Below are 251,494 nucleotides of genomic sequence, written 5' to 3'. Positions count from 1 at the left end.
CTCATAAAGACTTCATACCAATTAGCAAAGCCAGTCCCAGAGAGCACATAACGGGCTTTTTACACTGGGCCTTGCACATACTGGCAGGTTACTTTATTTTTTACAATACCAGTATTTACACCAGCTGTGGCTTTAGTGAGAGAAATGCAAGATTTTCTGTGAGAGCAAGGAAACGGTATCGTTTACAATGGAAGATAAACAAAATTGCTACTACCAGGAAAATGGGAAGTCAGAGCTGTGTGGGCTGAATTCTGTCCTTATTTGGCTTTGGGGAATTATGTGATTTTATTCCATGACTCAGAGTTGTTTTTACAGCATTTGCGTCACCCAGAAAAGTTGAATCTGCATAAGACCCAGCATGTTCCAGGAGAGAATATTTTATTCTGTAATGTGAACTGGCTAGCAGGCGCTGACAGGTCTCATGTTTAGCTTTATTATTAATATTATTATTATTATTGTTGTCATCCAGGCACAAACTGCAAGACGTCTCAGAACTATCACTTTGTGTTACTGCAGCAAGTATGTGCAGTACCAGGGAAAATCCTGATACTTGGAGAATCGTTTTACAAATCAGCAGCAGTGAATTCCATTTGCTTTCAGTTTGCCTCCTTTGACCTCAGTTCGCATGTGGAAAAACACAGCCTGTGTATGACGTGGATAATGTAACTTCCCTGCTCAGTTCCACCCAGATCTCAACATATTATTTCACTTGCAGAGCCTCACCCATTGTAGGTGCCACAAATCAGCCACTGCCCTGAAGTGTAAATGCTTGTGTTTTTCCATCCAGGAGGGTGGTTAGAGAATTTGGCACATAATGCTGCAATGAGTTGGCAGAACTGAAAGTAGGTGAGCTCAGACACTGGTCTGAAGAATGCAGCAAATCCAAATTTAGGGCTCTGGAGGCTGGATCACAAGTGCTGCAGCCCTGTGCTACAAAGTGCTGATCTGATACTGGCTCATTCCGCTTGTTCAGATGTGTTTGAGTGTTTCTGAGAAGTTATTTTTGTGCTGGCAGGCTTTGTGAGAGATCAGGTGGTGTCTGCCCATGCGGCTCTGTCTTTCTGCGAGGCTGGAGATCATTTCTGTTCCTGCAGCTGGCACGGAGCTGTCATTAAAAGCCTGGCACTGGCACTAGCACTGCTCTGGCTAATTAGGCAGCAGCGAGGTTGTGTGCCCGCACCCAGCCTGGAGGAGCCGCACGCCCCATCCATTGCTCAGGACAGAGGAACAGCTTGGGCAAGGCTGAAATCCAAAGCAAAATGAGTTTCTTTTCTTGTTCCCAAGGGCGGGACACTCACCTTTGACCCCTCCTCTTTGCTGGAGGCGCTGGCACTGGACTTTGACTCCAGCTCACTGTGTGGCTGCTTTGGCACCAAGTTCGGACCCGAGGGTGCATTGTGGTCCTAAGGGCCATTCCTATAAAGCAAACTTCCTTCTCTCTCACCTACTAATTTTTTTTCTGTTTTTTTTTTTTTTTTTTTTTTTTTTTTAACAGTGTTTTGCTAGTGGTGTGCTTTTGGCTTTTGCTTTCTGGTTGCTCAGGTTTTGTCAGGACTAAAGGGTGAGGCTCAGCAAGGCGCAAGTGTCTCTGCAGCCTGGGAGAGGGAGCACTGCAGTAATTTCCTGTTCTCTGTCTCTCCCTTTGTGTCCAGAGGAAAAGAAAATGAAGCCTGACATAATTATCAGATAGCTCATTAACTGAATCCCATCAGAAGTGGTCACTCCGCAAATTCCTGGTGATTTAATTCCCCCATTTAATTAATTCCTCCCCTAGAAATTATTGGCTCACATTAGAGACAAATTACCTGTTAATTTTCCATTGATAATTAGTGTTCTTCTAGGCCTTAGTTAAGCTTTCTTGCCTTATGTCAGATTTGATCAAAAGGAGACACCTGAGCCTTTTGATTTATGCTCCTGCTAATGTTAAAATTTCCCCTTTTATGGATGGAGCACAGACTAAGTCAGGGGTCTGACAGAGCCCACGGCACCTCCTGCAGAGATGGTTCCCTCCCCACCTCTGCTGGGCACTTTGCATGGGCCTGGGAGAGACAAAAGACAAAAAACCCACCCTGAAAATAATTACAGTGCACAACTGTGACCTTTGCAGCTTCTGCTCTGCTGGTGCCCGAAGTGTCTGAGCGTTGATTTTTTATCTGCCAGGGGCAGTGGCCTCCAGAGGGGTGCCAGTGCAAGGGCTGCATGTGAGAGCTGTGATGGTGGATGGGGGAACTTTCCTGGGCTCTGTCTCTGCCCCTGAGGCTGCTGCTGTATTTTATCTACAGATTTGTTCCGTGCAAAATGCAGAAGCTGCCCAGGAAACAGAAGGCGATGCTTCCCCCGCCATCCCCCCCGGAAATATTTGTAAATCCCATCTCCTCTTTCGCTGTGTGTTCCTGCCAGAGGTTGCTGGCATTATTATTCATTTTGCTGCACAGTGTCATGGTTTCAACAGGAGGGGGGGATAGTCCCTTTTTGATCGGTGCTGGCCCATGCCTTCTGATGATGGGGCACTCCTCTAGGGGAGGTGGTGGGGTGGGTTTGGCTCTCCTGAAGCTTGGGGCTGCTGCTCGTGGGGCTGCTGCTCACCAGGCAAGCACTGAGAAAGCTGCTGCTTGTCCAGCCTGGGGCTGGTGTCTGATGGGCAGGGTTTGCTGTGCCGCACAGTTTGTCCTTGCACGCTCCCAGGGCAGGGGAGGAAAGGCTCAGTTCAGGCTGCTGTGGGACACAGCTCAGAGCACCTGCTGGGGAGGCTGCAGGGCTGGGCTCCCTGCGGGAAATCAGGGCTGTGAGCAGTGTCCCAGCCACGCCTGGCAGGGCTGCTTGGACCGGGCTGCTTGGTCACGCACAGGCAGGAGGGACGGAAGGCAAACACCCCGCAGACTTTGTCATGGAAAAGTGATAGGCACGTTCCAGGCTTGAATAAATAAAATGTTTAGATCTCTTTCAGATGCTGCCTAGGACTCACAAAACAGTTCTGATCAAACATTCAGGCCCAGAACCTCGAGGGTGTTTCAGCATCCGTGCTGCTGACATTCCCTGGCATACTCTTAACCCTTTTCAGGTCTCTCAAGTGTGAGTAGAGCCACCCAAACACAGGTGCTGCTGCCTGGCACAGCCCCAGAGCTGCAGGTGTGGGTCTCAGGCAAGGTGTGTCCAGATCTGGGCTTTGCTAGCACAAGCCAACCTCTCTGTACTGTGTCAGTGCCCTGGCTGCTCATCCTGTTCCCAGGGGATGCTGCTGTCCATTGAGTTGTGTGTTCTCTTCTTGTCCCCACCCTGAGCTCAGGCCTGGTGCTGTAGTCCTTCAGCTGGACACTCTCAAGCACCCACAGCCAGCTTGAGGCACTGGTAGGGTCCCCCAGACTCGATGGGATGCTCTGTCAAGGCACCCACTGAGCATCTTCCCCAAATTATGGTCTGAGAGCATCCCAGCTTGGTGCTTTCATTCATTGCTTCCACAGCCTGCTCTTTATTTTGCAAAATTTGAACTGCACTGATTGCAGCACAAGCAGCAGGCTTTCCCTATCCAAGGGAAGCATTTCTGTGACACTGCTGAGTCCATTGCTCTGGTGAGAGAGAGACTGTAGAGACTGTCACCAAGGGCACCTCAGTGAATGCTCAGAGTGCCAAGGACAGAGAGAGGATGTTTTGGATGCCCCAGAAGTGCTGCCCTATGTGGCCCAGCAGCTCCTTCCCCCTCCCACACCCTCATGTACCAAATGTGTCTCCCCTGTACAGCCCAGTAAGGCTCAGGGAAGTGTGAAAGTGCTGCTAACATCAAAGGGAAATAAAAATCATAGTGAGAAATTCTGGGTGGAGCACAGGTTTTTCAAGGGCTGTTGTATCTTGCAGAGCCCTGGTGTGATTTATTTTTAATGCTGAATGTCTGGCCCTCCATCTCATTTCCCACACGTGTCGTTTGCCCCCTCATTTATTTGTTTCCCACCATACAAGGAGGGCAGACACTCTCTGCTCTCTGTTATAACTCAAATTGGGCACGGTAGCTCCAACAGCTTGTTGAAACACACTCGTGGCTAGAGCCCAGCTGTTGTGGCACAGCTTCTCTGACAGGAGCACAGAGGGTTTTCCCCACCTGCCTGCAGGCTCCTGTGAGCCCAACACAGCCTGCATCCCTGGATGCAACCCAGAAATGGCTAAGGGATGAGCAGGCTGTGGTGCTGCTGCTGTCAAGCTTGCAGGAGGGGAGCTTTCCCTTCCAGCTGCCAGTTGCTAGGTTTGGGGCTCAGCACTGATCCCATCCAGGAGTGTCCATCTTTGGCTTTCCCTGCTGCAGAGGAGCTGCATCCTCTGCCACCATCAATTTGATGTCTCAGGAAAAAGTGCTGAACTCCTTGTCCCTCAGGTAACGAGGCCTTCTGCAGGTGGCAGGAAGCAGAGGCTTTTGCATGAGCAGAAGTGCTGTACTTCTGTGGTCCATAAATACACCCCAGTGTGGGGGATCTGCTCTCTTTGCCGTGTCGTGGCTGTGGGGGCTTTTTTTGGCAACACCCAGGGTTGGTATGGAGGAGGAGGTGTCAGCAGCCCATAAAAGCACAAGCAGGGAAGGAGTGGGAAGCAGAATATGTGGGTGTAAATGTGAGCTTATCTCCTGCAGTGGCAGTGTTCCCCTGCCACCCCCAAGCTCTGCTAGCTTTAATCATCTTAGAGCTGTGCAAAAACTCTGCATAGGTCAGGGGCAGGATGTTTGAGCAGCTGCATTGCTGAGCTGGAGGATCTAAACCCCTTGCACTTGGGCTTTGTGGAGGTGGCAGACAGCTCCCAATGGCCACAGCTCCTGACCCCAGGGCAGCTCCTGACCCCAGTGACTGCTCCATCCCCCTCTGGTGTGTCCTGGAGCAATGATGTGTTTCACATCTGGGCTTGATATATTCAGAGAATGCACGGCCACTGCATATCCAGTAAGGCCTGATAAGTTCATTTAACAAATCTTCCAGATCATCTGTGAGTGTACACTGCTCTAACCTCCTGTTTAATGTGCTGGTGATTGTGGTATTGAAGTTTATTCCTGATCTGCTGCTTTCTCCTTTCCTGCCTGCTTTGACCGAAAACAGAATTCTATTTTAGATCTATACCAGGTAATTATGTTTGCTTGGCATGTTGCAGTGCTCCTTGTTACATTGCATTCAGAAGTGTTAGTCAGGCAGGGGAAAGTGCCATGACAGGTGGAGTAAAATCACATTGCAGCCCAGCTGTAGCCCACCAGGTCCCTTTGTCCAAGAGTTCCAGGGCTTGTGGTTCATTCTCCCAAGTATTTGACCTGGCTACAGAGCAGGATCCTGACATAAATGCCTGAGTTAAGCAGAGACAGGTAAAGCGATGAACCTCGCCCAAATATTGACTCTATACAGGTGGGAGAAGGTGGCACAGATCCTGTCCTGGAGGTGGGAGAGATGAATTACCAGGAGGTAAATAAAGTGTCTGCTGAGTCCTGGGAGGGCTCTTGGCTTGGATAACTTACGGCCTGTTGTGCCTTTACTGCAGAAAGGCTGTTTCAAAAGGTGTTTGCAGAGCTGTGTGCAAGTTCATTGTGCACATTTTATGTGGCTGGAGGAGCTTTATCAGGATGAATGGACCCATGAGGACTAAGGGGAAATTAAGCAGGACTCCCTGCCATGTCCTTGCCTTCCTGTGTGCACTGTGCAGGCTTCCCATGAGATCACAAGGAACTGCAGGAGCCCTGCCTTGGGCAGCAGCCTGTGGGAAGCATGGCACAGGGACTTCAGCAGGACATGAGCAGCTCCCTGTCACTGTCCTGGCTGTGGGAGAGGGAGCTCCAGACAAAATTTACTGGAGAAACCCTGTCACCGAGTCACGAGGTGCAGAGAGGACCCCCTTGCTTTTTAAACTTCTCAGAGAGGAGCCTGAAGGTGTCTGGATGCAATCTTAGCCTCAGACTGTCAACAATCCAAATAACTTTGACCTTCAGGATTTAAAGATGGCAAATCAGATATGTTTATGTAAAACAAATTATTTATTATGACAAATGATTAGACAAAAGATCCTAATCAGAATTACTAACTACACAGAATAAAAGCTGAAACAACTGATAGTTATGTAGTATAACATAGTGCACTAAATTAATGCAATTGTATTAAAGGTAGCAAAAAGAAACATTGATGTAATTCACCATACCAACACTGAGAGTGGACAGGTCTCTTTCTCTTAACATTGAGGAGCAACCTTGAGGGGCGTCCCCACTCAAGGGAGAATCTCCACACACTGTTCAAGAAGGGGTATCTCAGAAGAACCTCTTGTATGGAAAGTGGACTGGATTTTGAGAATGTAAAGGAGCTGTCAGTCATATGCTTGCAGGCCAGTTTAGCAGCTTATCTGCCAAAGATTTGCCTTGCTGTTGGGATGCTGATTTGGGCTTGGTGTGCTCAACTGAGTTTCAGCTGAATTCAACACCAAAACATCACCTAGGACCCTTCTCAATCCACCCTGACAGATTTGCAAATAGGACATTGTCCACCGAGTTCTTGACCACATTCCAGGTCAAAGCATGAGGGGGCTTGGGGGGAAAGCATCCTGCCACAATTCCACAGGATAGAAATGACCCCACAGGTGGGCTGGAGCAGAGCAGAGCTGCTCCCCAGCTGCTGGGAAATGCAGCATGAGCCCACACTCCCCAGGGCTCCCAGGCTGTGCATGCCCACATCACTGCCACCCTCAGGTGGCACCTTCAGCAGGGAGGGCAGGCTGAAGGTCCAGGTGCTGCCAGCCTTGGGTATCCCCATCTGCTGTGTGACATGGGAGCAGCAGCTGCTCCTGGGGTGCACTCTGGACACTGGTGATGCCCTGCTGCACAGAAGGGCTGCTGGAAGGCAGGAGGGAGGGTTCAGGCTTCAACAGCAGTGGTTTTTCCCGAACAGAGAATCCTGAGCACAGCTGGCTGGTTTTAGTCAAGGCCAAGAGTCACAGAGGGGATGTGGGAAACATGGATCCAAGTCCCTCTTCAGTTTTAATTAATACGGATCTGAGCCCAGCTTCCCTCCCCTTCTCCAAGACAGCTCTGGGTATTGTGGAGAGTTACCAGCAGCCCAAATGATGTTGTTTTTCAGCACTGCATCCATACACGTCCTGCAGTAGGAAGCAGGAACTTGTTTCCCTGGCAAACACCCAGCCCCTCACTGCTCCTTTCTTGCTGGAAATGTTACTGTTTGATTGGCATGAGAGAGACATGGAACCACATCTGCAGGATGGGCTGGGAGAGGCCTTGTGAGCTGATGTAAAATCCAGTGGCGTGGACAGACTTGGAGAGGATCTCTGTCCTGCTCTTACCAAGCAGCGGGAGAATGTGACCTTGATGGAGGCCATGCCCGGGGCTCCTTGTCCTCTTTGTGTGGGGTCTGTGTGATGTCTTACAGGGCTGCTGGCAGAGGTTTGGGCTGACAGATGAGTGCACTGGCCCGTGGTTTGCTGTGCACTGCATCTGCTTCAGGCTGCCTACCCTAGAGTGTGCTGTTCCCTTTCAGAAATGCTCCTGCTGCAGCTGCAGCTCCTGAGCCACTCCTGCAGCACGGCTTGGCCTTCAGGCACCACCTGGGCCGGGGGTGAGGTCTGGTGTCCAGCTTGACCCTCTCTTCTTCTTGCTGTTTTAGTGGCTTTAATTCATCACTTTCCACATGGGTAAGTGGCTTTTTGGTGGCTATTTCTTGCCAAGTGCTGCTGCTGGCTGCCTTGTCTCATTCACAGACCAGGTGGTGAAGATTCCTCCTGCAGGATTGCTCCTGCAGGCAGCTGCTGTGCCCTTGGGCTGGGTTTGGGCATCGTGAGGTGCTCTCAGTCCACAGTCAGATGTCCATCAGGAGCCTGTCCCCACTCAGACCACTCTGTGATGGCAGCCCATGTGTGTGCAGCAGGGTCATGGCCCAGGGGGGATGGTGCTGTGAGCTTGAGGCCCTCCTTGCTGAGCATACACAGGGAGAACCTCATGGGGGGAGCCACACGAGCAGCTCTTCTGGCCAAGGGGTGTCTTGAAATGGTGTTGCTGTTCTGCAGGGCTGGGAGCAGGAGAAGGCAGGCTGGCAAGGACATGGCACAGCACCCTGAGGGGGCTGAGCCTGCTGTGAGGAGAACTGGAGCTTAATGCCTGGGCAAAGTTTGGTGGCCTCAGTCTACACAAAAATGAAACCCCTGCCTGCAGATGGAAATCTGTCCTCTCTTCTGAGCAAGGGTAAGCTCTTCAGCTACTTGCTCTCGGAGTCCTGGTTTGCTCCTCAGCTGCTTCTGCATCTCCTGTGGGCAGCCACACCACGCGTGCACCAAGGGCTATTTCTGGTGGTGGTGCACGCTGTGCTGCAGCTGCAAACCCCAGCACAGCCACACTGCTCCATCCTGTCTGCTCACAGCTCTGTGATCCTACCACAGGGCACATCCTCCCTGCCCCAAACTCACCCCAGCCGGGGCTGTGTGTGACCATCCTGTGTGCAAGCTGCTCCCGCAGGCAGTGCTGACAACAGGAGCTCTGCAGGGAAACGCTGAGGCAGCTCCTCCAAAGGTCACCCTGGTGATTACGAGCACAGGAAAGGCTCAGATGTGTGACAAAGCTGTGGCTGTGAGATGAGGGGAAGTGTGCACTGTGACTGCTGTTACAGGAGCTCAGGAAACCAAAGCCTGTGGAAGGAGGAGGGGCTCGGGCGCTCTGTGGCACGAGGACCTCACCCCCAGCACTGGTCCCATGAATGCAAGCAGCTGGTAGAGATAAAAACCAGGGCAGTGAAGATGTTCAGCCACCAGAGTCAGGCAGCAGCTCTGCTCCTTCACTGCCCTGGGAAGGCAGCACTTGGCTGGAAGCGTTGGGATGTGCAATGCTTGTGTTCCAGCTGATCCAGCACTGGTGTCATCAAAGCTGCATGGCTGTCTTGCCATCCTGTCAGAGAACGTGAGCCCTGCTGAGGGCCATGGTGGTGCCCACAGGTAAGTGCCAAAAGTGGATGAGATGAGAGCTGTCACCTCCAGTTAGGTAAAATTACTCCCACCGGCTGTTCTTGGACAAATTTGGAAAATAACAGGAATATTTTAATATACAAGAAGCAGCCCCCAGTAATAATTTAAAATAATATCATTGTATATTAGAGATAGGAGCTACCTACAGGTCCTTAAGTCATTATCACATGAAATGCCCCTGGCCATGAAGACATGGACTTTTAGAAGCAATCTTTGCTCCGAGTCTACACAGGATTGTCCTGCAAGGCAGACTTGTCCTCACTGCCAGCTGGTGAAGCTGTGCCAAAATTTATGTCCCCACAGCACACACCTCTGGAGCAGAGCAGGCTTCTTCAATCAGGACTCAATTCTCCAAATTCTTTTGGTAGATCAGACTAAAAAAGCCATTGTTTTTTTTTCAGTGGCAGCATGTCTCTGCAGCTTTAGTCTTGCCTCCACTGCTCTCTTGACCTCTGGCTTCTCTGACTTCCCAGAGATTAAAAAGAGCAGGATAGATCATGAGAAGAAACTTTTGGCAAAAAAAATTTAACAGCAGAGAGCTGCAGTAGCACAGTCTGTAGCTTCTCACTGTACTTCCAGCCTGGCAGCCACAGCAGTTTCCCAACACTGAGCATCTCCAGTGTGCTCAACCCTCAGCATTAACCAGCCATAAGTCATGCTCTAAATAATACTGAGATGTGGTTTAGAGCCCAAGTTTGTTTCTTTAGAGAATACATGCTGGTCTCCTTTATGTACACTCTGGTGTTTAAGCTTTCCTACCTAAGATGACAACAAACTTCTCCTTTTCAGGCCTCTTTCTCCCATTGTCATGCCCTTTCGGGGCCAAGGGTTATCAGGAAATGAGTCAGGAGTCACCAGAAGTTCACGAGGTCACTAGGTGCCCTGCTTGGTGCACCTGCAGTGCCCTGCTGAAGCCACTCACAGGGCAATGCTCCCTGACTTTCCTAGAAACTGGGACCTCAACTGCCTCCCAGTCCCATCTCCCCAGCCTGCCCCCAGCACAGGCTGAGCTGTGCTCTGTGCCAGGGGCTGGAGCTGTGCAAGGCTGCTGCCCATGGATGGTGCTCACAGTGCTGTGAGCTGTGGAACTGCTGCTGCTGCTGGGCAGGCAGGAGCTCTGGGGTGCCAGCACAGTGTGGCTGCTGAGGCTGGGGCTGGGAGGGCTCATGATGGGGCAGGAATGGGCTCTTCCAGCTGTGTGGCCTCCAGCCACAGTAGGAAATGCAGAGTGGGGCTGGGCTGGCTGCAGTCACTGCCCTGTGTGTGTGGGGTGGATGCTGATGGCACAGCTGCTGTCAGAAGCTCCTGCAGGAGCAAATGCTGTCTGTGCAGGTCTCTGGTGGGGCTGCCTGCTGCAGCAGCTCTCTCAGAGGTGTTCCCTGCCTGCCTTCCTCCAGCTGCTGCTGCAGCTGGCTTTGGCAGTGTCACCTCATCCGCACGTGGCTGCTGATTGCTCAGTAGGCACCTACTGCCACTGCCCCCCGCTCCAAAGGGGCTGCTGAGGTGCTCACAGTTTATCAAACCCACCAGTCCCCAACCCATCAGCCCCCAGCCACCTGCTGTGCATAGCAGAGGGTCCCAGTGCCCTTTATTTGGAATTGTGTCGGTCCTGCAAGCTGCTCCTCTGAGGGAGGTGGTTCTGCTGACCACAGAAACACTTCCCAGGGCTCAGTGGTCCTTCATGTCCCATCCCTCCAGCCCTTATATGTGCACATGGAAAAAGACCAGTGAGGCACAGGGGAGCCCCAACATCTCACAGAAATGTGAGATTCTGTGGTGCAGACCAGCCCCTCCTCGTTCCCTGAGAGCAGGTTTAGTGTTGCTGTGTAAACCCAGCTGCAGGTCTAATCCCTGGGGAGCTGCCAGCTGCTCAGACACCAGTTTGTCCCCAAATCCCACACACTCTCCTTGCCCTCTGCCTTCCCCCTTGCCAACAGCATGTGTGCACCTGGGGAGAGACATTCCTGGCACCCCTGATAAGGCTGTTGTAAATACTGGGGAAGAAAGAAGTGGGAATAGCACTTCCTCCTCCTCTCCTCTCCTCTCAGTTTCTTCATGGCTGTAAGGTCAGTGATCTCCTTTCTGTGGTCAGGGAGGTTGTGGCTTCCTGGTATTCCCATGGGAATCAGGGCTTCCAGGGCAGACATCAGCTGCTCCAGCATTGGTGAGGACCCAGCTGGTGCTGGTTCTGTCACCACAAGGTCTCCAGCAGCTTCAGCTCTGTGCTGGAGGCTGCAATGTGCCCATCTATGGCTTTGCAAATCTCTTTCCTCCTCTGCAAAACAGCGCTGTGCAAAGCACTGAAGTGCAAAGCTGGAGGGTTTATTACAGCAGGTGGTGGGGAAAGGCTTAAAATCTAAAATTCAGCTAAAATCTGTGCTCTGTGGGTCACCCCCTGCCCTCCAGCCTGCCCCCAGCACAGCCTGCTTACAGACTGTTGGGACAGACAAATTTCCTGAGGTGCCAGCCAGATGCCTTAAGACTGAGGGAAAGCCAAACCAAACTAAACCTGATGTAGCTGGGTGCTTTAATTTGCAGGAAGAGCTGTGCAGCAGCAGGCTGAATCTTTCTTGCTGCATCAAGCATAAATTCATCAGGTATTCTATTTCCTGGGAAAAAAAAATAAAGCAGAATAATTCACTTGGAAATAAAGAGTGGAGCTATTTTTCCCTCTGACACAGTGAATGCAATTACCTAAGGCATGGGAGGCTGAGATAACTCACTGATTCAGCCCCCACTCTCCAAAGAAACCATCATCATTCTGTCAGAAAAGGCTTTAAACTCCAATTCACATCCTGAATGCTAAAACATCACCACATACAGAAGCTGTCCTTATGATTTCCATGCACCAGCTGCTGCATCACAAGGAAAACACACTCATAGACAGGCCTGAATTTATTATTGTCAAGGCCATATACACAGTGCAAGCTCCCTGTATTTGCTGACCCCTTTTCCCATGCTGTTGGTGTCTCCTTGTCCATCAGGAGCAATTCCTAGTGAAGCAAAGCCCACTGGCACCCTGTTAGTAGTGTGTGAGCCACGCTGGGGCTGGGAAAATGTGCATGGGGGTTGAGAATCTCAGGCTGTGTCTGTTTGGAGAGCTCACTGCAGGCAAGCCATAAGCCTGTGATTCCCCCCAAATTTAATTCCATTTAGGCAGCACTCTCCCACCTCTTCTGCCATTACATAATGGGGAGCAGAGTAATGACTTTCAGCAATACTGTTTGAATGGCAGCAGTCCAATTCTGGACTGTATTTTTTTTTTTAATGGTGGGGGGAGAGCAGGTTGGCAGAGGGGAGAAAGCATCCGTTTGGTTCGTCTGCAATCCCTGTTTCGCTCTGGGAGCTTTAGAGGACAGACACATTCTTCCATCTCCGCTAATCCTCCTCTGATACAGAGGATTTTCCTGCCATTAAATGATAGCTTGTGAGAAAAAAATGCCAACTTTTCAGAGACTGACTCGTATGGCTAAGGGCAGCCTCATGAGCAGGAGGGAGGACACAGCCACTGCCTGGCCAGGTAAGCGACGCATCCGGGTGATTTCTGTTGGGAATTTTGGTTCCCACTATTTGATGCTAAGCTGGTTACACTCCTCTGTACCAGCACCTATTTCCTGGGGATAGAGCCAGTCCCTTACTGTTGGTGATCCTTTCCCACCTCAGATGAAAGGAATCTGCCTTTGGCATGGCTTGTGGGAAGGACGCAGATGAGCTCCTGAAAAGCAGTGGCACAAAGCTGCAGGATTCCCTGAGAAGGTCAGTGGTGGAAGAAAGATACTCACCAGGAAGGTGCTGGGGACTTCTTCAGTTTGAAAGTGTGTGAGAGAAGAGCATTTTCCTTCATCTTCCTTTCTAAACATAGATCTTTTTGTGGAAAAATGATGCAGGGAAATGACAGAGGATGACACCCGTCTCTATTCTTCCTGTGTGCTTTTAGATCCCTTAAGTTTGCTTGCCAGACCTGAAATGCCACTAGAGACTAATCAAGGTAATGTTTGCCATCGTTCTAAATGGTGAGTATACTCTTATTCTGCATTATCCAGTAGTGGATTAGACAGATCATTTGGAAAGGTGGTGGCTAAATATTCAATTATTTACAATCATTGTCTCTTTACCCTTCTTAAGAATCTGCAACCTTTCTTTTTTGTTTCTTTTCCTTTGGTCTCTCACTCTTTTTTCCAAATACTGAGTTACTGTAGTATTTAAAAGAGTGAAAGATATCATCCATGGAAGGAATTTTTTTTATTCTTTAATGTCACAAATGTTTTTGACCTTACTGCTCTATTTCACCCTTTTGCTCAAACACACATCTCATTTGAGTGCTCAAATGTGTCACTGAGGGGCTGAAAGCTTCCAGTGCTGCCCTTTTTTAGGGAAAGGGAAGGAGTGAGGTGGGAAAGATGGGAATGTTTCAGGCTATGTTAATCAGAGGAGATCTCGCCAACGGGGAAGAGCTGATCTCTTTTTCCTTGAGCAACAGTTCTCCAAGGGTTTGGTAAGGTTCATTGGAAGATTTTTCCCAACTTTCTTGCCAGGGGAAAGAGGGGAAATTGCCCACAAAGGCTGCATTGCTGAGGAGTTTCTCTGAGCTCAGTTTTCTCGTTGGATGGTCCTCACACTCTTGCTGTCCATGTCTCACACATTGCAAAGATGCACTTGTAAAAAGAGATCTTAGAAGCCTGCTATGAAATGCCACTTGCAGAAGACCCAGATTTGGCACCTGTGTATAAGGAAAACAGGCTGGATATGGCTGGGGGGCAGACATTTCCTTTATTGAGTGATTAGAGGAGAAGGAGGGTGGGGAAGGAGGGGATCTGTTTATCAGGAGGCTCATTCCTACACTGCCCACCATGTGCACAGCAGTGGGTGGAGGTCTGCTCTGAAGGCCAGGGATGTGACTGAGCTTGGGCAGCTGGAGCTAAACATGGATCTTGCTCAGGACAGCCTCACCTATAGGACAGCCTCTGCACAAATGCCCCTCTGGATGTCACCCTGAACCCACACAAAGCTCCCTACCAGCAGAAGTCCTTGCATCCATGATTTTCCAGACAACCACCTGCAGTCAGACATTTGGGAACAGGCAAATCCTTAATCTGTCTGGCCCTCAGTTTATGTAACTGCCTAACAAAAACAACATATGCCCCTGCTGGCACGCAGAGGATGGACTGGTGCAGAGGGGAGCAAACGAGGCAGCCCCTGGGCAGGCTGCACAAAGAAAGAGCAATCTGAGACCAGCTTATTGTTCCTCTTCTTGTCCTTAAACTCCAGCTGTTGTCAGGAGGATTGAAGAGGACTTTCCTTTAGCTGTGGCTGTTAGATAAGGGCATGGGAAAAAGAGGAAGAGCAGACAAACAAAATGACAACCTGTCTGAAATACTTTCCACCTCCCAGAGTCCTTCACTATCATTTATCCTTGAAGTGGTGTTGTTTTGCTAATTCTCCAGTCACAATAGTGTGCCCAGGCATGATGAGACCTGAATTTTGATGAAGAGGCCACAGCTCATCCTTTTGTCATGCTCTCTGTGTATTTAAATGCCTTTCCTACATGCAATAACCAGAATGGTTTGAACAGACCCAGGCTCCAGGGCAGCTCCTGGGTTGATGCCCTTCAGCAGGGCCTTGCCCAGCAACTGGTTTTGCAAGTCTCTTTTACACAGGCAGTGTAAAGTCCTAACTACAGCCCCATGCATGTTGTCTTTAGAAAGGATGGAGGAAAGGCAGAGCAATCGTAGCCCAAACTGTCTTTTGTCCTGTACATTAAAGCCTTAAGGACTGCAAAAATAAAACTTGATGCTTGCTGAAGCTGACGCTTCTTGGCATATCACCTCACAAGTCTGTTTTATTAAAAATGCCCATGGGAATACAGCTGTAGAGGGCAATCCCTGTGCTGCAAACCACAGGGAGAGGCAGCCCAGCTGCTGGGAGTTTCCCCTCTGGACATTCAGCAGGAATATGGAGGAACCCCCCCTGATCCCAGCAGCCCAATAATAGAGGTGGCTGTTGGTAAATCTCTTGGGATCTCATGTTTTGCTGAAAAAAAAAGAAGAAAAGGGTTATGTTTGTATGGCAGCTGATAAACTGCAGCAGAAAACCATTTTGCAGCAGCAATAGCACCATTTCATATTTATGACTACATGGAGATCGCTGGTGTGGCTGCTCATTTTGTGGAGGAGAAGGTAGGGTGTGTCTGGGAGAGCAATTAGGAAAACTGCCTTCAGGTCTTCCTCTCTAATGAGTTTATATTCATGGAATCAGAGAAAGGAAGGGACCTAAAAGATCATGTCATTCCAAGCCCCCTGTCACGAGCAGGGACACCTTCACTAGACCAGGTTTCTCAGAGGTTCATCCAGCCTGGCCTTGAGCACTGCCAGGGTTGGGGCATCCACAGCTTCTCTGGGTGTCCTGTGCCAATGCCTCACCACCCTCACTGTAAAGAATTTCTTCCATATATCTAACCTAATTTTTTCTCTCTTTCAGAGGGGAAAAGCATTTAGCAGTAAAAAAAATCTGTTTTCAGATTTTTTTTTTTTGACTGGATGTTTTTTCCCTGCAAAAATCCTGTCTGTGGAGGCTGATGTCTCTGAGTCCTTTTGCTCGTTTTTGCTCTTCTCTCATTTCTCCCAAGAGTCTTCTTCTCTTCCTTGTTGTTCACCCACGTGTGTGGGACTAAGCTGGGGGGAAACAACCTCCCATGTCAGGCTGATAAAGGACAAAGTGGCTGCTCCCATCAAACATAAGGCACTATGGTGACTTTTGAGAATTGGCAAAGCAGCAAAAACTGTGCTGGAAATGCAGAGTTTCTCATCTATGATGAGATCATGAAGCCAGCAGTTGAACAATATCTTAGTTTGTTTTCACTCACGCTGTCATAGCAGTACACAGTGGGAATGTGTTTTCAAACACTGCATTTAATCTCCTTAAGAGCTGAGTTCCCCTTCCAGTGCTGCACCAGCTCATGGCTCTGGTGGAGAAAGAAAGAAAAGAAAGAAAAGAAAAGGAAGGAAGGAAGGAAGGAAGGACACATTTTGGGCAATTAATTGATCTCCCCTGCCCATTGTCAGACTCAGGATATACTGCCATCCCCTTTTCACACCCAGGAATGCTGCAACCCACCCACAGCTGCTGTCCTTCAATGCATTTCTGCCTGCTCCCTGGCCAGACCATGTCCCCATCAGGCAGCAGAGAGAGCCCAAAAGAGACACTTGAGAAACACTGAATTCCAGGTGAGCCCCCTCCTGGGGAGAGGAATTAATCAGAGGTTATGTTCTAGGTGACATACATCCTCAGCAGGTTTAGAAAGTCCAGAAGATCTTTAGGAATTTTACACAAGAGCTCCTCAGTCAGCACTGGTGTACAGGTGGCAATTAGCTGGGCTAAAGGGGAGGAAAAGAGAGTGCAGTTTCTTTTTGCTGCTCTGACTAATTAATTTGCTAACGATGCATTCTTTTCTCTCCTGCCCTGCCTCTGTGGGGATGGCAGTGATCCTTTGGGTCCCACAGGTGCATGGGGTGTGGGCCTGCGTGCGCTCCTGCCCTCCCAGCTGCGTGTGCACCCCAGAGAGGAGCTGCTCCGTACTCTGTGACCGCGCCGGGCTGGGGCAGATCCCCAGCGAGTTCCCCTGCGAAGCCTCCTCCATCAACCTGGATAAAAACAGCATCAAGTTCCTGTCTGAGAGGGCCTTCGGGACGCTGCCTTCCCTCAAATCCCTGTCACTCAACCACAACAACATCTCCTTCATCACGCCGGGCGCGTTCAAGGGGCTGCCCAGCCTGACGGAGCTGAAGATGGCCCACAACGAGTACATTCGCTATCTCCACACTCGGACCTTCACCGCGCTCCGGCGCCTCGTGAGGCTGGACCTGGCCGACTGCAACCTCTTCAACATCCCAGACAGGATCTTCATCGAGCTGCCTGCTCTGCAGGAGCTGTTCTGCTTCCAGAACAACTTCCGAAGGATCCCGGGTGCCATCAGGGGCATGGAGAACTTGACCCATGTGTACCTGGAGAGAAATAGGATCGAAGCGGTGGCCTATAACTCCCTGCAGGGCCTGACCAAGCTGAAATACCTGAATCTGCAGGACAACAAGATAAATGTCATCCACGAGCGAGCTTTTCAGGGCTGTCAGAGGATGGAGTACCTGTACCTGAATGACAACTTGATCAGTGAGCTTCCAGAAAACTCTTTTGATGGCCTGAGGCGCCTGAAGATGCTCAACCTGGGGGGGAATTTTCTCAGGAACATTTCCAACACCTGGTTCCGGGACTTGGGGGAGCTGGAGTTCCTCTACCTGGACCGCAACAGGATCAGCTACATCGAGGAAGGGGCTTTTGAGAACCTCACCAGCCTGGTGGCCCTGCACTTGAACAGCAACAACCTGACTACGCTGCCCTTCTCCGTGTTCGAGCCCGTGTACTTCCTGGGGCGGCTGTACCTCTTCCGCAACCCCTGGGAATGCGACTGCCGCATCGAGTGGCTCAAGGAGTGGATGGAGAACTACAGGCTGGTCAGGGATATTCCGTGTGCCTCCCCCTCCTCCGTGGCTGGGGTTGATCTGACGGACGTGCTCTTCGAGAGGTCTCCCGAAGGTTACTGTCTCGACCCGGAGGAGCTGAACGTCACGTCCGAGCGGCCGACCGCAAGCGAGGAGCCTTGGTCCACCACGGAGAGCAAGTTCAACAGCCTTATCTCCAAACTCCTGCTCCAGATGGGCCTTCCCGAAGAGGTGGCAAATGCCACTGAAGTGTACAGTAACAGCACGCAGCCGGACGGACAGACTGAAGGGGTTTCTTCCGGCGTGGGGGAGGACAGAACTGAGGCTGACTCCTCTTCCTTGTACCCCCCAGCACTTTTGACAGCGATTGTTCTGCTGTGCAAATAGTCCAAGGGCTGGATGGAGCAGGGGTTCTGCTCAAGTGTTTAGACCCTGCACCTACTTAGTCATCAGAGAAAAGTTTTATTGTGGGCCTCTGATATGTAAAGGGCTCCAAACTCTTCCAGGCTGGGTTTGTTGGATCTGGCTCCAGATTCCCCTGGGAGCTGGTGGGATCCGGGTCCCACTCTGGGTGACAAACCTGCCCTGTGGGTGTCCCAGAGGCTCCTGGCTACCCACAGGGAGATGAGCAGCACTATGATTGTGCCTGGAGATGTGTGATGTTCTGCTGGGAAAGGAGGGAAGAGGGCTCTATCTGTGGGGTGTTTGTCCCATCAGGCCAGCTTGAGAGAGCAAGATGTTCCATGGTGACTCAGCTTCGTGAGAGCAAGATGAGGCTGCAAAACTGGGCCCCTCTTCACGTCCTGACAGACACCCACACCCACAGCAGATGCTGCTGAACAACAGGAAATTATTCCTGATTTCCCCCAGTGGGTGCAGGAGGGAGCAGGGCAGTCCTGGACAACATCCAGGGATGCCGCAGGAAACATGTACAGGCCTCATGGAGACATCCAGGGAACATGTACAGGCCTCATGGAAACATCCAGGGAACATGTACAGGCCTCATGGAGACATCCAGGGAACACGTACAGGCCTCATGGAGACATCCAGGGAACACGTACAGGCCTCATGGAAACCTCCAGGGAACACGTACAGGCCTCATGGAAACATCCAGGGAACACGTACAGGCATCCAGGGATGCCGCAGGAAACATGTACAGGCCTCATGGAGACATCCAGGGAACACGTACAGGCCTCATGGAAACATCCAGGGAACATGTACAGGCCTCATGGAGACATCCAGGGAACACGTACAGGCCTCATGGAAACAAGGAAAGTGCCTGGGGGGACACCTGCCCCAGGCACACCTGGAATGGGCACAGTATTTTGGCTGTGACCACAGGCAGGATTTTGATCCTTTCTCCCCCCCTGTTATTCTGATACTGGCACAGGAGAGCCAGATGGACCCGTGTTTGTCCAAACATTCTTCTCTGAGGCAAAGCTACTTAACCTACTTATTCAAATAATTTCAATGTGTTTAATTTTTCAGTGAATATATTGTTTCAAGGAATACTTATTTTTAAATTTGTAGATTGTTTCATGGCATGGCAGCAGGAGCAGAGCATGGTGATGACGAATGCAACCAGGCCCTATGAAATATTTTGTATTTCCACCACTAATATGTATCTTGTAGTGTTTCATATTATGCCATATTGATAATTTTCTTTTATACAACATCTTAAGTGTTTTATCTTTGAACTTCTCAATACCAGCTGCTAATATGACCAGAAAAAAATGATGTTTTATGTATCAAAGCATATTAATAAAATAATTTGATATTTTACTCACAAAAATAAATTAACTGCTCAAACCTAGGTTTTGGGGTTTTTTTGAGATCCTTGAACAACTCTGGTGATTTTTTTTGTAGGCTACTCAAATGGGTGCACATGAGTGTCCTTTCATGGCCTAGAGAAAATGGCAAGCTATTTATTGCAACATAAGTACTTTCACTTAGAGCCTGACTGTGCTTATGTTTGTGTTAAGCAGCAACACTTGAAAATATAAGTGACTATATAGAGATCCATTTCTGTCCAAAAAGATCTACTGCTTTCTAATTAGTGCCAGAGATTTCCAGAGGAAAGCTGAGTCCAGGGAAAACCAAGCTTGCAATGGCTTCTCAGTTATCTGTAGCTCGACCACAGTTTCCCCAGGGAATCAAAATGCCAGATGGTTTGATAAATGCCTATTTGACCTGTTCCGTGAACTAAATTCAATGAGTTTGGATTTCCAGGCTATTTATGAATCCATTAATCTTCTTAAGTGCTAAATTCATCTGAGTATTATAAGAGGCTGTTTTTCAAACCTAGTCCAGCCTGGTGCTGTAGAGGCATATTAGGTTAAGGATGCCTTTACAGGAGCATTGTTTCATCCTGTCAGGGGAGGTTTATCAATAGGCCTGGCACAGATGTAGGACACAAATGACTGTATTTCACTTCCTATAAGTACAGATGCCTCATGAGTGAATTGTTTTTATAACCCACATGTTCATTTTCCATGGTGGGGCACAATAAAGCTGAAGATCACCTTCCTGTGCAATTGCTGAGTGGCTTTCAAGTTAACCAGTGCTTCAAAGATGCTCCTGCTTTATCTGCAAGATGCAGATCTGAATGTGAAGTGTCTTAAAATGTTGGTTTTAGCAGAGATTGTGCTGTCAGGTGATGGGCAAGAGGGCTGTACATTGTACTCAGCTGTGTGACAGCAGAGACACTGATCTTGGGGCTGATGGTTTAAGTGTCTCTTGTGTTCAGACACCTGCCTGGCCCAGAGAGCTTTCCCTGTGCTGCTCTGACACAGCCTGGAGAGTGCTGGCTGACCTTGTGCTGTGTGTAATGTCTTCATCTTCCCTGCAGGAACCGGGACAGACTCTGTGCTCTCCTGCTCTGAAATCCTGCTCTGAGCTGAGAGATCAGCAATGTGTGTTTCCAGGGGCACAGAGCAGCTGGCACATGGCACTCCAAATAGATTGGGAAAGGTCTGTGAGCCTGTGGTTGCTTTTCTTCTCTACTCTGTGCTGCTCATTCCTTGAGGAGACACTAGAACTGCCTACTTCATTCTTTCATGATTCTTGTTCATAAACTCTTAGCAAATGGCTTGTTTGATTACTCGGACAGGTGACAACTCATAATTACATTTTGTTGGATAAATATTTTTATTTTTTTTTTTTTTTTATATTTTCTTAGACCAGGCTCTCTCCGCAAAATTGTGCTTCAGCTGGTAAACCTGAACCAGCTGTTGGTTACAAGTCTGTGGCTCAGAGTCCCTTCACAAATCAATGCTGTTTTCAAAATCTGTCCCTGGACTGGGACACCTCCAAAGATGCCAAACCTTTGTCTGTTTGGAATAACTGCAAATCTTTTTCAGCAAAGTGGTGCTCCCAGTCCTGCCCTCAGCATGAGGTGCTGAGATACAGTTTGAAGCAGTGGGAAGGGATGTGAGCTGCCTGGAGTAAGGATACACCTTCTGACTGGAGTTTATTCAGAGAGCTGGTGCTCCCAGGCACCTGAGGTCTGGGAGAAGGCAATTTGTTTTAATGTGTGGTACCTGGTGACACTGCACTGCTCTGCACTGGTGCAACTGGTTTTCATGCTTTACAAGAGTTACTGTTGGAGCAGAGGGGAAAAGCTGTCAATGTAAACAGAGGAAACAAACAATTTGATTTTTGGATATACAAGCTGTGAAATGAAGATATTGGCTGTTTTGCTTCTCTTGTGATTATCATATTTTTCTGCTTTGGAAAGAAACATGATGTGCAGGACATGAGGAATCGCTGTCCTTTCCTAGAGAGGCAGCAGCTGCTGGCCAGCCAAGGCTCAGGAACTTCATGGCCAGTTTTCAAGGGTGTTGTATTTTGGCTAATTCTTGTCTTTAATTTACTAGGTTAAAAAAAATTAATTTACTAGGTTTTCCTTTGATAATTTCTGTGGTCACAAATACAAGAGGAACCAAATCAACTGAGTTAAATTCCAGAAAATTGGTGTGCCTGCTCTGGAGGACATCAAGCTTTGCAAGAAAATAGCCTGTCTTGGTCACTCCTGCTCCAGTGTGAGCTTCAGAAGTCAGAGTTAGTTTGGGTGAGAAAACAGTGATTGTAAATGCCTGCTTTTGCAGAATCAAGGTATGGGATTGCTGCAGAAACACTAAAAATACTGATCCTTCCTCTTCCCCCACCCAAATCTGATAGAGATCGGTGGAGTTTGAAGGTTCTGCTGCAATAACCTTCAAAGCAGTTTTAAAAGAACTTTAAAGAAAATACTAACTATGGAATAAAGACCAGAAATTATAATTAAAAAAAAAAGGTATCACAAGTATTACTGCAAAGAAAAACATATAGCTAATATTTAAAACATAAACCTAAATGTGTGCAAGATCAGCACCAAAGTTCCATTTCTCATGGGGCAAGGCTGGTATTTTAAACTCCAATATAAAGATGAATACAGAAAATAGATATCTCTGGACTCCAACACTGGACAGAGAATTATCTATGCCTCTCACCCAAAGCCTGATTTTGTTGATGCTGTGGTTACTTGAACCAGTCTGATCTTGTACTCTGTGGTTAGTTTTAGCCTTGAATGGGAGAAGTCAATTTCTTCTGCAGTTCTTCTCAACTTTGACCTTCACCACATCCTTTGATTATTTTTGTACTTCCTTCTTAATCTTTTAAAGGACTGTTTTAGAGTTAATTCTTAACTTGCACATCACAAATCTTGTATTCTCAATGAAAAATACTGAGGCATTTCAAAAAGACCTGAAACTACCATTTGTTTTTCTGTGCACACCTGATGGTTTACTCTTCATGCATATTCTGTGTATTTGCCATTTGGATTAACAGCTGATTTCACTTTGTGCTTGTTCAGTAGGTTTTGTCCTGTGTCAGGAGCTTCTTGATGTAGCTGGAGCTTTGCAATGAGGCTTGTTCTGCCTCCTCTTGTATTCCACACTCTCCTTTCCATTCCTCCTCTCCTCACCTGCTTGTTTTCCAAGCCAGGACTTGCCTGAGCCCTCACTGTGCTGCTCCAGCAGGGCCAGCTGTGGTTGGAACTGGGTCACTGCAATGGCCAACACCAACACTGCAAAACCAACACTCAACCCTTCCCTCTTTTTTTTTTTTTTTTTTGTTTTTTCCCCCTATTATTTCCCCTAATATTTTGTAAGTCAGGTTGGGCCATAAGTGGGTCATAAACTGGGGATAACTGGAATAAAATGCTATTGTTATATCTGAAAGGGGGGCAAGCTAAATGGGAAGGCTGGTGCTCAATTGCTGCTCAGTTTGCTTAGACTGAGGGCAGACCCACAGGCACAAGGATCTTGAGAAGAGGCTTAGGGAGTTCTTGGGCTTTGTGGGGGCAGATCAGGGGACAAACAAGTGAGCACTGAGCCCCTGGTGAGATGAGGATGTGCTGAACTCACAACAAACTGTGGCATGCAGCCAGGTGTAAAAATATGTGTAAAAATATAAGTGGTTTTACTTCTGGGCTTTTGATGATGAGAACAAGGCTGAGTGCACAGTGCCAGGCTGGGCAAATGTGATAAATCAGTAACAAAGGACAACCAGCTGTGCCCACCTAAACTGGGGTGGAATTGGCAGCAGCAATTCCTCACAGTGCTGAATGATTATGTGTCAGTGTGCTGTGACAATAAGAAATACATCAGACTCTAAGTGGACAGACACTTTCCTGATGCATGAGACCGGTAAAGAGCCAGAGGGCAAAACACAGAAATAAATTATAAACTTGCAATCAGACAAAGCTGGTCCTACAAAGATCCTTTTGTCTGTGTCTAAAGCACCAGTGAGCAAGCCAGATATCCAGTGCTGCATGGACCATGGGCAATGTGGGACACAAATGACCACAAATTCTAGGGATGGGTGAGACATCTCTGCTCTGTGCCACAGAGCACAATGACCTTCACCAGAGGAACCCCTGATGATGTGAAGTTGATTTTGATTCACAGAGCTTTTCTCTTTTCCTAAGAGTGGGGCTGGGTTTCTCTGTTCTTGGCTCAGACCTTGTCTGTCTGTGGTGGCTTCTCCGGTGATGCTGCCAACCTTTATGACCAAATCTCACCTGTGGATCTGTGACACCTAAGGGCCAGCCCAGGGCACCCCCTGGCCTAAGGTTAACAGAGCACAGGAGGCATTTATGCCAACACAAAGGAACAAAAATCACCATGGAGCTCTCAAGGATACAGAGCCTATCTTTTTGAGAGGAAAATTTTTTCATTAAATCACTAAAACAGGACAAATCACTGACTGATAGAATGGCTTGGATTGGAAGGGATCTTAGAAATCACCTAGGTCAGGTTGCTCAAAGTCTCAACCAATCTGGCCCTGAACATTTCCAGGGACTGGGCATTCACAACTTCCTTAGGCAACCTGTGCCAGTGCCTCACCACTCTCACAGTAAAGAATTCCTTCCTCATACCTCATCTAACCCTCCCCTCTTGCAGTTTAAAGCCATTCCCCCTTGTCCTATCACCATATTCTCCTGCAACAAGTCCCTCTCTATCTTTCTTGTAGGTCCCCTTTATGTACTGGAAGGCTACAGTGAGGTCTCCCCTGAAAAAAAGTGTTTGTCAGAAAGAGTTTGGAAAACAAGTGACAAACCAGACAGGAGGGAGATGCAGGTCAGCAGGGGAAGGAGAGTTGCAAGTGGTGTCACACTGGAGAACAGGGTTTAGAAAAACAATGTCCCAAAGCTGTGAACTGGAAATAAACAAAACAAAAGGGACCTACATCCATCCCACAGACTGCAAGGTCCTGGATTTTAAGGTCTGTGGGCAGCTTCCTTGGCTCAGTGAAGTGCTCCTGGTGAGCATCTATGTTCCCATCTTCCAGCCCTGGGAATTTCTAATCTCTCAGTCTTTGGCCACTGGAGCCACAGAACCACGGAATATTCTGAGTTGGAAGGGACCCCAGTGGAAGATCTTCCACAGGATGCCGCCTGTGCAGCTCAGTATTGAAAGTGTTATCCAGTGTTATCCACTGAAATCCAGATTTGAATCCCAAAGTTGGGATGGGGTAAAATCTCTGATGAAACCCCAAGTCACCTCACATGGACCCTGCCTGCAGTTTCTGCTGGGGGCTGGGGACTGCTCAGCCTCACCACTGGCATTGTTGGCACCTTGCAGCCTTACCTTGACTTGAGTCTAAAACACGTGGTGTCATGTCCCCAGTACATCCTGATCACAGGCGACACTGCAGGAGGGAAGTGCAGGAAGAGGTGAAGGGACTTACCCTGTTCTGCACAGCAGATGACTCCTGCACAGCTCTCCGGTTCTGCTGCTCTGTTTCTGAGCCTTTGCCTTTTTATTTTCTGAGTAGACACTTTTCTACCAGTTCATTCAATCCTACTGTTTCATTTTTATTGGCCGGTACCTTAAAAATCCGAATTGGGCTGGGTATGAACTCCTGAAGTGAGCATGTGGAGTGAAGTTCAGGAATTTTCAAGTGACAAGAGATAAAAAACCTGACAACTGAACTATCAGCAGTGTCACCCTTCCCTCAAGGCTCATTACTGCACACAGCCAGGACTGAGTGTGTGAGACACAGGCAGGGAGGATTTCATCACTCTGTGGATCCTAAAAGGTCATTTCTAGTGTGAGACGGGGCATGTGAACCCCAGGCAGCCCCAGAGCCCACAGGACCCAGCTGCAGCACAGCTGGGACAGGCAGGAATGGGGAAGTAGATAGTGACACCCCCAGTGATCTCTCACTCTTTAGCTGTTTTAATGATCAAACCAGATAAACATGTTAAAAACATATTAATAAAAGTACATGTCAAGACAGAAAGTCAAAGATTCTTAAATTATTTTGAATTTTTCCATTGCCCTCAGAGGCTTAATATCACAAACTACAGCCAAAGGGATAACATTGAGCCCAGCAGCCCACAGGACAGTTGAAACATTTTATTTTCTACCTGAAATCTTGCTAATTTAATATCACAAATTGTAACAAGATGATGTTGGCAGAGTGGAACCCTCAAATGGCTGGCACTGACATTCCTTGGAGGCTGCTCTGGGCAGGGGCAGCTGCTCAAATCAACAAGGTATTTTCCTGGAAGAAGGATCTTTCTCCTCTTCCTTTCCTAACTTGGGAAATACCCTAAAGCCTTTAGTGCAATGCTTATTTTGATGAGTGGAGAACCAGAATATTTTACTTTAGGAGGGTTGTCATGATCAGTAACTTGTACATTTCAGAGACAAATCTTTTTTATCCATTACAAAGTTTACTTGTCTGCAATTTCCCCCCTAACAATAAATAAAAAAAAAAAGTTTTGAAAGTTTTCATAATAAACAGAAAACAACCTTGTGGGATTTATCTTCTTTCACTTTTGGTGTAACTTCATAAATCCTTACTGATTTATAATCCAATAATCTTCACTGGGTTGTGGTTTTGACACAGATTTGTTGCTTTTGTTACATCCCAGTAACAAAATGGCTGTAAGGCAGAGTAAGGACATGTTTAGACATTGAAATTGCTGAATTTAGTGAAAAATGACTGAATTAAAAAAAATTAATTTCTGCATAAGCCTGGGGTGTATTCTTCAGCGTTCTGTAGTATGTGCTGTAACATTGCTGTAACCTGTAATATTTACTGCTCATTAATGAAATACTCTACACAACAATTCATCCATCTCTCATGCACAGTTACATTAGTTAAGAGATGAGTGCTTCTGTAATTTCATCCCCTTGCTCTGAACTCATCTCAGGAAACTGCTGTTGTGCAGAGGCAAAGCAGACAATTGTGTTGAAGCCATCTGAAAATTCATGTAGTGGATTAGCCCACTCCCACAAATGACTTTCATCCTTGACAAAAAGGAGCAGTTTTTACTCACTTTTAAATAAATTTGAATTCCAATTAAAATACTTCCAGTTGATAATTCCAGTTTTGATTACAGAGACATTTAGGTTGGAAATCAGCTCTTAATATCATCTAGTAAAACTCCCTTGGTTCAAGCCATGGTAGCTGCAGCAGAGTTTTCACAACTTTGGGCACTTGAATTAAATGTCTTCAGAACTTTTCTCTAAAGTGCTTTTTTTTTTTTTTTTTAAGGAATTTAGGAAAGCCTTCTAAGGGTTTTATGCACATGCTCCAGACCCTTGATCTTTCCAGATAAGAATTTCCCTAAACATGCCCATCATGGGTTGCCTGTCTCCCAGTGGAAACTGGGGCATGTTTAGGTTGGTAGCCCTGAATTGCTCTGATGTGCAAATGCAACTTACCAAGGGAACACCTGGAGCTGTTGTCATGTCAGGTTCTAAAATCTGACCTACCTGCAAGCAGGGTTAGTTAAAATTGCTTGGTACCTGTTCAGAATGCTCAGTTTTTTCACAGTAAGATTAGGAATCTCTTGAAAACTACACAAATATTGGAAGTCTACTGAAAAAATGAGCATATGTAACATATACTTTACCATTCCCTTGCTGCCTTTTAACCACAGTTAATATACCTATTAATGCCAGGAACAAATTATTTTTCTTTATAGGAAAAGTAACTGGCTAATGCTGGGCATTCTACCTCCAAACACTTTTATATAATTCAGTATCCTAGGTTTTTTTAAAAGAGGTTTTTCACAGCAAATAAAACAAAGACATTGACTTTGGGATATTAAAAACAAAAAAGAGCAGGCCATAACATACACAACTTTTGAAAAAACCAGCAACATACCTGGCTTGGCCAGACCAAAAGAGAGCAGCCAGCAGCAAAGCTGCTGTTAATACTATTGTTAAAAGGAGCTCAAGCTGCACCAAGGTTCAGGCAATACCAGGAGCAATTTCTTCACTGAAGGGATGGTGAAACATTGGGACTGGCTGCCCAGGGAAGTGGCAGAGTCACCATCCCTGGAGGTGTTCAAGGAATGACTGGATGTGGCACTTAGAGCAAAGGTTTATTTGAAAGAATGATTCCAAGTTTGGACTCAATGTTCTTAGGGGTCTCTTGTAACTTTAATGATTCTGATTCTGTGTAATTTACAAAGTGCCTGATTCTCCAATTATTTACTCGCATCAAAGATGCTTTGTTATACTTTGAGAACTTCCCAGTTCCTTTTTCTACCTGCAGCTATTAAAAAAAAAAAGTGAATTTATGTTTTATTAGGTTGATTTCATTATTATGTTCACTGAAAATAGATCTTTATTTTCTCTCCCATTTGCCCGATTTTAATTTCTATTCCAAATTTAATATGAAGGCTTTAAATTTTTTAAAATTTTTTTTGCAAAGGCAAACTTCTTGCCTTTCCCCCCCTCCTTGCAGACCTTTCTTGCTGAGCTTCACTGTGTTTGTGGATTTGTTTTGGATTTCTTATTTTTTACTGTAGTTAGTCAGTTTTGGTATAAGACGTGCAGTGCTGTGCATTTTTTTAAATTTTGGGGTGAAATTTTAATACCTGCTGAACAAGTCTCTATTTGACTTGTGGCAGCATAATGACATAATCTAAATATGAATAAATAAAGTTGCCTGTACATATGAAATAGAAACAAATATGGAGACAAATTCCATTACCTGGAATATTCCATTCCACTAACTGGATCTTCTCTGCTACAGTTGTTAGTAGAATAATACTGAAATGCTTTTTTGACCACAACTAAATATCTTTTTTTTGTATCTATGTGGTTTTGTTGGCACAAAGATCCACATGAACTGAAGATGGTTGAGCTGAGTAATAGTTTTGATTTTTTCGGATTTTTTTCGATAGGGTAATGCAGTTGGAAGAGTTCTTTGGAGGTCTCAGGTTTAAAGTAGGGTCAGCTCTGACATTAGGCTGGATTGCTCAGGACTTTATCCACGTGAGTCTTTTGAAACCTCCAGGGACAGAGCTTGCACAAATTCTCGGGGAAATTGACTCTGTTACATCTGAACTCCTGCCTTCTGCTATGGGTCTCAAAATACTCTTTTATTGTTCAGAATTACCTAATGCATGAATTAAAAACTAAGTATGGTAGACCAAATATCTGAAGAAAATCTGAAAAACGAAAAATAAAACAAGATCAGCTAGTTGATAACAGGCTTGGTTATCTGCAGTAAAATAATTAAAAATAATTAATCTAAATAAAAATAACTAAATAAACTTTTTTCCTTAAAAAGCCTCAAAACAGGCTTTATAATGAAACCAAAAGAGACAATTTAATATTCAATTAGTTCAACTTTCTGCATAATTTATTTCCATGTGTATGCTTTTCTTTAATCTAAGTTTTTTTCTTTTCCTTAAGGCAATTTCCTGCTTCTGTTAAAGGCTAGTGGAGATTTGCATGAATTAAAAACTAAGTATGGTAGACCAAATATCTGAAGAAAATCTGAAAAACGAAAAATAAAACAAGATCAGCTAGTTGATAACAGGCTTGGTTATCTGCAGTAAAATAATTAAAAATAATTAATCTAAATAAAAATAACTAAATAAACTTTTTTCCTTAAAAAGCCTCAAAACAGGCTTTATAATGAAACCAAAAGAGACAATTTAATATTCAATTAGTTCAACTTTCTGCATAATTTATTTCCATGTGTATGCTTTTCTTTAATCTAAGTTTTTTTCTTTTCCTTAAGGCAATTTCCTGCTTCTGTTAAAGGCTAGTGGAGATTAAGTTCCCGACGTGAATAGAAACCTGATAGACCCATCCATTTTTAATTTTGTTTACATATAAAGTTATTTAAATCCATTGCAGTAACTTCAAAATTTGTTATATGAAACGGATTTAAAATAAATTGCAACCCTGGTTTCTCTAATATATTAGTGGTTAGAGTAAGACCTTTGAAACAAACTGTGTGACTGGGAAGAATTCTATGAAGAGCAGCTAACACAATAAAACTTCTACTGTAAGAAAACTGTACAATTGACATGGAATTGAAACAATGAATGACACTAATTATTGAGCAAGCAGCTTAGGTTTCCATTAGTTGGCTCGTGGCTTTTTGAAAGAGGGCAGTAATACTTGTTATACTTTGCTTCTCAAAAAAAAAAAAAAACCCAAAAAACCCCAACAACCCAAAAAACCAAACAAAAAAACTCTATCCAAAATAACCACAAAATCAAACCAACTTTTTGAATGGTTTTAATTCACGTTGCTCTTCAATACCAAGTGATCATTGCGTGAAGGCGCCCCTGAATGTGACCCTGGAGTCTGGGATCAGATTTTAAGGATTCCCACAGGCTCACATCACTGAAGGAACAGCTACAGACCACGAGACCTTTCTGCCTCTTCACGTCCTGTTGAAGAGGGAACACAAACTGCCCTTTTCTCCTGGTGCCCCACATGTCCTCTGTTGAAAAGGAGGAAAAACACCATTTCTTTTTCCTTGTGTCTGCAGCCTGCAACATCCATTCAAACCAAGCACTTTCTGAAAACCATGCTGGATGACTCTTGTTTTCAGGAGGAGGTTTATCACACACAGAGGAAATTGTTTTTGGGTAGTAAATAAAAGTTTCAGAATTCTTGATTTCTGTCCCCTTCCGTCTCAGTAAATTCCACTTTGGTTTTCAGAGTGGCACCTTCTCAGCTTAGTGCTCTTTGTGTTCTCCTTTCTCTTCTGCCTTTCTTTGCCTGCTCTGTTTCTTCCACAGTGTCTGTCTTTACCCATGGCAGCTCCAACCAAAAACCCTTCCCTGATTTTTTTTCCCCATCCATGTGCTAAAACAGCCCTGGATTAAGGCATAAAGGCTGGCAGTGAAATGTCACTGTAAGATCTTGCTCCTCTTGGGTTTCAGCCCTTTCAGAGCTTTGCCTTAGAGGGCAGGAACATCTTTTCCTTGCTGGAAACTGGAATTCCAGACCATTGCAGTGTGTGCCATGGATCACAGAGGGCTTCCTCTGCCTGAGATGAACATGAACCTTCAGAGACCTTTTAAGTGAGTATTTTAAGTAATACTGAGGGATAAACCACATTTTCTGACTGGTAGGAAAATGCACCTTAAAATCAAGTTTGTAGGAGTATGTAACAGCGTGGGGAAGCAGGTGGCAACAAAGACAGACCAAGTATGAGGCAATTCTGCTATTTTGCATCTATTTACATTCTGGGAAGAATGCTGAGGGTTCCACCTGGATGGCCAATGGAGAAACACAGACTCACATTCCAGCTTTGAGATGGGCTACACAAAAAAAATAAGCCAATTCCACCCTTCCTCATGGGTGTTTCCATTATGCAGACACTAAAACAAGCTATGGCTGCTGCTAAGGGAGAATTTGCAAGTATTACTTTGCTAATATTCAAGACAAATTCTTTCAAGCACACAGCTACTAGTTCAGTTATCTTCCACAACACCAATGTAGGCTCAGGCTACATTTTAATAAGAACACAGAGATGTGGCCAGATTTAATGTTTTTGATTGTCCCATTGCAGTTGCTAAGAGATTCAGCAAGATGCATGAAAATGCATAAACACTCCCCCTCCCACTGTTTTTGCTTAGAAAGCTTAAGATTACATGAGAAACCATTAACTTTCTGCCCAAAATCTTAACTGAGAAATGTATTTCTGAGGTAAGAATTAATTATTTGTTCATGTACAGGTCTGAGAGAGGCTTAACTCTGAGGCTAAATTGTAAGGAGTCAAGAAGCTTTTTGTACTTGCTTCAGTCCAGCTTTCACAGGATTAGAGCAGGAGAGTGTTAAAAATCACTCAAGGGGAGAAAAGTAGAAATTACTATAGGTGCACTTACTGTATCAGCAAGCAAAAAACCCCAAAACACTGCAAACATTTAAATGTGGGAAGTGGCTTTGTATTTTTTTTAATGCAGCATTAGTAAAAATAGTCTCCTCTATCCTAAGCTTGTGCACTCGTCCCCATGGTGTAGACACGAGGCACAATTATTCAGAATTTACTTCTGTTCTGTTGGTCAATGACGTGCTTCCTGTTGTGCAGATATTTTGATTTATATGTGACTATTTGACATAATGTGCAGCAGTTTCCTTGGTAAGAGCTATGACTATCTCTGAGCTCATTAAAGGTAGAGAAGAAATTAGTCTGAGAGACAGGTCTATTAAGGAAATGAATATGCTTCACGTAAAGAAGCAGACTTTTTATGGTGCCTGCTTTAGCTCATTCTCTGTCAATTGAGCTTACAAAACAGATAACTCTTTACTATAATAGTCAGGAAATAGGTATATTTTTCTGTAGTTTTCAAAAATCCTTTTCCATGAAGTATTTTAAAGCCTGAAACTGAGCTCTAACAGCCTTCATTAAAGTTGTTGAATACCATCTGCAGTGGCAGAGAAGGGGGCCAGACCTGTTTGCATCTAGGATTGCAATGCAGATTTGCAAAGCACCCCTGGAAGCTCTGGCAGCATTTCCAAGTATTTCTTTAAGTAACAGTACTCTGAAAATAATTTCCTTATAGAAAAGAATAAAAATGGAACAATTACGGGTTAGTCTGTGCTTTAAATTTTCTTGTGGCTCTAGTACCCAGTTTTTGGAGAATACACACCACCCCAATGTTGCTCAGGTTGCAACACCTCTTTTTCTTTGTTGTGTTTTCCAAGTCAACTGAGTAACCTTCTTCATAGTTTCTGAGGTAGGTAGTGATGTTTTCTTTTAGGGGTGAGTGGCACAGCATTGTTCTTGATCAAACCATATAAAAAGAAAACCACTGCTAAAACACATGGAAGAATTTGGGTTTAGTGATGAGATTAAGAATGTCCATCTGGCAGTGGCCAGGAGCCTAAACTAGGCTACCATTTCCATGCAATAATCTTACCACTCTGAGACACTGAGTAACCTAGTGTACTTTTATTAGGTAAATGGAAGCAAAGGTTGATGAACATTTATTGGACCAACTTAACACCTTGAAATCATAGGCATCAGTCAGACTGAGAGGCAGCATACTGATAAGATCAAGTTTTCTTTACAAATCTATGAGCCCCTGTACAAAAATAAAGTATAAAAGGGGCAAACAGAAACATTTGTTTCTTCCCAATCCCAGGGCTGCTTCTGAGGTCACATTCAGCATAAATTTAGAGAAGTCCATGTGGTGCTCCAAATTATGCAGTGATATTTACAGTACCAGGAGGACCCTTCTCCACTTGGAGACTGAAAAAACAACAAACTGTAACATCAGCTTTGCATCTGCATGAGCCTTCCCTATGCAGGTGAAGCTTCCAGCTCAATTTCTGCAGAATTTTGCTCTCTGTGTACCACGCAAACAACAGAAATGTTCAGAAGGGTTTGAACAGGGTGGGAGGACTGGACAGACTGAGGAGTCCTGGGCTTGCTCTGTCTGGGACTGTGCTGAAATCTGCTCATGGAGCTCACTGTGTGCTGTGGATCTGCTGAACCTAAAGCCTAGGCAGGGTTTCCAATTTAATCTTTTGCTACTGAAGGTTCCTACAAGGAAAACAGACTGTGGTAAAGAGGAGGCGAGACAGGATGCTAAGTGTGTGCTTTACAGTTTTTGTCTCTCGATAAAAGGTTATACAGTGAGAATAAAAGAAACAAAGCTCTCCAGGTCAATCTTTCTACTGTGTAGCATTAACTGAATGGCAGTTCCACTTAAGAGAAGAAAAGTTATTAGATACACCAAATCACTACTTATTGTCATCTACATAAGGCAGAAGCTCCCTCATGGGCCTTGTGAGATTTCTTTCCCTTACAAGCTGGATACACAGAACTCCAAGAAATTCACATTAACAGAGTCAAAAGTGTAGTTAAAACACTTATGATGGACTATACTCGAATTATCAAAATTACTTTACCTGTTTAATGCCATAAACATTTGAGATGAAAAACGTGTCACTGAAGTCTGACACCAATGCTCACCAGAGAAGTTTGTATTTCTAACATCAGAAACACTCCACTGCTTGATTTTCAGTAGGTCTTCCCATCTTTGTGCTTTGCTGGGAAAAGAGGTAGTTCTGAGAGAGAATGAACCTGTCACTTCCATGAGCTCAGCCAGTGTGGACTCACCACTGCAAGAGCTGCCTACAGGACACCAGCTACGCTTCACCAGGACTAAACAACACAAGCACTTGGAAAATTACCTCTTACTCACTAAACAGTTCACAGTTTGCAGCATCCCCTTCTTGGGGGGCTAAACCCAGAACAGATGAGCACCTACAGCTCCTCTGGCAGCTCCCTCGTTTCCCTCCACGTGAGGCCCACGCTGACTCTCTCATCCATTCCTTCCCACAAAACCACAAACTCAAGGGACTCAGGTACAGCTCTTGTTTTGGGATGCAGCCACAGAACTGTGATTCCAGCTGTGGCACTAAGGGCACTCAGCAGGCAGGCTAAAGTGATGGATGAATTTCCCTTCTGTGGGCTTCAAGCTGGAGGCACAGCCAGACTGAGATTTCAGCTGTGGAATTTAGAAGAATTGTAAACAGATTTGACCACCCAACCTGCAGAAGGAGTAGGCAGGAGAAAATTAGCAACAGGATTACCCTTATGAGAAACATGCAACCTTGAGAACCCTTTTCTGATTGCACGTGCAATGGTCCCAAACAACTGCAACAGCCCAGAGACCAACTCCAGCTGCAAGTTCCACTGTGAGGAAAAATCCTGGATCGCTGTATCATTTTAATATAAACACTAAAATTCATACTATACAACAGCACAGCCAACAGAGGCTCTTTTTTCCTTTGAGGAGAAGTCATTTTAAGGAACAATGTGCTTCTGACACCTAAAAAGAGGTGGCAATGCCTGCTGCCTTCAACCATTTTCAGAGAAAATGCAAATCACGTGGGCCAGCAAGAGCACGAAGAAGGAAAATGAAGCGCCAGGTCCATCCATGGTTACACCTTCTTAGTTGGCTCTGCCCAAATTCCAGCTTTGTGGAAGGAAGCCTGTGCTGATCCAGGAGGAGCAGAGCCCCTGGGAGCAGGCTGCAGGCTGTGTCCCTACAAAGGCTTCCCTTAAAGACTTTAAGACACTTTCCCTCACTGCACGAGTCACTGATTTGCTCTTGAAACTCCCTGTGATGAAATGAAGGACCCAAAAGCATTTAATTGTTGAACACATAAAAGGAAGTATATTTAAAATAAAAAAAAAATTGGTCAGACTGTAGAGTCAATTACCATTTTAAAGGAATTTACAGGGCTGTTGTAGATGAGTCTTTTGGAATAGTCAGTTTATCGCAATGTCTAAACTGGTTTCTTCATTGCACAGTATTTTCTTTTAAAATGTGTGCATCTTTAAACAATTACATACATATTAAAAATCAGCATTTCTTTGCTTCAACTTAATTAAAACGTTAATACTCTCAGACAACACAGATCTGAAATGGTGAAACCAGTAATTGCCCCCTCCCACCTTACAACAAATTAAATTGAGACAAAATTACAAACACATTTCACTACATGATTATTATTAATAAAAATCAGTTTTTCTTTTTTTTTTTTCTTTTTTTTTAGAAAGTTGCCCAAAATGCAAGGGATGTGCATAGGTTTACAACTTAGTCAGAATAATATTTTGCTTTATTCCCTTGGGTACGTGTTCCCATGAACGGAATGTACTTTGCTGTAGATTACAGGTTTTATCAACACAGATACACCAACGGCATGAACGCTTGCGACTGTCCACATGCATTAAGAGTCAAGACCCAATTTCAAATTTCTAAAACTTTTACAGAGTTCTTCAAAGAGACAGTATCACATTATCTGGATGTTACACAAAAGTACTTAAAAATACTATCCTAGGAGAGAAAAAAAAAGCATGAAAAAAAAAAGGCCTTTAAAATTTATGAATTTGTTTTGTAACCACTAGACTAATTACTTCAAATAAATAAAGGAAAGCAAAGTATTCCAATCCATAAAATCAGACTCTAAAAAGAATGTAGTGTTCCACCCCCAAGTTAAGGTAACAGAATCATATTATTATTACTATTAAAATAGATTATAGAAAGCAGCATCTATTTTGTGCAGTTTTTAGGGGCCCTTGAAATAAAAAGCTATGATTTCCAAAAATATAACATTCCAAAAGACTGAATAGTACATATATTTAAAGATACATTTTATTAAAAGTTTAGGAGAAATGATTAAAAAAAAAGATACTGTCTCTTTAAATTAGTGTTTCATCTTTTTTTCCCCTCCTCCTATCTATTCGGACATGACAATAATTATATTTTAGGTCACACTACATCTAGGTAGTCTCTAGGGGCCAAGACCTGTTGACACAAGGTCAATAACGAAGAGGTTTTCCATGTATGAGGTGGTTCCCAGTAATGACAGATTATTTTTTTCTTTCTCCTCAATTCTCTCATTCCCGGTCTAGTAGACCCAGGAGACCGGGACCCACTGGGAGGCTGTACACACGAGCTCGATGGCTTCCTCCAGGTGCCTGATGGTTTCATCAATCTCATTGTTGATAATTGTTAGGTCAAAGTAGTGTGCATATGTTCTCTGTAAGATTTCAGACTCCTTCTGCAGGCGCTGAAGGGATTCATCCTGTGCGGCGGCCGGGAGAGAAAAGGGGAGAAAAGAAAAGTTGGATTCTTTCGAGCTCTCCCACAACAGCTTCTCAGCTGAGAAGGAAATGGGCAAAAAGGCCTCAGGGAGTCGAGGTGCTTTAGCTCTCCCACCTACAGCTATGGGAATCACATGGGAGAAAGGGCACAGCTTCCCTCTGGAAGCTGACACTCAAATAGCACTCGGTTATTGACGTTCTTGGAGACAAAACACAGCTCTAGAGTTAAAAAAGCAAGGTAGAGGATGGAAGCTTGGAAAAGCAGCAATGGAGACCACATGTGAATAGATCAGACCTGGTGCACAACTAAGAGCTATTGGGCCTATGTCCCAGTGAGAGCGTGAGAAAAGGGAGGAGGGGGAGAGGCTGTCAGGCATCCGCTGTTCCCACTTTTGGTAATGTTTTCTGTTCCACACCAATCCTCTGGGTCTGCTTCCTTTAAAGACAATTTACTAAGAAGGAAGTTCTCACTAAACATCACTGCTCTGTGGTTTCTGTCTCAGAGCAGGGATTTCCAGCCCCTCTCAGTGGGAGATCCTGGAGATGAACCAGGCAGCCTGGACATCAGACCTGTGTTAGTGAGGTCTGCCTGCCTGAGGCAGCTGGATGCAAAAGGCTTCTTCCCAGGGCTCTGCAGCAATTATAAATTTGAATTATCTTCCTGAAAATTTCCTTATGAATTAAAAAAACCCAACAAACTAATTTGCTGTTTTCAGGAACCTTGAAATAGCCACAGGAAAGCAAACAAGTCTTTCCTGTCCCACAGGTTTGGGGTGGATTTGGTGCAAAGTGACTGCTGCTGCTCTGCAGCATCCATAGGCTGACTCTGCTTGATCAATCAGCTGGGATACACTTTGCTAAACAGAGTTTTAGGCTGCAGAAGTACAGACACAGTGCCCACAGTCACTAGAAATTATCATGGAAATATTTTTATCTAGCTGTTAAGATGACCTCCACCTTTATTTGTTTCTGTTTCAGCTTCCCAAGTATTTGTAACTACAGTGACAAGTAGCTGTGGAACAACAGCTTTCAGGTCCCCTCAAGGAAACAACCTGCTCTGAGAGAGTTCTCCTTCCCTGCAGCAACGAAACCAGCCACTTCTGGAGGAGAAGTTGTCTGCCAGAGTTACAGTTCTGCTTCTCTCCTGAAGCTGCAGCCACAGATGGGGAGGGGGCTGTGTGGTGTGGTTGTCTTCACTTGAAAATCATTACAAATTTCCTTCCAAGTCAGGCAGATACCCCTCACATGCATTTCTGTACAAGGGATGTTCCCTGTATGGGTCATTTTGCACCACCAGCAACTCCTGGAACTTCTGTAGAAAATTCCAGTGTTTCCAAATTTCATTTATGCTATTAATAAAGAGAACAATGTGGATCAACACTAGTATGAAATATTTTTGTGGAATATTTCATATGGCCCTGTGTCTTTAAGCCAAAACCCTAGTTAGATGAACTTCCAACTTCTCAGAGATTCCAAAAGAGACATCAATTTGTATCAGCTAAGCATCAAACCTTTCCTGCTTAAATTAACCTACAAAGGAAGGTCAGTAACTTGTCATGCAGACTATTTTCAATGCTTTACATGTTTCCAGCTAAGATTAATTTTGTATTTATAGTCTGTCTTGTCCAAATCATAGCGCACCTTGAAAAGAGTTTTGATCTCATGACAGAGGGCTAACAGTACCTGAGAAGCCCCTGGAAGCCCTACAACTGTTAAGTCCTTATGCAGGTTTTGAATTATTATTCAGATTTCCCATCAATGTTACTTTTACCTACAGATATGGACTCTTCTCACTCAAGCATCTATCCTACTGTGACTGACAATGAAAATCTGAAAATCTTACTCATTTTGAGCTATCTCTAAAATGAGCTACCTCATTTTAAAAAAAGTGAACTGGTAAAGTTTACCTTGCACACACAAAGGTTCTACAAAACTAAGTGTTTCAAAAATTCATTCAATTTCAGTATTATTCTGACTCAGCTTCTCCTAGATCCAGCTTACTGGGATCAAAGTGGTCTTTATTTTGGAATATCTAAATTTCCAAGCCTGCTGGAAATGTAAACCATTACTTCTTTCATATACTTTAATGGGCAGCAGGAAGTTTGGGATAGGCCATTGCAATAAGTTTCAAATAGGTTCAAACTTTCCTAAGCTCAGCAAAAGGAAAAGAGATCAAAGCTCTTGATTTTTGTTTCATTCTTGGACTAACTTTTGCCTGTGTTTGTGATAGAGTATCTATTTGTACATGTCAGACTTGGCTGTTTTCTCTGAGTCTGCAAGACTTAAATATCAAAATTCATCTTTGAAGCTAGCTGTAATCAAAGTATTTGCTGCAGTAAGTTCCTCTCAATTTCTCTAAAATGTCTTAATTAAATTTTGCATATTCAATATCCCAGCTTATGTTCCAAGAAGGAAATTTTTCAGCAGTTGTGCTCTCAACAGTGTCAAGAAAGAAGATATTTATCAAAATGTTCAGTAAACTGCAGACAAATGAATGGCCACAACTTCAGAAATTAACATTTGGGAGCACAACATCTGCATTTCCTTCTTCCCTCAGCTCTTGTGCAATAGGAATCTAATGTGGGTCTAGTTGCAGTGTGTCCATTACTGGATCAGACTTCTTCTTCCTAATTCAATTCACTTTCCTAATCTCCTTTTCCACCACAGCTGGAAGGAGTGAAACATGGCTTTGCCCATTAAATACCCCAGGTACACAAAGGCCACCAGTGGCATCTTCAGTCTCTGAGGGCTGGGTTTTTTTAGCCTGAAAGTACATAGAACAACAGCTGCCACTTGTGGCAATTAAAGCCCAGCCCAAAAAATTACTAATATTCCCTTCTGAGGCTGTGGACAATGTGTAAACACCATCAGGCCTTTGCCAGTTTTGCTTCAACAGAAAGAAATTCACAATTTAAACAGCTGGTGGGCTCCACACTTCCTAAAAAAAAATAAAAATTCCTTTGGCTGTAGGAAGGGAGGAAGCACAGCTAAAAATCTGAAGAATTTGGCTCAATAAGGTGTACATCAAACAAATGGAGGCTGTGATCTCTTTGCTGCTGTCTGGCGAAGGAGGTAGGAACAGCTGGAGGAAAGAGGAGCTACCCCAAGGTTTCCCTGATGCACTCTCTCCTCTGTTTTAGCACAACCAGCATCAGATTTAAGCCTCCTCTGGGATTAGACAGGTGGGGGCACTCTGGGAGATTGCCTGTATGATTTACATTTGGTCTTGTGCTTTGCAGGACTGCTCAGGGTGCATGGCTATATCCACTGGAAAGGATAATATTTTGTCTCCTGACTCTTGCTGTGTGGACCTCAGTTACTGAGACATTTTGTTTGGTCTTTGACAGGATAAATTACTCCAAGAGAGACATTGTCAGGATCAGGCCTCTGCACTGGTTTTAAGCTCAGATATACATCTGTAAGAGTAGAATTTTTACTCCATAGCTTCTCTTTTCACTAGCAGATAATTTTAGTGCAGATATCAAAAATCATTATTATATTAAATTTTGACTTCAACAGCAAAATGTGAAGTTGAATGGGAACAAGCATGTCTACATTCTAGAACTACTGCAATAACCAGGACTACCTTGTGAGCCCCTAGCTGGTACTTACAGGCAGTTTTCTGCACCATTTTGGCAGCTATGTACAATTAGTACGAATGCAGGAAAATGAAAAGAAAAGCAAAGATGAATTTTAAGAAAACATGGGAAGGGGAAAAAAGGACAGTCATTACAGAAGTGTTCTCAAAAAGTGCAAGTAAAATAAAACAAGGCAGGGCAAGAGGACCAACAGAAAGGGACAATCATTATGCAAATGAACCTTTCAAAAAGGAAGCATGAATGGGAAATAGGAAACACACACTCCTCACCCTTGTTTGCTGCCCTGCAGGCTGCTACACACAGACACACTTTTCTTATCTGCTCAGAAAACCTTGGCAAACAGAATCCTGTGTTTGGGTAGGGCTGCAGCTATTACCATTGCCTGCCCCTCCCTTTCCTTAGCTTTAATTGATTAATAAATTAGCATGTTTTGTAAGTGTGGCCTTGGCTCAGCAATTCATGTGCCTGGGTGAAACCCTGTGGGCACAGAAACTTTTGTCACAGGAACTTAAAACAGGTTTTACAGCACCAACACAATATTTTACTTCTACTAATTCTTTGGCATGAAGTACTTCCCCACCACTACTGTAAAAGGCACATTTCTGTTTTCCTCCCAGTGTATGAGGGAAAATGTTTTCCCCCTCACATGAACAGTCCCAGGTATCTCTGTATTACATCCTAACTGGAAGATTAAAATTTAAGTACCACTGGCAGATGAGTGAGGCCAAGGAAAGACTGTCTGGGAGCTGAGGCAGGTATGGAGGCAACAAGCCAGAGCAATTATGTAATTTTACAGGGTACCTGATGCAATGCTATTTGTTTACACAAAGGAAAATTCAGTGTAGATGACAAAATTCTAGTATTTCATCCAGACTGTACTGATTCACAGCATCACACCAGCAGTTACATGAAGTGTCACTTCACTAACACGGCAAGTTCTGCTGTGCTGAGAGATCTTTGTTTTTACACTCTTGGGTTGTACCATTAGGGGGTAGGTCACACAGTGAAATGACAGAACTTAATGCTGTAAAAGTGAACAGAGCCTTCTTCCCCCTCCTGTCCCTCTTTCACTGCTTGTTCTAGTACTGGTGCTTAAAAATGGACAAAACTCCAATTTAGAGCTAAAGTAGCTCACTAAAGCATCATAGTGAACTAGCAAAATGCCTCAGCTGTCAGTAAAATTCCAGCTTGAGGCCAAAATTCTTCACTTTCCACTTTTGATTTGAATAATCATTCAGGTTATTTGCATTTAAATGTGCTTTTCTGGCTCCTTCCTTTCCTGCAAGCCTCTGCAGTGATGTCACAGCTTCATGCTTATGATATTGAAATTACATTTCTATAGAAACCTGCTGTAGTGACATGGCTTCTGACTTGGTGTTTTGATGATCAAGGAGACATCTAGGATATTTGGAACAGATTCATTATCAAATCAAACAGATTAAATATTTAATATCATGGTTTAAGGAAGACTGAGCAAATTAAGTGTTTGTGAAAATGGAATTTGTGTGAGTGTCAGCTAAATCCAGAATTGCTGGGCATCCTTGACATCAGCAGCAATCTGCAGAGCAGATACCCTACAGAAACGAAGTAGGAAATGGATGATGTGCACCTCCAGGAATACTCAGCATCATTCCACAAACAATTACCTCTGGGGTCAAAGATTCCAGTTCTTAGAGGACAGTTATCAAAATGAACAAGGTTATTTCTGATACATATTTGCTGTGCAGGGAAAATGCTAAAGCTAAAGGTGGGATCAGTGCTGGCATTGCAACTCACAACTGAGTAATTTGTGCCAATGATTTGGAAATGGATCTTTGAGCTGGAGCAGAGAATGAAATATAAGAATATGTACTTTTAGCATACAGCACATGGATCCTTCCTCTTGAAGCCCACATTTTGAGCTAATGTTTCATAAAGAATAAATGTATGTCAATCAACTTAATAAAGCTGGTATTCAATTATTTTTCTGCCTCTTCATTTACAGACAGGGAAACAATTGAAGAGTCTGATTTGCACATTTGAATCTAGTAATTAATTCTGTCTCTGCCAGGACATCAGATTGCAACGTGCCATACCTCATTAATGCCTGGGGTAATCGTAGGTGCAGCAATAAAAACAACAAAAGGAGCAAACTCTGCAGTTCTCAGGACCTTCAATGCCTAGGGGAAAAAGAAAATCAGATACTTTAGAGGAAATCTCCAACAATCAATGTGAAGTAAGTTTAGTCACACAAGAAAAAGACACAAATTCATGATCTACCAATGCTGGATTTGTTTTAACTGAATTGGAGTCAAGACCTTAGTAATACAGACACTTATTTATATTTTTGGTGGTCCAAACATGTATTTATCCTTAATCAAAGTGAGTTTTTGAGACAGCTTTTTCAGAGCTTTCAGTAAAAGCATTTTCAGAGTGCCTCTCCCCATACAGTCTCAAAGAGTGTGGATTTCTGTTTACATTTAAACTGACTGATGAAATGCCATGTAAAAAAATTCAGTTATGCCATAGATAGGGAAAAGAGCCAACTGTGTTTTAGAATATTGATTAGCGTATAAATTTTATTATTATAAAATTATTATTTAAAAAAAATGAAAATGTGATGTGAGAAATTTGAAGTGTTCAAAAATTGAGCATAGCACTAAATGTAATAAATACAGCTCCAATCTCCTGAGTCAAATCTGTGCAAAAGAGAAGAGTTCTCATTAAAGAGTTGCCTTAATGAACTGAGTGACACAGAGCTGCCATATGTGACACTCTGTCACAGACCTGGGCTGCACTGAAGGGCAGGACAGTGGGTTAAACACCTCAGCTGACCTCAAAGGGACAGACAAGATAAAGTCAGACTGCTAAAGGTCACTCTGGGTTTGCTCTTTCCATTTCCTGTCTTCTCCACAGCTTTTTCTTTTTAAAGAAACCAACAAAACAAACCCCATAATCCACCCTTTACTTGAGCTGAAAGGTTTTCTCTCTGCTGCCACCAGCAGGAATCACCTCTGCCAACCTGCTCCAAACAAGAGGCAAACCCCATAACTGAAATGCAAGAAAATCCATAAGAGTGCCCAAGGGAGAACAGGCAAGGGGTGTAAGACAACCAGGAATAGATCCACAAACAGGTTGGCCTCAGTGAGCTGAGATGGGTGAATGAGGAAGCTGGTTAGCAAAGTGGCTTGCTGGACATGAGCTGCAGGAAATGTGGCAAAGGCAGCTGTTACCAAATGTAAATATAGTCTAACAAAGATTAAAATCTCTTCTGAGAATTGTACAGCTCTTGAATAATTCATGTTGAAAAAGTTTATCAAGAGAGTTTGCTGTTAACAGCTGTTCCATTTGAACTAATTATAAATGCTGCTCTCCCTGAACACTGTTAAATGTGGGATTTTATTTTTAAGAACACCATCACACTCTGAACTCTCTTAAATAATTTAGTCAGGTATCTCATTTCTGTTGTGAAATTCTTAGAAAAATTTGAACTTCCTCAATCCATTCACAAAGAAGAAATAAGTCAGCAAATTTAAGTAGATAACACTGGTCACAATTTTGTCCTTCCTCCCATTTCCTTCCATCTGCTAGAATAATATGAACATCACAATTGTCTATATTCATCTTGTTTCACGTAACAAAATATATAAACAGATTCCTGTGAATTGAAAGTAATGACTACAGATGTTTCAGAGGAAATGTATCAGAATTTTCCACAGATTTCCTACAATGAATAAATAAACTATTAGTGTTTCTTGTGGGCCTGATTTTTCTTTCTCCTCTGTATTCTTTGAATGATATGATTACCAGAATTCCACAGATTGATATCCTGGAGGTTCAAGGACTTCTGTTTCACATCACCTTATGCACCACTTACCTAGTGTGCAATCAATAAAAACATTTCAACGAAACAAGGTTGAAGGATTTGTGATGAGTCCCATTTTTATACACTTTTAATTAGTTACCTGAGGTTCTACATCAAGTATTGCAATTAGTCCCTGCTCATGGATCTTTCGTATTGTTTCCAGTTTTGTCCCATACATTGCATCCTCATGGCTGCCATATTCCAAATATTCATTGTTTGATATATCCTGCATCATTTGGTCATGTGATACAAAGTAGTAATTTTTGCCATTTTCTTCATCTTTCTTTGGAGGTCTGGTTGTGTCTGAAAATACAAAATACTTTAGTACAGAAGCAATATTAAGGTTATATGTGGCTTCTTTTTTCTGTTTGTTCATCAATACCTATTCACTGAACAATGACCTGTCAGATCACACACAGAGGAATGAAGATGAGGCAGTCAGATTGACAGACACTGGGAAAAGCAGGAGTTTGAGGGATATGTGTTGGGAAAAGCAGCAGTAGAGTCCCTAGGGTCTACTGAACCTAAGATACTCATATTTCTCCTAAATCCCCTTCTGTCCTAAAAACATTTCTGCATTTTCTTTTTTTTTAATATAAGTTTTTATGAGTGAAAAAGACAAGTCTAAAAAGCAGTTTTAAAATCTGATTACTTGTGGTCAAGAGAGGTAAAAGCTACTCAGAAATAACACACTTCTTGAATACTGCTTCTACAGACTTATGTGATCAGAGAAGTACAGCCTACTAATCTTTAGAATTAACTCCATTGTGTGTGACCTGATATTTTTCATCAGGTTTTCAGTATGCAGGTAATTTCTTCATAAAGCATTCTTCCAAACTCCTCACCCAATTTAAGGCCCATCTCAAAAGCTACCTACTACACTATGTTTTGTAAGGGAGTGCAGAAAATGCATCTTTTTAGTTTTATAAAATCAGTGAAACAATTTCAGTGCTTCCACAGAGCAGGAACCTAATGCAGGCAACCTAAGGCATGCTCACCATGGTATAGGTGAGTCCATTTTAAAAGCATCTGCAGATAAAATCACTAGTTTCTGTGAAGAAAATTAAATTAGTGTCACTTGTGAGCCATGTATGGCATTTCTGAGGTCAGTCTGAAATGGAGTGGACAGGTAGGGGCTGGATGCTCTTGTTTTGGTGTGCTCAGCTTGAGGAAAAAGGATGCATCTCCAAGGGACCATGTAATGGATCTGCAGTTCCTGCAGGGTATTCATAGGTTGGTCATAAAGGAAAACCACCTCTGTGCTCTTCAAACCAACCCACTGGCAAGCAGTGAAATTAATTGTGTTTTCTTTAACTTAGTGTCACCTCTGGAAACTTGAAACTATTTTAGTGCAATACCAGTCATTAAGACTTGCCTGTGTGAAGTAATTAAAACACTACAGGCTCCCTCTAAATCCAACTCTATACACAGTTAAAAATGAGGAAACTTTTATCCTTCATTCTACATTAACAAACATTTGGGGTAGAGAGAAGTATGTCTAACAAGAAGTTTTGTGAATAATAAGGAACATTTGATACAAAAGCAAAAGAAAATGAAAAAGAAAAAATGAAAAAGCAAAAGAAACACACTCAGTCCTACACAGCTCCCACCTTCAAGGCAGGATTTGTCTCAGCTGAGCTGAACACAGGCAGTAGAACAAGGGAGGTGCTGTCAAGGAGGACACAAACAATTCTGGAGCACATTGAGCCCTGCTACTTACGAGGAATGGGGTAAGCAAATCTGTCCGGATGTTTTGTGATGAGTGTGTTTTTTATGTGTCTTCTGCCGACACCGTGGGCACCTGAGTCAAAACAAAAAAATCATTTAGATATATTCCACCAGAAGGGCTTTAAAGCTGTGATGCTATGTTCAGAAAAATAACTGAAAATTACCTAGTAGGACTAGTGTTTTCCTTTTGAATGCTGGCAGCTTTACTACTTCTTCATATGTGACGAGATCTAATTGATCAAACACTAAAACACAAAAGAAAGCCCCAAAGCGTAAGAAAAAAAGGCATATGAATGGTGACAACTAATTCTGCTACAAATTGTAGTTTTATCAAGATTTAGATTTTTAATACAAAGTAACATGTTATGGAAAATAAAACCATTCATTCCTTATGCAATTTTAACAAGAGTGTTCATTTAAGAAACTGTTAAGAGCAGTAACAAAGCTACCGAGATGCTCAGCAAAGTTCGCATGTCCTTTCATGCAGTGTTCAGCAGACACAAAAATCAGCTAGAACAGCATGCCATTCACATTTGCATTCCTAAGAAATAGCAATACTAAAGAAAAATTTGTGGACAGTGACCGACATGAATACAATATGAGAACATCTATTTACACTGAAGATAGGGATACTTCCATAATAATGTTTTAACAAGATCTATGAGAAACACAGAGTGTTAATACTTTGTGGTATTTATTCTTTCAAACCACACCACTTACTTGTAATTAGAGTTCTCTTTAAACACACGTGCTAATTAAACCGACATGCTTTTAAAACTTGTGACAGAATGAAGAATTCTAATGAAAAGTGATGGCATTACAGAAAAGAACCTCCAGCATATTTAGGGAAAAATTGTAAAAGTATTATTTCAGATATCATTTCAACTGCAGTTGAAATTGGATGAATTCCATCATGCCTATCAATCTGTTGTCAATTGCCAGGGAATATCGTGATTGACACATGAATTTTTGATCATTAGTAACAGCTTATTCCTCCTGTGCCCAGTAACACAACACCTCTGGTAACTCCTGCTGAATTCTAATGACAGAAGCAGGCAGGAGGCAGTTATTTGTATTTGTAAAGACTGCAGCAACCAGCAATTGTGGAGCAGAATAACAAACAAGAGTTTTCAGTTCTGTATTTTTGATGCTATGAAAAGGAGGCAGGAAAGACTCCATCCAAACTATGGAATATCTCTCTGAGTGTTTCCAAGTCTTAAGTGGTGTGTCCACCTCAGCTATATCCAATCCATCTTTTAGGATGAGTGTGGCTATCAGTTTTTCAGTTTGATGGCAGACTTTTTACCTGAGGAAGTCCAATGGCTTCAATTTGGTGAAACTACAAATCAGCCAATTAACACATTCAACTCTTTAAGGTCTTGAAAAGATACAGATATGAAAACTTCCTAGCCCATTTGAAGCATTTTGAATTTCATCCTAAAGAAGAATCTCTTTCAACCTTTCCCCAAATACTACAAGAAAAATTTAGTCATATTTTTTTTCCGTTCCACAATGGAATTCTTACTCTTGTCCTTTCTGTAACTTCACATTATTTAAACAAATCAATAATTCATTTCATAATAATGATCTACAACACACTAAACAGCTTTACCATGCTAACCACCTAAGCCTGCAGGTGTCTTTTTCCATTGAAAAATAATAATTAAAAAAAGAAATCAATCCTTTATTTTCTTCTTGAACAAAACCACGTCATGTTAGATACAAACAACAGGAACAAACACCAGAAATGACACATATTAATGCCTTCATCACAAAGTAGTGGCATGGAGAAGATGTGTCTCAGTCTACATGGATTTAACTAATGATTGTGGGGTTCTCGAATGCAAAAGAAAAATGATTAATTCCTTAATATACAAAGATAGGAGGAATACAGGGCACACTTAAAGACTGAACTTCAATGCTTCTGTGTTACTAGCTGATAAAAGAAAAGGAGTTCTTGAAAGGAAACAGTAAGAAGCAAATAAAGAGGCATTGTCACTTGACAGGTTACTTACATGCACAGAGGCCATTGGGAGTAAGACAGCATGAAAAATGTACAGGGGTCATTGAGATATGGCTTGTAATATATTAGTAAAATAAAAAGTATATGCACAAAATAAACTTTACCATGCAGTAGTCTAAACACAAGGCAAATAAATCACATTAAGAAATGATAAACATATTTTATAAAAGCTTGGCAATTTTCTACATTATGCATAATATGGAGCATAGTTCTGGTATGTTCTGCTCTTTTCTGAAGCCCTGCAGTAACTTTTCAGCAAAATAAATAAAAAATGTATCTAGATATCACTGCAGCACATCTCTAGAGCATTTATAAAAATGTCAGTGAATCTAATAATGGAAAAGATATTTCATTTTTTCTGTGGGCTTTGGTTTAAAACTGACTTTATACTGATAAAACATATGATCATGAAATTGTCTAATACTCTAACATGAAGCATGGAGGAAAGAACAACAGGATTACATTTTTCTTGCAAAGGAGAATGTATTTGCTTCTGATTCTAAAAAGTAACTGAAATAATCTCTTGTTTACTTCATAAACTACATCTGGTTTTCAGAATAATCTCATTTCTACTTCCAGTAATATCCCAATATGCCACACCAGACCTCACATCATCAGCTGGCCACACAAATCTGAGTTGACTGTGAATTATTTTACTGGGTCATTTCTCAGCACCCCAGTTCAGCCTCACCCCTAAGAGAAAAATAACACACAAGTCCAAATAGATTACATTTGATGTAATCAATCAGTTTTATACTGATCAATTGATTTAGTTTTATACTCAGATAAAAGAGAAATAAATTCCACTTTCCTCTAAGAGCAACATTTTGACAATGATTATACTTGTTTGGATCCAGCAGAAGAAAAGATCTGGTTTTTATTCTGAAACAGAAGGAACCTTGCAAGGTTGCAAGGGCCAGTGCTGCCATGTTTCTGACCAACAATCCTGGATGTGACAGAGCACTTCAGAGAATTCAGTACCACCTCAGTTAAACCTGAATCCACATGACCACCAAAGCAATTAATAATATTCATATACTGAATATTTGGTGTCATTCCCTGGAATATTACCGACATCACCTTCAGTACCACAGGGACACTAATATCAGTAACATTTCTACAAGAAATCTTGATTTCAATCTCTACTTACATTAACTTTTTGACTTAGGGGAATGGGGAAGCTCTGTTCTAAAGGGAACAGTTTCTTTTATGGTCATTATCATAATTTTTAATGTTGGTATTTCTAATTCTTGGCAAACACCTGCTCTGATATAAAGCAAATAAAGCTATAACACTGCTGGTGAAGGCAGGTGAACTGTGTGAATCAAAGTGCCATCAACCTACTCTGAAATGTGCCCCTATGCCAAGACTGCAAAGTCTACATTCCTTTCAGGAATTTACCTGATAGAAAATCTCTGAACCAGTTCTGCTCCTACAGTTCTGCCTGCTCCTCCTCCTTCCCTGGCTGTCCTTCCTTTAGCTCACTCCCTTGTAGCAGGCCTTGCTTACTCACAAGACATTTTTAGTTCTGTATTTGCACTGAGAGATACATTAAGAAATGTATCTACCCTAAAGAAAAAAAATCCATGGTTTTTTTTGGGTTGTTCTTGATCCAGTTCACAGCATGGCCACAAGTGAAGGGAGGAGCAAGGCTGTGGGAATGTGTGCTGGGAGCAATTGATACCAGTATTGTGAAAGGCTTTGGCTCATAAAATCCAGTTTACTCTCAACAGTTTTTGTTGTAATTATTAAAATGTGGTTGAGTGCTACTGCAATGAGGGGGAAACATTAGAACAAGCACGGTGTTACAGCAGCAAAGGGAAGGAACCTGCTTAAAGTTTCAATCTCTGCTTGTGAGAGCTTTCAGGGTAACAAATAATTTTATATTCACCTGTGAACATCTTAAATGCAACAGTGAATTTAAAGAGTATAAACAACAATTACTGTCTTAGAATTTAGGCTTTCTTAGAATTTACTTTCAAATTACTTTTAAGGAAACACATATTCTGTAATAGTGACACATTATGAGCTCTGATCCTGCACACATTGTGCATGTAAAGAGAAATACCTGAAAGTATGGATTTGTATTGTTTAATTACTGTGTTCAATGCAACTGAAAAAAAACCCCAGAAATTAATGTAATATAGAATACTTTCATTACACTGCTTGGACAGGTATCTGCTCTGATTCTAATAAAAATCTCTGCAAGTCTCTCAGGAGGCCAGAAAAACATAAGCAACACAGAATGTGCTACCAAAGCAGGAGCAACAGAAAGGTGTTGAAAAGCAGTTTCAGCACATTAAGTATTTTATATTAAAAGAAGAAAAGAAGCAAATTCAGCTCAAAAATGACAGGGTCTGTCTTCTTTACTACTAAAACGAATGACTTTTGCTTGACAAGCATCTCTTACTCTACACTTCTGAAATTTTCTAAAACAAGTCATTTTTTCAGCACTCTAAACAGAAACCCCAAACTCAGGATTCAGGCAGAAATCACTGGAAGGAGGATAAACCTCCACAGCTGGTTCTATTTGGTAACTGTAAATAACACACTGACTATGCAATGGCTCTCATTCCATTTCCAGCTGTACCACTCCAACAAAAATGCTCTTTCATGATGTTTCCACACAAGTAATCTGTAACTATAAATACATATTAACAAGGATGCTACAGAACAGTTTTTGTAGAGCACAGTGCAGTTATATAGGTTGCAAAAATCATATCCTGTTTGTTTCTAATGCTGCTTTAAACATAAACCCCCAAACAATCTAAGCCTCTATCAGGATATACTATGATGCACTGCTTTTGTGGCAGCTTGCCTCTCACTGACTAAGCTCCATGCTTAAATAGCAATGAACAAGCAGAGTAATGTTGGCATAATTAGAATTTTACTTTATATTTTCCTAAGTAACTCATTAGGTTTATATAATACTGCCAGCCGAACAATTAATGGCGAGGCTTAAACTGCAAAAAACGTAACCTGTTACAGATACCTGCATTTTCTGTTCATACCTGCATTGTGCTTTGCCAAATATTTGTCTTTGTACTGCTTTTTTTTCTTTCCAAACCAAGTACAGCTGGCCTGTTGCTCCTGTTTGGTCTTCTCCATGGCAATACAAGCAACTCGCCTGACATAAGGAGGAGAAAAAACATTTTCTGTTGTAATCAAGGATGTTTAAAAAGCTGCACAGAATGAATTAGAAAAGCAAGACTTTTATATAGAACATGAGTACAGTAAAACTTTTAAAAACATTTTTTAATGACTTTAAAGAACTTATATACAGGGGTATCATGATGTAAGAATATTTTCTTAGAGGTAGGTGATGGAAGCTGACAGATGAAGTGAGCATGGGAGGAAGGGCAGCTGCTGGAATGAATCCAGACCACTCTGTAGCAGATCAGAAGAGAAGAGCACAAGCTCTGGAACACCCACCATGGTCTAAATTACTGCAGAGCAAGTGGTGCTGTGCTGGGGCAGTGTCTGGAAGCTGATCTCTAGGGTGAAGCACTGCAAGGAACCCTGCTGCAATGTGGACTGTGCCTCCCTCACATCAGGGCTGGCACAGAGTTCAGGAGATGGAACTAAAGGTCATGTCTGCCTCTGTCTCTTCTGCCAAAATCTCCCTGAGCCAGCACAGGAGCAGCGCACAACTCCAGCTCTTTTACGTAACGACTCCTGAATGAAGTATTATCTAAATTTAGATAATTTTGTGCTAAATTGTCTAAACTTTACTGAGCTATGGCCACACTTTCCAAGGCCCAGGACTCACTTGCCACAATTTGTGCTGATATATTTAAAATTTTTTCTAAACAGCTCCTGCAAGAGGCTGTTTAAAGGCTCTGCATTGTTCAGTGCCACTACTGTTCACTGAACCTGCCACTGGCACTGTGATTTTGTTCTGCTTTTTGACATTAATATGAAAAATGAAAAGAAAAGAAAATCCTAAAACTCCCTCAATGACCTTTTTGCTTGACAACTTGCTAAAACCCTATTCCTGCAGCACTTGCATGTAAACAGTACTAATGAAACCCCTGATTAGAAGCTGAAAGAGAAATTAATTTGACCCTCTTATATAAACAATTTGCATGTAGCCATCTTCAATCCTAGTTTCCTACAGTATACGAGAAAGCATAATGTTTATTAACACAGGAATTAATTTTTTTAAATGTAATCACACATATGAAATTGCAGGTAAGTCTTACTGCTATGCATACATGAGAAAAAAATTAATACCACACAAATTGAGTCAATATATAGACTTAGAGAAAAAAAAAAAAAAGGAAGAAAAAGAGAAAATAATTCAAAGGCTAGCTATACAACAATGAAAAGTATGACAGAAATAAAATCAAAACCAAATTTTATTTTTATAGAAAAAACTTTCATTTTTATAGAAAACTTAAGTCATACCATTCCTGAAGTTCAGGAGAAGGAATAAGACCTGCAGTACCATTTTTGGAGTTCTCAAGTTTACCCTGCCACCAGTTATGATCATCTTTGCTAATGATTTGGATAATATCACCAACTCGGAATCTGATGCCAGCTTCTTTGCAAGGAATGAGGTCATCCTTTGCTGGATCATATTCAAATTGTGCTCTTACATAGATCTAGAAAGAAAAAGAGTTTATAAGAGACACTGCAGTATCATCACTGCCATTCAGAGTAACAGGTGAAAATCTGATCTGTGAATGCAGCTACACATATTGGTTGCAACAAGCAAAGAAAGAAACAAAAGAGGAAGGTGCCAAAGCATAAGTGATAGTTGAAAATGAAAATGCCCCCTCCAGCAAATGATGGAGACACATGATGCTATTTCAAAAGCTCATATTTTCTACATTCTATAGAACCTGAACAACAAAAATGTAATAAACTCATGGAGTACCTCAAACAATTATTAACTATCACAAATCATTCACAAGCCAGCACCTTACAACTCAATCTGTAATGCATTTTCCAACTGAAGTCCCATGGTATGTTTTAAAAATTTCTGTGACAGGAAATTTTACTGGACACTATAAAGGACTTTGGCTTCATTAGTGATCTTTAAAATGAGAAGTTTTAAGACACTAAAAAAAGCTTTTTTAGGAAGTCCTGGATTGTACCTATCACAGAGTTACTCAGGAGGAATGTGGAAATTCCCCGTATGGGTTTTTCAGTAAAAAAACTCTGCTCCAGTGTAAATAAAACTAATGATTTGAGCAAGTTATTCTCTAAAGAACATGAATGGAAAGAATCCAGACACTGACTTGACAATTTAAAAGATTATACCAATCCTTTCCTTGTGTGTTACTGAGATCTCAACCCTCAAAAATAAAAATAAAAGTGACACCCAGTTTTGGTTGCTAACTGGAGCCCTTATGCACCCAATGATTTTAAAATCAAAACTGAGTGTCATGCCTTAGATGGGTAATTTCTACAGTTCATGAACTTCCAACATCACCCTGCAGCATCTCAGCCAGCCTTGTATACACATACTGCTGATTTTCTTACTAAAAATTGACTAGAGTTAAAAATCCCCAACAATTACATTGCAAAGTAATATTCTTAGAAACTGTAACAATCACATTTCAACTCTGCTCAAATTCTGCTCCAGTAATAGCTGTAACTGTGTAATGTTAGCACTATTCATGGCACTTAAAAAGTAACCCAATCTGAACCTCAACACATGAATAAATTAACTTAAAATGGCTAATCACTTCTATCTTGTATCTGATGTATTTTTATTGGTTTGCAATAAAGTGAGAGCATCAGATGAGAAGACCAATAGAGAACTCAACTTTCAATACATTAAATGTGACCCTTGCTCTGCTGTGCATTGAGTTTAAAAAAGCAACCCAATTTATTTTAATTACTTGAGGAATATGATATTTTGAAACCAATTATGTTTATTTAGTAATTTGTTTTCCATGACATAATCAATATTGAGCCAATCCCTTATTTTGCCTGAAGCTTATTCATACAGGTCTAAAAACATCAGCAGTATTTTTATTATCTAGAAACTTCCCTGCTTTTCAAGTCCCTGCTCCAGTCTGAGCCATTATTCACCATATACTAGCAGCTCATGGAACACTACAAACTTCCTTACACATAAAAATTTATCTATTAGCCAAGCTCTCACTGTTTTCAAGGATGACAAGAAAAATAAGCTGGTTCAATGGGAAAAATCAGGTAAAAATTGAAAAAATAATGTAATTATAAATGGTGTGAGAGAAACCCAATTTTTTTGATATTGCCTTAAACAAAGTTTCTTCTTCTGGGGGAAAAAACCCTATGAGGAGCAAATGAAAACCTAATATAAATATCTGGAAGGTGTTTCATGGAGCCTGTCCAGGTTTGCATTCAGGCAGCTTCAGAAGAAAATGGAAAGTTGAAAGAACCATAGAGAGCTTTAAAAATGGGAAGTGAAGTAAGAGCAAACCATTCTTGTAATAGAAGTGCCAGCCAACTCAACCAGACAGCAGTGTAAAAAGATTCTCAGAGACAAGAGTTAATGCAGCTGATTGACTTCTTGAATGGAAGTGCAAGAGCTATTCTAAAAACTCCTGGCAGAGAAGGAGGCTGAGTACACAGTTAAAAATTCAGAGGTAGATTCTGGAAAGACTATAAATAACTGGAGCAGTTACTAGAGATGAATCACAAATCACTTGATGGTATGTGCTCATTTGGAGGCTGCAGAAAAAACAAAAAAAATCTTAAAATTGCAAAAAGAAAGACAGGGAATCCTCTGAGGAGCCCCATGTGCTTTCTTGGAATTTTCTGTAGAGGGAAGATCTTTCTTTGGTCTGTGCTGACTCACACAACCACCAGGTCAAGATACCAAAGTAAAGGGAGGTCATTGAAAATGGGACTAAGGACTGGAATTTTAAGAGACCATTTTCAGATTTATCAAGCCTTAACAGAAACTATCCTTAATGTTTTTCTTTGAAAAACTTTGTTAATGTTAATAATTAGTTTCAGATAAACTCAAGCTTTATGACTTTTGTCAGCACAATATTTTAGAGTTTTAGACACTTGCCCTGCTTGTCTCCATTCCAGCTAAAATAGAAATTTGAGCTTTCCTCTAAGATTAAAACCTGAACAGGTCATTGCACAACAGGAAGTCTATTAATGCATTCTGAACTAAATCAACATCTCCAGTTAAATTCTTAGTGAAGTTGTAACTCTCACACATGTGGACACATGAAAAAAAAAAGCTATTTTGAATTAGCTACAAACAAATGAGTTAAAAGAAAAATGAAAACAAATGGAACACATTTTCCAAGCTTAAATGTTTTAGTCCAGCACATACAGAATATGAGTGGGGAAAAGGTAAGCAGGGATGTTTGCTAGCAGCTAAGTTTACAAAAATTCCCATGGAGGATATCTATTCACCTGTCGTCCTTTTGGTTGTGTTGTCGATGGCAAGTCCTGCAGAATAAAGTCAACCCAGGAGAAGAAATTTTCATTTTACTTTTTAAGGGTACATAACACTCTTTGTTAGTGATTCATACTACATTACAGTAAAATGGTAAGTTAGACAAAAGTATAAAGCATTGACCCATGTTTAGAAATAACTTTTTTCTTAAAGAAAAATCAAACCCAGGCTGTTTAGCAGCAAGCTGAAGAAAGCAGGTAAAAAGTTTAAGCAGATAGAGAATGTGCTTTTTAATAAATAATTCAGCATCTTCAACACAAAAGCACCACCAAGTGAAAGAGGCTCTTTATGTGAATGCCTTTTCCATTTAAGTATCAAGTTTTGCTTTTAAAAGAGAGGCTATTATAAATGCTAAAAAACCTACTATTAAAAATGTATAATGTGATCAGTTGTGCTGAGAATTAAGATTATAACTACTTTCATGATATAAATTTAATTTAATTCACAAAAATGTCCTAATTTTTTCATTCATGCAATTGTTTTTCATTCTACTAATTAATAAGCACTTTACCTTGTGACAAATAACGTATAAGTTGCAATTTTTATCAATAGTTAAAGAAATAGTTACTTGGTTTTGGGTTTTTTTTGGTTTGTTTTTAGCTAGTCCCATGAACTCATGATATTGACAGCACTCACTGAAGAAACTTGTGTGTAGTTACTACATTGGTCCAAACAACAACAAATGAGAAACAACACGAATTTTAACATCAATGTACTTTAGGAAGAACAGGAGATTGACAGCACCTTTCTACCTGAATACATACAAAACAGAAGTACTTTGTGTTAAAGATGTGATGGGAATAGCTTGGTTTGTAGTGCAGTTTAAAGCCACTTCCTTTTGCTTTCCATACCCAGGCAAGGCTCATGTTTCACACAGTATGTGCACGTACCACGACAGCAGAGAGCACACCAATTCCTTAACTCAGATAGCGGAAACCAGTACACGCTCCAGAGGGCTCTCAAACACAAAACTTAAAAAAAAAAAAGGATCTAAAATGTCTTGGGATATCAACTGCACAGTTACACTCTTCCTTCAAACTCTGCTTCCAAAGTTCAGGATGGAAATAAAAGCTTCCACTTTAAACCTCTGCTCAGTTTTGAGGAAAGTGCTGACAATGATTTAAGGATGACTGAAGTGTCACAGTACAGTTATTAACATTTAATTCACTGCATGGCTTTTAATGAGAAGAACATGTTCGAAAAAGCCCTTTAAAAAAAAAAAAAAGAAAAGAAAATGGGGAGTTACATATGCAATAACCTGGGTTCTCTCAGCAGGACAAAATTTTCCACTGACCACACGATAAGTAGAACAGTAATGGCAGATGAGCACCAACAAAACTTTCACACTTTCTCTGTGTGGAACTGGAAATCTTACCGAAACAGAATTGTTAGTGCTGCTATGACCATTAGCGGGGGACTGTCTGGATGTAGAGGGGGAATCTCTCTGAAATAAGACACAAGGTTCATTAACAACACAACACTAGCACAGGAACACAGAAATATTTCAAAGAACAGTTACATCCACAGCCTTATAATCATTTGCTTAGCTGCTTCATTTGTGAAAGCTTCCACACTACAAACTGTAAAGCTGAAAAGCTTTTCCATAGCTTAGGATTCAGGTTTGACATTTTGATTTATCTGAAGTAATAACTATTTTTATGTTGCCTTCAGCTTTTTAATAACTGGGACTTCAGAGATCTCACATGGCTGACAACGCTACCAGCCCTCAGTCACACACCAGTCTTGGTTAAATACCTGGAAGTTATGCCCTGAATAGTACTTGGAATAGAATGAGGCCCATATACTGTTTTAAAGATGTTTCTGAATATTTTTTCAGCTTTGTGGTAGTTGTCAGTCTCTACTCATCAAGATGCATCTCCCTGCAGTGTCTCACAGACACTGGGACCTGAGGAGAAAGCTGGATGCTCTCTCCTCCCTTCTCATCCGTTTTACAGCACAATGAAGGTTTTCCTCCAACATTCTGTTGGGCTTGAAAGTAGCAAACCTTTCCAAAATACAGCACTTTAAATAAGCCAATTCCCTTGACCCAGACTACCAGCGTGGCCCCACACTTCAGAGCAGAGACAGCAGACACAGGGAGCACACTGGGAAATTCTACAGGAAGGATAACAGGGATTTCTGCTTGGGTTTTTCAGAGCCATCTTTTTCACATGCCATTTTGACTGCATTGTGCTTAATTCCATGAGGTCAGATAATTGAGCCATCTCTTCTAAAAATAAAATAATCTACTCATATATTGTTAAAAATAAAAGAAAAAGATCCTTTTTACCCTCACAGGAATTCTGGAATATAATATTCCATGTCAAAGGTCAGCTTAGGAATGTCTGGTCATTTTGTGTAACATCAAGGACAGCAGAGAGAAAGGGCTAAAACAGTTTTCTAAGCAAATAAAGTTAACCCTGTCATATTTTATTAATACCATTATTTTGTGAATAATTAAAAACCTGGAGCTAAACTGTTCATGCAACACTAATCAGGGATTAATGCCACATATATAAGAACAAAACTTGCCTCCTACAAGCACTTGCAATGTGTAATGGAGTGGGGGAAATCAGCCCTAATTCTAATTACAAAATCACTCCACCACAAGTTTAAAATATTCAAATGAGAGCAAATATACCATTCATTACTGAAAAAATATTTAAATGTACAAAAGAAAAAAAAAAAAAAGAAAAACCTAAAGGAATCAGTATTCCTTTTTTTTCTCTTTTGTGTATGGATTATCAGCATTACCTTTATCAAATTGTAACCATAAGAACTTTTTTCAAAAAGGTAGTAACTTCCTTGCTTTATAAAGTGATTTTCTGCTTGGTCTGCAATTCTGCCTCTGCTATTTTCTCACTTTCAAGAGGTGAAAAATAAATTAAATAAATTTTAAATTTTTTTTTTTTTTTAATATGGTTTGTTATGATCTGTTGTCAGTGATGGTTTAGCAAGGGAGAGCTTTGGAAACTGATGCAAGCACCCAAATCATTTGGAGAAAAACAAGTTTAGAGAATGCCACTATTTCTGGACTGTCTTGAAGGATTCTGCCTTTGAAGGAAATTTTCTTGGTTTGAGAATGTTTTGATTTGTATTCCTCCAACAATTCCCAACACAAGACAGCATATTATTCAAAGCAAATGTTCATCATCACATACTGAGGAAAATATACATTTTCAGTGCTATTGGTGATTTCAGTACTGTCAGAAATAATCTAACAAGTTAGTCAAGAGACATTTTTTTATGTATGACTTTTACATAATTAGGCTGCTCTGTCTAAGGGATTTTCAAAGGGATTCAAAGATTTGAATTTCAAAGGGATTTAGATTCTTAACTTTCTAGGGACAGGTCTTCCTTTCAAAAAAATAGCAGACTCAAAAGTTAGGCGAAAAACTGTATTATGGACAATCTAATGAGACAAATCAATGAGCACAGAGATCCTTGCAGAATAACAAGACTGCTTAGGACTGGCCTGGAAAAATTCAGTTTTGGTTGTGAGTTTGTTTCTCCAGTAAATCAGCAGAAGCCCTACTTTTCCTGGGAATAGGGGCAGAAAAACACTTGGAGGATCCAATGATTCTGAGTAATGTAGAAAGGTTATTATAATTATATTTTAGTAAACTTGACTGTCTGGACTTCCCAGCCTTCTCCAGCCCCAAGACAAAAAGCACAGAAACCTTTGGGGTCATCACTATTCAGCTGAAGAGCCAGAGAGCCAGAGCCTTAGAGGAAACAACCACAATTATTTCCAAATGATGGCAAACCCAGATTCCTGCTGATTCCCTATTTTTAGGTGTGGTTTATGAATGATAAACTAACGTATTTGAGATGCAAACCTATATAGAAGAACTAAATGATGTCTAATAAATATGACCTGATCAAATTAGATACTGACAAAAACGGGTGGATCAATGACATTGTTGCCAGATATAAAAAAAGAAACTCAGACAAAAAAACCAACAGCTCCAAGAAAAACAGACAGACTTTCCAAAATTCTGGAAATACTTTAACATTTCTGTCTTGCTCAAAGAACACATCTGTCAGAATCTTTAATACAAATTTAAAAAAGGTTTAAGACAATAAAAACTCCTGATGCTTGAGCACTAATGGAAACCATGGAAGATAAAGGAAAAAATCCATGGTGATTACCACCAGGCTTTTAAAATCTCCCATGTACAGAGGCTTTTCTTCTTAATGAAACAACTTAAGAGTTTCAAAAAGGCAACCTGAAACATAAAGAATGTTTATAAGGATTTTTTTGTTGTTTTTGTTTAAAGAAAAAAAAAAAAAAAAGAGAAAGAAAAAATACTTCTCTTACCATTCTTTCATATCTGACACTACAAAAAGTTACTTTGGGTCTTGTGTCAGCACAAAGTAAGAATGCAAATGTAGCCAGAGCATAATGCTTACTCACTGGGATAAAACTGAAACACATAGACAGTGTCCACAGCCATCAGCCATAAGAAGGATGTGTTGCAATAGTTACTTAAGTTCATGTTTATGTAAATCTGCTGTTTTTCTGCTATCTGATGAAGAAAACAACACCCTGGCCCCTTGCTATCTAAATATGTGTGTTAACTCAGATTATTTGCCATGCCAGTGACTAAATAGGTCACCTCACACCACATCAGCTGATCCAATTTTTACACAAGTGAATTCAAAATTATTATGTCTTCAACCAAGGGGAGCTCCATGAAATAGAATGTCTGGTGACTGAACTGAAGGCATGGGTGCAGGAAAAGCCATAAATGCCTAAAAAACCCTGAGATTTTGCAAACTGCCTAGCAACTCTCAATTACATAGTGTAGGAAAAAGACTTCCCTATAAATATGCAGAAATGGCTTAATACTTAGAAAATAACATTTATTTTAAATGACTATAAAATAAGACAAATATGGCAAGTGAAATTTGAATCCCAGTTATTAAAAAAGAAATATTCCATGCCCCTCTCACTTTTGTGAAGGCCTAAGATTGTAAATAAAATGCATATCATCTCTGATTCTACTAATATGTAGTGTTTTCTTTCTTATTCAAGATTAACAAGATGTTTTGCAATCCAATGACGTGATCCTGGTAGGAGCCTCAAAGCCCCAGTCCTCAATTCTGTTTTATATTCCTCTTCTCATAAAACTACACTACATGAGCACCAGTCCATGAAGGAAGGAGGGGGGAAACCAAACACAGACTGAATGTTGCCAAAAAAATACCTTAACTAGGAAGATTATATTAGTGAACCACCAATATCTCTCTATTTATCCTGCTGGAGGGCACGAGAAGCAAGATTTCTGTGTTAGTACTGTCAGTCAACATTGTTTTTTAGCCATTTTCAATGGTTAAAGATTTGATTCATTTTCTGAATCACCTTCCTGAAAAATTCTGTGAAAAAAATTCTCTTTGTACCAAAGGACTAGTGATGCTTTAACGGGATGATTTAAGAACACTGGGGCTTTTGTGTACACCTGTCACTGATGAGAATCAAGCCAAAGCCTCAGTGTGGCTGAGCAGGTGGAAAGGACTCATCCATCTCTGACTTAATGAATGCTAAATGCTACAAAGTGGGATAATTAGACATGATTTCTTTTTCTCTTTGATCACATGTTTCTAGTTTAGCCATTTTTTTCCAAAGGAAGGTAAATTTTCCATTCTTCTGTGAAATAAATAAATAGTCATGAAAAGCCTAAAAGAAAAAGCTAAAGAAAAGAGATTATCTGCTATTACTAAAATGACAACCAATAGTACTAATTTAAAGCTGTATGCTGAGTCTTTCCAAATAATCACATTCTCAGCAAATCTGCAGTTTCACCAGTTTCTGTATTTCATTATTGAGAAGTGAGGTATCTTTTATTATTACTCCTCTTTGCAGCACAGAAGTCAATACATGAATTTGTCAGCACACTGCAATTTTTTTAACAGCCTTTGCCTTTCATGAAAAACTTTCGGTTTCATATTTATTTCAAGAAAATTGGCCCCATAGGTGAAAATCTGTCAAACCTTCTACCTCTAAAACTCTACCTCTTTTAGTTTTTGTTGAATTCTACTAGAAGAACCGAAGGCAACCAAAAAGCAGTAATTTTTTTCCTTGCAAAACAGATTGTTCTGACAACCACAACAGCAGTTTCTGTGTATTCTAGCATTTGCTGAGCCATAAGAACAATTAGGGTGAAATCACAGCTCTAATTAAGATAAGGTGCTTGACTTCAGCAGGGGTTGTGATTTCACTCGGGGAGTTCTAATTCGGGAGCTGCTTGCGCAGTAAAGCGTGTGGCTCCGAGATTGGCACCAGCCACACGCTGCAAATGCCATCTGTGTGCTCCCACTGAACAGGGGCTCTCAAGTAGCCATTTTAGACAATTTAATTCCCTTCAGCTGCAATCTGGAATGGAACTTTGTGAGCAGAAGGGAATTAAACGTTGCTGTGCAAAAGCTCTAGTACAAAGTTTCTAGTTCAGCAACAACTCGAAATCTGTTTTACTTAGGTAGTGACAAAGACCATTTTTTCATGGAAACGTAATATTAAGCCACATGTAACTGTTACACACGACCACCACAAATTTACCTCAACAGGGTTATACAGAAACAGGTTTTTCAATTAACCCTTAACAGCCCAAAGCAGCAATATAATGTTTAAAGCCTAAAAAAGAGGAGGATCGCTCCTCAGCTTAGGAACTTTAATGGACTTACTGAAGTATGAGTTTAAATGGTCATATTTTAAAGGGGCTTCCTAAATGCATAAGTTGAGGATGCCCTTTCCTATTTTTTTTCTTTAATAGGCTGTAAAGAGTTAGTTAAGGTGCTGATGAGATGAATATGAAGGCAGGGCTGAGTAGGTAGGTGGGACCTACTCGTGTTCCGTTATCTTTGTTGTAAAATTGGTGTGCGATCTAACAGGACAGGCAGAAACAATTTCCCAGAAAGCAGGAACATTCAGCCATCAGCAGGCAGTTAGTTACAGGACTGAGGAAGAAAGGGGATGGCTCATTAAGTTCATTACCTCACAGGATGAAGATTGCGTGCGATAACTTGGCACAATCTTGAAGGTAATACTTCCACGCATTTCCCTCTGTGAAAAAAGAAGCATTTTGAGACTAACTGAAGAGAAAACCTCCAAATTGTTAATGCTACAAAGGAAAACATCATAGTCCAAGTATGAAAAGCTAAAATGCTATGGAGAAGTTGTCAGATCTCCCATAAACAAACATTCATATTGTCCTCATTAATCTAAAGGATGAACATGCATTACCAGTTTGTTCACCTGACCAGGTTTTGAATGCCTAGAATCCAGAATTCTATTTTTTTGTGAGGGATTCAGAGATGGGTAGGTTTCTTCCATGTTAACCTTTTCTTTGTAGCCATATTCTTGTAATCTAAAGTCTTTTCTACCAAACTGGCATTTTCTTCCCCTTCATAATACATGTTAAATAGCAGAGCCGTATTCATTTTCTGGAAAACTGCATTTTACTGTCCTGAACGTAGTAATTTCAAAAACAGTCTTTTATCAAAACAGAACATGGGGGTCTGCCACTTGGCTTTACTATTGTATAAGAATATTTATAACAAGTAGTAACTCCAGAGTAGCAGCAGATTGTGACAACATATTTTCTTAAATGGCAATCTGAATACTCGTGAATACCACGTGGCTGACAACTGCAGGACTCGATCTCGACAGAAATGTGAGCAGATCACTCCAAGAGATCTCAGTTTCTCCCCTTTCTCTCTTTGGCTGGCTTATGTGACGCCCAAAAAAATTCTATTTCCCTTGAAGCTTGTCTAGGATTAGAGATACCATCCAAGATGTCAAGGTTAGTGCTGCATGCAGAAAAATTAACAAGTGTTATGGAAGTATCAAACAGACTCTACTAGCAAGGTCAAAGGTGGAGTTTTCCTGGAAAAAGACAGACTGAGCTCAAAGTAATGCTTTTTAAATTTTTAACTTCAGCAATTGTGAGCCCAACTGTTACAAACTGAAAGAACTTTTTGTTGCATGGACATGCAGCTTATCAAGAACACAAGAAAACATGGACATGTAGCCTATCAAGAACACAAGAGAAAGGGGAAGTTGGTACACAATTACACAAAAGCTTTGTCTAAATAAGACAGGCACTTTTATAGAGGACATGAGGAAGATTCCAGGCACTTACAAGCATTTTTTGTAGTTGTTCTACAGTTTGATTTGCCACACTGATTCCATTTATTTCTCTGATTTCATCTCCTACATGTAGCGTACCTGCAGGGTTAACAAACACACAATCACCTCAGTTTCTACAAACTGAATAATTATAACACAGCGCTATTATTCATACAGAGGTATAAACAGAAAACAACATTAAAATAATTTTTTGCTGGATTCAGAAAAGGACTTCGTATTAGCTACAAATCTGTCTTTCAGAGTGCAGTGAACACACAGCAAGAGATGCCCAGGCATCTTCTCAGTAAACAGGAAAACCACGTTTTTGCTACTAAACAATAATATTGAATCAAAAACACCACATGGCTTGGAATAGTATAAAGATTCTCTCATATTATTCAAAACATGGATGGAATCACATATTAGACTGAGAATCAGATTCAGTAACATCGCTGTGTCAAATAAAATCCCCTTTTCTGCATCATTTCCCATTTCTGTCACTCTGACAGAAGTGAATGTTGTTATGTTCATGACTGTAAGGAGAAGTATACATAAAAACTGGGAATAAAGAATGGACATTTGGCAGACATGTCAACAACAAACAGACAATTTCTAATGACTGACACTGGTTTCATTTTTACTGAATTCTCTGGAAGGTGTGAGTAGGTGGAATCTTTAAAAGCCTTTCTTCCCATTTCAACTCTGCCACCTTTGGAATAAGAACAATTTCAATCACCAGGACTAGACAGAGCTGGCCTAGAGACAGGAGACAGCTTCACAGCAGCTACAATTTTGTGAACGAGAATTGCACAGTTTGTGTTTAATATTGCTGGACCTGAAATTATACAGTTCCTGTAACCCTCACAGCAGATTTATTATCCAGACACTGCTGATATTGCCTGGCAGTTTTCCACACAGCAAATAGAGACAGCAGAGAAAAATGACCTAACGCTCCCCAAAACCAATTCAAGGCACAGGCCCTATCAATAGGATTCAAAGATGGTGCTTGAGATCACTGTCAAATTACACTTGTGTTGTTCTATTCAGTAAGAATATTCTAAATACAGGTATGATGAATGAAGCAGTGAAGCTAAGAGGCATCTAGAGCACTAACAGAATTAGAAACATTAAAAAACAGATGATCATACTACAGAAACACAGAAGTAAAGCTCCTTTTCAAACTATACCTAGTACAGAAGCACTACCTTAGCTAGATGAAGCACATAGAGAACAGATTAAATTTCCCAAATCTTTAGACATAAAAGACACTGTATAATTAAAACAAAAAGCAAAAGAAAAAAAAAAAGCAAAAAAAAAAGCAGAGTTTTAATAGGCACAATTGGATGTTTTACCCAGTTGTAATAAGTTTTAAAAGTTTTATTAGCCCCAGTATGAACACAGTCATGTGAAGCAATACTGTGCAGGGTATCACCACTACCTAAGCACAGCTGGAAGAAAACCTTGCTCCTGTGAAGCTTAGAGCAATCTCCTTTAAAAACTCACTTTCAGAAGCCAAATAAATTTCAATTCAGAAGGTCCTCCAAAGACATACAGAATTCTCTCTGAACTGCCACCTTTGCTTGTATTAAAACTTTTGTCTTTCCTGATTCCTGGCAGATTTTACCATATCAGTGAGACAAAGTGAATATGTTTTGTCTTCCCAATTACCTGTTCCTAGCTTCCTTTGAAACAGAACAGTAGACTAGAGGGAACCCTGGTCTGAAAAATTAAGAAAATTTTTCATCACAAGAAAAAGACAGCAGTCTGAAAAAACTAAAGTAACTCTTTCACGGCTGCAATTCAAACTTGCAGCCAACAACCTAGTAGGGAAGTTCATCTGTTTAAAGCAGGACAAAACCCAGTTACTTCTGGACATCTGATCTGAACACACAAAATGACAAAAAGAAGATTGTGGATGAGAAAAAAAAAGCATGTTTGCAGGATTTCTTATGGTAGTGAAAACTGAAAATAAAGACTTAGCATCTAGGCACAAGTAATACTTTTATTTCAAACCCCATTTTTGTGATTCTCAACACCAAAAATATAAAGATCCTCAAGAACTGTGTGGACAAAGCTCTTTCATTTTTGCAAGGGAATGTACTGCTACTTGTGTAAGGATTTTTTTTTTAACAGAGGATTAAGTGAGTACAGCTCCAAAATTATTGGTGTTCCCATCTCTTGCTGAGCTATACTCAGTAGTAAGACAGTAATTATCCTAATTAAGACCTAAATGAAACACAATGGGTCTTCACCTCAAAACTGGCAGACATCTGCAACTGGAAGGTAACTAAAGCAGTTAGAAGGAATCCATGCAGGCACAGAGAGACACTGCTATGGAATAGTAGCAATCAAAATCAGGAGAATGTACACAGTTTGTACAAAAGGATCTAAAATAACTGTGTTTGAAGACAAAACTCTTCATGAGATGTGATTACCTTGCCGGTGAATCATTCCTCCGTGCATAATTCTTGCCACAATGCAGTGGTTCAGCTCATTCATTTTTAAAGTGATTCCCTAGAAAAAAGGAACGTTTATACTTTTAAAATAAAATATTAAGCACTGTGATTCTTGAGTGGTTAAGAACAGTCATGTTTCCTGAAAGCCTGAAGGCAGGGTATAAATTTTAGGATTTAAATAAAATCTTTGTCACTCATTTTAAGATGAGTAATAAGATATAAGTGAGGATGCAATACTTCAACATGTGAGTATACAAAGATCTGGTTTGTTAATTGATTTTATACTGAAGTGCAAAGGCTCCAGTTGGGTTTAAGGAATAATTTGGTGTAACTACTACAAGGTTGATTTTAAACAAACCCAGCCCTAGTGGCACACAAAGCATTTCAAGAAGGATAGACATCTACAGTGGCTGCTGAACCATTCCAGTTAATCGACAACCCCACCTCAAAGTGAGGAAATGACACTAAAACCATCACAACACTGGTCTTTACCAGCACAGAGGGAAACAGTGAGCTTCCCCCCATACCATGGGCTCATCTGTGTTCTTCTGGAACTGCACCAGGCGGACCCGTGTGACGTTCTCCATGTCCATGTCGCCGTTGGCGCTCTCCGGGGAATCTCCGTTCAGGTAGGGAGAGGTGGGAGGAGGGGTGACCCTCAGCGCTTCGTCACTGTAAACTTCATGTGCCACTACATCATGAGTTTGAAGTAAGGCCTGCAGGACAGCACAAGATGTCATGTTGGCGATGGAGAGAGACTGGGGGACTGACTCAGTGATCAGAATCTGGTTTTATTGTGGGTTACAAACGCTTATATATTATTTCAGGGAGACTAGAAATGTCTACTGCAATGATTAGGTTAAAATCACATACACAAACTTATGCATATAACAACATCTCTTGCTTTCAGAGTTTAATAGGATTTTCTTTTTCTCATAAACTTTTCTGATTAAGTCTTCTTGCTATCTAGATTTAATTTTTAAAGTTCCATTTGCTTTTGCCAAGGCATTTTGTCTATCAAATCTCTTATGTTAACCAGGTCTAAAGTCCATTATCTGTCTTCTGTCTCCTAACATTCCAACATTTCCCACTTTCTTTTTGACTAAATGGCTTTATTAATTAATCTTTGCACACACTGAAAGGTATCATGATTAATACAGTTATTATCAAAATTACCACAGTCACATTTCCATCATCTCCCATGTCCCCTGCTTGCTCCTTGTAAAGGTTTTTTGGAAGTTTTCAAGGAAACCCAAGATATTTGTGCCCCATTTCCTAGTGAAGAACTTTTCCCTTAAAGGAGTCTGCGAAAAACTTTCAGACTGAAAATGCCTACACACACTGAGCCTCTAAAACCTGCATGACTTAATGTGATGTTGACTGTAGGTACTTCAATGAGAATGATGCTGCCTCCCTTCCCCTCATCCTCTTGACACCTCCAGGGTGAGAGTGAATCCATCTTCACATGCAGACAGAGAATCAGGAATCTTTCTGTGCAAACCATTCTATAATAATTACTCTAGTGAAATGGAAAGCTACTCAGATCCCATGGTATCTCCCTCTAATAAAGGCAGACTGTAGATCAATGCTGACTGAAAGAAGAAAATACTGTTTTTTTTTTGTTTTTTACTATCATAATTGCTTCCATACTGGGCCCTTCCCCTAGAACTTGGACCAAGCACCACCACCCTGAGTTCAAAATGCTTAAAAAAAATTAAGAGTACAAACCAGCAAACTGCTAAAATACTGCTTCATTAGCCCTTCTAAAGTATACCATGTTATAAAAGGTAATTTCTTAAAACACCTTCTCATTTCTCTAAACAATTCGAAACAATAGTTGGGAAGTCAACACTATAATGATGGAACAAAATTCCCTAAACTTACAAGCATGTTATAAAATGTAATTTCTTAAAACACTTTATGTTCTCATTTCTCTAAACAATTTGAAACTATAGTTGGGAAGTCAACACTATAATGATGGAACAAAATTCCCTAAACTTACAATGCTTTGCCCATATTCTCTCCCATTTTCCCAGTGTTTCAAGCCCACTTACATATATACTATTTTTAGTTAAATACTAACCTGTATCTGCATTTCCTATTTCTCATCTTATTTTGTCAGCCACTAAGGTCACACTCCCAATAATTCCTCTGCATTAGTGTGCTCTACTGAAGCAACATTTTGTATTAGAGATCTGTACCCTATAAGTAAGTCAAACCACTCACACAATATTTAAAATTTGATTTATTTGTGTGTCCATTTATGTGTGGGTACTCCAATGTAGGTTAATGGCTGGACACAATGACCTTGGAGGTGCTCCTGTGCCCCTGCCTGTATCTGTTACACTCTCCACACTTTAATATTACATTTCTTATGTAATCCATGTAATCCTTACATTTTTATCACATCAAATATTTGCCCTGATTTATATTATTTTTACCAATAATATTCACCCTGTAGGAGGTTAAAATAGGGCACTTCCAGCGTTTTTAAAGGTCCGTAATTATACTAAATGACTTCTAAATATGTTCACAAAAATGAACACTATTTCAGAAATACAATGAAGTACATCAAACTCAATTTAATATTGAAAATATTTAATAAAAATATTCCTGTTGGACCTTGCTGAAAGATGCCTGTTTTCAGGCATTTCTGCTAATTTTGATAATGTGTTTTTTCCCTGTCTGTTTTTCCTTTGCAGAACATGATAATCCTGATAAAAATTAGTTTAATGAGAAAACTGCTTTCTACTCTACTGCAGGATCACTGCAGAGAACAGCACAGGAAGGCATATGATGACGGATAAAACCTCAATATGTCATTAAGGAGAAGTCTCCTAGCAAATATTTGAATTGCTACAACATACTAAACATATATAATAGATTCTTTTACACATGAAACTGGCATATTTAAAACTACTGAAAGTCATGTAATGGAATAAAAGCTCTTTGAAATGTGCACATACATAACAAATAAGGTACCTGACAATGCTTTAAGACTTCTTAAATTAATTATCTACTGAAAGACCTTCATGCAAAATTTACATACATTTCTTTAAATTAAAATGTTAAAGATGCACAGAATAAATTGATAATTTATTTCTGCAGCCATAAGGCACACGAGGGCAAAAGAAAATTAGAACAGAACACCTTGAAGATCTTTACAAACACGCTTTATTGGCTTTGGTTCTGTGAAGGCCTGCACACAGTTTAACCCACTAACACTGTGGTTGAGTAAACAAGACAGGTCATACTCTTTTTTCTTCTGATTAGTAATACATATGAGATTTAAAAAATACTAAAATAGTCCATTCTCATATGGTGTTAATGCACACTCCTACTTACTATGCCTAATTGATTACTGAATTAATGTGCATTAATAACCAGAATATTGTTCTGCACAACACCTGGCAAACACACGGAGTGTGGGTTAACAATACTGGTTTATACCATTATTCCTTTTCCTAATAGTTTCCTTTAAAATATAAAGACTTTTGCTCTGAAGGGAAGTTTAGCAGAATGCACCATATGTAAGAACAATTTTATTAAAGTCTGCAACCCATAAAGGTGCATCTGGGAGCGGGAGTGGGAATGATGGAGAGGATGGAGCTGTTCCTTTGGCATCTGGAGACCGTGGTGTCTGCAGGTGTGGATCCACACCAACTTATGCTGGTTTGATTGCTGCTTTACATTCCTCCCTAACACAAACTGTTTCTGTTCCCCTGCTCATTCTGGCTCTGGCAGCATCCCTGTTATCCCAAATTCTTTTTGCTAAATGGTTAGTTGGGGATTTTTTTTTTTTTGAGCAATTTTCTACTAATTCAGCTGAGGGCAACATTAAAGTGCAGTTCTAGATGAATGCCAGAAGCACAAGGGAGAGGATGAAAGATGGGGAAAAAGGATAATGGGACTTCAGCAACTGGCAATTTAGCCTGGGATATCACAGATTCTCTTGTTGAAATTACTCCTCATCAAAAGTACTTGCTATGAAATTGCAACTTATTCCTTATGAAAAAATACTTTTCATAAATTTGTAGCAAAAGAATTCTGACAATTGGTTTTAGATTTATATCAGGGAATAGAGATACCTAAAAAAGAGGATTTTCAACTCAATTTTCCTGTCACTTGATTTGATATATGAAATTTCTACATACCAGAATCACTTTTGTTGATGCCTGCTCTGAAAATAATTTATACTTTAAAATGCTCTTTCTCAACAGTGCTTCACATTTTAGCAGTACTGTGGGGTAATTACACACACAAAAAAGTAAATAAAATGAACCTGTCAGATTCCAAATGAAGCTGAGTAGGGAAAAGTCAAATTCTTGATTTTAAGCTGATAATAGCATACAGCAGATTTAAGCAAACATGTTTATTTCTCAATTTATGAACTTCACCGACAGCATAAACAAAAAAATTCCTTCAAATTAGTAGACTTCAGCAACTTGAACCAAGTTATAAAGCAGTAACATCCCTGAATTTAGGACAATTATTGCTCTCAAATCAGATTTGGGAAACAGACACAGTAAGTGTTGATAGATAACACAAACTCAACAGACTGTACAAACTACTGATTTGTTGTAAAATAATATTAAATGAACCCTTATTTTGCAATGAATTCACACATCTTTATCCTAAGAAGACCTCTAGAAAAAGAAAAAGGAGGATCCCAGCTCTGTCTATGAACATCCATATGGAGTCATTCTTCTTTCCATGCGCAACACAGACTTCCAAAACCACAGTGCAACTGCTCCATAATTACACTACTCCAAACTGTTACAGTTTTCAACAGTAATGTTCATTCTTCTTTCCATGTGCAACACAGACTCCAAAACCACAGTGTAACTGCTCCATAATTACACTACTCCAAACTGTTACAGTTTTCAACAGTAATGAGGACCAATACTAATTCTTTTGCCAGAGCAGCAGGTTAGAAACACTTATCAATAGGTGTATTGTATAGAGTTCGACCCCTGCAGATCTTAAGAATTTACTGAAGTTTTCTAACATAAAGAATATATTAAAAAAAATAGAAAAAAAAAACCCCAAACAAGAGTAGGATCTGCTTACCATGAAATGAGGTTGTGTTAAAATACGCTTTAGCTCCTTTGCATCATTGTTCTCTGGGTAACATGAAATTTCTTCCAATACCTGCAAAATAAATAGGAGAAATGTCCCATAGTAACTTTCTTTTAAAGCTATTGAAGAAATGAAACCCCTCACTGCTCAGTCAGAATACCCCCAAATGATTATACACATCAACATTTGTGACACAGGGAAGGGTTGAAGAGAATGTGCCCCTACCCAGCTGCCCCAAGAGACTAAAATACCTTGTTCCAATGTTCTCTCTGAAAGAGATTACAGCAGAAATTTGAAGGAATTTTTTTCAACTGACAGCATCCCTTCAACAGTCGCTGTTTTCATACATGGTCTCAATTTATTAAAACAAATTATTTAAAATCATAATTAAAAGCACTCATAAAATCAATTGTTAAAGACACCAAGTCTAGGTGGGCCATCTACTACCCCACTTTCAAGCTCCAGATTTTATAAAATCTGAGCCTCTTTATCACTGGGGAAGGAGGAGTAAAGAAGCTTTAACTCATTTGCCTGAAACCTGATTATTACACCTTAATTTTCACATGCAGCTAGCTGGACAATAAAAGCAGAGTATTTTGCTTCTGGAAGCACCCCCCAGGATTAACTGACAGCAAATTTTGCAGAATAGGACTTGAGGGCATCTATCAGTGTGACTTTAGTTATTACTGAAGTCACACAGATAGATGCAATCTATTACTATTTAGTAGAGTGTTAAAGTCTTCCTCCTTTAATAGCACAATAAACAGTTTTCCTATTACGTAACCCTTAACAACTGCACACATTTTTACTGATAATACATAATACAATATGGGTTTGGGTTTTTTACTGCTTGCCATAAATAAGCAGATAACATACTATTTGCAAGGTATGAGAATTAAGAACATGTGTGTCCATCTTTGGTCTTAGAGGGCCACCTTCATTGCATTTCCAAGTCTGCTCTGCTTAGACCCATCTATGATAAACTTGGGTTTTTTCTTCAATTAAAAAAGCTGACACTTCAAAATATTTCTTTTTGTGACTAAATTTTATAAACATCAGATTTCTGGTGCAGATAAATAACTTGAACAGGGAAGATACTGCAATTACCCAGCAGGAGTGTTCCTTCTAACACCACTACTGTTGAAGAAAACGTTAAATGATTAAACTGAGTAATATTCATAACCCTTACACAGATAATGGAATTCTGCAAGTTTATGCAACTTTTAACACCACTACTGTTGAAGAAAAGGTTAAATGATTAAACAGTAATATTCATAATCCTTACACAGATAATGGAATTCTGCAAGTTTATGCAACTTGTTATATAACTTGGGTAAGCAATGGTAATATTCCAGAAATAATTCAGATAATGAGCCAGAATACACATCTTAATGAACAAAAGTAAATTACAGTTTAAATACAAGCAACCTTTCAAAGTAAAAAACCCCAAACTTTAAAGCCGTTACCTCTTTGGCTCTCTGTACAGCATCACTTGGAGGATTCCTGATTTGTGGTGAAGATTTTGTGTTTATTTTGTCATAAAGCTGAAATAACAAGAAAACAAACTACTGAAATCATATGCTACTTTATATAAACTAATGAGTGTTTACAATAGCCTGCTTATGTTATGAGGATTAGGATGATTGTTAAACTGCAAAACCCCCAGATGTTCTGTATACAAAATCTAGCAGCCTAGGGTTTTGGCTTTTCATTTTTAAACACTTCCTGATTTGAACAGTGCCATAGATTCAGAGTTCATAGGATGACATGGGAAAGTTCAAGAGGTTAAGGGCTTCTGCAAACCTCCCATGCTTTTACCACAGATTTACAGAAACTATATTCTTCTACTAGAAGTGACCCTAATCTTGAATAAATGCTATAAACCAAGCATTCTGCTATAAAATCAAGTTAATCTGCATATCCCACTTTTTTCAATAAATCAAACCATCAAACATTCTGAACAGTAATTTAAATAAACCTTGGAATATGGGAAAATGCTCTTGGAAGATAGAACGTACAAAAGCCAAATACTCTGAGAACAGAAAAACAAACTTTCCAAGAATGAGTACTCATAAGAAAGGGCAACCTTATTTTACTTGGATTTTCTGTTAGACAGAAGAATGTCATTGTATTTAAACAGGCTACTGCAAACCTTCCACATTAATTATTATTTTAAAAACCCTTTTAAAAACCATTCAACTATGCAAAGCACAACAGAGAAAAGATCTTTTTCCAAGTTGCAAATTAGAGATAAGACATTGCAGGCTCTTCCTCATACAAACCTAACAGACTGTGCATGTTTTAAAAGAAAAAAATATATACTTAATAATAAATAGGTACTGTAATAAGCAGTATTTTCAAATAAAACCTTTTGGCTGACATTTCAAGTGATATAAAGATGGTCATGCCTGTAATTATTTTCTAATTATGTTAGACTATTTCTCTGATATATAAGACAGAAAGAAAGTAAAAATAACATTTTTAGGGAACTAGAGACATTTTTATCACAACAAAGGTGAAACACTGCAACAAGCTGCCCAGGGAACCTGGGGAATCTTTCAACTTTGGAAACACTCAAAATTTAACTGAAATTCAAAATAGTGGATATAAAGCACTCAAAATACAAAAGTGACTCTAAAACCTTCAGCAAACCCTAACCCTGCCCAGGATGAGGTGACAAGAAAGCACCATTTAGGCTGTGAGCTTCCTCTGGAAGTTCACAGCTCCACTGTTTGGCTCAGAATGGCCTTGGATGTCTGAAAAAGGGAATCCTGCCAGGACACAGAACTGCCCTATTCTCTTTCTCACACAACATGAAATACCACTCAGCTTTAGATACATAAACTGCCAAAAATGCAATCCAACATCACCATCACTTCCCTGGGTTAACAATTTAACAAACATCTTGAACATTTCAAGCCCATACATAAATAAGCACAAAACCAGCAAACAGTGTCGCTTCCAAAAAACATTCCCTGCAGGACAGTTACACCACTCTCTTGGGGAAAGAAAAGGAGGAAAGTCAAGCTAAATCAGTTTCCTCCAATGCAACAACTTCAGCTTGTGCTGCCAGAACACCACTAAACTCCACTGTTTAAGCAGCCTTGAAAGCTTTGAGATAAAAGCTTTCTACTAGCTTGTAGCTCAGGAGATATTTGTTAACACAATTATTTGTTTTACCTTTTCTTAAATAAATTAACAAAAACTACCCAAACTCCAGCAACTGCAAATTACAAAGTACCTCCATTCTATGCTTGTCAAGAAACTGCATTGAGCACTGTGTCCTGACCAAAGCACAGCAGAAAATGCATGACATGCATCATGAATAACACTGAATATCTTTTTCCTTTTTAAGAGTAATGAAATTACAGAAAAGTTACCTTGAAAATATTTTTATTAGTTACTTCTAGCAATGGTTGAAAAGCTAAGTCTCTGAAGTTGCTGATTTCCCTCATTACTGTGACCCAAAACAACCAGCAGTTTACAGAAACAGTTTTTTCCCCACTAAAATAGGAGAGTTATCTTCTGAGATTAGGAAGGAGGCAAAAAGAAAATTAGGGAGCAGAGTTCCTCAAAGAATGTTTGGAAAAAAAATCAAGGCAAAGTTCAGATTAAACAAGAGTGCATTTATTTTTCCACAGTGCCTCCATGCTGAGGCATGACACTTAAATTTAATCTTCTAGGATTTCTGCTTACTGAGGTTTGCTTTGAAGGCACCAAACTATTAGGAGGAACTCTGACAGCACTTAAAAGAAAAACCTTCACATTTGCATTAAGGTTTAAGGATGATCTATTACCCAAGGCAAGGGTAATATATCACCCTTATATCATTCATTGTGGAGCTAGAACACTGCTTCACCCAGAGAAAGGATGTGGATTTGGTAGATTCACTAGCACAAGGAGATCTCTTCATTTTGAAATAGCATACTCTAATTTAAGTTAGCTCATGGAGTTTTTTTACAAGAGGCAAGAGGAGCAAAGCTTACAATGTGCATTAATGCACCCGAACTGGTGAAGCAGTCCTACCTCCTTTGCAATCTTTGAAAAAACACTGCTTTTGCAATACTTTTCAATATTTTTGCACTTAAATACTAGCTGTAGCAAAAGCAATTTAGAATTACAGAATTTACAGCTTGCATAACTGATTTGTGAAAGCATTTGAATGTAGAGGTTTCATTCAAACATTAAAAAGAACATTTGCTCCCTTGGATGTAAGAACCTAACACACATTTACATGAGTGTTTTACAAAAAGTACATAAGAAAATATTGAATAACACCTGTTTGCACACATCACAGATTAAAGTGAACATTAATTACATTTCAGCCAGGCTCTGTATGCTCCCTGTGGCAGAGAACACATTATTTTGTGCAGTTAGCTACAATATTTTCATGACAGAAACCCATCCTTTCACAGTGCTGCTCCGTTCAGCAGCCCTGCAAACCTAAGTCCTACAGGGACCATACCAAAGGTGGTTCTTGTAGAGCAGAATGAACTGGCTCATTCTTCACTGTCCTCTGCAGAAAGCTTTTCCATGCAATACCAACTGTCTTACAGCAGGCGAAATGTGTGCTCTAATAATGGCTGTTTTTATGCTGGGAGTCTCTATTTTCCAGCAAATAACTCTGCCCCCTCAGCCCAGGAACCCAACCTCCAGGAATTTCACTCAGCAATAAGCATAAACATATAAATTAAAAATTTATAATAATTTAAAAAAAGTAAAATGCCACAGCATATATAACATTCAGCATTTCCAGACTTTTGAATACTTTGTATGTCAGTCTCGTTCCACAGCATCAATTATCCTGCATTTCCTAGAAAGAAAATTGAAACTGAGACAAGATAAACAATCCCAACTGATGTATTAACAAAACTTGATATAACAAACATACACTGACATTATAGCTAATAAACAGATTATTACTACTTATCAAAAACACAAGTTTTGATTTAAATTTTGCATGCTACAAGACAAAAGCTATGAAGAGAATACCCACAAGCTGAGTTGCTATCAGTTCACCAGCTTTTGCAGAGTCAAGACTTTTTGTCTTCTGCCTGTACAAAGGGAGCTCATCTCTTCTGATATTTAAAGCAGACAGCCCAAAGCCTAATTGACAATCAGGCAGTCGAGACAAAACAACAAACTCTTCTCTTCTGACTAGTTTTTCAGATGTGCAGAAATTCTTTTTTAACCATTTCCTGTAAGAGGAGTGAGAATACTGTCCCAATGTAACCCCCATTCAATGTCACACTGAAAAATTTAGATATGTCACAAGTAGCAGAAAGTCAGCCTCACCTCTTGGTCTGATCTTGAATGTAATAAAGATGAAATCAGTAACTATTTTATCTATCCAAACCTTGAAGTTTCCGTGAGGCAAATGAGAAACTTGTTAAAACAAGAGCTACTGAACTGCTAGAGCACAAAACCCCCTGATCATTCAACACAAATACACATTTTGTGGGGATCCAGTTGCAATTCAGACCAGATACTCGGCTGCCAACCTCAAATATTAAACCTCCACACTGAAACATCTAAAAATAATCATTACAGTATGTACCTATATATTTGACACAGTGATATTAGAGGGTTGTTTTTTTTCACTTTTAGGTTTTTGGACCACCTAAAAAATTCTCATCTGGAGGTGCTGCCCCTTGCACAGCAGCATTTACTAACAAAGAGGGTTTTTGCTTTGTTACCTCCCACAGCTCTCTATCCTGGCTCTCCATCCACCCCAGAGATTTCATGTGCTCAGAGACTGAAAGAAATTCATTACCTACTGAGCAAGCAATACTCACAAGCAGCAGTATCAAAGAATGGCTAAAATTAAAGGGCCAATTAGATAAATGCTAGATTGCTTCATTCTTTCTTCTGCCAGTTCTGTTTCACATCTCCTTTTCCATGTAAAATATTATAACGCTCCCATGGGTGCCTCTTTTCCTGGGATTCTAAGCTCTCAAGGAAACACATCCCTGAAGCTAATAACTCCTACTGGAAAACACAGAGTAGCAAAGTCACAACAGAGGCCTTATCTTCAACTTTGTTTAAAGACAATTTATTCTTTCCAACCCTCTGTTCTCCACTGTTAAGGACTGTGCATGGAGTTCATTTTTACCATTTCAGCATCAGAGACTTAACATTTGCTTCCCAGCATAATTCTACAGAACATGTTACAGTTCCATCCTGTATCAAAGTCTAAAGCATCTTTCAGACTGTACTCTGTGCCTGGTAGAGCATTTCAGGCTACAGCCCTCCATAGCTTCAAATCTTTTTCCGTGATACACTCGCTGTAGAAGAGGAGCATAATCAACATCTGCATGCCAGTTCCTCACCCAGTGAAATGCTGAGCAATGCAAACAAAATTAATTCAACAAAAGGGTTCAGGAAGCAGTTTATCAGCTAAAATCAAGATTCCCTGACAGAGTGTTCATAGAAGACAGTCTGTGAACAGAAGAAGCAGAACATTAATTTTGTCTGAACAAGTGTTTGTTTCTGTCATGCCCCAAAACTGGCAGCTGCCAACACTGCAGTTTGTTACTGGAAGCACTCAGACTTTCAGTAACCCTGACAAGGGTTATGCAGATTTGAAATACTCAATTCCCCTGTGCATATTCCCATTCAAGCAACACATGAATAATCTTTCCAGTAAAAAATGTTGCAGTAGCAACTGGACCCTGAATTTCAATTTTAAGTTTGATCATTCACATGACAGAACAGAAATACATACTCTTCAAATTTTTAGAGGAACTTTTATCTGCAAAAAGCAAACCAACTGTACCTTGTTTTCAGAAGTCATCTATATTCCTACATATTCATAACGTGTCTTTTAGAACAGAGTGACACTTGGTGCTACCTGTATCAGAAATAAACATAAAACCAGGTTTTCTTACACCTTTACCTACTACATATAAGAGAAAATGATGCCAGCTAAACTCAGTCAGCCCTATCAATTTCAGCTTTTACTTGAAGCTGCTTTCTTTTTTTTTTTTGGATCATTCCTCATCTGGGCTTCTTCACTTGTTTTGTTATAAACCAAAATGTAACTGCAGGTTATATGTAATGTTTTTGGAGGTAAGAATAGAGGAGAGAAGCTCAACTGGGCAGAACCATTTTTCTCTGAGCATTAGTTCAGTTCCCACTGCATGTGACTGGCGAACAAAGTGTGTTGTAGGGAGTGAGAATGACAAACTTCACTGCATAAACCCTGAAATCCTGGCACAGCAGTGAAGCTAAATGCCAACTGGAGAATGTTTAATATATATTAACAGGTTGTTAATGACCACATTTCTGAGCCACATAAGGTAATACCTGTTTCTTAGGGGTCAGTGCCTTGCTACGGGAGAAGGAGATACATGAACTTATCTACTTCAAGAACTGATAGAATAAAATTCCTGACCCTTCAGTGTGTTGTACAGACAACAAACTGCCTGTCAGAAGGCAGAGTTGTCAGAACAGCAGCTCAGTAAAACACAAATGATGAAGCTTTATTTTACTGGGGAAGAACATAAATTACAGGTGAGAGATACGGTTCCCTTTAGTCAAGGTGGAACCCTGAAATGATTTTAGGCTCCTTTGAGAAGGAAAACCCATCCCCCAGCCACAGCCAAAGACTGTGCATGTATTGCCTTTGTACTGATCCAAAGGGTAAAAAGGATCCCAGAAAGAAATGCTCTTCACTGCCTTCACAGGGTCTGTCAGAGGCAATCTGGTGACACGAGAGCTGTAAGGAAAGCACACAGTCCTTCACCGCTGTCAGCAGCAGGGAGAGATGCCCTGGAGCATTAGACATTACCAGTCAATATTTTATCAAGGATATCTTCCACTGACATATTCTGTAGGCTTGGAAACATGAGGGGAACCAGAAGGTTCAGGTAAAGAACACTGAAAAGGTTTTTCATCCTGTTACATAGCTAAGTGTTGGCATTTCTGCTGTATATCTTTTGATCAAAACCTTAAAAAGTGAAAATGTATCCAAGTTTAAATTCTCTCAAAAGGTTATAATGCTGTAGCAGAACTGCAGGCAGCCATGAACTGTGGGAAAATCACGTAAGCTCAGTCTGAAACAAAGACAACACAAATCCCTGCAGCTCCACACACTGATACAGTGAAAAACAGATTCAAGGACACATTTCTGCTAACATTGGTTCAGACCCCACAGATATTCAGTAACATCTGACTTGCATATTCTATTTCTTTGCAAGGGTCGAAGTTTCTACCTTCAGTGTACATGAGCTACAAAAAAAAATCTTAGCTCTGCTGTAGAACATATTCCTTTTTAGCAGAGATTATCAAGTGCTATGCACTTACTCTGTAAAATCAAAGCCTTAACACTTCAGAGGCAAAAGAGCCAAAGAAAGGACTATATCTGTACAAAATAAACTCCAGGGTGTGTGCATTTCTTCCCCCACAACTGACTTTTTAAATTGTGCCTCTGGATTTGCTTCAGTTACCAAAAATATTTTTATTTATTTATTTAGTTCAAGTTGTCTCACAGAAGTACTGATAATGAATGGTTATGCTACTCCTCAAAATCACAGCAGACATTATTTTCTTCTATTTAATTTCAGGTGTCCCTAAATGACTCATTCATGTATGATGAACCCAGACTCTGGTGTCTGACAGCATTTTATTTCCTTACAAAGTAGGACTCTAACCTAGTAATTTGTCTCCTATTTTAAGGAAAACCCATATTAATAGTCATCATAAAAATGTTATTGACTGTAGAAGCTGCAGTTCTCCACAAGTGACAGCAGATATTGAAGACATGCCAGACAGTACACAGACGTAACCAGACTTTATTCTGTTCACACTGCAAATGTTTTAACATCTTTTGCAAAGATGAACTACGCCAAACTAGGATGAGATAAAGGTACTGCTTTGCACATGGCAGTACCAACAAAACCAGCACAGCAGCTGGAAAACCAATACAATAAAATTCAAAGGTCCCATTCAAAAAAAGCAAAACACGCTCACTCTGGAATGCAGCAGTAGTAGTGCTGGGAAAAACTTGGGCTTAGAACATTACTTCCCAAGGTACTATGACATATTACTGACTTCAAGGACACAAAAATCCCATTATTTCAATAACAGAGTCACTTTTCTTTTCTTTTTTACTGCACCAGATATAATTGAAGCTGATCTTAACAAAACCAAGGCAAGCACATTTTAGAGATGACACCATGCAGCTGATTAGATAAAAGTAAATGTAAAAGACATTGAGGTGCTGGAGAGAGTTTAGATAAAGGCACTGGTAAAGGGTCTGGAACAGAAGTCTAAACAGGGGGAGCAGAGAACTTGGTGTGTTTAGTGTGGAGAAAAGAAGGCTCAGAGGAGACCTTATCACTCTTTACAACTCACTCAGAGGAGGAGCAAGCTGGGGGTCGATCCCGTCTCCCAAGTAACAAGGGATAGGTCAAGAGCAAATAGCCTTAAGTTGTGCTAGGGAAGGTTTTAGATTAGATATTAGGGAAATTTTTCACAAAAAGGGTTATCAAGCACTGGAACAGGTTTCCTGGTGAAGGGGTGCACTTGGCAGTGCTAAGTTTAGAGCTGGACTTGATGACCTTAAAGATTTTTTCCATCCTCAATGATTCAATAAGCACCAGGAAAAACTACTCCCTCAGTACAGAAGGGCTTTTTGGAGAGGTTTGTTCCATGGAAAACACCTTGTTACACCCCACAGAATAAGCTTTGCTCCTGTCTTTCCTCCACCTTTCAATATGGACTAATAACCAAGAACGGGAACTAACAGAGTTGGGTTAGGCCTGAATGGGCTTCATTCCCAAACCTGTTGGCCAAAGTACCTTGTCAGGGTTGGATCATCACCCTGAAGAGAAAATGCTAATGACCACAAACCTCATTCCAGGGAGATACAGAACCCATAAAACCAGTTAAATCCACAATAACAAGGAAGAACACAGCTCCTACCCTGCTTTGTGATGTGGAGCACACCTTGCACCAGGAGGTGCTAATGCTGGGATTCACTACTATTTTTGTTTCTCCCTATTCACATGAATTTTCTGCAAGAATATTCTGAGAGTAAAAATACACTGCAATGAGATCACCAGCACCTAGAACAGCCAACATGCCCCAGCCAAGTACCTGAAGGACTGGAAGAAGGAGGCAGAGAGGAATGACTGAATTCAGAGACAGAAGCAGAGCTCATTGGGCTGTTTATACATTGCCTTTGGGTGTTTGAATGTAAACTAAGTGCAGACTGAAGTATCACTCCAAAGTTCAGCTCCCAGCACCAAGAAGGCTGAAGCATTTTTCAAGATTTGCAGCTCAGGTGCTGCAGAATTTATTAATTTTTGTCATTTCTCAGAGCAGATCCCAAGCTCTAAGAGAAATAATAAACCCCAAACACAACAGGTAAGTCTTATGGTTAAAAAGAAACTTGAACTACACACAACGCAAGAAGTGAAGAAAATGTAGAGAGTTAAATATGAAATTGATCCTCTTTATCCCAAGACAACATCAGTGAAATTAATTAAATATTCCACAAGTGTCAGGAATACAGTGCTACTGTTATTTGATGTATAAGGACCCAGTAACTTAAAAACAGACTGAAATAATGGGAATTTTTAGTTCCACATAAAAAAAAAATAAAAATTTGTGGATTTTGGAATAAGAGATGTTGGTGCACACAGACACAACGGAGATGACATCAGGCCAAGAAGAATGGACTAAGTACTAAAATTCCCATTTAAAGTGCATTATCAAGCTGAATTTCCCTTGAGGATTCACCAGATCAGTATCAAGCTTATAAATACTCAAAATGAGAGAATATTAGTTAAAAAGAAAACAGGTTAAGCATAACAAAGTAACTCTCACAGTGTCATGAAAACTGAGCCAGAATTTTGCACTGTTGGAAAGTGGTGGGCACATAAATTTCTCAAAAATTACTCTAAATCAATATAAAAGTAACTGTTGGCTCATATTTGTATTAGCCTTGGGTTTAGGAGACCCACTCAATTATCAGTATTACATATAATAAAAATGTGGAACAACGCTTTCTGCACTGAAGACTAAATATAAAATAAATCCCGCATTTAATTTCTAAGGCAGAGGAACAGGAATAACAAGAAAACAGTGAGAGGATGCTCAGTGGCAAAGTGATCCACCTATCGCAGCAGCAGAGAAAATGAAATGCAAAGGTACAATGCAAGATGAAAATGGAAAGTATTTTAGAGAATGATTATGAAATAATGCAGAAGGAATTCCAGGACAGCCTCTGCTTTTTGTGTTCTTTCAGACAGAGCTTCCAGAGAAGTTACCTGTTGGAGAACAGAAGCACTGCACTGGTGGTGATGATCCAGCCCACCTGCAGAAGGAATTCTCCACAATTCTCCCTAAGGCTTGGCCATTGTTCTGTCTCCACTGCTTGGGACAGGAGTTCCCACTGCAGTGTGGGACAGTCCCTCCCACTCCTGGGGCTGAGCACGCTGCCTCTGCTCTGGGATGAAAGCCAGATTTGATTCCCCAAATAGCAAGGTGCCTTCCTGCCAACATAGTTTCTTCTGGCTTTTTTGATTTTTTTTTTTAACAAATATTTTCCATAAGTTTTTGTCTTACAATGATATGAAACAAAGGACAATTAAAAATATAAAAACAATGTGTTTTAAAAATGATAAAGTATTATTTCACTTAAGCATAACATGTTCTGAGGGATTTTAAGCAAGACATCCATAACACACTTTGTGATCTGTTTTTGCAGAAGAGAAGCATTCATGTTTCACTACAACATGTTCCCCCTATAAGTGCTAACAAAATCAGTATTCAAGAGGGTAAGGACCAATGTGCATCCAAAAAAACTCTAACCACACTATGTGATTCACATATAAAGTCATTCTCATTCAAACCAAAACACAGTAAAACCGGATGACCCAGGAAAATATTTAAGTTTTTTATACACATTTGCTAGTTTTATTTTCTATATCATATGCTAGATATTCCACCAGTCTATTAATGCTTTAAAAGAAAAAAGGACATTAAAGCAACCTGAAGAGAAAGACCAAAATGTTTTCTGCTTTCCCCCCTCCTTTTTTTAAATTATAAAGTACACATTAAAATTGTTAAAATAATACACTTTGCTCAAAAAAGAGCAGATCAGGGATAAATGCATGGAGAGTTAAAACACTGTCAAGCAGAGAACTATAGTGTCAGCCATGCCTGGACACTGCAGAATAACTGCAGCTTTTACAAAGCACATTCAAATTTACTGTGCAGAAACTTGAACTACACACAACGCAAGAAGTGAAGAAAATGTAGAGAGTTAAATATGAAATTGATCCTCTTTATCCCAAGACAACATCAGTGAAATTAATTAAATATTCCACAAGTGTCAGGAATACAGTGCTACTGTTATTTGATGTATAAGGACCCAGTAACTTAAAAACAGACTGAAATAATGGGAATTTTTAGTTCCACATAAAAAAAAAGAATTTGTTATAAAGTACACATTAAAATTGTTAAAATAATACACTTTGCTCAAAAAAGAGCAGATCAGGGATAAATGCATGGAGAGTTAAAACACTGTCAAGCAGAGAACTATAGTGTCAGCCATGCCTGGACACTGCAGAATAACTGCAGCTTTTACAAAGCACATTCAAATTTACTGTGCCAACATCCAGACTGGGAGGGTAAACAGAACAAACCAAAATAAACCCAGCAGAAAGTTTTAGCCAACCATGTAAGTAGCTAAACTGAGGTTCCAACAACATTTCATTTTAGCAAAAGAGAAAATATGTTTCCTTAAAAGTCTGGACTTGAGGACCAATCTGTTTGGATGACAAGAGTTCAAAAGAAATCCCAAGGAAACTCTGAAGTGCGCGCAGATGCAGGTTCCTGTGAAACACTACCATGAGCAGCAAAGGATAACAGACACAGAAGTGAGACTCTCTTGAGAAATCATCATGCCTTAAATATATGCACTGTGAATATAAATTAAACTAGAAAAAGAAATAAGTGGCTGCATACACTGATATGACATAAATGGCCAGAGCAAAATTTATTTAACCTCATTTAGTTAAAACCATACGTGTGTAATGTGTTAAGCCAGTAAAAAGTAAAATAAACTTTCTTGAAAGCTTGTAACATTTCTATCACAGAAATAACAAAACTTACCTCAACAATTCCATCTATGAAAATAATGTAACAAACTTTTAAAATTAACAGCCAAAAGACATCAGCCTAGAGAACTATCTCTGCCTTGGGACAGACAGATGCAGACAAAGCCAGCAGAGAGGCCCCAGTCACACAAAAGCTGATATTGTTCTCCTGCTGGGTGAAAATCCCACTTGTAAATTGAGGGACATCTGCATTCAGAGTCAGCCCAGGCAGGGCCCTGCAGAGGTGACCAAAGCACTCCACCCCACTGCAGAATGATTGCTCTGATCTCCTTCAGGGCAGGCAGCTGCACCAAGCAGCAGCTCCTGCCTTTCCATCTGAGAAGAATTCCTTTGATGCACTGACAGAGATGAAACATCATGGGTAAAACTCTTCCCCACTAAGCACAGCCTTGAAGCCCACCAGACTTTGCAAAATAAATAATAATTGAAGTAGAAGACCTCCAAAATTATTAACCTCTTCACAATTCTTTCCAACTCCTTTATCAGTACTGCTGACACAGGACAGCAGTGTCTCCCAGGATGGCTTTCATGAAAGTCAATAAAAAAGGATTTAATTCAAGCATTTGATAAGGCCTCTAAAAATCTGTCCATGGTAATAAAAAACTGCGTTCACTACTTAAATTTAACTCTGTTTTCCCATAAAGTTATTTATATACTGTACTGCATTCTTTATCATCTAAATTGGATACTGGAACGAAACAGTCTATAAAGCTTTATATAGTCATAAACCCAGACATTTCTAAGTGACAGAGAGGAAATGCCCTACTGCATTCACCAAAATTTTGATCCTCACATATTTAACAGAGCAAGAAAAAGGAAAGAAATCCATCCAAACCAAAGTTACTCTTTTACTTTAAGAAAAATCAATTATTAAACAGTAATATTTTTTTAGGCAGTGAATATTTCTATATGGTTGTTTCTAGAAGGGCCTTTTCTTTACTCTCTGCAGTAAACACAATTAAGTTTTTAAGAATTAAATGTGAAACTTCTGTGCAGGAAAAAACCCACTCCAAATAATAGGATTCTATAAAATGATGAAAAAAGCACACAATGAAACTATTCAATAAACCCACATCAGGATATGCTTCTGTATTGCAGAATTTGGCTGAGAGTGATTAACTACTTCCTAAGTAGTTGGCAACTTTTCCCCCCTTGTTTTGAACACCTTTGGCCACCAAGTAAATTGAAAGAGAGCCTTAAGACAGTTACCTAAACAAATTAATAAATTAAAAACAATTAATAGGATGATGCCTTCTGTGGCCTTCAGAGGTGCAACACCCAAGCTAATGAGTTACTGAGAAAGAAGATTTCTATTCTGCAATCTGAAAAAAAACTCAGCACATGGGTAACTTGCATCCTTAACAAAATGATTGTTCTTTCCTTTTTGGCCTTCAGAAAAAGTTATTTCAGAGGCAAAATAAGATATTTCAGCAGCAGGCATGATCTACCATCATGTGCTTAATCTAAAAATAAGGATAACTCTTGAGAAAGAGTAGGAACATGAGAACAAATTTAACTGTGGAAAATGGCCACAGAAGAGGAAGAGTAGCTTAATGCAAAGTGACAGCCACAACTTCACAACAGAATAGAAAATTCCCACTTAGTGGGATATAATGGTTTATAGGTTACTTGGTCTGGAGGCTTCAGTAATCCCAAATACTCTGAGAGGAATAAACAGTTTCCCTGACAGAACTTCATCCAAGTACAACTGGTGATTTTTTCTGACAAAGAAATTGGAATAGTATTGATACAAAACCAGGAGTCAATCTCCCACATGCAAGTTACTGACATGAAAAAGCTACCCTTTCAAATAATACTGAAACTTGCTTCAGGCTTTAAAAGATCTATTTCAGGACACTGAATTCTTTCAGAATTTTATTTTGTATTTTTCTAACCAAAGTATCTTTGGGAGGATTCTACCATCTCCCTTCCACATAGCATAATAAAAGAAAATGCTTTTTGATGGCATTTTGTTCTCACAGATATCTTTAGAAGGTGCAATTAAATGCATCCTTTTCTGTTTATGAGAATGACTGTGATGAAGAATGTGAAAATGGTACAAACTCACTGCTGTTTTTTCTTATTTGAAAAGCTACAACAGACCATCACAGCAATAACAGGTCATGAATGAAGTACTGGGAACCTGACTGGTACTGTCAGGAGCAGAAAAAAGCAAAAGCATTGCAGAAGCATGAGTTCATGTCTGGCAGACCTGTCATCCCAAAAAACCACTGAAACTAAGGCCATGTGGTTTACCAAAGCCCAAGAAGTTATATGATAACACAATTATGGTTAATAAATATCTAAAACCTTTCTGCATGAGTCACAAAAGTATTTTGGTTCTTACTACACTTATATTATTCTACTCCTCTCCAGATTTTTTATTTCTTGTTCATATTAACTGAGCACCTTTCTGTACTGCAACATGCCGTATAAAAAGTAATTTAATCATCTGGGACACAAGCTAGGTGAACTTAAATTGGGAAAAAAGATTCATATTTTAATGCAAATTGCAAAGATGAATTGTTGGAGATGCAATTCAGGAAAGTCATGAGCTCCTAGTCCCTTCCTCCTGTGTGCTTAATATAATTTTATCTAATGACTGTTGATGTAAAATGCATAAAGAGTTATCAGAGAACAAAGATTAGAACTGCAGTGCTGTGCCAGGGCAATGCCATCCTCCCTTAGCAGCCAACTCCCCGTCTCTGGATGCTGCAGTCCCAGGGGCAGCTGTGCTGTGGGGATGCTCTGCCAGCAGCTTTGTGCTCCCACACAGGCCAGCTCAGAACCCAGCAGCCGGGGCCACTTCCAGACTGCAATCCCTCAAACTTCAAGAATGCACAGAATTCAAGTGACTGATCAAACTGTAACAAGTGTACAAATCATTCACTACATTTTTAAGAGTTTGGACACCAAAGGACCCGTGGCACTGTTGACATTCAGCTCATGCTCCTGCAAAGCTGCACAGAGGAACCAGAGCATTCAACAGTTTTGCAGAAACTCTCTCAAGTCCCTCCAAACATCATCATCTACTGGAATGACTCCTACTCCTGTGGCTCTTTAACTGGACACATCTCGTTAGATCCGTGATATTCACTGAGCTGGTCAGTTTAAGACACTGTACTAAAAAGGTCATCATCCATGTGATCACACAAGCATTTTGGTTTGATGCAGGAGTGCATATTTTAAATTAATCTCATTATGCCCACCTACCATTCTTTTTTTTTTTACTGTACAGTGTTACCAGAGCACACTCCCTCTCAAACAACATTCAAATAAAAGATGCTGTTCACCTACCAGTGGTTATTCAGCCCACAGGACTGCAGTACAACTGGCATAAAGTAAAAGCCCTCAGAACACACAGAACTGTCAGCCCTGGCTCCTCAGTGCCAGCTGCTTTGCTCTGCACATCTGCCACTGCTGCGTCACAGCACCTGCCAAGTGCCTCTGTGCATTTGGTTCCATCTGGGGTTTTTTTCTCAGTGCAAGGTGTAGATTGCTTTAAAAAAAGCTGGTCTTGCCTGAAAAGCAAGTCCTCTGTCTTCAACATGAAGTATCCACAAAGACCAAAAAAAAAATCAGGGAAAGTATTTTTTGACTTTTATTTGAGACCTCGTGCTGTGCAGATACAAAGTCACTGACAGCATGATGTGCTTTTAAATTTGTCATTCAGTGAGTGTTTTGGCACACCAGTAAGACACTGCTTGCTCCCTTATGGACTAGCATCTCTCCAGAAGCACAGAGAAATACAGATTTTAGATGACTGAGCCTACTACATACCACGTCCAAGTGTGAAAGAGAAATGAGCATACCTCACTGCATCACACTAAAAATTTCATACATGTAAGAATATCCCCAGAACTGGCCTAAGATTAGTAGATTTAATGTTAATAATAACAGAATATGTACAGTTATAAAGTTGCAATTCACGTTTAAAACAAAAACTAAAATGTGGCCTTTATTAAAAGAAAAAATCTATTCTGATGAATTATTTTAAAGCCAATTATTAACTAAAACTCTTAATCACTTACATATTCTAAAATACTCTATATTACAGGCCTAAACATGTATTTTTGCATAAAGTGCTAGATGATTCTTACATTGTACAACTAAAGAAATCAATTTTGGTATCAAACAAAAAAAGGTAATATGCTGAGCATAATACAAAATATTATCCAATGAACAACAGATACAGGAACACATTCGAATTTTTATCACAGAAAACTTACATCTAGTAACGTGTGAAGATGCTGATCCTGGAAAACACTGTGAAGAAAATCTAAGTCTTTTTCACTGCAGTCTGTAAGTGCATGAATTTCTTCCAGGCTGTCCAGCACCTGTGAAACTGCTCCTATGGGGCAACAGACAGGGGAAAAAAAGAGAAAAAAAAATCAATAAAGCAAAGACTCATGGTAAACTGAACTTTGGAAAAAGAAACTTTCAATTTATCTGGTACAATTGGAATGGGAGCTTAAAGAAGCTGGAGTTTTAACAGGAAAATTCACAGAATAAATTTTGCATATATCAAAAGTGCTCACAGATCATGTAATTATACATAAGAAATGGCTTAATGGGAGAGAGGTTAAAACCTGATTTTATTAAGCTCAGCTTTGTTCTCTTTTAGCCTTGCTTTCAATGATGTCTTACAGAGCAACTTGGATTACTGGCCTGTCCTCACTATTCCCACCCCAACCTTCACTTCTCTTTTTGAGCTGCTGGACAATTTCAAATACATACTGTAAAATTCTGAAACATCAGTAAGAATTATTTTGAAATCAAATCTTAAACATTGGTAAAATCAGGAAGAACCAATGCTTTCACAAATATTTTTTAAATCAGCATCGGGATAAAGGAGGGAAGAGGGAGAAACACCTGACTGCCAAATCCTCTGGGGGACAGAAAAGGCTGTAATATGTTTTTGTTCTCTTTGTTCTGCTTGCTTGGCTATCTCCTACCCAGCTGTTACCCTGCTTTTTCACCAGGGCATGGTTTTGGGTCATAGGATGGTGGGGATGGTTTTTAAATGGCATGAGGGTGAGAGAGAAGCGAGAGCTATGGAAACGAAAAGGAGAAATGGGAGGCTTTGTGGAAGGTGCAAGTCCATGAGGAAAAGCTGAACTCTCAGCAGGAGAGGACAAAGAAATACAACACAAATCCACAGTAAACCACCCCACAGTGGTTCTGTGTGAAACAACTTGTTTAAAAATCAGAGTATCAGTGGTGGTTGCCACCTGTGTGCTTTACTAGGAATGCCAGCCTTGGCTTATCTCAACACCCACGGATCATGTCTTCACTTTTTCCACTGTGGTAAAAGCATCTGGTAAGGGGCAGAATATCCAGTGAGAGTCTGCAGCAATGCTGGTGGTCTGGCAGTGAACAACTGAATGCTTTTTCATAAATAAATTCTTAATTCTGAATACAGAACTCTAGGCATTCTCTATTTCACTAATTTCTCATCAATATGCTTATTCTGTTTACTTATATATTTGCCTGTGTCTTTTTGACAAGACAGATAACATCTAGAAAACTGCTGCATTCCTTGAAATTCTATCTTCTATTGCATGAACAATTCTTAGCAGCCCTCCTTAACTCAAAGCCTTTTGCACTGCAATTTCAGAATGTCATAAAAACAATATACCAAACTGCCTCTTAATCACACAAGGAAAGAAGTAAACTTATTTCTCTGAAAATCTTGAAAAACTGGAATAAACATAACAAAATACACAAAAACTACTATACAAGACTTGCAACCTCATAGCTTAGAAGGAGAAATAAATTAAAAATCTAGAAACTCTTGCATCACATTCAGTACAAACCTCAGCCTAAGATTCTCCTCTCAGTTCTCTGGACAAGGTTTGAGAACCACAATATCCCCCTCACACACAACTCAAGTCTCAGGAGCAATAAAACTTCTTAATTCTCTCCCATCAAGTAGTGCCTGACTACTTACACCTATTTGATGTACTAATTTATGTTCTTTTAAAAATCTGTAGCTGTCAGCAAGTAAAACAAATGGTTTGACTTTTAGCAGTTGCTGTGCACGAGGTCGGGTGCACTGAAAAAGAGAAAAAAATGCTTCCTCTTTGATAATGAACAAGAATGCTCAGCTGAAAGGAACCATCCACATCCCACTGCCAGAGACACAGCAGGAAACCTGAGGAAATACAAGGACTGGGGATCTGCTGGTAAGAGCATGGAGAGATCACAGCTAAGCCTCAAAGGCAAGGAAAAAACCTACCCAGGGACCCCAAAAGGACTGCACTGTCTCCTTCACATGTTCAGAACATCAGTTAAAGGCTGATGCACTTGGAGATCTCAAAGGGAAGAAGGAAAGTGCTGGACTTTCCAGGATCCAGTTGGTAGAAGAAAATGTGTTAAAATTCTCTTTTATTTCTGCTCTTTTCATGCTCAGAGTTTGAATGATTTTATTTTCAAGCAAAGCTTCACTTCTGGGTTCAAAGCCCTTTCTGTGTATTTGGGGTATTTAAGGAAAACTCAAGAGAAGATTCACTTCAGAGGCCTGGGGTTCTTAAGAGTCTAATACTGCTCAGTGTTGCCCATAATCCCCAAAACCTGAGCCAAATCTGGAGCCAGGAAGAAGTGTGTTCCAAGTTGCCTGCAGTGCTGTGTGATTGTGAAACACCAAATGCTCTGGACCACCACATTCCTTATTTGACAGTATCACATCCTTTGCAAAGTTTATTTTGTGGAATACTTTGAGGGCTTTGAAATGGAAAAGAAAGTTATGATTTTTCAATATTTGCATCTCAACAACCTCTTGAATATTTGGGAATTAAAAAAATAGGGTTTGATCATTAGGTCTTTCTTCTTTTCCTGTCAATTGGTCACACTGAATAGAAGGCTGTCAATAAAGTTTTCAAGAATGTCCTTAAGAAATTTGACGAGACTTTCTGACAGTGACTTTGTTAATCTCCCAAATGACAGTTTTTACCTTATGGGGTTTTTTTTTTTTAACTATAATCTTATGCTTCACCTACTGCCACATCCCTCACTCATTTACAAATAATGTGCACCTGCATAAGCAAATGGCATAGCAGCAGTATACTGATAGCATGTTAGTGCTTAAAAAAAGTGACAGAACAATTTTACAGGCATGTTTGTGAACACCTAACTCACTTTGTTACAGACATCTGCTAAAATGTCTGAAAGTTCCTTTCAGAAGAGTTTTAAATCCAGAGAAGAGATACTACATAAAATAAAGTTAACCAACCTTTACAGCACACCTGTTTCTAAAAGGATTCATATTCAAGCTGAATTTCTAACCTTTGAAGAAAGTGTAAAGGTACTCAATACTTATAATTAAAGCTTATATCCTCTTGAAATAGGATTTAACCTCTTTTCAACATTGCAAGTGCACCCATTTTAACCTCAGCACAGATGATAAAGACTTAAGTGAATTATTACAATCATACAAGCTAAAATCTCAGACTTCTCATGGATTGTAGCAGTTACAGACAGAATCTAGAAACATGAAAATTAGAATGATGCATGAGTATTAGTAAGGCAGGAAAAATCAAGAAGCTGACTAACTTGACTGGCTGTGTTCATTTGTTTTTTAAGACTCCATAAAGTAAACTTTGTTAGAAAATGCTGCTCACTGCCCCAGAATTTTCAAGCAGTCCCAACTTTTGGGTGAGATGAATTTCACGCTGCACCTTAAGTTCCTGCAAAAACAGATCCAATTGCACAGGAAAGGCTGCAATTCCAGTGATATAAATAGAAGACTCTTCTCTGCAGAAACAGTAACAAAATCCACACCAAACATGGTTCTGTGAGAAGACTGTGGATCCTCCTGTAAATGCACAGTAAATGACCTCAGTGTCAAAAGGAGCAGTGACACTCTGGGCCATGCACACAACCTTGTCTTCCCTGTATTCCCATAATACCCCAGAAAGGATGGCTGCAGCTATTCAGAGTTTCCTGGGGACTGCCAACTGTGAAAAGTTGAAAACTACGAGCTGTCACATATAAAAAAGAGGAAAAACCACATTAGAATGCTTATGACAGTCTCCTGCAGTCAGCACTAGTACATAAAATGCTTTTATAGTTAGTGGAATCTTAAGGATGATACCCAATTACTTCTGAGAAGACAGAGATAAATTGAGCAGTTTTTTGCCTACTGAGGCAGATGTTATTTATCAGACATGTATTTGCCTTGTGAGGCAGAAACTTGGGAATTTCTCTTCGTGCAGTGCATAGTCAAAGTTACCAAAGGTATTTTGTGCAGGTTCTGCCACCTCATTTTTTGAGATGGCCAGTCAGAAATAGTTTTCTGTTACAGGTGAATTCTGTCTCTAGAGTCTGTAGCTGTCACACAGTGCACCTGAAGTTGCTATGGACACTGGTTCATCAGGCTGGAAGTAGGCAAAGCTTTGGTAAAATAGTGTTGTTACTACAACATTCAGCTATTCTAGTCTGGAACAGGTGGTTTGACGAAAGAAACTGAACTTTAAAGGTAGAGAGGAGTTCCTTCCTTCTCCCCAGAACATAGTAAAAGAGAATTTTAAATACTATTCCAAGAATTGCCTACATATTCTGCAGTAGTCATGTGTCCCCCCAGTACAAAGCACCCCAAAAGTTTGCTTTTCTGAGGCTTCTCAGCTCACCAGGCAGGTATAAGTGGCTCCCCCTGTTATATAACAGGCAGTAAATAGAATTAGGAACCTCTTTTCATGTGACATGTGATCTGCAACAGTGTATGACTAAATAAAGTGTTTAGGTAAATAGACTCAGATATTGCTACAAAGCACAGACTACATCCTGACTGCAAAGACATTCTGACAGAGGGAAAAAGTACTCCTTGATTAATTTTTTAATACTGAAGATTACAAATACTCATTTAAGTCTTGGGTCAGTCATAAACCTGCTTCAGAGTAATGAAAACCCAGAACTCAGGAAGCCTGGTGCTGTTTAAACACAAAACTATAAACCCTGACCTTTTTGCCAGTCTCCTGCATTTACTATGCCAGGAAATAGCTCTGCACAAGAACTGATAATAACTATTATAATAATAGCATGTTTTTATGAAAGAGACATCTGAATCTCTTAGATTTGTAGACCCACATAAAATGAAGCTCATGACACCAGCCACTCATTTGTATCCTGTTCACTCTTATTATTTGATTGGCTTTTCAACTATTCTTTATATTGTGTAAATATGTAACTGTGTCTTGAAGATTTTACAGTGGTATTTAAATGACTAAGCAAGGCTTTGCTGTCAGTTCTAATTTCTCTGTATATCACAGTTCAGTCCTTATGCCAGCCAATCTACAATAAACAGAAGCTGATTTCTCTCAGCCTCATCTCGTGGCTGCCTTCTCATGGGCAGCTGCTGGAAATGAAATTAAAAGACTAATCCTGGCTCTTACAGCACAGGCATTTCAGAAGGCAGGATTTACATCTTACTTGCTTGTGAAGAGGTCTGAGGGTAGTACATCCAACAAGGAAAGATGAAAAATCATCAGAAATTGTTAAATTTTAGAGAGATCAAATATTAGAATCACAAAATGAAGTCACAGGATATAATCTCACAAAAAAACAAGCATGGGCATTATTATAAAGTGCAGACCTTTCCACTACTTTAACTGATGTAACTTCTCAGATTTAGAGAAAGCCAGCTGAGCACCAGCTGCTCTTCATCACTTGCAACAACATCTGCAAACATCACTGGAGCTGAGATGCCTCTGATCTCACACAGAAATTTGTTGCTCTTTGCTGTTCACTGTATTCCAGAGCAAGTGACTCTGCAGGAACAGATGACAGCCAGAGCAGGTGTACACATGTATATGATATATGACTATAATAGTTCAAAATAAGGTGGGAGGTACATGTTTCACATATACACAGCAGTGTAATTAAAATGTAAGGCAAGTGAAGGCTCTGTCCTGCTCAAATTTGAGCTATAGAGCACTTCATGACTTCTTTCTTCTTAGACTGAAATCAAACAGTGAAGTTTAGACACCCTATAAACTTACAAATAAGGTCCTACATGCACACAACCCTGTAAATGCTACTGGGAAGCAAATAAAGCAGTGATAATAGAAATATATGTATATACATACACTGCATGTATATAAAACAATCAGGAGGAGTGTAGTAAGAGAGCTAGAAAGATGGAGGTTTATGGAGATGACAACAACAATTCAGAAAGAAGACTGCTGGTGCAATGGAAGGGTATTGCGATTTACAACTACATTAAAGAAGGTAAGAACATCTAAGGAGTACAAGAAAGGCGAGAAAGGCATGTAAAAGTCAGAAAAGAAACCAAAGGAAATAGGGGCAGGAGAGAAAAACAGAGAGAAAGAGACTAAACAAAGGAAAAAAGAAAAATAAAGAGAAAAAAATAGAAGAAAACAAGACATTAAGTGTTTCCAAACAGCAGAAGGAATATAGAGGAGAGTACTATGTATGGAAAACAACAAAGGATGGGGGGGAAGAGGAAGTGGTGGGGGAGAAGACAAAGAGGGCAGTGAGAAACTAATGCTTAATTTTGAAGAGAGACTTTTTTTCATCCTGCACACAGAGGGGCACTGAGTGTAGGCATGGCTCCACTTTCTCCTGTCTCTATACTTGGCACCATCACACAGTTTAACTCTTTGTCCCAGGTACCCCTCGCTGAAAATCCAGCCACAGGTATGACAGAAGCCAGCCTAGCATGGTGATAAAGAAACATGCAGGAGTGTTGTTTTACAGACCAGACCTGTAGCTTACATGTAAGTGCACTCACATGCAACTAAACAAATAAATATTTTAATAGATGAATGCCCTTCACTATCCCTTCCTTAGATCCTTTCTTCCTCCTTGCAAAAATGTCTAAGCATGAAGGCAGCACACTCTTATAGTCAGTTTGTGGAAGAAAAGTCTCTGTGCACAAACAAAAACCCAAAAATCATGGCACAGGCTCTGTATGAGGGGTTTTTTTCCCCCTACAGCTGTTTAAAAATAATACTATCACAAAACTTTTATATAAAAATCCACTGAACTTTCACGTTACTGGGCAGGCATTCTGAGATGGGGAAATAGGAGCACAAGGAACAACTTCCCCCACAACCTGTAAAATAAAAGAATGAACCAAACAACAACCACCACAAAATCCATGATTGATCAGAAATGGAGTCAGGGACACGTCCTGCTGACATGTCCTGAAGGACCTGTGACTAGTCCTAAGGTCCTAATGACCTAGGACAGAAGCAGAGCTGTTAATCTACAAGTCTTAAAATGCTGCAGGAAACCCCCACTTTCTATAGCTTGTTTTTGGAGAATTAGTTTTGCTGAATTAGTTGTTTTTGAAATGGTTGTGGTTTGTATCAAAGGGTCTAAAATTTCACAGCTTCTCTTCTGCCTAGCATAGTCTGCAGGTTTTAGACTTGCTTGTGCTCCCAGTTTCTCACGAAGTGTGCAGCTGCCTTGCAGCAGAACCTCTTCCCTACATGCCTACAGCATTCCTTCATGGAGGAGACACATTTTGGGTAGTTATTGAAATCAGGAGTATGCATATCCACAGTGCATATGCATACATCAGGTACCACATCAACACAGAAGGATCAACAAAGCTCATGCAAGCATAGAGCAAGAATATAACATTTGACTAATACTACAGTATATGTTTGGTGGTAGGAAGAAAAAAGAAAACATTAGTCCATGAAAACAATTTCGGAATGAAAATGCAAACCCAAAATATACTTTATTAATTCAACGAAAATTAGATTTTAGTTCAGCTGTGTTGCAAATATTAAATATTGGGAAAAAAAACCCCAAAACTCAGGTAATTTTAATACTGCCTCTAAATTAGAACCTTCAGAAATCCCTGGAAATCATCCTTCTGCTTAATTATACTTTTGATTACATATTACACTGATTTAGTTAATACCATATAATTTTATCTGAACAGGCAGTATTAAAACTGAAAAGAGCAAAGAGAAGCAAAAGAAAGTGGATTTTTAAACATGCAAAGACACACACCATAGCTGACTGATATGCCTTAAAGGAAAACAAAGGGATACCTACTTTCTGCTGCTAGAAGTCCTAGAAGGAAGGCAGCGTTTGGACAAACAACAAACAGTATGAAGATTTCAGAACAAGCCATTTATAAAGCTGCAACCTAGCAAACTAATTTAGCCACAAAATAGTCTCAACATAGTGCAAGGATCCCCCCAGTTTTTAATATGTTTTTTCTATGTGTGAAGCAAATGGCACTGGCAGACTGGGATGGGAGGAAAACAAACACTTGGCATTGGGAAGGCAGCACATGGATGCAGTGTTAGAGATCTATTAATACCAGACTTTTCCCAACATTGGTTAAACTATTTTTAAAAACTCATGGACAAAAAGGGATTTTTTAGTAAAAATATTGCAGGAGTTGAGATGATAAAATAGTTCAACATACTGCAAATGATGCAAAATATCATATTAATATACTTAGTAAGCAAAATTTAGCAATGTTATATTGAAATCAAAAGTTTCAGTGAGAAACGTTACCTGAACCATTTAGAAATACAACCACTTCATTATTGCTTTTAATTAACAGTGTCTTTATGCCCTTTTAAAAAAATTTAAACATATCAGAGCAAAGAATCAATAGCTGAAAGATCATAAAGTTAATAATGGAATGTTGGAAACACACAAACTCATGATCTCAAAACTGACAGCTGTGCTTGTAATACTAGTGAAGGAATTAGTAACAATTATAAGGTGAATGTATTTTTTTTTCCCCCAAGCATTCGTATTTTAAAATGTTACACAACACCCTTTGCAAATATTTACAAAATCAATGCTAATTTTTGCATAACAAAAGTGGGCTTTTTTTCTTCTGTTGATGAAACTGATGGGTTTTAAGATATGGGCTTGTATTGACAATATTTCATTAATTCTAAATCCCATAAAACAACTAACCATTCTAACTTGTGAGTCCAGCTACTTCCACGTATGTTGGAAACAGCGAGCTCACAACTTGTCTGTATCTGTGCTGTCTGACCTTGCTCTGAAAGACTAAGAGATTTAGCTTTATTCCCATTTTTATTATCAGATTTGAAAATCAAGATCTCATGCTGTTAAAAACTTCCCTCAACACAGAGTCTGACAAAATAGAAAAGGATGAAAATTTCAATTTGCACACATCAACCCTGAGACAAAATACCAAAAAGCATTTGCAAAGATGCTGTGCGTGGAGAAAACGAGGCAGAAGCACGGAAGGAGCCTCAGTGTGGCTGCTTTGTGTGCAGCGCAAAACTCGGCTTCTGTTTATCTGCTTCCAGAGTGACCACAGAGCCCAGCACTCACACAGTGCAGGAAATACTGCAGCAGTGCCACTGCTCAGCTCAGGTGCAGGAGCACATTTGGCCACTCAGGCTCTTTTCTTGCTCTGAGGTTACCCCAAAACACAGCTCGAGGATCCCTTACAGGAATCCAGAACTGTCTGTGGCAAGAAGTTGCTCTGAAACCTCTTAGTCACAGTTCAGAAATGTGTGCCACAGACCAAGGAATTCCAGCAGACATCAGAGAGTAACAGCCTTTAGCAAAAAGGTAAGGGATGCTTGAATTACAAGTCAGTTATGCAGTTTTCCAAAGCCATCCACTAGCTTAACTCTAGCACTGACTGGGTTCTGAAAATGTGTCTGCAAAAAGCTTTTGGAAACACAAAGTTTACAAAAAACCTCTTAAATTTATCAGTTTTTCTAACTGTTGGCCTGAAAATGTAACTATTCTGAATTACTTAACACCCCATATGAAACAGTCGTCCTCAACTCAGCTTCTCAAGTCAAACCCCAAGAAGCAAAAGAAGGAAAAATTAAAAGCTTTACACTGGTGCTCTTCATTCCCAGCCTGAGGCACTGTTATGAAAACACTTGAAAACTGTATGTCTGTACATTCTGCTGGGGGACAAGTGGGCAGCATATGACAGAAGGAGAGGAAATCCTCTCTAGAGCTAATGGGCAGTCAGGAGGTAGGAGGGCCAGGCAATGGGCAGGGAAAGGGAGGGAGGCAGATGGGGAAGGGCAGCAGAGAGCAAACACTGCATTTCCCTGGCACCTTATGGATTTCATGGTGCACTTCAAACACTTCCTACTGGACCAGTTTTTATCCTGTGACAGATTTAGCCTTCAGGGCTGCTGACTGCTAACTTCTGATTTATGTTTGTTTCAGCATATTAAAAATATCCAAAACATTTGTTGCCTTGGGGAATACACATTTTAGAATGTCTTGAAGACAGGCAACCTGAAAGTCAGATGTTTCACATTCTAGAGAAGACCATTTGCAGAAAGCTTGTCAGCTGAGCTGCTTGGTGGATTTACTGGAGAAGTTATTAAACACAGACTGTCAGCAATAAAGCAGCATTGTAGTTTAAAAGTATTTTAAAAGGTTTTATTGCACTCAAAATTCAGCAAGACTGGTTTCTGCCATTTTACCAACACGATGGTAGCAGGATTAATTCAAGTTTTTCAGAGGATGGTTGCTGACAAAAGAGGAAACAGACCACGCAGTGATCAGCAAGTGCTTGGAACCAAGAGTTGTTAACACTGTACAATGGAAAATAAGATGTGTACAGAAAAAAACCTAGTTGACTTTAAATGAAATTTATCTCTGTTCATTCCCATCTAATTTAGCTATGCAACTTTCTGACTTTCACTGGAAAACTCTCTAACAAGAATATCCTTTGTGCTTCTGCATCTACAAAAATCATTTGACTTGCTGCCGGCAGTGCCTTCCTATCCTGGGATAACCCTCTGGTAGCACAGGAAAATGCTCCAAGGTTCCAGGAACCCCAGGTTTCCATACTGGACTTTGAAGAAGAACACCTCTAGAATAACTGGGTAAAAAGAGAGCACTGAAATTTTCTGTTTCTGTGTTTGGAAAGCCCTGGAAGACAGGAAATGTGATTTGCATAACCCAATAAGCACCTATATTTCTGTATATTTATCTCTGTAGGAGTTCTGTGTTTGCCTGTTTCTGACAAATCATTTAATTACAGTGACAGGCTTCATGAAATTTTATGGGAGGAATAATTGGCAACCACATCTAAAATATTAAATGGTCTTCATTAAGAGTTTATGATCTGGAATAACATTACGAGTTATTAGGAAGGAAACTCAAATAACCTTAAGATAATCAAGTTTCTACTGCAATTCCTGAGTTTTAATTTCTCCAAACTAGTCCGGTAGTTTAGAATCACAAGACCCATCTTACAAGCTACAATTATTTGAAAATACTATTAGTGTAATTCTGAAGAGGAAACAAAATAGATTTCTGTATCTAGGAATTTCAGCTGAAATGTTATAATCTCTGAAAGAGAAAGCTGAAAGAGTTGCAGAGTCTTTTCTTGCAAGGCTTCGTGCTCAATATTTAATATTTTGTCAGTGAAAGTAGTGGGTCAGAGAATCATAATGAAAACTACCCACTTAGGATGGTTTCCTGATCACTGTGATCCCCCATCAGTTTGATCAACAATGTCAGGTTAGAGAATAACTTTGCTTTCCTGAGAATTCCAAGCTTTGGTTTCAGTTATTTCAGAGATGAACACAAGCTAACAATGGATCCAACACAGATATTCTGTACAATTTACATGTGCATTGGATTCAAGTATTCTGTGAGCAGAAAAAATAGAACTTGGAACGTTCCTGTATAGTGATATCTGCAATTACATCACTCTGAGGAAGACACATGTCCTGTTGATGTGAGACTGAAACTGGAAAGCAGAACTGCTGTTTCCAGATTAGGAAAGTTGCCACTGCCAGTCATGTTGGTGGCCATTCACCACTGAAATGGGGGAAGTAGATGGAAACAAAAATTAAGGCACTGCAAGTAGTTCTAGGTGAAGTAAAACTGACTTACTCTTTCTTTAAAAGAATAGGTGGATTCTTAACTGGAAGTACAAGTATCCAAAAGCTGCATGGTTGAACTTAAACTATGAGGCTTTGATTACCCATTTGCAATTAATGATCTGAGATTCTCATTCATTTCTATGGGAATAATGAATAGAGTTCATGCCTAAGGACAAAGCAATCTTTTAATTTTAGTACACAAAGTTGGATTCCAAGAAGTGAAATTGGACAATTTCAACCAAGAAAAGTTGCCCCCATTCTTACGTGGCATATAATTCTTATATTAATGACATTGAAACAATTTATAAAAATTACTTGCTTATACGAAATAGAAGAAATAATTAATATATGCAGTCAACACATAATTTTCTCACCTATAAAAATATTGGGACAGAGAATTATCACACAGCAGATCAACACACGTAATTAAGTTCCTGAAATGTCTTCTAGAGAAGTCAGTATATAGCTAAAATATTCTGCCAGTACTCTTAAATTGTTTAGAAAAATTAAAGACAGTCCTTTTGGTCTTAGGTTTTTCTTAAAGGTTCATTTAAATTAATCCTAAATCCTAATTTTAGATCAGACAAACCAACCCAGACTTTTGCACTTCAAATATTTTGAGCAATGTTATGTCAAAATTAAGACACATAACTAAAACAGGGCTGTGTTGGTTTAGGGACTGACAGGTGATTTAAATTTCTGAATATGGGCTATGGACAAAAGGATTGCTTGGTAAGGTCACTGTCCTGTCCAAGGCCTAGATCACAGCACAAGTATTATCTTCCCCTTTGAGTACATGTATTGTCTCTCTCAGAAGATTTGGGGGTCAGAAATACTGTCCAGTGTGCTTTGAACAGGACACATTTTAATCATATTGTTCCCTAAAACAGGAGTCAGGAAACTTTGGTACATAATGGCTTCTTTTTATAAATAATTATTAATAAGGTATTAGAGCTTTGCTCCTGCCTATGAATTCAAGACAAAATTTCAATAAGCTTCTATACTCAAGTAATATAAATAGAAATATGAGACTGTAACATTATTTGTAATTAAATGTACATATACTAACAAATAAAAAAATCACAGACTTTCTATAGCAGGTTAAAACTGTGCCAAGTTTTTTCTCTGGATTTTCTCTCCATTTCTGCCAGCTGTGAATGCCACTATGACTGAGAATTATTTATCCTTTCACATGTAAATGTTAACTTAATATTCAATTTTATGGAATCTCAAGAAATGAGTAAATACTTGGTACGACTGAGAATTACTTATCCTTTCACATGTAAATGTTAATATTCAATTTTATGGAATCTCAAGAAATGAGTAAATACTTGGTACTCTGGTCAGTATGGACTTAAGACATGCTGACCGCAGTAAATACACTTTCTGTTAAAATACCTGAGGAGGTGGGGTCTTCAGAGAAGTCTGGCAGCTCTTCAGGGGGGTCACCATAGAATGAGTTGAATTTGTGGCTTGACACAGCTGCTAGTACTGCCCCCTGAATAAAAATAAAATACCCACACAGTCTCAATTATACAATGCAGGATAACAAGACATTTCCAGACCCCTTGGATCACTCAGTCTCCTGAGGTCTCGTGTGTGTTGACCTTTTCAGTGAAGAGCAAATGTATTTTCTAGTCTTCAGCTCTGCCTCCCTTTTATCAGTGACCATATCTAACAGAAGAGCTGGTCATACACTAATAAACAGCAAAAATATTCTTTGCAAGGGGATTTGTCAGGACAGTTCTTTACGTGAATGCATTTTGAAATAATAACTGTGAGGCATAAATTCACATTGTAGTACAATGTAAACAAAATAACTAATCTCTATCTTTTCCTCTTACCTAGACTGAGTGGATTAGCAGGAATAAAAATTCACTCTTTAAAGCAAAACACTATGATTTTATTTTAGAAATTGTCATAATTTGACACTGACAGCACTAGAATCCTTTGACACCCATAATGCATCAATATAAAAATAATACAGTTATATACAGAATCACAGAGTCCCAGAATGAGCTTTACAGGGGAATTTACAAACCCAGAAAAATGGTTACCTCCTCTGACATATATTTACTTGTTCAAGTAAACTACACTTTAACCACTCAGGTTTTAATGCCTCACAGTTAGGAAAGTATGGATTAATTTCATGGAACATACTGCAGAACAGTGCTTTGGATAAAACAGCATAAAAAAATAATGAAGGTATAAAAGCTCAGGAACTAAATATAGTGGCCTCCCCAGGAAGAAATCCAGGAAATATCTGAAATTGCACCTAGAATAGGAACCAGGTCATATTCTAAAATATACCAGATAGCATTTTAATGTAAGTATTACATACTGGGCATACAAACCTCCTAAGAGAAAGAGCTGTTCATGAACTGTGGCAGCCGTGCATCCTCATCATCAGCCACATGAAACTTTTGCAAAGCAGCAGCTCAATGGGAATACCTCATTCTGAGTTTTATTACAAACTGTAAAACAGCCCATGAACTGTAATGCTCCATGTTTCTGTCATAATTTTCTGAACCTTTCAGTGAATTCAGAAATGCTTCTGTTCAACATTCCACGACAAGAACAGAAAGAAAACCATGTTGTTTTGGGCTAAAATGTTAATATTCTTTTCAATATGGCTAAGAAATAAACTAGTATGTAGTTAAACATAAACAGGATAAACTGAAGAATACATATTTGCTCTTCTTCAACACAGACATTAAAAATTACTATGTTCCTTTTATTCTAAAGGTAACACAATAATAACAGAAGTGATTGCACGATTCTTTCCAGTAATTCGTATGACACAGAATTACTGAATTTATTGAAGATGAAGGCCTCATATACACCTTGATTGATACCAGACAATTTGCAAATCATGCACTAATCATGAAATTTGAAAATGATGCACTAAGGAAGAAAGGAAGGACAAATAGCCTTTCTAAGACATCATTTCAATAAACATCTGTGAAGGCCTGCTGCAACTTTTCATTTTATTGCCAACTTCAAAGCATGGATTTCTTTTAGCACTTTTAAAATTAATCAAGTATCACAAAAAATTCGAGCTGCATATTATATTGTTTTAACACTACATTCAATTTACCTTTAGTTTTCGTCTTGCATTGAATTTTCTCAACTGTTCTACTGTTTCTGGAAGATGAATCTTGTATGCATAGCGATCTCTCTCCTTGAAAAGCCCCACAAAAAACAAACCAAAAGAGCATTAAGTACAAGCTTTTAATATCCTCTTGACACTAAGAAACTAGACAAGTACCAGCTCATAAATACCCTAAGGAGAATGAAGATTTGTTGCAGCTTAAGGAAAACTTCCAGAAATTAAGAAGGATTAAAGTACTTTGACAGAATTCTTAAATGGGGCCAAGGATATTTATATTTTCTTTTTGTAATTGTTTCCCACCTTGTAGTAAGACCCCAGTCTTTTGTTTTACTGTTGTGCTGTCAGTCTGTGCCCAGCACTGAACTTTGAAGCAGAAAGCAGTTCTGTTGTTTGGAATTCACAAATCTCAGTGAAGGAACACGTTCAAGCACTCTTTGACAGGGTGCTGGATACTTCAGGTGAGTTTGGGAGGTGGGACACATGTCCAACAGGGCAGGAAATGCCAACCCAATGCCAGCCAGGAAAAGGTACAGAAAGAATTCTCCATTGTAGCTGCAGATGAAAAATGTGCCAATGAACAATTGCAGTGACAGAAGGACAAAACTTTCAGCAGCCATCTACCTTTTCCCCCTGAAGCTATAGAAAAACATTAAATTAATGCGTTCATCACATTCTTCTGAATCAGAGTGAAACCACAGCAGTCCCTCTATGGCACTAAAGATGTCTCCACCTCATGCTGTATTTGCTCCTATCTATAAATGGTTTAGAAAGCTCTGAATCAGCACAGAAGGCAGTTTATTGTAGGCAAAAATGAGAGGATTGAGTGATAGAATGCCTGGCAAACAAAGCTGCCACAAACTAAACCACGTACCTTCCAACAAATAACAACATGGTCAAAAAGAGACCACAGACACCAAAAGTGCAAACCTGCACAGGCAGAGCTTACACATGCATATTACAGACTTGGCTTTTAACAAACCAAATTAGCTTAGTTGCTCAAACAACAAAAATTACAGGTTTTCTGCCAAAATGAACCAAGCTCTAGCTTTGGCATCTCAATGTGGGTATGCTCTCAAAGTGAAGAAAAACTCCAATTACAAGCAGGCCAAACCAGATCATCTGTGTTTGTGTAATATTCTGGGATTCCAAAACATGGTGTTCATTTCCATACTCTTTGATATTTGATAAACTGTGTACACCCCAGACCAGCAGACAGAACTCTGCCTCTTTTTGAGTAGAATGGTTTGAACAGTTTCCTAACACACAGAAGCGCTGCTTTAAGCACTGTCATTTCAGAGAGGTGAACACTCCCAACCTCCTCTGATAAGCCAGAGCATTCTGCAGCTTGGAATACAAGAGTCAGAGGCAGAAAGAGAGCAGAGAAATGGAAGAGTGACTCCATTAACAGGCGGTTACACCATTTACTTGGAGGGACAAGTGCATAGGATCCTGTTCTTCCCAGGTTCTTTCTTTGTGGGTTTCTCTTTGACTCATGTACAGCACAAAGAGAGGCCAGCAGCAGACACCAGATCAGTCCCCTTTCAAAATAAGTGCCCTGTTTAAGTTAATGATATTATGACTCTTTCTACCCTGGACACCCATAATAGAAAAGTAAAGGATAACTAAGAAAACAGTTAATTCATCAGCTTCAGCCAAAGAACCAGAAAAGTGCTCTGAACCACCACTTTTCACCTTTTAATTCTGCAGCACAACCCACCATTCTCCAACCCCAATGTTTAGCACAGACTAGTGATGGACTGCTGAGAAGCTACAGGTGTATTTTCTCCTGCTCCTGTTGTAAACCTTCAGTGTGCAGCAATTACTCTTCCACTGGCTTAAAGTGTGTTGTAAATTCTGCCATCACTGAAAAATACTTTGATTACCAGATGTCATACAATTTTATGCAGCCACAGTGGCCTTGGAGCAACACTCCACTACTTCCTTCCCTTTTGGTGGGATATTTTCAAGAATCTCATGTAAGGAAGCAGCACAGTTCAGTAGCATAACCTACAGCAGTAGAGTGCATGGCTACATGACTAACAGGAAAGAGGTTTAGATATGACTGAGTGAAAGAAGATCAGAAATTATTTCTCTGGAGTTTGAGAGCCACAGAAAGACACATTAACACTTTCTTTAAGCTTTATGCTATGCAGCTCTACTCCCTGCACTCTGGGGCTGCTGAAGATGACCAAATGAGTTTGCTCTTAAGCAAGAGTTTAAGCCTGGCAATTATCAAAATCTCAGGCTCTAATCCTAGAAAGCATTTAAAGCACATTATCCCACATTTTGTACAGATTGTGCCTACTTTGAAAAGCTCAGAAAAACAAAGAAATATATGTTTTTTTCTCCCTTAAACAGGAAAGTACCATGTAAACAGCTGCTTTTACTACCTTTAACCAGGGGTGATTCAGTGCTTCATACACTGTTATCCTCTCTGCTGGATCCAGCATAAGCATGCGGCGCACCAGATCTTTGGCACTTTCAGAAATATGGCTCCATTGCCTGGGATTCATCTGATTAGGAGCAAGGAAAAAAAAATTAAATTAGTAATAAGAATGTAGAAAAGAACCTAGTGTTTATCTACAATAATTGCAGAGATTTAACAGTGGTTGGTGCTTGCAAACATTTCCGTGTAATGAACGTAAAAGGAAATTTCTAAGGGTTTTAATAACTTGCAAAAATGGAACACTAGTTGTTACTGAAATGGCACAAAAATTGAAAACATAAATCCTGACATGTCCTTAGTATTATGTTAGAATCATAGTATAATTTCTACCTACTCTACATTCTGCTCAGATGAAAGTGTCCATTCACTAGACAAAGCAAAAAATAATAAGCTCTGTTTAACTGTTAATGATGCATATGACAAATGCAGAAATTAAATCTACTCCTGAAATCAATTTACGGCATGAGAATTTATCCGTTTCAACCCACAATTTCATGCTAGTGATTCTGGGTAAGAACGGAGTAAGAGAATGCCTGTTGTGAACTATTCTGCTCCTGTCCTGAAGGTGCTATGGACAATGGCTCTTCCCAATAAATTCCTTTCAACTTCACAAGAGGTAAAGTTTTTCCACTGGGAAAAGGAAAATGTCCTTTTCCTTCCTTTCCACAGGAAACCATACAAGGACAAGACAATACCAGCAACTGCAACACTTTCAGAGCAGAATTTTATCTTTAGGAGATTCAATAGGAATGATGCTTTAGAATATATTTTCATTTTGTGCATATATGCAAGTTTGTGCCCAACCAGTCAAAATGATGGACACCTGATAAAACCATACCAAAGTAAGAAAATTCTTTATGTGATATAAAGGATTATATCCGTAAGGTATTTCTAGTATTTCTTTAAATTATGAAGAAGCTAAGTTTTATTTAGATGATAGACAGCTAACTTTACAAAATTCTTAAAGCAAATTCAAAATTACACCCAGACTCTTTTCAATGTTACAATCTGGCCATTTAAAGAGGTCCATTTTATTTAAAATCAGTCTTTGCAAAAAATAGTCACTTTGAATTGGGGCACTCAGCAATGTTATCTGGCTATGAAATGCACATTTATACCTGTGATTTAATTTTTTTTCAGCTCTAATGAAATGAAGGTAATTGCAAATTTGACAGGATTTTCACAGAATAGACAAATTACTGTGGAAACAGGAACAGAAAAGGAACTAAGAGGACACAATGTACTGGTTGTAACTTTTTTTTTTTTTTTTAAAAAAGAGAAGTTAACTTGCATCCTTCCAGAAGGTTTTAGCTGCTTAAGAGATTCCATAAAGAAATCTTCCACAAAGTGAAATATCTGTCAAGTCTGTGCAATCCCAAAACTAGTGCCATGAAGAAATGCTGCTGTTTCCAGGATTATAAAATTGAAAAAATGAAATATGTGCTCCTGACCAAGTACAGTAACACTGCTGTCACTTACATTTCAGCAGGCTGTTAAGGTGATATAATAAATCAGACTATCAGACAGCTTTGGGAGCTTCCATTTGTAATTTGCTAATGCACAGCTCATGTATGACCTTGGTTGCAAAGCACAGCAAAGCTGATCTTAGGCAAACCCACAGAAACAGCGAAGTTGCAGCTTTAAATTTGTCTCCACAATGGTCTGTGGGCTGAGGCTGTGACAGCTTCTCTCGTGTGCACACTGACCTGCCCCTGGCTGCAAGTGGCTCCTGTTGAATCATCAGCTGCACTTTACTGCACTAAGAAGAAAAATGCCTGCCTGCATTTGTAAAATACCATGCATTTTGTTTTAAATCAAGGCAATATGATAATGAATGTTTATGACAGCTCTGTTAGCTGATCAAAAAATTTAAACGGTTTATAAATCTGAGGTTACAGTATGTTCTAATTCATAGCTAAACCTCTTGTCTTCCTGCTGGGCTCAATGTACAGTTAGGGGCTGGTTGTAAAACCCATTTATTATTTCATCTGAGCAAGTATTTCCATAATTCAATTCCTAGCAATGATACAAAACACATCAGGTACAAGACAGACCAGGGAAGGAAAATCATCTCTATTCCTGTGTGACAGATTTCCATAAACTTTAAATTTAAATCAGGCTAAATACAACCATCAACTTTCAGAAATGTTACCAACAGATCTCATCTCACTGGAAAAGGATACATGTATGTTGTCCTTTACCTTGTATTTGCCTTTAATAATGCCTTCAAATAATCTTTCCTTGGTTCCATAAAAAGGCAAACAACCACTTAGCAGGATAAACAGGATCACACCACAACCCCAAACATCTACAGGCTTCCCATATGGTTCTCTTTTTACCACTTCTGGAGCCATAAAGTGAGGTGTTCCTACACGTCCTAAATGGAAATAAAAAGAAAATTGAATCAAGGTGATGTGTGTCAAACATGGAAATGAAGAATATCACTGCATTAAACAAAAAAAACCAAAAAAACACAACTAGTTTTAATACATTTTGTTCATGGTTTAAAGCTTTTAGCACAATTCTTTTTAACCTTAAGTTTATATTTATATTTATATATATATGTAGTGAGATAAATCAGCATTTTCCCTTTTGCTTAATTTTTACTTTTATAAATTGAGGACCAGTCTACCCGAGCTGGCAGAATCTGAAACAAGACTTGTAAGAGCACTGGGACTCTTCAGTGAAAATTCCCATATAAAAATAAACCCATCAATTTGGAAAATCTTTGAAACAGGAATTGTTTAGAGAGCAAATACAAAGATGCTGTAGAGTTCTAGTCCATACTGATAACTTGAAAAGCTGCATCTAACTGGCAAGAGCAGAATTTGGTCTCTGCCCATACCTTGGCTGTTCTACTGAAACTGCCAGCAAAAATGCAAAATGCCAGCAAATGTGTTATTCATTTATTTGAAGAGGGCAGTACCTTACTGCAGATGAAAAGATAATGCTAATTTCACAGAGTGCTTTCATTCAGTGTAATTAATGTTTTCCTATGAAAACAGAATGTATTTAGTACCAACTGATCTTTTGAGCAGATAAAAGTGATTAGAATAATTTTATTCAATTTCTATGTAACACATTAGGCCAAATAAAAACAATGAACATTTTACCTCTCCTTATAAATGTTTCCCATCGTAAACAATTTTGTTTCCATTGGAAAAATAAAGCCTGGAATGCTCAGGTTATCACTGACACAAGCACTGCAGTCTTTGGACTACCCTGGTTCCACCAAGTACCAACAGAAGAAAGAGAACATCAGTGTAGCCAACTTTCACCACCAGTACCTCCTTCTTAAATGATTGTTGCTTACTACAGTGGATTTCAGGAGCTCCATTCCAGGTCTGCAGCACCTGCTGGTCAGGAAAGCCTAAAATGCAGCCCAGAGGTGTTTGCAGGCATGTATTTAACTCAGTCTTGTCTTTGTAAAGCGACTCTTGTTGATTAACCTGTCCTGCTCACCCTCTGCAGGGGGGTCAGCTAAGTCACAGCTCTGAGTACAAACACCGGGGGGACTATTTGGATGTGGCCTCCTCAGTAAAGACCATCCTTTGGTTATCCCACCTAATCCAGGAATATGATCTGACCATGCTCTTTTAATTAGTCCTTTTTGCATTTAAAGGATTAAAATATTGTCAGAAAGACAGCAGCTTTTCAATCATACTCTTAAGAAAAAACACGACCACTGTCAAACTTCTTCATGTGGCTTTATATCAAACATTTCAATCCCAGTTTAGCAATCCCAGGGATTTCCCCTGCCAAACAAATGTTAGGGATCTGTCTGTGACAAAGGGATGTCACCTCATCACCAGGCCAGGCTGGCATCTTAACAAGTCCCTGTAGTCCAGGCTGACCTGACAGCAAAGGGGCAGTTCCTTCCTGAGCTAAAAAAGAATAAACCACCAAGATGCTGCAAGTTCAGCTCATCCCTCAAATCACAGGGGGAGGAGGAAGGATATTTAGTCTGGACAGAGAAAGAGATGTACATGGGGAAAGATGAGTCATTCTTCTTGTGGGCTGCACACACTTTGTAGGTGTATGGCATAATTTCAGCCTGAGAAATCTTGAAGGTAAATCTTCAAAATCACATATATGAAGTACAGAATTATCTCCTTAGATGACTCTCTCAGATGCCTGGTGGCAGGGAAGACAAGGAAAATGGAAATCATATACACACACCCAGTATGCATAACCTGCTGTGATTTTTTTTTTTGGCCTTTTTTATGTGCCACAAAATTATAGATACAAAGTTCGTAATTTTTTCCCCCCTTTGGATGCCATCATTGGTGACAGGAAAAACATCAACATTTCCAGCTCTGTATCATGCTATGCCTGTGCATAAGCAGCAACACCTGCCTGTTCAAAGAGCATTTTTCATCCCTTAGACTGCTCACGTGGTGTTCGTGGTGTACCTACACAGACTGGAAACCTTTAACTCAGGAGATCACGAGAGACCACAGAGAAGGCCTGGCTTACCCAAGTCTTGTTTGTCTCAGTGGGAACTTCCTGAGACTTGGGTGCAAAGGAACCCATTTGCAATTTTTTTTGTGGTACTAAAGCGCACTTAAATATTTTTCATAAATACAAATGGAAAATTGTATATTCTCTGAAAATTCTGCCTTCCCACCATGCTTCGTAATTGCTGTTATAAAATCTGACAAGTGTGGAGAAGAGGGATTATTCTGAACACAAACAGGAGAAATCAGCAGAAGACAAAATATCATGCGGGGTAACAAGCTATTTAAAAGAGGCATTAAGGTACAGTTGTGTGGATAAAGCAGCTAATGAAACCATGAACCTTACATATCAAATGATATCAAAGTTGATTTAATGTGTATTTTCAACAATTATGTGCCAGCCCTCTCAGCTCAGGAACTTTCTGTGGTTTAAGTAAGAAATTGCAGAGATGAGCATGGTACAAAAATGTCTGTGTGCTGTGAGAACAACACTTAAGGGTTTGGGTTTTGGCTTTGGGTTTTTTTTGTCAATGCACTTAAGTCTGCTGGGCATTTTAGTGAAGAGTAACCTAAAGAATATCCTGTGTTCTTGCAAACAATTACATTTTCTGCTGGTGTAAATAGTGTATTTAGCAGCAACACATGCTATAAAAGTAATCCAATAGCATGATGGAGTGTTGGAATTTAGGTGTCAAGTGCTGCTGGCACTGGGGCTGCAGGGGTGGTCTCTGTGAGGAGGGGCTGGAGCTGCCCCATGCCAGACACTGACAGTTCCAATGGGATCACTGCAGGGCACAGCTCAGCCCAGCAGTCAGGACAGTGGTGTGAGAAAGCAGGGAAAGTGTGTGTAAGAAAGGGAAAAAAACCTGCCCAGCAAGTGAGGAATTTGGGAACTGCCACTTCCCATCCTCCCTGAACCACCTGGGGCTGGGGGGAGAGTCAGGACTGAGGGAGTGAAGCTGAACCTGGGAAGGTGAGGAGAGGAGGTAGTTTAATTTCTGTCTTTGATTCCTACTATCCAAATCTATTTGATACTTCAAAGCTCCTCTTTTGCTTCATCTGGTGACCTCACATCAGAATGTGAAGCTGCACCTTCATTTAGTGCTCAAGTGCTCTTCCAAACAGACAAATGGTCAAAAACCAGTCCCTCTCTGATCATCACACATCTTCTTTCTGGTCCCCAGAAGTTAGAAGGTGTTTCTTCCATCACAGGTAGAACTCACTCATTGTTGGCCTGGTCCAAACCCAGGACACAATAAAATCCACTTTGATGAACTGCTTGTCGTGGAGCAGAAGTTTAGTAAAAGGTTTAGTAAAAAGAAACACTATATGGCTGTTTAAGTTCCCACCAGGCTGCTGCCATAAACCAGATGAAAAATGGATGTTACTTAAAAGCACACTGAAAAATCAGTGCTACTAAACCTTAATACTCACATTTAAATTTAAAATGAGAACTCCATAAAATACAAAAGAAATGAAAAAGAAAACCAGGCTAGGTTAATGAAATTCTGTCATTTACCATTGCTACATTATAATTAGTGGAAACAGAGACAGATTTGGTTTTATTAATGCTGATTACAAGATCTCAGTACTGTAGATGAGAGGGATGAGGTGGATACTTAATGGTGGTGGAAATTACAATTTTATGTCCATGAAAAAGCAAACCCAGAAGAAGCAGAAATGCAACTGGTTGAGACTGGACTGTCCAACAGACAAACAGGGTCAAAAAATGCACATAGATGTGTTCATATGTATTGGAATCTTAAAAAGGCTACAGCAGTTTCTGGGCCAGCTGTTATCCTTGTGACCACTCCACTGGGTTCATCAAAGGAGCAAATGATGATTTTGAAGTTATTCTAAAAGCTGACCCAAGCAAGGACTATTCAAGCTGCACCTTTGAACTGAACTTAGCTCAGGAAAATGAACAAAGTACACACGTGAACTTACACAGATGGGGAATCTTCCTGTGTTGCAACTACAAGAACCGTATGGAATCTCAGTAACAGCATACATACAGTCAACAGACAACGAAGTTGTCTAAACACATGGATATTCACTGCCCTTTAGATCAAACATAATTTCCACTGAAAATTATTTAGTAGAAAATCTGCCTTCTAAACATGCCCAGTGTAAAACTTTAAAATTCTTCTAAACAGCTCAGTTTTAAAATATTTTAGAAACTTTCAAATTTTCTTTGGTATTTTGGGAGAAATTCTGCATCTTTTTGAAGGCAGTGTGAGAAAGAACAGTAAGCAAAGGCACTTTTCTCTGAAACAGATAACTTCTGCCTTTCACAGGCTTTTCATTCTTCGGAATATAAGCACATTCATGAATATATTCAAATGACTGCATGAAAAAACAACATTTTAATTTAATATAGATTGTATGCATGCACACACAGAGGATTTTTAGTTGTATCCATATATGAGAAGAAATCATAGGGAAGATTGGAATAAATTTTCTGCCTGTGTGCATTTAAGTTCTTTGTTCTAGATTGGCACTAACTGAAAAATCATCACTGTACAAAGACTCATCAGAGGCATGTGGTCAGTGTGATACCTGCCTCCATCCACCTCACTGTAAATGCCTACACCAAAGTGTTTGCCGAGCTAGGAGGCTCTCAGTGCCTGGACAGGGACATCCAGGTTACATTGGTAAGGATACCTTATTTCTAGAGGTAAACTTTCTTACCAGCCAGTTTTTAAGGCATGTTGGCTGCCTGTAAATTTATAAAGTTGCTAATTTTGCTGATTTTTCCTGTGGATAAACAGAGAGCTTCAGTCTTCAGGTGCTGTCAATCTGACAACATTTACAAGCACTAAAGATAAATTTTGACTTACCTTTGGTAATTTAGTTTCTATGACTCTTTCCATATTATTCCAGACAATAGGACTATGCTTTCCACAAGAAGAAGAGTATATACAGAGACCCAATCAGATTTTGTCATCCCTAAGGCAGGGGACTGATGACCAAGATATCAGAAGGAGAGTCTTTCAACAGCAGTAGTATCTGAACGATGTATAAGGAAACAACTGGAACAAATAATTTTTAGGAAAAAAAATGTGAGGTACTAGTAAACATCACCATCTGACCTCTCACAATAGTGTAATAAGAAATATGCTCACAAATTAAGGTGTTTCTAAAAGAGTGGGATGTCCAGAATAATGTGGAAGGAATCAAAGAATCACACACAACAGATCAGAGAGGGCAGTACTTTACTACTATTAATTCCTTTCCACATTACTCCAGACAATAGAGATGTTTAAAGCAGGTTTACAGAGAAGATGAGTAGATTAAAAAAAAAAAAAAAAAAAAAGGAAAAATGGGGGTAGAAAAAGGGGTAATTCAGCTTCAGCACAGAAGATTGTCTGAAGAAAAGGTGTTTAAAAGATGCATCAGCAGACAACTGGACCACTGGATATGAGTGTCCAGAAAACAAACAAAGCAAAGCTCACATGTTAATGAGACTAATTATAATTAATTCAGTGGCCTTTTCTGCCATAAAACTATGATGGTAGAAGTAAACCTAAATGATTTCTCAACACATTAGCCTCCTGTAAGCACTCTCAAATCAGCCCAGACGTGAAGCGGAATTTCTGTGAGACAGTAAACCACAGCTGTATCTTTTAAACAAAACAAAGTCTCTTTAAGGCAAAGCTGTGAAGAGACTCACATTATTTTATTTTTCAGGAAAAAAAAGAAGTGAAAACATTACCCTGTAAGAGAAAGAAGAATAGTAGTGTAGGATCTCAGCTTAAAAAATTTTACTTCTCTTTGGAAAACAAATGAAAGCTTTGAAATATCATTCAGACTCTGATGATGAAAAGGAAGAAGCGTCTGCACAGTATAAACCTCTACAACATTAAAAACAAAACAAACAAACAAAAAAAAAGTTTTCTAACATGGGGTTTATAAAACCACCAAGATTCAGTTTGGTGAAGCACTGAAGATGCTGTCCAGAGAGGTGACAGATGCTCCACCCGTGGAGACACTCAAGATCAGGCCACTCTGACCAGCCTCATCTAGTGGAAGGTGTTCTGCTCCTACCAGAGGGTTGGACTGGATGAGCTTTAAAGATCCCTTTTCAACCCAAACCATTCTATGATCATTTTTACACTGATGAGAACGAACCCCAAAATAAGCAAATCTAAAATATTCTGTTCCCTTTCCCCCCATTTCATAGTCTTAATTAGAAGGAAATTTATGGCAATGCCTTCCTGTGCTGTTCTGGTGGTAAGTCTAAAAACACAGCTCACAAGGAACCAAGAGCACTTGGTATTTATGTGCTGTACTGCTACTAAGAACACATAAGATGTTTTCCAATAAGATGATAATTTACATTAGGATACTACAGGATTTTGAGGCAGTCTAGGATATCTAACTAACGATACATGAAAATTAATACTAGACTGGATTAGCATTATGGTGTCTGTGACATTTTGCTGCTGAAGGTGAAATGTGAAAGGCAGTTAACAATACCCAGATAAAGAACCTCATCCTACTTAGACCTATACAGTTATCTTTGCGCTAGCTGAAACCAGGAGAAACTAAGTAGATTAAGTGAAGGAAATATCAGTTGTGAACTCAATGGTTTTTGTCCTTCAGACTTTTATACCATATACTAAAAATCCCAAGATTTAGCATCTAAGATATTAGATATCAGATAAATCTGATGTCACATATTAGAAAATACTGTGACAATTCATACTATGCTCTGCAAGAAAAACTCTTCAAGGAAGGAGACAGAGATCATAATGTGAGATTAGTTTGTTAAATCACTGACTTCCCAGAGGTTCCACTACTCCAGCTGCATCATAACAATGCCACACAGACTGTTTACTGTCTTATGGAACTGTGCTGCTCCTTAAAGGAATTCACTTATAAATTATGATGTTCTCTAACTCCTGTGTATACTGCCAGAGTTCCTTTATAAGGTACCTACTTCAAGGCTTCAAGTGAAGCCCATAGCACAATTTTCCAGTACTGATCGTAAGAACTGAAGCAAGAAGAGACTTTCAGAGATTGGTAGCTCATGAAACCTATTTCCTCTAGCTCAGATGACAACACATGATTCCTAGCCATTTATTGCAGCTTAGGGGCAAATGGAGTGGAAAAAAGAATATTTCCTTACATTTTTCCCTCTGGTCTTATAAAGAAATGAGTTATGGCTATGTCCTTTTTTTTGTACTTTATTTTACTTACATAAAGTAAATAATAACCAGTAATTGAACTTTTATTAAAAATAATGTCAACTGAGTTGTTAGCTGATAAAATACAGTCACTCCTAAAATCTCCTCCATACACATTTTCACCAATGACATCTAGAACGACGTCATGGCTTGTTCTCATGAGCTCTCTTACACTTCCGTAAAACAGTTGTCTACCTGCTTGAAAGAAAGAACCCTGTAGTTACAAACTTTCTAAACTTCACAAGTCTGTCTTTGGACTTACATCAGAAGATTTTAATACCTAGGGTTTAATTTAACTCCACTACAAAAAATCCTTCCCCAGCAATTTATGCACACTCTGATAAAGATGTCTTCGTCAAGTCAAAAAATGTTAGTCCCAAATAAAGCAAAAGCTGGATGCTTGAAGACTGGCTTCAAACACACCGAGGGAGAAAATTCCCTTTAGTTTGTTTTCCTGGGGCTACACAGAATCTGGGATTGCCAGGCACAGGTGTGTCAAGGTGTACAGAAGTAGGAAAAACAGCACAAACAAAGCACAGGGGATTTCAGGTCAGGAAAATTATCTTCATGCCATGATAGATTTTATTTAATAGAGAATTTCTTTTTTTTATGTACTAACCACCAAATGCAGCCATTCCCATGCTAAAAGGGAAATAAAAATAATGCCATGCTCAAAGGGAAATAATTGACTACGTCAAGATGAATCAATGTTTTCCACTAGAAATTAGAAAAGCAATGTGAAAGTGAACAGGTCGGTTATGATGCTGCTCTGAGTTCTCTATTTGGAGAGTTTCTACTTTTTTATGAGACAACTGAGAAATAAGAAGTGCCTGTAAATTATTGTTACTATTATGACAAAACTTATCCATACGAATAACACCCTTAAACAAATGTTTAGATAAACACTGATTTACAAGGAATTTATAGTCCAGTTCAAACAGCCAGTATTGACAGCTTTCATATAACACGTTATACTGTAAAACTGAATAAATAAGACCTTGCTAATTCTGTGTAATTTGTCTTCAGGTAGGGTTCTGGCAGGGAAAATAAATGCCAGGATAACAGAGGTAGTTTGTGCTTAAAAGACTGGAATGAAAGATGAGAAGAAAGAGAGGAGTCTGTTAAGGAGACTTTCCACAGTATATAAATGGACTGGAATTACTCTGGGTATCCCTGAAAATGAGTGGAATTTGAAGCTGAAAGCAACAAGTGCCAATGAAAATTGGCACTTGCAGATTGGAGATGCCAGTTGAGAAAAAGGGAAAAAAAATTGTGTGAAGGCAGACCAACATGGCAGAAATCGAGGTGGAAGAAGCAAAAGACACTGATAAATATCAAAGTGATGAGGTTTGGGATCTTCAGTGAGGGCTGCAAACAGAAACCCCAGCACTGATCACTGCTGGAGGTTGAGCACAGGAGCAGTGAGTGGGATCACAGCACTGGGAACAGTAACACAAAAGGAAGGCTATGGCAAACTTCGGGAAAATGCAGTAATTTTTTTTTTTCAAAATTGAACTTGAATTTTTTTTGCTATACAATTGGTAATGTGAAAGTACACTGCATGTGACTACCTCCAGAAGAGTGGCTGAAACAGAAGAAGTGGGTAAAGTTGCTCAGCAGAACATAAAGAAGAAAAATGAGGTTATTATAAACAAAAGTGTAGAAACTATCACTAAAAAAAGCAGTGACTGAGGTACAGATAATTTGAGTAACACAAGAAAAGTAAAGAAAGCAGTGACCTTTTTATTACAGCTTAACGGAATGGGTATTTTCTTGGAAAAGATGTCTGTAGTTAATAAGATACTTGGATATTTCCAGGGCATCAGCAATATCTGAAAGGGAATGGAAGCTGTTGATACGTTTATATTTGATTCGTTTTTTATTTAAAAAAATGTACAAAACTCAAATTGACACAGAACGTTAAGTGATTAAATTAGGAAATCTGAGATTCTGAAGATGCATGGTACTGAAGAAAGTTACTAATTCTGAAGAAAAAAATATTAAAACTAAGAAAATGTTTTGTTGTGGTCTCCTATTCTGGCAATGAAAACACCAGAAAATTGATTGGGTCTTCATCTGTGCAGACTGATTAAAGCACAACCCTATTGTCTGGAACAATATGGAAGGCAGCTAGAGGAAATAAAATCCACAGAAAACAAAACACAGTCAAAAAATATACACACGTATCAAGATATTGATGTCTTATGCAGTAATTACAATGAAATTTTAAAACACAGAAAAGAATCACATGTCAAAACCAGTAAGATTTTGCAATTAAACAGCACAGCATTCTGACAGGAATTGTTTATCAAACAGGGGAGCACTGATGATGCTGCACTAAGTCCTTACTCAAGTGCTTCAATGACTGCATTTTTATTTTCTTTGCCTTACCAAGCATGGCAGAATTAAGCCAAAGCTTGTATTAAAGTGGAAAATTCTTTGGGTTTTTTCAGTTTTACTTTGCTCAAACCAGCATGAGCTCCTTTTGAGTAACATACAGGGATTTAATAACGTTTGAATGCAGGTTACATTCCACTACCAATTCAGCTTGGCTGTGTGCATTTACCATGTTAACTGAGTCTGTAGTGAAATACTATTTTTGAAGTCTTGTTTTGCAGGCCAGGCTGTGTCAGAAGAACAGAACTCTGCAGTACAACATGCACAATGCTAAATAACTGAGAAGGAAAATTTCTTACCTCCAGCAACTAGCCCAGACTCTCCTAACTGAATTGCTACCCCAAAGCCACCAAGCTTTACTGGGGCTGAATTCTCTTTTGAGGCAAGCAGTACACAGTGTGGCTGAAAAGACAAAAATCCAGACAAATTATTACAATGTTTGAGAAAAATAATCTGTATTTTAGAATGTACTTCCATAAATCTGTGAGCAGAGGTTAGATTTTGTTTTTTTTTAAATAATTTCTTAATTTCAATTATCTTCTTTTCTGGCACGGACTCCTCTTTCTACATTGGCTTTCCTTCTATTGCCCCAGGCATAGCAAAATCCTTTCAGAACTTATCAGAACTAGCAAGGAACACAAAATGAAATCATGGTAAAACGGAGATAAAAACCTCATGTCCATAATTTCTTACCTGGTATTACTTTTCCTTTTTGTCTTTCATCCTATTAACCCTTACACTGTTTCAATTCCCCAGCTGAATTATCCTGCCTATTATACATTTTGTGGAGTCTTATCCTTCCCACACAGAGCATAAAACTCTGTTTTGAGCCTTAATCACAGAATTCACTCTGCACTTCTCAAGAAAAGGAACACTCCTGGAATATTCCAGTGAGGGATACACTTTAGGTGTCTAAACTGGATTCCAGCAATAGGCATCTATACCTTTGGTTTTCCACATATAAGAGTGAGGTGTAATGTATATAAATGAGGTAATATTTTACAACAATTCAGATGGGTACTGAGTGCTGTAGGAGGAAGCAACATATAGAAAAAATCTATTAGAACACAATTTGGTATTAAATACACATACCCAAACAATTGCATTTAATTTAGAACTAACTTCCTGCATTTACTCAAAGCCTCTATTTTCAATACCATATTATTTAAAATGAAGAACCTCAAATTTGTATACTACTTCCTGAGAATACATTACTGCTTAAATTGCAAAAGAACTCAAAAGAGCAAAAGAACTCAAAAAAGTGCACAGGACCTACCAGAAGTTCCTTCTGACTACCTGTGAAGTTATTATCTCTAACCACCTGTGTCTTTTTGTAAAAGCTTAAATTATATGAGAACAAAGACCTTCAAAACAACGTTCTTGAGATCTTAATTTAATTTAGGCCTTGTCATATTAGGTCTTCTAGAATTTACTCTTAAATTTTCAATTTAGAAATGTAATTTTCAATTCCTTATGCGTCACTTGAAAGAATATTAGCAGGTGGTATTATTGTTGCATATTGTATTTCACTTCTGCTTTAGTGAAATGGTTAAGATGCACACTTCGGGCACTTTCACATCCTCTCGTCACTGTCATTTGGAGTGACAAAGAATTCTAATTCCAGGCAAGGAGAAAGGTAGATGGGAGAACTATATAAACATTTACAAAATGCCCCATTACACTGTGGTGTTGACTTATCTTCACCCTCTACTGGAAAAAAGTGATGCTATTTCCACGAAACATTAAAGAGATGACAGATTGTACCAACATCATCATCACCCAGAAAACCACTGGCACTGCTCACCAGAAACAAAATCTCTGAGAAAAAACCTTCGGATCTCCAATTCAGAACAGAACTGAGAAAAATTTATTACAGAACCTCTCTCAGCAGAGCCCAAATAAACTGGGTATAGCCAGTTAAAAATGCCTTTAAAAAAACAAAGGAAACCAGTTGCAACACCAGTTAAAACTTCCCCCTGTTGCCAATAGTACGAGTCAGCTGGAGCTCACCACTTTCAGAGAGAAGCTGCTGCTGCAGCTTTCTAATAAAAGGACCCGCACGTTTCGCCTCCCTGTCTTTACCAGTGCTTTTGAGAACCAGCAGAACTTCTTAGCACATAAATGGTAAGTGACTTCTTTTATACTTAAGTTGTAGTTCTCTTAATAACAATTCTCTTAATATCTAGGTTTAAGCACATCTGCTTGCTTAGAGGTGACACAACTTACAAGAGTGAAAAGTTTTGTTCCCAATCCATTTGCAGCGTAACCCAAGTTTCTCTCTCATTGATCTAAACTTCCTTATACAAGTCCCCACATCAAACATTTCCACAGAAAAGCAATTTAAACATGAAGTCATTGCAGTAGATGGGTTTCAAGATGTATTTGAAAACACTGCAGTTTGAAATCAGTCTCTTGAAATTACGTGCCCTGACATTATCATGTGGCAAGAAGTATGAGAACAGCTGGTTTTGAAACTGCTAATGTACCCTACCACTTTAATGGAATTGTAGGGTCAGACAACACAGAATGTTAAAATGTTTTAGACTCTCAAGAATTCAGATTTTGTAAGTACATTAGGTCTTCTTAAGAATTTTGCCTAAAGTGTTGCCATTTTCACTGCTGTGGCTGCATCACAGAATTAAATGTAAATTTGCATTTTTTAAGACCTAGCGTGCAAATTGCATGGCCTAGACACAGACCTAGCATAAAAGTTATTTTAAGATTACATATACAGCAGTGTTTCTTTGTTTGTTTTTTTTTTTTTCCATAACAGTTGCCAGACAACTAAGTTCAGAGTGCTAAAACCACTTCTGAAATTTTTGTGAGATTACAGGAAAAAACCTCTTTCCACTGTAAAACAAAAACATTCTAAATAAATTTTTTTTATGGTACTTCTTGCTGCTATGACAAACAAGAAAAAGACTAAAGTTTTATCATTACTGATCAGTGATAACCATCTCCCTAAACGCCTTCATGCTCTCCAAACCACACACTTGGTTTTCCTTTGTTGGTCAAGGTGAATTTTATGTTTCACATTGTACCTTCCTGGTCAGCAATAAGCTTAGTGAAATTAAAAACTATTCAATGAAAGTAAAGAAAACCACGAAAACAAAAAAGGTTCGAAAACTGTTACCGCATTATTGTGATTTCCAGTTTATAGTAGTTTATTTGTGTAATACTGATTTGTGAATAGCCAAGGAAAAAAACCACATTTATGTGAAGGCACAGATTATTAAAGACAAGCTATTGCAATAATACTGTTTCACAGATTTACTTATAACACAGTACATAGCCAAATAAATATTATTAATTGATGAATGCTTTTTAATTGAGAAGCAGTGAGTTGCATGTGAGAGATTTGAATTATTTAAAATTAACACAGATGAGTTAAGACTTCCTTTAATATACTTCTATGTACTTTATGTCAACACTGAGAATACTTAGCTATGCTCACCCGTCCCTGCATCTTAGTTAAAATTTTTACTGTGCTAGAAATCCTGGTCCTAAGAAGTGAACTTAAAAAACGTATTTATTCTTATAGATGAAGAAAATTCTTAAGTTTTCAGGAAAATGTAATAGTTAATTTTTAAAACAACACAAAACAGTAAAAATGCTGTAATTACAGAAATATTTATCTGTGAGTACTCTACACTATCTGATCTTTCTTGCCTGCAGATTACCTAGACTTATATTATTTTACGATATCTGGCTGAAACTCCTTCTATTCAGCTACACCGACACTTGGTGCATTTATTCCTTTTAGCTCCTTCCTTTTATGTTTATACCACATTAAACTGTAGGCTATAAAGCAGACAGACACTTGAATGGAGATTTAATTCTTAAATTCTCTGTCTTTTTGCAGAACAGCTAAAACTCTTTCGCAAATGATGGCTGCAGCAACTTCAGCTGATTTACCAACCATTGGTCCACACAAGGAAGAATTTTGGAGTAACCAAACCAACCTGACCATAAATGCCTCAGAAAGCCACAATCATGCCAGCTGTTCCGTGGATGATAATAACTCACTGTCACTTGCTTTGATAATTTTTTACTCCATTATTTTTGTTGTTGGATTGGTTGGAAATATTGTAGCCCTGTTTGCTTTCCTGGGCATTCATCAGAAGAGGAATTCTATCCAAGTTTACTTGCTAAATGTAGCTGTTGCAGACCTCCTGCTCATCTTCTGTCTTCCCTTCCGGATCCTCTATCATGCCACCAACCACTGGATGTTTGGGCGGATTTTTTGCAAGGTTGTGGGAACTCTGTTTTACATGAATATGTACATTAGCATAGTACTGTTGGGACTAATTAGCCTGGATCGTTATATAAAAATAACTAAGTCTGTGAAGCGTCCAAAGATGCTAACCACTACCCGGAGCGTGCAGATCTGTTGCACTGTGTGGGCGATTGCGCTGACAGGATTTGTAGTGGTAGTTGCACCATCTTTCTTTAAGACTGAGGACAGCAACTCCACCAAGTGCTTTCATTACCGAAGCAAAAAGAATGCAGAGAAGACAGAAGCGATTTTGAATTATATCACTGTATTGATTTTTTGGATAGTTTTTTTCCTTTTGATACTTTCGTATGTTAAAATTGCCAAGAACCTTCTGAAAATTTCGAGGAGAAGGGCAAATTTTCCCAATGCAGGAAAATACACCAAGACAGCAAGAAATTCCTTCATTGTTCTCATAATTTTCACCATCTGTTTTGTGCCTTATCACATGTTCCGGGTTGTCTACATCACATCACAGTTACAAAACCCATCCTGTTACTGGATGGAGATCATTCACACCTGCAATGAGGTAATGCTCATATTTTCATCATTTAACAGCTGCCTAGACCCAGTTATGTATTTCCTAATGTCCAGAAGTGTCCGTAAGACTGTATTCCGATTGATTTGCACAAAGCTTCATGGAGAGTCAGGCCTAAACCTGGAGAGCACTTCAGACATAAAACTTGGCCAATACGCTCAAGAGCGATTATCCACCACCACTCCTCACTCCAGCTACTCAAGGAAGAAGTCTGTCATTTGAATGTTTAAATGGATCTCTCCAGGTCACCAATTTCAGATCACAAAATCCTTTACTCTACAGCTACTAATTCTGTCTCTTTCCTCCTGTTAAGAAAAAAGAGAAGTCGTACTTCTGGTTTGTGAAAATGAGAAGTTACTTTTCAGAAGAATTTTTTCGCTCTTGTTTATCCAAGAAAACAAATTAGGAAGTTCTCATTTTGTGTTGGACTAAACTAGAACACTAACTCTTTAGGGACATTTCCACAAAGGGGTTTGAACCTGTAAAAGTAAACTTGTATATGCACATTAATATTAGTAGCTTGTGTATGTAAATAATAGATGAATTTTGCAAAAAGGAAATTCTGTCCGATTTGAAAGATGTAGATACCATTACAGATTTTATGTATTTTATGGTTTTCTCTGTTTTAATAGGTTTCCAAGAGATCAGTATTTTTGCTACATTTATAAATGCATTTTTAAATAAAATATTTGAGAATTTAGCAACACGCGTCTCAAAAATGAGGTGAAGAATACAACATCCATCAATTCAGTTTTAAGTACAGAAGATACTCTTAGTTTCATTAAGCAGCAAAATTAAAATATTCAATCCTACTAAAGACCCTTGTATTTCCAACATTTTAATGAGTGTCAAGGTCAAACACCTGAGGAAAAGCAAGCAATGCTTTCAGAAAATTCTAAATAAGTGAAGGAGAGATGACATGGGTATTTCCTAAGATTTCCTTCAATGTGACAAATTTGATGACTACATGAAGTAGCTCAGCAAGGAACTCACAGCCAGGCTCAGCCCCTGGTCTACTCCTAGATTTCCAAAGCCACGCATTTCAGCTGCATGCTTCCTCCCTGGCAGGGGACCTTTCCTTCCGTGTGATTAAAATAATTTTGATAATTGCTGATGCCATGTGAACAGCAATGTAATAACAGTATTTCATAGCTACAGCTACATTCTCAGATACTAAACAGCCGTATGTATTTAGGCACAAACAAATTCCAAGCTGTAACATTTCTCAAAAACCAGAGAGCTGAAGGTGGGGAATGTCTGGCACCAAGATGAATAAAGCAGCACAACCATGAACAAATTAAATGTCTGGCATAAGAGACCAGAAAGGTGAAAGATACAGAGGCCAGACATCAAGCTCTGTAAAATAAGGATTTATTGTCTTTACACACACAAACAATACTGCTCAAATAAGTAGGTGTAAAGAAGTTGGTTTTAATATGACTACCAGCAACTTCTTTAATGGATCGTGTGACTTTTAATGCCAAATCTGTGCCAAAATGTGTGAGTTTTTACTAATTCCATACAATATTCTGATTTTACAGAAGATACTCATAATACTGTGATTGAACAAAGTAAACATAAGGCTTCACCTCAGCTAGATATAAAGCTTGGTTTAATTTTGATGTGAATTTACATCATTCAGATTTGATGGAACTGGATATAAACACGTCAAACAAATTACAATGACTAGCCAGTCTGTTTTTTGTTTTCCTTTTTTTTTTTTTTTTTAATAAAATTTAGGGGGTTTCCTTATCTTCAAAAGAAAGATTCCCACAAATGTGTAATTTCATAGAGATATGATGGTAACTGACTTTTACTTAAACATTTCAGCATACAACAGAGGTGTTTGTACAATAACTTCTAACTGATTCTCACAGAAATTGCATTTCAGGATCTTTTATCTATCATTTTGCCATCCTATTATTTTAATGCTTCTCTTGGTTTTGTATTTCTACAGTGCAATTTTATTTGCAATATTGTAGTTCTACATAATTACATCAATTCTGTTACATCCAGGAGAGCTTATAAACCATAATTTCACAAGATATATATGTTATCTCATCATTCTTTCTTTGCTTATTCTGTGAGCAGTTGGTTGATGATACTGAGCAGCAGGTTGGGGTGAGGGTGTGGGATGGGGAACTCAGGAGAGGACAGGCATGAACAACAGCAGCTTGAACAAAACGCGATTTCTAAAATTCTTTTGAATGAAGTGTTAGACCAGAATTTTCATTTGCAAGGTCTGTAATTCATGGACACGGCAGTACTGCCAAAATAACCTCCGATCTCTTCAGAAGATCACAGGGTTTCAATACTGAAAATCCAAAATGCATTAAATTAATCAACTCTCCAGCTCAGAAATGAAAATCTGAGAGGGAACATGTCTATAAGAAAATCTCTAAGATCAGGCATGGCACAGAAGAGGGGAACAGGAATGACCACATGATCTTGACAAAGTGCAGCTTTAAGGGAGCAGCACTCAGAACAAAGAGACAACCACAGAAAGCAATCAGAAAATACTTTTGGATTTCTACAACTGTATAAATCAATGCTTCAAGATGTTAAAGGCCAGATATATCAACTGGCTCAGAAATGGATCTGAAACCAGACAGCACCGTCATGTAGGAAGCAGTCACTACTGACCAAGAAACAAAAGCAGATATATTTACTCTTTTAAAAAAAAATTAATTCCTAATTTTTTTTTTCCCTGCAATCAGTTTTCCCAAATTTGAGGGTAAAATGCCAGGCCTTACAAGAAAATATTACTGAAGAACAAACAGTCTGGAAACATCTTGGGAAACCTGCTGAAAGTCACACTGTGACGTGCCAAACGACCACAGAATTAGTTACTCAAATAGTGTCTTAATTCTCTTCCCAGTGCTTCCTGATTACCCGAGTCTTCAGGTGAATTTTAACATAAAGGTAATTCTATTTATTTTGGTTTCTGTATTTAAAAGCTAACTCAACACACATCCCCATATAACTGCACGAACCTCATTTTCCTCTTCACTCAAATCTATAAACACATACTTGAATTTCAGCTGATGTACCAAAATGTACCAGTCTTGTGCTGGTTTTGGCTGGGATAGACTTCTTCACAAGATGAGCTGTGGTTTGGGCTTGTGATCCAAACAGTGTTGACACCGAGGGATGCTTCAGCCATTGCTAAGCAGCCCTTGCACAACAAGCAGGACTTCACTGTCTCTCAGAACACCCCAGCAGAGACAGGCTGGGGGGGCACAAGGACACGGGAGGGGACACAGCAGGGACAGCTGGCCCCAGGGGTATCCCAGAGCACATGCTGCCATGCTCAGCAGTAAAAGCCAGGAAGGAAGCTTGGCTGTGTTGCTGTTTTTAGGATCTCAATGGGCACTGGTCAGATGGGGTTGCTTTCTATCACTTGGGTTTTTTTGTTTTCTTTTTCTTTAAGCTTATTAAAGTCTTTCTCACAAACCATGCATTTCCACTTTTACCCTACCGGTTCTGCCTCCCAGCCCACTGGAGAGGAAGTAAGTGAACGTGTGGGATATAGGAGCTTTCTGGGATAAAACCACAAGCACCTCCTTTGGTAGATACTGGCAGATTTGATCAGTGTGTCAGACAAAGCAGGAGGGAGCACCAGAAGGGGAGGTGCTGATTCTTCTCCCCATCGCACTGAGGGGCAGTGAGTGAGCAGCTGTGAGGGCTCACCTGCCTACCAGGGTTAAAGCACAACATCAACTTTCATTTTTGCACTGACATTAAATGCAGTTATGGTATTAACTTGCACACTGGTGTTTCTGAGGGCAGACAAATAGCAATTACAAAAGAGGAGTGCAACTTACACCACTGGAAAACAAGTGAGAATCGCATTATTCCCAGAACTGGGAGGTTCACATATGGAAGCTTTAGTCTGATGCTCTGACAGCACACAAGGCTGGGAGAGACAGTGTCAAAGCCTTGCTGAAGTCGAGGAATTCCACCACTGGGAATTTCCTGGGGTTTGTGTTTTTAGGGCCAGAAAACAAGTTGTCTGCATATAATGATGAAATGCAACATATGCTGCCTATTGCCAGTATAAAATCTAGAACATGCATAAATTAAGAATGATCAGGGTTCAAGAATAGAAAAAATGTAAATCATAGAGGTGAATGACACACATGAAAATAATTATGATGAACTTAAAGAGTGAATGGCATAAAAATGCATGTGTTCCATTTGAGTATCTTCAAATACATTTTAGATAGAACACACCATTTGTAAGTTAGGTGAATGGAAATAGTCCACTAAAAGAATAAGGAAGGTGCTTGCTACAGCTGAGAACCAACTGCAACTGTATTCCTGGGACAGACAGCATTTTTAAAAAACTTGTAATACCTCATTACTTTGTTACTGCCCTCAGTAATCCATTCCAAAATAAAGTCTGACAGACTCTAGTTCACTACAACAATCTATTATCATACAATAATTCAGAAAAAAAATGTAACAGTTATCTCTTCTTATAGCATGAGTTATTATCACTAAATTATAAATACTACAGGCAACAGTCAATACCCAACCAAATAATACTAGCAATTTAAAAAACCTGCTAACTGGAATTGTTCACACCTCTCTCAGCAACTTTTCAGAATAGGCATTCTTGTATCTAAATATCAGTGGAATGCCACAGCAACAAGGACTTCTAACACTACTTAAACTATTAAACATGTCATAAATAGAAGACTCTCTGTCAGAACGGTTTTTAATATAATATACATTCAAAAGTGGAAAACAAGGTATAATTAAATTTAACAAGAATTAAAGTACATGCAAACTAATTAGAGTTTTACAACCTAATCACTAATACTTCACAGCAAATAAATGTAATTGTAAATTAGTTCTGCTATGAATTCAGAATACAAAGCCAGCTTATATATCCATTATTTTAGAAAAAAAATTAGTAATAATGAGACTGAACAACGATAACAGATCATGAGGTGAATTTATGCTTAAACATAAAGCCCAACTAGCAAAACAAGAACTGTACCAAACTTCTGTTCTCATAAAGGAACTCATTTATAGGTGTTGAAAAGCCTTATCTTACAACCACAGATGTATCGGAAAACAAGTCTCAAGTTCTGAAGAGGTGACCAGAATTTGCTCTGTGATCATATCTATGCTGTGAAGGAAGGAAACTGTCCTGTGTACACCTCTGGATGATTTGCGTGAAACACTGCATTTCTTGAACAGTGAGTCAGTTCATTTTCCCTGCCAGAACCCTCGGATGCATCAGGTGTAAATTGCTTCCCCACAATCCATCCCCTGAGCACACAGAAGAGATGTGTCCATTTGGTCACTGATGTGAGGACACACATGGACACAGCACTACTGCACGTGGCCTTTGGGAATAGTCAGCTTGGTGACAGCTTGTGGAGCTGAAAAACTGTTAATACCACAGAAAAGACAAGTTTTCATGCATAAAATAGCAGCGTGAAGGAAAGTGGGCAGTCCTAAAGAGAACCCCTCCACGCCCCAAAAGAGGAAAGCTCCATATGAAGGATTACAAGGTGTTTCTGTGCCGTACCTAGAGGACAGCTGCTCTTCCATGCTACCTCCATCTTTTTTTTTCCCTAATGGAGCGGATCCTGACTTAATTTTAAAGCCTTTTTTGTACAGACATCATATTTTCTGAACTTTAAATGCCTGCCTGCCTCCTGACATTGTAAAGGGGAAGTGTACACTCTGAAAACCTAGTTATGCCAGAGAGAAAATTTTAACTGTACTCTCCAGATTCCAGTGCCATCATTTTCACTGCAGCAGTGGAGATTAAACAGATATCAGACAGAAGTATTTCCTCTCAGCAAGGGAAGGTGCCTGCAGCTTGTACAGGTAAGCTTAAAATTACTACTTCTTTGTTTTACCTGATGAAATTTGGTCAGTTACACAAAAAATTTCATTAGACTTCTGAAAATCAGTAAATTCAACAAATACTTTGTGAATTCAACTCATTATAATAGAAGAATTTAATAGATTTTGGTTCAACAATACACATAGAACTTAGTGTACACTAAAATGCAATAGCTATAAAAGTTATTTTTATTTGCAAGTTTGTCAAACACTGCCTACAGTGTTTGACAGTTTTTATACTTGGTGTCTGGGCTTTTATCTTTGCTACACCGAATCCTCTTCAGCATCTGAGTTCATTTGTTTACAACTGTTAAAAAAAATTATTTTTAGTCTCCAAGTTTGAAATCTGTTTTTTTTTTTTTTCCATATGATTTGATATGAAAAAAAAAACTACCTAGGATACACTCCACTAAAACATGCATGTATATCTCTGCATACAAAAGTAAAAACTCTCCACTACAGGGCTGTTAGCTGAAATGTCACTTTTTACACACAGTCATTGCACAGAGCTTTCATTTCTTATTTTCAGTTTGAAAATGGAGAAAAGACTGAAAAATGAACTTGGAAAAAAAATTTATATACTGAAGTTTTCAACAATCACTGTATATACTAAAGAATATAGACTGAGTTGCTAAATGTACATCTGACATTAGAGCTGTGATAAAGTAACGTCACATACAGACATGAGCACAGAATAAATATATATAGTGAGATTTTTGCAGTACACAGACTAATTTATAGCTAAATGGAGGTACAGATACTCTTCTCCATTTCTGGAATTAAAGTAATTCTTTGCACTTAATTTGTTCATTTAATTTTAAATGGTCTGTAAGTGGTTTCCAAATTAGGTTACAGACATTCCAGAAGACTGAGAAATAAACCAAGATCATAGAAGTTATTGCCAGACCCTAGCCTGAACCTTCAGCTTCCTAGTTTATTTTATTAGATTCTATGCACATGAAAGCTTTGGGGTTTAACATTCCTTCATGAAATTTCAGTGGAAGAAAATGCCTAAACTGTAACCTCATGCAAACTTAAGCTAACAGCATCAAAGGAACACTGAAAAGTCAGGGAGACAAAGAAACAGATAAGAGCAAAGAAGAGATGTTAGATGCACATTACAGAAATATTACTTTTTAAATTGTGTTTCAGCTCTGACCACTCAAGAAATCCTGCCATAAATGAACAATTCATCATGTCTTCAGCCATCGCCAGCTACCACCGTATTTCTCCCCATCCTCTACTCCTGCCTGTTTCCCGCTGGAATCTTTGGCAATATTCTGATTCTGAGTGCCTGGATATTTTCACAGAAAACGCCCACCCGAAGGACACAGTACATTTACCTGGCCAACCTGGTGACTGCAAATCTGCTGGTTTGCAGCACCATGCCCTTCCTGGCCGCCTACTTTGCGGAGGGGCACCGCTGGCCCTACGAGTCGGCGGCGTGCAGGCTCGCCCATCACCTGGGGACGCTGGTGATGCACGTCAGCATGTACGTGACCATCACCATCCTGTGCTCCATTGCCCTCAGCCAGTATGCCACGCTGAAGAAGAACTGTGGCCCACAACACTCCCCAGCTCTGCCAGGAACCTTCCAAGGGCGCCTGCTGCATCAGTTCCGGCGGCCCAAGTTCGCTAAATGTTTTTGCGTGGTTATCTGGCTGATTGTGCTCTGCATTACAGTCACAGCCATCAGCTACAACGCCCCGGAGAGGGTTTCAGGAGAGTTCCCCACCTGCTACAACATCAGGGTAGAAGCTGGTGAACGTCCTGCAATGATTGCAGCTTATATTGCCACTGTGTGCTTTTTTCTGTCTTTTATGACTGTTTTGTGGTCGTACTATTCTCTGACTAGACATCTGAACAGAATACAAAGAAACACCTGTATTGGAGAAAAACACCTCATTTACAGAACAGTGAGAAGAAACATTCTTGTCATCCAGATGATATTAACTGTCTGTTTTCTTCCATACCATATTTTTAGGCCAATTTTCTATGTACTGCTTACAGATGATGACTGTCCAAGGTTAAACTATCTAGTGGAAATTAAAAATGTCCTTACTTGTCTTGCTGCTACTAAAAGCAGTTTGGATCCAGTTATAACCCTTCTGTTAGATAAAACATTTAAGAAAAGTTTTTATGGCCTGTTTACAAAATGCACATCAGAACATCAAGAACATAATGATGACATTTGTCACTGAAATGGGAAGAAATATGGAAAGATTTTCATAGACTGTAAATAATAATAAACTGATTTTAACTACCTTTAGGCAGGCTTTGATATAAAATGGCAAATATTTAAATAAAATGGTAACATATTGTATTTTCTTTTCAAATCATCTTGCTACATCAACATTAGTCATAATAAATCCAATGTGTATATCCAAATGAATCCAAGGAGTCTGCAGAGGGAACAGTATAATATCCATTCATCCATGTAATACTAAAGACATTTCATATTTGACCTGTGGACAGTTCCTTTTACCTAAAAAGTCAAGGAAGAAGGCAAAAACTAGGCTGAAGTTGAGGACCCAGCTCTCTCTTGTTGTCAGCAATAGTTTTGGACATAGGTTTCCCTTACAAGAAGGTTGAACAAAGCACACACACTTTCCTTGGGATGGGTGAGCCACAACTGTGCTACACATCCAATGGCCAAGTAACCACAGCAAGACAGAACTGAGCAGTCAAAGCTCTCCAGTTGGCCAAGTGCTGCTGACAGGACTGGTTTTAGACCATCAGCTGCAAGACTGGGTGAGCAGAGTTGTTCACTACCAAAGTGCTCTTCTGATTTGCACAGACACAAACTCAAACCCCACTTCTGTCCCTCCTGAAATACATAGGGAATGTAGCTGCAGTTACCTCAGAAAAATGCCAGCCTGGGCTTGTTTCTCTTAGAACAGTTTTTGAGGGCAGCATAGGCTGAAGACATTCCTCCTACATTTTTCTAGTCACAACCACTTGCTCCCCAGTGCTTATCAAAAAGGCAGAAAAATGAATGAAACTTCGGGAACTACTAATCAAATATAACTTTGTGACAGACTCTTAGCAAGATCCCACTCAAATACTTCTACACAGCACCCAGAAATGCCTATTTATTTTCCTATGTAATCTGCCCAAGGTGATGTCCTTTAAAGTTCTTAGCTGCACCAAAGTTTTCTTGTTTCAAATAGCGGAAAAGTTTTTCTGCAGTACAAGCAATTTGAGAAATTACAAATTGAGTCCTGCACTGGTCTGGCATTTGACAGAAGAGTTCATGGAGGAAAAATCCCCCCAAAACTTAAAGGCATGAGGGATGAAGAGAGTTAGAAAAACACTACAGCAAAACACAGCTCATGTGGCAAACTTCTTGCACTGCTTGGACATGCTGGTGCCAAAATCAGCAGGTGACATGTGAATTGTTTAAAAAAAAACCAATAAAACAATTCTTTTCTATTGCAGTAAACACAAAATCATAAGACAAACAAAGTTTGGTTTGCAAAGCAGTTTAGAGACCACAAGAGTCTGTCAAATTTTTGGTTAAGCCATTCAAATGAGCTGCATGGGAAACCAGCTCATCGATCAGAAGACATGAGTTTTCTGACTGTGTGAGCAAATGACTGAAACCTATAAATTCAGTGACCAGAAAGTTTGTATGTTCAGCTCCAGGTAGGCCAAGCAGAATAATTACACTTTTCTCAGCAAAATTGCTTCTGAACATACTAATAGATCAACAGGAAAAGGGCTGGACAAAACAAGCATGGGGACCTTGAGATATGAAGCAGGGGCACAGGAGTGAAAATAAACAGGGGGAAAAGAGCATTGCCTGAAGAAACACTGAGAAATAATACTGAAAGTTTTGGAGTCTTAACTTGTACATTGAATGAGGAAGTGTACCTCAAAAAAAAAATGTGGCCAGGTAGGACACTTCAATTGCACCTCTGATAGTGGTTTTGCAGCCTTAATAATTTTTAACAACTTAATATGTAACAAAATCCTCACCAAGAAATTGCTATTGGATCTCAAGGATCTAGTAAGCTCTAGAAAATACAGAAAAACACTAATTATTACTGCATGTCCCCAGAAAGCATAAAAGAAGTATCAAATTGAAAAGACTGGAAGGAAAATAGCATGCAACAGATTTCTTGTTTTGGGTATTAAAAGATGCAAAAAGATAAAGAACAGATTCTATCCTGGTTATTTTTTAAATAACCAAATATACAGTTACATAAACACAGACAAACACGTATCTAGTACGTTTACTAATTTTTTAGATATGCCTAAAAGCAGAAGTGTAGGAGTGTTGAACTCTACCAGCCAAATCTGAAGTGCTGAGCTAGAAGCAGTTCAGGCAATGAAAGGCAGAAGTGGTAACTGAGTGTGCTCTCAGAATTCGTATCACGGGTTAAGCTCTGTAAAGTGCCAAAATCACCATGCAAATCTATCCACAGGTCAAGTCTCAGGTAACCTGGACCAGCTCATGTGTATATGACATGCAGTGCAGAACATAATGCTTGGTCTTATTCCCTGGAAAAACTCCCTGGTTTTTATTCCCAGTCACAGAAATATTGAACTGAATCTTAATGACAGTGAAGGCAGAATATGTGTATTTTTGCTTTAGCAGGTTTATCTATTTAGATGATCACATATTGAAACAAGCATTCATACCTATCAAGATAAAGCCATAATGAACATTTTGGATGTCTGCATTTCGCTAACGGGCTCACCCTGACCCCAGCTGCACACTAATTTGCTAATCAGCACTCAGGTACTCAAACTACATGGAAATCATGGAACAAAGCTGGAGTACTTGGAATGAATTAAGGATAAAACCCCAGCAACTAAAGCTCTTGATGTGATTAAATTACTCTTACACCTTATATACTCTCACTCTTATATCCCTCAGTTATATTAAGAGATATTTTTACAACAAGATTTTTGCAACTATGGAAAATTCTACATAACAATAAAGGCTCCCCCACCCCCCCCTTTTCCTTTTGTTGTTCTCGTACATAAAGATTTCTCTGTACACAAGCTGCTCTGTAATAACATTTGGTAATGGAAAAGACTTCCTTTCAATGCTGCTATTTTCAACAGCCACCTTCTGGGTATTTCTGACACAGCAAGGTTATGACAGAAGAAAAGGAATTGCTGAGTCCTCTATCGGTAGATTGAAAGAACAGGAACAAATGTTGTGGCAAGGGAAAAAGTTCCTGACATTCACATTTCTGATGCACAGCTGTCTCTAGTTTTCTACCTTCCTGCATCTTCTGTTTTCCTTACCATATGATCCAGCTTCCAAGCACTGCAGGATCACGTTAACTGATGGTGAAGCAAATTTGTAATTGTCACTGATTATAAAGCCTTTAAGCAAAGCTGAAGGGGGTGAAATGATGTACACAGGCTCAAGACACATCTGGTCTCACAGAGCAGTGAGAGCAATTAGGACAACTGCAGACCATCCTGTGAAAGCTTTCACATTTTGATTCTGACACCAGAGGTGAATGTGGGGCACAGGGGGTTTATCCCAGGCTGGAGTCACTTGGAAAGGTCAGGTGAAGTTTCTGGTACCAGACAACAGTAATTTTGTCTACTCTAAACTGTCTAACTTCCTGATCATCCAGGAGCTAAGGGAGCACAAAACCAGCTGAAAGATATCTGAACCTTACAAGGACTACAAGGTCCTGATTTTCCTGTGCAGCAAAAAACAACCAAGCATTTTACATTTCAAAATAACATTCACAGAAAGTCTAAAAGGGAGAAAAATGTAGCCTGACTATATTAACCTTACAGATTTTATTAAAGCACTTTCACACATTCAGGTAATTTCTAAAGTGGTCATTTAGCCTATTTCCTTTCAAAACAACTTCTACAGTGACATCTAGAGCCTGGATACTGCAGTTTAATGTGTTCAATTCCCAAACCCCACAGCTCTGCACTGCTTTTGCCAAAACAAAGCACAGTTGGTTTACACAGCTTTAGACTGACACCTTAGACATTTTTTCCTAACGCATGTAATTTGAACAGGTTCATTTCTAAGGCTGATATTTAAAAAAAAACAAGCCTGTGATTCTGAGGTTCTAAAGAGATAGGATAAGCACTAAAATAAATCCTCACTTTACCCTCAGCAAAATGGCTTCCCTCAGAGGCCCTTGAAGCCTACATAACAATAAAGGCTCACAAAAGATTGCAAAACCTCTTGATGTTTTACTGATAAAAACCATTCTGTTAAAGTTATTGCAAAACTAAGCCAGTGACAAAGGGTACTCAAATTGCAGCAGGAATTTTACAGGAAAACACAAGAATCTCATTTCAGAGCCACATCCCCCCCCCCCTTTTGCCAAAACAAAGCACTGTTGGTTTACACAGCTTTAGACTGATACATTAGACATTTTTTCCTAACGTATGTAATTTGAACAGGTTCATTTCTAAGGCTGATATTTAAAAAAAAACAAGCCTGTGATTCTGAGGTTCTAAAGAGATAGGATAAGCACTAAAATAAATCCTCACTTTACCCTCAGCAAAATGGCTTCCCTCAGAGGCCCTTGAAGCTAAAACTTGGGGTTTTTTTCAATAATACGGTCCAACAAAAACAAGCGGAGCTTTCACGAAGACACAGCAACATAATGATGATTTCAGATTAATTCTGAAATTCATGTGGTACCAAAACCAAACAATTAAAAGTACCTAGAACCATCAACATAGAACAGTATGAGACATTCTACCAGCAACTAAGAGCTGGTATTAAAAAATTCTAATTTTTAGACTCTGTTTTATGAAATGACTATTAAAACAACAAACTTAAAAAGAAAGCCTGATACATAATAATCCTCTTGATTTCAAAAGGAAAGGAGTAAGAGGCGAATGGTCTGCAGTGTCTGGGTATAGAAGACCAAACGACTCCTCATAAAAACCACCAGTTCAGTGTCTGTACTCTCTCCCCTCACAGGTCACCTGCAGGAGTTTGAAGCGCAGTTTACCCTCCCTCCATCTTCTCTATTCACTAAAACCCAAGAGTCACTTCTCAAACTGCACCATCAGAGCTTGCTAGTATTTTTCTTAACTCCTACAATGTTTGACTCACTTTGGATGGAACCAAACTCTTGGAGAAGCGGGAATAACTACTTTAGGCAATGACATTAACAAAGAATTTGCATATTCAAATTGAAGAGAGTCAAGCCCACTTGGGTTAAAACTCCCAGCTACTTACATTACAGTACTTTAGGATAAACTACTTCCATAAATATCCATAGAAACAGTACAAAGTTTATCAGATTAAAATCCATATGTTCATACACTGGTCTTAAACACTGCATTTATCCTCTCAAACTTATTTATATTAAAGAAGTTTTCATAATAATAAATGTTTATTGGACTGTCTCCAAGAAGCAGATAATATTACTAATATTTAGCATTTAAGCCTGTGCATCGCTATGAAATCTTAGTGTGAATGAGGGCTGTCATTATGCTGTCAAATTGATGCCAATAAACTGCCAATTCCAGTTTAATTTATGCAATTAATTTATATACACATTTTCCTAACAAGAAGAAAATGCAAGCAGATTCTGTATAAATATTCAAAAAGTAGAAATTAAACTGACTTTCCAAGCACGTTGTAATTAAATGCATGTACAATTTGTGAATACAGACCTCCTAAGTGTTCTATATTGATGGAATTAGTGTGGGCTTCAATCTTACATGACACAATAAGAGTAAAGACACACTCAGCAAATAGAGACAGATTCCTTTTCTACAGTTCCTCTCCTCTCTAAATTATAGAAATTGAAATTCAGTACTTTGCATTATTGTGGTGAAGAAGAAAAAGTAATTAAGCCCCCTTACCTTCACATCTCTGTGAATTATATTATTATCATGGCAGTAACGTAGAGCTTCCAGTATCTGTCTCATGTAATGACTGAAAAAACAAACACATTATGCATGAGAAACCTGCAGGAAAAATTACTATACACATTTAACCATCTAAGTATTAAGAGTCTAACTGTATAAAACTAATCAACCAATTTCACCTCAAATATCTAGAGTTCTGTAGAATGGAGTTTAGGTTTATAGTAGCGAATAACACAATCTAAAGCTTGAGAATTATTCTGATTGAAGATGAGGGAAATTAGAAAATAAAAATCTGTGTTTTCCAGGTTTTTGTAAAGGTTTCAAATGTTCAATAATTCCGCACCCTGTGCTGCATCAGAGCATCACTGTGGCTCAGGGAGCCAATCCTTGTCCTCTGGGGGCCCCAGCTGGTTAGAGGCAATGTTTTTTTTCCACAGGAACATCACAATGCACTGAATCAAATGCTCAGGGAGGCTGTGGAATCTCCCTCCTTGGTGATATTCTACACCCCACTGGACAAAGCCTGGAGCAGCATGATAAAAATGCTGTGCTGAGCCTGCCCTGAGCAGGAGGTTCAAACACAGACATTGATGGCTCCTCTAACCTGGTTCCTACCATGCTAAAAAATCTACAGTGTTGAGGAAAGCAAACAAAGAATGCTGTGGGCTTTGAGCTCAACTATCAGGCCATTAGGACAGTGGATTTCATTATCCTTTTGCAATTTTATAGACTCTTTCATCTTAGTTAATCTCATAAGTGGAAAGGTGAGGTGATCATAAATACAGTGATACATTAGAAAGAAAAAACCAAACCAACTCCATCTAGCAAGACCAGTAAAATTCTCACCACGACAGGCAAGTCACTTAATGCTATCATATGAGAGATCCATAAAGGCAAACACAGTCAATTAGGCATCGGATGTGAAATTTTTTTATTCACAGTAAAACAGTTTTACTCAATAATCTCATCCAAATCTGTACCTAGTAAACGGCAAAATGCTCCAAAATTCTACTTTGATTGTGCTAATTATTGCAATAAACATCTAGAGTGTAGGAAAAGGATTATTTATAGTACAACTTTCAAGTTTTAGCTAACAGATTGTACAACACTATATTCCATTCTTTTCTATTTATCCTGAGGGATTAATTAAAATTATAATAAATACCTGGCTACAGCCTCACTGTAGACAAATCCAGCATCTGCTCTCTTCACAATTTCAAAACACAGGTCTGCTCCATCCATACTGCAGGTAAAAAGAGGCAAAATGCTTAAAACTGATAACTACCATCAACTACATAAAAATGCTTTAAAATCTATTTATTTCAATTACACAAATCTTACATAAAGTACTCTAGATACAAGTACAGTGCATTACTCATTAAAACAGCATTTAATGGGTAATCTAATAGAAAATGGCTTGCCACAGGTTAACCATTTTATGTCCCTCAAGTCATGTAACAGCTCTCCTAAAAGCATTACCAATACCAAACATTTACTTAATTGCTTAAACTGGTCATTGAACAAGGTGTGCAAGAAAAGCCAATGCCCTGCAAAGAGGACAGTGCAATTTAACAATTAGCTCCTGATATTAGGTTAAGTGTGTTCTTATAAGCATTACAAGTGCAACTCTAAACTAATGACTGTAGTAAAAAAAAAAATGTTACTCAATTTGAATTTTAAATGAAGACTTTGAAAAATACTCTAGAAATACAGTACAGTCTTGCCAGTTGGCATTCTCCTCTGGATAATTAAGCAGCCAAGAGGAGATTTTACAGCTCATAGAAACCTGAGAACACTGACAGCTCACATACTGTATCACCAGCTCTGAAACTTGATACCTTTCTCCTCCTCTCCCTCATTCTGATCACCGAACTTCCCACAATGAGCAGCATTACACTTTGGATGCAGATAAATTCACAGACCTTAGTCTGAAATTAGGCTGCCATTTCTCTAAAATAAAAGCAGCCTGGTGCTGCCCTTTTTTTCCTCTCCTGAAAGGGACCTAAGATTGTATCTAGAAATGTCCACAGCCTGATGGAGCAAGAAGAGTGTAACAAGAGTTAACAGGAACAATAAAAAGCACACAACTCATGTTTAATAAGGCACTTGCAAAAATATTGAATGTAACATGACATCTTCAGCCTTCACACCTTTTTTATTTATTCTCCACAAAGACTCAAGGGGGAAAAAACCCAAAAGGCAGAATTTCCAAGGCATCTGGACAGCCAACATTCCCAGGGTTGTTTCAGTGAGCTATTCAGAATATCAGCATCACTTCTGCTTTGTTACATACCTGCAATGCCAAACTTCTGCTTAGGGAGCCACAAGTCATGTGCAGAAGCTTTAATTCCCAAACAAATCCCGAAGGTCTCCCTCATGCAAAATACACTATCAAATGGATAGAGCACTGACAACTCTAAGAGGGACTGGTGACCAAAAGAAAAGCACACTGAAGAGTGCAAAGAGCCCCATATTGCCAAACCATGTCTGTTCTTCACTGCATCAATATTCCTCTGCAGGTTTTTTTCCCAGCAGTTTTTCTTGCACAACTCCTGACACCAGGTCTGCATACAGGGCTAAATATCACCCAGAGGATATCACAGAGTCCATACAGCAGCCATGGGGCAGGGTCACTGAGAGAGCACAAACCTGGAATTCACTGGCTCACTGGAAAAAATCCCTCATGTCAACCTCTCAACCCTCTCTCAAATGTAGAATATACAAAATGTATGATCAGCTACGAAAAATGAGCAGATGTCATTCTCATGAAGCAGCAGAACCCTTTAGAAGACTAATTACCTGTACTTTATAACAAGTCAGGGAAATTAAAGATCCAGAGGCACTCAAGCTTTTTAGCAGCATCAATAGTTCTTCAGACATGGAGGGAGGAGTATAATGTTTTTACATTAATTTTTCTATTACACAAGGTGTTTATAATCAGCATGGTCTTTAACATGTATTTCTACCTCTCACTTACAGACTGCAGCATTTTTAATTGAAATTTTCTACCAGTAAGTGCCAGTGATTTCTTCTTGGTACACATGTTTGAAAGTTTTACTCCATTAAGATGAACTCTGTTGGCCTCCCAAGCACAAATATGAGTCAGGTGTTCTTTAATCTCTGAAATAAACTGACCATTTTTTCATGGCAAAAAAAAAAAAAATCCTTTTTTTAAAAGAGAAGATTTTGATTCATGTGTAAAGAGGACTTGTATAAGTCCATGTGATACAATATATTCAATACATTATATTGACTTTTACCTAAAAATCATGAGACTTTTGTCTAGCTGAGGCTGAAAAAAAAGCCAGAGTCAACCTCAGTTATAAGAAATCCCAGAAACTTCAGTGAACCCACAGACTAAAAACTCAGCAATAGCTCAAATACTTACAAGATGACTTTGCAGAAACTGAAAGTCTTGTATTACATGAGAGCAATAAAGTTTTGGGATCGTGATGGAATGAAAGTTTAGGAAGTCTCAAGGGTTTGCAACTATCAGCATAAGCATGTGAAAACCACAAAAAAAGAAAAAAGTTAAAATCCACTGAAGTAAACATACAAATATATTCATTCTGAAGACTTTAGTGGATGGTGCAAAAAAATTTGGGAAAAATCAGAAGACAGTCATAACCTGAGAGAATTCCCTGACACCAGCAGAGGGAGCTCATGGAAGGGACATGAATTCACTGGGACCGATGTATTTTAAATAAATAAAATAAAATAAAATTTAAAAAAAAAAAAAAAAAAAAAAAATTGCTCTGACACCAGCAGTGACTGAAGAACAGACAGCATACTGCATAACAAATCTGTGTTTTCAGATTGGGGTATGATAGCTTTCAATTTGCAGGCCTAATAGGATGTGGCTTACAACTTAATTTATGAGAAAGCTTTAGAACCACTGCTTCATTCAGGGAACTGAATTATTAGTTAATAAAAATAAGATACAAAAATTCAGAGTTGACATACTGCTCATAACTGAGTTTTGTACCATGTATGGTTCAAGGCTTGTGCACAACGGCATTTTCCCCCTCACCTGAACAGTTTTCATGTACTTGCCATCTTCACTTACCTCATATAAGCCAACTGCTACCCTGTTAAGTACTGCTTTTATGAATTTGAGATCTTAAACCTGAAGCATTTTTACATGTCAGCTACATTAAATGGCAAAGCTATAGGTATACAATTATATATATATACACACCCTAACAGCTAAATCTTAACATATCTGTTCTTCTAATGTCCCAAGATATAAACCTCTCTTAGAATGCACCAAGAAAACCAAACTCACCTACGTATAGTGTTAAGACAATATTCTGCAAATTACCAAATACCAAGGTATTTTGGAATGCACTCACTGCTCCTGTAGCTGAGCTCTTCAGCATGGAAATACTCTCAGTCCATATATACTGAGGATAAACTGCAAATAATGTATTCGTAAGTCCAAAATCTAGTTTTCAGACCCTTCAAAATGAGTATTTGCTTTCTTTTAGAAATATTTCAAGTAGCTGTGACCCTTCTCAAAGTATTCTCACTATAAAAATCAATGATCATTAGGAAAAAAATATAATAAGCAACAGAACATTAAGTGACACTTGTATACCACAGAGAAAACAGTATCCTAAATTAAACCAGGAGGCTTATGTGGGACCTCATCAGTATCTGAAAATGCCTGAAAGAGGTTGTAGCCAGGTCAGGGTCGGTTTGTTCTTTCAGGTAACAAAAGCAATCAGAAAAGGCCAAATAGCTTCAGTTTGTGCTGAGGGAGGTTTATATTGGATAGCAGTAAAAATTTCTTTACTGAGAGCGTTGTCAAGCATGAGAACAGGATGCCCAGGTTAACAGTGAAGTCACCATCCCTGGGGTTCTTTAAAAGATGTGTAGATGGGGAGTTTAGGGACATGGTTTAGTGGTGGATTTGGCACTGCTGGGTTAATGGTTGGGCTTGATCATCTTATGAGGTCTTTTCCAACCTAAATGACCCCATGATTCTATACAGCTGCCAGCAAATAACACCAAAGATGGGAAAGAATATTGCAACTCTATTACAGAGAGTAGAATTGGCCTTTCCCAGATGTAAGGTGTCTCCAGAGCCTCCAAGGGATCATTTCCTTCAGAGTAAAGAGCCCCTCTGGCGGGGGGGGATGGGGGGCAGCTGGGATGTGTGTGAGGGAAATAATTTCGCACAGGTAGATCCTCTCTTATTTGTAATGCAATAACACCTACATACTTTTAAAATACTATTTTCAGCTTAGCAATAAGGCTTTCTGGGATAGGGTCTGCTTCTTACTCTACACATGCACTTCATCTATTATGGCCACCAGCTTCACTGCAATTTATTACAGCAGCACCATACAGCCTGCTGGTAATCTGAGATATGGGCCAGTCTAAAGAGTGCTTGAGCTTGTGTATGAATAAGGGGTTCAAAACAGAGCTCATTTTTTGGTGTCAAACCTCATTGCTACTGTGCATCTTCATCATTGCTTCTATGAATCGCGGTTTGATATTTAAAATGTTTCTTTTCACAAAAGCTTTCAAAATCGGGCACAAATTGTATATTTTCCTGAGTGGTTCAATCAGCTGTTCCCAGGTACATGCTACATTTGCTTATTTCACCTGCACTTTTCCTGTATCAGTAGGTTTGGCAAGATATTCAGGGTTCCTCTAGCAGTTGTCCCATGCAGCTCACAGCCTATGGAACAGCAGTAAACCAATGAATCATTTATGTGCAAGTGATGGCACCAACTTTTAGGTTTGGTTATTCCACACATTTTATGTGCTGGGCCTGCCTTAGTTTTCATGTAAAGCACCTGCCAGCCCACAAATCACTCATCACAGCTGGGTTTATGTCTCCTCTGCAGATCTGTGTTGTCTTCCCCTTTTCAGTCCCTTCAGAGTAACTAGACCCCAATGAAATATATTTTATTACTATAGACAGAAATTTGCTGCAAATCAGTTGAGCTGGTTACAGTAACAGCATAATGAACAGAAAGCAGTATGGAGGAAAGTGAATTACCTACATGTACAGAGATGCTTTTCTGCAACTCCAAGTTTGTTTTTCTGGTCACAGTTACAGACTGTGTCCCTAATGCTCAGACTCAGACAATGCAGTCTCTCTCACTCCACACAAACACCAGCCTGGTGCTGAATCCCTTGACCAAAGCACCCCCCCAGCACAACACCACATCCTGCCACAGCCCTTCCATTCCCTCCCACATCTCGAGCACAGGTGTTCCTGCAGCCTCATTTTCTGTCACTTCTACAAAAGACTGATGATTTTTGTGTACAAAAGAGACAAGGACATACATATGATAAACAATCATCATCCCTCAAATAATTTAGCTTTGTAATTCCTTCTTTCATGTGGCCTGAAGTCAGGTGCAGTATTTGTGTAGTAATTCTAATTGTTCAGACTTGCTTTTTATGTGTACAAACATAAATTATAATAGGGTTGTCATTAAAAAATAATTACTGCTTTTGTCTCATATTTCTGAACTATCAGCATGTTAAAAATAGAAGAAACCCCTTTTTTTTCCATTTCAAAATCTTGTTAATTATCTGAGTATGACTACCCAAGGTGTACATAATTATTTCATAATAAGGTAATTAAAGTCCCTCGGTCAATGCTTTGGGATTTTCAAAATAAAATGCAAAGTCAGTACTGAATCAAAATGTACACAGAGGAAAGCACAGAACAATTATTTCACAAAACTGTAAGTTTATAAACTCATTTAAAAACGCAGAAGACTTGCAAACAACAATTTTCTGCTTTACCTGATGCTTTTATTGTGGCTTTTCTACTACCTCAGTGGTAAAACATGAGAGAATTATTTTTTATGTGGACATCTCAAATCAAATTCTTGGCTCTAGTGGGTAAGCCAGTTTTACCTAACAAACGTGTATGATGTGGTCACCCCAACATCATGAGCTCAAATCCATCAGAAAACACAATGGAAGAAGATCAGAGAAATTTAGGAGGTAAAAATACATATGCCCAGACTGAATGAATATCCAGGGAGCATAAAAAGAAGAGCTGGTAGGCAGAGAGAAAGAAGATCAAATACAGAACATGCACAAATGACCATTTCACATGTCTGGTTGTATCCTTCCCATTTAGACAAAACCTAACTCAGGAAGAACGAATAATTTTCTCTCACAGAAAGAATGTGGTAATTTCAGGGCTGCCCCCCCTTCTTTGTTTCTTGATGTTGAATAAAAATACCTGTCCATTGCTGAAAAGTCATGTTTTGTTCTTTCTTACAACTAAACTTCTACACTGAAGCTTTCAAAACAAATCTTGCAGACAAAAGCATCTTTTCATATATTATGAACAGGTATATTGATTTACAATAGCACTTAAAACACCAGTAACTTTACTTTCTTATCTAATAATAGAAAAGCAGTGCTAAAGAAGCAACAGTGTGGAAAGAAATAAATAAAATTTCACAACTGGAACAAAATACCCTCAGTTACCCAAAGGTGATGTCAGCAGATTTTCAACTAGTTCTCTTACCCTGCAGCCATGAAAAAGGATCATGCTTGGGATCATGCTTGTCTTTACAAAGCCCTGATGTTCACCACTTAAGACAGTGGGACACTTGTTTTTTTTTTTTTTTGGGACAACCTTGACTTACCAGAAAGAAATATTTTCAAAGTACTCAAGCCCTCTGAGCTACAAAACCTACAGGTATGAGCAGACATACTTTTAGGATTTTATTTAGCAAATAACATGGAAAGGCAGAATCAAGGAGAGAAACTTACAACTCAAAGACCATATAAAGCATTCCATCTGAGCTGTATGTCTCCAACAGTTCAACAATGTGAGGATGCTTCAGCATGTGACAAATACTGGCTTCTCTCTTCAGATCTGTGGAAGGTAAGAAGGTAGTTGCAGATTAGCTATATATTCAAGCTGTTTAGAACACAATCTTTGGAAAGATGCACATATTTGAAATTTCTAGAAAATTCATTAATCTTTATAAAGAACTCTGACAAGATGATATTTAATTATGCTTAATTCAAATACTCACATATCTCTCAAAATTTAACAGATTCTTGAATTCATACATTAATAGAAGATATCCTTGGTCATAGGTTGAAGAACTCTACAGAAATTCCTTGAATGTACAGTTGCAGATTACACTGAGAATTTCATCCTAAATATTTAACAACACTGCAGAATTACCTCCAAATGCAGAAAACAAATCCACTACACTACAGGATTATTAATAAGTGGAGGTCTCTAAATCCTCTGCTCAGAGCAAGGTGAACCAGAGCAGATTGTGCAGGGTCTCACCCAGCTGAGCTCTGAACACATCCAGATGTGGAAACTCTACAACCTGCCCAGAAAACCTACACCAGTACCTGACCATCCTCAGAAGTAAAGAAGTGTTTTTCTTATGGTTACATTTCTTCCAGTTTACTTCTTCAACAGTATTTATTTTAAAATCACATTATATGAAATGACACTGGAAATTTTAATCAGCATGCGTTAGTTTGCATCTCTGCTCTAGAGAAGAGTGAATAAAGCAGCAAAAGTTGCAGCTAAAAGAAGAGCAGAAACCACTCTGAAATCTCTCAAAGCTTAAAAGATTTTGTTTTAAACAACACTCCTACTTTTTCTGACCACAAATCAATCCTTCTGCAAATAAAGAAATGTAAAAAACCAAACCACACAATTAATTTTCTTTCTTCTTTGTTGAAACAATTTGGTATTTTTGTTATTTAATCATCCTTAAACTTTATTTCTTTTAGCTTACCTACTTGTATTCTAGAAAGAATAACAAAATCTTGAATGAATAGCTTTGATGATAATTTGATAAGAAAGGAAAATATCAGTCTGAATTCCAAAGCAGACATTTTACTTTTTTCTTCTCTTTCCATAAAATTGGACATTGTTCAAGAATGACCTAAACATGCATTTATGGAGAAATAAAAACAGGATTTCTTGGTTTGAGAATATTCACCATATAACTGGGCTACACTAGAAAGAAATTTACAATGCACTATTTCACATGTGCCCTCCTACATTCTTAACATGAATCAATTATATCGAAAAACGCAAGCAGCAAGATGAAGATTCCTTTATGTGAAGCATTTAACAGGTAACTCAGATTTATGCTAGACTCTGGATCTTTCAGCCATCCATAAATTCAAATGAAAAGCTGGGAGTTTGGAAATGACTGAATTTCAATCCAAGAAAAATGTTCAGATCCACAAAGTGCAAATTTTGTTATCAGAACTTTCATATGACACCTGTGTTACACAACTTTGCAAATACAATCTAGAAGCAAAATGACAGAGCAATCCTTTAGAAACCACTATGTAATGGCACCTTAGAGGTGCAAGCAGAACAACAAACAGAAGCATCATTCAGTGATACAGAAGAAGCTTTGATAAAGAAATTAATGTGAAATTCGGCCTTTATTTGTCCATCTATTTATTTAGATGAAATTCTACAAACTAAAGAAACAGCAGTATGTCTTTCACTATGGAAAATACTCACATTATCAGTTCTTACATCACCTTAATGCAGATTAACTACCAAAGCCACACAGTAACCTTCCCTTCCATCACAACAGGCAAAGATTTGACACCAAATGGTTCCCACCCCTTTCCTAGGCAGAGAGGTTCACTCAAGTACACATCCAGTCCTTTCTAAACAGGATCAGAGATGAGCACACTGCGGAGCAGTGTAAGAGAATGAAAAACTGTGATTCTGTCAATGACTATGATCTTCAGAAAATAGGCTGCTTGTATTTTGTCTCTCACTTTGTAACAACTTTAATGCCACCACTTTTTGCCGTGGATCCGATACCTATTTCAGACGGAAAGCCAAGTGAAAATATCCAACATTAAATTGCAGGAAAGTTCTGCTTTATTTACAGGCAAAAATTGTGCTCAAAATAGTTTATTTTGGCTGCTCCCTTTATTAATATTTTGTGGGCTTTATTTGAAAAGAATTAGAACTGAAAGGAAGAAAGTATATGCTGCCATTTCCCTCATTCCTCTGTGTAATACTGGATGAGTGCAGCAATTGCTCAGACTGAGCACCAGCACATGAGGAAGGAGAAACAAAGTGGAAAATAAAATCTCCAAACAGGAAAACAAATGAATAGAAGTTACAGAACAAGGCTTTTTATGACTAAGGGGTCTTGGGGCTAAGAGCAGAACAAAGTCCTATTTTAAACACAGCAGGGACTTGTTCAACAGTAGGCCTATTAAGAAAAATAAAATGAGGTATAAAGAGACAGACAAGCACATACCACACTGATTCAACAAAGCCACAGGGCAGGAAAGAGCTGATGGATTCTGAAGCACATTTGGACCATGACCCAAAGGTCAAAACAAGTCATGTTTAAGACCAGTAAAAGGGAAAGAGAAGGAGGAGAAAAAGCAGAGATGACACATATGTTTCATTGTTTTCACTTAAAAAAATGACATCAGCATCTACTCAATCCTTTAGCAAATGCTTTTTCTAGACTGAATTAAATTTTACCTCCCACAGGTCAAAGAGGTAAATAAATTCCCAAGCACCCACAGACCAATCCAACACAAAACCAAGCAGATATTCCTTTGCACCAGGTGATTTAGGATATCCCAAGAAAAATCCCATTATTATCTTGTGAGCCACAATATTATCTGTGGCATCATTGTGAATACCACATTGTATGAACTATTTGCTACATTTTCTAAACCTCTGCTGAGTATTTGAGCCATGTTGTGTAGTAATAAAGGTTCCAGACACACATCCCATATTCAAATTAGCCTTTCATATTCCAGACACCTATAAAAGATTCAAGACAACTCTAGAATCTGCCAAGATGGCAGCAAGTTTGCTTTAAGCAGTAAAGGTGATGTGTCATTTAGTAATGGTCATGTGTCCCATATTTACAGCAGTCTCCTCCACTAGCAAACAAAATTTAGCTGAAATAACATACCCTGCATGTCTTGGACTCTAAACCAAACTGTCATCTTTTACTGGCTGGACTATTTAACTTCATTTGAATCCTTTCTGAACCCTTCATCTATTCATTTCTCTCTTGTTCTTGATATGGCTGAAGAAATTACTTTCTGGTTCATTCTTTAAGCCTCTCCTGTCAGCACTTTTTTCAAAATTAAACATAATTGACAACAGCGATAATAAATAGAATTGCAAGTACTAAAAGCACAAGTCTTAGAAGTTTCTCTGCCAGCTGCATGGAAGTTATTGTCACACAACTAGGAACAGGGAAAATGATCTGGTGTTCCATTTAACTTGTTTAGCACACAGCCTCTTACTTTACATCATAATTTAAAAAGCATTTACAAGCTATCCTTTTACACAACTGTTACCAATAAATGTTCCAGAATTTCAGTCTGTTTACAAAACTTTGAGCATTTTTTTAGCAACTGGAGACATGTTAAAGTTTCCATTTTAGACCTGGCTACTTATTTAGAGAGGCACTAAAGTTGTTTAAAGGGCAGGAAAATTCAGACTTCAGTAACAAAGAAGAAAAATTCAAAGATGGAAAAGGGAATTCCCAACCATAATCACCACACAGAGAAAATGCAGCCTCATGTGTGGATAGCGACACTGAAAGTGAATTGCTGGAAGCACAAAAAAAGATAACTGCTCTACATAATTGCACAGAAATATATATCAGTCTTTGATAAAAACCATAAAACATGAGTATCACTTAAAATTCCCATGGGAATTAACAACCTAATATCCTACACATCTCTGACAATTCTGGCAAACACCTAATTTCCTTTCAAAACCTGCTACCAAAGTTTTAAAACATCTCAAATATACTGAACGTATTTTCGAAGTATGTTCATGGAAAAATTAGATGATCTCTAGCAGCCTACATAATAGCACCAATTCATTATTTTAAAAGTGATGTGCACAGACTGTAGCAGTCCCATCTTTTTTTGGGACAGACAGCTCCAAGTTTCTTAGCAAGATGGAAGGCACATGCAATTTTTATGTATACACAATTCATTTTTATGCATACACCATTCTGATTTTCCAGGGTCAGTCCTTTAAAGGATTAGTTTTGCAGCCACAGCTTGGGTATGACAGTATTTTGAAAGGAAGTATCTTCAACAGTAAGCTTCTTGCTTAAAATGCTTCTATGTGTTTTGTACAGCAAGATATGATTATTTATAACTTAAATAGACGTGGTAGTACGAAGTTTTAAAGGGAAATCAATATGCTTTGTTCACTTGGTTATGTCATTCTCAGCAACCACCCTTTGGTGAGCATCGTGGAGAACCCCTGACCATGCAAATGGAATTCTTCCAGGAACAGCTAAACTGAACTGCGTGTCTGAAATGTGCCTGATGCACCACCTGAAGCAGGGACAAGGGAGACACTGAGATCTCAGCCCTAGTGTTTCACCCTACACACAACTGTCCTGTGGATTATTAGCCTTTGCTAGATGTTAAACTCCCACTCAGGTTCCTGCTGAGGCAGGGGTAGAAAATGCAAGTAACAAGAACAAAAAAAACCTCAAGGGTTGAGATAAAGACAGCGAGATTGTTTATCAGCTACTATTTTCTGCCAAACAGCCTTGATGAAATTAACTTGTTTTTTGCCAATTAAAAGACAATAAACATGAAGCCAAAAAATTTCCTCCCCCCTTTCATGGCCTTACCTCCACTCCACTTCAGCCCCTCCAGCCCCAGCTGTGAGGGGGGCAGGGGCGAGGGCCACGCTCAGCACACTGCAGGCTCCTCTCCGCTACCCCAGCAAGGGTTATCCATCGGCTCTGCCATGGTCAATCTCCCCCTTCCCTGACCTTGCTGTGCCCTCTTTTTGCTCCGCACTCCCTAAACTTTGTTCCAGTGTTTCCTACATCTCCTGAAATGTATCTTCACAGAAGCACCACACACGAGGCTGACGGGTTCAGCTTTGGCCCACTGGAGCTGTCTGGGAACCCACAGCCCTGAGCCTCTTCCCACAAAGGCTGTCCCTGCACCCTCCCGTTATCAGAAACTTGCCGCTTACATTTAATCCAGATCTAATTCCCTTTCTGCTGTAGACACTACACAGCTCTGCCTCAGATCATCCTGTAACAGCGCCGTGGAACAGCCTGCACAACACCAAATTCCAGTCTAACCAACCACACCGTACCTGAGGTCACACTGCCAAAACCATGTGAACTTCCAGGGAAATACTGACTCAAAAAATTTCCCCATCTCCCCTCTTTGGCCATTCTTGCTGCTCTGTAAAAATTACTCTAGGCTCTATTATTCTAATAATTCATCAGGGAAGTCATAAAAGCTCTCAGTGCAGCCAACACATCGCAACAGGAACGAGCAGCTGGAGGTGGGAACATCCTGTATTGCCACTGGCAGTGAACCTCCTGTACTGCAGAACCACAGCAACGTTTCTGCCCCAAAGATTTGTTCTTTTTAAGTACTTTTTTTATATTATTCCACGAGAGAGTATTCCCCTTTTCCTTAATTAAACCAGCACTTCCTGTCTTCCTGGGCTATGTGAGCGATTCCTCACCACACAGATACATCCGACACTCGTTGCCTCAACAAGCACTAAAAGCTTTTCCAGCCTCTCCTCCCACACACCTTGGGGTGGCTGAGGCTCCGGGGTAGCCAAGCTGATTTAACTGCTGGCTGTTTCCCCCCCTCATCCCACACACATTCCTGCCCTCTGTTCAGCAGCCTGCAGCTTGTCACACCACACACCAAAACCATTTCAGTGCTAACTCAGTTAAGAAAAATAGAAATGTATTTTTGTCTTCACTGGCTCACTGTTTTGCAGTTTTAGCAGGGGAAATGGCTCATGAGCAACCTCAATTACAGAACTCGACTTAAAAGAAAGAGAAGGAAAATGGAACAAGTAACACCTTTCCCTGAAAGTGTCTCCACTGTCACCAAATCCTTATTGCATAATCCATCTGTACCTTAGCAAACATGCTCGAAACATGCACCAAAAAGAAACAAATGCATGAGGCAGTGAGTGGCCCTTGATAAAAACACCATGGGAATCAACAAGTCCAGTGGCAACGTGAGAGACTCCATCTCCCATCAGTATCTTCTGCTTTAATGCTATTGTGTTTGCAAACAAAATTCTGGCATGAAGCAAGAACAACACAATGCAGTTACAGCTAATATTTCCCTTTCTGTGACCTCCATGAAGAAACCTATGGAAATCTTAATTTTGTGGAATTAGACTTTGCAGATGTTTGCTAAATTCTGAGTAACTTTCACTTGCTACTCTATTCTTTCTCAGTGTTTGGACACAAATATAAACACATTAAAGGCTTTTAGCTGGAGCTGGATGTCTTGGGAGACTTACAGGCAATTTTCCTTCCTCAATTTATACTCTGTCAGCTATGATGAACACGAAACTGGGTGTGAAAAAAATCCCACTTCTCTCTCAACTTCTGATACATCCATCCACCAGACTTGCCCAGAATCAAGTATCTGACAGACAGTGTAAGTTGGTTTGCATGACTGTGTCCATGAAAGCAACTCTATCACTTTTTATTCACTTCCTCATTTTTACGGACATGCAAATAAGCAATGCTTCATAAATAAGATGGTATATTTTAGGAAATCAATCCACTTGAACTAATAAAAATGTTTAAGAATGCCCAAAAGAGTATTTAACAGCTGCCTACTGCAGATAATCTAAGCCCATTTCATTTAATTAAATGGTAATTCTTAGCAACTTTTTACAAAGCACCCACCACATTGAAAAAATCTAACATTTTTCAAGGAAGAACAAAGATTAGATATCTCTCATCTAAGACTTTCCACATTCTATGTCCTCTTGGTTAATTCTCAACAGCAGATTCAGAGGTAGGGGGAAAAGGGAAAGAGGAAACATAAGAATGTGAAAGCAATATTTTCCGGATTGTTATTGTTTTTTAATTAATTTTATGCACAATCTGTCTTTTCTCTACAGCAAAGAAGCAGTTTCTGAAGTGCTTCACAAACTCAACAAATAATTTAGTAATCAGAAACAGTGTTACAAACTCCACAAATTAATTTAAAAAGGAGTAAGAAGAGTTCTCTCTGTCATGAGACTGGCCTTCCAAATAGAAATGGAATTGTTGCTGAAGACATTTTGCAACCTGTGCTGTAAAATCTGAAACATTTCTAATGTTGCCCTGTTTTCAATAATTAATGAAAGGAAATTGAAAATAACCATTGACTCTCAGGTTGTAATCAATGAAGCTGTGAAAGCGAGTTCACTGCTGATATTCACATTTATTAAATCCCACGTTCCCACCTTTCCCAGCACTGTGTAACAGTCTGAAACTCAACACCTTCCCAAGTACCATACACCACAGGTTTTTACACTGCAAACCACAATTTTGAACACCTTGTGATACAATGAGCTCCTTAAAAGAATGAAGTGCAGCAGCAGATCTGTCAAGAGTATGCCGTGAAATTTCTTTTAAAACCGAACAAAAATAAAACAGAGAAACAATCAGCCATAAGGTGTGCATTTGATAAAAGAATTTTACATGCTGGCTGGAGCACTGAACTGGAAAACGTCTCACCTCTATGGTCGCAGTGGACTTTACTGAAACAATTGGAAGGCTGTAATTTCATAAAGTTACACTTCATAAAGTTACACAATCATAAAGATTGTGCTTTCTTGTACTGAACACTAACACTTTAGGGGAGCAGCCCCATTAAATGCAGCAATTGTTCCCTCTTCTGTCAGCTCCTTCTCCATTCCTGCACCATCTTTCCCTTCATGCTGGTGCAATGCTTATGCAACCACACCATTAACACAATCAAGGAATGATCCACCTCAACTGCAAACAATCCTTTTCCCTCTGCCCTTGGTGGAGCGCCCTGGTTGAGCTGCTTTTCCACCAGAATGGTTCTGGCTCGTCTTGGGAACCTGCACAAACACCTCTGAGCACAACAGCGTTGATAGCCTGGCAATAGAAACAAATGGCCAGATTACAGCAGCAAAAAACATTTGATAATATGTTAAATCTCAACAGTTTGTACATTGCTGTCCTTCTCCTAATGAGTAATGAAGCCACAAAACCAGATTTCACAATATTACCAGGAAATGCTAGCTTGCCTTAGTTTTATGTTTTCATATCTTTAACTGCACCTCAAATTAAATTGAGACATGAACTTTAAGTCAGGTGATATTTCTTTCCCCCTCTGTAGTGGCCAGTTTGTGCAGTTCCACGTGGACACGTGTCCCTGCAGATTTCTCACTAGGTGGCAACGCAGCTCCGGCTTTGATCCTCGCGGAGTCAGCAGCTGAACACACACGGAGCCTGCATGGATTCAGCTGCAAAGGGCTTTGTGTTTGGCCAGCTCTGCACCCCTTGATCTGACTAATGACAAGAACAGTTCAGGCCTAAGAGCAAATAAAAGATGCCAGTCGAAAATATTTAAGGTACATCCAGTGCTAAGTGCCTTTTTATTCAGGTTCTGTGCAAGGCCAGTCTCTGCTCTGCTTCCAAGCAGAGCCCTTTGGAGCTGATGGCCACACACCAGTATCCTACTACACTGCACACATTGAGAGGTGCATAACACAACTAGAATACATTCAGTTTGCTCTCATAAACCAGAAATTCTTCAGTTAATCCACAAACTATAACACAGTGTGTGTTTATTGCTATAAAGTCTAGCAAAAAGCTTTAGAAAGCTAAAGCCTGCAAGTAGTTCATTTTAAATCACTGGAATTTCTCCTTTTTTAAAGGTTAATCACCCAGAGTGGAGTTCTTTGTTTGATTTTTTGTACATTTGTTCGTTTCTGGAGGGCTCTTTTTGCTGCAGGAGCAGGTGTGTGTCTATGTATGTGTGTGTGTGTGTGTGTGTGTTCAGGGTTTCTCTCCAGCCTTTGGCCATGGCAGCACAGGCAATGTATTATCTCAGAACGTGCTAAAAGCATTATTACCAATGTTATGCTTAGATTGGCATAACATTTTTGTGCCAAACGTTGACATCTTTTGGCCAGAATTCACTTAGGCTGATCAGGTTAACTAAAGGTTACAGACACTGCAGTCCTTTAAGTGAGTTTTTAGTACTCATGTACTAAAATGTAATGACATTAAATCAAGTAAGTGCCCTCGGAGGCAATGGAACATTATCAAGAGGAGGATGTGAGCTGATCCTGAAAAATTAAGTGATTTCTCTTGATGATCATTCTAACATTTGAAGGGGTTTGGGTTTTCTTTGTTTGAAATGTCTTTTCTTCTGTGACTTAGCCTTTACTTAAATGTAATGACAGGCAAATTTACTTTTTGGTATTAAGAAAGAATCTGAGTTGTACAGGAAAAACTCTGGTATTTTAAAGATACAAAGGAAATCTCTTCAAAACATATTCAGCTAGTCTAGACAAACTGTCTGTAACTCCTGCTCGAGGAAGGGTTAAATAATCCATTACACTGCTTCTGCTGCTGAACACTAAGAGTCAGGAACAGCCCAAAGGCACCCACAAAGGGAACTAACTGCCTAAGATGCTTCTCATGCAGACAAAATGTACTTGTTTGCTTTGATCAAAGTTTCTTTGGTCTTGAACTGCTGGGCTCTGCACAGCCAATACAAAACAAAACCAGTTGCACACTAATGCTGGAAAGGAAATCATCTACTTTGCCCAAGTCCAGTCAAACCAAGCAACACCAGCATCTAAAAATGACTCCAACTCCCCAGTGCCACAGAGCTCAGCGACTGACAGTGTTTTAGTTGGCAAACAGCTCAGGTTAATTTAGTTTTTCTCAGGTAAAATAGTACAGGTTGCAGTAAATGCTGCCGTAAGGGACAGCTGAATTCTGAAAGACCCTGCACAGCACAGGGAACTAAGCACAAACAGCACCTACAGTGCACCCTGAGTAATAGACAACTACCTAGCAAATGTCAGAATGATGCCAATTCTGTTCTACTTGGAAATCCTGCAGTGGAATGATGTCTGAATGCTGGAGAACAACTACCTTAGCAAAACTTGTTTTCTGGTTCAGTGACAGAACAAAATTCTTCACAGGCAGTAATAAACCAGGATATAAGAAAATTTAATTTTGGTTTGTTCCACTTCTGCACATGCTTCTCTTCACAATTATTACCAAAAGCCAAAATATTTTTTTTGTTTTCTTTGTTAACTGACACGTTATAAAGCAAGTTTTGTAAAACTAATGTGCATGTTTTAGTCCAGTCATTAAAAAAATCACTAGAGAATGAACTTTTTAGAAGCACTTTCAGGATTCCATACCAACAAACCAACAAAATTTTAACTGGACTTGCTGCTACTTACCAAATATCCATGAAGTACTTCTGCATACCAAGTTTGTAATGCTTTTAAGAAGCACATTGTCCCTTTCCTGCTTGTGCAGTTGCAATACTCCTCCAAGCCTCTGAAACCAATGCTCTTAAAACACATTCTCCTTTTATTCCACAGAAATCAGATGTTAATGATGAAGGCACTGCAACTGAGCTCAGGCCTGTTTCTAGCAACACTGAGGTCACAGCTCAAGGAATAAGTTTTTAACTTGCCTGACTTGTCTCTGATTTTACAAGAGGCTGAAAATACCACAAATCTTTACAAACTTATGCTTTCCTTTCTATAGATTAAGCTGACAGAAGTAACATACCCCCATAAAGAACCAATCCAGTGACAATTTTGCCTATTAACTGAGTCCCAGCACCATTACAGGTCACCAGAGAAATATTTTCTTTCTTAATATTCACACACTTCTCATGTTATTTAAAGGACAATTTCTCTTCACCAATACAGACAGGAAGAGTTTTTCTTCTTTAATCTCAGACAACCATTAAGCAAATAGTATTTCATCTCCCTCCTTTATTATCTGGTGATGAGCAAAAAAACGCCTAAAATTCATATTTAGCAGAAGTTGAATTAGAACTCAACTAGTTAGTTTGATCAGCTAAAAAAATCTGTGAACTTGGAAACTGTATCGAAGTAGGAGATGGGACTTGCAAACAGTACACCTCCATGGCTTTTTATCTCACTTTTGGGACAGATTCCCACTGCCTCTGAACTTTCATGTGATGTCAACAGCAAAAATCACATTGTAATACACAATTTCCTTCACTGTCACAGGGTATTTTGAGGGACTGACATGGATATACAAAGCCTTGTAGTAGCCAGCTGGGAATAATGGACTGCTCCTCCTGCTAGACAGAGCAAAGATTGTTTAAGTACCTGCATATAAACCCTTTCAAGTTGAATGAGCCTTTCTCAGGTTCTAAAAGGTTTGACTCAAATTTGTTCAAATTTCTTTCACGGGTGTCCAAATCTGAAATGATGATCCATTAGACTAAGAACAAACCTTTATAAATTCTGCCCATTTTTCTTGCTCTGAAGTGCAAGAGCAACAATAAGCTTGCATATATATTAAATTATCAAAACATATATCCACAACTATATTTTAGAAGTCCACAGAAGTAAAACAACTGATAATCTGTATCCTCTCTGCAAAATAGCTTTATAAGAGCACTGTAAGAAACTGTTAGCAGGGTTCTTTTGTTAAAATAAACCCACATTTCTTTTCCTCACAAGTTAAATGCCTGTCAAGGAAAAAAATATCACTGACATGATAGGGTAGATGGAAATTAAAACGTGACACATCAGTCATCTGAGTTAAGAGGGCCCTGACCCATTCCACAGGCTTTTTAGAGCACCTTTCCTGTCTGCACAACAAAAATTAAAACTGTCTTTGAACATGACAAGGCACGACTCTCAGCCTGAATGCAGCCTTGTCCGGATTCTGAAAATAATCCGAAGCACAAGGAGTTGCACAAGGTGTTCTCCCCACCCTTTCTTGAAGGAAGAAGCAAACACTATTTCAGAGCCCGACCTCCCTCCCCTCACAAGTCCCTTCTGGTGAAGCAACCTGTCCAGTGTGTCTCAGGCTGCACAACCTGTTCTCATTCTTCACAATGCTGCAGCAGGAAAACAAGAAACCAAGGCAGGGAGGGGTAGAACACTCCACTCAGAAAGGAGATGAATTATGCACCTGCTACTTTGACATAAAAACTCAAATTTGCAAATCCATGAGCTGTTTATGCAGGTTGTATATGCATCTGCAACAGAATTAAAAGTCAGCTCAGGTCCTAGCAGAATTTATGAGCTTAAATGCAGTATATGCACAGCAGTTCTGCTGCTTCAGGGCATGATGATACAGGAGACTCCCTGCCTGTCAATACCTGGATTAATAAACCATGATGGACTTGAGTTAGCACCATGTAAGGTCATCTCAAAGTCACAGGGACTCTGATTCTTGGAGATGTATTAGCCCAGCTAAACACAAGCTGTGGAAATGCCAATGAACACCCCCTGAAATGGAGTGCCAGGAAAATGGGGCTGACATCTCCAAAGGGTCAGTTCTGGACTGGTGCTACAGTAGAGCTCACAAACCTTCACAGATAAAAACACACTGAACATGTTTTGCACATCCAAATGCTTTCTAACAATAGCTGTATTATTGCACCCATTTTTTCTTATGAGCTACAGTACACCTCAGTCTCCATTTACTTGGAGAATTAAGACTTGACTGCTTAAATCATCCTTCTCCATAAATCTTCAGTCATGAACAACTAATTAAGAAAATAAAATGGCCTCAGAGCACAGAGAAATTAATTTTATATATGTGTGTGTGTGTGTGTACATATATATATATATTTATATACTACACATTACAATCAGTTTGGCTAGCCCATTCATAATTCCTAGGTAAGAAGGATTTAAAAACAGCCTAACTGCATCATAACATTCTTAAGCTGAAAAAAGAACAACTAAAGCTCAACACATTTTTTACAGCTTTGAACCTTCAGCACTGAACCTGAGCCTAAAGCTTTGAACTTTTCTGCATTCTTGAAAATTTATTAAATTAAACTGGCTTTCCTCTCCTTTTTGTTTCCCAAATGCCACAGAAAATCAGGAAACTGGAATCCATTTAAGCCTTCTGTTACCACAAGCAATATTATTCAAGTGATACTTGTGCCATCTTAAGAACAATCATAGACACAAAAGTGCTGTGTGCTGTCAGCAATGAATACTGGAATCAAAGCAAACAACACATCTGTCATATTCCATTTTTTAAGAGTTTTTGCAAAAACACATGTACCAAATAAAACTTTGAGGACAGCTACAATGGATGTTAATGAAAGTAAAAATGGGAGTAAAAATGTAAATACTGCACAAATGTAGCAAACATTTCTTCTATAGAGTGTTTTCTTTGTTTTGTTGTTTTATAACTGCAAATTTAACTTTAAAATACTGCTAAAGTTCACATGATAAAAATTACACAAATCCAGTAGCCTGTTGGTAGTCATGAAATCTGATTCATCATCTCCAGTTTGGAAAAGTATTTTGAGATACAAATCTATTATTTACACATAGTAAAATCAGCAACCACAAAGAACTCCCAACCTTGCAAGAACATTTACAAAGGCTTCCATTTTCTAAATTTAAAAGTTAAATAATTTTATTCTTTTTCTAGTATACAGATATTCCTCACTACTACAACACATGTTCACTGTACTCATGTGATACTACAAGTCACAAAACCTTCAGCAATAACTGATCTTTGAATTGAAGTTTGATCACTCTTTGCGTGGGTAAAATCTGGTGGCGAACGGACTTGGACATTGAAATAATTATCAGGATAGCATCAGATGAAAGGGTAGAAACCATTGACTTTGTATCATCTTTCAAGATCTAAGGAGCCACGGAGCTGCAACAGGATCCACCAGAGCCCTGCCCAGGCAGGAGGCTCAGGCAAGGCCTAGAACAGAGCTGGCTTGTTTGAACAAGCTCTCCTGAGTCCTGATCCCTGAAACACACAGCCCTTCTTGGAAACAGGTCCGGTGGAGAGGATGCCACCAAAGCCAGCTACCAGATCTCAACACTTTTCTGGGTCAGCCTTTGTGCAAAAGCCTCCAGACCAAATGAAAACGACAATTTACACCACAGTAATTCAGGAACACAAACAAAACTGCTCTGTCCCTCCCAGAGTGCTTCAGAGAACCAAAAGCTACCAAGATCTCCATTTACACAAACGAGTAACAACACATACCACATTGCAAAGAAAATTAGTGTTACATCACTGTAGTCCTCAAAGTCTCTAAATCTTGTCAAGAATTGGGCCCTTCTTCATTTGGTTCAACTTTTGCTATATGCAAATGTCAAAGTGACATCAATTAACTTACTACTACCACAGCAAGACTGTCTGCTGCCAGACAGGCTCCATCCAGCTATGAAAGGAACAGGATTCTTTAAGCTCTCGCAGTCTCAGAAAAGTTGCAGTGGAAAGTTCAATCTGTAGGGATACAAAGCCAGAATCTGGTTCACTTGGTGAGGTAAGGAACTCTTACCTTCTCCTCATTAATTACACGAAGGGCAAAACAAAACCATGCACAAGTGCACAACTATGCACCCAGTACCTACAAAACATAAGTGGAGAAAGGGTGGGGTGATGCAAAACTTAGAAGCTTTGTACCAACTGATAAAGGAGGGTAGAATCTTCAAAGACATATGAAGCAAATCCTGAAACTTGCCTTATCTCAGCAAAGCCACTGCCTCCCCATTTATCAGTTCCTACTTGTTACAAGCAACCTCAGAACCAGACCAATTGTAATTGATTTCTGTTTTGGGCCAGCAGACAAACCAGGACAATCACAAATACAGATTCAAACAGAGGCAACAAAGCACGTACAGGTACTGAAGGTCCAAGGCCTGTTACTCAGAAGAGTAATTGCAAATTCAGCAAAACAAAGGACACCAGAATCCTCCTCACCTGGTACAATATTCTTCAGAGGAGCTACTTCCTTTGTGCAAATCCAGCCATCAGTTTGCAAGAGGCAAAGATGATAGTGAAGTGTAATGCTGAGAGCAAGGGGGAATCAAGTTACTGCAGTGCCACAGGAGGATACAGATTTGATTCAGGATATGAACCTGCCTTCCTATCAGCAAACAACCTGTCACCACAGCATGACCAGCTCTAAAGCTCTGATCTACAACATAACATGTCTAAATGCTGACACAGAAGAGACACAATTTTATAAAGAGACCCTCTCTCCCCGTCTGGGTTTATAACACTGAAAAACCCCAATTTTCTTGCAGCAGTTATTACTACATGGAAGAGAGAAAAAGACTTCAAAATGCAAATTTTTTTATAAAAAGAAAAAAAAAAAACAACCTCCAGAATAGATATTAAAATATTGTTTTCTTCCAAAGATCTTGGCACATGTAAGTGCCCTCAGTCCTCAGACCAGCATTTGCAACACAGATTAACCTGCCCTGAAGCTGTGAATAGCTTTGACTGTTACTGTACAGCCCATAATTCCTCAGTAGTTACTAAACACAACATGACCAAGGCAGAAGATTTGATTGTGTTATAAAGCACAGAAGGATAAGCAATGAAGAAAGCAGTGCCCTGCATCAGCAAATGACCAAGTCTTCACATCGGAGTGAAAAAGCCAACGTGTGGCCACTGGGATGGAGACCAGGGAGGGGGAGGCATGTTTTGCCCAGGCTTGAATGTGTTTTTTTCAATACCAGAATCAGTAATTAAAAGTCTGTTAACTGACAATTAATTAAATTGATTAGAATTTCCTTCAAATTAGTAAACTCTTCATTTGGGTATGTGGTGGGTAAAAGTGAGGATGATGACACAAAAGGAGCTGAATTACCTTCAGTAATCCAGAATAAGAGGAGTTAATCACACAGACCACACCAATAAACAGGACATGACCAAAACAAGAAAACTAGTGGCAAAAAGCCTGGTAGCCCAGACCATTTCTAGAACAAGGTGCATATTTTCAAATCTTTAATTGGTATTTATGTGCTGACCAGTCCTACCAAGTGGACAGGAACACAGCCTCAAATCTTACCAGAACTGCAATATATAGTAGCTTATCTTTCTCCTCTCCCTCTACTGCGTTACCATGTGCATGCACTTTCTCCAGCTAGGGTGCTTGTAGTTTAAGGCAAATAAAAACCCCAAATCCAGAACAATGCCTATGAGCTATTTAGGAAAGAACTGTGGTATCAACCACAGCTGTTGACAATACATGCTCCTAGAGTTACTACTCCAAAAATCCAGACTACATTCCTGTCTTAAACAAAGTCACTGGTAGCCTATGGAAGAAGTGAAAATCTTTTCTGTTTTCTGACCATCTCACACCAGTTTATCTCAGACTCCAGAATAACACACAGCACACAGAATTATCTTCCCCTAAAGGGAATATCAAAAGTCTCAACTAAACAAACTCAAACTATGTTTGCTCGAGCTTTCCCCCTTAACATGATAATTCCTCTTCAACCCTAAGAGGTTTCTAAATAAGCTGCATTTAAAGTAGGAAGCAAGTCAATCAACAAGACAGTAAAGACTAGGAGACTTAGGGTGCAAGTCCTCTTTTCACTTTTTCTCTCAACTTGAATTAAAATAAATCAGCCCAAAGGTAAAAAAAGTACCAAACCAAACCCAAATGGAGCCACAGGAGAGCAGAATAAGGAAGGTGGAATGAAGAAACAGAGCTTTACCTTCCCCTTCAGCAGCCAGGAGCTGTTCAGTCCTCCTGAGGGGGAGGATGCAAAGCACTGACACTCACCCACACACTGCACACACAGTCACACCTAATAGCCCTGGATGTTACCATCCTACATTTCCAGGGAATCCCAGCTCAGCTCCTTTACTGGTTTTCCCCTCTATCAGATAAGCTATTTAGAGGTGAAGATGATGGGTGCCCTAGCAGCCTGCAGCACAAGATTGGCTCTTGTAGACCTACAACATCAGAGATGAAAAGCTTCTTTGCAAACCTGTCAGCCTCACTTGTCCAGCCCTGTGCTGGAAACACAGGCTCCAGCTTGGAACAGCTTTTCAAAGAGAATGGAGCACACAGAGGGTACAGCAATGATAACCTGTACAGACCTGAAAAGAGATGTGTAACATATACATATTGTAATATACATTTTTGTGGTAGCAACTTGGATTCAAATCCTAATTTGATTTGGCAAAGGAAAAAAAAATCTACTTTGCTCAGGCAAAGTAGTATTTCATAAATCATTTTCACTATTCATAACGCTATAAACTAAGGCAACATTTTCAGTAAGACCTGCAACTGTAAATTGTCACTATATCACAGCCAGTGTTAAAAGTGACAGACATTAAGAAATCTGCAGTAACTGGTTCTGCCACAGTAGATAAAACCATATTTTTAAAATTTAACTTTATTTAGTTAGTCTTCTGAAGGAAATCAAGAAGCTTGGGGTTTAGACTGCTGACTGTACTAGGAGCTTTCAGTGGAACTTAGAATATATCTGTAAAGTAATTTTTTAGTTATTTAAAGTATTAAAATTAAGTTCTCATTTAACTGCCTTAACAAATGCTAAGACACTCTGAAACAACAAAACATTACTTTTTAGCACCAGCCTCTTTTGCAATTGGGCTTTTCCTATTACAGCAACTTCAAAAAAACAGAAAAAAAAAGACTACTGAATACTGCAGGCAAAAGAAATACACAGAACAAACCCCTTCCCCCAACCAAGAAACACACCATAAATCTTACTCATCTGAAGTGATTTTAAAAAAACAACCTCCCATGAAAATCTGTGTCATACATTTTAAGTAAACCAACCATAGATCACAGTGATTTTACTTACATTGCCAATTTACTCACTGTCACTGTGTGTATTTGTTGGTTGGACTCATATTAGGAAATCAAATACATACAATATATTCAGTGTGAGTAGCCTGTCCCTGGTAAATGTCATCATTAAAATAAATGGCTTGTAGCTGGAAAATGCCATGCCAGAAAGTGCTCAGTAACACACAGAGCTGGTTAACAGAGGTCTCTCTCTCAAAGTTACTGCTTATACATGTAGCAGTTTTAAAACACAGAATCAGAAAAAAAAAAAAAATCAATGCAGTATTAAAGATAAAATTTAATTAATATAAAATATGTTCATTCAAGGTTTTACTAAGTGGATTTTTACCTAAAACGTAACTATACAGACAATAACTTATTGCTTGTCCCTAATTTTTTTCACTCCATTAAAACAAGGAGTTTGTTTTCATATTATTAAAACAATAATATTATTATCTTTTAATATTATTAAAACATAATATACTGGAAGAAAACAGATGGTAGAGATGGTAGAACTCGAACATCAGAAAAAATGTAGAAAGTCTTGAAGAAACAAGTTCATAGATCTCCTCAGGGCTTTCAGGTCTTAGACTTATTTAAATTTTCATGCTTCTCTCGACTGAGCAGCTAAAAAGCTTCAGTATTCTACTGTGTATGTTAGCCAAGAGATACTTTTACAGGATAGTTTCCAAACACAAGTATTTCCATCTGCCTTCATATCAAGCAGACCTAATTGTTTCTCATAATCTTTGTCTTTTCTCAAAGATTTTCTTTACTTAAAAAGATTACAAATCTGTTCTCTTTTCCCCTTCTGAAGTAACTCTTACCCTGGGAAAGAGCCATTGCTTGGCACTGTGTACAACTGGATTAAACACTCTCCTACATAATGACATACTATGGAGATCTCTCAGCTTCTACATATTTCATGTATTACTCATTAGTATTTGCTGATGCAGATGTTAGAATGAAAAATTCCATGGAGATCAGTGTGCAGTTTCTACAACTGCAGTACAGATCGTGGAACTCTGTCACTGGTCTTCAGCTTCACCTTTTTTTCCATGCTTAATTTTTCAGCTGGAAGAGCAGTTGGATCATAGGAGGATTATGCTATGTGTGTTCATTTTATTATGAATATATAGACATATATACACTACAGATCAAAAATATGCCCCCTATTTAAAACTCTATCATTCTCACTCCCAACTGATTATTTAGGGGGTCCATTAAGATTTGCTAACACATCCTTACTTTTGCAGATTTCCACTGCCTATAGCTCAAATCCATCTTCATCTCCAATCCCCTTAAAACACCAGTAAGTGCAGAAAAACTCCAAGAGGAATGTTTGTAGCTGACTGATGGGAAAATTGCCCAAGACTGTGATGTACCTACCAAACTTAGCAGAAAACTCTGGACACTACAAAAGAACAGGAATCTGTGCATCAGAAACCATGAATTTTGCTTTCATAAAATAAACAAATAAATAAATAAAATAAATATTTTAGGCAAGATTTGCAAAGGATTGAAACTGTCCCAACCAAAACCCACACAACCAAAAGACAGGGTTTTACCCATGTCCTACTGCTATGGCAGGACACAGGTTTGTCACCCTAACAGTGCTATTGCACAAGGATCATTATTTATCATACCACAGTGACATACACTTTTAGATTCACAAAACAACAAACCCCAGCACTTAAGAGTCAAAAAAGGTTCTCTCTGGATCAATGAACTAACAGAAACTGCAGCTCAGCTGCAATGAATTTTGTTGATTGCACAAACCAGAACAGAATACACGCTAGCACATCCAAACAGAAAATATTTGAAAATACAGCTGATGCTTATTATCTTCCTTCCCCGTGTTTGTAACCAGCCTGAATTCCAGGAAGCACAGCTAAAGCCTATTTCTGGACCATTGGCAAGAACCAGGATTCATTAGATGAGTACAGAATGTGTACAGAGACAGAAGTGTTTTGAAAAGCATTTTAATTTTTCAGAACAGGAGTTGGACATACCTCACGAATTCTGCAGAAATTAAAGACAACAATGTTTAAGAATGAAGTCTTGGGTGTGTTTATAAAATAAACCTTTTTAAAAGTGTACTTCCAGATTTTTAAAAATAAATTTAATTAAGACTTCGCTTTGCAAAGAGGGTGAAGAAACACACTTTTGTCATTTGGCTTATTGTATTGGTAAAAGCTTCAAGCATTGTTTATTGCTGTAGGACAGCTGCAGCAGGAATATCCTTCCTTATCCCTCCAAGCTAAATTTGTTTTCAAATAAATTTGCTTTACTCAAATTCTGTCTCAAACACTGAAGGATGCTGTAATTAAACCAGGGTTTTAGAAAAGAAAAACATTAGGTTCTGTTGTAAAACCTCATCTGCACACCCACAAAGGAGCACAGAGAAACAATGGCATGTAGGCCAGATGCTCACAGGAGAGCCACCAAAGTCAAGAAGTGGAATCCCAGAATGGCTGAAGGGACCTGTGGAGGTGATCTGGTCCAATCCCTCTGCTCAGGCAGGGCCACCAAGACCCCACTGCCCAGGATTGTGCCTAGGCAGCTTTTGACTATCTCCAACAATCCAGAACTCCCTGGACAACCTGTGCCAGTGCTTGGTCACTCTCAGAGTTTAAAAAGTTTCCTGGTGCTGAGGCTGAACTTCCTGTGTTTGTTTGTGCCATGCCTCTGGTCCTGTCCCTGGGCACCACTGAGAAGAGCCTGGCTCTGTCCTCTTTGTACCTTTCCTTCATGGATTTGTATCCATCAACAAGTCCCTCCTGAACCTTTCCTTCTTCAGGCTTAAACAGCCCTCCCAGCTTTTCCCCACAGAAGAGATGCTCCAGCCCCTTCATCTTAGTGCCAGCCCTTGGCTGGGCTCTCTCTGGTACCTCCATGTTCTTCCAGTACTGGGGATCCCAGAACTGGAGCCAGCAGTGCAGTGTGGCCTCAGGAGTGCTGAGGAGGGGCAGGACCACCTCCCTCCCTCCACCTGTATGGAGGGGCTTGACAGCTGGCCTGCAAGCAAAGCTGAGTTCATAGAAGAAATAACAATTGATGATTTTCGAGTGTATCCATAGCAAAGAAGAAGACAAGGCTGTCAGCATAGAAACAGATTAGAAAAGATACATAAAAATTTTTGTAAACTAGACTATGTGCATAAGTAGATGTGTATTCATGCCTTATAAAATTTCTGTAAAACTTCTGCCAATTATATTGACACTAATTGCCTTGCACCAATGAATACAGTAAGTTATTGTGATGTAGTTAATGACTTAAAATCACGCTCTGTTAAGAGTATATAAACTAGAGAACATGCAAAATAAAAACTTTTTTCTTCTTAAACTCTGATCACGTGTGTGTATGTCATGTCCAACCTAACAGTAAGACACCTGCTGCCAATACTTTGTCTAAGGCAGCCCAGGATACCACAGGCTCCTCTTTACCACAGGGGCTCATGGCTGGCTCCTGCTCACCTTTGTGCCCAACAGGACCAGCACAGGAGAGCCGTATGTTCTCCTTCAGTCCTTGGGCACCTCTCCCCCAGTCTGTTCATTGAAAGATTATCCTGAATGTCCTCTCTGTGAAATCTCTAAACTCTGTCAGCACTTCTGGGTGCACATCTGTGTGAATAGATGCTTTATAATCATCAATCTACAATGATTTACAATTTAACAATTCATTATCCTCAGGTGCTCCAGGCCTGTTTCAGACTGACACAACACTGAGTTCTTAGACATCTCTTTCACTGCATACTTCACATATTTAAATACCAAATGCAAATAACTAAGTCTTGATGCTCTCAAACTATCCTGTGCATCCAACTAAATATTCAGTAAAGGGACAGACAAGGCTGAAATAGTATGAGATTTTAAAGTATTTTTTGAATAACAGTGAAGTGAGCCTGTGATATTTTATTTCTGGGTAAAGCAAGGATTAGGCTCTTTAGAATCCTGCTCAGCTACAATCTTTCACACTGTGGTTTGGGCGATATGATTGGCAAAGCAGAGTCACATTCAGAGTGCCTGACTGAGGATGCACCTGTAGCTGACTGGGATGAGCATTTCACTGACAAGCTTACCACTGGCAAAACCCCCACAGAACAAACCCAGGACAGCTATCTCCAAGACTTTTGTGAGCTATTCAGTACACCCACAGGCATCACCCTGTTTGGAATAAGCAGTATTAACTGCAGCGTACCATTGCACTTCTGTGATTCATGCTGGATCACAAGAACTATCTGAAAATGTTTCTGCCAAATCTACTAAGAATTTGAAGTATTTTTAAGTTTAATTTTCAGTGAAACCTGCATTCTAAATGGTTGTGAGCTCCTAGGAACAGATGGGATTCAAACAATAGATTTCAAGGACCAGCCAGTTTTTGTCCAGTTGAGGTGATACATAAACATAAGTCTTCACTGAAGTTTTCCTGAATTAGCAAATATCCTGTAACACTTGAAATGACCAAAATGAAGATAAATTATGTTTATTTCCTTGAAAAATGGTTCAATATTATACACTACCCAAACAGATTCACTAGTTATTTCAGTAAAGAGTTCAATCAAATGGTCCCTAAGCCCTATATTGTATGTACAAAGAGGAATTAACTTTTAAGTGAAAAACCTTATTTCACTGAGTTAGATGACATGAAGTTTAAAGGAAGTTTTCATAATAATATTTCTTGGCATTGGTCTTATGTTGTTGTTTACAAATGTGAATGTGAATATTTTCTTATTCACATATATGGAAGAGTGCTATAGAATCATAGGATAGTTTGGGGTGGAAAGGACCTTAAAGACCACGTAGTTCCAAATCCCCTGCCATGGGCAGGGACACCTCCCACTAGACCAGGCTGCTCAAAGCCCTGTCCAACTTTGCCTTGAACACTTCTCCAAAATTTCCCTGGGTAACCTGTTCTAGTGCCTCTCATATAAAGTGCGAAAGAAGATTACAGAAATGCTACTATAGGAGCACTTTTTAATCAATTATGATTACTTAAAAAACCCCAAACTAGGCCAACTGAATACTCAGTTATGTAACAAAAATAACAGTTAAAATATCTATTATCTGCTGCATAAATTCTGTTTAGTGCTAATTACATAATAATTTCCATTATTATATGTGTTCTAAGAATTCTAAGATACAGCAATTTTTAAATTAGCACTCTAATAAGTTATTCTTAGAATGAATATTTATTAAAATGGCAGTTAAATACACTTGATGTAATTGCATTTTGAAACCTGTAAAGTGTACCATTTTTATTTATAAAGCTGGGAAATGTTGCCTGCACTTGCTGCTCAGCCGCACGACACCTTTCTCAAAAGCAGCTTCATGATAATCTTAGGTAAACATCTGGCAGCAAGTCCTCAGTGGTTTCAGCCACTGGACATAGAAGTAATTTTTCAGTGCTGGCACCACAGTGAAACCAAGAGCAGAAGAACAAAGCTGTCAGAGCCAGCACGCAGCCAAGCAGCAAGGATTAAAAGAGAGGGAGGAAGAGGAGCACTCTTGCAGAGCCATTGTGTGTTCAGTGCTGTACTAAACCCAGAAAATCAGACACATGCTAAAGGCAAGAGACTGAAGTCACACAGCAAAGCTGTCCTTTTTCTGGACACTGATTAGAAGGAATAAAGAACCAATTGCTTGCAACACATAAAGACTTAATTATTTTCCTTCTACTTAAGCAACAGCGCATAAAAAAATAAGGTAAATATGCTTTTATGCTTTAAAGTGGGTGTAATAAATTCCCAAGCTATACTTTCCCTGCTGTAGATGGAAGAGAAAAATGTTTCATTAACACTGTTAATATGCCTGCATATCAGTATTTCCAGAAATTTTATGTTCTTGAAATAAAGTAATACCATGTAGTTGATCTCTATAACTCTTTGCTTATGATCTGGATAATAGGCCGTATTTCCCTACAGAACATCATATTTGCTTCCTGGGATGAATCAAGTTTTCCTGTGTGACTCTAAACAAGGTCAAAACAATGATAATTTGGTCAGTGACACTTAGTATCCCGCTCCTGGAAGCCTGTATCCAGGCATATGCCAAGAAATCCTAAAAAATCCAGAAGACCCCTCACACAAAATGCTGTATTTTACACTTCAAAGAAAAAAAAAAAAAAGGTGAAACGTGGCCCCAAGACTGAATTCTGTAATTACAACCAGAAAAACATGGGCACCATTTCTGCAGTGAACTGACTTCCAGTAGCAAGGATAAAATGAGCCCTTAGAAAGGAACCCTTGTTAAGTGTTCATGCATTCCTGTGATCCTTTATATGGATCTGTTCTATGGTTAACATGCTGCCACACTTATAGAAGTGTCTGCTGGGGGAAAAGCCTGCTTCCATTTCTTATCTTACATTTCTGCATAGAAGTATTTAATTCTAATGACACTTTATTTATGAAAGTCACAGAAGAGCTATTAAGGTTAGACATTTATGAAATTTGTACTCCTCATAGAAAGAACTGCATTTATAACCAAACCAGCTGACAGCTTCTCCAGAAAAACAAAGAAGAAACCCCAAGCCCTTCATTAAGAGAAGCAAACCCCTCTCAGAAAGGCTCAGGTAAGATTCCCTGTACTAAAACAGGACCAGTTCCTGGTCTTGGTTCTACCCCTTTGTGGGAGCAGGAGAACCGAGTCAGGAACAATTCATTCCCCAGAAAGGCAGAGTCTTCTGATTACAAACATCAAAAGTGACTTCAAGCATTGATCTTCAAGTCCTCCTGAGAGGCATAAATTACTACAGGTCCCTTCCATCATGACCCATTAGACATTCTTTTTAAAGAAAAAAAAAATCCTAAAAAGCATTTTTAATATTTGATTTTATATTGCCACAGATACATGGTTAATTGAAATTCTTCCTACCTCTATTGTTTGTACAGCCCACACAGAAACTGTAGTGGTATTTTAAGCACCAGCAACATAAACTCCATGACAGTCAGCTACCAAAATTTTAGAGTTTCTTTTCAAAATTCCACATTTGTGCATTTGCTTATGAACTGAGGCATCACTAATACCATGTGATTTTTGCGGTCTATAAAAAGATGCCTCAAACTCGTCATGACTGAGACACACACATGAGATGAATCTTCAAGAAAACTCCTGTGTAACAGTTATACCTGCAACACTACAGTCACTAAATACTTGGATTATAGCTTCTCATAGGGTTAAAATGGTAATTCAAGAGCAAAGTCAAGCTGGTACGTCGTTTTTCACTCTCTGAAATATCCTCATATATAGTATTAGAAGGCGCCCCTGATGAAGGAAATGATTGGCATCTGACTCCAAGGTTTTGGAATGCTGAACACTCGCTTTATTAAAACTATACTATTTTACATTATATTAAAGAGAGATACTACTATACTATACCATACTTCTAACTACTGAAAAACTCGTGGCTGTCTGCTGACAGTCAGGACACAGCTTTGTGCGACTGGCCAAGGAAACAAAACACTCCTCAGCAGAATCCAACTACCAAATTCCTTCAGGTAAACAATCTTCCAACACATTCCACATGTGCAAAACAACAGGGGCAGAGAATAGAGGTAAGAATTGTTTTTCTCTTTGAGGCTTCTCTCTGCCTTTCCCAGAAAATCCTCGGGAAAAATTGTGCCTTGCTTTTCTCTGTGAAGAGAAATGCGGCCACACTCGTATTTTCTGCCTGCAATGAAATGAAACCTATAATGGTGCCTTCCTCCTGCTTTCATTAGATCACAGAAAAGCTGGTGGGAAATGACCTCTGATGGACATTGGGTCCAACCACCATTCAGCATGAGATTACTGGACACACTGGGTCAGGATTGCTGTGATTTCATTGAGCAAACTCTTGAAAACCATGTCCAACCTGAACCTTCCAAGCAACAATTCCTGGCATTTCCCTGTGTTCCAGCAGCTTCCACTCAAGGACACCTTGGCTCTGACATTTTTGTAGCTGTAGACCATATTATAACACCCTCTCAGCCTCCTCTTTACCAGATCAAACAAACCCAGCCTCTTCAACCTCTCTTTGCCCACTGCGTCCTGCAGGGTCCTGATTATCTTGTCCTTTGCTGGGACCTTTCCAGCTCAAATTATGAAGCCCCAAACTGGGCTCAACAGTTCAGGTGTGGGCCCAATAATGTCACACAGAAGGAAGGCACCTGCCCTTGATCTGTGAAATATGGTATAACACAGAACTGATAACAACCAGAAATTCCAGATTAGTTGGTATTTCCAAATCAAAGGCGATGACTCACTTGTTCTTTCTTCAAATCCAGTCTATATATGGTACACTATCGTGAAATATGATGACATACAGATTTGTAGTATTTTTTACTCAAAAGAGATGAGTTCAATGCTGACAGTACATTTTTTTTCTGAAACCCTTGAAAACATGCAGGGAGGGAAGTGCAGAATCTTACAGATACTTCTGTGAAAAATAACTTATGATTCACTACAGCCTTCCAGTACCAAAAGCTGAAGATACTGTCATGCCATTTCACTATGAACTAAATAAAGCCTTTTGAAAACACTGCCCTGACAAAATGATTCTAAAAAATGAAAGTCTAAATAAATTAAATAAATAAAAAGAAGAAAACCAACAAGGGTAGGCTGTTTAATGAAATAAGCAGAACAAGAGTAAGGTCTCAACTTTAAGAAAATCTCTCACAATATGAAAGTTAGTCAGGGATAAGATCTGTGAGCCCCTTTGTGGAAAAAAACCCCTCAAGACAAGAACTAGAACACAACAAAACCCTCCCAGTTTTCATTCCAATGCCCCATTAAATAATTTTGGAATTCTTCTCCTGAAGGGGATGATCCATAGCAAGGCCAGTTTCCATTCCATTATCTTGCCCTCCTCTGTGTTAGAAGTAGTTCAAGAACTGTATTTAAAACACTGCTTTCTTGGCTACAATTTTGCTCTTTGTCACAAACAAAAGCATTTTGCAGAATGTCCTCACAGCCTGCTTCCAGAAGAACCAGTTTGGTTCTGAAGGAAACCTCAATCTGTCCTTATCAGCTTATTCATTCAGCTTCCCAGTGGCCTGAATGTATACAAACCTGTACATCAACCACACACATCAACCTAATAAATAAGGTGTAGAGTGTTAGAAGGCTGGAGAAGTACTGGTAACCACCTTCTTTGTGAGGACATTTCTATAGAAATGAACTACAGGTAAGAAAATCTAATATATGTTGAATTAAATTCTGAACAACAACTTCAGTGCACTGTAAGCACAAAACACTGCCCTTTAAATTGCTTTAAAAAACACTCAGCGTGTTACAAGAAAACAAGCTGGATTTAAGAAAAGGTAGATAAAGAATGCGTATTGGTTTCTAAGTAGTAAGAACAGATCACCATTCTGTTCTTGAGAAATGGTGCCTGCACTTAAGAGATATTTGGTGTTAGAGCAGGTAACTAAAAATCAGACATGTAAGCTGAGAAAAAAGACAAGAGAAAATGCATGGGATGTGAAGAGAGAAGCAGAGGAAATGGACAGTCAAACTAAGATGTGAGCTGTAACAAACTCAGAAATAAGGAACATGCTTCTCACAGTTTTCTACACCAAAAGTTCTGAGTATAGCAACTAAGAGCTGTACTTGAAAATAAGTTTATTTACACTGATATATTTTTTCAGACCACAGTGAGTCTACTACTACTGGCTTCTGAGAGCATCAAGTACTCTTCCACATGGATTCTCTCAACTGAACAGCAAAAAAGAGACTCTTATGTCTAAAAATATTCAACCTTCACATTTTCTTATTTTTGATTTTTTTGTATCTCTGTGATATGAGAGAACTGTAGTAGAATCGTTCAACATCTATAATATCCAACATTAATCCAGCAGATCATGTGGCCACTTGAGCAGTGACAAGGTGTCAATATACTTCATTAATATGGTTGAATTACAACACTACAGAGATTGATGATACACAATATGCAAGACCATGAATACTAATACATAAATCCAATAGAATTTAGCCTAGATTAGATTTGCTAGCTGTCAGGCATCATTACATTGCATTAATTTTCCCTGCTATTATCAAACCACTGCAGAGATGCAGCGAGACACAAAAATCACTTGAGATGTCTGTGTCTACACATGCTGTGAGTACTGAGCAGCCTTATGGAAAGAACACCATACCTGATACAAGTTTGTCTTGTGAGCTACTGGTTTCTCCATCATATGCCACAAATGCCCACAATAACACCAACTGGCAACACATCAGCCTAGAGAAGCATTTCAGCTTGTTTTTGTTACCCTGGTAAGGAGATACCATTATTCTAAGACACCAGTATGTATTTTCCTAAATGAATTGTTTAGAAAACAGAAACAGTCCCTTTAAAACATATTTGGTGCCAAGCTGCCTCACAGGTTAAAGAAATCAAAACTAGTTTTAAAAAATTGGATCAAAACTAGTTTTAAATTATCTCCTTTTTAGCACAGTAATGCTATGCCTAAATTTTCTCCCTATGTAGAATTGCAACTATATTGGCCCACGGATTACACGTTTCTACAAACACCATAGGATCATCTAGGTTGGAAGGACCTTCTGGAGGTGACTTAGTCCAAACTCTTGCACCAAGCAGGTCAAAACAGACGTGGCAGCCTGGAGCCTCGTGCAATCCACTTCTGAGCATCTCTGAGGATGCTCTCCACGAACTCTCTGTGCAATCAGGTGCATATTTTTCTTTTCTTTGTTCTAATTGGCATTTCTTCATGTTGCAATTTGTCCACATGGCCTTTTGTCGTTTCACTGTGTAGCCAAATCAAGAGATTGGCTCCATCTGCTCTATATCCTTTCATGAAGTAATTGAAGACAGCACCAAACCTCACCTCAGCTTCTCTTATTAAGGCTTGACAAACTCAGTCCATCTCTGCTGGACTCCTGCCAGCACATCATTGCTTTTCTTGTACTGGAGAAACCAAGACTGCACAGAGTGCTCCAGGTGTGGCCCCACAAGGCATGAACAGAGGGAACAACCACTTGCTTTGCCTTGCTGGCTGCACTCTGCTCTGCTCTGCAGTTGGCTGCCTCTGCCACAAGAGTACACTGCTGACAAACAAAAATGAAGTTCTTACCCATAAAAACATCATCCTACAGGGGTATTTATGTAAAAGCATTCAAGAACAAAGACTTTTTAGATTTAATCTGAAAGTGTGGAGGCATATTGGGACCTTTAGCTCTAAGCACTCTATATATATAAGAATTAATGGAAGGAATTGTCATCAGCTCCCTCACATGCAGAATGTCTTGTTCTCCCACTCTTGTGCCTCAAAGAAAGACTGGAGGTGGAGAGTTGTGCAAAAATAACCTTCAAGAGCAAATTGAACTTGCAGAGGTCAAAACTTCAAGGTCAAGAGTATCTCCAAGGGTTAATGGTATCTCTTTATTACAGCTCACACTTTAACACAGTTTACAAACACAGCTTCCTCACAGGTGTATTTACTTTATCCCAATACCACCATGGTGGCTGCCCACCAACATGCTTAAGGAAGGCAAAAAAAAAAAAAAAAAAAAAAATCTTTAAAATCCCCCAAGAACCTAGATGGAGTAGAGGTGCAAAAAAACCACCCAAGTCAAAAACAAGCCAACAAAAAACAGAGGAGAAACAAAGAGTACAGAAGATGGAAAAAGTCTGTGAAAAATTCACATTCTTATGTTGAGGTAAGAACATGTTCCACGGCCACATCAGAAATAAACAAACTAGAAAAAAAAATATTTAAAACCCTCCTAGAACCTAGATAGAGGTGCAAAAAAACCATCCAAGTCAAAAACAAGCCAACGAAAAACAGAGGAGAAACAAAAAGTACAGAAGATGGAAAAAGTCTGTGAAAAATTCACATTCTTATGTTGAGGTAAGAACATGTTCCACGCTCACTTACACATTTATGTGCCGTTGTGTCTTAATATTACAAATCTAAGGCATAACAATTCAAAACTTTTTAAAAAACCAACCCCAAAACAACAAAAACAAAGAAACCCAAACAACAATCCAAAACCACAAAACAAAACAAAGCACCACTAAATCCAGAAAATGTTTATGATCATACCTCAGTGATCTGCTACCTTGAATTAAAATGACAACGACACACACAAAAGTGGAATTAGAAAAACACCAGACTTCTTAATACACTCCCAAGCCTATTCTTTAGACCCAGGCACAAATTGCAAACCATCCACATTTATCCTTTTTTAAATTAATCTATTATTACTGTTGGCTTTTCTTTTCCTCCTGATGAGTCCCTTCTCTTTTGCCTATGACTTTTCCCTTTCAGAAATTCTTCATGGCCTCAAAAGGTTGACTTTTACTATCATGGAGCCAGGAAGGCAATATTCCAGCAAAGGCAGAAATGGGCCCTATCATCAGCAGTTCAAATGAGGCTTAGAAAAATAGAATATAGACACACCTTATTTAAAAGGTATCAAATAGTTTTAATAAACATTCAATAGGTCAGAATGCAATGGTTTTGGTATAACTTGCCAAAACCATGATGGAGCTAATTAGAAGCTGAATATTGTGGAAAATGTGGCTTATACTTTGTTAGAGGGCTAGAAAAAACAAACAGCAATGGCATTATTAAATGAAAATATCTGGCAAGATCTGTGATTTACCTAGTAAATCAAGCTAGTCATTAAGGCTCAAGATACTGTAAACACCAACAGAAGTCATTGACCCTTTTTGCTGAAGTAGGGTTCACAAGGACTGTCATGGCATCAGTGGAACCCCCCCAAAACATTACTGCACAAAAGAATATCATCTCCAGAAAAAATATACAGGGCATGGAGAACACAGCAAATGTCACTCAGCTGGCAATGCTCTTCTCCATGCAGGGCAAAAAAAGAACTTTATGCACACACAAGTTGTGTATCCAACTTGTAAAACACAGATTTTTTTACTCTAAAGCAGAAAACTTGTAACTTAGAGAGTTACAGCCTTGTGTTTGCACTGTAGCAGTTCTGCAGCATTGCCTGTAATCCTGACAACTTTAAAAAAAACTTTTATATAACTTTGCACTTTAATAGCAAGTTTTCATCCATTTATAGCAAATTACTTGCTAAATCTAGACTAGTGTAAACCAAAACCCATGTGTTCTTGCTTTACTTCTTGTGTATGCTTTTTTGACTCAGAACTAGTATTTTCTTTGCAAAATCCAATATCGTCTCCAGAAAAAATATACAGGGCATGGAGAACACAGCAAATGTCACTCAGCTGGCAATGCTCTTCTCCATGCAGGGCAAAAAAAGAACTTTATGCACACACAAGTTGTGTATCCAACTTGTAAAACACAGATTTTTTTACTCTAAAGCAGAAAACTTGTAACTTAGAGAGTTACAGCCTTGTGTTTGCACTGTAGCAGTTCTGCAGCATTGCCTGTAATCCTGACAACTTTAAAAAAACTTTTATATAACTTTGCACTTTAATAGCAAGTTTTCATCCATTTATAGCAAATATTACTTGCTAAATCTAGACTAGTGTAAACCAAAACCCATGTGTTCTTGCTTTACTTCTTGTGTATGCTTTTTTGACTCAGAACTAGTATTTTCTTTGCAAAATCCAGATTCTTAAGACAAAAAAATTCAAACAGAAATGGCTCAGACCTATCTTTCTAATATTTATGATTACCACTGAATATATGCAGAAACTACTGAAGATTAGAAATGCAAGCACAAAGCTAATTTTGAGACATACAACCTTGCTTTAAAACTTCTAGAAAATATAAACCAGAAAGCATCATAAAGAGAGCAAACATAGGAATGGCTGACAAATCAAAAAAACCTGTCTGCTGGGAGTTTGCTTAATTATTAATTCTTACCTTCTGTGCTTAATCCAGGACTTGAAGTGAATTTTGCTACATCGACGATCTTCACAGCGAACTGCTGCCCCGTCTCCCGGTTGATGCATCGCCGCACGACGCTGAACGGACCCCTGCGACACAGAAACCAGCAGTGAATAACCATCCTCCTCCTCACTGGGCCACAATTCCCTTCCTACTCAACAAAGTTTTGATTTGTGCATTCAGGTGTGGTATTTACACAGAATATACCTCCTGTCCTTGCTGCCCATTAAATGTAAATTAATTGTTCTGACTATAGACTGGTGTAAAGAACGTCACTGAGTTCTGTATTTTCCTATATTAGAGACATATTCTCTTACCCTGCCCCTTTAGAAAGGCTATACTCTTAGAAACCTTATGTAATATGGAATTGACATCATCATTATTAAATTTTAAGTGGACCTTATTTAGATGCAAAATCCAAATGGGGAGGAAAACAGAGGAGAGAAAATTCCTTCTTTCAGTCCTAATCTGAAAAGATAATGGACAATGACAAGAGTAACAGAACTGTGAGCTATTTCAGTTTGTCTGTTTTACACAAGCTAGGTTTATTTCAAGTTTGGCATCACTAGATACAAGCAACCTCCACTGCAATACTTGGAAATTCCACAAAGCTCATGATTTTCTCTCATCTATGACACTTAGAGAATCCTGGAAGTTACAAATGAAAAGATTAAAATAAGTTCAGACAAATGTCACTATTGCACTCAAGTTAAAAAAAGAGTAGATGTTTTTTGAAATTGAAGGTACATTTGCCAAAACATCAGTTAGAACAATGTCAACCTTTTAAAAACCACCAGAACAAATATGTATTTTTGGAAGCACCTTTTAGCAGACGATTTAAGTTCTTGGTGCCTTAACATCTAATATGGAATCTTCTGTCCGATGTTAATAACAACAATTACTATCAGATAAACAGGGTATGTCAAGCTTTCAAACATGAAATACTAGTATGCTATGAAAACAGAAAAGGATTTTTTCAAGAATACACTAGCTGTGGCAAACCAATCCTTTTTTACTGCTACTTATTTAATGACAGACATGTGAGTTCTAAAGAAATCCATTCTGAAGTCTTCTCAAAAAGATGTGAGGGAAAAACTGAGGATGGAAAGAGCCTTTGTTCAGAAGTTTGTCTATTGAGTGAACATTCACCTGCTGAGTGAAATAAATGCCTTAATATATCTTGAAAGAAAAATTCTTCCATTCAAACAATGAACTGGAAGTTAGCTGACACATTTCTGAGCAACGAGATTGCAAAGCAACACCATTCTCAAAATAAAAGGTACCCTGAGGAGGCAGAAATGTCCCTCTGAGGGCACTTACAAACCTTAATAGCTGCCTTTTGGTATTCCTTTACACACCAGATGATCTGAAGTGTGTAATCCATCACACTACCAAACCTGTACTCACAAACCTAAAATCCAGTTTTGTACTCTTTCAACATACTTGCAAAGACTTCTTGAAATAGGATTATTTCTGACAGAGAACATGAATGCCAAAAGCAGTCAATGAATCCCAGTCTAAATATTCACAAGCAAGGAAGATATTTATTAGCACAACCACGGACACATGATGAACTCAGAACAAGTTACTCAAGAAAATGCTTTTTTGTTTTATTTCTTCTTTCCTTGCTCCAAAAACACAATGAAATCCCCCATACTGATGGCTATTTTTCCTTCTGAATCCACACCCCACTATTATTCAGTATTTGGTCTTTTACCAAAAATTACCACAGACATTTTTAAAATTATTACAAATTAAACCTCTAATACATAGAAATGCACTTTCATCATTAAATGAAAAAGGTTCAACTGACTTCATTTGGCATTGGAAGGACACAGCTATTGACTAAGAATCCTCCCTCCAGGTTTCAAAAAGTGATCTATGAAAAAGTTCCACTTTATACCGATCAGTGTCACCTTCTTATTCCAAGTTCCTGCTTCCTCTTTTAGCATTCAAAGTAAAGTTGCTTTAAGACAGTATCAACACATTTAGATTATGCTAATCTAAAAACATTTCAAAACCTAAACCACAGCTTTGGAATAACGTTGTCAACACCTCCTTTCACTCCTAATTGTCATAAGTCACTAGAAACTAAACATATTTAATTAAAATGATCCTTTTTTCTTTTCATTGCCATTGTTTTTTTCCTCCCTACAAAGCCTTTCTGGATACATTAAATAATGTTTTTAACATATTCTGATATAGAAGAGTAGATCACTGGAGTGCAGACACCTCACATGACCATATCCTTACTTGCAGGCAGATCCCCAAATTCTGTAAATTCACCCAAACTCTACAAATATCAGTAATTCTCGCTGTTGCCTGAGCTAATTCTTTATCTCCTGGTTTTGCCAAGCCTGGACCCAGCCATCACAGTGTGTGTGCTTTGAGCAGGCAAAGAGTTGGAGGAATCATAAATCAAAGAGGAGCCTATAAACTTCAGTTCTGAGAGGATCAGATCTGTGTGTAACCCACCTTTATCTTGTACCACCATGCTCTGATTTCTCCTTCCATTATCTATTAACATTTTAAAATCCTGGCTTGAGCAATTTCCTTCCTGCATATTAAATCTGGGACAAAAAATGTAGAGCATTTTATTCAGTTCTGTAACAGAAAAGATACAGAGACACCCCTATAGTCTCAAAATTTATAGCCATATTGAAACTACACTATGATTATGACAGAGGCTTCTCTACTTGGATTGAGGAATCTCAAAGACTCTTAAGTAAATTAAATGTGCTCTAAAGTACGGAATACAAGAATTGGAGTTGGAACCAAATGACCACGGAAGTCCCTTCCAAACCAATCCATTTTATGATTCTGTGAATTCAGTGACACCCACAATTAACTCATTCTATGAAACAATACAGCAATTTCATACAGAAATACAAATACTTTAAAATACAACCTGAAGAAAGACTCAGCTGTTTACAAACCTCAGACTTCCAACTTTTCCAAAACATTCTCTCTGATACTCAAGCTACACACAGCTTCAAAATAGTGTTAAGACACTGCATTAGATGAATGCATCCCATGACAATAGCATCACAACAAAAGCTTGTATAGTCCAATTTTAGGTAATTTTAAATCACTCATGAGACATGCCCTGATCAATTAAGCAGACACCATCACTTCCATGTGCCAAGTAACACAAAGGAACTTTTAAATAAATTATGGTTGCAGATAGTCCTCTCCAGCTGCAATGGCACACAGCAAGTTTACAAATTAAGTTTTAACAGCCCACGGTGATGCTGTGTGACCTGAGTCAGAAAACAAGAATCCCGGTTTCCCAACACAAAAGCCTTTCAGCCCACCCTGAGTCTCAGCACTGAAACCACCCAGTGAGGAAAGGAACCACAACAATTCACCTCTCAGCTGAGATGAGGAGCTGTTCAACAGTTGTGCCTGCAGATGGGAAATGTGTATCACATCCTTGCTAAATGACAAATTCTGAAGCTCATTTTGCCAACCCTGCAGCTCCAATTTTACAGATCTAAAGTACAGAGGTGACACAGACTGGGGAAGGAACAACTGTAACCCCAGACACAGAGCCTCAAAGCTGTCAGAGATAGATAAGACTGCTTATTTATTAAGAGTAACTGAGTTAAGTTGTATAAGACTTCATTTTCTAAGTCATACAAACTGTAATCATGTCATGTGCTTTGTATTTCATTTCTCTCTGTGCTGCCTTTAACAGATATAACACAAACTTGCAAAATCTTTCCCTGCAGTCAGCTTGCACACCAGAGACTACACCAGCTCAAATGAGGACCCTTAAAATATGCAAGCAAGCAGTAAGGACAGATGATTTCTTCACTGATATTTTATCAAGGTTGGCAGCAGCACACTCCAACACCTGGAACACTTGGAGTTCCACCTACAGTGTATGCCAAAATCCAAAATGTATGAACTTCAACTGAAGCTGGGATGCGTGATGGGTTCTGCTGTCTCATGCAGATGGAAATCCAAGTGTTACATTACTGAGGAGGTTAGTGAGTACATACAGGCCAAAAATCCACCAAAATGTGGATTGAAATGCTAAAGAGGCTGTCTCATGTCTTCTCATGAGTCCAAAATTTCAAATTAGCAAAGCAGGCCTGATGTAACCTTAACCCCACTGAAACTATTTTCTGATGGTAACTTTACTGTCTAGCACAGAGCAGCTCATTTTCTATCAGCTAGACACAAACTTGAAGAAAGTCAATTATTAATTATTCTCTCCTTCAGGAGTACAACACCTGAATAAGAATAAAATCCTAAATCTCTGATAACATCAAAGCCTTTTTTATCATCTCCTTTACTTTAAATTATTTTACTTTGTGTGCCATTGGGACTTCAAGGACAATGATCATAAACCAATATATTACAAACTATCTTTTTATACTACAATCTTGTCATTTTATCTGTCTCCTTTCCTTCAATCCCTGGTGGTCTGCAAGAAGGAGAACTGGTAGTGGTTGGAATATACCACAGCCTGTTGCCTTCCCATGTCCCTCAGTGAAATGAGCTGACCTGTGGGAATGGAATTCCTGTAAAGAAACTTCCGGAACCCCTTTGCTTCAGAGCCTCAAAATTTGAGATTTCAGATCAAGCCAGATCATCACAAACTTGCTCAACATCTCTTCCAAGTGATGTTTTGAGGAACTTAATATAAAACAAGGTGTTTTGGCTCTCTAATTCTTTTCCATTAAGTTAAAAAAAAAAAGAAAGTAAGAAACACAAGTTGAACATTTTGACAGAAAAAAACTCCAAATAATGAACAATATTTCCTGCTTTAAAAATCATCTTCCATTTAGAAGTAAAAGGCCTGTAACTCCTTTTCCTTATTTAATAAGATTTAATAGTTAAGAACTTCAAACATGCAACACAGGTCTTAAAGTCACTTTAATTCAACATTTTAGATCAAGTGTTTAGATCCAGATCAGTGTTTTCTAAAAAGGATTTTGTTAGTTTCTTGCAATAAGATACCACAGCTGTATACACATAAAAAACAACATTCATATCCAGATTTTTTTTCTTTTTTATTTACAGGCTGTACATTTGCTTACCTAAGCAGCAAACATTGCTTTGTACTAACATGGTTAATACTTTCAAAACAATTGTATTCAAACTGATGACAATTATTGGGAAGAAAACAATTTGCTATTACATTTAAAGAGACAGATCTTTTTCCCTCTTTACTCATCCAAAAAATTTATAACATACATTTGTTCTTTAACTTTCCCTTTGCCTTCTATTGAACTTCTTTTAAAAATTAAGTATTCTCAAAATTAATTAAACCTCCAATTAGTCACTGTATCAGCTCATTTACACATGGCACTGCAGCTTAAAATAGTGATTGAACCTTTCTGTGAAATAGCACTTCAGATTAGAGGGCATCCACATTTAGAAAGCCATTGCTGGCAATGCTGGGTTGACACTTTTTGTTTTATTCTCAAAGGAAGATTTTAAATAATGCATTAAGATAACTATGGCACAGAAGAACATTTGGGTTGATGATCTGATACTATGGAAAATTAGATATCCCAGAACAAGCAACGAAACTGAGTTCCCAGCCAGCAATATTCCTATCACATTCTATCTATTTCTACTTTTCAACAGCTCGCATCTTTGAAACCAAGTCTATCTTTAAACTCAGCTTTAGGGTGAAACCTGCAAAGAACAAAGCACAAGACAGCAGTTCACTGGATTGCACCCCAATATGATTACATATTCATAGATACTTTCTGATATTAATCGAAGAGAAAAAAAAAAAGAATATATAACATCAAATCTTAACCATTGCTTTCCATCCACAAGAAAACCAGAGAAGGAGCAGCACTCCAGTGCTTGTGAAAGGGAAATACTCCCCAAGAAAACCTAGGGTATGCCTGGAATTCATGCAGCAAACTGATAAAATATTTACCTTCAATTTTAGAGCTTTTCTGAAGTAGTTCAGAAGTGTTTCCATGTGTGTTTGTAAAAAAGCAAAATACAGGCAGAAAGAGATTTCTTCTGCTGTCCTGTCTTTCGTATCTCCAAGCTAAAAGGGGGATAAGCTAGCCTTAAATGATCAGTCACCTCTGCCAATAAAATGGTGAGTTTGTGGTCTGATTTTTCTTCTTATCAATCAAAAAATCACAACTATTCTATTAGTCACTCTATATACCTACTAAATCTCTTAGGCATACATACATTATAAACAGATGCTGCTATGTAAAAATATCTTTAATATATCTATTGTTGTTTGCAAACAACTCTTCTTTTACACTGACTAGCTGGGATTTTGAGGGGATGGAAAAGGAAGAACACTGAGATAAGATGCTCACTAAGTCTGCTATTCTATTACCATGAAATAACTATTTCAGCACCAGGCACCTGCAACATTCTTCACACACAAAGGATTCAGAAAGTATTTTTATGTTCACATATACTTCATTTTCTGTATTCCACAATTACCTGTTAACATTGACCTTACCCTTGTCAATTCCACTGTTTTATTCATAGAGTCACAAAAGGGTTTCAGCTGGAGGGTACTTCTGAAGGGATGTGCTTAATAAATTTTATCAGAACATGTACTTGTTCCTATCAAAAATGATACTTCCATGGCTTTCCTTTTTTTTTTAAGAAAACAAACTATCTCCCTCTTCAAAAGCAGCCATTTGCAAATAATGATTTACCTCAACACACAGACAAGCAAAATCTGTTTTCAATAAATATTGTAGTAAGAGGTTTCATGGTCTTAAAAGAATTGCTCTGAACCCTGCAGCCATGGCAGGTACAGACCTAGGAAATGCACTTTGTCAGGGCCTCTTGGACAAAGGTCCAACAGGAGCTGCTGGGTGGCTTCCCAGAGGACACATGGCACACACAGGAGGTCACAGCACAGCACCTCAAGGTCCTGGCTGGCTGGCACTGAAGTGTGGGGACTGCTCCAAACACAGGCTACAGCTGCTGACACAGAGCAGCTCCTCAAGAGCCCATCCTCAGACCTTCCCTTCCTACTCCTCAACTCATTCAAGGTCATTTCCTAGCAAAAGGTCAAGACCTCAAATTCAAGTACCTACTAAGTAAAACTTCTTACAGAGTTCAGGCTCTTGGCTCCACAGATTCCTTTTTTAGCTCTTTTTTTCTTCCTTGAGAGTATGTTTCCAATGATTCACTGCTAATTTACTTTTGCTGCAAGATTACACTCTGGTCATTCTTTCCACTTCCCTAGAACAGCACATCCATCCAAAACTATGACTCCAGAATTCATCTTCAAAGAAGTGACTGATTGCCATTTCCTGATAGATGAAAGAAGGAACAAAAAAGATTTTCAGGCATGTATGTACTAAGCATACACAGGTAAATGATGAGACATTTCCCTGAGGTATAAATATTTACCAGGATCTCAGAAAATGGAACTTTCCAATAACATTTTTGGCTAGTTTTTTTAACTCTTGGTATGAAAGAAGAATCAAAATTGGCTCATTGAGCTGAAATGAAACATTCTGCCTCCCTCAGCAATAAAGAACTCAAGAAACTGATGATGAATATAACTTTCTCTCTGGTTCACCTTGAGGTAGATGAAAATCTATGGCTCACACAAGAAGTGATTTTGGGCCAGTGGAAAAAAAACCAGATTCTAGTACTTGAACAGGAGAGAGGAGAAATAAGGTGAACTTTGTGCACTGATTAATTTCCACTGTGAGTACTGGAATAAATGCATAGAATCAAAATCCTCAAAAATTTATTTTTACACTCAAACATCCTGTGACACTTCACAGAAAAACACAAGATGCCAGCAGCTGAATCAAAAGCATCAGTTCAAGAATGTTCAGGAAAACTGATGCTTTTCTCCTAACAGACTCCTTTAATATGTGGCCAAGTGTTTTGCCTGTTTTTTCTTCCTTGTGAAGAAAAAGAAGATCAGGAGGAAGTGAATGAAAAGAGAAAAAAAATGTAAAACTACTTAAGGCATTAAATCATTCAACAGTGAGGAAAAAAGCAGCAAGAATGAACAAATGTGTCAGAAAAAGCACTTCAATTACAGGAACAAAAGGGAATATATTAAAAATAACAGCTTTGCCTTCAGAAGAAGAGATGTAGAGCACCTTCAGGCTCGGCTCATCAGATGGAGATGATGATCACTGTTTCTCTCTTTTTCCATTCAGAGAACTCCCATTCATGTGCTCCACAGCCTTGTTCCATCCCAGGCTGTGGCCCCACCAGTATTTCCTCAGCCAAACCAGCAGCCCCTCTGGCTACTGCATCTTCCCAGAACAGCCTGGGCATGGTTACAATCAACCAAATCAAAGGACAAACTAAAACTACTCAAAATACCCCAGACAAACCAATTCTCCCTTTTTTTACTGTGCTGTTTTTCAGTCAGGACAGATGCTTGGTTTGGCTTAAAGCATAGCTGTGCAGAGCTGTGTCCAGAGAGACCCAGGAAGGAACAGCTGGGACAGGAGGTCAAACAAAGACCTAACAAAGCAGCGCTGCTGCTGCTAAAGCTGAGCCTTGTCTCAGCCCACAATGATCCTACAAGGGTCCCACAGCCCCCTGTGGTACCTGCAGCACTCCTGCACTCGTGCAGAGAAGCGAAGGAACTGATCTGACAGCCTTGGGTAAATCCGCACCCAGCTGCCTGCACTGTGTTCTCTGTGCTGCAACTACAACTGCCTTTGATTGCATGCAGCACACACAGCAAGATGAGTAATCAAAACAGGAATATGTCAGCCACTACTGTTGTCAAAAACTCCTTCATGAAATTACACCCCCAGGTGAATGCAGATGCGTTAAGCACTCCCTACACCATCTCTCCCTCTGCATTCTGGTTATATGTTAGACTTCCCTTTATGACTTTTAATGTCCACTTTAAATCTATCAGTCCTGCTAACAAAACTGAGCTTACATACTGTTTCCTCTCCTCTCTCTCACAGATCAATGCAAGCCTAAAAAAACACTTTTTTTTTTTTTTTAATTACAGGATCTCTCATTTCAGAACCTCTTCCTAGCGCCTGTTCCACTTCTAATTTTTCTTAACAGAAGTAACCAGAACTAGTGAATAGAACTCCAGATGAGGTCTTACAAAGAGTTTGCACAATGCTAACAATATTTTCTTCTCTGCTGGAAATATTGTGCCTGTTACACGGTCCTGCACTTGCCTTGTTGACACACAGATCATTGAGGCACCTACTACAGCTGCATTCTTCTGCTGAGCTGCTGACACTCAACCAGCCTCAGCCCACCCCACAGGCTGTTACTGCTTTTTCCATTCTCAAGTGGTGAATCCTCTTTTAGAAGTTCATAATTTCCACTACTAAAGTCCTTTCTGGACGGTGTCCAGGTCCTCCTCTGCATTGTCCTCAAATGTTGCCTTGAAAGAAGGATACTTAAACTGTAATAGTACAGTTCAATTTGGCACTTTTAAATTTTAAAATAACCTGACAGACATCTAATTCAAATCTGGCCAATGACAAAATTTCATTTTTACACTATTCATTCTCTGAATGCCCTGTGTTAATTTCTTCTTTAATCCAATACAGACTACTTGGATTTATCATATTGCTATCCTTCTGTTTGTTTTAAAAAATGCCAGCAGCTCAAAGTACAAGAGGGAAGCCAGAGAGAAGCACTGGAAGATCTGATTCACAGAAATGTTTTTCTCATTGCTTGAAATACACCAGCACTAATTCAGCTGCCCAAACACTACTGCCTTACAAAATCAGGAACTTCCTACAGGTTCATTACAAAGGACAAAGGTACATCTAACTTGCATAGGCCACTGCAGAAGTGGAGAAGAAACTCCACATTTTTAATGGAAATAACCTCATTTAAATATTGCTATTGTGCCTGTGGTAATATGACAGTTCCTCAAAATTATATTGTATTATATGCAAAAAAATCAGCACTATTTTAAGGGTCTCTCTGTTCCCAGTATTTGTCTAACAACAAAACTTCCATTTAATCTGCTAACACTACACAGTAAAGTCTGAAACCTGAAAAACAGCAATGGTCAAACAAAATAATATTTTCATAACACACACATAGAGCTAAACAGAATTTACTCTGACAGCCAGTTCAATCAAAATTGCTTTCTGTGTACCTCAGTATCAATTCTTATTTAAAAAAAAAAAAAAAAAACACCAACAAAAGCAAACCAAAACCAACAACGCAGTTCAGTCTGGCTGTCACTAACAATCCCAGGCACAGGGATATTTCTATGTGCAGACCAATTCACAAGACCCTTTGGAAGCAATAAAGAGAAGTTATTGAGGCCAGTAAGAGAAACCAAGTTTCTAAGTGAGGAAGTTCTCCATTGCAGCACTGATCAGCAAAGCCAAATTATCTGAAACATCTTGATCCAAACAGACTTTCCTGCACTTCTTACAGGAGTGTGGCCTCTGGACTGCCAAACACATTCATGTGCTAGGAAAAGGAAAAGTATCCTGAAAAGAAAGTCTGTCTTGTGTGTTTCAAAACTATTAAATTTCATAAGTTGTCATCAAAATTGTGTATGAACTGATGGAAAACATAAATACTTGAGGTTTTCTTTAAAAAATGTTGGAAGACTTCCAGTATTTCAGAAATTGAATTTGCTACTCAAATCGTCAGCCTTTAGGGTCATTCATAACATTTTAAATTATGGAAGGATTATGGGATTTATTAAGAACATTCAGGTGAATATTGGGAAAAAAACTTTCTGGTTATAGTATTTTAGAAGGTTGTTGAATTCTTTTTCTAGGGGAGAAATGAATGAATTCTGACCTCTTAAGGTCTGAAGTTTTCAACAATGTACTGAAATTAAAAACCTGTCACAGATGAGGAAAATTTAGTTTCTCTGTCTGGATTTGTTGGATTTCTGAACAGCAGTTTCTTGTATTTTTACATATTTAATGCATATAAACTACTGTTTGAAGTCATGGTATTTTTTCTGATTTGGGGTGTTTTTTTTCTAACTAATTTTAAAGTATAGATTATAAATTATTTTAAAGAATAGATTACATTTCAACAGTCTAGGAATCTCTATGAGAAAAATATTAGTCTATACACCATCTGTATTATTTCAGCCTTTTCCTGCACTGAAATAAGTTAATTTTTAGTAGTTTATTTAGAGTTGGACTCGATGATCCCTATGGGTCCCTTCCAAATGAGAATATTCTGTGATTCTGGGAAATTTCATCTCTCTTGCTAACTTCAAAAATTAAATTAAAACTATTGTATGATTCTACAATTCTTGGGAAAAGCTAACGCAGCTATTGGAAAAAACTTTGAAACTGAAAATAACTAAATATCTAGATGGTAACAAATACCCTCCCAAAGCATTTAAACATAAAATACCAGCTTCCTGTAAAACAACTGTTCATGAATTTTAAATTCACCTCTCCTCTCCATGTTCCAAAGTACAGTTCAAGGTCTCTCCTTAGCAAAATCTTGCCACCATGAAGACTCAGCCATAGAGAATCTGTCATATTAACTGCAGGACAATTATTCCTGTGTGAACTATAACCACCTACATGACAATTATTAGTACACATGCAGCACAATGCATTACATGATCATTTCACAGCTCCTTTATTAAAAAACCCACAATGTTTTCTAATGGCTAAACATTCAGCAGAACTGTTAACTGAAAGTAATTTAGTTTAAGTAAAGCCTTTATTTAAAAGCCGCATAAAATATTTCTTTTTTTTTTTTTCCATTACAAAAAGGGAAAGCTGCCTGGATGAATTTCCCAGTGAGCTCTGAGCACAGCTGTACTGAAGTTTGTGCCAGAACCACTGTGAGGAAAGCACAGGGTGCCAGGAGGAGGCAAGGGTTTTACTACTGCTTTTCAAAAAATACCAAACAACAAATTGCTCCTGGAAATACAAAAAGTAGGAATCAGAGCATTGGCTTCATCAGTACAAAACCAAAGTGCTTATGCTGAAACATCCCACACTCCTGCAAGTGATTATCTGACCTTTGGGACTCTGACAAAAATAGGAAGCTGAATCCATGGTCCAGGTCAGGAACAGCACCTGACTTTTCACCAGGTTCCAGCTGCCCTTTATTTATGTTCAAGGACTGAACAGTGAAATGAGGCAGCCAAGCAACACCTTGGGTCCATGAGCAGATCTCAGTTTGTTTCCTTATGTTCTTGCACCAAAAAGCAGAAAGTCAAAGTATTCTTTCAGTCATGTCACTTCAAATTCAAATTAAACCAGAAGTGATTTCAGCTGAAGTGATGGTTCCTCATTTGGACCACAGAATCAAATTCCTTCCCTAAATTACTATCTCAAAGCACCAAACCACCTGGGCACCAATGTTCTTAAAATAAAGCAAAATTAAAAATATCCAGTGATATTTTGTGACACTGGTAGAAGTCCTAAAGAAGAATTAGGAGACTGTTCACTGAGAACCTTGCTGCTGCCTATTTGAGACATTCCCAAGCGTTGCTCATTTGGCTGCCACAAGCAGCTGGTGCTGCTGTCACTGGAAAGGAGCCCAGCAGCAGAAATGCAGCTCCAGCTTTGTTCCAGCTACACACACATGAAAATAAGCACATCTCCACACCAACTTCCCAGGCTGTAAAAAGGCAAAAATAGAGAATTCAACTGCTCCTCTGGTTTGAATGCTGGCGCATTCTTGAAGCTATGAAGAATCTCAAGTAATCAAAAAACAGGGTTACAAATGTGAATAAAACCAGGATTTAGAAGAGCCAATTGCTTTTGGACTAATAGTATATAGCTACACTATGGAACCCTACCATAGCAGCCTTCTGTTTTATACTAGAAATTGCATTGAAAATTCAAGCCTAACCATATTTTTAGATGAATTGAAGGCTACAGAAAACAGAACCAGAAGTTAACTGCTAAGAAAGGCAACATTTAGGAAAAAGTGAATGAGGAGAAATGCGCTGGCAGTTGAAGACGGGGGAGAGGGAAATGGGACTAAGAAATCAAATTATCATACTCTATTTTCTTTATTATGCTTCTCTAGTCAAAACAATTTGAAGAGGGGAAAAAAAGAGAAAGACAAGTGCTGTAGACTGCAGAGAATACACAGCATTGCTCAACCACAGAACACAACTCCCTGCTGGCATGCTTTTCAAATAACTACACAACACTGCTTGTAAAGATGTAAAAATACAAATACCCAACACACAATACTTTGTGTGATGCACGTGAAAGTGAAAACCAAAACCCAACCACAACCAACCTCCAAAACTTTTAAGAAAGCTTAGGATGGTTGTTAGTCCCTTCAAACACACATCCAGCATTTTTTGAGTCAGTAACTGGGCAACTATTTATGCAGTTGAAGTTGACAGCAAGGGTTTATTTGGCTTTTAGGAGCACAAGATCACATTGACAGCTAAGGCTTTTTAGGAAGGGACAGGTTCCACAAAAGCAGGGCAAAGCAGTTGTGCTAAGAGAATAATCACCCTGAAAAAGGAGCACTTTACACTTTTTTGCTGTTATGGGCTGGGGAGAATTAATTTTCTTATAGTAGCTAATATGGGGCTATGTTTTGGGGCTGAGAGGGAAATAAGGACCAAAGCATAATGTCTCAGCAGCCTCACTTCAAAGAATGCCCAAACTCATGTCCCATTTTAACCTCCTCTATTTCAGTTTAGAACTGTTGCACACCACAGGTCTGTAAAAAGTCTCTCTACATTTTATAATCCCCTCTAAAGTACTGCAGAGCCACAATGAAGTCTCCCTGGTGCCTTCTCTTCTCCAGGATGAACAACCTCAACTCTCTTGGCAGCAGAAGTGACCCAGCCCTCTGGGTTATCCTTGTATCCTCTCATCCATCAGCCCCACGTCCTTCCCATGCTGGGGACCCAGAGCTGGAAGCAGCACTGCAGGTGAGCTCTCCCCAGATAAACTCCTCCAACAAGTTATGGCTTCACTGGAACCTCAGCAATCCCCTGAAGGTTGAAACTTTATTGGTTGATAGCACTAAAATAAGTTTCTAAATAAAATGAACATATGGCAACATATTTAAAGCAGCAGTTCCTGCACATCATGAGAAATTCCTATACTAAATTCCCTGGTAAAACTGCTCTAATATTCAAAACTCGTTCAAAACAACCACAATCTCATGGAGATTGAAAGATTTAGCCTTTCCAAGCCAGATTCAGCCTTTCCAAGAGTTGAATGAGTACATTTTTTATAATATATATTGGCATAGATATACATGATGCATATATTCACACCCCAAACCTCCCCCCATATATGCACACATAATTAAAATGTGGTATAGCAAAGCAATTCAAATATATGTTCCTGTCAAATCTCTTGCACTCATTTAAAAATTTGCTTTTCTCTGAAAATTAAGTGCATCTGAGACTGCATTACTGGGCAATCATTAAGTAACTCAGATCATTCTTCTATATTTTAATTTTACTGACGTTCCTATTCTTCAAAGACCAAGCATGCAAGATATCAAACCAAGTTACCGCCTTCTGAACAAAAAATCAAACAAAAAAGCCTGATACAACCATAATATGTTTTCAGTTTCATTTACTCTTGCATAAAATGCTCGTTTGAGGTATCAATTTCCCCTACCTTAGATATTTTAATTATTATAGCACACCAGCACAAAAACATCTCACACAATGGGTCAACAATGAAAAAAACCCAGTAATTTCAGTGATATTAAATGTGACAGTGTTTGAAAGCTTTTACCAACAATGCAGTGCTGATCAGACAACAAATTGAGCCTTCCTGTAAAAATCAGAGTTGAGCAAAATTCAGCAGTCACAGACTTTAGCTGACTAAAAGACAGAGAAGTGCTCATGCCTGTGAAGCACATCGAGATTTAACTTCTCAGAACAGCAAAAGCCCAATTGAGCAGGACTGACTTTGATACCTCCTGTCAGCTGCTAAAAGCCCTTTCATTGGCGTTCTGTGTTCTCTACTCTTTTCACCCATTAGCTAAAATCTGCACATTAGTGCAAACAGAAAAACAAGGACAGACTTTTATTGTTTCTTCAGGAAAGTTAAAGAAGTCAAATCCCACTGAAAGTGTAAACTCAGCGCACTGCTGAAATCCACCATTCTTCCCAACAATTACTGATGGGGAATTTGCAGAAATCACTATCTTTAGCACATGGAAATCTCCACTACTGCAAATTTCAAGCTAAAGAGCAACTCAAGGAGCTCATGCCAGTTTTGTGACGTTTATACTCATGATTTATAATAAAGAGTTTCTTTAGTCCAGCACAGAGTTGGACTTTTGTTAGAATGCAGAGTTATGTCCCATCTTCTCTGTTGGCCTATCAATCTTTCCCATCTATTGACAAAGGTTTAGCTTCAGATCAGAATCTAACAACAGACAGTCCCACACAAATATTTTAATCAATATTTTCATGTTGTGCATCAGATCTTTATCTGGGAACAACAGGCCCTGAATTTAAGTTAAGAAAATTCCTCTACAGACAGCTGAAGTGAAACAGAAGGACACATTTAAAATGCAGACTATCTGCAACAGCTGAGTTACTTAAACCCACAGGCATAATTTAACAAAAAAGAAAAAAATACCTGAGTACCACAAAAAGTGTAATTTCCAAAGTTATTACAAAACAGTTGTGCTAAAGGCTTTGAAAACTGGTTGTTTCCACATTGATAAGCAGAGATATTCACAAGAGCTCACTGCAGGTATGCAATGGTATTCGGTTTCATGTCCCCTCTCCCTGGCTAAACCCCTGGTATCAAGGGTTTAAGGAAATTACAGGGGACATCTCTCCTTCACCTCTCAGCTCTTCAGGAGCTGTGAGTGAAATGCAGAGCCACAGGACTTTACCCTCTACCAAAATGACATAGGAGAGCCCCTACTTTTAATTTTTTAAAAATTTCCCTAAAAAACTGCAAAGATCTTAAGAGTGACATTATAGCCTGCCTAAATTAAAGTTTCCAATTGCTCTACTGAGAGCAAATAAGGCCACTCTGGGAGAAGAAAAAAGCAGTTTATGAAGTTCTTCATGTGGAATTCAATCAGTCCTATGATATCAACAAAGAAAAAGGTACCTCTGTGCTTTTGTGTACACAAGTGAAGAAATACAGATATCACAAATTTACCAACAGAGAAAACACAAATGGATGAGGCTCCTTTTCTCAGAGCATTTTAGTCTTCTGCTGTTTGCAAAAAGTTATGCTGAAAATTGGAAACAATTAGAGCTGCCAACACAGGAACAGATGAGAACCTGCTGAGACTTCCTTCAAATTAGAACTTTGTAGTAAGCTCTTAAAATTCTTCTTCTCTCCATGGTCATGAAGCTTAACATGACAGTTCTATGGTTGCCCCCCTTGCAGCACTCAAAACTCCCATATTTTCTTGAAATCTTCAGAGATAAGATTCTTCAGTAGATTATCTCTAAAGCTCTTCCTATATGCAAGACCTACAATTTCAGTATATGTTTTTTCTGTTGTATTTGTAACACAATTAAAAAGTTATCCTTAAAACCTAAACACTAAAAAAACTAAATTAGTCACAGGTTATCAAGTGCAGTTCCTGGAAATGCATCTTTTTCCATTTTCAGCTGCCTCTGCCTTGCAGAAAGCATCTTTCTTTGCACCTTTAAGATCAACACAGACCACACCAAAGTGCCTGAACGTTACAGCTGCGGCTGAATGACAAAGTTAAATGTTCAAAACAAAGCTAAAGGCACAAAAACTTTCACTCTGCATCTGAACAGAAGTCTTTCAAGGCTGGTTGCCTTCCTTCCCAGGAACACCCAGAGAGCAGGTTGTGCATTGGACAGACTGTAGGAGCAGCTGTCCTCAATGCATTAAAATAACAAACAGAACTCAGATTTACTAAAAAAAGAGAGTGTAAACATTTTTTTACATGCCTTATAGTAATTTAAATGCAATTTAGGCACTGTTTTGGGTCAAAACCAAATACCACCAATAAAATCTCTATTACTGAACACGAATTTCCAGCACAAGCAGAGAGCTTTCCACTCTCATGTACCTACTTTACACGCAAGCAGGTTATTTTGGCCAGACTTCAATGACTCTTTTCTGTGCTCTGCTGCACCTCTGGACATTTTACAAGAGCAGAAAAGTTGGGGAAATGCCAAAAGCGACTCCAGCTGCCACCTGGACTATGGCTGGGTGGGTGCTTTAAGAAGAACTATTATACAGGTAATCAGAAAATGAGGAAATCCTGTCCTTCCACTTCTGCCAGGTTCCTCCTGTCATCCTGGGCAAAGGTGTGGCCACAGGGGTGAGACAGGCAAGAAAGGGACCTAGTGAAAAACAACCCATCACAAAGAACTGGGCTTTTATGGGTCGGTTTTCAGTTCTCTTCTGGCCCCTGGAAGGAATCACCTCCTTCAGAAACAGATGTTACTGCAATCAGCTTGAAAGAAGGAAAGGAGAGTGTAACTTGAGTGTTCGCCAGTGTTAAAGGAGAAAAGATTGTCTTTTAGACAATCAGAAAGGTCTCAAAAATATTTGAAAAATTTTATTTACAAAACAGGTATTGCTCTTCCTTTTACAGTGAGACTCTTCTATTTTTCAATAATTCAAATTACACCAAGATTATTCCAGCCAGAAGCTTAGTTAGAGAAAAAGCTGAGATCTCACTCTTATGAAATATGAAAGCAAAATTCACATCCCATGACTTTTCTATCAAAAGCTAATTCACTTTTGCCTGAAGTTTAGATTCAAAGAGTTAACCTATCATTCAAAACCACATCGAAATTCTATGAGAATCACAGAATACAAAATGCTAAAACAAAACCTTTTTGCTCTTCCTACAGCTATTAAAAATCCTGAAATGTTACTGATTTAATATACAAACAGATGATCACTAAAAAGCAGCTGTCCAAAACACACATTTCACTATCAATTAGATAACCCACACTGCACTTCTATAATTATGCAACTTCAGAAGTTATTTTAGGCATAACACCTACCTGAAAAAATCTCCCAAGTCACAAGCCAAATAGAAAATAATTTTAAGTGAGCACTATTTGGCAGACTTTCCAATATGTACATATAAACAAGTTCCTAAATGATGTACACAAACCCCTTCTTTTAAAACAGAACCAGCTATTTAAAGCAATCCAGTGTTATTTCCCACAGATTTTAGACCACCTGCATTTTTCCCATTTGTTTCCAAATTTGTTTTTTAAGTGTAAAGTTCATTTCTCAGGTGGGAAATGACCTCTGGAGGTCATCTGGTCCAAGCCCCTGCTCCAGCAGAGCCTCCTAGAGCCAACTGACCAGGACCATGTCCAGGTGACTTTTGAGCATCTCCAAAAACCAAGAATCTCCCCTGGCAATATGTGCCAGGGCTTGGGAGCCCCCACAGCTAAAAAGTGTTTCCTGGTGCTCAAGTCTGTGCCACTGCCTCTGTCCTCCTTGAATCCTCTCTTCAGATATTTGTACATCAGTGAGATCCTTCCTGAGCCTCTCCTTCTCCAGGCTCAACAGGCCCAGCCCTACAGTAATGTCACAATAGTTACACAACAGAACACACAGTGCATTAAACCACAATGTTCTGTTCTGCTAACAGGACACATCAAATCATCTCCTCACATTGTCACTCCATGAGGTTTGTGTGAGTCTCGACACACACCACAACCAGCATCGGGGCTGTCACAAACCAAGAAACACATTAAGGTTGGATGATCAAGAGACTTAATTCAACAGAGCATTCGTGACCTGAGAAAAAAAGAAAAAACAGCAATGCAGACACACTCACATTGCAGGTCTATTAAACAATATTTCTCTGTTACAAAGAAAACTAAATCTCACATTGGTAACAGAGAAAAATACATCACATACTTCCAAACAACCTAAACTGCAAACAGAAAGGGATTAACACTGTTACATCTTTCTTGCACATTTGTTCTTGTGGAAAGATAGGCTCATTTTCAAGTACTAGATGGGTAAATTCTGGAATGTTTAAAGATGCTTTGAGAAAGGCCAGAAGTGTCATATGTTTTACACAGTTCTGTTAAAGTCCCATGTTAATACCCACTGCCCTCTCAAACACCATTAAGAATTAAACTATTATATACACTGATGTGACTTGGAAACATTAAGTCATACCACTGTTAGGCAGACATCTGGAAAAAACAGTAACTAAAAAGAAAAAAATATCAGACAAATGAAAAATTTTAACACCTATTAAAAAATCTAATTGTTTCTCGTTGAAGAATTAATATTAAGAAGTGACTCAAGAGTTCAATTTGCTCTTTCTCAAATTCACATTGTGTAATTAATCTCTTGATTTTCCTTTTTTCTTTTCTGAATTCACAAACTGAATGCTAAATTAACTTCAACATTTCAATGCTTTGGCAGCAATCTTGTAAAAACACTCTATGAGGAGACACATCATGTAACCTATGGGCAGAAATAGCTACACTCCTTTTCACATTTCCAGTGTTATTTGAACTTATTTCCAGGATTTTTTTAGGATCACAGGCATATGCCCTAAGACATGACATACAGTTGGAGCATCTGGAAGGCAAGATGCATGCAAGATGTAAGAAATCTAGCCACATTCACTGCATGAATCTGTATTAAAATACAGATATATTAAGAAAATTACTTTCAGTGTCTCATAGTCTCAGTACTAGTTAATAATGGCATGATGTTGGTAACTATTGTGGGTTAACCCAGCAAGGAGCAAACACAGGCATGCACTCACTCCCCGGCCCCAGTGGGATGGGGGAGAGAAAAAAGGAAAGTTGTGGGTTGAGATAAAGACACTTGAATAGGACAGAAGCAAAAGGGGAAATCAGTATTAATAAAAATATAATAATTATTTTTATTACCATTACAATCCAAACAAGTGATGCACAATGAAAATTGCTCCCCACCTGCTGGCTGACATCCAGCAGCCCGAGCAGCAGCCTCCTGCCATCTTCCTCCCTCTAGCTTACACACTGAGCACCCTGCACGGTGTGGGATGTCCCTTGGGTCAGCTGTCCTGGCTGTGTCCCCTCCCAGCCTGCTGGGATGGGCTGAGGACCAAAAAGGCCTCGACTCCCTGGAAGTGCTGCTCAGCAACAACTTAACACCAATATCCCAAATCCATAACACTGCACTGTACCAGGCACCAGGAGGAAGATTATCCCAGCTGAAAGCAGGACAGTGACCAATGTAGAAAGGTTTTCCAAAATGACACTCTAGTAAATGGGATTGGTTTAGCTGTACAGTACAGAAGTTTGTAGAAGTTTTGGTCCCAGGCACTGCTGCTCAAGTTACAGACTTGATGTGCTTTTTTCCCCCCTCAGTTAACATCAGGATGTAAGAATCAGCTAACAAGAGATGTTTCAGCTAGAAAGCAACTTCAGTATTTGCCACAAACCCAACAAAATCAGCACACAACTCATTCTGCTCTTCAGCTTGCAGAGTCAGACTCAAAAGCAAAGAGCAAGCTGCTGTAACCAGGGCTTGGACCAAAAGGTATTGCACTGAATGCATGATCAGCTTTGAACTGCAGAGCTATGTACAGATAATACTAGAAACAGAATGATGTTAGAGATTTAAAACACAGACCTGTTTTGCTAGTAAAATCAATAAGCCAAGTTTGCTAGATATAACAGTTCTTACTTTATTAGTACTGCCAGGGTACAGTTTTTATTTAAAACAATGCAACTCATTGAAAGGATTTTTTATAATGAAAATGTCAACCTTAAGTTATATCCACACAGCCCTGAGACAGATGATATTTACTTCTGTGTATTTAGAAAAGACAACACAGAATTCTATTTGAGAAAGATGTAACTCAATTTATCCAAAGAATGTGAACTGCAGGTGTAAAGCAAGCCATAGTCCAGAAATGGTGAAATCTCTTAAATGTCCATATACCTGAATTACAGTCCAACTGCTTATCTGAATGACAGACTTAGTGTTACCAATATTAAAGTAATAAAGCAAATACTTCTACCAATATGCAATATGCCCAAGCCATAACAACCATGGAGGAACAGCGTTTGTAGGAAGAAGTTACGCAAGTTTTACTCGTACAGGTTGAAAAATCGTATTTATAATACTTGTTGTAATGAGTTCTGACAGTAGAATTTAATGTAACTCTAATCCCATAACAACATGCATTTTACTGATTGCATTCCAATTCTGTTAGAATATTTTATCATGAACAAGCAGTAATTCTACCAATATTCAGTTTCCAAAACACACACGAAGTCCAAGGCCAAAATCCTTGTTCCAACTATTAAAAATGCCAGGAAACCAGCAGTTTTGTCTCAGAAACAAGATTAAGTAGCTCTCACTCATGAAATTTCATAGACAGGAATGATTACATTAAACGACACAAAGAGGGGCACTCTCTCCTCTGGTCCAGTTTGAACCATCTGTCAGTGCTAGAAAAGCCACACACAAAAGAGGAGTTTAGAGAACAGGAGTCTGCATATCTAACACAGAAAATAAGATGCTACCCTCAACAGTCACCACAAAATAAAGCCCCTTGCAGTGCTATGTATTTTAATTTGAGACACATTGAGAACTAGATACATAGAACTAACTTCTGCACATATTCCTAATGGTCACCTAATTCACTTAATGTTATTTCATTACTTGAATCACTGCAGAGCTTCTGTAAACACACAATGTGGCTCTTCAACACGAAATGCAGGGAGGGTTGGATGTTGTGCACGTTTGTGAGGTTTTGTTTTGTTGTGTTTTAAAATTCTTTTTGTTTGGTCACAGTTTGTGCACAGGACAAACTTTTTGCTTTTAGAAAAAATAACTGTAGTATTACTTTGAGATGTAATTTAGCCATTGAAGATGATGTATGGAGATCAGTTTATTTTACTAAACAGAAGTAGTACAGAAATTTTTACAGCATGCAATAAAGTTACCTGGAAATTGTACCGGAATTCCACAGGCACTTTAATGATCATTAGCTCTTTGGTACATATTCACATCCAGTTTTATGCAGTATCACACATTGTTCTTCAGTTTTGAACAGGAAGATTAACAGACCCGTAAGGAATATAAGAAAAGCAGTTACAGGAAAATTTATGAAGAAGAAATATTCAGAGTTAAGGAAAGTTGTTAAGAAAGTTGTCATTGTGTCCAACTTATACCACTGAATACTAGAATACTGTGCTTGGAGAAATCAATGTGGACCTGAGAAAATGGTATCTTCTTTTATTTCTCACTTATCTGATACAAGAAAAAAAATAAAATTAAAGAGTTTTAAATAAAATACCCAAATAATAAATTCTCCAATTACTAGTGAAATTATTTTCTTTATTTCCCTCTGTACTTGGACTTGTCAGAATTGGCAGGGGGAATGTGCTCCTGAAATTAACTGTCTTTATGTACTGATATTAAAAAATTATGGTACAAAAGAGTTTTCTTACAGAGTAACAGTATTTTCTACATTATGGCTAGCACTAAGGCTATAACCATGCACTTAAACCCCAAACAAATTACATTTGTGGGAAATGCGAGCATTCATTAATAGTCACTGCACAAAGGAGCACAGATTTAAAAAACCCAACTTCTCCCAAATTTTAATTTGCTGCCATACTATTTTTCAGCTCATAAACATAATGAGATATTATTAGTTTCCCAGCTGTTAATCTCAGTAGTTTTGTTTTAAAATTAATTTCTCTGTGACTGGGTTGCAAATCAGAAATGGGCCTTAATCTCCTAAGCAGTCACGACTTCCAAGCAAGTGACTACTACAACTAATTCCACTATTCAGTAAAACCAGCTTTTTTTCTATTGGAGACAGCACATAACTGACAGGTTTCAATACTAGCACCTAAACACAAATCTTGGCCCTGTTAATAAAGAAACTGCTTTGCCCCTTATTAAATTCCTCCCTGTGTGTCACTGTACCGTACAGAAACCAGGACATGCTGCTTTGCATAAAACAATTACAGTGCACAGCACATCATCACAAATACTTTATGGATAAAACATAATAGATAACAACTCTGATGCACTTCAGTAATTTTGCATACATGTGTGTTTAACCACTTTCAGAAATTAATCTAAATAGTCTTTAAAGACCTAATTACTCATCAAATGCCTACAAGGTCATTTAAATTAGAGAAATAGCATTATGCTTTCCTGAAAAGGATTTTTAAATTATTTCTCTTGGCAAGAAAATTATTTCTGACAATCCTCCTATCACCTTAACATTTTTGTAAAAATTTAAATTATATATGTAAACCATTCAGGTGATCTCTGGTCTCCCACTCTTGTGTAGCAAATGTTGAGGACATTTTTTCCAATTACCACACAAGTTCAAGTATAATTTAACTACGGAAAAGGTGTTTTACTCTTCTGGAGCTGCAAGTTTGAAACAGGTGATCCTTTGTGCTCTTTTACATATCAATTTATACTTACATCTTTTTTGATCACTGAGGAAATTATAAATTATATCAATTGTGATGGGTGAAGTGTGGTATACTCAGAGAAGAGCTGAACACTCCCTGGATATTTGACAATGAATTTATCCAACTAATTACTGAGGCATGCTGCTAACTCCTGAAGATTTTAAGAGCTAAAATCACTAGATGGATTCATCCTCCTCTCTCTTTTCCTATGACTAAAAAAATTTTATTTCTTTTCTTATTTACTTTCACCACTGAAAAAAAGGTCCTTTTAAAAAGTGATCCTACTCACCAGGTGGGTCCCCAGACACACAGGTCAGGCTGTAAAGCACTCACAAGCCTGTTAAGGGGCTTGCTGCCAAGGACTGGCTTTAGATCTATTTATAGCATAAACATGGTGAAGGCCAGATAAGTCTCATTAGCCTATTTAACAGTTATCTGAAGATTTGTTTATTTAAGATGCAATAGCTTAAAAATAACTGCATAAGCTTCAGTTTCTTCAAAACATTTTAAAGCTTAAGCAACACCTTGTTAAGGTTGTTAGCAACACTACCCTTGAAAGCTTTTCACACCTTTAATAACTGCAGAATATTGCTGCATTAAAGGACCTCCTGAACTCCAACAATCACAGCAAACAAGCCTTTCATTACATCACCTTCAAGTAAAAGCCTATATGTGTATACTAAATCAGCAAGACAAATTCAAGAGCTAATACCTTTTTGTAACTGGATTTAAATAAGCTATTTGTGGTCTTTGGCACTAGGTCTCAGTAACAGGAGAGAGGCTTAAAATCACAGACCCACGTGGCTAAAACAGAGAAGAGTAAACATTACCACTGCACAGATGCCACTGGAGGGAGAAGGATGCAACTCAGAAAATAAGAATGTGATGATCAGATTTTTAAAAAGCAAGAAAAATAATCTGAAGTCGTTTTATGCAATGGAGTGAAAAATAAGGTACTTGAAGTGTGTGCCAGAAAGGCAAACAAAGCCCTAAGAATCATTCATGGACACATTAGTGTAAATCAGCCGTAAGAAACAACTTCCTCTTAGGAAACACAAATTCCTGATTCACAATTGAGACTGGAAAGAAAAAAAAAAAAAGAACAAGCAGAACAAACTATGAACGGCAAGCAGCTGGGCACATTTTGTTACAGGAAATAAAACAATTAATGATAACCCTTTTATTACACCTGACTTTCAATGTGAGGTGTATCACTGTATAACATACCCCTGTGGTTTAACATTTCAGTTTAAACTTCACTATCATTTGAAGGGGAGGAAACGGGAAATCAACTCCATAATTATATAATGGTTTTAAGTTAAGCTCATCTTTTTCCACTCCTGTGCAGAAGACTAGTTACTTCTAGTTTAGCAATGGTGGTCCAACGATCTAGTCAAATGTCTACGTTAATTTAGCAGAGATTTAAGTGGAAAAGCTACCTTGTACCCAGGTGTTTTACCAACTCTTGTTATCTCCCTTCCTGAGAGAAGTCCACGTGGAAAACCAAGAGGAACATGCATGTTCATTCATGTCTCTGTGATGGATGCAGTGAAACACAAGCTTTGAAAAACATTCAATTTTTTGCTTCTCTTTGCAATGCAAAATTAGAGGAGGCTGAGAATCCACTAAAACTTTGAAAATAATTAGGTTTACTAGCACATAACTCCATGCAAACCTTGTCCATTCTCACAGCTTCTACAAGAAATGTTAACTGGAATGTGGTATTCAAAAGAAGGAAACATTATTAGGATCCTTGTTAGCTGTAGCTTTATTGTCTTGTACCCTTTTAAAGAATGATTTATTCCAGTTGTTACCAGCTTTACAGAGTTAAACACAATAGCACCACACTGTGGGAGAAAGCATTGCCAAAACACATAGTGAATGAGGCAGCAATTAAGAATTGAGACATCATAACAAATGTTTCCAAATGTTTTGGAAATTGTGTATGGCCCTCAGGTTTAGAAGGATATGAGGTCTGAAGTGTTGTTGAATAACTTTTAGTACTAAATGAAAGCTCAAACTTAAGATGACAAACTTGAAGGTATATTACACCAGATTTTCAACACACTTCTGATCTCAGCAAATCTGAGCATGTAGAATTGAGCAACCCATTCCCACTGATTTTATAAACTGCAAGACACTGAATAAAGTAGAGAGGCCATTCCACTTCAGAAACATCAAAAGCAGCTGCCACATGCAGACCCTGGCTGCAGCCAATTAAAAACTCAATGCATCAGCCTCCTGCTGAGAAACTTGTCCCAGACCTCATAAAAACCAGGAGTGATGTTTCTCTAAATCATGCACACAGAAAAAGAGAATGGCTGAGGCTGGAGGGAAACTCTGGAGGTCATCTGGTCCACCCCTCTTCATCAAGCAGGGCCACACACAGTGAGCTGCCAAGAACATCTGCTTTGAACCATCTCCAGGGATGGAGACTCAACAAGCCCTCTGAGCAATCTGAGACAGGGCTCAGTCATCCTCACAGTAAAAACCCCAATGTTTCCACACCTTCGGTCTCATGTTTCAGCTTGTGCCCGTTGCTCCTCTCACCTCCCTGAGCCTCCTGGTGACACTCCTCCTAAGGCAGCCTGGGATGCCACAGGATGTCCCTCTTTTACCACAAAGGCTCATGGCTAGTTGGTGTTCACCTTGTTGGACACGAGTCCAGACTGTCCTGCAGACACCCCTGCAGCCCTTCTGGTTCCTGGGGTTGTTCCTCCCCACGTGCAGTACTTTCCATACTTATCCTTGTGGAATTGCATGAGGCTCCTGCCAGTCCATTGCCCCAGCCTGCCAGGGACTCCCTGGGTGGCACCACGACCCTCTGGGGTACCAGCCACATGTCCCAGTTTGGTGCCATCAGCAGAGCTGCCGAGGAACAGACTGTCCCACCACCCAGACCATTAATGAGTGTGCTGAAGAGCACTGCACCCAGTGCTGACCCCCGGGGTACAGTGATGGTTTCTGGCTCCAGCTGGGCTTTGAGCCACTGATAAGGACCCTGTTCAATCCTCCTCACTGTGTGCTCAACCAGCCCCTGCTCCTTTATTTTCTCCAAGAATCTTAAGGGACACATTTTCAAACGCCCTTCTGAAGTCTAGAGAGACAATATCCTTTGCTTTCTCTTTATCTACCATGACTTCTTTTTCCACAGGAAAAAAAAGATGTGCCAGCTGTAAGTAGGGACCAAAGATCCTTGAAAACAATTGACAAATCAACCATCCAATTAAATTTCCAACATTTGTTCCATGAGGGCAAGCTGAGGAAAATGACCTTGTGTAGCCCAGAGAAGAGGAAGCGTGAAGGACTAGCTGGCACTAGTCTTTCAGCAGCTAAGAGGTTATCAGGAAGACACAGCCAAGGTCTTTGCTTTGGTCCAACAGCACACACATAGTGATCATGCATGGCATAACTCATTCACTTCCAAAACTTCATTCACTTATCTGAGTCCTCAAGCTTTTTTTGTTTGTTTTGCCCAAGCAACAATGCAACACAAATCTTATTTATCCACTCTACTGCCTCTGGAATGATGCCTCTCACTATACAGGAGAGAAAACTGCAACAGCAAAAAAGGTTTAAAGGGATATTATTTTTTTCCCCACCCATACATCTCCAGACACTGAAAGAGGCCAGCAGCGACAGAGTTTGCACTGCATTTTTTACTATACAATACATTAAGCATCTCCAGCCTTTATTAGTCTGAGGCAGAGGTGACAATGCCCTGCTTCTTTCCAGCAGCATAAAAGACAGAAAAAATCCACAGGGAGGAGGGACAGAGCACCATTTTCTATTGTTGACTGAATATAAATAACTGTCTGATTGACACAAAACCCCATCTTCTGACTACATCCATACACTGGAATCTTCTTTTTCAGCGACAGATAAGAGCATCACAGAATTCTATAGAGACATGGAAAGCTGAATGGCATCACAGTATTTTGCACATTTCTAAGAAGGAAATGTAAAATTACAATGCCTGATTTCTGGTAAGCCACTATACAAAAATACTATATGAGCAAGGGCTATTTTCTATTATGTCTATACAAAAGGTTATTTTACAGAAAAGCAGTGCTTCAAAAGGTAATTTTCAGATTTATGTTTGTAAAATAAGTATTTCTACATGACAACATCCTTCTAAGAACATATAATCAACTCTCTTTCTTTGTATAATGCCAAAAGCACCTGAAGGTGAATTCTGTCTGTTGCTGACCTTGTACAATCCCACCCTTACTCAGGAACACTGTGAGGAGAGGATACAGGAAATCAGGATACAAGGAATCAGCAACTCATCCAAGTCTAGACACTAGATTGAAAAAGCCAGTCTGGTTACACTGTTCACACTGCACATCACAGGAAATGAAGAAAGTGTCACACTGGCTAATTTTAAAAGTCACACTTACTAAGTAGCCCTGGATAATTTTTCAGTTTGCAATGCTAGCAGGATTTTTTTTTAAACAGATGACTTACATGCGTCATATGGAAATGTTAACGAAAACCAAAATACTAAGAATTTCAAAAAGTGGAGAAACTTTCAGAAGAAAGACAGAAGTACCAACAGGTAGATAGATAAAATCCACAGGACTCAGAATTTTGATGTTAACAGAGAACACATTGATCATTTAGCTTTAGGAGGCAAAACCCCCAAACCACTGCACAAATCCCCACCCCAAAACACCCCCCCCCAAAAAAAAACCCACCAAAACCCAAGCAAACAAAACAAAGGTCTGCTTTGACAGCAAAATTACAAAACCCCCAAACCACTGCACAAACCCCCACCCCAAAACACCCCCCCACCAAAAAACCACCAAAACCCAAGCAAACAAAACAAACAAAGGAAAGGTCTGCTCTGACAGCAAGATTTTAAGAAAAGTCTGTCAAGAGGTACAAAATTATTCTACATTTTCCACATTGTCTAAAAATAAGTCTGTCAACTGAGCATGAGTTGACAAATTTTGTCCAGCGAATGTCTTCAAGGTCAGTTGTGCCAATAATGTTTTCATATAATGTTAGCATGTTTTTATTAATAAAAAAAGGCCCAAATGACTTTTGCTAAATTGAGAATTTCTATGTATTCACAAGACAGCTGCAGTACAGTGCCTGCAAACAGGATCAGGCAATCCAAGCTGGCAGAGAACTATCAGAGCTATAACCAAGTGTTGTTTCCTCTACTGGAGATGAACACGATTCCATTCCTCACCTTGGGATTCCTGCAATTGTTCCCTAACCCATTTTAGTCTGAGTGAGCTAAGCTAACATCACAGAATTTTTGAAACATTTAAATTAACCTCGTTTATTTAAAATGAAGGGAGCTGTGCCACAAGCACTGGAGACAAGGGAAGAGCAAGAATGAAGATTTTAATTTAATCAGTTAAAATATATGGATTAAGAAACAGGGAAAATGGAACCTGAGATGGCTGACAACAATCAGCTATTACCATGCACAATCATCCAACGATCCAGTAGCTTAGTACAGTTTTCTGAAGTCAACATTTTTGTTGATATCTTATTTTAACATACTAAGAATCTCTACTCTCTTTGCTCTTCTGGCGAAATGGCATACAAATAAAGAAATAAATCACTGCAATTAAATAGCATTCAACTTCAAAGCCACTGAATGCTGAACACTTGATGGCAATAACCTTGTCAAACATCCCATCCCTACTCATGAATCAGTCTTTGTGCCCTTCTGCATACTCTGCTTTGCTAAAATGGTCTCTCTCGTGTTTGATTATCAGCTCAGTAATCCTAACCCTTTCATGATTCTCACTTCCATTCCTCTTCCCCCTTCTCCAGCACCAGCTGTGTATTTTCCACAACCTTTAGCTCATCTGGGAGGTTTTCCCTCTTATCTTTACAAATATCCTGTTATTAACCAGTAAATCAATTTCTACTTGCTGCTGCTTTTCCCTCCCTCAACCCACTTTGTCCATCCTTGCTGGCTGGCAATCATAAGATTTCCTCTGGTTATTTGTTCAGTTTCACTTTTCAAACTGTGTTCCTTATTCCTTCTTATAAACCTGCTTTACTCATCTTTTTTCCTCTCTCTTCCTCCCAACAGTCACCCTCAGTAAGAATCTTTCTCTCAGCAGCTTCCTATTCCAACTTCTGTTCTCCTTCCTACTCATCCTGCAGCATCAGCAGAAGCAGGCTGGACCATGCTCCAATTAAAAGACAAGCTTCCAAAAATCCACTTGGCCAGGATTTCAATGATTCCTGCTCCCCCTCTTCAGGAATAACAGAAAAAAAAGAGAAAGGCAAAGCACTGAGAAGTTATAAATTTTTTTAAATTAGGCTTTAGTTTTTAAACAAAATATGTAGATTTTTCACAGATTGTTACAGAAGCCCTAAACCTTGAAGTCTTTCACTTACCAAAGACACATAAACAATGAATCAGTCACATATTTAAAAGTTGCTGTAGGAATTTTTAGAATTATTTTTCCAATGTATTGTCTGTACCAATGACTGCTTTTTCATACCTTTCCCATAAAACATTTTAATACAGTAATTCTTAGTGAGAAAACAAAGGGGTTTTTACACTTGTATGCCCTAAAACACTGTTGTTTCTGCTTTTCTACAGTCTTCATTTCTTTGTATTTATCCTCCTTACAGAAGTTTCATATGTTGGATCTAAAATGCAACTATAATCAATTTCACAGAATTCTAGGTCAGTTTTCTTTAAATATTGGAATCTATTCTCTTCTTCCTTTTCCTACCACTTTTTCTGGATTTGTTAAAGCTCTCTTTATGACCCTCAGTGACATTCTTCAATTTTTACCTCTACTACTTTTGTTATGATACAACTTTTATCTTTTTATACAAGCTAAAACAGTTATTATTGCACAAAAGACAGTTCACCTGGAAAAATTAATAAACCAATCTGACTCTTCAAAGCAAAAAAAATCCCAAACCACAAAAAACCAAACCAAAACCCAGCATTCATGAGAGGAACTGTACACAAACAGCCAGAAAGAGCACATCACACTTTGAAGTGCTCTTCCTTAGAGCAGCATGGAACAAGAGGAATAAACAGAATTAGAAGCTCCAACCTGTACTGCAGTTTCCTTCACAGGCAAGAATACAACCTAAATTCCCCACTACCTGCTGAATTGTGTATTTTTGGGTACAGAATCACCCAGCACGAACAGCAGCATCGCAGAGCTCCACATCTGACTGACTGCTCCAGAATGTAACTATCAACTCTTTTCAACACAATGTGAAATTAAGGTACACAGGAAGCTTTAAATGAGTACATGAAGACACCAGAACGCTTACAAAGTGAACCACAGCCTACAGCCAAGGCTCTGCCAGGCTTCTCCAAGTAGAATTTAGGCAAAACCTTTGGTCTAAACACAGCCCTGAATCAATTCCATTTAATACACAGATGTAGATTCTTTGACAAAAGCAGTTGCTGGAACTCACCAGTGACTTTAGCAGGCATATTATATGACAAAAGCTAATTCTGCAGGGGGAAAAGAATGAAATCACTTTTTAGACATATAAAGCTGGTTTTTTTAAATGCAGAACTTCATCCCTGCCTATTTACTGCTACCGGGACAAAAAGCCCAATGACTAACTCAACGCCATTAAACCACAGGTAAGTATCCCTTCAGCTTGTCACAATATAAGAGCTCAAACTTTTAATTTGCTTTTATGTGTAATAACCCATAAGAGATGTTCCAAAAACATCTGCACTGGGGATATCTGGAAAAACATAATTGTTTTATTCATCTTAAAGCAGCAATAGCAAAATACTAATTAAGATAAAACTTGGCAGCTCAGTATGAGTTAGGGCCAAAAAAAACAAAAAATGACATCTTTAGCCTGGACAGAGCAGCATGAAAATATTTCAGCAAGTAGTTTATATTACTTTTTCTGATCTAATGTATCTGACAGTTTCAGTCATTGTTGAGACCTGAAGATAAGTCAAGGGGGGAAAGTCCCAGAAATGGAATTAAAACAAACGCTCACAAAATGTAACATCCAGCTATCTCTATAACAATAACAGTAATAACAACAACATTAGAAGGCAAAAGAAAAGAGGCTTGAAGATGCTACAGTAAATTTATCTACCTGCCTTAAATTTGGGTGCAGGCAAGGCTCAGTCTTGGCAATGAGAAACTGGCAAAAGACAACTGAAATACACACTGTGACTCGTGTTAAAAGACTTCTGTAGACATGGCAGGAGATGATAAATCTGCCACAGCCTTCAGTACAACAAGCAGAAAAAAGTTTCAAGGCTGTTTCACATGAACCTTCCCAGCTGGAGTAAGGCTGAATGCTGAAAGGAAGGATTTACAGCCAAGCAGTTTGCATAAAACTCAGTTTTTTTACCCCAATATACTGAAAATTATGCTACACGTGTACTTTAAAAACAAGCAAATGAACAAACCCAATTTTGCCCCCACAGACACTTATCAGCTTATTATAAAACTCTCTTGGGTAAGCTTAGGCCGTATTTCAGAATTGAATGTACTAATTAAAATAAGGACTTGAAGCAGCTTAGCAAGGTTTTCTTTCATCAGTTTGTTCAAGTATTCATTTCAATTCTAGCCTACCTTGCAAAAAACCAAGTCTGATTTACTCCTGCCTGAAGACCCAGTGACATGCTAGAAGGAACCAAGAAGAATGATGGTCACAATTATCTGCTTTTTCTCTCCACATTCAAGTGAGAAGCAGCTGAGTGCGTCAAGAGCTGCCACCTCAACTACCCCTCCTAATGGAGATCCCATTCCTGATGCTCAATGCAAACACATACTACAGACTGAATAATCAAAGCCCTCTTCCCCATTTTTAGGTTAAAGTTCAACTGGAAAGTCTAAAGCAATACTCTTGAGATTCAGATCTTGCTTCTTCCCTCCCCTCTGGATGCAGACTTGCAATGCAAAATAAATACAATCTCCTGTATACACTGGATCTGTTCTTTCCAAATACCAAGAGGGTGATTCCCACCCCCCATTTCATCATGGAAATCTTACTCAACACCAAATTCTATAGCCAAAACCAGATAATATGGCCAAAACCAGAATGAAAACAATCTATGAAAGAGTGCTATATAAGGTGTCTAGAAATAATTTTAGATAGTTCACAGATGTCCCAGTTCAATTGTATGTCCAGGGCAGCAGCACTTGAGTTGAGCCTTACTTACAAAACTGATTATTTCCAAGTGCTTGCTCATTTCATCTCTTAAGGAGAAAGGACTCCCTTCACATGGCTAGAAAATTCCATCTTTACAGTCTTGTCCTTTCTGCAGGCATCTGCCTAAACAAAGCTTTAAAACAACTCCTTTATTGTCAAGGGTTTAGTCCAAATGTGACTTCAAATACAAGCCGGAGGAATACTGTGCCAAACTAAAAGCCCTTAATAAAAAATATGTATATTCAAAACTTCTAATGACATCCTGCTCCCCCTCCACTTCTTTTTTTTTTTTTTTCCTTTGGATCATTCAAGAAAGGTGCTGGTCTGGTTCTCAACAAATGAATTTCTACATGTGACACCCAAGGACACTCATAATTGTGTTATCTATGTGATACTCCTCTGTGACAAACTAGATTCCAAGTACCACTAAGGCAACATCACTGAAAGGTCCCTACTCCTACTAATGTTTTCCAGCACATGACAACCACATGTAATCAATTCACTGAGAAGCAAAAAACATTTGTCTGGGAGATTTAAAAGAAAGAAAGTATAATCTGTGCTTTCCTTCCAAAGACACAGACATGTAATCTTCTTTCTGATAAACTGGTTTCCTGGTTTAACTGTTTTCATGGCTTCCATTGCTCCCCAGTTCCTATCCAGGTGAAGATTAAAGTTTTAAGAGTAATTGCACTGTAGTTGGAAAACTGGCCAAAGTTCCTGAAGAGACTGATTGAGTGGGAAACTTATGAAAGGGGTGAGGGGAGAAAGACACTTTTTAATCCTGATTTTTTTCATCAGTCTAGTTCAGCCACCCAAAAGAGCAACAACATGAACAAAAATGACAAAAAGGGGGAGAGACACATCTCAAGGAACACTGCTTGATAAGATTTTTCAGGGTATTTTTAAGAACTTCATTATATACATTTTACTACATAAAAAGCTTTGAAAATGAACACTTGCACAGAAACTCCTTTCTGGACAAGACAAAGATAAACCTGATATTAATATTGTGACTATTTTCTACTACTTGCTGTCAACTTCCTCACAAGGAGATAATTCCCATTTTACAGAATTGCCTATAGAAAGCTGTAGGATTTTCATACACTGCATAAACGTTACCAACTGTTTACATAAACTATAATTTAAATAAACTGGTTTTATGAGAAGTATCTGACTATAGGTAGAATCTCTACTACTAGACATATTTTCTCAACTTAAATCAAGAAATTGTTTTAACTGGTAAAAGAGCATATGCTAATAAATTTTAATTAGCAACTCACCTTCAACATAATACTGAGAAGCTGAACACAACCCTTTTTTCAGTCCACTCTGAATAGCACCAAACAGTCATAAACACACTGAGAATTTTGGACACTGGATCATTCCAAACCATACTATCATTTTTACCTTGTTGATTACTAGCTCACTAACACTGAACAACCTACCTGTTAAAAAGGAGGAGTAACATAAAATATGCTCTACTGAGATGCAGGACTAGGGAGGACTGTGAAAACATCTGGAACTACTTGGGGAACAAAACAACAACCACATAAATAGAGGACACTTTCACATGAGATCCACACTGTCTTCTTTCTCTTCACTCCTACTGCATGCAGTAAGTATGCCAGGATCAACAATGTGCTCCTGATTCTGCCTATAACAACTCAGCTGCCATTAAAGCAGACAAAAAAATAGGGATTTTGCACATTTTGCAGGGTCTTAACTGGAAACAAGTGAAATATTTAACTAGCACTCAGTCAAATGTGATTTTGGACTTAGCACACCTCTGTGCATTTGAGCTGCTTGAAGGAATGCTGATTAAAGGTTTTCGCACATCATTAAAGAACAGCATGTTTTCTGTAGCTTTATAAATAACACATTTCCAAAAAGCATTTAAGCTGATAGGACAGAACGTAATATTAATGTTTGCTAGAAGTGAAGGAGAATGGGCAAAAAAATGAAGCATTTTACCAGCCCATTTACATGTGGATAAATTAAAAAAAAAAACCCAACCCAACATACAGTGTTGGTATCAGCTCTGACATACTAACAGGGCAGGATCATACACCCCCTTCAAATGAGTTTATTGGTGTAATATTTTCCACAAAACATGAATTCCTGCACAAGACATGCTTCAGACTTTGGAGATACAACTTTCTCCTTTCTCTTGGAGATCTGTATTTCTGGAAGTCGTTTAACTTGAGCAGTAGGTACATAAGTTTTCCTGAGATTCTAGGAGTTATCCTGTAAGACAGCACCAGCCTAAAGAAAGCAGCAAGGGGGAAAAAAAAAAAAAAAAAAAAAAAGGCAGCATTTTTTAATGATTTTTGAGAACCATCCCCTATTCCCTGCAAAACCACAGAGATTAGATAAATCAGAAAATGTGAAAAATACAAAATGCACTTTCTGCTAGTTAGAGTATACATGAAAGAGTGGAGCAGGCTTGTACTTATTGGGTATAAAACATTTGTTTTATAAATGTTGTTTGCTGAAAAACCCTTATTTTCCCAGAAACTGAGGGGTAGAAAAGAAGGTTGCTAAGACAAGTAGGCCTAGATCTTATTTCCCCCTGGTGAGAAGAGATCAGATAAACTTCCTTCTTCCACACATGCTCACAGGAACACAATTCCACTGCAGAGAACCACCTCTCTTCCTTGAATTCTAGGCAGAAGCAGAGAAGCTACACAACTTCACTTTTACCATGCTGCAGAGGCAAAGTCAACCTGTGAAAAGAAAAGCACTTTCCTCTACAGCTTTGACAGCTATTACAAGGGGAAAAAACCCAACACAATAAAATAAAAAAAAAACACATTAAATACCTGAACTGTCATCAGGACTTTGAGACAGTAACAGAACACCCTGTACCACTCTCTCTAACAGAAAACAAAACAGGTCCCAACACTACAGTCACAGTTGGCTGCAGATTCAAAGATAAAACTGTAAAATGATGACACTTTTTCAAAGGTTCTCGTAACTCTGAGAAACCTTTTGTTACCTCAGGTTTCAGACACTGAAACTGCAGTTTGATTTTGCAGCAAGCCAGTTTCCATGGGAGCACAATTCTGACTGACAGCAAGCCTACAGTCTTTGCTGGGAGCCCAGTGAGTCTGAAGAAAACTGAAGGAGAGCTCAGTCTAAGACAGAATACACCATGTGAAACTCCATATACAAGTTGTCAGGAAAAGGTGTCATTGATAGGAAAAGAAGTATGAGGTAAAGCAGGGAAAAAAAAATCCAGAATGAAGCTTTGGCAGAGATACCGAGGAGTGTCACGTTACAAAAAAAATGCTAAAAGAATGAAAACTGGCAAAGAAACATTTAAAAACCATTCAGGTGTATTGACACTCAAAATGTTGTTTGCTGAAAAACCCTTATTTTCCCAGAAACTGAGGGGTAGAAAAGAAGGTTGCTAAGACAAGTAGGCCTAGATCTTATTTCCCCCTGGTGAGAAGAGATCAGATAAACTTCCTTCTTCCACACATGCTCACAGGAACACAATTCCACTGCAGAGAACCACCTCTCTTCCTTGAATTCTAGGCAGAAGCAGAGAAGCTACACAACTTCACTTTTACCATGCTGCAGAGGCAAAGTCAACCTGTGAAAAGAAAAGCACTTTCCTCTACAGCTTTGACAGCTATTACAAGGGGAAAAAACCCAACACAATAAAATAAAAAAAAATCACATTAAATACCTGAACTGTCATCAGGACTTTGAGACAGTAACAGAACAGGTTACCCTGTACCACTCCCTCTACAGAAAACAAAACAGGTCCCAACACTACAGTCACAGTTGGCTGCAGATTCAAAGATAAAACTGTAAAATGATGACACTTTTTCAAAGGTTCTCGTAACTCTGAGAAACCTTTTGTTACCTCAGGTTTCAGACACTGAAACTGCAGTTTGATTTTGCAGCAAGCCAGTTTCCATGGGAGCAGAATTCTGACTGACAGCAAGCCTACAGTCTTTGCTGGGAGCCCAGTGAGTCTGAAGAAAACTGAAGGAGAGCTCAGTCTAAGACAGAATACACCATGTGAAACTCCATATACAAGTTGTCAGGAAAAGGTGTCATTGATAGGAAAAGAAGTATGAGGTAAAGCAGGGAAAAAAAAATCCAGAATGAAGCTTTGGCAGAGATACCGAGGAGTGTCACGTTACAAAAAAAATGCTAAAAGAATGAAAACTGGCAAAGAAACATTTAAAAACCATTCAGGTGTATTGACACTCAAACTGGAAGTAAAATGCTGGTACTGAAGAGACCAGCAAAACCCAAAACTATATTCAATATTCTATATTCAATAACCAACGAACAGAATATACTGTCTTTATCATAGTAAATACAGTAACAGGAGCTTGACTTACAAATTTTAACAGCCAAAATGAGAGCAAAAAATGCAGGAAGTTTGCTTATTAACTAAAGCTGTATCTGAAGGTGAAACAAAGAAGAATACAAGATATTAGGAATACAAGATATTTCTCCTTAGAAAACCTCCCTAATGTATTCCCAGGGGAAAAAACCACAGGCGACAGCTATTTTCCTGACTGATACAAGCTTTACAAAACAAATTCTTCTAACAGCAGTCATGAAATCCAGCCAAAATTTGTCTTTTTTAAGAATACAGATGAAAATGCAGGACAAATAGCAGCTCAAGATAAATTTCATCCAGAAACTAGAGATGGCAGCAAAGTCTCAAGCTAGCATCTGAGTGTAAGAGGAAAAGTTAAATGAAAAGGAAAGTTCTGAGTAATTCTTACAGCTTTGTCCAAACGGTAAACATTACAAGTTGTTTTTTTTTTTTCTTTTTTCAAACAGTGACCAAAAAAATGAAACCTATCAGTAAGAACAGCTACAAATCACTGCAAGGCTCTATTTTTAAATGCAAAAACTTCACAGATCAATTTTTAGCACATCTGAGAAAAAGAATTTTAAAGCAGCTTTCAGCAAAATACACGTTTAAATTCTAACATGCATCAATATTCTCACAAGTCACCGCTGATTTCTGAATGTTCCAGCCATACATCTGAAACCACATTTCAGGAAGGTATTATTCTTACACTCTTCCTTGTCTTTGCAACTTTAACAAATACTGAGAAGCTGGATATAGCCTGGGTTTTGAGAAAAGAATTGCCCAAATCAGTTTCCTGGAACACTTTAAATTTTTAAAACATACATTAGCAATATGAAGAACTAAGTCCCATTGTGAAATATAATGAACATTCAGGGAAAGAATCACAGAACTCTCACAGAGTGACCCCACCCTTCCGCTTAACTGCATCCCTGAGAATAATTTCAGATCATACTTCTGACTTTGCTGTTTAACACAACACCTAAAGTATCCTGGATATCGAAAAGCACCATCTCAAGAGACATTGTAGCTCACCAGCATGGAAAATACCCAAATCAACAGTTGTGCCGTGGATTTTGCCTCGCTACGACCTGGGACACGTTCTCAGAACTTGTCAGTCCATGCCACTGCATCATCAGTGCTTGGAGCAATCCTCCCGAAATCAGGACACTCCAATTAAAATCCTTCCCTAGCACACACTGCCTGTGAAAGCACTCACCAGGCTAGAAGATAAAAGAATCAAAGGTATTCTTAACAATCCCAGCTGATGTTTTATTGGAACCATTTAAAAATGACCAGATCCACTAAGAAGGGAAATGAAGCATCCATGATGATCATTTTCACAAAGCAAAAATCTGATTCCCAGCCCCTGTTCTGAGCAAATTTTAAGTATTTCAAACACACAACACAAAACAACTCTACAGTCAGCAATCTATTTGAAAATACCTCTTATCAACACGAAAAACAGACAACTTCAACTTTTGAAAACTTCAAACCAAGAATTCAAGTAAGAAGATTCATCTGCAAGAGCTGAGGAAGTATCCTCAAAGTGTATCTCAATGGCAGCTATGAAGTTTTGAATACTTTACAATTACAAGTGCCTGCAGCTGATAAAAAAATTGACACACTTGAGATCTAAGATTAGGGAAAGAACTTCTGATATTTTAAGCACCCTGTTTACTTTATGCTTTTAAAGATAATTGAACCTTAAGGGCTGAACATCCGAGAAACTCGGCCAACAGATAACTGCTTTTTCCAGAAAGGAAAAAGTAAGGAAAATAATCTTGATCTAATAGCTCTAACTGAGCAAAACAGTTCTGTCTGACCTTCAGTTCTGAAAGCACCTTTTGTTCCCATCATGTCTGTAGTGCTGAAGGTCTGAAATGAAGATATTTGCAGTAACACACTAAGAAAGAGGTTACTTCTAGTTTGGGGGTTGTAGAAAGGTAAACAGTTTTCTGTAAATGGAAGTTGGTACTTTTCAATCTAAACTCAATCTAGATGCACTAACACAGAACTTTTCCTAAAAAGACCTGAAACAAAAACCCAAACAAACAAACTCCCCCAAAAAACAAATAGACAGAAAGGCAGAAGTCAATACAATACATTTTACATTTAAGTTTAGAGCAAAACAAAATCTGAAAATAGGTGCCTCGGGAAAACTTTGGTTTTGAATTTCTTGAATATTCCTAAATATGCTATCAGAGCTTTTACACACAATCACACCAGAAACAGAAGTAACAGATTTGGTTTCTATAAAGATTAGAATTACTCCCAAACATCAAAGCATGCCTGCTGTTCAGAGCACACTCAACTGTGAACATTTTAAGTTCTGAAGGACCCAACAAGGCACGTGCACATTTGAAGAACATCACCATGTCAGAAGCTAATATGCTTCAAAGAATTAATTCAAATATTCAACAAATAAAAATCCCAGACTCAGTTGCCTTCCTAATTTTAATTGGCTGTGTCACCAATTAAAATCCTGAATGAAGTGAGGTCCTGATGTAAAGTTAGTACTTAGTTTTAATTACAGGGAATAGGAATATGTGTATAGGAAGAAGGAAAAAACAAATTAAGACCATAAAAACAACTTTTTTTTTTTTTTTTTTTTTTGGTGTGTGTGTTAATAATTGCATGTTAATTTGGAACGTTTCCTTTCCCCTCAAAAAAAGTCATCTGTTTCCCTTTTTTCTTGCCCTTTCCTTACCATTGTCTGGATTATTGTAGAAAAGGGTTTGGAAGCTAACTTCCTGATTATACACAAAAAGCCAAACATACTTTAAAAAAAAACCCTAACAGAGCATTTTATGATATGATCATAGTAATTCACTGTTGCCAAAGGTGAGAAGAGGGGAGAGGTACCTGCACCCTTTATCTCTGTCCGTCCCTGAGTCTCCTACCTTGAGTGAGCCCTGACTGCACTGCAGGTCTGGTTAAGCCAGGGAAAACAGCAGAAAAACCACCCAGCAAGTGAGCATTTCTGTAGTGCACCTGGCTCACACAGACCAGGTGAATGTGGGAGTTGGCACAGGGGAAGTGTGCATCACTCAGGGCACATAAATGGAGCAAGATCTCCGAGAGCAACGCCTCCTTCTTCCAGCAGCAGCAAACTTAAGTCAGCTCCTGCTGCCAGGATGCCCTTGCACACTCCTCACACAGGGCACGAAGAGGAGAAAGGGTACCACTGCCATGTTTACACAACCTCCAGCACAGCTACAACTTGTCACAGCTCTCCTCCACGAATTATGGTATACTTGCTGGGGCTGTAGGATCACAAAGGTGCAGGATTTCACCTCAATTCCCACCCTGGCTCCTGCTCTGCATGCAGCCAGACCAGTGCTGAGCAGACAGGTCTCCTCTCTAAACCCCTCCAAACACAACCTCTCTGCTGCTGCTGCATTCAAGTTCAACCCTGGCAAACATAAAGAGCTCCACAAAGCTCTTTTCTAGGAAAAATTACTAGTTTGGATCACTATTCTTGTAGAAAAGATCCTATCACTTAATACATAATTCCATAAATTGTTTGTCATCTTCACAGGCCACCCTCACTCCCACCTCCTCTATCATCTCCTAACCAGAAGGAGGGGGGTGGAGGAGTGGTTTGAGGAAGGGAGATAAGATTACCTCACTTGCTTCTTCACCATCCCTTCCATTTACAGGTGTATTGATCCCTCTAATTGAGTGTAAATGAGTGCTTTCCCACAGTTCAGAACTGTTCCCCTCTGTTCAGTATCAGAAGCAACATCTGGAGCCAAAAAAAAGGAGAAAGTGGGCAGCTGACAACTCCATTTGGATTATCAGCATTTCGCTGGAGCAGTGTGCAAGTAAAGCAGTAACACACTCCTTCGGCTGCCTTCTCTAAGCTGGAACATCAAGGACACAACCAAAGGCTTCACTCGTAGACCCGAAATGAAAGTGGAAGAAAAAAGAAGATAGAGGAACATGCCTAAGTTCCGACATGGTCAGGACAAGCTGAACTTTCTTTTAGAAGTTCTTTAGATTTTTTTAGGGTTTTTTTTTTCCCTTTTGGTTTTGGTGGTGTTATGTCTACTTCACAGACCCACACAACGAGACACCTAGAAAAAGATTTCATGGAATATCTTAAAGACTGTACCTGAGAAGCCTCAACCTCTCTACAGTTAAGACTTCCTTCCTTACTCCTAGTGATCTCTGGATCAAAAATACCCAACAGTCAACTACCTTCCAAACTCTGGTAACTGAATTTATATGAAGTCACAAGTTACCCTAGAATAACGTGTTCCTAGGAAAGGCACACTTTGAAATTCTAAGGGTTTCTTAATCTCAGCTGCAGCAGAACTGACACGTTGATAAGATAAAACTAGTTTTGCAACTTGCCTTAAAGTGCTTCCAAACAACTGAACAGAACACATTCTGAACCACTGTAAATGCCTGTACACCCCAGCTTTTACTTCTAAAAAAATTGTTCAGAGGAAAGTTTTGTACAACTTTCTTAGTTCACATATCCTAGGAAATTTACTCAAATACTACGAATAACTGCTTATGTCCACATAATCCAGAAAAGAAAATGGAGATGTTAGTTAAAAATGAAATCAGAGTAGCTGCAAGCAGTGACCTCCCACTGGGTAGCCAAAGAAACAGGTGAAGGAGCCAAGTAAAAATCTATTCAACCAAATGCTACTTAGACTCCCTGGTGGAAGGCAAATATTCATAATTTCTTAAACAGACAATGAACTTTGTGAGTTTGTAAGAACTATGCATCAACGATTAATGTGTTCAGGTGCTGAAAACATGTTCTAACTACTGACTTCTGAAAAAGCTAAGTCAATACAGGTAAAAGGGAGCTTAAATATCCAGTAACACAAAGGTAACTGAAATGCCACAGATTTGCTGTGCACTGCTGTTTCCAACAAGGGCAGCATTCCTTGCACCAACAGACATTTCCCACGGAACACTGAACCCATTCTGAATGCAGCACAAGTTTATGAAGAGAAGGTACTAATCTGACACACAAAACACAGTTCAGTTTACAGCTATGCTGAACTCAAGGCACTCTCTTCCCATGCTTTAGATGCCTTATCAAGGTATCCTCTTACACACTTATCTGATGTAGGCAAAGAACGATGAAAGTTTCTTGGGGTTCTTTTGGTGGGAAGAGCTGATTACAACACTATCTTAAGAGGTAAGTCGAAGATTTTTAACAGGTAGGGATGACAGTTCTGGCCATGCTGATAGTCATGCTGCATATTAAAAAAAAAAAGTACTCCCTTCATTCATGAGAGTTATTTTTATCAACTCCACAATTCGGCATGAAATACCTACTTATAACAACCACTCATTTCTGGAGTCATCATTCTTTAGATGACACATTTAATATGACTACAAGTTTCTGAGAAGTGATCTTTGGAAACATCATACTGAGGTTAATAATGCTTGATTACCTTTCATAGTAGTGACATCTGTATAAAACATTGTAAAAAAGCACAGTGTATCAGACAGAGGGCTAAGTAGGTGAGTGGCTGTTGACATAAAATGTGTCTCTCTTCTTCCCCTAAGACTTCTTTATCCTAGAGTATTTTATCTTAAGTACTATGTTTGAATTGAAATTCAGAAGATTGAATCAAGAATCACTTGGGTCCTGGAGCCTGGCCCCCATTTTTCTGAAGCTTCATACTATTTTAATAAAAAGATCAAACTCCTAACTTAACAAATCTTCAAGTCAAGGTCACTTTTTTCATCCCACAACTTCTCACAGACATCTGATCCAGAATCTCAGTAGTGAATTGGTCTACAATCTTCAAACTTTCAGGCTGAAATTACACAGGACTAGTCTGCTCAGATCTGCTCATTTTCAAGGCTTCCTTTTCTTGGGTGTTTAAACACAAACATATTTGCAAAGCCCCTGCACAATCTTTCTCACCTTGTATTTTCCCACATAAAGTTCCTCCAAACTCCCCTCTTAAGCAATCCTCAACTTCCCAATCACTACAGCTCTCTTGTTCACATCACAAGAATCACAGAATCACTTATGTTTGAAAAACACCCCCAAGATCATCAGCTCCAACCTCTGACCGATCACCACCCTGTCAACTCAGCCATGGATGGCACTGAGTGCCACATCCCGTCATCTCATAAACAGCTCCAGGGATGGTGACTCCTCCACCCCCCTGGGCAGCTCATTCCAATGCTTAGCAACCCTTTCCATGAAGGAATTCTTCCTCCAGAGAGAGGTACACAAGAGTGCTGCTGGTTATCAATATTAGAAAAAGCTGTACAAATAGAGAGTAGTGATTGAAATGTTGTACTCTGCAACCAGGTTTGTTCATTCTATTCTGTGTTCAGCTGCTTCTCTTAAGTAGGCAGAGCCTCCTAAGCAGAAAGAGGTCACTGCTACAGCTAAAATGCATAGCAGAATAACTTAGCTAAGTATATACTCTAGCAATTATACTTAAAAATAATCAACCACTATTTTCCTGAAGAAATGCACATTACGACCTCATGCTTAAATCCATTATTTATTATAATCTGTTTCTCTTACATATTGTAACAGAGACAACAGCCAAGAATGTTTTATTAGCAGAGAGTTTCAAACAGCACTATAAAACTCAAAAGCCAAACTAGACAAATCAGTTGCCTTATCCCAAAGAAGTTCCCTTCCCTTCCCCCCTTTACAAACAGTGAGTTCATACTACAGTTGTTTCACATATCCATTTGATTTGTCACTAAGTACACCCATCAGTTGTTTGCATTGGTTTTACAGGAAATGCAAAGGTCTCAACAGTGTACTAGAGTAAAAGTACGTTTGAGAGTCAACAGCATTCTAATTCCTCTAAGTGAAAATGGAGGCAATAACGAAAAACAATACCACTGAAACCATCAAATAGTTTTGTTACCACAATAATTACAATTATTAAAAGTTTTAAGTATTTCTTGGACAAGGAATCCACGAGCTCTGTCATCCTTTTACTGAACACCCCCCAGACTGAGGCATAAATCTAAAGCACCTCCAACTCCAGGTAAGAGCTCAGGCTGGAATTGCAACCACCACCCCTGACTTCAGTGGGCTAGAAGCCTTCAAATTTTAATGAAAAAAACCCAACCAAACAAATAAACCCTGTCCCACGACTCTGCATCCTCAGCTCACATCTGTGGTGTTCCAGCGGTGCTGGCAGTCTGGAAAGAGAAGGAAGAAGGGAGCAATGCCTGCTGGCTCTTGCCCTTTAACTACTCTTTACCAGATGGAAGAGCCCAAGCAGAGAGATTCATCCCATCACAGAGCAAAGAGGGATGAAAACAAACTAAAATCCTCACACATGCAGTGCAGAAGAGGATTAGCCTTAACCAAGATTTCAGAGAATGTCCTGCAAGCTCTGACAGCATTAGCACCAAACATCATGGTATCCTTGGGTACTGGAAATGCCAACAACTGCACTACTACATACCCAGTGATGGCACACGCAGCCCACAAACAGAATTAAAAAATGACAAAAATGTACAGTTTAAGTGACTTTTGATACCATAGGATGGATCAGGCTGGAAGGGACCACCGTGGGTCATCTGGTCCCACTTCCCTGCTCAAGCAGGGTCATCCCACAGCACCTGGCAAAGGACTGTGTCCAGATGGTTCTGGAATAGATCCAGTGAGGGAGACTCCACGCCTTCTCTGGACAATCAGATCCAGTGCTCAGTCACTGCACAGGAAAGAAATTCTTCCTCATGTTCAGGTGGAACTTCTGTGCATCAATGTCTCCTGTCCCATTGCCCATGGAGCAGAGCCGGGTCCATCCCCTGCCCCTCCCTGCAGGCACTGACACACAGGGATGGGGGCCCCTCTCTGCCCTCTCTTCTCGAGGCTGGACAGGCCCAGCTCCCTCACCCTGTCCTCAGTGAGACGCTGCAGTCCCTCCATCATCTTTGTCACCCTCCCCTGGATCAGCTCCAGGTGCTCCATGTTTCTCCTGTCCTGAGGAGCCCAGAACTCCAGGTGATCCTCACCAGGGCTCAGCAGAGGGACAGGATCCCCTCCTTCCAGCTGCCAGCCATGGTCTTCCTAATGCACCCCAGGATTAATGACTTCAATTGTGACCAAAGCCCTTCTAAACACAAATAAGTGACTATCATCTTTATCCCATTGTATTTACAACTTAAACATTTGGAGAAATTTAAAGTAAGTCCTACTGTTAGAAAGGTCAGACGATCTTTATGGTTCTCCTCTAATGCTAACATAAACTGATATGGATCTTAAGAGCTACAGAAACGTAAAACCAGGTAATTTAAAATAAAGTCCTTGCAGAACAAGGCTCTATCATAAAAACCTTGCCTCACTCTTCTAGATTCAACACCTACTGAAGACAAGCACTCTCTCTCTGGCATAAAGAAAACTCCTGCTATGTGTATGTGGAGCTCCTATGATAGAACAGACTGCACCTTGGATGAGTAGCCAACAAGTTTCAATTTTACACCTGCTATGTTTTATACACTACTCAAAGCATTTTGAATGAAAATTCTAATAAAAAATAAACAAGTACACTTAGCACTACTATCTGCGAGCTGTCAATCAAACACATGGTCTGATCCACATAGGAACAGCCTTAAAGATTTTAGACTGTGTACTTCTCAACCAATACACAGGGACATTCTCTTCAAAGTCACCTGGAAGCAAGTTAGAAAAAAAAATGGCACATTTGTATTTTTCATCACTATCGCTTATCCTGAGATGTGTTAACACATTTTTGAAGGCTAATAAAGAAACCCTCAATTTATTTCTTTCTGAAGAATGTTTACGTCAGCCAAGTTGAAGAGACTGTAACCTCAAACATAACAAGTCTGGTTAAGTAAAAATACATGACTAATGTTAGTGTCATAAATGCCACTTAAAGAAGTTCAATGAGAAATTTGGATTGTTATTCCAATTTGTATTTTCATATAGCTTTCAGCAATGGAAAGGTATACTGGAAATATATGCAAAATAAGATTTCCCCTAACATTTTTTTCTAATGAAAACATGAACTACAATTTCTCTCTAGCCCTCCTGGCCTTTCCTTCCACCCACACCCCTTAAAAATGAAAAATGCAGACTTGCAGAACTTAAACACACTAAATGTCACACAATAAACAGTTTATCATTGTCATTCCCATCAATTCATTCATATACTATTACCCTGTAATTGTTCCTCACCAAAAGCTATTATTGCTGCATTTACTCAAAGTCAGTCTTATCAGTTTATTGTATTTAGAAGTGTTTAAAGCTTATCCTAAAGATCAGAATATGCCTCAACAAATTGGACTGTCTACTGTCAGCCAAGAAAGTATCTCCTTTCTCTGGTAAATTGTATGAGAACTTTGCCTAAACACTCAAAACATTTTACAGGCAAAGACCTTTTTCCACACCCTTTATGAAAATACCTTTTACTACACTTAGTGACAGTGGTAACTACCTATTTAGGAAGATAAATTACACATTTTAGTATTTCATGTGTCCGAAATGCAAATGAGAGCCAGATGTGCTAGTTGCAAGAACTAAATCACTGCATCAATCAATAACAAATCCCAGGGACATGCAGACATTTAGTGTATGTTTCACTGAAAGATGTTTGGTCAGATGCATATGTAGCAATTCAAAGCAGATTTACAGCAGCTTTCCTGAAGTTTCCTATGGACAGGCAAGGTGGTACCCAGAGTCTTTAAGCTAAATAAAGATGCTGAACCTCTGGTCCCTTGGAATTTACCTGCGTAGCATTGCAAAGAAACAGGAACACCACTCATAAATTGTACATGAAAGCTGTGTATTTATATTTTAAATGTTTGGGTATTTTTAGAGGATGGACTTGACACCTGTGTGGAAAAACCTGAGTAATCACAACCAGCTATCAGCCCTTCACACCACCACTGCTGCTATTTTCAGTGATACACCCTGTTTTTGCTTCAGTGTTCCTGGCATCATCCTGCTGCTGTGATTCAATATTTATCTGTTAGATCTAGTTACATCACAACACTCTCTACACTACCTAAATCTCGTGTGGAACTTCTGCAGCTAACACCTAATCCACCGGTTTTGAGCTCTCCCTTCGAAATTCTCCAGCCACAGAACAAAAAGTCAGCGGAGATGTGCAAACATCTGGCTCCCTGTGAATCGATCATCCATCCTCTGAAAGGGTGTGCGGTCACGCATAAGCACTGCACCTTCCTCCTAATGGCAATCGGGCAGGCATAAATCCGAGTGTGAACTGCAGTGGTTAGCATAAAACCACTTGTGAAAGGAGTGTGCCAAAAATCGTATTCAAAACACCTTTAACAACAAGAGTTCTGCTCCTACAGAAGCTCCTCAACAGCATCAAGTTAAAGCTATCATTTACCATTTATGATGGCAAACAAGGCCCTTGGAGCTTAGTATTTTTAAAAGTTGTGTTAGCAGCAAGGTGGTAGTGTCTTGTGAAACGACACAACTGAGTGCTGAAACTTCTGCTGACAACAAAGCCACCTGCTATGTCCAAGACCAGCATTTCAGTATAATCCCGAGAAAAGATTAATTCTGGAATATTTTTAGCCCTGGCCTTGAAAGCAGACAGCACTCCATATACACTGAAAAGCATCAGGGTGGAGAGCGGGCAAGAGAATACATGCAGGAAACATTCTTTGTTTATAACCAAAACACGGTCAATTATTCTCATAAAATCCATTGTCACGAAGAAAAAACTCCAAGCACACTGAACAGTGTCACTACTAAGGCTTGCAGAGCAATCTCAGCTTTGGAATCAGGCACACAGAAAATTAGGCAGTCTCAGTATCACTGTATCTTTCCTGTCCTTTTTGCAACACAGGCACAACTACAGAAAATACATGAAAGACGGTGAAGAAATAAAGAATGGATTTCAAAACTGAGCAGTCACGGAAATATGGGGGCAGGGGAGAATGGAGTTCAGGTTTAATTCTTTATCACCATCTGATTTGGGGGAGTCTCTGCATATTCTTGGTGACTCGAATTGTCGTTTTCATCCAGCAGCGGTAACCCGAAACAGCAGCTGGGGAACGCCAGCCACTGCCTCAACTCCCAGGTTTCACACAAGCCTCGAGCATCGGTTTAACAGCAGTTGCATAATAAGACTCAAAAGGCCAAGCACTCCTCCTGCCTTGTACATCTCCATTTCCACGAACCGGAGTGACGGATCTGAACGAGAACCGAGCACTATCAGAGCGCCACTACCAAGCTGGTTATTATGCAGCAAAGAAGAGGAAAACCCAACACCTGGCGCACAAATATGCAGACACCCAGCGAATAGGTGGATCTAGGGAGAGCTATCTTCCCTCTCCCTTCCCCAAGAGGCAATCCTTGATGGGTGTGCCAGGAATGGGATATCGGGGGGGAGGAGGAGAAAAGGGGTGGGAAGTGGTTGCCGCTTGCTGCAGCCAGGCTGAGCGATGGCGAGGTGGTTAATCATGGTGGCTGAGGAAACATGGGGTCACTTCTCCCCCTTCCGCCTCCCGTGTGACGAGGACGGTGGGCACCGGCCGCGGGGGGGACCCGGACCCGGCACGGACCCGCCGGCGGCGACTCAGGTGGGTCCCGGGCGGAGCATCCCCGTGCCCGGTGCGGGCGGGGGGCGCGGGGCAGCGCTCCCCCGCCCAGCCCTGCCCTGCCCGCTCCCCGCCGCACTCACTTGCCGATCACCTCGCAGAGCTCGTACACGTCCTCGAACAGCACGTCGTCGTCGGCCATGGTCCGGGCGGGGGGGCTCAGCCCGAGAGGCGGCGGCCCCGGGGACGCCCGGCTCCCCCGCCGCTCAGCGCCCACCGCCACCACGGTAAATCCCGGCCGCTCCCAGCGCCGCCCGCCCGCCCGGGGCTCCCGCGGCCGCGCCGGGACTCCCCGCTCCTGCCGCTCCTCCTCCGCCTCCTGCCGCGGCCGCCGCCGTGGTGCCGCTCGCTGTTATCGCTCCGCGGCCCCTCTCGCCCTTATCGCCTTTATCGGCCCCATCGGCCCCGCGGCAGGCACCGGGGGGTCCCGCCGCGCACCCGCCTTCGAACGAGCCGGGCTGTGCCAGTAAAGAACCTCTGCGCGAGCCGGGCTCGTTCGGCTTTGTCCGCTGCTTTATTTTTCACTCAGTGTTTTCCAGCGGGACGTCAGTGTTTTGTGCAGCACGGTCTGGACCGCCTTTGCTGTTGGGAAAGCCGCTCCTGATCCCTGAAAGCAGCGAATTCAGCCTGCGGAGCGCGGCTCCCGCTGCCGCCTCACGCCTCAGCCCGAGCGCGCCGCCGTGCCTGCCCAGCCATTGTCCCCGGCCCAACGCGGTGCACCTGCCTGCTTGCACAAGGTTTTTGAAAACTTGGGTGGTTTTGTGGAAGATAGCAAAGCTCTCTTGAAGGATTTAGTCAGGAGCTCCTGCGGTTTACAAAAAGTGTGTGTTTCTGGCAAGGTGCGTTAGCACACGTGCGACTTCCCAAAGCTCGTTAGCAGAGGTAAATTATGGAGTTGTTCCCCAGACAGAGAAAAAAAAACTGTCAGAGTGGAAATATCTGATGAAATGGTTTAAAGGTTGCCTTTGGAACATAGAACTGGCAACACTTTACCTTGCTCCTGTCCCCAGACAAATTTAAAAGGGAAAAAAAAATCAAGAAAAAATAGTGAAAATAATTACATCTAATTAATTATGTCCAATAATAACATCACTGCACAGTGCTGTCTTAAGGGTGAGAGACATTCCTGTGGGTCTGTGCTCCATCCCATACAAACCTTTTAAAAATATTTAAACCACCATCTGCTCTTTGGACTGCAAACAAAAAGCTGATATATTTAAACTGTTCTCTAAATTTCACACAGCTAAACGTGGGCATCCATTTTTTTCTTTTTGCAGGCCCACAAAGCTGAGTCCCACACAGGTCACTAAGAATTTTTAGAATATGGGTGAGTGTTCACTTTATGCTCTGAGCTGAAGTTGTCTGCAAAGCCATCGTGAGAAGTTAACATAAAAATAAAAAAGTGCACAAGGAAGAAAACTGCGGGTGATGGATCTCCTCCTGAGCTTTGGCTGCTCCAGCAGCATCACCTGAGGTGTTGCCTTCCTCTGGATGCTGAGTGCTTGGTGTCACACCAGGCCACATTGCCCAAGTGTGACAGCTTAAACTGAATAAAAGTTTACCGGGCATAATAAATGGGGGCCTTTGTGCCAAAATAGTGTAACAGAGCAAACCCTTTAAGAACTTCAGAGGACACCTGGGCTGGTTTTGGGAATAGGCATCACATGAACGTGGCTTTCTGCTAAAGGACATGATCCAGGTTGGGGATCAGTTGTGGGAAGGAAGGATGTTCCTGAGAAGGAAGTTGGAAGACATGGAACAAAAATGGGCTTTTGCTGAAGGGAGGTGATCCATTCCCTGGCACCCAGGGAATGCCAGTAGGCATCTGGCTTACTTGAGGGGTCCTGCTGCCTTCCAGGAAGGAGGGTAGTGACTGCATTTTTTTTTGTTTATTTATTTGTTTTTTAGGGCTTTTTTTCCCATCCTTGAGCAAAGAATGCCTTGTTGGAGCAGCCCTAGTATTCACTAGGCTCACAAGAAGCAAGGTGGATCTACCAAACCTGTCAGCTGTCCACGCTCAGTGCAGGGGGAGGGTGAACATGGGTGCTGCCTCCCCTTTGAATTGCGTGAAAAAAATCTGTCTGAAGCAGGATTTGTGTGTAGATCTGGATCATAAAGAGTTGCATAGTGAGCCAGCAAACGCAGCAAGGATACCACTGCATCAGCAGTTACTGGAACAATTGAGAACTGTGCTGTAACTCTTGAATGGGCTTAGGAAAATAGGAGCATTAGTCTGCCAGCAGCCAGGACCCAGCAGCATCATAATCCAAGCAAAGCATTTACAGGTGTGTTTGTGAGCAGACATTCCAGCCACAAGTTCAAAAGTAGTCATCCCCTTTCATAAGCAAGCATTCTTGATTTTCACCCATGTATCCAGTGCGGATCCTTATAGATTCTGGGATTAAATTAATAATTCTGAAATATGTATTTGTGTACACACAAAAAGTGTGTAACCGTAATGTTTGACATAGGAGCAGAAGAAACTTTGCACTTGAGACCTGAAATTATTTACTGGTAAGGTAGTGGTCTGAAAACAAAGCAGTTATTTCAGAGCTGGGAGAGGGACTTTTTGATCAGGAAAGAGCAAGAGAAGGACACTGAGTGTTCACATGAGGAAATGCCCTAGAGCCCCTGGTAGCCTTCCCCAAAGCACTGCATGTGTTGGAGCTGCTTGTCTGCCAGATTCTGGACAGGCTGGTTAAGGTTGTGTATGTTTAGGTTAATCAGTTTTGCATTCAAAAAATGCTAAGGAGTAGTTGAGTGTGGGCTTGGACACTAGAAAACTTATTTCTTAAAATTTTTTGGGATTTTCATGTTTTATTCACCTGGAGTTGTTCTCAGAGTTCACACATACAGTCTGCACATACAGCGTGAACCACAGGGCAGGTAAGTTGTTCAAAAGTGGATTTTGGAACAGTAGTTATCAGTTATCCAGAGAGCCTTTACGGTGTTTTCATTTAAAAGTTTGATGTAAAAGGTACATGATGATGAAGAACAAGAAATTTCAGTGGTTTGACAGTGTTCTGTTACCCCACAGATGTAGGAAGCACCAAATCCTGTTCCTCAGATTCCAATTATAACAGGAATTCCAATTATAACAGGTTCCTGGGGGCTTTGATCTGTAACCCAGGTATTAATTCCCTCCCTCTTACAAAGTTTGAGAACAAGACTGAAGATGAGTATGAGCTGTTAGTAATTTGTAAGAGAGAATATTGCAGGCCTACCAGGTTTCTGACAAACAGCCATATTATTTAGGTGGGCAAGTTTTATGAGTTGAAAACAGTTCATACTTTGGCCAGTAGAAATGTGTTTTGGTTGAAATGAAAAGAAAAAGTGTTTTGGTCACAGGCACAGACATTTTCAGTCCTTATAAAAACTGTTAGTGAAAGGAACCCTCAAAAGCCATCAGCTGACCCGGAGCAGGTCTGGATGGCTTCTTGCAAAAGTCTGTAATTAAATCAGCTCAGAATCTGCCATGTGGCAGGGTAGGCTGCAGCTGCAGAGCTCAGGTGTAGCACACAAGTTGTGCCACACTGTAATTAAGAGGCCAGGTTTCCCACGAATGCTTGTCTTAACAGGTGAGTGATTTTTGTCTGGGAAGATAATCTCCAACTGCATTTCTTTCCCCCAGTTGAGTTATTTTTAAGGTCCGTGACAGCGTCAGTTCTCCATTGCTCAATGAGAAGGGGACTCTCACTGCCACCTTTCCTCACTGAAGCCACCACCAGGTCTCTTTCCTGCAGCCACTTCTCCTCAAAAAGCAGTTGGAGCTTATCTCAGGGTTCTGTACCTTGCCCCGGACCAATTCTGTTGGAATTGACCGCCAGGTTCAAAAGTTCCTGGGAAAGTTAGGTGTAGTGTGAGCATGGCAAAACCTCCTTTCCTCAGGCAGCAGGCTGAGAGGTGCCTCTTTGGCATGAGCAATTTGCTTTCACTGCCCTTGAGACATGGTGACCACATCCCCTTCCTCTGGCACGGCTCACACTGACCCCGGGCCAGTACCCAGACAGGTCTTGGTCACTTTCCTCATCTGTAATTAGACTTTACTCATAGTTAAACAGAAATTGTGGTAACACCACTGAAGATGGGCATTAAACTCAACCAAAGCTGACCCAGTCTGATACTGTCAGAAGTATGACAAGTCACCTTTCAAAATCAGCTTCCAAAGGTGAAACAGTCCCAGGTAAGAACAGCTGACAACATTAAAAGAGAGAGGAATACTTTAAAATTACACAAACCCTTACTTAATTGAATTTATTTAGCTATTCCTTGCCATTCTGCTGATTTTCCCCTTCCTTGTGTACCATGTAGCTGTGTCTTGATTGCATTACTGGAGGTGTTTATTTATTTCTCCCCAGCTGCAGCTTTTCCTCATTGATGAGTATGGATTAAATTATAAGAACTGTAGAGGAAACCTCTCCAGGATGCTTTTATTGAAAATTTTTAAAATTAAAAATGTCTTAGAGGGGTTAAAACCAGGTAATAAAACCAACTGAAAATTCCAGTTATCTTCTCATCATTTGCAACCATATGCTACATTCATGCACCTATATAGAGAAAAATAATTAAAAATCACATTATAAAGACAATATCAAAATGCTACTAGCACAAAAAACTGAAAACTAGTTACCTTTTTATTTTCCTTTCATGTCTTTCTTTCCTTCTTTCTTGCATTTCTCACTCTCCTTAAGCTCTTTTGACTGGACAGGTGCCACCCTAATAGAAACTCCAGAAGGGCCCCACAAAGCAGAGCAAATGCCCAGAGGAGCTTTGGTGTAGATAAATGGCAGGGAATACTTCCTTGAGAGGAAATCCTCAGCTACACCATCCCTGCTGGATGCTGGGCTTGGAACTAATGGTTGCAGCTCAGGAAAGATCCCTCAGACTCAGCCAGGCAGTTTTCTGAAACCACTGCTGTGGGGTGCAGTGACAGTCAAAAAAAAAAAGCCAAGGCAGTATTGGGTGTGTCAGGAGAGGCATGAAAACAAGGCAGAAAGTATCATTTTGCCTCCACATAAAACTCTGGTGCACCCACAGCTGGAGGGCTGGGATGTTTTAGACCTTCCCATCTCCAGGAAGATGGCAAAGGAGTTTGCAATGGGACAGAGAGAGAATGGCAACAAAACCAATCCAGGGATGAGCCAGCTGCCTTGCAAGGAGAGGGAAAAAGGCTGGGATTTGTCAATTTGCAGAGAAGACACCTGAGGTGAGGTAAGGTAAGGTATGCTTGAGGTTTACAAAAGCATGAAGGTGAAAACAAAGCTGTAGTTCAAACCCTGCACTACTGATCCATAAAGCAAGTAGGAAGGTAATTTAAAACAGAGCCTACTTTCAAAAAAATATTATACACACACACACTGGCTAGCAAGCTTTTTGAGAACTTGCTGCCACAGGAAGCTGTGGACACCAATAATATCAGGAGGTTCAAAAAGGAATGAAAGCATTTCAGGAATGACACATCATTATAAAAAACCCCTGGATGGAACAGGCAGGGCTGTGCCATGGGGCAGGCCTGCTAAAACAACAGCAGATGCTGGGGAAAGGAAGGGTTGCAGGAAAGTGACCAGGCTTTCATGCACTTCCAAAGCTATCTCCTACTGCCACTGCTCTGTTTCCATTTTTAAAGGTGTAAATTCAGTTTTCACTACAAATTATACAGTCAGTTTCTCCACATTCAGGTGAATCCCCAGAGTCAGCACACCTGGAATTCAAATAATCTCCTTACCCAGGAAGGCCACATTACTGGTCTCAGTCTTCCCTCTGAGGTAAGGTGGGCTAGGTGAACCCATTAGGGCGTTTCTTGTGTTCTCAGCCTCTTAGTTTTATTCTGTGTTTCATTTTTCTTTCCAAACTTTGTCCTCTGTTTTGTCCCCATTCTGCCACCAATTTATTTTCCAAACCCTCTTTATGAGGTTTAAAATACCTAATTTTTCTTACTGCATTTCCCAGATCACTGTTAATGTGCAGTAATGCAATACAAAAGCTGACAAGGTTTACAGTTGAAGGCTTCTAAGACACAGCTATGGCTTTACCACTTATCCTATAGCCTCAGGGTAAGCTAAGCCTGCCACATTTTATAACTTTAGAAGAGAATACTAATTCTGTAAGTAGTTGTTTACTAAGTATTTCATTTGCCTCTTTGTCATCCAGCTTTTTTCTTTTTCTCCTGGTGTTCTCAGCCTCCTTTTTTTTCAGATGAGGAATATCTTCACAGAAGAGTGAACACCCTCTGCTTCACCATTTAGTTACTTTCCCCTTCCTTCTCCCTCTTATGCTTTCCCCTTCTGGAGTATTATGCTGGGGCTACATGATTATTCACACCCAAACTTCAAGGTTGTTTTATACTTCATGAGTAAAACCACCTGCAATGGAAAGAGTTGATATTGATTTCCTGATTCAGACTGGCCAAGTTGCCATTGAGAAAATTCTTGTAAACTTTTTACCTGCAGGAATCCAAGCCATAGATGGTTTGCAGCAGATCTTTGAAATTTAGCAGGAGAAAAACTGGAGGGCAAAGGTGTAAGGTTTTCCATGTCCTATGAAACTCTATTCATGTGTGTCAAAGGGAAAAACTGGGAGAAAAATGTCCTTTTTTCCTCTGGCTTACGTTGGCAGCAGCACCCTGACAGCCATCCAAGGGGACTGGCCATGGGCATCCTCATCCCTGGCAGTGTCCACAGCATTCACATTGTGCTGGGAGCCTGACACTTTGGCTGCAGCTGAAAAGCTGTTGTGAGACTGAAGTTTGGAGACAGCAGAGAGAGAAAAAGACTGCCACACTTTATGACAGCTCTCTCTGAACCCAATACACAGCTTCTCTCTGATTGTTCCCTTTATGGGCTCTCCCTTATTTTGAAGAAATTCCAGCCATTCTCCCTTGATGATCACCTGTGCACTGCACATGGTCCAAATCTCAGCAGAGACTTCTGTGAGTAGCTTGGGGCCTTTTCATTTGGAAGGAGAAAATGCTTCCACAAAGACAATTTTTTTCCTTGGGAAAAGGCACTTGTGTCTAAGTATGAGCCTATTTTTGTGATTGCTGCCCTATTTGCTCTCACTATTGGAATGTCAGTGGAGAATATAACAGAAGGTGGGAAGAAGAGGGAGGTGAGCAAATTGTTATTTATGTTGTAGTAAAGTGTGGTCCTCAGTGATGCTTTGCCTGGTGTTTTTACATCAGGCCAATATGCTCAGCTTCATGTTTTTCTGGCCATCAGTGCTCATTTGGAGACAAGGCTTGCCCTTGATTTTCTCTCAGCTCCAGGTGTACAGCATCATCAAACACATCTCTCTGCTCCTTCACTAATGTAAAATATGTTATCTTAGAAGCAGAGGAAAACCAAGGGTCATGGAAATATGTAAACACTTTCTAAAGAGCTGCAAATACCTGTTCTAACCTCATGTTATGCATGATGGCTCCTAATCAGAAGCTCTGTCTGATGCTGGTGATGTCCTTAGCACAAGGAATACAAAAGAATCTAGCAGAACTAAGTTCTCAGGATTCTATTTTTACAGTAACTTAAGAAGGACAAACCTCTAAGAATAATTAATTTTTCTGTGAGGAAAATGGCCAGAAGTAACACGTGTTGCTGACAGTCCACCCAAACCTCTGTCCTGTAAGAGGCACAGGGACAGAGAAACTTCTCTGCGGCCAGCCCAGAGCAGAAATGCACACTGGTGCCCTTCCCATGCTGTCACCCTCAGATCCCTCAGACTCCCTTGCTGTTGGAGTCCTCTCTGGGGATTTTCCAGTGCCATGGTGTCCATTTTGTGCTCCACACCCACAGACTTCGGCTGTGCCTGTGCTCAGTCATTACAGATGTCAATAAAGGGCCCCTCTTAGACTGGAAGCTTGAGTTCAGTCATAATAATTGATTATTTCAAACAAGGGCCAGGCAGGGCCAAGTGTTTTCTCCTTTCAGAAGACAGGAGATGTTGTCTAAAAATCTTCTAAGTACTTATTTGCAGTAATTGCCAGATCAGTGGGTAAATCCTACCATAAGTGGAAAAGCTGTGACTCATAGTACTAAGAGGTTTACATGGGGTTGTGTTGTCCTTCCTTTGGTGCCTTTGGTAGGAAGTATGAAGACAATCAGAGAGCAGATGTGGCCCAGAGTAGCTGTACCTGTCCAGATTCATGTCAGCTCAAGGATGTGAAGGGCACGAAGACCAGGAACGAATTATGAACAGGGAAAGGCACTTGGTTTGCCTCGGCTGTGCAGATACAGCCAGTGCCCAGCTGGTCAGGTAAACCAAGATTTAGACAAGCAGTGGTCAATTCTGTTTTCTCATCCTGTAGGTTTCTAACAAAGAATCATTTACAAATCATCTCATTAACTTTAGGCCTCAGTCTTAGTCTCTTAGTCTTAAATTAACTTTAGGTTTCCATCTGAGCTAATTGTCTGGGCTTCCTTTACAGACAGTCAACAGATAGAGACATTTCTGAGGCATGATCACTCTGGATATGCTGGGGAGGCAGTAAGGAGCTCCAGCAAGTTTCCCTTAAAAAAATAGAGATTTTTTTTCCTTTGATCTTTCAAAGGGGGATGGTTTAATCTCTTCTGTTAATATAGTAATAGACGCCCTAAAAGAAAAGGAGCAGATTACTAGCTTTTAAAAAAGTAATGAGAAAGGTATTTTTTTCCTTGTCTGGCTTTCACAGAAATGAAAAAATGTCTCCTCAATATTTCCGTGTTCTGGAACCAGCAGGCACCACGGAGTTTGATAGGGATCTGTCTGACTTGGAGTGTGAGCTCCTAACAAGAGCAGTGCAATTTGTAGCTCATATTTAACAACTGGTTCAAGCCAGAACCTCTTAAAGACAAAGTTCTCAGCAACTTCCCTCTGCTTCCTGAAATTAAACATTAACATAATAAGGAAGTTCAGTTGCTAACTTAATCTAACTTAATGAACAAGCACATGTTCAATTAGTCTGAGGTGCTCTGCGCTGATTCATGGGGTTGGAAATATCTCCCAGAGTATCAATACTCCTGCTGTCAGATGGCAGCAGCTCTGTTAGCTCCACTTGTGCCACGTCCTGAAATGAGTTCATCTCAACCTGCTGTGGCTCTTGGCTGTCAGAAATTCTCAGGTGAAATGGCACTGCTGGGACTTCTCTTTTGGAGAACGTGTCATGTATTCCTCTGCATCTGTCCAGCTGGTGTGTCAAGTTATGTCTCTGGCCACAGGATATTTCTTACAACATCATTGCTGTTTGCAGTCATTGCTCTTCATTCCCACTGTTGTTTCTTACAAAATGGTGACAGCTCCTGGTATCCCAGATTATGTTTCCTTTTTACCTTCCCCCACTTCATATTTTTTCCCATGTATCTGCTGGCTGCTGTGACTTTGCCATGAATTCCTAGTAAGCACTCAAGAGCGGGCACTTTTATTTTCAGTTGAATAAAATATAAGCAAGTAACAAGTCATGTTACTATGGTACCACTCCATTATTAACAGCACTAGGTACAGATCAGGATTGGCATCCATTCCTGTGTATTCTTTAACATTTTCTGCTGGCCTGTAGAGGCTGGAGATGATGGAGGTTATGGTTATATGACTAAACTTAAATTTCTGAACAGAATGGTTAAACAGGACCCCGATAGATGTCAGACATTCCTGTATCAGGTATGCCAGGGCTAGCATAAGGTTCAAATTTGGGATGTCATCTTTCTAAGCTGTTATCTTTTCTAGCAGCACTGTCTGAGGAAAATGAGAATACTCTCAATACACATCTAGGATAAGGGACTGCTGACTGCAGATTTTCCTTTCCAGCCAGGACATGCAAGTTCGCTTCTCCTTTGCATTGGGAACAAGTACTTGCTGTATCATATGACAAGTCTTACCACTTCCTTGATGAATTCATTTGTTTAGGATCAGGACAAATCTTTATACCCTTTTCTTAGAGTTTTCAATCCCTAAATTAATTTCCTTCATTCGTTTTATATTTTTTCAAAGACATCTTAAAAGTGATCACTCCAGTCTGTAAGCATCCATCTGACATTAAGAGCACCCCCCAATCTGAGTTTGATAAAGATTATCAGTAAAGACAGAATAATATACTAGGCACAGTATGTAAATACTTTTAATTACATTTTGTAAAAAACTTGTTTGTAAGAGCAGGTTTGACAAACAAAGTCTGTATTCTGTGTTTACTTTTTTTTTTTTTTTTTTTAAATCTGCTTGATTCATGTAAAATCTGACTCTGGACCTTGAATCACAGCTCAGTTTTTAAGTGGGTGAGTGTGCCTGCAGCCACCAAAACTTTCCTAGGTTTGCGTTTAACTTGCAAATCATGTTTCTGTAGCTGAATGTTGTTCTTTAAAGTACTGCTTCCCAGGTCCCTGTGGCAGACAGCCAATTTCAGCTAAAACTTATCTCTGGGGAATGAGAGCATGAACCTTTTTAGTTGTGGTGCTGGCAACTATTGACACCCACATGCAACTGAAGGAGAATCGCAGAGTCACAGAATGGCTTGGGTTGGAAGGGACCTTCAAAATCACCTCATTCCAACTCCCCTGCCATGGGCAGGGACACCTTACACTAGACCAGGCTGCTCAGAACTCCATCCAGCCTGGCCTTGGACACTTCCAGGAATGGACAGCCACAGCTTCTCTGGGCAGCCTGTGCCAGGGCCTCAGCACCATCACTGTAAGAGAGCTTGCACCATTTTCATTCTTGGAGTGGGTGGAAGAAAACTTGATGTTGTGATTCCTTTCACAGGCCTCTCACTCCTTCAGCTTCTCGAGAGCTTTGTCACTGGCAGTGGCACTTTTTCTCGAGTGCTTTGCTGTGTCCTCTGCTCTGCAGAGTGCCAGGCTTAGGAAGCTGGTTCTGGCAGCTCTGTCAGGCACAAATTTGCATGCAACATTTGTCTCTCCAAGGAATCTTTAAACCCTTTCTTGTCTGTCAGGCTAGGTATACTAATGATAACATCAACCTCCCTCGTGTGATCATTTCCTAAACCATTCTAGAAAATGAGATGGATTAATGAAGACTTATTATTTAAATTGCTCAAAGTACCCAGCTCATTTTTGACTGAACACAGGAGCTTCCATAACTGCTACAACCAGAATGGATGTCTATTGGTCCCTAAGCATCCAGCACGTCCCAGTTACAAGATTATATGCCTTACTTTAAACCTCATAAACTACAGCAGCTATGACAAAATTTCTGAGAGTGTGCTCACTGGTTAAGCTGGTTGTATATGAAAGCACAAAGCTGTGCATGGGTTAATTTGCTCCCCTGAAAGAAAGCTCACTGGTTTCAAATTGCCTCAGGTATCTGTGCTGTCCATTGCAGTCTTCAGTGAAGTTACACCCTTAGTTTTATTTTTGGTCCTGGGCTTTATTCTCTAAGCCTACAGAGCCAAGATGTTTGAGTGATTCATTCCTGTCTGATACCTCTCTGACTGCCATGGCTTAACCTGGCTCTGTGCACCAGCTCTTGGCATTTTCCAGAGCTCTGGAAAGCTGTGGTTCCCTGCCCTGGCTGCTTTACAGCTGCCACTGTCAGCCCAGAGTAGCTGTGGCTCAGAAAATGTTCAGGTCTTGCACTTTGAAGTCTCTGGATGTCACTCATAACTAATCACTCATCTCTGAAACGTTCTCCCCAATGCTGAAAGTGTTTACAGAAATAATTTACTGTGGATAGTCAAAAAAACCTGCTGGCAATTTAATAGTAATTAAAAAATTTTCCATTTCAACACTTGAGGGTTTCCATCTTCAATGCAAAAACATCACAGGTCTCAGCAGCTGTCACCCTCAGCAGACCACTGTGCTGTTACTCAGCATACCCTGCTTTTATTGGAATTACATTTGAAATAAAAAGTTAAGGTTTTCAAAAGAACTTCTGATTTTTGTTTTCATGTAAGTTTAATCTCTCACTTCAAATAAGAGGAAGCTGGTAAGATTGCCCTGTTTCTTAGATACTGGATTATGCACTTGCCTGATTTTTTATTTTACCTTTTCCTCTTTATTCTTTGATTTTCCATGTTACAAAAATGACACAGTAGCCCTAAATATAGCAGAAGATTGCTCATGAGACTATCTTAAATTAATCTTATTAAAATAATTGATTAAACTTGGTTCTTGACTAAAGATTAAATCTTTTTTTTCTCTTTGTTTGACTCAAGGTCAATTTTAAGCACCTTTGTCATTCTTTGACAGGTAGGCACGATGTCCTGGAAAACATTTTGAGGAGAAATAGCACAGAGAAAGCTTGTTCCCACACAATTCTAAACCCCTGGGGTTCGATTCTGGAGCACAGTGAAAGATCACATGTGTAATCTGCTCCTTAAACCTGGCACCTCTAATATGTAGGGCTAAGTGTGTGTTTAAGTATCTGAAAACTTTGTGTTGTCTGTTCACCTGAATCAGCCCTCTGGATGGTGATAATTAAATCCAAGTACCCTCTGAAAGCATGCCTGGCTCATTTTCAACCACTACAGTAAAAAGACCTTTCTCCAAGGGGGAGATAATGCAGGGGAAATACTAACTGAGGAATTCCCCACCAAATTCATTATATAGCCTTCCTTTGGATAATTTCTTTGCTGCTTCTTCTTGCTGCTGAATGCACCAATCCTTTAAAGTGCACCTTCAGGTCATGTAGACTGGACATAAACATGGAGAAATTATTACAATTCTATATATTTTTTTCTCCTGTCCTCCTAATACACTTATGGGAGAGATACTCAGTGAAAAGTCATCTTTATAGTATGACAGGCTGTTGCCAGGAACTCAGCATGAATGATCAAACAATTTTACTAATCTGCTTTTAACACAGCATAGAGGTAAGGAAGAATGGTGTCCTACACAAATATAACACAAAATCAGAATAATATTTTCTGATTCAAGTATCAGCATGTGGAAAAGAAAAAGTTTGCTCTGAAGTCAGCCATTTAGATGCTTTGGCAGAGAGAAAGTCAAAAGTTCTCCTGAAATAAGGAAATATGTGGAACATGGAGATCAAAGCCAGCCTACACTGTAGGATAACCAGCTGTCATTGGCTGGTCTCTCTGTGGTGCATTTATTTAAATACCTATGTATTCAAATAGTAATTGTTCTACATTTCTAAAGCTCTCTCTCTTCTATTTGCATATTGGTCTTGCATAATTTTGAATGGGACTAAATTGCTTCACTAATTTTGACTAATATTTTAAATGAAGCTGCCAAAAAGTTACAACCCTAATTTACCTAATAGATTTGCTTCTATGAACTTTCCTTCAAGCTACTGCCTGAGTAAATATATTAAAAGTTCAAGTGGTGTAATTTATCTCAGACCTTCTGCAGTTAGGGTACTGAGTAATACTTCATGTAGTCAAAAATCAGTACAGTGCTAAAATGACAATACTGGAACGAAGTGTTCAGATTCTTTAATTATGTTAAATATATCAAGACCTTGAATCTAATACCTGCAGCATTTCAGTGCTTTAATACTATCAAATTCTGCATTTGAGAAGGAAGATACACATTTGGCAAAAAAATGTTTAAATACATGATTACAAGGACCACTTAAGGGACAGGAAACAGTGGGGGCTATTGAGACAGAAACCAGAAAAATGAGTGGTGTAAAACATTTGTTCAGCAAGAATATTTGGTTTCTCATGAGAATTTCCCCCCAGCCCAGCATTAGAATAGTTAAAGTTGAACCCAAACATTTGGCAACTGTGCCCTGCTTAGAAATATTTACAGAAGTCCAACACTTAGGAGGTGGTAAAATTTTCCTACCAAGGATCTCCAAGAATTTTACAAAACATTAATAATCAGACTTCATAAAAAATTAAAGCACAGCTTTTCCAGGTGTGTCTGCCCCTGGAGGTGGGTGGTTTGAAGCTGTGCCTCTGCTTGGTGCTCCCTCTTCCACCCAGAGAGGAAATCCTTGGAAAGCTGTGAGAGTATTCAGGGATGTGCAGAGGAGCAGGATGCTGCTTGCTCTTTGCTCACGTACCCTGGCTTGCTCTGCTCTGATGGAGGCATGGCAGAAACCCCCAGGAATCAGCACTGAGACAAACAGAGACCTGGCAAATCCTGACCTGGCAAATCTTGACTTTGTTAAGCACCACCTGCACTGGAGAAAGGAGAGAGGTGTGGAAAGGTTAGGGAACTTACTGAAGGTTACACTGCCAGTAGCTGGCAGAGCCAGAGCAAGAATCCAGAGCTGACTCTGAGCCTTGTGCCTGCATCACCGGGGCTGGCTTTTATTCCAGGGAGCTACAGCTCAAATGGGAAGTGAGAGACACTGCGAAGGTATTAGACAGCTGAACAGATTGTAAGTGCTCTGGACAATCTTGTGATTACAGCCCTTGTGAGCTTTGCTTAACTGCTGGGTAAATTGGATTAAACAATTATGAATAGGTACAAGGCATCTAAGAGGATATAATGTGGTAGGAACAAACATTTTTCCATCATGGAAGATGCAAGATTTTCTATGAAATTAATAATAAAAAAATTACTTAATTTCTGAAAAATTCTTTGTAGAAACCTGTGGAAAAAAAGCTAGTTGTTGTGGAGGAAGAGAAAGTTGTTATAGAAACATGGAGAGACAGATACAGAAATGTCAGAAGAAGTGGCAGAATGGCCTGAGGCTGAGTACCAGTACTCGGTGATTAATGTAATTTGCAATCTGTAAAAGAATGGTCAGTGAGGTGGCAACGTTTGCAATACGACAAAATTGTCTGGGATAATTAAAACAAGAGAAGACCAAAGAGCACTACAGAGATAGCTAAGCTAGGTCACTGAGCATCAGATGAAAATTAATGTGGGTATTGCAGTTTGGAAGAATTACCTGAACTGCCGTCAGAGGTCCAAGTTAATGACAACCAGTAAAAAGAAAAAAAATTGAGTGAAAACATTGGTGCAAACCTAGGAGTAGAGTGGCATGGAAGATTGTGTGGGTTCAGATGGAATAAATCTGTGGTATGTTTATTTGGAACCTTTAAATTCTACATATCACGTAAAAAGAATGAGCGTCAGAAAAGAAGAGTTTAGAAGCAACTGGGAGGAATGACGTGGAAAAATTTCCATATAAAGGATTTTCATATTAGGATTATCTAGATAAGAAGTGAATAAATAGCTGTAGAGTGCACATTAAAAAAGGGAAGATATTTCATGTTCTTGTATTTTTAATTGCGATACAAGAGCAAAAAGATGTTCAAACAATCCAAACATCAAACAAAAAAGATAAAACTTATCATATTTAACTGAAGACAGAATGGATAATAGGCAGCAATGGATGCAATACTGTACTATACTTCTGAGGCCAGGAGTAGAACCAGATGGAGGAATGTAAAAGATATTTATGTCCTCAATTAGAACATACTAAACGATGTATAGAACTGAAGAGAAAGGATAGTAAAAACAAACCTTAAAATAAGGAAATTGAGTGGCTATTTCATCTTTGCATTAAAAAACTGGATTTTTGTCTTCCTCATCTGAAGCACCAGGGACTGTCAACAGCTGCTGACATGATCCTAGACGAGCTGGTGTCACTGAGTCTACCCATTTGGAAGTCAAATGTGCTAATTAGAAGAATCAATATGAACAATAGAAAAAACTTGATTGAGCCACTTTCATATTTGGGATAGTCAGATGCTTCATTCTTTTTAACTAGGGAGTTTATTTTCACAAGGGGTATATAAAATTGACCATAATAATTTGTTTAGGCAGTATGTTTATACTTAGATTCAGGTATTTCTGTTTATAAGGAATGCTTTTATGGATATTTTCAGTCTCAGTCAGCAGGAGACAGTCAGTGTATAGGCACAGAGCAGTTCCTTTATCAGGTTGAGGAGCTCATGACCTATATAGCCCTGCCATCTGCCCATCTCTCACGCCAAGGTAAATCTGCCTCACTAAACTACTTCATAAAAGAAAGGAAATGCAGCTAAGGCCAATTTATTAATAACCAGAAATCCTCAACTGTCTTATAAACATCAGAACAAGGATCAGAACAAAGTGGTTTTGCTGTTGCACCATGACCACAGCTGTAGGTATCTGAGCAAACCAGAGGTCAGAAATATTCCCATTTGAAATAAACAATCATTTGCAGAATAGCAGGTTATCCCACAGAGCCACGGAGGCTCCTGTCTCCATCTTTGTTTTCTTCCTGTCTGTTTTGGTGGCTGGGTTTTCCATCCTGCAGAAGAGAGCAGAATGTGCCTCAGGTGTGTCCCAGCTCATTATCTTGTCCTTTTGTACTGCTGAGTTTGTGTCTTTTCCGTTTCCCTAATAGTGTGGATGTCCACAAACTGAGAAGTCTCATAAGCTGTGTCTTGTCAATTGATCTTAAATTTTGATGGGCTCAATGCAATGTGAAATAAAGGCCATAAATCTCCTGGAAGACAGCTTTCACTTTCTGATGTAATTGGAATGGAGGCAAAAATTAAGCAGCACAGATGTGATTTTTTAGCATATATTGCCTTCAGAAAGAGATTCACATGTCATGGGTGCTGGGCAGGCAGAATACATAACTAAAGGGACCTGTGGTGACCTGAGTCCTTTTGGTCACATAAAACTCAGCAGCACCTCAGGTTAGTGGCAGAAGTGACTGCCAAGCTGTGAACCCCCATGGGCCTGGGGCTGCCTCTGGCTGAGTGGAACTGGGTATAAATAACCAAGAGTTTCCTGACCCAGGTGTTACAGAAGTCTTTCCCCCACTCTGCTCTTACTTAAACACCTTATTAAAAGTAGTCACCTTGCCCCCATGAAAGAACTGTGTTTCAGCAGAGCCTTGAAGAGTTTACATTTTTCTCATAATGAGGAATAGTTTGTTTTTAAAACATAGCTCAATTAGCACTTAGAGTTGCATGTAAGTAGCTTGCTGTAGCTCTTCAGTCCATACCTATATCCTTTTCTCTTTTTTTAAAATTTCTCCTGAAAAACAACTGGTTCCTATTTTCTGCTGTATTATCCAGTAGGTAGGGGCTTCTGCTGAGGATGTGCCAGTGTTACAGCTTCCCAGTCAGGAGCACTCAGCTGACAGCTGCACCACAGCAGCTCAACTGGGACCTCTTTGCTCTCCTGCCAGAGCTGATCATGCTCCACTGCTGTGCTCCAAAGGCACTGGAGTTTGCTTAGACTCCACCAGGATGGAAAAAGAGAGAGAGGAAGAGAGAGAGAGGAAGGAAGGAAGGAAGGAAGGAAGGAAGGAAGGAAGGAAGGAAGGAAGGAAGGAAGGAAGGAAGGAAGGAAGGAAGGAAGGAAGGAAGGAAGGAAGGAAGGAAGGAAGGAAGGAAGGAAGGAAGGAGGTGTTAGGCAGAGGAGAAGACATGGGCATGTGTCTGCTTAACCATTTGCTGCTCTACAGTGTGAAGTGCACTCCATGAATGCACTCTACCTCTGCCAAAACACCAGTTTGTATTTCCACAGCATTCCTGGGGCCATAAAAGTGTCATTCCACACCTCCTCAGGTGTTAAAGCTTATTTAGAAACACCTTCATCCCCTATGGCATGTTGCAGCTCTTGCTCTAGAGACCTGAAGTTGACTGGAATAAGCTGGTGAATCCTTATTTTGGGATGTTCACAGCTGAACTCCTTAAATTTGAAGGGATTCTGCACTGAGAGCTTGGTCTCCCGTTATGGAAACAAGGTTTATAGTTATACCCAGCCTTTTCTTAGTTCTGTACTTAAAACCAGTACTTACAGTTCTTCAGAGCTAATTTCAGGTTTTTAGTACTCCTAAGCTTCCTTTGGCCCAAAAATGCATAGCTTTTTTCTTTAGTTTTACCTATAAATAAAACCATTTTTCTCTCAATCCTGGTGTGCGTGATACTCTGTCCATATCAATCCTGATAAAGGTACACCTTTGAACTTTGAAACTTTTCTAGAGAACATTCCCATATTTGTCTGTGTGCCTCATTCCGATTTTTACCTAATTTCTTACATTTTTCTCATACCTCCCTACAATCCCTTCTCCCTCTGTTCAGTTTATCCCACAGCCTCACTCAGCCAATGTCTGCCTTGTCACACTTCACTCCCATTGCCAGGACCTTCTCTTTAATGGGCAGTTCAGGTTTCCAGAATTTCCTAATTTCCCTTTGAGCAATCTCTTCTGAGAAATACCACCCCTTTTAACTCAGCCATTACCGCCTACCAATAGTAGGGCTTTGGGGATTCTTTTTTAAGCTCTACCTTTGTTGCATTTAAACCCCATTGGTTTTAATAGCCGAGCCATTAAAGAGTCAGAGAGTGAAAGCTGTAAGAATAATACACAGAATCTTAACTTGGCTATTAAGAGAGAGAGGTTTCTAAACAGGAGAAGTATTGTCAGTGAGACACTGCCTGGGGCTCTGGAAACATTCCAGCCCACAGTGTAGGAGTTTTTTCAGGGTGGCAGCAGGGTGTGAGCAATCACATCCCTACCTGAGGCTGGGCTTAGATGGTTGCTGTGGCTCAGAGCAGCTGCCTGGCACTGCCAGGGCCGAATGCCACCAGCAGGAGGTCACAGCCCACCATGATCAGGCACTCACCTGATGTCAGGGGGTAGTGAGGGCCTTTCAGCTTCTTTAGGGCCTCAGCCTGTGCTGTTCAGTGCCCCCTTGCCTCTCCCTCTGCCTGTCCTCTCTGCTCACAGGACTGTTTCTCACATGGTGCCACAAAGGCTTTTTTATGACTGAGTGATTAGAAGGTGAGTCTCACCTGCTCTGATTAGATCTGGTTCAGCAAGGTTGAAGCAGATGCTTCAGAGATTGTCTGGCAGACTGGGGAAGGATCTGTCTGTCTGTCTGTCTGGGCTGACTTCAGACAATCCCCTCCCAGAAATCCAGCTGGTTTGATAAGAATTCCCAAGAGTCAGGCCCCAGGTTCCCTGTTTCTGGGTGGGTTAGCCTTCATTCAGCCTGGCTCTTTTCATCCAAACCAAGCGATGTTTCCAACGTGCTCTGCACTCAAAGAACCCCTGGCCAGAAGTGCTGTAAGGACTCTGGAGCTCTAAGCTGAGACAAGGTTATAAAACTGGGGGCTGGGGGCTCCAGGAGCCTTCCTGCTGTTCCTGGGTCAGATGTGCTGCTCTGTGAGAGACCAGCTCAGCAAATGCATCCTGCAACTGAAGATTGAGCTTCTCTGTAGCTTGTGAATGACCAGCAGCAGCATTTCTGAACTGGAGACACAGTTAAGGACTTGCAGTGAGATTATTGAAGTCCAGTGATTGGTAAAGACACCCCAGTTTAGGCTCCCAGGAGCGTACACAGTACTCCAAAAGCAAAATGTAGTAAAGACTAACATTTGTCTATAAAGATTTGGTAACTTAGTCTATAAAGGAAGCAGACAAATTCAACTGAGAATTGCAATTTCTTAAATAATTCCCTTCCATAACTGTATTACAGGTTATTTTACTGGGAGATGCTGTTTACACAGAAGTAAAAGTATGTAATTTCAAATTTCATACCAGGCTATTTAATTTCATAATGAGCAAAGAAAAAAATTGAAATATACCTAGAAGATGTTGTTTGTATCAATGTGAAATGGCAAAATACTAAATCCAATAAAGTCCCCTAAATAAACTGCCATAGATGAAACCCTGTGCTTTAAAGTCAATTGCTTTTTGATGAGGCTGGAAAAAATGTTGTTTTTTCCTCCAGCCTAAGTACTGTCAAAAAGATATTCAAATATACATACTGGCTGGGTGTTTGGGAGGAAGATTGCTACAAGCCTTGCTTATCTGGGTATTTGTGATGTATGTGTTATGACATCATCTCAAAATGTATTGCTGGCAGTAATGGAACTTTGTAGAAGGTATAGAAGTTCCTGTTTGTATTGTTTAAATTTTTCTGATTTATCCACTCTGCTTGGGGATTCTTTTGTCTAGCAGCCTCGGTGGTGTTTTATGTGTATGCTATCATTGGAGATATAATGGGTGAGCATTGCTAATGGGCAGAGTGAGGCGAGTGCCAGTAGTATTTATAATATATTTACAATATTGGACAACTTGCAGGTTATCTATTCACTATTAATCTGCCTAATATCCAAGTGCTAAATCAGAAGAGGGCAGTAAAGGAAAATTACATGGGAGATGTAACAATGGGGAAAATATTATTCCCTAAGGAAAAATAGCAGAGTGAGGAAAAAACGTCAAACTCTTCCTTGCCTGGCTTCATCCAGTCTAGGAGTGTTTACTCTTCCCAGGACTTGAAATTAAAAAAAGAATGCTTTAACCTCGCAATTCTCATCCCAGAAATAAGAAGTGGGTTTACAGCAAATAGAAGCTGATAACTACACAGAGAAAGAGATGGGAAGGAAGAAAGGTTCATCAAATATAACAACTTGTTAATTCAGGGATGGGTAGAAGTGGGAACTAAGGGTGGTAGAGTTTAACCAGGGCAAGGAGATGCACATCCATGGACATCAGTCACTGTGTGAGTGCTCTTTCCCAAATATCTTGTGCCTTCCCGGACAATGAATTAACAGTGCTGTGTTTCCTGGCATTGGTTTGAGATGTCATTGTTAACCTGGTTGGACACTGTGCTGGGTTTGCATGGAGGAGCCCAGCCTGGAGCAGGTTTCCTGGCAGGACTTGTGACCCTGTGGAGGACCCACATTGGAGCAGGCTGTGCCTGAAGGGCTGACCCCATGGAAAATAACCCACAGTGAAGCAATTTATGGAGAACTGTTGCCTGTGGGATGGACTCACATTGCAGAAGTCCATGGAGAGCTGTCTCCCGTGGGAGGGGTCCCACCCTGGAGCAGGGGAAGGACTCCTCTCCCTGAGCAGTGGCAGGAGCAATGTGTGATGAACTGACCATAACCCCTTTCCCCATCTCCCTGTGCCATTGGGGGGAGGAGGGAGAGCTGGGAAGTAGGGAGGGATGGGAGGAAGTTGTGTTTGCAATTTATTTTTACTTCTCATTATTCTGCTCTTTGTTGCTAGTAAATCCAATTACCATCCCCAAGCTCAGCCTGTTTTGCCCATGATGGTATTTGATGAGTGATTTCTCCCTGTCCTGTCTTGACTCATGAATCGTTTATTGTATTTTCTCTCCCTGTCCAGTTGAGGAGGGGAGTGACAGAGTGACTGTGGTGGGTGCCTGGCATCCAGCCAGGGTCAACCCCCCACAGTCTTTTTGGTCCTGAAACCAGGATCATGAGGATTTTGAAATAGGGATGGTAACTGGGAGAGATAATGGGGAAAACATGGACTGAACAATGTTAGAGAGTAGGAAGATCATAGGGAACTTGTGTTGTAATTGTGGTCAAAGGACAGGGGGTGGTTTTTGTGTAAATTGCCCATTTTGTTCTGGGTTGCATTGATGTTGTTTTGGTTTTTATGGTGGGGAATTTTTTGTTGGTTTCCTGGTTGGGTTTGTTGACATACATGAAGGTTGTGTGATGATTGTGGATTTTAATAACAATTCTTAAATAAATGATTCACAGAGATGGGAGGTGGGAGGGGAGAGACAGGGGGACAGGAGGGAGACAGGAGGGTCAGCCTACCATAGGTACCCACACCACTGTGGTGCAGTGATTTTATTACCTGATTGCACCTGGATGAGGGTGCAGAGAGCCACACTCATCACCTACCAGTCCAAAGAGAAAAAATTGACATTTTCTTCCCCCTAGGATATATATATACATACATATCAAACTAAGTCATGCTAAAAATGATGTGCTTAAAGCACTGTGTATATTTCAATAGCAACTGATTCAAATTCTAACACTGTTGGTAATTTATTATGAAAAATTAAATTGCAATCTAGACAAGAGGCTTCTTTGCTGAGTTACAAATCATATTAAGAGATAATTTTTACAAAACTAAAATGATAATTATCACTATTATTATTAAAATGGCATTGCTGCATCATAAGCTCTCATAAATGCAGTGCTGTTTGGTTTATGAAAACATCCAGTAGTTCCCTGTACTCCTACTGAGAAGAATTTGAAACAGAAAGATTTTAACTTTCTATAATCAAAGTTCCAGTTTTTACCTCTGGAGTTTTTAACAGATGCCAGGTTGGTTGTTTGGGTTTTTGGGTTGTTTCTCTGTTTGTTTAGGGTTTTTGTTTGCTTTTGGTTTTTTTTTTTTTTTTGTTTTGTTTTTATTTTCCTTTTGGTTGTGTTGTTGTTTGTTTTTTGGTGTTTGGTTTTTTATTATGGGAGGGGTTTTTTTGTGTGTGTTTTTCAGTTTGTTAGTGGGTTGGTGGTTTTTTTTTTTTTTGTATCCTTCATGACTGTACTTCTCTCAGCAGCCTAGTGCTGTTCTGGCCCCTGTGCCTTGTGGTTTGCCCAGAAGCCATCCTGGAAGGACACAGGACAGATGAGTTTGTTCATTCTCTTAGCACCTGAGCTTGGGTACTCAGGTTTGTGGATCCCAGGTCTCTCCTGAAAGGAAAACAACTCTTAATTGAAGAAATGGAGGCTTTATTCAGGTAACATCACGTTCTCATCCTGGCTGCCATTGGTATCAGGGTCCTTGGTTTAGTCTCTGAACCTTACCACCAGGAGATAAATTTACTTCTGGGTTTGTACACCTACACTGGACTGTTGCATGCCTGGTCTTATCTCTGGGAAGAAATTGAAGGACCAAACCTTTTCCAGCACAGCTTCCCTCTCCATGGCACACAAACCCCCCTGGAAATACAGCATGTGCTGCAGTGTCAATAATTATTGCTTTTTGCAGTTGTGCAAATGTTAGAAAATGGAGCCAAATATTTCCAACCAGTTACTGATCACAGGCAACAAGAGTGCAGGGTGAGGGAAAGAGCAAGATTCAGCCTGACCCTGCACACTCCTGTTCTCATGTAACCAAGGACACAAATATCACTGGATTTTCCTCTAAAATGGCTGGTGCCTTTGGGCCTGGAACATACAGGAGCTTGTGAAGACATGGTTCTTGCTATCCCTGAATTTTCTATTTACTGAGCATCACTGGAACACCACTGGGAGCATCCTGGCAGTTGGCACTTCTAGGTACCCTAATTGTCTTTAGGAGTTATAGGTTAACTTGTCTCCTTATTCTTACTCCTCATTACTGGATCACCCTCCAATGAGAGTCTGCAGTATGTCTCTCTAGGTTGAAAAAACTAATAGTCCAATTTAAAGTCTAGGGAAAACACAGTTGACTGTATTTTTTATTGCTGCCTAAGCAATTATTTATGCTGTAAGAAGTGGCAATTACAGGCTGCTCCTGAGAAGAGTTGCCTATATTCACTTGCCCATATCGCTGCCTGCAAGGGCCACCAGTGGTGAACCTGAATGTAAAAGACCCATCAAAAACATTGTCACTAACACAAGATTACCCCAGACTTCTGCTGGAAATTTCACTTTTCCTTGGCAAGAATTTCTTCCATGTATTGTTAAGTTGAATGTTCTAAAGCTTGTATTTGTGGTGCTGAATGTTGAAGCTAAATACTGAGTGCAATCCAATTTTGTTTTGTAAGTTGCAGTTCAGTGTTTGAAGATGAGTTGCTGTAGCTCATCTGAATAATGGATTTGTTCTTAAGAGAGCTAACAGCAGTGCTGTCCCAAAGCACCAAATTAGGAAGCAGGAGAGCATGTAGGAGTTTAATTTGTAAGCTTATGATGGGGCACAAAACCAGCTCATCTGTTAGGAACACACAGATAAAAGACAAAACTGGTGGATCTAATAATCGTGTTCAACAGTAAAGTGTTAAGGGACTGTAATAGTTGGAAAATTACAGAAATCTCTCTAGGTTTCCCTGAAACCAAAGCTGCTTTGGAGAAGGAAAATATTTCCTACTGTATTCTGACAAAAGGAAAATATTGTAATTATGATTAACAGATGAACTTTTAGAGGGAACTAGTAAGTTAGGTTAATTTTCATTTTTCAGGTAGTAATGATTTTTTCTGTACTTAGTAGCTCAATAGAAACTAGTTGCAAAAATGTCAGAAAACATTCTTATGCCTTATTGAGGAAAATAAAGATACTTTATATAATTGAGGTTCATTTGGCAAAAAAGTACTGAGATAATTATACCACATTTTTATTAGCTTCAATTGCCACATTAGAGCTGAAATTCCTCCTTTTCTTCAAGACTGCTCTCCCACATGTAGGATCATGGCCTCTCATGTGTGGCTTCAGCCTTGTGTTCTCATCTGTTGCTGAAGCTACATGTTTTGCTGCAAATTCTTTTTGTTGAAAATTCTTTTTGTTGAAAATTCTTTTTGCAGATTCTTTAGCTGCATGTTTTGTTTGCAAATTCATTTGGTTTAGTGGCAGAGGGCTTTGGGGTTGTCATGGCCTCCCAATATCTTCTAGTCATCTTTTAGAAAAGTAGCTTTGAAATCTTGTGCTGTGTTTGTTCAGTTCTTAAAATGAGGCTTTATTAATTTTTTTTTTCATGATTCCAGTGTGTGAGCAAACCTTTAAGGAGATGACAGGGGTCATATATGTCCGGAGGCAGTGTCCCTCCAGGAGAGTGCACAGGGCCATGAGGAATTTCCACTGGTGGAGAAGCAGGTGACCTGTGTGAGCCCACACTGCCATATCCCACCTCCTCTTCCTCTCCTGTCCATGTTTCTGTAATGCTGGTAATCCCTGGAGTCTGTTCCCTACCAGCTCCTGCTCTGATTAGCTGAGAAAAGAGGTGCTGAGCCCACCAATGGACAGACACCTTCTGCCAGTTCTGCTGCCTGCCATGGACTTGTCATTTCCCCTTGTGTGCAACATCCTTCTTGAAAGATTTGGTGCCGTTTATCCCCATGGAGTTTTGTGGCAAAGTGTCACATGTTCCTGTATGCTAAACATTTTCCAGATGAGAGGAAGAGTTTTTAAATGTGATGCAATAGTCAAGCATCTCTGAAGTTTGGGAGGCATCAAGGCTCTGTCTGCCCCCAGCCTCTGGCTGGCAGCATCTCGTTACAATACAAGCAGGCTTCTAAATATAGCAGTGGCTAATTGCTTCCTGAATTTTCAAAAAATCTTTAACATTGGGAAATTCTCTCATGTTGCTTTACAGCTCTGTCCAGCTGGCAGCACCTTCACTTGAACCACAACGACAGCAGGTAATTGTAACAGAGCAGTCCCTGTCAAAACAAGGAAGATCTACTATGCCACTGGATAATGAAATGGAACAACTCATGCAAGCAATAAAGAAAAAGCACTGCTGGAAAGATGGAAAGTCACATTCAGGCCTTTAAAGACTATAAAAACTGTACAGGAGGAGAGTGGGCTGTTGAGTGTAGCACTGCACAACAGGAGAATTGTGCTCACAAGCAGCATCCGTGGACTTGCTTTGCACCAGGAATTCCTGCTGAGCAACTGTGGTGTTCATTCCCAGCATCACTGGCACTTCCTTCATGGAATCCGTTGGTGGAAATTCCCCTATTCCAGAACACTGGCAGCTTCTGACACCAGTCCATGCCAAACAATTTAAGAAATGGTGTAGAAAACAACAATGAAATATATAATGTGTAGTCTTCCTAAATACTCAGAGTTAAAAGGGAGTTTTTGCTGGTTGCTTTGCAGTGTTTTCCAATGCTTTGTGATCTGTCTTTTTCACTCCATTCTTTGAAGTTATACAAACTTCTACCCTTTTTTTGAATTATTTTATTTTTTTTATGCCTAGCAATGTGAACTCTATCAATAACTATGCCTTGTGTGCAAGTCTGAGTGTGTTTATTTTCTGTTTTACTGACCTAGTGCTGGCTTATATGACAAAGTAATTAAGGAACATCCATCTACCTGCTGTACACAAATCATTATTTTATATATAATGCTATTATACCTTTTAATAGTAGCTGAAGTCAGTGTTCTTGCAGCACTGAGCTGGGAGGATGCTCAAGCCAGTTTCCAATCAGCTCTCAGCTCCTGTGCAGCTCGGTGCCACCAGCTCTGAGCACAGCTGGGGCTGCCAAGCCCAGCCCAGCACAGAGCCTGACCTGCACTGCTGCTCTGCCAGGAGCAATTCCAGCTCCCTCCAGGGCTGCAGTGGGGCTATAACTTCATCTTTCCACTGCTTCCCCCTGCAGTGGGTTTGTCACCCAATTCAGTGACAAATTCACCTAATTCATTTATTTGTCACCTCATTCAGTGCTTGTTTATTAGCAGCTGCCTTTCTTTCTGGGACCATGTTTGCCATATGTTTATGTACATTTCTCTTTTCAAAGAACATGCAAAGACCAAGTTCTTGGGTGTTCTAGAAACACCACACATAAATTATAGTATGTGTATACATGGGTAGGAAGAACTTTCCTTTCACTTCATTACTCTCAGTGTCTTTTCCCTCTGGTAAACCACAGTGTTTTTTTCCTAAAGGATTGCCCTTCCAGTGGCAATATCCTTAGGATCACAGCAGCAGCAGATGACTGTGACATTGTGAGAGGGAAGAGGTGAAGGCTGCCCAGTTCTTCACCCTCTGAGCTGTCTTGGCCCTGCTCCCCCTGGAGTTTCTATTTTTATTTCTACTTCTGGGACTGAGAAGAAAAACCAGTAGTTGTGTGTCCCTCTTTGTAGTTGCACAATACCACTTCCAATGAGGTTCTCTGAGTGTACTGGATTTTTAGCTAAGATTTAGTGTCAGAGGCATTGTATATTCTATTATTCACTATGTAATGACAGCAATTTTTTACTATTAATTGCTTTTTCAACTTCATGGTATTCAGGAGTCAGAAAGTACCAAAAGAAACAAAAAAAGCAGAAAACCCCCTTATTTTTCTGAGGGCAACGATCTAACTTTTATTTAAAATTTCATGATATATATATGTGTGTGTGTGTGTGTGTGTATCTATATATATATGTGTATTCTCCTGTGTTCAGCTCAGGCAGCCTACATTTATTACTCGGTGTCACCACTAAAATCTTTACCATTTTGCCTTTGAGAGTGCATAAGATTACCATACTATTCCTTAGGTGTTTTCTTTCCTTAACTGAGGGTATGCTTTCTTATATTAATTACCTGGAAAAGCATTTGTATAGATTTTAAATGTTGACAACTATCATGTTTACAATGTCTGCCTGTGATTAATTGCACTTCGGCAATGTGTATAGAATGGATACCAGCTATAGTCAATAATATTTCACTCTTTGAGGCACGTTTCACAAAAATAATTGCTTTTTGTATTTGTGTATTGGTCTAATGAAATGAACAATCTCAAAGTATAGGGCAAGGTCAAACAAAGCATCTTCAGCTGTGTCTGGGAGACACCATTGGAGAAAATAATTTATATTGCTTCAGTCCCCTTGGATGAGAGAGGATCTGACTGTCCCTTACTCTCTTCATTCTATAGCCCTGCTCCCCTTTTCCACTGTCCCTTGCTCTCCCCTGCTGACCTGTGCTATGTGGCTCTGCTGGGTGCTGTAAGAAAGTTGATATTTGCATTTATTTAGATATGTACAAATTATAAATTGGACAAAGGGTGTTTTACCTGCCATCACTTGGAAGTTTTAGTTCTCCTCCTGGTAGCTGTTCTCAGATGACATAAGAATATGGTTTAAAGGTATAATTTTTCTTCTTCTTTCTCTAGCACTGCCTGTAATTCAATAAAACTAGGAGTTTGTTTTATTTAGTGTCAAAAAGCGCTTTATTTTAAAATGAGTCTAACTTAGACTTTGAGTAGTCTCCAATGGCAACTCCCCGGAGCAGAAGCACATTTTGAAGAATGTTTGCAGAGTATTGGGCCAGTAGCTGTGTGCCCTCAGCACTCAGAGATTAAATGCCTGCATGGCCTTTTGGTTGCTGTAGCATTATTGATGTGGAATGTGGTGCAAAAACCTGTCAGAAATGTGCAGTGCAAAGGCTGCTGGAAAAACACTGCTTTCTTCTTGTGCAGCTTGTGTATTTGCTTAGAGGTGCTTTTGCAAGTATCTTTAATGAGAAGGAAACACAACAATTAGATGAACCAGTCGTCTGTCAAGCTGGCAGTATGGACAGTCAAAAATTAATATAATTTAGATACAGGCTATAAATGCCTGGCAACAGTGAGTTTAGATTGACAGCGTGCATTAATTTGCCTGCAGTCTTTTCTGTGCAAGTTCCTTCTACATCATATCTGATATTGACACCATGTAACCTTTCTCCTGGTTGAAACAGTCAATATCCTCCTGTTAAAATCAAGAATTCCTAAAAAAAAAAAAAAAAAAAAAAGGAAAAAAAAAAAGCAGGAAAGAATGCTTTGGATGCACAGGAGTTTCTACCTGTCAAAAAGACTTCATGGAAAGCATTTCATAGGCAGTAAAAAAATGTCACGAATCAGTCCCATCATCCTCACTGCTGAAGCAGCCCTCTCATCACTGAGCAGTGGGAAGGAAGGGGGAAGGAAAAGGGGACAGACACCAGGAGCAGGCTGCAGTGGCACTGCCATGTGCAGCTTTGTTCTGCTGGCCTGCTTCATGTCCCTCGAGTGAAGGATTCAAGTTTAGCCCCTTGCTGGGTCTGCAGCCTGGTGTGATTTTCTTGGGAGTGCACAAGCATCAGGCTGTGAGGGCTCTCCCTTCAGGATGCAAGTGACAAATCGTGAAGTGTTCTCTCTACCTTCCACAAGGCACCAGGAGCTGACATTCTGGAATGAGTCTACGCTCAGGAATGCACTTTTCCAGTCAAACTGCTGAATGAATATGCTCTGGCTGATGCACCCTCCAGGTTCACACACAGAACACAAGTGATTATTTTAGACAGGGAAAGAAAAAAAAAGAATG

General features: G+C 39.6%; 4 protein-coding genes across 15 annotated transcripts; 3 read left to right on the top strand and 1 right to left on the bottom strand.

The window, feature by feature from the left end:
• The first annotated feature begins 4,911 nt into the window (after positions 1 to 4,911).
• Positions 4,912 to 18,588, top strand: NYX (nyctalopin). 7 transcript variants are annotated; one of them, XM_041487894.1, is made up of 6 exons: positions 4,912 to 7,650; positions 8,023 to 8,197; positions 12,424 to 12,490; positions 12,634 to 12,785; positions 12,908 to 12,958; positions 16,450 to 18,588. In XM_041487894.1, exons 4-6 carry the CDS (start codon positions 12,656 to 12,658, stop codon positions 17,847 to 17,849), a joined length of 1,581 nt encoding a protein of 526 aa, XP_041343828.1. In that variant the 5' UTR covers positions 4,912 to 7,650; positions 8,023 to 8,197; positions 12,424 to 12,490; positions 12,634 to 12,655; the 3' UTR covers positions 17,850 to 18,588. The 7 variants fall into 7 exon arrangements, with proteins under 7 accessions (XP_041343828.1, XP_041343829.1, XP_041343830.1 ...); XM_041487896.1 differs by having other exon boundaries at positions 4,925 to 7,650; positions 8,023 to 8,940; positions 12,634 to 12,726; XM_041487895.1 differs by having other exon boundaries at positions 4,913 to 7,650; positions 8,023 to 8,940; positions 12,424 to 12,726; positions 12,858 to 12,958.
• A 15,796-nt stretch (positions 18,589 to 34,384) lies between these two features.
• On the bottom strand, positions 34,385 to 223,088 carry CASK (calcium/calmodulin dependent serine protein kinase). 6 transcript variants are annotated; one of them, XM_041487852.1, is made up of 27 exons: positions 222,994 to 223,088; positions 174,567 to 174,679; positions 142,931 to 143,036; positions 136,341 to 136,418; positions 135,170 to 135,242; positions 116,975 to 117,077; positions 106,834 to 107,009; positions 104,577 to 104,699; positions 102,172 to 102,255; positions 100,473 to 100,572; positions 95,263 to 95,280; positions 87,465 to 87,586; positions 71,575 to 71,652; positions 70,100 to 70,180; positions 65,557 to 65,745; positions 65,009 to 65,087; positions 62,587 to 62,672; positions 61,440 to 61,508; positions 55,821 to 55,889; positions 54,403 to 54,438; positions 51,442 to 51,638; positions 50,046 to 50,161; positions 45,176 to 45,256; positions 45,004 to 45,084; positions 43,384 to 43,586; positions 41,515 to 41,598; positions 34,385 to 35,821 (listed from the first exon to the last, which is right to left on the bottom strand). In XM_041487852.1, exons 1-27 carry the CDS (start codon positions 223,050 to 223,052, stop codon positions 35,645 to 35,647), a joined length of 2,781 nt encoding a protein of 926 aa, XP_041343786.1. In that variant the 5' UTR covers positions 223,053 to 223,088; the 3' UTR covers positions 34,385 to 35,644. The 6 variants fall into 6 exon arrangements, with proteins under 6 accessions (XP_041343786.1, XP_041343788.1, XP_041343787.1 ...); XM_041487854.1 differs by lacking the exon at positions 55,821 to 55,889; XM_041487853.1 differs by lacking the exon at positions 95,263 to 95,280.
• On the top strand, positions 118,678 to 123,154 carry GPR34 (G protein-coupled receptor 34). The gene is made up of 2 exons (XM_041487859.1): positions 118,678 to 118,799; positions 120,538 to 123,154. Exon 2 carries the CDS (start codon positions 120,560 to 120,562, stop codon positions 121,706 to 121,708), a length of 1,149 nt encoding a protein of 382 aa, XP_041343793.1. The 5' UTR covers positions 118,678 to 118,799; positions 120,538 to 120,559; the 3' UTR covers positions 121,709 to 123,154.
• On the top strand, positions 126,975 to 129,655 carry GPR82 (G protein-coupled receptor 82). Its single transcript, XM_041487860.1, has 2 exons — positions 126,975 to 127,333; positions 128,504 to 129,655. The coding sequence occupies exon 2, from the start codon at positions 128,533 to 128,535 to the stop codon at positions 129,550 to 129,552; it is 1,020 nt and encodes a 339-aa protein (XP_041343794.1). The 5' UTR covers positions 126,975 to 127,333; positions 128,504 to 128,532; the 3' UTR covers positions 129,553 to 129,655.
• Positions 223,089 to 251,494: the final 28,406 nt, after the last annotated feature.

This window comes from Pyrgilauda ruficollis, unplaced genomic scaffold, assembly GCF_017590135.1.
Source record: "Pyrgilauda ruficollis isolate IOZ18807 unplaced genomic scaffold, ASM1759013v1 scaffold85, whole genome shotgun sequence".
Taxonomy (NCBI): domain Eukaryota; kingdom Metazoa; phylum Chordata; class Aves; order Passeriformes; family Passeridae; genus Pyrgilauda; species Pyrgilauda ruficollis.
This window is presented reverse-complemented; position numbering and strand designations above follow the sequence as displayed.

Excerpts from the sequence above, each read along its gene's own strand:
- NYX (XM_041487894.1), top strand. The coding sequence starts at position 12,656 with ATGGCTTGTGGGAAGGACGCAGATGAGCTCCTGAAAAGCAGTGGCACA. Across the intron at positions 12,786-12,907 it reads GGGACTTCTTCAGTTTGAAA|ATCCCTTAAGTTTGCTTGCC; the intron begins GTGTGTGAGAGA and ends GTGTGCTTTTAG. Across the intron at positions 12,959-16,449 it reads GCCACTAGAGACTAATCAAG|TGATCCTTTGGGTCCCACAG; the intron begins GTAATGTTTGCC and ends TGGGGATGGCAG.
- CASK (XM_041487852.1), bottom strand. The coding sequence starts at position 223,052 with ATGGCCGACGACGACGTGCTGTTCGAGGACGTGTACGAGCTCTGCGAG. Across the intron at positions 70,181-71,574 it reads CTGTACAGAGAGCCAAAGAG|GTATTGGAAGAAATTTCATG; the intron begins GTAACGGCTTTA and ends TTTATTTTGCAG. Across the intron at positions 65,088-65,556 it reads AGAACACAGATGAGCCCATG|GGAATCACTTTAAAAATGAA; the intron begins GTATGGGGGGAA and ends CCTTTTTTCTAG.
- GPR34 (XM_041487859.1), top strand. The coding sequence starts at position 120,560 with ATGATGGCTGCAGCAACTTCAGCTGATTTACCAACCATTGGTCCACAC.
- GPR82 (XM_041487860.1), top strand. The coding sequence starts at position 128,533 with ATGAACAATTCATCATGTCTTCAGCCATCGCCAGCTACCACCGTATTT.